At 42.9% G+C, this 288,358-nt stretch overlaps 2 protein-coding genes across 3 annotated transcripts; one reads left to right on the top strand and one right to left on the bottom strand.

The window, feature by feature from the left end:
- Nucleotides 1-18,737: 18,737 nt before the first annotated feature.
- FDX1 (ferredoxin 1) lies at nt 18,738-87,347 on the bottom strand. Its single transcript, XM_029602489.1, has 4 exons — nt 87,081-87,347; nt 43,023-43,147; nt 25,939-26,068; nt 18,738-21,517 (listed from the first exon to the last, which is right to left on the bottom strand). The coding sequence occupies exons 1-4, from the start codon at nt 87,221-87,223 to the stop codon at nt 21,403-21,405; spliced, it is 513 nt and encodes a 170-aa protein (XP_029458349.1). The 5' UTR covers nt 87,224-87,347; the 3' UTR covers nt 18,738-21,402.
- Nucleotides 87,348-167,581: 80,234 nt separating this feature from the next.
- Nucleotides 167,582-284,945, top strand: RDX (radixin). Of its 2 annotated transcripts, none has more exons than XM_029602488.1 (14): nt 167,582-167,635; nt 168,060-168,129; nt 218,129-218,212; nt 227,306-227,401; nt 234,605-234,879; nt 237,781-237,864; nt 238,178-238,324; nt 246,059-246,155; nt 252,760-252,923; nt 263,859-263,989; nt 272,327-272,487; nt 272,904-272,996; nt 278,648-278,902; nt 283,245-284,945. In XM_029602488.1, the coding sequence occupies exons 2-14, from the start codon at nt 168,118-168,120 to the stop codon at nt 283,407-283,409; spliced, it is 1,764 nt and encodes a 587-aa protein (XP_029458348.1). In that variant the 5' UTR covers nt 167,582-167,635; nt 168,060-168,117; the 3' UTR covers nt 283,410-284,945. The 2 variants fall into 2 exon arrangements, with proteins under 2 accessions (XP_029458348.1, XP_029458347.1); XM_029602487.1 differs by lacking the exon at nt 167,582-167,635 and adding an exon at nt 167,769-167,939 and having other exon boundaries at nt 283,245-283,409.
- Nucleotides 284,946-288,358: the final 3,413 nt, after the last annotated feature.

Below are 288,358 nucleotides of genomic sequence, written 5' to 3'. Positions count from 1 at the left end.
GAATGCATGTAGTTTGAGAGCCGACATTGTTGTGATTGAAATCATAAAAGATGGCTCACATGGCACCACTGGATGTTGAGTGGGAAAATACTTTGAGTTTCTCGGACTCACAGATAGCCGCTATAGCAAAGCAAACTTCGTTGTTTGATTCAGATGAATTAAATGATACTGGGAACACTTGGGCAGATTTAACAACAGCTGCCAAAAATTTAGCAAGGGCAGAATTACATCAGGCCACTATAGTTGAATATGTGAAACAACAGATGATACCAAGAGGGCTAAGGATGCAAAAAGGTCCTCTGATGTTCCAGGATGATAAGGAGTTTGTTACTCGTTGGATATCGATTTTGAACAAATGTTCCCTTGACCTGATGGTCTTAATAGTGGAACGCATTGCTATATCTGTGAATGAATGTCAAAAGGAGGTAGAAACAATTAGATCCTCATTGGTTACTACTAACAATGAGGAAACAGTAGAAGCTTCGACCAAGCAATTAGAAAAATCTGTAGCTCAATTTCGCAACCAGTTAAAACAATTCAAGGTCGAGAAATTTCGACGTGACGAGAATGATTACCGTACAGACAATATTTACTTTTGGAAAAATAAAAAGGAATCAATTAAACCACCACATGTAACTTTTCAAGATAGTTCTGAGGACTCTAATAGTAGTGATGGCGACAATAGAAAGAAGTCATACCAGAAGCCATATCAGAATTATCAACACATGCAGCCTTTTTTAGGTCAACAAAGAGGGTCATATCGGGCCCGTCCATACAGAGGAAAAGCGGGTCCCAAAAATTCCAACTGGGAGGGTCCGATTACAAGGTCTCAAGGGTCAAAAAACCAACACTCATCCAATGTTCCCCAGTCATAGCAGAAACATCTTCAGTGATTAATTTATCACAGTTGGAATTGTCAACCGAAGTGATTGGGGCTCTGGATAAAGGATTATCGTATGTTCCATTCTGCAAATATGACTCTTTTCAGACACGGATAGATCTGCACAGATTTTTTAGGCGGTTACAATTGGATTTATTCTTTTCTGACAAAGACACATATGACGGGTCTATTATTACACCACGATCTACGTGGCTTCCCCCAGGACCGGTTGATCCGGCTATAACAACGTTTATACAGTTAGTTCTTAAAGATCTTGCTGTATTAGAGGAACATGACAATTTCAAAAGAAATCAGTTTGCGACAGACTGGTCAATTTTGCAATATCGAGCTATTAAACAGCTAGCAGAAAATAAAGGGCTCACTGTAAAGCCTGCCGATAAAGGAGGGGCCGTTGTGATTCAAGACACTCAGGCATATGTAGCCGAAATACAGCGCCAATTGCAAGATATGACATATTATCTCCCGCTGGAAGAAAATCCTACTGAGGCCCTTCAAGAACAGATTGAAAATTTGGTAGATCAGGGAGTTCAATGTGGTTTTGTGACTACGAGAGAGGCTAGAGCACTCAAGGTTAAATACCCTATTGATCCCGTACTGTATACCTTGCCGAAAGTACATAAAAATTTGGAGAGACCTCCGGGACGTCCTATAGTGGCTGGTAGAGGATCTGTGTTAGAGCCATTATCTACATATTTGGATTTCTTTTTAAAACCATTTGTGAAGGAAGCTCGTTCCTTCATTCAGGACACCTCACATATGTTACGGATACTACAAAATGTTACAGATCTTCCTAATGAATATTGGTTAGTGACCTTGGATATTTCATCGTTATATACGAATATCCCGCAGCAGGAAGCATTTTCACTTATGGAACAGCTTTTTCATCAGCGTCAGCGACCACACAAAGTTCCTTCATCTTTTTTGTCCGAATGTTTGCGGCTGGTATTGTTTAAAAATTTTTTTCAGTTTGATGGGCAATTCTTCCTCCAAATACGAGGAGTGGCAATGGGGGCGACGGTTGCTCCAGATATTGCCAATCTGTACGTGACTCAATTTGAGGAGCAACATTTATATTCCTCACAGTGGTTTAAAAAAATGCGTCTATACAAACGTTATATTGACGACATCTTTTTTGTTTGGGTATCATCTTTGGAGGATCTTCAGTCCTTTTTGGGTTGGTTTAACTCACTCGATCCACATTTACAATTTACTGCCCAGTATGACCAGACGGCGATTTCTTTCCTGGACATTTGGATTAAACGTGAAGGTAATAAAATAAGTACCACTTTGTATCGAAAAACAACTGACCGTAATAATTATCTTCGGTACTCTAGTGTGCATCCATCTCGTTTGAAAAATGGATTACCCATTTCCCAGTTTCTCCGGCTACGCCGAATTTGTTCTACAGATGCAGAATTTCGTATGCAAGCTCTGGAGCTGTCCAATAGATTTGGCCAGAAGGGTTATCCTAAATCAGTAATTAAGAAAGCCTTTAAAAGGGCATTGTTTGCAAATAGAGATCTGCTTCTTGAGTATCAACAACGTCCTTTTTCTAAACATCTTACTTGCACTTTAAGATATTCCACCCAAGTACAGGAAGTGATTAATGTGATTCGTACACATTGGGAAGTGTTGGAGTTACACGAGATTTTTCAAACAGGCCCCAGATTTGCTTTTTTTTCGAGGACAGAATTTACGTGACATGATTGTGCACTCTACATTTCATTCATTGACGGGGCATTCAACAAGTGGGGGACATTACCCTTGCGGGCACTGCGAAATGTGTGCTCTTTCATGGTCTGGAGAAGAATGGCAGGTGCCAAATTCTAATGTCACTTTGAAACTCAGATCTGTGACATCTTGCGATTCTGAGGGTGTCATTTACATTATATTCTGTCCTTGTCAATTAAGCTATGTGGGACGTACGAAAAGAAAAATTCGTACCCGGTTAGTTGAACATAAGAGCTGTCTTAAGACAGAAAAACTGGCGGCTCCCCTCGTACAACATTGTCTCACACATCAACATGTGTTTACAGACTTGAGGTGGTTAATTATAGAAAAAGTGTGATCCAGCAGTAGGGGGGGGAGACATTCAATATTTACTTAATAGACGGGAACATCATTGGATTTACACTTTAAAGACCATGGATCCCCGTGGTCTGAATGAAAAGATCAACTGGTATTCATTAATTTGACATCTGGTTCGGCCGCAAATTCTGTGGGAATGAGTGAATGTGATAGAGAATATTAACTTTTCCCTCCACAGTATTTGATACGTTTGATTGGTCAATGAATGAAGGAAGGTTGCGTAAGCTACGTGGTTAAAATGAGAGTATGTTCGAAGAGGGATGACGGAGATTATGTCACTAAGTCGACGTGAAAGAGAACTGAGTTCTATACAAGTATAAGGGAAGAGCCGACCTGGTTGAAGACATCCGAGAAATAAGGAAGGGGAGGGACGGTCTGTTTTCTTCTTCAGCATTTGTGGCGTTTTGATTGGTTGATTGATGAAGGATGGTTGCGTGAGCTACGTGGTTAAAATTATAGTCTGTTCGAAGAGGGAGGACGTAGTTTACGTCACCAAGCCGACGTGAAAGAGAACTGAGTTCTATACAAGTTTAAGGGAAGAGCCGACCTGGTTGAAGACATCCGAGAAATAAGGAAGGGGAGGGACTTCCTGTTCCCCCCCTTTATAAGCCATTCGGTAGTTGCCATGTTTAAAGAAAGGCGATTCCAGCGGGGATCGTGGATATAAAATTGTGAAGATTCAACAACAGCTACTAAACTCTTTGTATGGACTGCGTGGTGTCACTGAATAATGCTAAGTGGTTTTCCCCTGAAGCAGGACCTAAAGAGGGCGGGTCCGAAACGCGATCGTGTTGGGATGTGCAGATAAGTACTGTTTATGAATGCACGAATTTTTGAAAAGTGACTGATCTTCAAAACATGGGACTGAGTTGGTAGGAAAGTTGTGTGAGATAAAAATGAAAAATGAAGAATGAAAAAAAGAGTTTTAAAAAAAATGTGTGCAAAAAATACTTGAAAAAATACAAAGTAAAACGGACCAATTACCATGAGAGGGAGTCTGGAAAATGCTCTGACTCTGTGAGGAAAGGTCCTACAAATACATGGTAGCGATGTTATAAATGTCTTAAAGAATACCAAGTGTACCAATTATTTGAAGTATTGTTTACAAACCGAGGTACTTGGAATGCATGTAGTTTGAGAGCCGACATTGTTGTGATTTAAATCTGTCTTCGCCACAGGAGATTCTGGGTACAGTTGCAGGACCTGGCTTCTCACCCCCATTGCCATTCCCAACACACCGGCAGAAACAAGGTACAACAAGGCCTTAAGTGCTACCCGCTGTGCCATCGAATGCACCTTCGGAGTTCTCAAATCTCGATTTCGCTGTTTGGACAAGCTGGATAGACCTTTAATATATGCCCCATCCAAAGTCAAGAGATATAGTGCTTCTCGGCTATGTCTTCCATAATCTCACTCTCGCCATGGATTACAAATAGATATACTTCTGGATCTCCCCCAGGATCCCCCATGTGCTCCCACAGGAGCTGAGGACACCACCCTGAGTGGTAGCCATCTTCATCAAAACCTTATACAATGCTACTTTGCCTGAGGGGCCTCACCTACCATATCCCCTTCCAGGAAAAGGAGGTCAGTAGACTGTTAGCTGCTGCTCTCCTCACTATCATCATTCTTTCTCTCACTGCTTCTCTGTCTGGGTCATAGTGTAACAGAAAAGACATATGCCTACTCAGGATTTGTCTTGCCAATGGAGCAGTACAGTCTACTGGAAAAATAGCTCTGAAAGTAAAGTTGACATAAAATACATGTGGCTGCCATAATGTGGTCTCCCTCATAGTGACACTAAGAGAGGCATATGTGGCATGTGAGTTTGTGAATGACTGCCAACACAGTGTTCATAGTTTGGCCTAGCTAGCGCAGCGTGGCTTGCCAGCCCTCCCCAGCGGACCCCATCCCAGTGCCAACATGTGGATGAGATAGTGCCACAAGTGTGATGCCACCCCACCTAGTCCTCGAGCATGGAGAGCTACGTCTCTAGAAATGCTGTAAATATCAAATAGCTCTGAAGCTTAAAGGCAGAGACCAAAGCTACAGATAGACAAAGGTTTCAGTGACAGAGTTTCCATTTTACTGCCTCATTCTGTAGCTGAGAAACGTGTGCATGTAAAGTTGTACATCTGTACACCATTGTGTCACCAGTTTCAGAGCCACTGCTGACCAGGTTTTCCAACTGAATTCAGATTTCCAGGATATGTTGATCCAGTCCTGATCTTACTCCCATGCATGCAGGTATTGATAGTCTTGGTTTTGCTCGGAAAAGCTATAGAAAAATCTGATGAAATTCCTGCATGCAACATGTTCCAAAACAGGATAGGATTTACCTGTCCTGAAAATTGGAGGCAGTTGGCAACCCTATTGCTGACATCAGCATGCTCTAGTAGCATGCCTTCCCTTACAGCCTTGGGTAAAGTGCCTGTCCTACCTGATGCCTTTCCCCCAATGAGCACAGGTCCTTCCAAGGAGCATACCTCTTGGTGGTTGGATGGACCCTGACACACATGCACCGTACTACATCTACCTATGCAATTTGTGAATGATAATGTGCAGAAGGCGAGGGCCTTGGCTGTTGTGATGTAATGTAGGTTTGGTTAGCTTCTCGGCGAGCCTACACTAGGATGCACATCTGGCTCTGTGAAGGCAGGATTGGAAATCAGATGGTGTCCTGTCTTCACTTGTATTTTTTCAATGACCTCGAAGATGTCACGATCAACGTATAGTTTCTAATGACTCTAAGAGCACACACATCTCTCCTGAGCAAAGGTTGATGTTAAAGAGGCCCATGGTTAGGTGTGTTTGAACCGCCTGTCTTCAACTCAGCCGTCACAGCTAGCCTTACAGAAATATTGAGATATCAGAGTGCTGCAAGGCCCTTGGCCATTATGGCTCACTGATAGTCATGTGGTGCAGCTGTATGTACATATGTACCCAAAAAATATGCAGAGTATTTTGCTTTGATCAATAGCTAGCATCTCTTACAGTCCTGGGAGCAATCAGTGACCACCCTTAAAGAACACAGGCTGAGCAGTACAGCAGGGCAGTAAAAACTGGAGGAGCAGCTGGGGCAAGAACAGCGTAAAACTTGGACTAGTAGAGGAAGGAGATAAAATTAGAGGATCACTACTGATGGGGGAGATTTTGGTGTGCCAAAAATGTTAATTTGGCCTGATCTTTTTTCCTTCTAATACCCTCTCATCCCCAGGGAGCCTAGGATCAAGTGGGAGAAAGAGGAGGGGGAAATAATCTGAATTGGATGGTGAGGACCTGGGAAGAGGCTATGGAGGTAGGAGGGGCAAGGAGAGGACCTAGGGTGGTTGGAGAGAGATAGCAGGAGGAGGTTGAAGCCAGAGATCAAATGGAGGCATGAGAGAAACTAAGATGGATCCAGGATATAGGAGAGCAGAGGTAGAGGACTTGGGACTAAGGATCCAGAATCATGTTGAAGGGGGGGCATTCCTTAAGCTCAGTCCTGATCCCATCATCTTTAACAACAGTCCTACTTTGGATTTTCATGGGGGACCAAGGAGACACTCGAGCCAAGAGGTTTGTGCAGCCCTGTTTACAATGGTAGTTTTATTCCCCTACCACTATCACATCTCCCCTCTTCCTCCTTTTACAATTTATTTCCTTTGACCTTAACTTTTCACAGTCACGGCCTGCTGTCATAACTCAAAGCATCTTATTGGTTGTGTGTCCTCTGTACGTCTGTCTTTACTAGAGTGTAAGTTTCAAAGAGTAGGTCCTGTCCAGTATTTGTCTCTGTACAGTGCTGCATCCATCGGGTATGTGCGATACAAATCATGACATCATAATAATACTTCAGGACTCTTTACAGCTGTGAAAACTAACATCTTCCACATCACAATCTGAGTGCAAAGTGGCTGCTCCCAATTGCCACATTTTAATCTTGCAAGGTGTTTTTCTTCAACATTAAAAAATACTTAACTTGTATGTATAGCAATTGTGCTTTGGGGCAAATATTTACACTCATTTTTGTGCTGATTTAGGTGTGCATTAAAATTTGTATGGAATTTAACCCTTAACAAGGAGTCGAACTTTGTACTATTTTGATACTTTTTTTTTTTTTTTTTTTTTACAATAGTGAAACCATATTAAGTAAAATATTTTTACTAAGTAAATGCAATGGCTAATTGCATTGTCATCTTGTAATAACACTAAGGACCAGATTCAGCAACAACAAAACACCCTGCACAGAAAAGCTACAATTCAGTAAAAGTGCAGTTTTATTCCCATGACGGTTTGCAACTGCAAGTGGGACTTTTGCCTAAAAGCACTGACATTAAACAGTTGGCAAATGTAGCTTTGTAGGTTATTAAACCAGAAATGCTTAACTTGTAGTGGATCAGGGGGCTTCACCATGGCCATTTTAAAAATCATACCAAATGCTGTTGTAACAAATACTTACATTTTAATATTAAAATTAAGCTAGTATTTAAATGTGACATTTGCAGACTTATGTGGTTCTTTCATTGGTGAAGGTTAAGGACCAACTACAATTCAAAAGAGAAAGTAGCATTTCAGTTTTATCTATTCATCATATCCACACAGCAGCATTGACCTTTATAGGATATTAAGGGAGAGGGATCTTTCACATCTAATGGTACTGATGGTGCACGCATGTTTGTCTCACGTGAAGGGAACAGTTTCAAAGAGCTGCCAAGAACAAAGCTCTGGAGGGGAGACAGGTTATTCCTTGCCTTTTCAACAATCCCTGCAGATATATTTTTATTTATTTATTTATTTAAAATATTTATTGTCCACTTATAACGGAAATCCATGCTACGCAGATTACAAAACAAATAAAACCATAAATACAATTACTGCTGTTTCCCTATTCTGCCTTATAAAACATAATAATCCACTTCCAAAAGCTTTCTGGAATAAAAAAAAAGTTTTAAAATTCTTACAAACCTAAGATCATTTATAGACTGTATAGGCTCAGGGAATGAGTTTCACGCTTTGGAACCTTTTACTGAAAAAGCACAAATTCTGGTTTCATTAAGATGAGCTATTTTCAAACAAGGGACTGATAATAGGCCTTTACTCTGAGAATGAAGATTTTGATTTGGGATGTAAAAAAGATCATTGCAATAAACAAACAGGACATTCTGACTTTAATAATTAAAAAAATCAAGCAGCCAATGCAATTGCAGAATTCTGTAGCACTGGTAAATATGCTTTAAAATGTGAAGCAGGGAGGCCTAACTACAAGGCGCTAGAATAATCTAGCGTGGATAAAACAAAAAATTGAATTATAGTCTGAAAATCGCTACAGTCTAAAATGTGCCTTAGATAATGAAACATTCGCAATTTATAAGAACCGGATCTTAAAACAGAACTTAATTGCGGTTGAAATATTAACAGAGTCAAAGAAAAAAACCTAAATTCCTGACCACTGGATTAGGATAGAAAAGGCCATATGCAAAAGCCATTTAAATTGATAATGTAATAGTTATCCATCTGCATGACGTACTCGGCTATATTCAGCCTGCACCCAGCTAAACTCTAGCCGGGTAAATAGCCAGTTAAAAAAGGGGATTTTCCATGTGCATGATGGGGAGGGGTTGTCTGGGTTAACCTAGCCGAATATTGGGAATTATCTGGCTGGTGAGAAAACGTTTTGAGCCTTGGGCCCCCTTCCATCCTACAATTTGTTGGGCCCCCCACCCACCAATGTCAGGTTATGTTGTGTATATATTTGTATGTGTATGTAAATATATATATATATATATATATATATATATATATATATATGTCAAAGTCTCTTATCAACCAATCAGCTGTTGAACCGTTTGCCAAATAGGCAATCAAATTGCCCACCAGATGCTCAAAATTCCAGTTTTGATTCTCTTTAGGCTGCTAATAAGAGCAATCATATACACTCAAGCACAAAGATTTGATATGACACTTGTCATGAAGGTCGGTATATAAAATAAATAAATAAATAAATAAATAAAGAGAGAGGCAGATACCACACCACATCCAGACAGGCACCTCACAGTAACAGCAGCAAAAACCCCTTCCACAAATCCCTACAAAAAAAAGATACACTCAAAACCTATACAGCAAACTTATTACATAACAATAGTAATACCAAGAACTCAAACAAGAACCCTACCTGTGAAAAAGCAGCACTGTAAATATTACACTGAGACCAAGAATACCAAGACACCCGATTGCTATAGATCCCTACACAGACACTACACTCTAGCAAAATCTCTCACCTTGTTCACACGCTCAAGAGTAGATACAGATCCCCAGGCAGGCACCTCTCTCACCCATACACACACACACAGACTCCCAGGCAGGCACCCATTCTCTCACACACACAAGCTCACATTCATACACACACACACACACACACACACTGAAGGCAGGTCCCCTCTCTTTGTTTTGCCGGCAACCTCGGAGCTTATCTCATTCCTGCTGCCGCACGGCTGTTAGGGAGGAGCCAATCCCTTGTCACTACTTCTGGCACTGCCTGTTCTGTGCAGGCCCCACAATATTAAAAATTGGCAGGACTAGCACGTCTTCCATGCTGATCTCGTGCATCGCAAGATTAGCATAGAGAAAGGGCTAAGCTCGCGAATTCTAATACCAGAGTATCCTTCTCTGCTCAGCCACCAGGGGGATGAGGTACACTGGCAGCTGCACGGTCTGTTTTTCGGCTGCCAGTGAGATCAGGTCCATCGGCGGATGCATGTACCTTCCTCCACGGTATGACATTTGTGGCCCCCTGGAATCTCCTTTGCGGCCCCCATTTGCATGCCCCTGCCTTAGAGGAAGCAAGACTATATGAGTGTAACTGATAACCTAATAACATTAGGGAAGGGAACTATTTCATTGAAGCCCCATTGCATCTCTCACCTTGCTGCTGAATATCTATTTTTACCACAATTATCTGAATTTTTCCACTATGTGTTAGGGAGGTGCTGTCATTTGAAATAAAACAGGCAATGCCAATGGCAATATGAATCACTGGAAGACTGACCAGATTTTGTTCTGCTCATGCTAACAACTTGACTGTCTCCTAACTCCGTTTTTTCCCATCTCTCTCCTAGAGGCACACCTATATGTGATTTCAGGATTGCTACAATGAATATGTATGAAATAAACTTGCACATCCTGAGTCTCCAATGTATGCAAATATATCTCATGCATATTCATTATGATTATCCTGAAAACCCAAGGAGGTAGGTTTGTCTCCAGGAGAGGGTTAGAAAACTCTGTTCTAGATCATTCTGACACTCCTCGTGCCACCTTTTTGATTCAAAAAGGTTGTCATACGGTCTGAGCTGATGCTAGGGGAATTTTAACAAACCTGATCTAGAAAAACTGTCAAGGCCAAAAGAACATTTCCAGGACACTCATGCGTAGGGATTTGATTTGGGAAGAACAAAGCCCTAGGAGGACTGATGATACAGGAGGGTTTTCTTTCTTATTTAAGGCTTATGCCTATAGTGATCTGTACTCCCTATGGCATATGCGGACACTTGAATTAAAAACAAAACAGAATACATCCCACAGTAAATATTTAAGATTTAAGAGAAGAATATTATTAACCAATACCAATATTTCAGTTTCACGTGAAACATCCAAGTGAAGAGGTATAGAGGAGGCATATCCAGGCTCGTGTTTGTCTAGATTCACTCTAGTCAGCCATAGAGAAAATAAATCTAATCTCCCTCTTGTCAGGTTTGCAGTCTAATTATACTGAAACCTTAGTCTCTTTTAGGTTCTAAAGTTTAACTTTTATTTAACATAATAACAGTAAATGAGGGCAAATAAAGACCAAACAATTAATTCATAGACACTTAATATTTCTCCTTTTACCACGAATGCTTGTTTATATACAGGTATTTATATACTGTTCTTCCAAAAAGATCAGAATGGTTTACAGGCTGAAAACATACATAGTATGTACAGATAAACAGCATTACCATATTCACATACATCAAATAGTGACTTTAAGGCAGATTACAATGTAAAATAATTGCAACTGAAATAAATTTACAGTGGTGAAGAAATTCACATCAGGGTAATCAATGGTCCATCCAGCCTGCCCAGTTGAGATTAACTTTTTTTTGTTTTTGGTAGATGTGCATATAAAATTCCCAAATGCAACCCAGCACTAACTTCCCCTTTGGGTCTTCCACCTGATCTCTGACAAAGGGATAACATTTCAAGTACGCAGGTTCACTTGACTTCACCGGAGTGTTTCAACAACTCAAATGCAAGCTCTCCTTGACCATGGGCTATAACATAAATAAGTTCAATATCCGGTCCAGGTATCTTCTGTTCTTTTTTTTCTTTTAAATTTAAATTATATTAGGCTTTTTAACCCATATAATACGAAAATTAAGAAATAATCATAAAGCAATTAACCGCTCTCATCTCACATTATTAAACCCCCATTACTTTAGAGCTGCTGATTCAAAGCAATACTAGAAAACATAAAACAACACAAACCCTGATCAGTTGCCCCTTGTTATACATATTGGGGTAGATTTTCAAAGGGTTACGCGCGTAAGATACACACATAACCCCCAAAAACCTACCCCTGCACGTGCCGAGCCTATTTTGCATAGGATTGGCGGCGCGCACAAGCACCAGGATGCGCGTATGTCCCAGGGCTTTCGAAAATGGACGGATTGTGGGCGGGTCCGGGGGGTGGGGGGGCGGGGGCGGGGCTGGGGGCGTTCCCAAGTCCTCCAGCACATCGGCCGTGCCAGTGGTTCACCGGCCGGCATAACTCCATCGAATAAGGTAGGGGGGGGGGATTTAGGTAGGGCCAGGGGGTGGGTTAGATAGGGGAAGGGAGGGAAAGGTGGGGGGATCCAAAAAAAAAATTCCCTCCAAGGCCACTCCGATTTCGGAGCGGCCTTGGAGGGAACAGGGAAAGCCATCTGGGCTCCCCTTGGGCTCGGCGCGTGCAAGGTGCACAAGTGTGCACCCCCTTGTGCACGCCGAGCCTGGATTTTATAACATGCGCGTGGCAGCGCGCGCATGTTATAAATTCGGGTGTACATTTGTACGCGCACAAATGTACCCCCGCATGTAAAATTTAAAATCGGCCCCTTTAATTCCAACAATCAATGTGAAGATGATTTATTGCTTATAAAGGTTTCCAAATGCATAGGATCGACAAAATTAAAATGATTGCCTTGGTAGGTCCAGGTATCTTCCATGCTAATCATAAGAAATTCACCTCAGCAACCAGGTCCAGTTGCAAATCATCAAATCCACGTATTTACAAAACAAGTTCAATTCCAGTACTCGCACATAAAGCCAAGCATTCAACTCTTCACAGCAAGCATCACAGAGGTCACTCTCCAGGTCCAGCAGGGCTATGCAATGCTTGAGTACCTGGGAATATCTCTGTCCCAGCAACCTCTTTTCTAGTCCAGCAGACTCAACACAAGGTTAGCTTATTTTGCTCACTTCTCAATGGCTGAAGCCTCCAGTTGAGACTCACCAGCAGCTAGTCCTGACCACCCATTCAGGCTCCACTGACAGTGTAATTGGATGCAGGTTAACTGTATATAACTGTATATATAAGGCAATCTCAACTGGGGGCTGACACTCTGTATTGTATATATATATATACATTGATATTGTGTGTGTGTATATATATATATATATATATATATATACACATTGATATTGTGTGTGTGTGTATATATATATATATATACACACACACACACACACATATACATATACACACACACATACAGAGTGTCATTTTATAACTGCCTACATTTGTGCAAATTCTGTGGGTACATTTTATCCAGACTTTACACCAATTTTCAAAGGGAAAGTACGTGCATACTTTTCCCTTCGAAAACTATCCCAGAAAAACTGCCCACATACATTTTACAACTGATTAGTTTATAGGGTTTTTTTTGTGGTGGCTGTGAGGGAATATGTGCATACTTTTCAAAATGCAAAAATATATGTATAACTCCAACTCCATGCACAAGAAAACCTCCTCCCACTGTAGGCATAAGTACACAAATGCAGGGCTTGTGCACATACTTTAGCTTGCATATAGCGAGGGCAATTTTTAAAAAGCCCATTTCCATGGGTAAAGCACCATTTTACCCCAGAAATGTTTTTCAAATTTACCCTCCCACTGAAGATACAGCAGATTACAATAAGACTAGTAGTCTCAACAGTCTTTTTGATGGCCAGCTCCATTTTCTTTTTGGTGCTATCCTTTAGAATTGTGGCACCCTTTTTAGGAATAAAGTTTTTACAAGATATTGCTGGAATAGCAAAGTCCACAGTCTAACCCTTGAACCTTATCCTCAGATAGCCCCTTCTTAATGAACCCCTCTGAAGCTGGATGCACCAAAAATATCTTCTTATTCTTAGGCTCTGTATTGAACAGAGGCTCCTTAGAAGCAACAATATTGGGTTTTGTACTTTTCAGGCAATGGTGATTTTCCCTGCGAGAGAGTTCAAGCAAGGTTCATGGAAGGGTTGAGCCCTTTCTGTGGATGGCTGCACTGATTCATCATTTCACTACTGAACTTAGATGATTTCCAGAAAATGAGGTACAAAGACAGTGAATCCTGATCCTATGATTCTCTCTTACTTAGAATACTTGCTGACTTTGCTTGCACAGATATTAGGATCGTTCAAATTCAGATTAAGCAACTAAGCAACCTTCTGGTTTAGGGGGTTAGTGCAACTATTCAAGAATATATTAGAATCTCAGACTTTACATCTGTTTCCAAGGTTCGGAAGCTCTCCTGTATATTCCTGGACCGAGACACTTTCTTCTGGTTGATTTTAAAAGCTTTATGCATGCCAAAGCCTGGAGATACGTATGGGGCTCGGCCCAGTGCGCGCTGCACGGCTTTTAAAACCCATGCGGGTATGCCTGTACCTTCCAGTAGGCACACAAAATATTTTCCACCAGAAGGGACGTGGTCTGGGCGGGCCAGAACCGCACCATGAAGTCTGCGTCTGTTTGTGCACTCTGGGGCCCCCTACCGCCTAACTTTACTTCTGCTATGGATGGTAAGTCATATAACAAAAAAAACTAGGCTAGTCAGCGGGGTTTTAAGGCTTGGGCTAATAAGGTAAAAGGGAGGCAAGTTAGGCATTTTAGGTAGCCCTCTCCTTTACTGGGCTGAATTGGGAACAAACTTAGGAAACAGGTAATTGCATTGGTGTGCATAACTACTAAAATTCTCCCACTTACGTGCTTGAGTTGCCACATGTGCGCATCAATATAAAATCGCACGGATAGCCAATTTTATAACACATGCGCGTACGTTATAAAAGCGCCGTGTCCATGTGCACCCGCGCTTGGCTCTTAAATTTTACTTTATAGAAAGCAAAATCTGATCTTGAAACCACTGCTGCATCCCCCCTCTCTAAGAGTTTTATCAGGCTGAGTAAAGCCTGTCCTAGTACCACGGAGCAGCTGTGGGTAGGAATTCTGAGGCTCCGACCCAGAAACCCCTGTGGCCTGGAAGAGCAGGAGACACTCAAGCTCACCTGGTCAAGTTCAGTTGTGAGCCTTCTTCCCCCACCCCCATATCAAGAAGCCAGGGAGACCAAACAAAATGTCTTGCCTTAATCATGGAGTTATACAGATAAATCAGATGGATGTGGCAGGCCCCACTAAGGACCTAGTCAACCTTAGAAGAATTATACCCCTATACTGTATCGCTCCCTTTATTTAAAATTATTCATTAATCACCCCTTCCAGATTTAAATTATCGCCCAGAGTGATTTACAGAAATAACAGAATACAATAAACATATAAACACTAAAACTGGAAAAACAGAATACATAAAAGAAAATTAACACATTTGATCCTCTTGCAAGGAAGTGGTACAATATAGAGGGTAAAATTCTTCTAAGCATGATAAATAATAAATAAAAAAAAAAAAAAAGCAGGATCTGGGGATGATCGTAACTAATGATCTTATGGTGGCCAAACAGATGGTTAAAGCAATGGCAAAAGCTAGAAAGATGCTAGGATGTGTAAGATAAATGCCAGTGGCCCTATACAAGGATGTGAATAAGTGAACTGAGGCCTGCTGCTATGCACATAGGGGGCGGATTTTAAAAGGGTTACGCGCGTATATCCGCTCCTGTGTGCACCAAGCCTATTTTGCATAGGCCTGGCGACGCGCGCATGTCCTGGGGCTTGAAAAAAGGGGCGTGGTTGGGGTGGGGCAGGGATGGGACAGAGACCTCTGGCACAGCGGCCATGTACCAAAAATATCTACCTCATTTTCTGGAAATCATCTAAGTTCAGTAATGAAATGATGAATCAGTGCAGCCATCCACAGAAAGGACTCAACCCTTCCATGAACCTTGCTTGAACTCTCTCGCAGGGAAAATCACCATTGCCTGAAAAGTACAAAACCAAATATTGTTGCTTCTAAGGAGCATCTGTTCAATACAGAGCTTGGAGGGAACGGAGAAAGCCATTGGGGTTCCCCTAGGGCTCGGTGCTTGCAAGGTGCACAAATATGCACCCCCTTGCACGCGCCAACCCCGAATTTTATAACATGCGCACGGCTGCGCACACATGTTATAAAATCGGGCGTAGATTTGTGCGCACCGGGTTGTGCGCAAATCTACGCCTGCGCGTACCTCTTAAAATCCGGCCCATAGACTGAACCAAAAGTACAGGCCTAAGCAATAGAAAGATGGAGTCTTCAGCCACATGATGATCTTGGCAACTTCATATATGCAGATGAGAAGAAGCTGTGATTGTTCTTCCATAATCCAACATTTCTCAGCAACTCACACTGTGAGAAAAGGACCTTGGACAAGAACTGTGCAGATGTCCTTGGTAAAAACCTTGTACTCAGCCATGAGACCAGCTCTGAAATGTGTATTGTTCTACTCATGGACTTCATTAACTCACAATGGGAATATTCTTATGCATCTGGGCTCATTTGCATCGTACCAATCCTGTGTCTACAGAATGTAATCTGCTTTGAAGCACTGAAAAGCAGAACTAAGATAAATAAATAGTACCTTGTGCTCTAAAACTGTAACAAAACTTAAAAACTAATGAAGAGAAATATTTGTACCATATTAAACCTTGTATACCTTGTGCTACTACAATAAACTGACTACCTCACAAGTGTCTGTAATTGTTCCCTAAAACTAATGAATTAATGTCATAAGGTTACTAAATTATTTTAATCAATTGTAAGATATTAACACCAGATATTCCTACAGCTACATAGGGAAAGGAATGGTTAGCAAAAAAAGAAGAGATACTCCCACTGTACCTGGTAAGACCTCATTTGGAATACTATCCACATTGAACAAATAAGAATTTGTGGTTTATAAGGTTTTAAATTATAAATAAATAAATAAATAAATAAATACTGTGTACAATTGTGGAGAGTGTCTCTTCAAAAGGATATAAACTGGTTGAGCTGGTCCAGAGTGTGGCTACTAAAATGGTCAATGGTCTTTATTCTAAAGCATATGGGGAAAGATGAGATATAAGATTTAAATAAACTCCAAGGTCCTCAAGTACAAAAAAATGGGCCACTCATCAGAAAGGAGGCTCTAGAACGAGATGTCATGGGATGAGCGTAAATGGAGGTAAGCACAAGGATAATCTAAAGAAATATTTCTTTATAGCAAGGGTAGTGGATGCATGGAACAAATGCCCAGTGGAAGTGGTGGAGAGAGAGACATCATCTGAATTCAAAACAGCATAGGATAAGCACAAAGGATTCTGTGCACTTTCCCGGTGCCCGAAGAAATTAGCGCCTACCTTTGGGTAGGCGCTAATTTCTGAAAGCAAAATGTGCGGCTTGGCTGCACATTTTGCTTTGTGAATCGCGCAGAAATACCTAATAGGGCCATCAACACGCATTTGGATGTTGAGGGCGCTATTAGGTTCGGCGGGTTGGACGCGCGTTTTTGGCCCCTTACTGAATAAGGGGTAAGGGAAAACGCGTGTTCAATGGCGGGTTAACAGTGTGCTCAGTCGGAGCGCACTGTACTGTATCGGCCCGTAAGTTAGGAGCAATTATGGTCTGACCAAGGATCAAGATGGTCCCCCAGCTGAGTCTCTGCTGCTGCTTCAGTAGTAGCTTTTTCTTCTTCTTTAGAATCAGGGCAAGAAGCAGCACTAGGGGTAGAGGATGCGCAATAAAACATTTTTTAAATAAATAAAATAGGAGGAAGAACAATAGTTAGTCTTGTAGTGCTTTAAACCCTGTCAAACTGTTCTATGTATAATGAATTATCTCTTTTTTCTGTAAAAACGTCTACCTCAATAAAGGATCATAGAAGGAGGAAAAGGATAACACACAGAAAAGGACTGTATTTACCAATAAATATGCATACTTTTGGATTATGTTTGTAACTCAAATAGTAGGCCAAAGAAGAAATACTGGTGTAGTTGCAAGATACATCCATATTTTCTGACTATTCAGTATGTAGATACAAGTCAGTTCCACACATAAAAGGAAGGAATAACCTCAAAAAGGGCAACCAAGTGCTGAACTAGATCAACATCGTTTCATGGTTACTAAAAGGCAATCACCAGGTTTCCCTTGAAGCATCAGGTCTCCCTTAAATTATATTAAGCTTTAGGTAGGCCACGGGATGGCCCTGTCACATGGACAAAACCTCTCCGTTTATGAACCAGGTATTTACTCCAGTGACCCAGAGAGCACATAAAAAGGATGGTTTCACCAAAGCATCAGCTTTGATTATGTGAATGTTCGCCTACTACCCTGATGATCAAAGCTCCCTTGCTGACTTACTAAAAGATCATCCACCCTTTATCAGACAGTTCTAAAGGACAACTCGAGGAATAAAAAAAAAATAATTTATCGATATCAAAAGCTTTGAGAACCAAACACAAGACATCAAGATCCAGCTTTAGCCCTATGAAGAATTACACGTGATAGAATAACGGATTGGAAGTTTTATTTCATGTTTTTCTTTGGCAATTGATAAGATATCTGAAGCACAAAATTACATTAAAATATGAATTTTATAAAAGGCTAGGAGAACATTTGAGAAAATACTTAACTGACTGAGATGAGGACAGACATTAACACACATTTACTGAGAGATAACTGTGTGTGTCATCTTAGACTAAGTGTAATGATCTGGGAAGGATCTGCTATATTTTGGAAAGATATTGAGCAACAGGATCTGAGACAAATTGCATAGCAATTTCAACCAATCCAGAATTTACTGTGCTCTCAGACCCCGTTAAATAGGTAAGGAATATTTTCAATGCCTTTGTAAAGAAGGAGCTTAAATAAAACCTAGAATGACAATCTGCTATGCAAGGCGAGTCTTAAAATATTCACTCGGAAAAAAGGTATTACCTTCACAATAGAAGGAAACCATGCTCATTTAAGTGCCTCCTGAATTTAGCCCATAATGGCCACATGTGCTTTTACAACACTGTGAGCTTGCCTTAGGCACTACAAAAAATGGAAAGGCAGTTTTACATAAAAATTGATGACAATGACATTTCCACATCACAATGGCAATATTTATCTGCTTTAACAAGTCTTTCTGTGAATAGACAAACAGTAATATACAGATATGTTTTGCTTGAAATTAGGAGTTATGAAAGAGTAAAAAAAAAAAAAAAAATCCTTCATCTGACATTGATCTAAATATTATTTCAATTTGCATAAAAAGTCAAGGCATTCATATAATAGAAAAAAAAAGACAAATAACCTTAAGAATCACTGAAAATAGAACAGTTTATTGAGATGTTGATAGAAAAGTAAAATATTTTGAGCTATTTCACTTGCACAAAGATTTTCGTTTGCTACACAGCTGTTCCATGCACGGTTACAAGAACACTTAGCGTAAACACAGATCACCTCTTTATAATCATAGGTCTCTATTAAAAAAAATAGCATGAAAAAACAATTGTTTATTTATGTATTTTCTATTTTTGAGAGACCATCTTATAAGGCGCTATGAAACATTTGCTACACAGCTGTTCCATGCATGGAGGGCCTGGTCCATTAAAGAGTGCACACATGCATGTATACTCATATCGATATAAAGGGAATTGCGGTGTGGAGCCTTTTGTATTTATTTATTTATTTATTTATTTTTAATTTCTCTTAAATAAGGTTTAAATATTCCAGTGAAGATCTGCCACCTTTGAGGAAGAGTCATTGGGCTTGCATCTGGAATATGCAATGGCGTTTTGTCAGCATTAAAACTTTGAATATTTCATTCCATGATATTAAGATAAGTGGACATCTTATGATGTTTAATTGCACTTGTATTTGTTTCATATGGACATTCTTTAAGAAAACAGCATAAAAAAAAGAAAAAAATTTCTATTTAATAAAGGCCTATGATTATAAAACAGTGAGCTCTGTTTATATTAAGCATTCCTGTCATCATGCATGAAACAGCTGTGTAGCGAACATTTCATAGCTCCTTATTATGATGATCTCTCAGGTTAGGTTCCTACTCTATTTTTGATCAACCTTTGTTTTCTTATTTTCATCTTCTTCATAACTTACAGCAGAAGCAGACAAAAGTGGCTCCTGAGTCTTCAACTGAAAGCTTTAGAGTATCATTTTCAAAAGTAATTTATTCAGGTAAAGGGTTTTTTTTTTTTGTTTTTTTTAAACTGTCCATTCTTTCCACTGGTAAAAGGATGTGCATTGTGGAACGATGCACATACCTTTACCTGCACAGAGTGGAGGCATCCCGGGAGGGGCAGAGAATGCAACATGCGTCGTTTTGCATTTTCAAAACTACATACATTATTTGGAAGGGGGAAAAGTACCATCAGACCTCTGCAGGTACTTCTTCCCTAGGCAATGTATATACTTTCCTTTAGAAAACTGGTGCAAAGTCCACAGGGAAAAGCACCTGTGGACTATGCAACTACCTACAGACATTTGAATATTGCCCTCAGGGATGCTAATTTTCAGCAGACTTTAGCCAGAACTTTCATAGTGCGCAGAAGTCCTCTTTGAAAATTCCTGGGTTGTGCTGGTACGTGCAGAACATTATACCTGCTCCCGAGACTTTCAAAAATTAAAATGTACGCATGTAAATGCTTTTCTCTCCGCAACGCCATCCTCCAGAAAGCGAGAAACAGTATACCCAAAATCATGTTCTGGGCAAGCTTTTCCCCACATGACTCTCCAGTTGATTTATGCATATAAGGCCTATTGAAAAGTTTCCCCCTTAATGTTTAGGATCATTATATGGAACAAATTATATTTGTTTTAAAAGCCAACTAAAACCATAAAACAAGGCCTTTATTTCAATGCAGAATGAAACATATTCATTGTTTTCTTTTAATAAATTAATCTGATAAAAAACATTACCATTTAGAACCTTGCTGAATCAACACGTTTTGTAGAAACAAACAGGAAAGGCCTTTGCCTGCCGGTGTTCACTTGATTCGGAATTAACGAGCTGCTTTTGCATGACACTGCCTTGCAGTAGCTCATTAACTGAGAATTTTTGTAAACTTGGAGACTGTGTGTAAAACTTTACTATTTGAGATTATTTTACGAACCTTTCTACAAAATAGGCCAATGAGCAAAAAAAGCACACAAAATGTCAAAATGTTGGCATTTTTGTGCATGTCAGACCAATTTGTGTATTTTTTTCATGCAGTGGCCCCTTTTGTACAAACATATCACAGTTTAGGGAAGCACTGGGATAAACACACCGAGCAAACACATCATTACATTCTTAAGAAATTGGGAACATTTTTTTCATTTCTATAACACAGAGGCATTTTTAGAACCATGCTGAAAGGAAGCATATACAAAGGTACATACAGGCAAAACAGGATTTAAGTTTAAGAACTGTTAAATATGTGCATTCAGCATGAATACTGGAATTTCAAAATGGGATGAACGTGCTTAGGTGAACATACCCCACTGCTGTCATTGAGTATTTGCTATTCAATAGTACGTAACTCAACCTTCCACATCACCACAATAGGAACAACATTTGAAAGAAACCGAAGGACATAGGATATCATTACATGAAAAGAGTTAAGAAGCTGAAATAACACTGTCATAGTCTATATTTTTAGTATTAGATTAGGAAAAGAAAAAACATTTTATAGTACAATGTGCAATATTTTTTCAGTATTCAACTGGCACTATTTGGGCCACTGGATGTTGAAGAGGACTAGAAGCCTATATTAAGAAGTCTCTCCCATTTTGTGTCTGACAAAAATGCTTTGCATATCAAAAGCAAAGACTTAAGTGCATTATTTTTAAGGCAAATTAAGTAATATACATTAGAATTCTGTAATTATATAGAAAAATTATTCAATTAGGTATGATTTTACATTTAATTATACATTTAGCCTTAACCGCTATAATAAAAATGAAAGTCTATGCAATTTTATTTTAGGTGTTTTTGCCCACATCAACGGCTTGTCTAACATCAGCAACAGCGTCAGGGACTCTAACAATCATATCCGCCATTGACTTTTTTAAACAGATCTGACAGCCCAACCGGGACCTACAAAGAAAAAACAAACATTCTGTTATTTTTTTTTTTTTAGGAGTGGTGAACTCATGCTTACAGCATCACAGTATCAGTTCTGCAGAGCAGAGCGCAAGCAAACAGATTGGGTCTGAAGAAAAAAAATTTTTTTTTTTTTTTGCAGGTTGCAATACCTTTGTGGAACAAATATAAGCATTATCTTCCCAAAATAAGTAGATGAAGAAACTTTTACAAATACATACATGCTGGCATCATAAATGCCTGCAAACTGACACTCAAGAGGGTTACAAGCCTCAAAACAAGTGAAAAGACAGGACTTGATGTAATCATCAGTTTAACTTTAGAAATTTAAGGATTTTAATTGTACAATAAAAAAGTCATACCCTTGATAATTAAACGTCATGCCCTTAATTTGAGAGGTGGTTCTATCAGGGTAGCCACACATTTCTTATACACACTGGTTGAATTTGTGTTAACAGAGAATTATTTTCTTTTCAACGACCAATTTTTTAAGCAAATTAAAGGGACAGCTCTGGGTGCCACGATAGTGTACAATGTGGCCAACCTTTATGTGGTATTAAATATGTGAGTCTCTTATCCACCCCTAAACCAATCAGTTATACACAATAATAAGGGTAGTATTTATGAATAATAAAGTTGAATATCATATATTACATCACACTATTTTATTCAATTACATAACTTATTAAAAGTACACTATAAAAAGTACTATAAAATTTTAATAGTACAAATAGTGAATGTGTTGGTATGAATGGGTGATGAGTGTGTTGGGGTTTTATTGGTATAATAATAGTGCAATAGGGAGGGTATTTGGAGACAAGAGGTGCCTTATGATATATGAGATGTATTAATATTTATGTACAACATATGTATGTTATCTGATTATAAGTTATTGAAAACTGTAGTGTACCTTTAATAAGTTATGAAATTGAATGAAATAGTGTGATGTGATATATGATATTCAACTTTATTATTCCTATATACTACCCTTATTATTGTGTACAACCTTTACGTGGGATGGGATGGTGAACATGAACTGAATGTTTCCTTCTGAGAGTCGATTCACAGCTGATCAATTTATGACGTCATTTGACGGCTCCTTCTGTTTTTTGATTGACTGCCATTGCTTGGTTTTGATTGGTCTAATCCTTCTATTTAAATGTTCACCGCACGTTAATGTGGTTGCTGTTTCCTGCAAATCCGGAAGTAAGCTGAGACGGTACATGTCCATAATGAAGGTTTGGCAGTGCTCATGGAATTAAGATAAGTAATTTTAAACGTTGAACATACTTTTAAACAGCATTAAATGTTTTATTATAGGATACTTCTGGGCAATTATGAGAGGAGACACTGCCGAAAATTTGGCGGATGCAGGAGAATTAAACCGCTTCTGAATTCTAGCGGACATCTCCCCGAGAAACAATCTTTGGCGGGAGACATTACAAGTCATTTCTAAAAACTATTTATCTGGGCAAGAAGGATGTTAGTATGCTCCCTGTAAAAGAAGCATTGACGGGAGACATATAAAGATAACACACGCTCCTGATGAAGCAGTAGCGAAACATCGGCCGGGTGTCGAGGGTTTTTATTTTCTTGTCCTTATACAGGAAATAACTTCTCTGGACTGAGTTTAAAAGAAATATATTTGCTCTGGATTTATATATTTTATTGGAAACATTTTTGAAAACACTGCAAATAACTCCAAAAATTTGAAAAATTTATTAAAAAATCTAAAAAATTATACAAAAAAACATAATAAAAAACACAGTAAAAACCAGTGTGTTTGAGGTTGACTGTAAATGACGAGAAGTCCGGACAACCCCTGCTAAATGATTCAAGGGGTTTGTCGACAGGCTTGCCGATACGGTCAATCTTATCTCAAAAAATTTTGAAAAATAAATTGTTTTGAGTGCTATTTTTTGAGCACAGTCTCATGATATTTTTCTTTTTTCCTTGTTTTTTTTGGCAACCTTTACGTGGGCCATTTTCAACAGAAGTGGCTACCTTCCTGCCCCTTTGAGTACATAAGCCTATGGAAACAGTTTATTGGCGACATTCTGCTGTTATGGACCGGGGATAAGGATCAATTGCTTGCCTTCATGATGTGGCTGAATGCCTGGAGCACTCATTTACAGATCACCTATGCTGCGGCTGAGACGACCCTCCCCTTAAGTGATTCTCAACTGGTGCAGGGACAAGCCTCACCTTGAGACCACACAACCTTACTGCTTCCAAAACCCCTGCAGTCATGGGGTCTTACATCGAGCTAGGTGGTGTCACCACTGTAGATCCGACCCAGGAATTGAAACCAGCTCTTCCGCATGTCTCAAGGCAACAGAACTTTTCCTAAATCCACCGGAGAAGGCGTTTTATACATGGCACCAATTATGCTTTTATTTTCTTTGGGCATGGCAGTTCCTCTTTTCTCCTTCTTCCAGCACAGTCAGAAACAGATGTCATACTCATTTGGATTGAACTGCTTAGGGAACCCTTCATTTTCAGTTTGTAATGTTATTTTGCCTTGGTTTAATAAACATTGATTAATTCTAACCAAAGGGCAGAAAATTAGTGGGGGGGGAAAAACCCAAACAACTCCTTTTCTCCCCTTCTCAGTGATTTTCTCCCATTTATGTTGGTTATTATAAACCTTGATAAATTCTTGGAGGAAATAAAATAAAGCTGAAACTAAAGGTCCTTAGTCATACTGACTTCAGAGGGCCAGGCCAATTTCACAAAAGTCACAGCTCACCCAGTTTCTCCGCCCGGTCTGAAGAAGTCCAAGCAGTGTGTGGTATTTGTGTGCCTGCACTCTTTCCACCAAACACAGAAAATAATTTACAGGTAGAGAGATTGCAATCCCTTCACCACTTTTCAGAGCTGTGATTCAGATTCAATAGCAAATGAAGTATTTGTGTACAAGCTTAAGAAATCAATGTGCTCTAAACAGTAGAACAGGGCAGATTTCTGCAATGCTCCTATGGGTGTAAATAATCAGGCTGCCCACACTGGGGCAAAACAACCATGGGTACTTTTTTTTTTTTTTAAACCAATAATCAATAGGGATCCACAGTAGGTAGAGATTCCCTTTCATTACTGTCCCTTTAAAAACTACCTCCAGGGATTTGTATCTGCTTTCTCTGTGGATTTTTCCACCTAAAACAGGCATACATTGGCATTGCTTGAGTCCTCCCCCTTCCCCTGTCACTGGGCAGGATATCCACACTTATTTTTCCCCGCATTGAGAGTGGGCAATTTTTTAAAAGCCCATTTCTGCGGGTCCATAGGCTCTCATTATTGCCCTCAGTATGTTTGCTTCTTCAGAGTAAAGAAACTCTAAAAGATCCTCAGTTTTCTACCCAGATTTAGCCTTTTTTATGCGGTCACCCTGTCTGTGTATGAACACATCCGTCTCCTGCTAATAAAAAACTTGCCCATTTGGCATTCTATCAACACCAACGTTTCAGGGCATGTCAGGGGGACAGGAGGATCTTCATCAGTTTTAAGCACCTCCGGGCACCACATTCTGGAAAGCAGGCACCATTAGTTCCTTGAGCAACTTTAGTTTTTCCTTCTCCATCAAAGAACCAAGGCCAGTCCTCCCATTATGTGAATTAGATGGTCACCTAGTGCACCACTACTTTTCTTGGAGTGGGGGGTGCCTTAGAAAATCCCAGAAACATCCAGATGCCGTCTACCCACCATTAAGGCCTGGCACTACACGAGAGAAGAGGGGCAGACATGGGGTTGGAGACAAGGAGGAAGCTGGATGGGTCGGGGAGTTATGGAGGAAGGTTGCTGGGTGGGTAAAGATAGAGGAGACAGATTTATGATTCTGGGCAGGGAGGAGGTGGAGAGAGAGAGAGAGAGGACACAATAAAAAAGGGGGGGGGGAGAACAGATTGGGGTGATCCTGGTGTGTTGAGCAGGTGGGTGAAGAGAAGAAAGGGAAGGAAGATGGTGAGGGGAGAAGAGTAGAGATGCTGGCCCAGAGGACAGAGAGAAGTGATGGTGGGCACTGAACAGGAGGCAAAAGGAGAAGGGATGCAAGACTTGGCAGAGGATGAATGATGAGTGGGGTGGTGCCAGAGCTGCCAGCGATTGGAAGGTGTGGATGGGGGTTGCATGACTGAAGCTTCACCTAGAGTGCTTTATATTCCTGCACTGGCCCTGCAAAGAACTCTTCCTCCCTGCAGCAAAAAAATCATCATGGTGAAACAAGCTGCTGGAATAATAGGAACAAAGAAATAAATCAAAAATAACAAACAATCAGCACATTTTAAATATATGTTCTGTAATCTGAACTGTGGAATTTTCAATGGGAAACCTGGAATGTGGAAGAATTACGTAAACCTACGTTAAAATCACCACCACCAACATTCTTCTGCCTTTCTAAAATTTCATACACAGCGTCTTACGTTTCTGTGAGTCCATAGGCTAGGTCCAGCATGTCCATCTCTTCATCGGTAATCGGATCTAACTGCTCAAACATGTGGTCTTCGAAGATTAAATGGCAGGTGGAACAGGCCAGAGTTCCTTCACAAGCACCTATGGAAAAATGTCAAGATGTGATATGCACACACAGCCCTTCAGGTACGTCCACTATATGTCTCAATAAGAAAGCAAAGGACTGCATGGGAAGATTAGTCTTACACCAGATAATAGATCTACTGATGACTTAGAAAATGTTTGAATTCACATGGTTGAAAACTCATTGCACTAAAGATCATAACAGAGATCTGGGAAAGTACTATAAACTTCTATCTATATTTTACTAATCTGCCCTCTCCTAAACAGATTCTTCATTCTCCAACAAAATTCAATTAAGCAAATTCAAAATGTGTACTATTTGAAAAAAAAAAAAAAGTTGAATTTGTTAAATGCTTGATTTTTTTTCTTAGCATAAGTCCACATGATAGTAAACGTATAATATAATAATGTAACCCAGTTAATTCCAACCTACTTCCTGCTGATAAAATCTTAAAGGTGAATTTTAAGAGAAGAATGTCAAAAACAAACAAAAAAAAACCGCAGATATGCCAGCATCTAGCACATACATGCGTCCGACATATTTTATAAACCATGCACATACACACACAGCTAATGATGTGTGAATATCTTGCACTGAGTTAAAAAAAAAAAAAAGAGTGGAATGTGGACAGGTCATGGGCATTCCGGGGCACGGTCAAGAGATGTGCGGGTATTTGGCGAAGTGAACGTGGCTGGTTCATTTCTGTGCAAATTTACTTCTGCTATTGATCAGGTGTAAGTCTGAATAAAACTAGTTGTAGCCACATCTGAACTGCTGGAGGGTCTGGCTAAACTGAGGGGAGTGCAGGCTAAAGAACCAGGCAGGTCTTGATGACCTAGTCAGCCTGGGCAAACTGATGGCCGAACTGGTTAAACTGGTCATTTCCTTCACGCACGCATGTTATAAAATTTCCTCACTTGCGTGTGTAAATGCCAACAATTCCCAGATGTTCATGTAAATGCTTAAGATTAGGAGCACACTTATACGTGCTAAGCCTATTTTATAACATGTGCGCGTACTCGCACACCGGATATAAGATTTCGGCATACGTGGTTGTGCCCATACACACATATAGGGGTGCACGTTCAGATTTAAAGTCAGTTTCTTAGTAAATGCAATTAACAGGGGTGGATTGGCCTATCGGGGGATCAGGCTTTCCCCTGTGGGCCGATCGCTCCCATCACGTGTTTTTTTTTCGGCTTCCTGGTTCTATAAGGCAGAGTGACGAGGCTGCCTCAGGATGTTAAATTTTGGGAGCAGCAAGTATCCCCCCCACAAACCCCCCCCCCCCCCGCGGTGGCAGTCTCACTATGCCTTTTGATTTTTAAAGCCAGCTGGGTTCCCACATCCTGTTTGCAGGAAAATCTACGGTGCTGCAAAATGTCATGCTGGCAGGGTTCCCATTCTCCAGTGGGGCCATAAACATTTTTCCTGCAGCTGGCGGCAGAAGAGGCCCAGTAGTGCTACCAGTGTTTCCTCTGCAGCCGGCGGCAGAAGAAAGGACACCACTCTGCCACCATGGCCGAGGAATGAGAGACTAGCGTTAGCTCGACCCTGCACGTGAGAGGCGGCTGCCGCTTCAGTCTGGGACGTGTTGCCTAAGGAAGTAGGCTACTGCATCAGGCTGGGCTGCGCAGCTGGAGAGAGGACTACTGCTGCCTGTACTATGCACATTCCAGGGACAGAGAGAGAGCCTGTGTGTGTGTGTGTGTATGTGTGTGTGTGAGAGCAAAAGTGTGGGTGTCTATGAGCAACAGCATGTATGAGAGCTTGTATATGTCTGTGAGCAATAGCATTTATGAGCTTGTGTGTGTCTGAGTGTGAGCATTAGAGCATATGAGAGCTAGTGGGTGTGTGTGAGAGTGAGAAATAGCATGTGTGAGAGCCTGAGTGCATATGTGACTGGTGATGTGTGGAACTTACTTACCCACTCCGAGGAGGAGTAAGTTGTACGCGCCAGCAGGCTGCTGGCGCGCGCTTCCCTTGGGCAAGGCCTAATGGCTGCTGCCCCGGCCGGCCCCCGCCAAGACCCCGCCTCCAGCCCGCTCGTTTGACAGAGCCCAGCAGTTCCACGCGTATTGGGAGATACGCGCATGGCTGGGCCATTTTAAAAATGCGCTCGGCGTGCGCACAACCCAGCCACGGGCACATCTCCAGGTTTTTGCATATGCCGGGCTTTTAAAATGTAGCCGTGTGGCGATAATTTTCGAAGGAGTTACACGCATAAATGTTACATGCTATTGTAGCAATTTTCAAAGCCATTTAAATCGAGAAGAGTGCTTTTACATGTGTAAAGCCCAATTTTAAGCATGCAAATGTTTTTTTAAAATCAGGCCATGTGAGCACATAAACAGCAGCATAACATTAGCTTGTCAGAGAGAGTGTGTGTGTGTCTGTGTCAGAGAGAGAGAGATACATACCCATAAACACTTTGTCTGTGACAATGTGTGTGTGGGGTTTCTCTCTCTGTCACAGTCACACACACTCTCCGTGTGTGGGTGTGTCTTTGTGCCTGAGAGAATGTGTATCTTAGCATAAGAACATAAGGCTTACCATGCTGAGTCAGACCAAGGGTCCATCAAGCCCAGTATCCTGTTTCCAACAGTGGTCAATCCAGGTCACAAGTACCTGACAGGTTCCCAGGTAATTTTGTATATGCCAATAAAGTTTCTGCAATCTAAAAATCTATTTGTGATTGAGCATGTGTGTGAGACACTGGCAGGCAGTAACATTACTTGCAACTGGTTCAAGAGCCAGATCAGGAATTCAGGATATATCTCTGTAAGAGATAAGCAAATGTGAAGGGGGCCCAACCAATTTGCATGGATGGAATGGGGGTTACAGCTCTGCTCACCCTGATCTAGAATGTGTTCAACTTCGTATTTATTTAGGAAAGATGACATTTATTTTGGAGATATTTTGGCTCAAATCTGCAGAGTTCCAGGGTTGATTTGGCATGCTTTTGGGAGTTGACACATGTGCTGCAGGGAAAGTGCATGAGGGGCGTAAGATACTCCATGGGCCAGTTTTGAAAAAAATCCCCCGGGCCGATATTTTCCTGCAATCTGCCCCTGGCAACTAACATCCATTTTTCAACAAGCATAGCTTCACAAGCTCTAAACCTCATGGAAATGTTCAGAATGCCAAGTTGGCACAACTACCAGTGCTGCTATTACCATTATTAATCATTTATATAGCACCACTAAATGTATCAACCACCCTGACATACAAAATTTATGCAGATGACATTCAGATATTTTTTCCTGTAAAGAATACCTTGTCATCTGTATTAACTCACATAACAAATTGCTTAACTACGGTTAATTCTTGGATGCGTGACAACAATTTGCTTTTGAATCTTTCAAAAACAGAGGTTCTTTATTTTTCCCCAGCAATCTAATCCTGTTCCTCTTTTTAGACAAATCAGTCCTTGTCTATAGATGGGAATTTAATTCAATTTAAAGGTATTGCATGAAATTTGGGGTTTGAACTTACATTTAAACTGCAAATCCAATCAATCTTAAGATCAGATTACTTTAACTTGCAGTTATAGCATCATTTGAAGTATATCTTGGATAAAATGGTTTTCATACAAACATGCAGGCCTTTGTGCTCATGACATTGGATTATTGTAATTCCCTCTATGCTGGGCTTCCTCTCTCCAGAATTCTGCCGCTCGACTTGTTTTAAGAGGCTGACCCTGGGAACACAACACCCTTACCGTAGCAGCTACATTGGCTTCCTGTCCGACAGCGCACTCGATTTAAAATTCTTGTACTTGTTTTCAAGGCCTTAAAGATGGATAGGCCTCTCTTACCTAAATTATGTATTCCTTATAATCCTAGCCGGTCCCCATTTTCTCGGGGAAAGGGGTTATTATCAATCCCATCAGTAAAATCTGGACATTTAAGTGAAACCAGGAAGCAGGTTTTTTTTCTATACTGGGGTCTCCAGGAATGAACGGACTGCTGAATCCTTTGGAGATTTAGATATCACCACCCTGTTCCGTTAACAACTGAAGACCTTGCTGCATCAGGAGGCGTATATGATGGTACAGGCTGGCAAGCGGTTGGTGTTTCCAAGGTGTGTATAAGGAACATGCCACAATTGTGGAGTTAATTGTTTTAATTGTAATGTTTTACTGTATTTTCAATATCATTGCACTCCACTTAGCACAGCAGGTTAGATATAGGCAGAAAATACTTTTTTTTTTTTTTTTAAACGATTATACTGCAATTCCTATCTTCCTTTGTAATCCGCCTTCTGCCATTCCTAGGAAAAGGCAGAATAACAAATGGAAATATATAAAAAATATTGTAAGAGATATACAGACACATATAAAAGCCATTACCTGCTCTATGGAGCTTACAATCTAGTTGAGACACAACAAAACAAATAAAAGGTTCTTAATGAAATAGTTATTAGGAAGCTAAGAGAAGAAAAAATGGTGTTGACTTAAGTTGATCATATGACCCTCAGCAGGGATCAATATATTTAAATTTCTACCCACTAAGAGGGTAATTTTCAAACAGTCTGCATAGCACTAAATTCTGTGTGGCCTCTGTACACGCAGACTTATTCAAGGATTTTCAAATCAAACTTACACACATAAATTTGCTTTGAAAATACGTAATTGCTGAGTATGTACACAAACTACTTCACCCACAGTTTCGCCTACTCCAAGCAAGGCATAACTTGTATGGGGTAACTCACATCAAGAGATTTTAAAATCGAAACCTATGTGCTTAAGTACTGGTTCTGAGCCCCAGAATAGCCCTCTGCAGTGCACATTAAAGCATGTGGATAACTGAATGATTGATTGAGCCACACTTTGCCTTTTAGTAGCCTTGAGAAATCACACAAAATGCCATACCACTTCTTCTCGGTTCCATGACTCCTTTTTATGAGGGAGAAGGTAAATGCTTCAGTAAACCTATTATGTGGTGACTGCAATATTGCAAACAATAAAAAAGGTATACATTAACAGAACCAAGGATCTGAAACCTTACAGTAATTCCTGATGACCCATCAAACTAGGGTTATAACTAGGCATGACGTGACATGACGCTCATAATTCATGGCTGTCAGTCTACATGTAGTACTTGATCCAGTTTCAGTAAACTTTTGACTGTTTATGCAATAGTGATTCTGGAAACAAAATTGTAGCAAGCCCAGAAAATTTGGTTAGTAGAGTTCTAAGCATGTAAGCAGTTCCTAAATAGGCAATAAAAAATTAAACAGATTTAATGTTGGAGTACTTGCCAGGTACTTGTGACTTGGATTGGCCACTGTTGGAAACAGGATACTGGGCTTGATGGACCCTTGGTCTGACCCAGTATGGCATATCTTATGTAAAGAAATCAAAAATAGTTTCTATATGCAGGCTTCTCAGTCCTCTCTGTATAATTATACAAGATTAAACACTCATGAGGAACCCAATTTTTACTCCATTTAAAAACATTTTTATATTCTTTAAATAATATATTTTCAGGGAAATCATATCAGAAATAAGGTGCACTTACAGTCATCTGGCTCTTGCCAAAGGGCAAGAGCCAGTTTCCTGTACATGGCACTTAAGATCACTTCATTTACTCTTTCCCCCTTGAATTTTTCATTTTTTTTAAAAATGCTTCAATCATGCATAATGTGTCACCAATTCTAAAAACCCTTAAAAAGTGCTCAAAATTTCCAAATCCCTTATAGCCACTTATCTTAAGTTTTTCCCGACACCATGGTGTTCCAATCTTTCAACTTTTCATCCACTCGATTTTTACTCAACTATTTTCATTTCATGATGAATGTTATCCGCCATGTATCACATGCTGCTCTACTCCTGAAAAACAGTGTTAAACTCTTTTCTTTCTTCTATCAGTACTGCCTTCCACTTTATACACGCTGCACAACTCCCAACATTGGCAATGTTTCGGCATCTGCTATCGCCTTCTTCAGGGGATTCACCTATTAAGAGGCACATTACCTAACTACTCACAACTTCTTAAAGGATTTTTATTGTTCATAATAAACTTCAAAAGCGCGACCATTCAAACAATTGGACTTACTTTAGTTTTCTGGCCGTGAACCGGCTCTGTCCCGCAGCACACTTTCAAACAATGGCGCTTCTCGCTCAGACACTCCCTAATGGAAGTGAGTCTTATATGAGAACCAACCTCCTTCACTTCGCACCAATCAGCTTCTTTATGTCAGATATACCAACCAATCGACCTCTTTGTTTAGACCTTCATGGTGTACGGACCGCAATTTGAAGATCCACTTCTGCTCTTTTTGCAGCAATCTTTGGTTGGCGTTGCCTCCTCACTGATCTTTTTTCAGCACTTCAAGCACCGTACACTTTAGATCTTCAAATAAATGCCCCTTCTCGGCACAATGCTGCACCAAAGGTGCTTCCATTTTTAAACATTTAAGAGTACTTTTGTGCTCAATGAGGCGAGTTTTTAATTTTCTCAAAGTTTTATCCACATACAGGAGTTTACATGTGCACCAGATAACATAAACTAAAGCACTAGTAGTACAGGTTGTTCTTGTAACAGGGACATAGCCCTTCAATTTTTCTATTGGAATCTGAATATTGGTATGTGCAACTATACACATGGCACACGTGTTACAAGGGTAACGACCCACTTCTTCCGAGTTTGTGCTCTCTACTGGCTTAAAGAAAGAGTGAGCCACTCTATCCTTGATGTTGCTTCCTCGTTTATAAGCCACCATTGGCTGATCTCTAAACACAGAATGTAATTGTAAAATGTGCCAGTTCTTCTTTATACTAGATGCCACCTCTTGTATGGCTTCTGAAAATGGTAAAACACATGTTAATCATTTGGTTTTTTTCTTTTTTTCCTATCTGTGGATTTAACAGAAGATCTCTGTTATTCCACCTGGCTCGTTTTAAATCCCGCCGCACTACATTTGCTGGGTAACCTCTTTCCAGGAAACTCTGACCCATCTCCTTGGACCATTCTTTATATTCCTCTGTGGTTGAGTAAAGCCTTCTCAACTTTAGGAATTGTCCAAAGGGTATGCTGTTAATTAATTTTTGAGGATGACAGCTTGAGTAACTTAATAAAGTATTCCTGTCAGTGGATTTTTTATAGATCGTAAAGAAAAACTTTCCTGCCTCAATAGAGATCTGAATGTCTAGAAATGGAACCTTTAAACCCCCAAAGGTGTAAGTAAATTGTAATGAGGAATCACATGTATTCAGCCAATTTACAAATAATTCAAACAATTCCTGCCTTCCTGACCAAAGGATGATAATGTCATCTATGAAACTATGCCAAAATAATATATGCATTCTATATGGAGAGGCATTCAACCATTTCTTCTCGAACCACCCTACATACCTGCTTGCTACACTGGGGGCCATCGTGGCCCCCATCGCCATTCCACCCACCAGTTGGTAAAATATCCCATCAAACAAGAAAGAATTCTGCTTCAAGGCTAAAGTAGCTAGAGTAACTACAAAATGCACTGGAGTTCGTTCTCTAATCCCTCTTTCTGTTAGTGCGTCATTTATTACTCGTAACGCAGCATCTTGAGAGATATTGGAGTATAATGACACCTCATTAATGGTGGCTAGAGCAACTCTTTCCAATGAAATATGAAGTTCTTCCAACATTTTAATCAGGTCACTTGAATCCCTGAGAAGGGGCATTTATTTGAAGATCTAAAGAGTACGGTGCTTGAAGTGTTGAAAAAAGATCAGCAAGGAGGCAACACCAACCAAAGATTGCTGCAAAAGGAGCAGAAGTGGATCTTCAAATTGCGGTCCGTACACCCTGAAGGACTAAACAAAGAGGTCGATTGGTCGGTATATCTGACATAAAGAAGCTGATTGGTGCAAAGTGAAGGAGGTTGGTTCTCATATAAGACTCACTTCCGTTAGGGAGTGTCTGAGCGAGAAGCGCCATTGTTTGAAAGTGTGCTGCGGGACGGAGCCGGTTCACGGCCGGAGAACTAAAGTAAGTCCAATTGTTTGAATGGTCGCGCTTTTGAAGTTTATTATAAACAATAAAAATCCTTTAAGAAGTTGTGAGTAGTTAGGTAATGTGCCTCTTTTAATAGGTGAATCCCCTGAAGAAGGCAATAGCAGATGCGAAACATTGCCAATGTTGGGAGTTGTGCAGCGTGTATAAAGTGGAAGGCAGTACTGATAGAAGAAAGAAAAGAGTTTAACACTGTTTTTTGGGAGTAGAGCAGCGTGTGATACGCGGCGGATAACATTTATCATGAAATGAAAATAGTTGAGTAAAAATCAAGTGGATGAAAAGTTGAAAGATTGGAACACCATGGTGTTGGGAAAAACTTAAGATAAGTGGCTATAAGTGATTTGGAAATTTGAGCACTTTTTAAGGGTTTTTAGAGTTGGTGACACATTGGGGTAGATTTTATAAATCTGTGCCCGCGTGTACTTTTGTTCGCGTACCAGGTGCAAACAAGAGTATGCGAGATTTTAATAGATATGCGCGTATCCATTAAAATCCGGGGTCGGCGTGCACAAGGCTGCCCAAAATAGTCAGCCTGCGCGCGCCGAGCAGCCTGCCTCCGTTCCCTTCCAGCCCCCCGCACCTTCCCCTCCCTAACCCACCCCCCCAGCCCTATCTAAACCCCCCCCACCTTTGTTGCACATGTTACGCCTGCTCGAGGCAGGCATAACTTGCGCACGCCGAGCCAGCTGCCAGCACGCCATGATCCGGTCCGGGGGCTGGTCCGGAGGCCACGGCCATGCCCCAGGAACGCCCCCGATGACACGCCTGCCATGACACGCCCCCGACATGCCTCCAATGATGCGATGTCACGACACGCCCCCGGGAAAGCCCTGGGACTTACGCGCACCACCGAGTCTAATTAACATAGGCTCGGCGCGCACAGGGGGAGTTTGGGCCAGGTTTTCGGGGGCTACGCGCGCACCCCTTTGAAAATCTGGCCCATTATGTATGACTGAAGCATTTAAAAAAAAAAAATGAAAAATTCATGGGGAAAGAGTAAATGAGATGATCTTAAGTGCCATATATACGAAATCGGTTGCAGCCCTTTGTGGGCAAGAGCACATTATTTCTGATACGATTTCCATGAAAATATATTATTTAAAGAATATAAAAAATATTTTAAATGGAGTAAAAATCGGGTTCCTCATGAGTGTTGTTTAATCTTGTATATCTTATCTAAATACATTTAATGGGAGTGTGACATCTATTTTGCCAGAAGATATTTTGGTTTCTCCTATAATTTTCTTAATCGACAGCTAAGACATGATTAGAAACTGCTTGATCTGAGCAATGCCACACAAGTACACTTAACATTTTGGCTAAATAATATGGAAAGTTTAATATGGAAAACTATAGCTAGGCAAAATGCATAATAATACTTTTCTTCTTTGTCATCAAGACTAACATCCTTCATCTTGTCCAATCTGGCTTCAGAAGGGACCATAGAACTGAGACGGCCCAGATTGCCTTAATAAATGACATCAAATTGAGAGCTGATGGTGGAAGGACAATCTCAATTTTTATTGACATGAGCAAGGCCTTCGGTACCAAATCACTAACGGTCTGATTTTTAATCCCCCAAGTGCGTAAAAAACAGAGGTTACGCACGTGGCTGAGCCTTGCATGCGCCATGCGGATGTTCAAAGGGGCCCGGCCACATGCGTAAACCCCATTGTGCGCCGGAGTGCCAGGCCCAGATAAAAGGGCAGTCCGGGGGGCGGGGCTGGAGGTGGCCGGTACAGCGGCCATTTGCTGCTGTACCGGGGAAGGGACTGCCAGCACGTGCAAGTTGCTACTGCTCCAACGGATCAGTAAGCAACGAAATAAAAAAAAAAAAAAAAGGTAGGGTAAAAGGGAGGAAGTATGGGCAGGGGTTTAAGGAAGTTCCCTCCCAGTCCGCTCCTTAATTGGAACGGATTGGGAGGAAACTGGGAAAGGCCTGTTCTAGTCACTATGTGAAATTTGCTAAAATCTATCCCCCCCCCCCGCGTGCGCTGCCCGCACGCGCCCTTCTTTAAGAATCTACCCTTAACTGCTTATCAACTGACAAAGATAGGTCTCGGTGGGACCATATTGACTTGGTTTAAATCTTATCTTGTGGTTTGGATCTAACTGGAGATTTGAGTGGACAAATCCCAAGTCCTTACTTTGTGGAGTGCTGCAGGGTTCAGTGCTTGTCCCTTTGCTCTTTATTTCTAGCCCCTTAGGCCATCCTAAGTCAAGACTGGATATTCAAGTCATAGCTTAAGTCCATCCAGGATGCTCTGAAAAAATCCTCAACCTTAACATATATGTTTAGACCATATTGCCCATTGGTTGTACTCCCACAAACTGAAAGTCTGAAGCCCTCTGGGTGAGCAGAAGGGAATATCTACATGTAGGATTAGCTATTCCAGTTTAAGAGGTGGTTTCTGGCCTCAGAGTTAAATTGGACTTGAAGCTGAACATGTCATAGCAAATTTCCTCACTAGATACACAACACTTGGGACTGTTCTTAGAATATCAGTCCATGCCCTTGTCCTTTCTAGAGATGACTGTCAAATCTTATACATAGGTTTAATATCATTCTAAATAAATGAATAAGATACCGCTGGCCCAGTTTCAACTTCTGCAAATCACAGCAGCAGTAGTTATTTATGGCCTAAGGAAATGTGATGATGTCTCTCCTGTTTGCAGAAGCTGCACTGGCTTCCTGTGATATTATGCAGAATGAAGTTTAAAATCTTATGCTTGGTTTTTCGATCCATTTGTCGGGATTACACAAAATACATGTAAGACTTTTTATTTCTTTATTCTACAGCAAGAATATGCCAGGCGTCCCAGCAGGAGCTGTTACAGATCCTACCTCCTGCGGTACTAAGACTAGAGGTGATGTGTCATACATCACTTAAAAGGTGAATTCTAAGAGCCCCGGGGCATGGCAAAACTGAGAGCTACGCAAATATGTCAAGCCAGTGCACGCTGAGCGGATTTTAAAAGCCACACTGATACGCACGTTAGCTCCCGCTGTGCACACAAACATTTTTTCTCAAAATGGGGCAGGGCGTGGACATGGGCGTTCCTGCATTTCTCAATGAACCCAGCGCATAAATACTTACGCACACAAGTGCACACCCGGGTCCCCTACCGCAGAACTCCACTTCTGCTATGGATGGCGGGTAAGCCATAAAACAAGAAAAAAAATATAGGCCTTCAGCAGGGTTTTAAGGGTTGAGACTGACAGGGGAAAAGGGAGGCTGTCAAACTAAGGGGAGGGGTTTGGAAGTCCTCTCTCTTGCCTCGGCGAACTGGGAACGAACTGGTGAAACTGGCAATGACGTGGACATGTGCCCATTTTAAAATCCCCATTTATGCGGTGGAAGTGGGATTTGCGCACGTTCCACCTATTTCATACCGTGTGCGCATATGCACGTGTGTTATAAAATAGCTGCGTCCATGAGCGCAAGCTGGCAAAGACGTGCATGTGAGTGCTCGCGCGCCTGTTTAAACGTTGCTGTATAGTACCCGATTCACTATGGGGTTTTCCCCATAGTCACAAAATGGGAGAAAAGCCTTAATAAATCTGGCCCTAAGTTTCCAAGCCCTTATACTGTGGAATGCCCTGCCGTTTGATAAATAGCTGTGAGCTGAAATTCAGAAAAAATGTGAAGGCATTTTAATTCTAAGCTTAATGCTGTAAACTATACTACTATGGTCACTTATTAAGGGACTATATGGCATGCCATTGTATGGACTAGACTTTTCTTGGTTTTTAAACTTATCAATTATTATTCCCACGTGACTTTGTTTTTCTGATGTCTTTTTGATTGACTTAAGGCTGCCGGATTGTTACTATATTGTGTTTCGATTATGTCTATTTGCATTGTTTCTTCTGTGTTTTTGTAATTGTTTTCTGTGTGTAGATTTTGGTTTGTTAACCACTTGAATTCCTTGGTGTACAAGCAGAGTATATTGAATATATTAAATAATAATTTATGTAATTTCAAGTTACATTTCACAAAAAAACCTGTTAAAGAAAACATGGGTTGCCAGACAACACAGCACTACAATTGTATATGAAGTAAAAAAAAGTTGACACCCATTCCTGTCTAAAGGAATTCGTTTACTTAATTGTATAAATCAAGATGTGTTACAACATTCACAATTTTATTAGTATTTTCCATGCCCTAATGGACAAAAACCCCTCCTCCTACACACCTCAGGAGAGATGTAGTTAACTTTTTTGGAGTACGGCAAATTAGATGGGTTAACAGAATTTATGGTAAGCCATTTTAATGTTAATGAGCTGCTATTCATGTGATGCAGCTCATTCATTTTTTTTGTGATAAGTTTTTTTTTTAATGCGTTAATGGTAATGTCAATGCATGCGTTATTTATGCATTTTCAATACACATTGGATGCCAAAATAAGTGTTTGAGTTTCATTATGTTCACACAGTGTAACGACTGGCGTGGAAGTGAGCACTTTGTGCTGCAGTGTAGATGATGCAGCCTTGTTGGCGGACCTACAAGGCCTACGCAGGCTGCTGGTGGATGTGCCCTATAGCAGGACAGCCTGGAGCTTCACCTATACCAACCGCCTTCCCTGAAGGTTTAGCCCTTGGGTTCTGGTATCCAGCAGGACCTTAGGAGGGCCATTAGAGTGCTGAAGAAAGCAAGAGTCCAAGGGCATGCCAGAGAGGCATCAAAGTGGAGACATGGAGACAAGCAGCAGGCAAACGTGATCAGGTCCAGGCAAATGTGGTCATATCCAAAGCAAGAGGTCTGGTCCAGGCGGCAGGCAAATGTGGGCAGGTCCAAAGGATGCTTCTCTGTAGGGTTGAAAACACTTGGATCCCCCTAGCATGACCTCTCATGCTAAAGGAGTGTGACATCTGCTTCGTATTCTCTGGCAACTGAGGAACCGGGGACTTGTCCCACTTAATGGCCATTTTATTCAACTTGCTCCCAAACAAGAGCGAGCCATTAAAGGGCAACTTTGTAGGGTTAACCTTGGAGGTCGCATTGGCCGACCAATTTCTCAGCCATAACCAATACATGGCTGCTATTATCGAAGCCATTCCTCTGGCTGAGGTGTGGACCAAATCGCAGCCTGCATCTGCCAAAAAGGCAGCTGCTGGCTCTATTACTGCCATGGAATTCACTCCAGAATCATCAACCTCCTTAGAGAGAAGTAAACAGGACCAGTGAACAACAAGAAGCTATCTGCAAAGTCATTGTCCCTGCTTCAAATGCTTGCTTAAGGATGGCCTCAATCATTCTATTGTGTGCATCCTTCAGGTCGCTTCTCCCTCCAAGGGGATAGTCGTCCTCTTGGAGATGGCACACACAAGTACCTACACATTCGGAGAATGCAGCCACTCTCCTACCACTGGATCCAGGGGGTACAGATTTTCCAAGACTCATCCTCCTTTGAAATTAGCCTCCGAGGCACCCCACTCAAGATCAATCAATCCTTGAATGATTGATAACCAGGAAAAAACAAGAGGCTTTATGCAAAGAAATCAAAATGAGATTTTTATTTGGCTCAGACATGGATTCAGCTTCAGGGACTCCCAGAATCTTTAATGTCTAGGAAATCAGAGCCAGAAACTCATATCTCTCTCTCTCTCTCAAGATACAAATCTCATCTTTGTGCATCTGTCATCACTCCAAATCACAAAGTCTTCAGTGCTGTCTACTGTGCTGTTTGTACCTCTGACTGTGCATGTAAAGCTTCCCCCCCAAATATAGCATACACCAAAACCTCACCCCATGTCCAGAATGCCGCCCTCTTACAGTGGTATAGAAAGTAGACTTATATGTGTGCCTCCCCAGAGGCTCTCGCTCTCTCAAAACGGGATTTGTGAGAAATCCTGTTGTGGCCGCAACACACAGTTATTGCAGGCAAAATGATGGGGGGAAAAAGGCGGAGTTATTTCTGGCATTAAATCCTGCGATAGTGTGCGTTACATTATCGCATCCAAAGTTAAGCACCCCTCATTTTCATTTACTCCGCCCAAACTCTTCCCCGATGAATGCATTTTTCAAATTTGCATGCGCATCTCATGATGAGTTATTTAATTGCATGTGTTCGGTCCCTAATGCGATTTGAAAAATGATCCCCTTAGCCTGATAACCACGATTTTCAGCGTTTGGCCGTCATACAGTTAGCAAGCTAAACTTATCCAGATAGATTTCAGAGAGCTAGGTATATTCAATGGTGCAGCCGTGTTGCTGAATACCATGGCTAAGTTTATCTAGTTAACTTTGCCAGTCACTTAGCAGCTGAATATGGACCTCAGTATTTTTTATTTTTTTTTTTATTTAGCATTCTTTTATATACCGAGGTATAGCAGACATTGCCTTCACTCCGGTTTACATTACAACAAACCAGTTACATTTAAATCCATAACAGTATAACAGCAATAAACTAGCAATACTAGATTTTTCTTGTTAAATTTCTGAGCACAAGTTTAAGACAGGCAAGGCTTTTAAACTCTATGCCAGCGAGTGTTGGGTAACACAGGTAATTAAGGAAAGTTATAAATTATGTTCTTTTATGACACATGGTTACTTTGTTGGGTAAGAGTGCTTTATGCTGAACATTGCTGTTAGCAGAATTCACAGTGGAACAGGGAAGAAAAGAACACGTTTTCTTTTTTTTTTTTCAAGATTCTTTCATACAAACCACTTTCTGGTAGGGAACAGAAAGTGGTTTGCTCTTCTCTCCAGAAGCATTCACTTGATGACGTATAATAGATTTGTGCGAGATCTAAATAAGTTTTCCATCCCGTCCTACTTGCCTTGAAATGCTGCCTAGCAGATGAATGCTCGATACTGTTAACCATAAAAATTTATATTTAGAATACACCAGTTAATAATTGTTTAAAATAAATGTGCAGGCACTCAGGTCTCCACTGCAGATGCACCAGCTTCAAGAAAGTAAAGACACTTTCACCAAAACTCTAGGTTGAAACCTACAAATGATAGAATCCTGCCTTCTTTTAAACTCTGAAATACCTACTTTATGCTTACATACAACACAGGTTTCGATTATTTAATAAGAGCAAGTAGGGTACCTTTACTTGGTACTTCATTAGGGACTGGATTCTTAGTGACTTGGCAGAGCTGGATGTCCAGCTCCTTTTGGACATCCAGCTCAGCTGGACTTAGGACTGGGATCTGGCACCATGGGCCTTCATGCACAACCATCCAGGGATTTTTTTTCCTCCATTCCGTGTCTACTTACTTTTCTCCAGTCACTGCAGCCATAGTCAACACCAATGGACAATGCTGACTCCTTCCTTTTCCTAGAGAATGTGAGTGCTGCCTCTGCCGCATCCCCAGCCCCAGCCAGCCTGAGACGGGAATCAAAGCCAGGTATCTCCGCAGGGCAATGTGCAATACTGCCACAGAATCACACTGCTGATCCAGTGACCCAATTTTTAGTACATTTTTCTTCTAAGTACATAGGCAGGAGTGGTTCTACAATGAGGCAGGGTGAGACGGCCGCATCAGGCAGCAGAATTTTGAAGGGGCAAAAAGCACCCCTTAAAATTCTGCAGCCCCTGCCTCCCCCTCTGTCACGCTACCCTCTGGATCCCCCCCCCCAAGACTCATCAAAACCCCTAGTGGTCGTGTGGGGGTGCCCAGGAGTGATCTGTCGGTCCCAAGCAGTCGGCTGCCACTAACCAAAATGGCACTGGTGGCCTTTAGCCCTTACCATGTGACAGGGGCTACCGGTGCCATCTTGAACGAGTAGATGTGACTCGGTTATTTACACTTTCGAATAATAGAAGGACTAGGGGGCATTCCATGAAGTTAACAAGTAACACATTTAAGACTAATCGGAGAAAATTCTTTTTCACTCAACGCACAATAAAGCTCTGGAATTCATTGCCAGAGGATGTGGTTAGTGCAGTTAGTGTAGCTGGGCTTAAAAAAGGTTTGGATAAGTTCTTGGAGGAGAAGTCCATTAATGGCTATTAATCAATTATACTTAGGGGCGGATTTTCAGAGCCCTGCTCGCGTAAATCCGCCCAAAACCGGGCGGATTTACGCGAGCAGGGCCCTGCGCGCCGGTAAGCCTATTTTACATAGGCCTACCGGCGGGCGCAGAGCCCCGGGACTCGCGTAAGTCCCGGGGTTTTCGGAGGGGGCGTGTCGGGGGCGGGCCCGAACCGCGCGTGGCGTTTTCGGGGCGTGTCGGGAGCGTTCCGGGGGCGGGCCCGGGGGCATGGCCACGCCCTCCGGACCCGCCCCCAGGTCGCGTCCCGGCGCGCAGGAGGCCCGCTGATGCGCGGGGATTTACGCCTCCCAGAGGGAGGCGTAAATCCCCCCGACAAAGGTAAAGGGGGGGTTTAGACAGGGCCAGGCGGGTGGGTTAGGTAGGGGAAGGTGAGGGGAGGGCAAAGGAAAGTTCCCTCCGAGGCCGCTCCGATTTCGGAGCGGCCTTGGAGGGAATAGGGGTAGGCTGCGCGGCTCGGCGCGCGTCGGCTATACAAAATCCATAGCCTTGCGCGCGCCGATCCAGGTTTTTAGCGGCTCCGCGCGTATCTACTAAAATCCAGCGTACTTTTGTTTGCGCCTGGAGCGCAAACAAAAGTAGGCTATTCGCGCTCCTTTTAAAATCCGCCCCTTAGGGAATAGCCACTGCTATTAATTGCATCAGTAGCATGGGTTCTTCTTAGTGTTTGGGTAATTGCCAGGTTCTTGTGGCCTGGTTTGGCCTCTGTTGGAAACAGGATGCTGGGCTTGATGGACCCTTGGTCTGACCCAGCATGGCAATTTCTTATTTTCTTCACAGTAAAGATTCTACTTGATAAAATTAAGTGTTTCAAATTATTCACTTTTTGATACAAAATGTTCTATGAAATCTTTAGCTGTACTTTCAAGTGCAGCAGTTCCACAAAGAAAGAAACGTTCCAAGGACTATAATAATTTGAAGAAATGTTTTCACTTTTAGAAGCATAACTTAGAATGCTTACCAAACCCATCGATGTCCAGATTTTTATTAATGACCACATCTAGCAGGCTCTCACCGACTTTTCCTTCAGCAGTGAGTCTATCCCCATCGCGATTTATAAAGTGCACAGTTACTTTATCATCTGAGCTAGATAAAAAATAAGAAAATAAAATGTCAGTGTCATCCACCTAGACATGAAATAGAATTAAGATAATAGCTTCAAACTGTAGAGGGCATGGAAGTGATAAAAATGACTGAATTAGAAGAAATTTACATCCAACAGCACATAAGTCTATATAATTATTAAAGCACAAGGTAGAAGTCAACCAAATCAAACTCAATCGGCTTATGGATATGCTCCATGCTGGTGCCTTTCACCCTGAGTAAAGAGAGTCTGCTGAAGCACATGAAAACAGTGCCAGACTACAAGCATGAAATCTGTCCAATAAACTGAAACAAAGCACCATTTCTTGTAAAGACTCACTGTTTCATATGCAGAAATAAAGCAGACCAAAAACTGCCGGTGAACAGGTGCCAGGTTGTATTATCCAGCAAGTAACACACAAAGTTAACATAATAAACAGAAACAGGAAGTAGAAAAACAGTGAAATAAGAATCAGCCATAAGGTGGCATCAACTTACAAGTTAACATCTGTAACATCTCTCTTTTATTCTGTACACACACACACACACACACAACTTTCGGTTGTAAAATGTCCTACAGATAAGGAGGTACACGAATAAATATAACATACTACTGTAGCAATTTTCAAAAGCCCATTTATGCACTTAAAGTGCATTTATGTACATAAAACCTATTGACAATGCAACGACATATTGTAGGAATTTTCAAAATCCCACTTACAAGTGGGAATGCACTTTATACCTGTAAAACTCAGTTTAAATCCTTTTGAAATTATTCCCCAAGTCTCTTAGAATGCTTCCAGCATAGATGAAGCTTTTCTGTGCATGCAACTATTGACCTTTGCCTGGTGTCAGAGGGCTGGTCTCTTTCTTGGCTGTCATGCTTGGTCCCAAACTTCTAACAGGTATGCCTGTTTGTTCAGGTTCTCATCAATACTGTTTCCCACAAATCCTCTACTCTCTATGCTTAGTTATGTATTTGTGCAGGAGGGATTGCTTGGTTGTTCAGTTAAGCTATGTGTGCTGTCCACAACAGCCTTGTGTAGCTGGGTGCTCAGTCACACGATTATGGCAATAGAGAGTTCCTATGTCTAAGAGATATTTATTTATTAAAAAACAACACAAAACAAAACCAAAAACAAGTAAATCAAAATAAAACAGATGACTGACACACTATTTGACCATCCTTATTACTTCTTCAACCAGATAATTGCTGTGCCACTTATCAGACAAAATCATACCAAGGGATTGAAATAAAGTTGCTACCTGATTTAATTCGAAAGTTTAGTTACCATCAGCCATGTTTTTACCTTTTGCTGAAATCACATCAAATTAGTTTACTCTCTGATAAACAGAGAGAGGCCAATCCATAATTTGGGTGCCGTCATTGAAAAAGATTGATTATTTAGTCTAAAATGTCGAAACCTTTTGATTAGAAGAAAATGAAGTCAAGAACCATATTGTGATCATGTATTTCTTAATGAATGTTGCCAAGAGATCTTATTAGATGTGTGAGGTGGACCCAACTCCACAAATTCTTAAAAATTAGCACCAAAATTTTGAATTTACATTGCAGTGATGCAGCTGTTTCTCACCTCGAATATCCCGAGACTAATTTCGCAGCCATATTTTGAACCACTTGTAGCTTCCAAATCAAGTTGCCTGGAAGACCCCAATAAATGAGATTACAGTAATCAATGACTGCAATGACAAGGGCATCGCCTACAGATTTTAACGTGGGGAGAGCAGGGTGCGATTTTTGCATGTAAGTACCCCTAGCCTCCAATGGCTCATTCGATCTCCCAGTAATGATTTCATGCAGATTGACTAATATTTAACTTGAGAAAATCCCTAGCAGATATGGCATAGTTTGACTTAAAAAAAACCCAAAAAAACCACTGTCTATTATGTCACAGCTTTTCCAATATATCTTGTATCTCACTGGGCTCAAATGGTTTACTGGCTACAGGCAAGGATACCCTCAGTCTCCTTGACATCAGCTGCTGTGCTGGACTGCTATTCATGCCTTGCATTGGTATGTTTCTCCAATGGAGAATATCTTTCCATGAATTTTGCCATCTCTTTTTTTACAGTCTTGCACAGTTTTCACTATCTTCACTGCTGATTAAGCATTGTCATTAGTACAGACGTATTAAGGGGGGGGGGAGGTGAAGGTGGCAGTCCGCCCTGGTGGCAACAGGGGGAGGGGTTTCCATTGCTGCTGACAGGAAGGTCCTGAGGCCGCGTGAAATACTCCGCCAGCAAAAGCAAGGACCTTCAGTGGCAGAGGCGCCACAGCAAAGAACCCTGCGGTATCACTAGCGGCCGAAGAAGGGAGAGCTTGGCCGAGAGAGAGAGAGAATGTGTGCATGTGTCACACACACTCACACTTGCTCCCTCTGTCTCTCACCAAGCATGTGTGTGTATGAGAGAGAAGGAGCGCGTGCGCGTGTGCGTGTGTGTCCCCAGTCTACAACAATCTTAGGATGACAGATATGGAAAGCAAGAAATTTTTAAAATCCTTATTAGTTTTAATTGTTGGGTGTTATTTGATCTGTCTGCTGTTTTGAAATATTTTATTGATGTTTAGGAAATTTTCAAAATTATCGGGTGGATTTTAAATGCCCTGCTCGCGTAAATCCGGGCGGATTTACGCGAGCAGGGCCCTCACGTGCCGGCGCGCCTATTTTGCATAGGCCGCCGGCGCGCGCGTAAGTCCCGGGGTTTTTTTAAGGGGGCATGTCGGGGCGGGGCCGGGGGCGTGGCGCCGGCCCGGGGGCGTGGTAGAGGCCTCCAGACCAGCCCCCGGGTCGGATGACGGCACACCAGCAGTCCGCTGGCGCGCGTAGATTTATATCTGCTTCTAGCAGGCATAAATAGAGGGACAAAGGTAAGGGGGGGTTTAGATAGGGCCGGGGGGGTGGGCGAAAGAAAGTTCCCTCCAAGGCCGCTCCGATTTCAGGGGGGCCCTCGGAGGGAACTAGGCAGGCTGCGCGGCTCGGCGCGTGCAGGCTGCCCAAAATCGGCAGCCTTGCGTGCGCGTATCTTATAAAATCCAGCGTACTTTTGTTCGCGCCTGGTGCGTGAACAAAAGTACACGATCGCGCAAGTATTTAAAATCTACCCCTATATATTTTTTGGGGGGGGGGGGCGGGGTGCCAATGAAGTATCCACCCCAGGTGCCAAATACCTCTGGTCATTAGCTCGTGATACAGTGACATGCTCAAACTTACAATCCGTAGCAAACCATTTAAATTGTATGCATGCAAATTGAGGCTATTATCCAAAATCACTTGACCTTATCGATTATAATGTGTAAACTATATCTTGCAATCCTTGAACCCTTGGCTTCCGCAGAGAGATCAGAGAGTAGTTCAATTAACCAGAATTCTGAATAGTAATCATCTAATCAACAAGAATTCTTTCCTAGCATAGCATAGTTGAAAAAATTAATGTTTACAATCTGCCAAGGCATGCGACAGTTTCGTTCTGCTGTCTGTGTGCATATTCGCTGCAGGTAGAACAGGGATCAGTACTTGGACCGGTGCTTTTAAATATATTTATAAATGATCTGGAAAGGGGTACGACAAATGAAGAGATCAAATTTGTGGATGACCAAAATTATGCAGAATAGTGAAATCTCAAGCAGATTGTGATGAATTGCAGGAGCACCTTGCGAGACTAGAAGATTGCGTTTCCAAATGGCAGATGAAATTTAACTTGGCAAAGTGCAAAGTGATGCATATAGGGAAAAATAACCCTTGCTGTAGTTACACAATGTTAGGTTCTATCTTAGGAGTTACCACTCAGGAAAGAGATCTAGGTGTCATAGTGGATAATACTTTGAAATAGTCGGCTCAGTGTGCTGTGGCGATCAAAAAAAGCAAACAGAATGTTAGGAATTATTAGTAAGGGAATGGTAAATAAAATGGAAAATGTCATAATGCCTCTGTATCGCTCCATGGTGAGACCGTACCTTGAATACTGTGTGCAATTCTGGTCACCACATCTCAAAAATGATATAGCTGTACTGGAGAAAGTACAGAGAAGGACGACCAAAATAAGGGGCATGGAACAGCTATGAGGAAAGGCTAAAGAGGTTAGAGCTGTTCAATTTGGAGAAGAGATGGGTGAGGGGGGGATATGACAGAAGTCTACTAAATCATGAAAGGACTTGAACCAGTTAATATAAATCTGTTATTTACTCTCTCAGATAATAGAAGGACCAGGGGGCACTCCATGGTGTTAGCAAGTAGCTCATTTAAAACAAATCGAAGAAAAATTATTTCACTCAGCTCATAGTTAAGCTCTGGAATTCATTGCCAGAGGATGTGATTACAGCAATTAGTGTAAATGGGTTTAAAAAAGGTTTGGATAAGTTCCTAGAGGAAAAACCCATAAGCTATTATGGTAATTAATAAGCAATAGTAGCTTGTGATTTAATGTTTGGGTACTTGCAATTTGGATTGGCCACTGTTGTAAACAGGATACTGGGCTTGATGGACTCTTGGTCTGACCCAGTAAGGCATATCTTATGTTCTTATGTAATGCTGGCAAAGTCTTTGATCTCACCTTGCATGTTAGGCCAATATAGGGTATTGCATGCCTGCCTGTTACATACTTCACCAGTGATGCAGCTGTAATGTAAATGATTTAGCATTTCTGTGCACAGCAATCTGAGTATAATGAATCTTGGTCTTTTGAAGAGAATGCCATTTTGTATGCGGATTTCATCCTTGAAAGACCAATATTCCCTTATGGTAGCTGAGCTGTTACTTCCTCCTCCTTTTCTGGCCAAGCTTTCAGGACCACAGACTTTGGTGCCTGCAAGGTCTCATTGCCTGCAATGTGCCCTATGAGCTGATGCAGTCTCTGGTCAGTGGCATTCAGATATCAGCTTGATCGACTTGTGCTATATCCATTTTGCACAGATTCACATTTTGAGAAAAGTGTACAAAATCTACTTGAAAAGTAAAAAATTAAGAAGCAATACAGTTTTATACTTCTGTACAACACAAATGCAGCTGTACACTGATAGGAGTGAAGTTAGGTGGAAAGTGATTGGGTCAAGATTCCCAGCTGGTCTTATTTTTCTTTATATACTTAAAAAAAATGTTTTTCTTTTTTATCCATTTGTTCCTATTGCACCAAGCAAACCCTGAGCTCTTCAGGCCCTGCACAGGACTGTTGATCCTGCTCCACTGTAACTCTGCTCAACATTTATATTCCCTAGGGATCTAAGATTTAAGCAAGGTTTCTGTTTTTATATTTGTTTAGACTAAATTGTTTGACAATATTGCTCACTGCTTTATTGAGAATACATTGATAGTAAATAAACTGCTCAAATAAAAACAAACAAACATAAAAATTATTCTCCACTTTATCAATCCTTTCTTCTTGCTAAAAAATAGTGTCAATTATTTCAAATTTATTGTATTTTAGTATTGAAATTCATAGCATGTTGTAACAGTAAATGAACTTAGAAATAAGAAAAAGAAAAAATGTTGTAGGCACCATTAATATGCATGCATGACAAAGACTGGGGCACATTGTCACATACTTGATTACGCAGTAGGGACAATTTTCAGGCTGTCCATGTTGGGACTAAGTCAAGAACTTTGCATCAATTTCCAAAGAGAAATGTATGTTCCTTCACTTTGAAGCTTGCTGTGGGTACAAAATACCTGTGAACATTGGCACCAGCTTTTTGTATGGGTACTTTTTCCATGAAAAATACAGGTAGGAGTTGCAAATGCAATTCACACACGCTATTAGCTTTCACCAACTTAAAACATGGCTCTGGGAATGCCTCCTCTAACCGTGGCTAAACATATGTATGTACTTTGAGCCATTTACTCACATAAATGGCTTTGAAAATTGTCCCCAGCATATTTTTTATTAATCTTATTTATTTTAAATAATTTATAGTCTGCACATTCCATGATCGTTCAAGGCGGCTCACAAAAAAAAAAAAAAAAAAAGTTCATTGTCATGCATCAAATATTCAACAAGTTCTTCCTTTTTGGAGACTGGAGTTACATGTTGCAGATTATCTTTTAGATTTAAATATTTTACAACCACCCAAAAGGCAGGACAATAAGCAAGTTAGTTCATTTGCATTTTTGGCCTGGCAATTACCAGTTCTTCCACTATCTTCCAGCTCAACTGGAATCAGTGATGGGATTCTGGCAGAGCCGGTGAGAGGGTATTAGGCGCCGTAGGCAAACCTTCTGCCTTGTGCCCTCCCCCACTCCGGCCCCGACCTCATTCACTCAGACAGGCCCCCCTCTCTTACACACACACTTAGGTTCCTTGTCTCATTCACACAGACACACACACACACACACACGCCGCTGTGACCCGCCAAGACTCTGCTTCTCTTGGCCGCGAGCAGGATGGGCGCTGCTGAATCTCTCCTCTCGGCCCTGAGCTCCACTCACAGCCCCACATGGCTGCTCTCTGCTGCCCCCTAATGGTTGGCGCCCCAGGCCACCACCTAGTTCGCCTATCGGAATGTGCCGGCCCTGGATTCTGGCACCGTGAGCCTTCATTTGTCTCCTGTTTTAACAGACCCACCCTCTCACTGTTCTTAAGTCTGGTCATTGCAGCCACTGTCCTGAGGGCGGCAGCCATGCATCAGATCTCCTACATCACTGGGCTGTCATCCTTCATGATCACAACACCTCCACCCCCTCCTCCAGGGCTTGGAATGCTCTGTCAACATGAGGGGGGAAGGCCTGATCTGGTAAATGAACCAGGGGCCTTCTGCACTGAGCCATGAATAGTTTACTTCTAATTCTGCTTTTACTTCAAGGCGGAAACTTTTTGGCACTATGTCTCAAGATCCGTTACAGTGCTATGCTCAGTTCTTACCAAAATACCCCTGGGTACATTTTTCAAAAAAAGATTGCCAGAACCGTAAGCTGCGGTAGTATCTGAGAATTAGTTCCAAAGATAAAAATCAACATGAAAGGCTAACACTGCTTGTTTTAGGAGTCTGAGTACCGTTTGCATTTAAATGCAGTCACGAAAAAAATCCCCCGTTAATATACGGAATATTTAATTGTGCTCATTCCTACTGTGATGGATTCTGAAACTGAAACTGGAAAAGTGCCACATGTAAGCCTTGCAACAGTCTACCACAGACAGGCAATCATTGTGAGAACTTTCCAGGACTCCAATATACACACTACAGGCTCCATTTTCAAATGGTTTCCCCCAAATCTGTGTCTATGGAAAACCCCTTTTCAACACAGGATTCTAACAGGGTTAGAAATTCATATTTTGCTTCGTGAATGCTTCTGTATGGCTGAATGTAAAGAAACAGTGCTGAAAATGATATGTCCTACTTGAAAACCAATTACTGTTAATCCAAAAGTGTTTTTATCTCATGCAGTACACTATTTTAATAAAACATGGCACAACATTTTCTTTAAATTATATTCAATAATATGGACAATGATTCAACTAATAGTTAGAAAAATACATTTATTATCACAAATCCTTTAACTGTGACATGTTGCCAATTCTGTGGCAATTGATAGCATTCCATAATTTTATAGTAGGCTTTTAACTAATAAGTGAGTGGAATGGCCTGGTCAGATAAGGTCTAGCAAGAGCCAAATATTTCTGTTATGGTCCAGCAGGGAAAGCCAAAGCTAACAATGAGCTACAATTCTAACTGCCTGTAACTTTTATGGATGTGAATCTCTCCTTTTCTTGTTTAGCTTGTCTCTTTTTACTCAATACAGGTCCTCCAACCAAATTCTATTACATGAATTTTGCAACAAACCATCCTGGGCTTTTTTTTTAATAATAATTTCTCATGAAGACATTTTTCATTCACTTTGTAACGGGAATTTTCCTTACCAACAACTCTCTTTCTGCAACATCAGTTATAAACTATGGGCATTAATACTCTGACAGCGTAAGGAAGCCTAGCAGCTTCAAACTGGAAGTTACATCCGAGCACTACTGGGCCCCTTTCCCACTCATTTCTCTAGCATCTCTTGACATCAAGATTTTGTAAGGAAAATAATGAGGTCAAAAGTCCTTTACATGGACAACTCGCAAGTTATCAGTCTAAATGGAAAATGTGGCATATAATTTTAGCTAGATAACTACTTATCTGGCCATAAATTTACCAGTTAAAGAGAGGGCATTTCAGGGGTGTTCCGGGGAGAAGCTGAGTTATCTGGTTAATGTAGCCGAATTTTGCACATATCCAGCTATGTCAGCAGGATAACTCTAGACCTGCTTCCGAGCAGGTCTAAACTTATCCAGCCTTGGGTGGTTGGATAATTTGCTACTTATCCAGATATCTTTAAAAGATGGGCAAGCAGCACCAGGAAAGTTAAAAAAAAAAAAAAAAAAAAAGTACATGGACTTGTGGCCCGATTTCCTCCCACCCCCCCATCATCAAATAGCAAAGAGGCTATAGCTGCTTTGCAATCCCTATCGCACATCCTGCTTTCGAAAATTGTCCTTTTAACATCCCCTTTTGAACTGCAAAGACTTCAACATTTTAGGGCTCTCAGAGAGGGAGGCAAAACAATTTCTTGGTGAAAGCAAATTGGAGAATTAACCTTGGGAACAAAGCTAGAACACTTCTTAATATCGCTGCCAAAAGGTAACAAAAACTATCTGAGAATGCCTGGTTTCCTTCTTTCACATAGAAATTTGCAAATGGTTATGATATTTACTAACTGGAAGCAAGAATGCATGAAGCATGCTCAAAAACCCTGGTTTTGAGTTTACGCGAGGTTCTCCCCAATGTATAGCAACTCGCATGAGCAAACAATTTTATAATTCACAGGATGCGTGAAGACTGAAAGATTTAAAGATGAAGGGCAGGCAGAACAGCTGCCACAAGGAGAATGGCCAGCCAGGAAATGATCAAATGGTATGGGAATATTCAGGAGAGAAGATACCAAATGAAATCACGCAAAGTTTTACCTCTTTTGAATGCAAATCTGAGACGGCTAGAAATAAAAAAAAAAAAAGAATTGAAACTTTGAAAAGATCAGAGCTCCACAAACCGCGAGGCAAGTACTTCAGTCTTTTTTTCTGCGAAGAGGGACCCCGCATGGATGCATGGAGAGTGGCCTGCTGGGCATGCTCAGGGTGCCAGTCAAAGTTTCTAGAGGGTAAAGTGAGGGTGAGGAAAGGAAGGGAGACAAAGTAACAAAAACTTTAGAAACTATAGGTAACAGAAGGAGAAAGAAAATGGTGAAACAAATACAATTATTCGCATGCACATAAAGTTTGAAAAGTATTATATTTTAAAAGAAGAATAGCTAACATTTTAAATAGAATTTGATGCACACTAAGTTAAGTACAAATAGGGACTTATCCAGCTAAGTAGCAACAGCTGAATATCCAGTTTCTTTCAGCGGGCTGCCACTTAGCCGGATAAGTGGTGGCTGGGATGTGGGCGTTCCGGGAAGGAGCTACTTATCCGGCTAGCATAGTTGGATAAGCAGCAGTGTTCAAACTTATCTGCTTATGTCAGCTGGATAAGATGGACCTGCTCAATAGCAGGCCATTGATGTTTGAATATCCACTTCAGAATGTGCAGGAATTTAAACAAACAAACAAAAAAAAAAGGCTTCCATCTGATCAAGTACATATGAACTTTAGAGAATTGAGATCTTTTAGCTGTGCAGCTGCTGACCTCTACTGGCTACCAAATTCTACTGAAACTAGATGGGATTTAGTGGAAGAAATCCTGAATATGTCAATTACCCTTAACAGGGGGAGTGGGTCCAACATTTTTCATTGGAGGTCATATTCACAATGAAGTACAAGCTCTGTAGTAATGAAATGAGCTATCCTTAAATCTGTTTGGACAAAGAACTAAGAAATTGATAATCAACAGCTTTAGCAAGGTAAAGGCTTTTTATTCTACTATCTAGTGCTCCCTTGCTTTCTTTTCACTCTTACAATTCTTGTCTTTTTTTTTTTTTTTTGTACTTTTATTCTTATTTGATTGCCTATCCCATAAACTCAAAGCAGTGTACATAAAAAAAACCAAACACCAATTAGCAGGCCATAATAAAACACAATTAATAAAAGCTTACATATTTCAAGCATATAACTGCAACCTAACACTGTATCTCTATGAACCTGTCAACAGCAAAAATCCCAGCAGCATTAGAACAGAAAACAAATTTTTCTTAATGTAGGGAGGCTAAAGCAATGTTTAAAATTTCACCAGCATTCACAATGCTCCTGTTTGCCACATTTTCCAAACAAAAGTAAGACCTTTCACACTAATCACCACTGCACTAGCTCCTAGCAGGCTTGCGCAACTCCTGATGGAACCAATCCGCGAGCCTGCTTCTGCGGCAGCAAGCACTTCCCGTTTCCTATTACAACTCTCTTTACAAAAGAAAGGATTGCGACAGTCCAGGAGTGGAAAGTCCCATGTGCCAGCTACCTAAAGTTTGGTACCTTCCACTGGTCCAAATGGCTTCGCTAGAGGCCCAGGCTCAAAAAGGGGCTGCTCCCTGCCAACACAGAAAAGGAGAGGCTGAAGAGGAAGAGAAGGAAGGGGAAAAGAGGCTGAAAGGAGGGGAAAAAAAAAAAAACCAACCCCACACTCCCCAACCCCTACCCCCTTCAAAAAGACAAAAACCTAAAAGAGCAAAAGGGTGAAAAACCCATAAAACAGAAAAAGAGAGAAAACAAACAGGTCCAGGAAACAAGAGACAGCAAGAAAGCAAAGGAAACAAATACATTTGCCCTGGTTCCTAAAGCTTTCGGCTGGCTTCCAAGTTTTCTAACTATTTTTCCATCCCTATGAGAGCAGGACACAACAGAAGGGGGACTCTGATCTTCTCTGTGCATTGAAGGAGGAAAAGTAAATACTGCCCCTGGAAAATGCAATTCAAATAGAAATAAACAGAATGAGGTGAAAGTAAAAAAAAAAAAAAAAAGTACAAGCTTGAAACAATAATAAAAATTAAATAAAACTGTGTGATCAATCAAGTTTCCCCTTGACCCACTGAGTCATAACAGTCATTGTGACTGGGTGAAATGCCCTAACTTCAGTCTTTCGAGCCACATTGTTTGCTTACGCTCAGCACTAAACTAAAGAGTAATTTTACTGCTTTACATCACAACTGCGCTGTGCTCAGAAAATAAAACTTCTCAAACTGCAACGGCTAAATGCCAAGCATAATAAAAATTTAAAAAGTCACGTGTTCATGAGACACCTGCCATCCCTGTACAAAATAGGTGTGACAATGGGGTCGTCCCTGTAAGCTCCCTAGGGTGGGGAGCTGGCCTTTTCCCTTTCTTTCTTGGAAACGATTTTCTTCTTTTTATTTCTTGGGGATGATGAACAGACCACTTTATTGTCGGGGCAGTAGGGATCCAACCTGTGGCCCTGTGTTTTCAAGGCCAGAGCATCCTGCAGTGGAGCCCTAGGGCTTGGAAAGAATTCTGTATGAATTAAGAAAACTAAACAGCGATAGGGAAACTCACCTCCGGAGACTCCCTATTGGACCAGCATCAGGTGGCCCAAACTGAGGGCTGGATATAACGTTCAGATATAACTGAGGGCTGGATATAACGCCGTATCACGTTCAGAAAAAAATTAAAAACTTGGCTATTCGCCCAAGCTTACCCTTAAAAAAGACTCAGGGTCACCCGCACAGTCTCCTGCCTCACGGATGCGTCCATTTCCGCAACCCAAAGGAACTGTTGTCCGACTAATTGCACTATCTTATAATTTGCTTACTTTCATATACACTAGATAAATATGTAAATTTGCTTAATTTCATATACACTAGGTAAATTTGTACATAATTCTTATCCTGTAAGCACCCTCTCCTTTTTACCCTCCTCTCCCGTTAGAATTTGTTTAACTTAACTTTTAGAATTTGTCAGAATTTGTTTAACTTATTTTTTCTCTAACAGCCTAGTTCTACATTCCCTGTTATAATGTAACTTTTGTTTTATTTGCTCTGTTAATTGGTTACCCCTAGTTTACTGTAAACCGGTACATTAAAAGAATTTAAATAAATAAATAAATAAATAAAATAAATATAAGGATCCCTTAGCCTGACACCTGTGCTGGTCCAACGGGTCCTGCACCTAAGGACCCAACCTATGGGGGGGGGGAACGGCAGCTGCTAAGGCACAAGACATTGGCTTCAGACTGCCCATCCTCCTCACCGTCCTCAGTGGAGAAAGCTGTGAGATATAAATAGCTAACAAACAACTTTAAAACTACTGCAAACTGAAATGGGGAGTGGGGAACGGATGATATGATTATACTTCATGTATTCATCCATCAGCTGTAGGGTAAAAATAAGCAACGTGCAGAAAGCCAGCTCCAGTCAGGAAGGAGGCCTGAGACAGGATGTAGTCTGAGCGCCACCTTCTTCAATATATACAGAGAGTGTCTTAGTTCCCCAGGACTAAAACTAAACCCGGAAATCAAATGCCTGAATGGCACACCCCTGGGTCACTAGATGGCCCTAGGTGCTTGCTTAGAAAAAAAATCAACGTCTCTGGGAGCTTTTCCATTGTTTGCAGCCCCTCCCAACCTGGAGGGCTGGGATTGGTTGTCTCAGCCTATTTAGTGAAGCTAGGTTAATATTCAGTGTGGTCAGTTTCAGTTAACCTCAGAGGAGTAAGGATGCTGTTTTTCATACCTCTGGTGAGGCCGCCCTGCCTCATCAGGAAATTTAGTTTGGAAGAGATTTCTCGCTGTGCGCTCCCTGCCAGAGATCACCCTCATTTTTTGCAATGAGATAGATTTTTGGGGACTCCCGTAAGGTGAGGCAAGCAATCAGTGACAGTGCCCAACATGCTGAGATTTTTGATGGCTAAAATGTTATTTTCTTTTAAAGAGGAGACTGCTGTTTAAACCTTGCACCCCTTTTGAGAAGGCTTCCCTGAACACAAAAGCCAAGGGCTGAAGACCTGTGCGCCTTAATCTACTCGCTAGATGGGGCAAGCACCAGTGACAGTACAGCAGCAGTAACTGAGAGACCTTTTGCACAAGCAAGTATTCTGGTATTGTTTCGTAGGGAGGTTTTGTATTCACTCTTCCCCAGAAGGGATCCAGGGCTGGGATAGCCTGGTTCCTGATTGTCAAGACTTTTCCTGCATGAGAATTCACAGACCACCAAGACCCCAGAGAAGGTCCAAGATTTTGAAGACCTCTCATCCCTGTAGGACCAGGCCACGGGCTGGGTGATTGGGAATGATCATCTGAACAGAGGTAGGATTTTTCCATGATAAAAGGGGATCCTACCCGCCAAAGAATTTCACTATACTGCTGGGACAGTTTATACACTCAGGGTAAAAGTCCAGGAGAGGAAGAGAACGGACACCTACCCAGAAAAGAGGCATCTGTAAACATCACATCTGGATCCCTCCCTTCTTGATCAACTGGACTTTACTTTAACGCCCAGCACATTGTCCTGCCTGTTTGTCCCAGGATCTCAGCCCTTGGGATCCACCTCTAACTACACACAGCAAGAGAAGAACACATCACCACCCGGGCCATAAGCTTTAGCTCACATTCCCCCATGAAAAAGGATCCACCCTTGGGACAGAGAGTAATGTTATGGGAGAAACACTAGCCACAGCAACCCTGAAGAAAAATAGGTTTGTGTGCCCTTGGGACTTAAACCTTCCCCAACAAAGGGTTACTTACACCTGCTATGTATATGCAGATGATCTGGTCATTTTATCCCCCACCACTGACTGTCTGCAAGAAAAGTCTACACTTGACAGAAATCTACTGCAAATCGTGGGCCAAACAAGTCAACCTGGAAAATAAATCATTATTTTTCAGAAAAGACCAAAAGAAAATCTCCAAAACAAGTTCAAATTCTTCGTCAACAAACAAAAAGTTAAAATTAATTACATCTAGGAGTTTTAAATTGACTATGACAACACTATAAGAAAGAACTCCAAGAGCTCTCTAGGCCAGAAAAAAAGGGCTCTGGACAAATATAACCCCCAGTAAAACTACTATTAAAATTATTTGATGGCATCACTCAACCAGTCTTCTTATATGGGAGTGACGTCTGGGATCCATCATTAATTCCAAACTATAATGAATGCGACAGAATCCCTACAGAAATCCTACACCTCCAGTTCCGCAAACTGACTCCCCGTGTCCACAGAAACCTCCCTAATATTGGATGCGGAGCAGAATTCGGATACATCCCCATACAAAAAAAGAATATTCAAATTCTGGTGTCATCTCAACAACAGCAACTCACATTCCCTGAAATAACAAAAAAAAAAACCTGCAAAAAAAAAAAAAAAAAAGTCACTCACATATATAACAAACCTGCCATACCAAACCAGCACTAAACACTCAGAACTCAAACAGTTGCAATGTTTGCATGGGCTGGGTTGTAACACGCCCTAGAACATCAAATGTCCTCAACTGGCAAGAATGACTACCCAGCCAGGCCCAGATACAAATTACTATCAGGAATTTTCCAGTTACTGAGAGGTAATAGACCCCATTAATTTAGAGACGAACAAAGATGATATGTACCAAAGTCAGAATGCCTACCTGTAACAGGTATTCTCTAAGGAGCACAGATGGAGCCCAGCATGAGCGCATGCCTTGAAGGGCCCCTCAGACTTTAATCAAGCTAAACATTTGGAGAACCAATTCCAAGGGAAGCGGAGGGGTATTGTGTGGAATGACATCCTGCTGTCCTCTGAGAACACCTATTACAGGTAATCAGCTCTGCTTTCTCTGAGGACAAGCAAGATGGCAGTTCTCACACATGGGGAATCCCCTAGCTACAAATTGCCCCAAACAAAAAAATAAACAAATAAAACAATAATGCAGTATAAATGCATGGAAAGAACTCGACATCACAGCCTTGCAGATCTCCTCCACAGAAGCCAATCTTAGGTGGGCTACCGACCCTGCCATAGCTCGGACACACTGCACATTAATATGTCACACCAGATTTAGGCCTGCCTGGATATAACAGAAAGAAATGCAATCTGCTAGCCAATTAGAAAACTGAAGTCAGGCTGTGGTAGAGGTAGGCGGCAAGCAAGGATGGTCAGGTGACAGGCTATAGTCAGTTCTGGGAATCAGTCAGAGAGTAGGCACGCTAAGAGAAGAGAGGAGAAAAGGAGGTAATACAAGGGAAGCCTGGACAAGGCTGAAGACAAAGGAAGCAGCAACTCACACTCTCGAGAGTTCACCCGTTGCTGAGGCACTGGCGCATTGAATGACCAGGATTTAAATACCCGGCCATGTGACCGCATCTGGAGGCACCAGCCAATGCCATTCCTACAGTGGAGCCCTTAAGTGTTGGCACACGCGCCTAGAGGAGGTCCTGGTGGTCAATGGCAGCAGCATCTCTGGCTGAATGGGCTAGTGGCGTTTTCGGGCTGCTCAGAGCAGGGAGGCTTCAGGACCTGCTTCGAGGGGTGAGTGAGCCGGCTCGCAAGCTGGCAAATGTAACAAGATTGTTTAATGTACATAACATAAGACTCGCCATACTGGGTCAGACCAAAGATCCATCAAGCCCAGTATCATTTTTCCAACAGTGGCCAATCTAGGACACAAGTATCTGGTAGGATCCCAAGGGATAGATATCCCAAGAATAAGCAGTGGATTTCTGCAACTCTACCTTAATAACTGTTAAAAGACTTTTCCTCCAGGAATGAATGCCAGATCTTAATTATGCATTGAGTAAAAAATAATTTTCTCTTATTAGTTTTAAATGTATTACCTAGTAACTTCATTGTGTGTCTCTTGGCCTTTGTACTTTTTGAAAAAGTAAACTGATTTAACATTACTTGTTCCATTCAACTCATTTTATAAACAAACATCTACAATATCTTTCTTCAGATGTCTCTTCTACAAGCTGAAGAGTCCTAACCACTTTAGCCTTTCATAGGGAATTGTTCCATCCCCTTTATCATTTTGGTCACCCTTCTCTGTACCTTTTCTAATTCTATCTTTTTTGAGACGTGGTGAACAGAACTGCACACAATACTGAAGATGAAGTTGCACCATGAAGCGATACAGAAGCATTATGATAGTCTCTATTTTATTCTCCATTCCTTTCCTAATAATCCCTAGCATCCTGTCTGCTTCCTTGGCTGCTGCTGCACACTGAGCAGAAGATTTCAATGTATTTTCAATGACGCCTAGATCTATTCCTGAGTGTGACTCCTAATGTGGAACCTTGCATCGTGTAGCCATAGTTTGGGTCACTCTTCCCTAAGGGCCGGATTTTAAAAGGGTTAGGCGCATAAGGTACGCGCGTAACCCTTTTAAAAGGCCCCTGCGCGCGCCGAGCCTATATTGCATAGGCTTCCGGCGCGCGCAAAGCCCCGAGACACGCCTAAGTCCCAGGGCTTTCTTGGGGTGGGCGCGTCATTGGGGGGCGATGCCATAGGCCTGGTTTTGGCCCGGGGCGTGGCCGCGGCCTCCAGACCAGCCCCCGGACCAGAACATGGCGCGCGGCAGCCGGCCCGCGCAAAGTTACGCCTGCCTCGAGCAGGTGTAACTTGTGCGACAGAGGTAGGTGGGGGGAGGCGGAGGGAACGGGCAGCATGCGCAGGGCTCGGCATGCGCAAGTTGCACAAATGTGCACTCCCTTGCGCGCGCCGACCCCTAAGTGCATCACTTTGCACTTGTCCACGTTAAATTATTTGCATGCCCAGTCTCCCAGTTTTGCAATGTCCTCTTTCAGTTTCTCACAATCCTCTTGTGATTTAACAACTTGGAATTATTTTGTGTCATCGGCAAATTTGATCACCTCAGACATTGTTCCCATTTCCAGGTCATTAATAAATATATTAAAAAGCAGTGGTCCCAGAACAAATCCCTGTGGCACTCCACTATTCATCTTTCTCTATTGGGAAAATTTACTCTGTATATCTCTCAGCTTGTCTCTGACTTGCTCTAATGATATACTACTTATATCTCAGATCATCATCCTTTTTCTTGAACCTTGGAATTATATAACATTGAAAGCTCTAAAGGATGATGGAGACAACCTATCAATATTAAGAAATGCAGATTTAGCTACACTGTTGGAGAAGACTATTACAGTCTCTGTCACCCTTCCCAGCATTATAATCCTACTCTTAGGTAGAAGATTACTGAAGTAGTGAAAGAAGCCAAATTATAGCCTACATCAGCCAAATGAAGATTAAAATTAGATTACACAAATAAACCACAGAACTTGAAATAAACCAAAAAAAAAAGATTGCTCAATGAAAAAAAACCTCTCAGATTCTCCAGATGGCCTCGATGAATGGTCAATTAGATTCACCAAACCAAAATATTACTAACGCAGTAATACAGGCTTTTTGTTAGCAAGTGATTTTATCAATTAAGCTAGATAATTAATATGTGGGACTCAGAATAAAAGAGATAACTTGAAATGTCTTCTCTTTACTCTGCCCCTGGGGAAGACTTGGAACAAAATCTACATTCTTATCTGGAGTAGCTTCATTTTAACTACAGCTTCAACTATATTAAATGATGGGCCGGTGCTAGCTTTTTTGCTGCCCTGTGCAAAATAATTAATTAGTGTGCTGCCCCCCGCCGATTCATTCAGGGTCTGTCTCGGGCCCATCAAATAAAGCCCAGCTCCATCCTGCAATCTATATATTTTTTAAAACTGACATGCGTCCCCACCCCAGAACCCATGGATAGAGAGAAGGGTATTAGGTACTCTAGGCAAACCTTACAGCCTTGCACACATGCCACCCTCCCCCCCCCCCCATCCTTTATAGATACACACAAATTATGCATTTATAATACATTTTACATGAAAAAATTCAAAAGTACAATCTTCTGAAGTAAAAATAACACTTACAACATGCTTATAATATTTACATGCACTGCTATGGTGCCAACCAGAAAACTCTGCAAAAATACACTTGGAATTCCTATGGAATTAGACTTTTTGTAATGTGTATTGGGTTTGAGCTTGGCCCTCAGAAAGCCGTGAACAAAACAGAATTACCATTACAATATAGTAAGCCTCCCATACCAAAACAACCCTAACAACCTTATCTAGGAAAAGGCAACACTGCATATATTTCACCAGGCCCTAGAACACCAATAAAACTTTATTAGAAAACAGGCTGCTATAGATCCCTACACAGAAATGACATGCCAGCAAAATACCTCTCATTGGTCACTTATGCAGAACACAGAGAGACCCTGACCAAATACAGAATAAAGAGATCAGAAAGTATAAACTGAAAACATGCTGAAAAGAAGTGAATTGGAACCCACAACAAAGGCAGACTCTTATGCAGAGCAAGAATAGAAAAGCAAATGTTAGCATTCTTCATAAAACATTAAATAATAAAATCAAGAAACAATCATAATAGTAAAATCATATTCATAAAAAGAATATTTCAAACCAGTTAAATAGAATATCCAAAATTTCCCAAACCCCAATAAAATATTTCAAAACATCTGATGAATAAAAAAAAAATCCAATAATTAAAATATGTTCTACTCCCCCCCCAAAAAAAAATTAAATATTTTGAAAGATCAAAATTATCAAATTACACCCAATAATTAAAACTAATAAGGATTCAAAAAAAAAAATCTCCTGCTCTCCATACCTATGATCTCCTGGTGGAGGTAGGGACACCCAAATTTTATGTCTCACACATTCACACACACTCACACTCAAACACATTCATTCTCACAAACTCCCTCTCTTTAACATATACAGGATCCCTCTCCGTCAGATACATTGTGTCTGTGTGTGAGAGAGAGAGAGAGAGAGAGCACGCCTGTGAAAGCCTATGAGACACACTCACAGGCACACAAACATACACACACAGGCTCTCAGTCACTCACACAAATACAAGCCTACACACAAACATGTGGCCTCCTGATGTCTTCGGGCCGTGGCAGGATGAGCTCCACCATGGCCCACTGGCTCTCCTGATTTGGGGGGGGGCGGAGAACAGAAGCTTTGCGCGGGTGCACACACATGCGGACATACAAACAGAAGACAGGCCTCTCTGATGGCCGCCGGCAGGTTCAGCATCAGCGGCCTGCAGCCTCTCCCCTTCGGCCACTGGCAGCCCCGCGGCCTCTCCTGCTGCTACTGGCTCGCCGCCTACCCCGATTGTGCTGCCTTGTGCAAATGCACAGTATACACACCCGGTCGCGCCAGGCCTGTACGTTAGCTTAGATGCTCCCACTGCAATCCCTGAAGCTCAAAAAGCTATTCAAATCACTTCTACTTGGGAAGAGCCAAGGCCCAGATAGGATACAATCTGGATGTTTATAAGAAATGTATCTCAGAATTTGTTCCTATTTTCTGTGAGGTCAATCTTTATACTGCCCAAATAGCTACAAAGGTCCATGGATACTTTTTATGTGCAGATTTTGCACCAAATTTTCACAGTCAAAGTATGCACATTTTTTCCTTAAGCAATTTTCAAAATGAAAGTAAGTACCTATAGACATTTGCACCTGCTTTTTCTGCAAGTAATTCTTCTGAATAAAACAATACAGGTACATTTGAAAAAACAAATGTATGTGCACTGTTGCAATCCCCGCATCCCCCCCCCCCCCCCCTCCAGGAATACCTCTGCTCAATGCAGGGAGGGTGGTCAACTATCAAACAGCCCATTTATGCAGCTAAATGGCTTTTGAAGATTGCCCTCCCTATGCAGCTTTTCTACTATCTTTCACTGCCTGGTTCTTCTTTGGGTACTTTTTGTAGACCCCATGGTGACTTTAATACATTAAAAAGCTAAAGTTGCCATCAACTGATGATCTTATAAACCTATTTATCTTACTAATGAAGATAGTAAGATTTAGTCTTGGCATACATTTTCAGTTAAAATTGGAACTCATACCTTTTTTAGTGCATCCAAACTAAACTGGTTTTGCTAAAGAAAGGTGGTCAGTAAATAAAACATTAGACTCTTCAACTTCATACATTTAGCAAGCAGGCATTGCCTCCCTGGCATTGTTACATCCCTCAGTGCCAACAAAGCAATTAATAGGGTTTCATGGACAAAAGTGTTATAACTGGTTAAATCTAACTTATAATATCTCATTCTCTCTAACTTACTTAGGGAGCCTTGAATTAGGCCACTTTCATTCCTAGCAAGCTTTATTTATGCAAATTCCACTCGTTCTATATCACTTTAAGCAGATGACATTTTATTATACATTATTTTTATCCATAAATCTGCATGCGCTCTTCTCAACTTACTAAATAATTATAGCCAGTTGTCAGGATATAAAATTAGAAGATAAAAAAAAAAAAAGCAACCAAAGATAAAGAAGATGGAATTACTTTTTTTATGAAGGCAGGTTAAACAGTTTAGGGCTCTTCAGTTTGGAGAAGAGACAAAGGGGATATGATAGAGTTCTATGAAATCAAGAGTAGGATGGAATGTGTAAAGAGAGATGGGGGCACATTTTAAAACATACACGCGGGCGCACAAGTTATAAAATCAGGGGTTGGCGCACGCAAGGGGGTGAACACTAGTGCATCTTGCACGCGCCAACGCCCGTGGCCTTCCCCCGTTCCCTTCCTCCCAGCCCTATTCTAACCTCCCACCCCGGCCTTTATCTTACCTTTCGCTCCTGCCTCTGGGCAGGCGCAAGTTGCATGTGCTGGCAGACTGCCGGCAGGCGATCCTCCGACACAGCGGCAAATGGCCGCTGTGCTGGAGGCCTCTTGCCCCACCCCCGCCCCTTTTGCAAAGCCCCGGGGCTTTACGCGCGTCGCCGAGCCTTTATAAAATAGGCCCGGCACGCGTTACCCAATTGACGTGCGTAGAGGTCTTAAAATCCAGCCCTAAATATCCATTCCCTATCAGATAGTATACTCTATGAAACTAACAAGTAGCAGATTAAAAAAATTCAAAGTCTTTTTTTCACTCAACGCAATCAAGCTGTGGAATTTCTCGTCAGAGGAGGTGATCAAGCCAGAATCTAGCAGAGTTTTAAAAAGGGGTTGGACAAATCCCTCGGAAAAAAAAAAAAAAGACAAAACTTTGAATGCAAAGTTTCACTAAATATAGAGATTTATTGACGATGAATAATTCCTTGTTATATATATTCCATGTTCTGCGCAGCTAAAAATGGCCACAGTTAGACTTGTGCCAAAGATTTCTCTATTCCTTCCACACAGTTAACGAATATTCGTCCTATTTCAAACCTACCCACTTTGGAAAACGTTTTGGAAAAATGTGTTTTAATACAATTGGATGATTATATTTCATCCCACCCTTTCCCCTTGCCCCCCTTTTGCCAGTATTTATCATATTATATAAATACATACCTTTTACCTTTGTATTATAATTCTAAGTTACATTCTATCACTTGTATTATCATTTGTATCTCAATTCTAATTTACATTCTTTCATTTGTTATACTATCATATCATTCTATATCTAATAATTCTCAAACGTTCCTGTAAAAGCGTTCAAATGTTACTCTTATGTGTTCAATGTAAAGGTTGTGCCTTTTTCCTATGGCCTTCCGCCTGTTTTGGTAAACCGGTACGATGTGCAAACGGCTATCGGTATATAAAAATGTTAAAATAAATAAATAAATTATAGAGAGGAGCATGCCATACTGGATCAACAGCATCAAGGCTTTCGAAAAACCCCATAGTACTTGGACCTTACTGCTTTTTCTTTTAGATTTACTCTATTATATTTTGGATGGTGGCAAATCCGGTGTCTTAGTACAATTGGATGATTCAGCAGCTTTTGATACCATTGACCACGAGCAATTAGCACACCTTCATCAAGCTGAGGGAATGTCTTATGTGGTTTCAATCATTTTTAAAACATGGAAAGCAACAAATTCAAATTGGTGATGCATCTTCTACTTAGAGATATGATATCAAGTGTACCACATGCTGTAGGTTCTTTTGGGTTGGGATATTTGCTCTGACAGAGTAAGGGTTCTGCTAGTATTTGTATTTGCCCTGTGGTCTGTAATCACACACTCAGACTATGAAAAATAATAACACTCCCTGTCTTGTGTGCAACAATGACAAGCTATATTTTCTGATAATATATGTACAAAACAGGTGCTTATGAGAACATCTAAGACATAAAACAAAATATATACAATATATCAGCACAATAAGCAAAAGTAATTACCCCAACTAATAGGCTTTTGTATATAATTATACCCTAACAAAAGCTGTCACCTTTTCCTGAAAGGGTATCTCCTTGCCTCCAGATGGGTGAATCAGTCAAGCGAGTTCTCGTTTGGAGACCCCCCAACATCGGTTCTCGACAGGGAATCTGCCTGGGGTATGATTGGCTGGGGTTTTATTCCTTTTGGGACAGGACTTGTACTGTCTGGACTTCTTTGTACAGTCTTTCTTGATATATTGTCAAATTACCAATAAGAATATCTTCTGCATGTGTCTAAAATGGTGGATTTCTTGTCTTTTGTCCACTGCTTATAATCGCCATATTGTCGTCATTAGTTTTAAACTTAACACATTCTGCCCTGCACAGTTACCAGGTGTTTCGGTGCTCAGCACTGGTCACGGCCTTGAAACTTTGCAGACTTCTTGTTAGAAGAAGGAAGAAACGGTGTGAAGGGGGCCATGGGTGAATATGTGAAGGGGAGAAGGGGGGGTAACTGCCTGTGTTCATGCTGACCTTGTAAGCATGAAGCAAAAAACCGTTTCCTAACTATATAACAGTATTTTTTCTCTCAAAAAAGACAAAAGATGATTACACACTAATGCCAAAGGATTAGCCCTATCCTCCATCTTATTTAATATCTATTTGCACCGATTAGGTGCTGTCTTAAAGGCAATGGGAGTATTATTTCATGTACATGGATGATATGTAGCTTCTTATTTCCTGTGCTGCTGATTCTTTCCTGTGGATGTGTCTTTCAAAAATGTTTTTATACTTAAGTGAGTGGGTGAACAATAAAAACTTGGTACTCAATATACAAAAGACCATACTACTATTGGGGGTGGGGGCAGGGTGTCAGTACTGATTATTTCAGAGGTTACAGATTTAAGGGTTATTTTACACTTACATTTGACTTTTCGTACATCTATGTGAAAGTGGCCCCTACCCCCTACACTACTCCCTAAACCTCACCTCACGTTACCAGATGGGCCTCCTATAGTAGCATATATAGCTAACTACTACAAGGGCCTTATAGATAATCTCTCTCTCAGTCGCTCTCTCCCCTCCCCAGTGGTTAAAGGTAGGAAATGCAATAATTGTGTTATTACCGCAAAGTGCAAAAAGTTAACACACTTTGCGGTAATACCTATGCGAAGCACTAAGATAGCCTATTTATCGCAATGTGCGTTATTACCATAAAACACGCCCCTCTTCCTATTGCATGCAATAGTTTGATGAATCTAGCCCTTTGTTTGTTACATGCACACTTTGGAGTTTGCTCAATAGTAGTTCACACTGAACCAAATTTTACTTTCAGAAATTAGCGCCTACCCAAAAGTAGGCGCTAATTTCTCCGGGCACCGGGAAAATGCACAGAAAAGCAGTAAAGACTGCTTTTCTGTGCACCCTCAGACTTAATATCATGGCGATATTAAGTCAGAGGTCCCGAAAGTTACAAAAAGTTACAACAATAAATAAATAAATAAATAAATTTGAAGTCGGCCCGCGGCTTGAAAACCGGACGCTCAATTTTGCCGGTGTCCGGTTTCCGAACCCGTGGCTGTCAGCGGGTTTGAGAACCGACGCCGGCACAATTAAGAGTCGGCTGTCAAACCCACTGACAGCTGCCGCTCCTGTCCAAAAAGAGGCGCTAGGGACGCGCTAGTGTCCCTAGCGCCTCTTTTTACCACCGGTCCTCATTTGAATACTGAATCGCGTGCACAAGAGAGTGGCCTGTCCGCTCTCCCGCGGACTTTACTGTATCGGCCAATAAGTAGATCTCATGCTACTGATGCCAGTAATAGCAGTGGCTATTCTCTAAGACAACCTGATTAAACCCAGCTACACTAACTGCACTAACCACATCCTCTGGCAACAAATTCCAGAGCTTAATTGTGCGTTGAGTGAGAGAATTTTCTCAGATTACTTTTAAAATGTGCTACTTGCTAACTTCATGGAGTGCCCCCTAGACCTTCTATTATCCAAGAAGAGTAAATAACCGATTACCCTTCTAGACCTCTCATGATTTTAAAGACCTCTATCATAGCCCACCTCAGCCGTCTCTTCTCCAAGCTGAACAGCCCTAACTGCTTTAGCCTTTCCTCATAAGGTAGCTGTTCTATCCCCTTTATCATTTTAGTCATCCTTCACTATTGCAACTATATCCTTTTTTGAGATGCGGCAACCAGAATTGTATACAGTATTCAAGATGCGGTCTCCCCTTGGAGCGATACGGAGGCATTATGACATTTTCCGTTTTATTCACCATTCCTTTCCTAATAACTCATAAATTGTTTGCTGCAGCACACTGAGCTGATGCCTAGATCTTTTTCCTGGGTGGTAGCTTCTAATATGGAACCTAACATGTAACTTCAGCATCGATTATTTTTCCCTATATGCATCACCTTGCACTTGTCCACATTAAATTTCATCTGCCATTTGGATGCCCAATCTTCCAGTCTCACAAGATCCTCCTGCAATTTATTACAATCAACTTGTGATTTAACTACTTTGAATAATGTTGTATCATTTGCAGATTTGATTACCTCACTCATTTTTTTTCCAGATCATTTATAAATATATTGAAGAGCACCGGTCCAAGTACAGATCCCTGAGGCACTCCGCTGTTTAACCTTTTCCACTGAGAAAATTGACCATTTAATCCTACTCTCTGTTTCCTGTCTTTTAACCAGTTTGTAATCCACGAAAGGACACCACCTCCTATCCCTTGACTTTTTAGTTTCCTTAGAAGCCTCTCGAGGGACTTTGTCAAACGCCTTCTGAAAATCCAAATACACTACATCTATTGGCTCACCTTTATCCACGTGTTTATTAACCCCTTCAAAAAAATGAAGCAGATTTGGGAAGCAAGACTTCCTTTGGGTAAATCCATGCTGGCTGAATCCCATTAAACTATGCCTATCTATATGTTCTGTGATTTTGTTCTTTAGAACAGTTTCCACTATTTTTCCCGGCACTAAAGTCAGGTTCACTGGTCTATAGTTTCCTGGATCTCCCCTGGAGCCCTTTTTAAATATTGGGGTTACATTGGTCACCCTCCAGTCTTCAGGTACAGTGGATGATTTTAATGATAGGTTACAGATTTTAACTAATAGATCTGAAATTTCATTTTTTAGTTCCTTCAGAATCCTGGGGTGCATACCATCCAGTCCAGGTGATTGGCTACTCTTTTGCTTGTCAATCTGGCCTACTACATCTTCCAGGCTCACAGTGATTTGGTTCAGTTCATCTGAATCATCATCCTTGAAAACCATCTCTGGAACCGGTATCTCCCCAACATCCTCATTAGTAAACACGGAAGCAAAGAATTCATTTAATCTTTCTGCAATGGCCTTATCTTCCCTAAGAGAGCCCCTTTAACCCCTCTGGCCTTATCTTCCCTAAGAGAGCCCCTTTAACCCCTCTGTCATCTAATGTCATCTTATGTTCTTATGGTCCAACAGACTCCCTCACAGGTTTCTTGCTTTGGATATATTTTTAAAAAGTTTTATCATGAGTTTTTGCTTCTGTGGCCACCTTCCTTTCAAATTCTCTAACTGTAAAACATTGATAAGGCAGGCTAACTTGATGATGCTTATGCTTTTTTCTATTTTCTTCAGATAGATTCTCCTTCCAATTTTTGAGAGGGTATTTTTTTTTTTTTTTTGGCTAAAATAGCCTCTTTTGCCTCACCTTTTAACCATGCCGGTAATAGTTTTGCCTTCCTCCCACCTTTCTTAATGCATGGAATACATCTGGACTGTGCTTCTAAGATTGTACTTTTAAACAATGTCCACGCCTGTTGTATACTTTTAATCTTTGCAGCAGCACCTTTCAGGTTTTGTTTAGCTTTTTTTTAAGCTTTTTCTAATTTTAATCAAAAGTTTCCCTTTTAAAACTTTAGTGCTGGAGCCATGGATTTGCTTACTGTCCCCTTTCCAGTCATTAATTCAAATTTGATCATATTGTGATCAATTTGCCAAGTGGTCCCACCACCGTTACCTCTCTCACCAAATCCTGTGCTCCACTGAGAATTATAATTAAAATTGCTCCCTCTCGTGTCGGTTCCTGAACTGTCATTTATTCTATCCAGGAACTGTATCTCTCTAATATTTCCTTATGTTACATTTACCCAGTAAATACTGGGGTAACTGAGATCTCCCATTACTGCACTACCAATTTGGTTAGCTTCCCTAGTTTTTCTTACCAGTTCACTGTCCATCTCTTCATTTTGGCCATGTGGATGATAGTATACACTATCACTATAGTCTTCCCCAACACACAAGGGATTTCTACCCTTAAAGATTCAATTGTACATTTAGGAGTAGATTTTAATACTTGCGCATGTGTCCATGTGCGCACGCTTCCTGGCGCGCACACACGGACGCGCTGATTTTATATCACGAGCGTGCCGGGGGGGCGGGGGGGACTCGCAATTTTCTTTTTTATTTTCTCTATATTCATTTTAATCAAAATTACAAAGGATACTCACTTTGTACAGAAACCAAAGAAATCAGACTTTTTAAATGCATCTCCACAGTATCTACTGTAACACAGGAAACAATTATCTAATATTAGACCACCAAATATAGATAAGGGGGAGGGTTCACTTATAAAGGAGCTTACAAAACAAAGAAACATTTAAAGAAGAATAAGTTTAAGGTATTACAGCTATTCCTCTATTACTTATTGCTCACTTGTAGGACTTTCTTGGACTGAGGGAATGGGCATTAATTTCTATTTTCTAACAGCATCTTTAACTGCTCGTGTTTGAAGAATACGTAAGTAACATTATCCAATTTTACTACACAGTGACAAGGATATCGGAGCGTAAAAATAGCGCCTATAGAGCGGGCTTCCTGCCGTAACGCTAGAAACCCCCTCCTCTTTGGCCAAATCTGGGAATACCTGCACCACTTTACCCATAAACTCAACTCTCATATTCTGAAAATAGTTTCTCATTATTAAACTAAGATCCAATTCATATATAAGAGACACTAAGAGAGTAGACTTCTCTTATCTCAGATGTTGAAGTCTCTAGGAAAGCTGTTACATTTTCCATAATCGATCGACTGAGGTACAGCTTCCTCTCTTGACCCTGTGTAGGGTAAAAAATACACTTTGTTAAGAGCCGGGATATTCGCTGGAGCAATCTGTAATACTTCCAACATGTACTTTCTAATGTGATCCTTGGCTGTTCTCCCAGAACCTTAGGAAGATTAAGAAACCTAAGGTGCAGGTGTCTCATCTTGTTTTCCATTTGTTCCATTTTCCTATTTACGGTTAATGGCTCCTGAACTAGGACAGACTGAGTATCTTGAAGATTCTTTCCTTGGTCCTCAAGTGTTTGGATTCTTTGCTGTTGTTCCAAATGTTTGGAGTTAAAGTCCCGGGTAATATCTTCTATTTTAGAGGCAGTATTAACTTGCTGTTGTGAATAAACGTTGTAGTGCCCTACCCAGTTTAGCTACCAGCTCCCATAGAGAGTCCAGCGTCACTACAGCTGGTTTGGGAAAAATAGCATTCACAGTTCCCAGCTCAAACGGATTCTCTCCAGTTATAACATTTGAAGAAATATTAACAGAAACAGTTCCTCCCGTAGTTCCGCTTGCTGTCTGCGATCCTGCCATTCCTTCCCCCTCCAGGCCTGGTTCACTACTCCCGATTCCCGCGGTGAGTCCCGCGCTTACTCGGCTAGACCACATCGGATCCGCTTCCACACTCACAGGGCTCGAGAAGTCCTGGGGCATTGGCGCTGGAAGTATTCGTGAGTCTGGAGGGCTCAGGCTGGTCTCCCCTGAAAAAAACGCTGCTCCTCCTGCGATCCTCTCTGCGGGGCATGGCTCCTCCGCTTTCAAATAGCCGGCAGTCAGCTCAGTTATCGTTCCGGAGGTAGGTGAGGCACCGCAGGATATACCTTGACCCTGCTTTTTTGTTGTTTCGGGGCCATAATCTCTTGAGAAACGCTGAAAAATGAAGAAACAAATGGACAGCGTCCTGAGCCGAACTGCTACAGCATCGCCATCTTGGCTCTTCCCCCCTACTTTCGCAATTTTCGCAGTGACTCATCCCTGACTTCCCGAGTTCCCTCCAATTAAGGAGCGGACTGGGAGGGAACTTCCTTACCCAACCTCCCTTCCCCTTTCCTCCCCATCCCCTAAACCCTCTCCTACCTTCCCCTGTAAAACGGTCGCTGTACCAGCCACCTCCAGCCCAGCACTTCTGTGGGTGTCAGCTGTATTGTGGGCGTCAATCGATGCTTTTTTTTTTAGTGCCAGGTGCGCCACTACGTCTGCAAAGCATTTCTTTTTCTTAATTTTTTGTTTGCTCAACCTCAAGGATCTGGCCTATTCAGTTGATGGGAGAGAGAAGCTCCTGCTCAACTTTATACCCAGGGCGCATGAAGAGGTTCCATATGTTGAAGAAGGATAGACTATGGTTCCTCAAAATCTTAGGCAGTGCCTCCATTTTCCAGGCCTTGGATTTGTATGACCATGGAGACATGTGGCCACAATGATATCAGTTTTCCTGACCATGGTCTGGTCTCGGACATCTTATCAGTCAGTAATGGTCATCTTTCACCCACATATACAGTCTTTGAAACTACTTATCATGGGATTTTTGGAACCTGACATTCTGTGAAGAATTTATTTTTATAGCACTGAAAAATGCTTTAAGAGGCTGCTAAGGCAGTGAGGCAACAGAATAATGAAAATAGAATTAGTAGGAAAAATATTCCTGTACAGAAAAGGTACACATCTGTGCTGAGGCTTGGATACAAAAAGACCAAGGAACTTCATAAAACCAATCCTATGTGGGATTTCACACACAAGCTCAGTAGAGCAAAAGCGCAATGAGCTTAGAGAGAAGGGTCTGTTTGGGACCACTGGATGACATCATCCAGGTGTCAGAAAAAGGTACATGCAGAATTTATCCTAAATTTTCAGAGCGAACTTGTGTGCATAATTTTGCTCTGAAAACGTGCATATAAGTGACCTGGAACATGCACAAAATAACTCATGCAAAATTACACCATGAAAAGAGCAGTATAACTTGTGCTGGTGGTCTTACACACATACTTTTGAAAATTAAAAAAAAAGAATAAAAAAAACACAAAAGGAAGTAAGTCCCAATTCCCACTCTTCCTTCCCATCCAGAATGCCTATTCCCAGTGCCTTTAAAAGCTTGTGTGAAACAGTGTGATGCACATATACTAGGCACTTACCTGTAAGAGGTGTTCTGAGGACAGCAACATGTCAGACCTCACACATGAGTGACATCATCCGATGGAATCCATTATGGAACTTTGATCTCAAAGATTCTAGAGCTTTCAGCTTGCTCTAGCATGTGCAGCTCTAGTCACCCTCTGCCCTCTAGGCAGAGCACCTCAGTCCATGATATACGCTAATTCATGGAGAAACCAACTCACAGAGGCGGCAGGAGGGAATTCGTGGACACAGACATCCTGCTGTCCTCCGAGAACAACTTTTACAGGTAAGCAAATCTGCTTTCTCCAAGGACAAGCAGGATGGCAGTCTTCACACATGGGTAAATTCCTAGCTACAGGCTACCCAAAACTGGACAAAGCAGGGAAAGCCCATTGTGCTGAAGGCACCCATTTCCCCCTTTTGTTCATGAGGCAAGACACCTAAAACAAGGTCCAGGAGGGAAAAGAATTGTGTTCTACATAAAAAGAGAGACATATAGGACAGACCAAGAAAAACCCTGATGCGCAGCAGATGCACCTAAGGCAGGGTGTGAAGTGAACACCAGCAAAAAGCAGACTCTGCCTCACAAAAAGTAAAAAACAGTTTCTGAACAGCAAAACCTGACAAGCACAGGAGGCCTAGATCCTCCTGGAAACAGGAAAAGGCACAAAGAACTAACCAAGAGATGAGCTCTTGGACGAAGAACACAGTGTCCTTTGGTGTCACAAGACAACCGAAAACCAATCTGGGGCTAGAGAGTCCTCCAGAAAGCTGTGAACTGCAGTTCACTGGCATCTAAAGAACAGAATGCATTTGCATAATTGCATTGGATGATTTGCAGACAGGCACAATGGGTATATAAATCAAGCAAACACTTGGAAGAATAAGCGACAAAGAGCATCAGGCTCTGCGGCAAACCCTACCTGCTGAACACTTCAAGAAAATATATAACTCCAAAAGTGATAAGATCCAAGAGCGATAAAGATTGAAAGAGCTATTCCTCTAACGGGATCGCCACTCTCAAACCCCAAGCACGAATGGTGAGCTGTGACTGAGGCTCACCCAGTATCAGCACTGACATTGACAGGGATATCCTTCCAACCAGGATAGCTCAAGCAAAAAGGAAAAAAAAAATCACCTTGACAAAGCAAAGCACGATAAGCCAAAAGCAGTATTAACCAGAATTTAGCCAAAAACAGGGAATGGATGGTATACCTTTCCCTGAAGGTACACAATAAGGTTCTTAATTCATGATACAGCTTTTCCCTTGACATTTTGACTGGAAGTCAGAAAAAGCCAAGAATACAAGGAAGCAGACCCCAGGGCTGCAGGAAAAAAAAAGCTGTTAGGCTATAGAAATCAAGCTTGGGCAACATCCCAACGATACTACTCCCTGCTGATACCAGCAGGGAGTTGCCACCAAGGCAGACCTCTCAGTAGATAGCAAAAACAGAAACTGAGAGCCAACCTCCAATGAAGAAGTCCAGGACCTCTCTATTGAGAGACAAATCAAATGTTGCAAGAGCCAGCCCCTGTAAAAACAAGACTGCTTCTCCACCCTGGAAATCCCAAGGGTACCAGATCAGGTTCACTCTGATCAGCAGAACAGACTAATCTGCCATAACTCATATTTCTAATTTGTGGGCCATGAGGTTATTAGGTGGATCATCATCTGTATGGTAAGGACCACTCTGTCTGCCTATGAATGCTGCCACCGACAGGGTTACATCCGAAAGAGGTAAGGAGAAATCTCAAGTGACTGCAACAAAGGCATGGGACCTCTGTAGCAAGATCCTCCATCCCCTTGCACACACAAGCCATGGATTTGGTGAGTTGGCTGAAGGCATACCTGACATTCAGGATGCAGATGGGCTAGAACCCTCCTCATGGAGGTAAAACCCAAAAACGCGAGACAGACCAGCAAGACTGGTCACACAGTGAAAATATGTGATTTACGCCCAGCAAGTATCAGAAGGGGTATTCCCATACGGGAGAAATCCGTATTTGTCGATGGTGAGCAGCCAGGAGAGGGAACCCCAAACACTACAGGGCATCTGAATCTGAACTGGCTAACCTACAAAGCTGAGCGTCACTACGTTAACTACTTTGACGTGATTCCCGATTCCAATGTCGTCAACAGAAAAATGTCAGTTTACTTGCATCAAATATTTGTTAAACACTTCCAGAAAAATGAAAGATTTTTTACTTGTTTGCCAGAAGAAGCTGATAAATACTATTTCATACATTGTAAGTAAGTAAGACATAGATTTGTCTTACTTACTTTGCCTCCAAACATTTATTTTAGGATTACAAGGGGAAATTATAAAAAATAGCTCCCATTCATTATTAAGACTGAGGCCAGTCGGCACCAAAGTTTGCCATGAATAAATATAGAATTGTTCCTTACACTGAAGTTGTAGCATTATATTTCCTCCTCTTAGATTGCACAACTGTTGTATGATAAAAACACACTTAACCTCTTCCAGTGTATGATTTAATTCCAACCAATTTTTAATTAACGGGGAATCAATTTTATTTGTCCTGATGCAATTTGTGCTGGATGATTTGCATTTTGATCTGAAGTTTTGTTTGTCCATTGTATATATTTATTTTTTTGACACAGACAAACAATAGTGTAGACCACCTGGGTTGATTCACAGTCATAATGCCCCCACAACGTATGGATGATGGATAAAAGGGTGTCGGAAAGATCTAATTTTCAGAGTATTAGCACAAACAACACAGGGAGTGCCCTCAAACTGAGTCACATACATTCTGTCCACAGGTAGGCACAAATATTGTTTTTTGCTGGAACATACATAGTCCAAAAATATGCCAGTGTTTCACGATAATACATTGGACTGTCACAGATCTATTGGAATAGGATATAATGCACATTGGTCTTTTGCTTATTGCTCAAGAAGTAGTCTGTAGCAATAGATCTCTATCAGCATATAATTCCTCTTGTATGCTCATTTAATAACTCTTGATGGATAACCTGTAGCTGTAAAACATGCTTGCATCATTTGTGCTTGTTTTTGTATTCTTCCGGAGTGCCACACAAATGTTTCAATCTTAAAAATTGACCCACAGGGATATTCATATGTAAGTTGCTAGGATGGAAACTCTCGAAATGCAGCAAAGTATTTCTATCGGTAGGCTTAGTAAAAATGGTGGTAATAAGCCTTCCCTCATTCTTGTACACCAATACAACCAAAAAAAGATAGCTGACTTAGGTGGTTTTGTACGGTAAATTGCAGGTGCCTATTTCTGGTGTTAAGCCATGAGATGAAAGAAAAGCTTCAATTTTCTCTGTAAAAAATAAAAATAAAAAAATGTGAGGGATTTATGTATTTTAGGTTTTAAGTAAAAGGACTGTGTTTTTGGCCATGGTTTAAACAAAAAAATCATATTGCATTGATGTAATGAACCACTTTTCAAGCCCTGCATCTAATGTGTGTTTCATGCTGTGCTGTAAATCAGTTGCCTATATATCTTTTATAGTTTAAATATGAGGATATATTGAAGTTATCTCCTCCTGAGGAAGCCATTACCGGTACAAAACAAAGGACTTTGTTGAGGAAGCAAGTAAGCTTGGTCTACAAACTGGTTGGAAATTGCTATAAAGGTTGGAATCAAGACAAAAGGGGATCACTTTGAGTAAGCAACTTTTTTAATGTGGATGTGTAATATATATATATATATATATATATATATATACACACACACACACACAATAAAAAGAGGAAAGCTATTAACACTAATGGTGTATTTTAAACAGTCTGAAAAAAAATATATAGTAACTTGTTATATACTAATGAAATTTTCTGTGTCGGCCTGGTTCATCTTCTTCCATAATCGGACCTCCCAACCTAGTTAAAGCTTACCCCAATCACACCCAGTAAGTTTGCCAACCCTCTAGGATTGTCTTGGAGTCTCCAAAATTAAAGGTTAACCAGAATACTGCTGCGAGCCATTCAAGAGAAAAAAATCTAAATTCTCAAAAAAAAGAAAAATAAAATAGTAAAGTGGATTTCTTTCTTTATTAGCTTTTCATTGTTTCATATATTCCTGGAGGACTATAGTCCAGTAAGTGTTTGCAGTGTAAAGATTCAAGGAGAACGATATCAATGGGCATAAAAGTCTATACACTTTGGCACCTCCTCTGCTCTCTGGATCCTGACCACAAGGGACTATACTATCACCTATTTTATTCAGCATCTATCTCAAACTAGCCCAGCTGATCTGATCAATGGACATTTATGCTGATGATGGACAGCTTTTCTTGCCCTCAGAACCTGATTTCCCCTCAGCCAAGAAAAACCTAGCAACCTGTTTCACAGCCATTCGAGACAAAGCTAAAAAAATCACAAAATGTTGTCCAACACAAATAAAAGAGAGCTGCAGTGAGTTCAAAGTGTAGAAGGTCAGATTTCTGATATTAAAATCATTTTCCAGAGGCTACAAACTCTCCTTGAAATCTCAAGTCAGGAACCTTGGGTGTACTGCTAGATTTGGTACTATCAGTACATCTAATAGTTAAAAGCTATTCATTTCATCTGCGTCAACTACATATACCCCGCCCTTTATAGAAAAGGCGAAAGCCATGATAACATAATGTACTATACAACAGTCTGAAAACACACAGACTGTTCAGTACACACTTTCAAACACCCAGATTACATTTTAAATGTCTAATGATGTACGCTAATGCTATACAAATGCATCAGGAGTTAAAAATGCATATTGAGTGTAAAATGTGCATTCAGCACAGGACAAAACGCACATTTTAACTCAGAAAATGGAGAAGGGGGGGGGGGGGGGGAGTAGGGTGACATCCCTGATAGTCCCATTAGCTGCCACTTAGCCAGATAAATACGGACTTATCTGGACAACTGGAACAGTAAGCTCAAATTCAGACTTTTGTTTTTTTGTCCATTTTAGAGGATTTTAAGTAGCACTAGAAACTTAACTTCATCTCTGACCTGGAGTTAAGGTTTCCAATGCTAAGAGACTGCATTTGGCTAGTGCATCTCTCTCTGCATCAAGTACTACTTAATGCCCTCATTTGCATGAGATTTCCATGTGAGGGAGCAAAGTAATACTCCCATTTTAGAATGCACATTTTGCGAGCATAAAACTCCTTGCTGCATTAAGTAAGGTTTATGCTCGCAAAATGAGCATTCAAATTGATTTATTTATAGAGTTTATAACATGTCGTTCGGTTTTCCCATCACAACGGTTTACAAGATTTTATACATTTGGTTAACGTTTAACGATTTTGCATAGGTGAAGAGGTTAACTTGTGGAGGTGAGTTATACAAGTAAAGCTGTGTGTTGGCTTGAATGCACCTTTCTACATGGGTCAGAAAGAGCCTACATCAACCATAACCAATGCCTCTAGCCTCCCACGATAATGCAGTTTCTCCCATGACTGCACAATCATCTTATTGCTGCATATTTACCAATCTTCCACAGAATCAACAATCCTGAAAGCTTTCATACCTATTAAAATAATATTTTGCATTAAATTGCAAGGTGCCTACCTATCTTCAGTCTCAGATGTCTCTCTCTGCTCCTACCCCTCCCCTCACAAACCACCTGCAGGGAATTTTTTGGTTATTCTCCCTAAGCCACTCATGCCCTGAAGTAACAGGAAGGGGCAGGGGGAGTTGTTAAAGATGGAATGGACAAGAAAAGCAATCCGAATGTTTGATCCCTCAAAGATCTCTTATAAATCCAAAGATGATTTTGATATAATTACTGAATGGAGTGATGTCCCTATAGAAGTGATGTCCCTATAGAAGAACTTCATCTTTATACAAAGGTTTTTGAATCTGCATATATGGCCAATCATACACCATTTATAAAGAACGGGATGTGTTTGGAAGTCTGCAGCTGCTGGTGTCTCACAGCTAGTAGAGAGGGCATTAATTTCAATTCATAGACACTTTGATGACTGACACTACTATTACAAAGTTTCAACCCCTTTTTGTATCTGTTACCATCTGTCCAATATATGTGCACAATTCTGTGTAATTAATAGCATAACAAACTGCTGATGTCGAGGGCATTTTTAGCATACAGAAGCTTATGTACTTAGAAACGACAAAATAAAAAGTGATAGCTCACAGTTGAAAGTTAATTTATCAGCTTGAGACATATATAAGTTAATTTTTGAAAGGTACAATTTCCATGTATAGTTTAATTATTGTTTAAAAACAAATATGAATGATCTTCAATAAAAAGATGTCACTTTTTGCACAGTCAGAAGTGTAAATTTTTATGCAAACGTTTGCCACATAATTGCCACAGAATTTTGAAAAACCTGCCAAAGAAAACCAACCAAGGGATCTGACCACAACTAATACAAAATGCCACTGCATGCCCATTAGTCAAAGCCAAAACGGCAGGTTCACATCACATCCATCCTATACAAAACTACTGTATACTGGCTACCAGGACCAAATTTAAAATCCTGACACTATATTCAAGCCTTATGAGGAAACTGTCCAGGATACCTGAAGAACAGGCTAATCCCTACACCTCCCCTAGGACACAAAAGATCCTCTCTTACCACTCCATTACTCAAGAGTCAAGCAGTCTGACACCTCTCAGCTGGCTTTCACAACAGCAGCTCTTACCCTCTGAAACCTTTCCCAAAGGAAACACCCGACTCAGAATTACCTCCATTTCAGAAAGTTGGAGGAAGCCTAGCTCTTCTTGCAAAGAGTGATGCATCTAAGACATGCCCAATTTCACTGTCCAGTTCACCTTACTCCACTATGCCAACTCTATGCACAAGGTAACCCCCTTAACTTATTGTATATCTATGTATTTACCTTCTGTATATCATAACATGCCTATGTTGCATGCTTTGTTTAGATTTATGTACTTTTTATCTAGCCTTGTTTCTAGTCCCAGTGCATTTTTTATGGGGGGGGGGGGGTCACAAATTTTGCCCCCTTCTTATACCCTCCTAAAATCATTCCCCAAGTCTGAAATCTAAAACGGTCTGATGTCCCCTCAATAAAGTAACGCCATACCAAGTGTGGTCAAGCTATTCAAAAGTTATAGAGAGTGGGGGGGGGGGGGGGGGGCAGACACACTCAAAGTAAAATCCCATCACCCTTTTAAAAACTAACTTTACAAATAATTCTTAAATACTATTTTTTTTAATATTTTTATTGAACTTTTTCAGCATATGTACACATCAAGAAAACCTTCAACAGCACATTGCCATTACACATCAGTTTGAAACTCCCAGTGAACATATCCCCTCCCACCTCCCTCCCTCCCACGCAGTTGGTACTTATGATGATCTTAAATAACGAAACAGAAGTGTAAACTGATTAGCAACTTAGAGATATTAGAAAAAGCAAAATAAATAAAACAAAAAAAACCAAACTTGCAGATGGTTTAGTAATGGTATCAAGTCTCTGGGCATTTCTGTTAAGAAGGGCCTCCAAAGGTCTCTGTGACACAGTCTGAAGCTTCCTTGAAGCTTCCAGTAGTGATCTATTTTCCAATAAAATATAACTCCAACATCAAGTTGCACCAACAATCCAGCGAAGGACACATAGGTGTCAACCTCTCTCGCAGTAACAACCTCAGTACAATTAAAACATCCTTTGATCAAAAGTAAGAGAGCATCTAATTTAGTCGTGCATTTTGAATTAATGATATCAAGAATACAAAAGGCTGGACCCCCAAATAGTAATTAGTACCTTAATTTTTTCAAACAGTTATGCAACAGATTTCCAAAAGGATTGCACTTTTTCACATTCCCACAAGTAGTGAGAGCATAGCCTGTGCCTGTGAACATATGAGGCAATGGTCAGAAGTTGAGATCCCTGTCAAGAAGGCTTAGCGTGGCCAAAAAAATTGATCTGAAACATGAATTTCCGCAATATAGAGCACTCCAAGCAGCACTACGTATAACGTGATCTGCTTTACATAGGTCTTCTCTCGATGTGCTGCACTGAATGTCCTTTGACCAAGTAGTTGCTAAAGTGGGATAAATACAATATTGAAAAGAAGAGTGAAAAAAACTTGTAGAACAAGGATATGGGAGCTTTTGCTTTTTCACAAGAGTGAATCAGATGCTGAAATTGGCCATTAGTTAACATTCGAAAGTCTGTCAAATTGTCAGCTATATTAAAGCTTTGCATGTGATTATATTTCAGGTATTAAGCAGTAATAAAATTCAAAGATTGACAACAACAAAAAAAAGAAAAACAACTGTACTGAGCCATCTTGTAAGTTAATAAATGAACTTAGATTGGCTTTGCCTTACTGATGAAGTTCAAAATAGTTATAGTTATTTATATCCCAGCCTGGTAAAAACTGTGGATTTCCATACAGAGGAAGTAATAAAGAATTCTGCCAAGGCACATCCACAAGTCGCATTACACGCCAACCTTGCCACATTAGCGTTAATCAGCAATGCTTTGCAAAAGTCAAGAGGCAAATATTTTGAGGGTGCATGGACCAGGTACAAGAAGTTATAGGGTTTTATAAACTCCTAATAGAACTAGTGGGTTGCTTTGCAAAGACGGATAACTCCACATTCCTTAAAAAGTTGTAGAAGACACGCCAAATTGTAAAAATTGGAGGTGCGCAATCCCAAACCACCATCCAAAGTAGGGGGTTGACAAAAGTGAAAAACGAAGGCACGCACTCTTATTACCCCCAAAAAATTGTGAACACATTTTTTGAATTGCTATAAATATCATTTTTTAGGAAGATGGGTATCATTTGTAAGCAGTATATCATCTTGGGTATCAAAATCATTTTAACCAGTGCCACGCGCCCCTGAGGCGATAGCGGAAAATGTTCCCAACTATCCAGTTTTTTATGAAATTCCCCTAGAACTGGGGAGGTATTACTCTGATACCAAAGGGCAGCTAACCTATGAATTTGAACTAAATATTTGACAGAATCTGCAGCCCAAGCTAAAGGGAATCCATCCCAAGTTGTATGAAGGCTGCCATGGATATCCAGAGCCTCTGATTTAGTAAGGTTTAATTTTAATCCTGAAAAGGACCCAAATGAGTGAAAGTGTTGCAATAACGATGAGAGAGTAGAGCGCGAGTTTGATAGAATCACCATCACATTATCTGCAAAATGCATTGTTTTAAGCCCAAAGGCTCCAATTTTTACCCCCGTTATAGATAAGTCCTGTAAGAGCTTGCAAACAAGGGGTTCTAAAGATAAAAAACAAATAAAAGAGGAGATAGGGGGCATCCTTGCTGGGTGCCCCTGCCCGGATTAAATACAGTAGAGGCAGAAACATTAATGCAGATAAAAGCTTTAGAATTATGATAGAGAAGTTGCAGAGCTGATAAGAAAAAATTCTCAAAACCAAATGCTTGTAGAGTTGTAAAAGAAAGTGCCACACCACTCTTATCAAATGCTTTTTCTGCATTAACATGACAAGATTCTAATGCTAGAAATAAGAGTCTAATGTTAGCTATGGGCTTCCTGCTGAAGACAAAACCTGATTGCTCGGGAGATATCAATGTGGGTAAAATGTATTTTAAACGATTGTTGCGCGCGGTCGCAGACAGCTGCGACCTCTGTTGCTCACCTCCTTTTTGCCTTCAGCTCAGTCTCTGGCTAAGATGGCCACCTCTGCCTCCAAACGCCGACCTCCCTGGAGTCCCCGGGACGGCATGGGCAATCCCAGTTGCCATCTTGATTCGGGGATAACCTAGGGCACGCGCACGCCAGCCCTCCTCTTATTCACATCATGGCGGGAACCTCGGGGGCATCCCTTCCACATGACGTCACCTGCCTACGTGTACTTAACCCTTCCGGACCTTCCTATCTATGAGTTAGCAAGGACTTCCTGCCTGCTGAATTCCACTCCATCAGAGACGCTTCGCTTCTCTCATTTCAGGATTCCTGTCCAAACGCCTTAGGTACCTGCTTCTCGGTTGCCTTGTTACATTCAGGGCTATCCACGCCTCGGAGAGCCTCTCTCTCAAGTCTCATCTACTTCAACCTAGTGAGTACTCCTCGCTTCTGCTCCTCTTGCTGACGGATTCCTCCGGTGTACCCTGTGCCTCGGGCCACTACCGCGACTACCGCAGCAGACCTTCATCAACGCTTCCGAGTACAAGATCTACCTGCTCTGCCCTCCTCTCTTCACCTTGGTGTGGATCCTCGGGTTACCCCATGCTGCGGGCCACTACCGGATCTACCCTATGCTGTGCCAGCTACTGTCATCAACCTTCGGTGTACCGCACGCTGAGGGCCACTACCAGATAAACCATCGCTGAGTCCTTGCTACTCTGGACTGTGTCATCTTGCCCGATCCACGGACCTATCTTCTCATTGCTGTATAATAAACCTATTGCTTCCTGTGTCCATCACTGCTGAGGCTCCGCCTATGGTGGTGAGTCCCCACAGGGCTCCTCCCTGTGGGTGGAGTCAGCTCTCACCACGATCCAAGGGTTCACAACCACGCTAAAGTATAACAACGATTGGCCAAAATTTTTGCATAAAGTTTTACATCTTGATTTAGTAAGGAGCTAGGCCTGTTAGAGCCGGGTCTAATAGGTCTCTCCCTGGTTTGGGTAAGATAGTTATCGCTGCGAGGGACATGGATTCAGGTAAACTTGAGGTTTGAATCATATAATTAAAAAGACTACACATATCTGGGGCTACTAATGATTGAAGGGATTTATAGAACAAGGAACTGTCCCCATCTCAACCCAGGGACTTGTGTAGTTTAAGTTCTAAATTACAAAGTTAACTTCTAGTAAGGAGATAGGGTTTATTCAACCCTGAACTTGTGCTTGAGAAAGATGGGGGAATCCGCAGATTTTCCATTCAATCACTATATGAATAAATCGCCCACCACGATGCCTGCTAAGCTGGCGAAGAAAGTCAGACAAAATGAAATGTGGTGAGGACAAAATGGCGGCCAATACAGAAAAAGGAACCACGGCCCTCACAGATCTGGGATAGTACACTCATTCCTTTACTGTTGTCAACATCTGGGTTTCACTGGAGTGGATTAAGAACATAAGAAAATGCCATACTGGGTCAGACCAAGGGTCCATCAAGCCCTGCATCCTGTTTCCAACAGTGGCCAATCCAGGCCATCAGAACCTGGCAAGTACCCAAAAACTAAGTCTATTCCATGTAACCATTACTAATGACAGTGGCTATTCTCTAAGTGAACTTAATAGCAGGTAATGGACTTCTCCTCCAAGAACTTATCCAATCCTTTTTTAAACACAGCTATACTAACTGCACGAACCACATTCTCTGGCAACAAATTCCAGAGTTTAATTGTGCGCTGGTTCAGCACATCATGTTTTTATTTAACAGGATTGCATTTTGCGCCCATACGAAAAATCTGACTGACATTTTCTACTGGGGCAAACTATATGTAAAAGATTTTTGAGGAAATTCAGCACCACCGAACAATGCCACCCCCCCCCGAATTTGTGCGGCATGCTTGGATCATCAGGATCAAAAACAACCTAGAAAGAAAGAGTTGTGGGGATCCTCACACACAACTCCCTCTGCAATTCCGCTTCCCCAGCCACTTCCAGTCTGTCTCTAACAGCCGTCAGTCTCCTCCCACCTTGCTCTACTGCTACCCGTGGAACAGGTGATGCTTTCTTTCACTGTATAGCGGTGTGCTGCCTGTATTCCCACGCTGATCTCACAAAACTAAGTCCACAAGACCAAGCATAGGAGTACAAGCGTCACACAGCTCAAACTCCCTGAGAGCTGGTTGATGCCAGAAGGCATAACCTGTTTAATGGGTGGTGCTAGGAGACTAATGAAAGGCAGAGCAAGGTGAGAGTGGACTGGTTGGTAGGGGGTGGGGAGGGGAAATGGCTGGTTAGCTGATTGTGGGGAGCAAGCTTGTTGTGGGATACTGGCTAGAAGGCAGGCAGGGGACAGAATAGTTACTGGGAGACTGGCTAGCAGGAGGACAAACTGGCTGAGGGGGGCTGGGACACTGGCTAGCTGGGTGAACAAGCTGTTGGTAGATGAGCCCACCTATTGCATCAGCCTAACTATGTGCATGTTCACATGCGGTTGTGTGCACAATTTCACATCCAATGTAATAAGGAATTTAGTGCACAAAAAATACTCGAGTAAAATTGGGCACACAAAATACATTACCTCCATATAAATCCCATGTTAAACACAGCATTAACTATTTGTGCACAAATTGTTTTCTGTACTATAGTTTAAATTCATTATTGCTCATAGCCAATAATTGTATTCTTATATTACTACTTATTTCTATAGTGCTACTCAACATATGCAGTTCTGAACAAAACCACATGAGAGATTTACAATCTAATCAAGACAAACATACAAGGCAAAAACAGACTTTGGGAGTTTCGTTTATTAAGAAAATAGTTAAAATCAATTAGGTTGTGAACAGGATATTTGAGGGTTAAGATTTAAAAGTAATCTTAAAAATTTGGGCTTGTAGCCTGGATTTGAATAAAACCAGAGTAGGAGCATGATGAACCAACTCAGGAAGTCTACTCCAAGCATACGGTACAGTAAAGTAGAAAGTAAAGTACAGAGTCAGGAGGTGGAGGTGGAGGAAATGGGCATAAATACAAGTGACTTGCTTGATGAGCAAAGTTCGTAAGGAGAGATGCAAGGATAAGGGACAAGAGTTAGTGAGGAGTTGCAGAGTGCAGGCTCTTGTACGTCAGCAAGAGAAGTTTGAACTGTATGCAGAAATGGACAGCCAGCCAATGAAGTGACTTGTGAAGAGGGGTTATATGGGTGTAGCGACAATGGCTAAAGATAAATCACACAGCTGAATTTTGGACAGATTATAGTGGAGAGAGATGGTTCCCTGGGAGACCAGTGAGAAACAGGTTGCAGTAATTAAGCAAGAGGTGACAAAAGTGGATAAGGGTTCTGGTAGTGCATTTAGAAAGGAAAGGGTGGATTTTGGTGATGATACAGAAAAACAAAGTATGCATTTTAGCAATGTTTTGGATATGTGTAGAGAAGGAGAGAGAAGTGTTGAAGATGACCTTAAGGTTACAGGTTGAGGGGACTGGAAGGATGATAGTGTTATCCACAGAAATAAAGGAGGAAGAGGGAGAAGTAGGTTTCTGGGAAAAGGTAAGGAGTTCTGTCTTGGCCATGTTGAGTTTAAGGTAACATAGTAATGACGGCAAAAAAAGGCCAAAATGGTCCATCTAGTCTGCCCAGCAAACTTCCTGCTCCGTGCAGGTTACCCCCATGTTTCTCTTAAGGGTAGTAACTGCCACTCCATGCCAGTTAAGCTTTTTTATTTATTCCCATTCATGGGATAGTAATGTCACAGACAAGCAGGCTGAAATTTGGGACTGGATTCCTGATGAAATTTCTGGTGAAAGAGGTAGATCTGAGAGACAGTATCAAGACAGTCCTGAAAGCCATGGGAGGATATCAGAAAATCAAATGAATTAGTATATAGAGAGAAGAGGGTCCAAAACAGAACCCTGAAGCACACCAACTGTCAGTTGGATGAGGTAGAGGAGAATCTATCAGAGGACACCCTAAAAGTACAATGGGGGAGGTAAGAAGAGAACTGATAGAATGGGGTCCCAAAATTTAATTTAGCATTTATATTTTGTATCTGATCAGTCACTTCAAAACAGATTACATTCAGGTACTGAAATCCAAATGAGGGCAGATTAACAAGAAGTGATGATCAACAGTATCAAAAGCAACAAACAAGTCAAGGAGGATATGGCTTGAGAACTTTGGTTTTAGCTATAAACAGGTCATTATACTTTAGTTCTGTAGAATGTAAAGTACGTGAGTTTAAATATATTGTGTGCAGAATTTTGCTTTTTTTTTTTTTTTTGCCACAGATTTCTCCAGGAGTAATAAGACACAAGTTTCAACGAGTTCAGTAATGTCCTGGTGAAGCAACTTTTAGAAACAAGGTCAAGTGAAGTTGATCATTGTAATGTTAATTTTAAAGAAGGAGAGCCGATCCCGGCAAAAATTCACATTTAAAATAGTTCAGTCGGATAAAATCTGTAGAATATGGGCAGAAGTATGATTTAAATTAGCAAATTTTGTTGCCTGTTTTCTTTTAATTAATTAATCATAGATTTGGCTACAACTCCGATTGCTTAATTTACAAATATAAGCGTTCGCAGATACAATCAAGGATTTGGTGGTCTATGTACAGCTAAACAGACTCCACGGGGCGTGCTCGGCACGAGCAGGCCTACATGTCCCAGCATGCACGTGGCACACATTTTAACAAAAAGCCTGGCACCTACAAGTGCCTTTTTGCACATTTTAAACACTGATGTTCACCCTCTCTGGGACAAACTTTATCAACAGTTCTCAGGCGGCAAAAACCGCCGACAAGGTTAGCAGAGTCGCGTAATAAAGCCGTGACGCCACGTAGCTGAGACAACGCAGATGCGCGTAGAGCTGAGAATCGTCCAACCAAACCTTCTTCAACGTTTGTCACCCGCCGCAAGGTTACGACCTCAAACCGCTTCAGAGCTCCCAGATCGGTTCTCACGCTGACGGCGCAAGGCATGACGGGAATGGCCGGCGTTAACCTCACGCGGACAGCGTAAGGCCTGGCGCTTGCTTACCTGCTGCTCCGGCTGGGAACACGAAAAGAAGCGCCTGCTACCGGCGCCCGGCCTCCCCTCCATCCACTGCCTAGTCTCAGTCCAGACGCTAACATGCGACAAGCGGAGAGGAGTCGCACGGTGCCGGGAGTGCTAGCAGCCATATCTGACAGTCCAGTTAATTTTCCACCTGAGTAAAGTTCCCTAGCGCTCCGCCCTTTTAGTAAAGAGGGATTATGTAATCGCTGGTTACTCTACCGACGTAATGGTGACGGCGGCTGCTTTTCCCACAAATACGCAAACGCTGTAGTGCTATCCTTGAGTCTACTCTATCTGATGCATTAATTGACAGTAGCCAGCGTCAGGTGCCCTGGTATGCGATATTGATACAGCTCCCTTCAAATATTTTAGAGCTACGATGCTTAGTAAACAGAAGTTGCGCTTTAAAAATATCTTTGAGCTTTGCTTGATTCTGGGTTTTTTTCCTTGTCTTATTCCTTGCACTTCTTTCATCCTGTCCTTATGTATTTATACTAATAAATGCATCAGAGGGAATAATACAACATGTAAACTGTTTGTTTACATTACATATTGTCACAACATCTTATTAATGTTTATTATTATGCGACACACACAATTGATTTGCTTAATCTTTTAATATATTTGGTAAACACATAATAGTTTTATATATATAAACTTGTGAATATAGTTGTGTTTATACACAATTATATTCATAAACACAATTATATTCTCAAGTATGCTTTCACAAATATATGTTATAAATAGTGCACCCAAGAGACAATGACTTAGGCGCAGGTCTACGGTGACAAAGATTCCCACAGCAGGCAAAAGAAGAGTTGAGACATTCCGAGGGTCAGGGCAGGCAGCTAGCAACGGAGCCAGAAGACGAGCCAAGAATTGAGGCGAGCAAGTCCAGGAAATGTACCAAAGGTCAAGACAGGTGGCGATCAGGTAAAGTCCAGAGGAGGTCTGAGGTCAAAGCCAAGAATCAATCCAGGGGAAGACGAGACAAAGAGCAGAAGCATGGAGTCAGGCAACCAGCTACTCGCACAGAGTTTAACCTGTTGCAGAGGCCAGGGCCTGGCCTTAAATAGCCCCAGAGTGCTGACATCATCAACGAGGGCCGCAGTAGTTTTCCCGCCACAGGCCCTTTAAAAGAAGAAGAGAGATGCGTGCGCCTAAGGGGGTGTTGGCGGGTGCAGGAAGTTGGTGGCGGCAGTGGCTCCAGCCCACGAAGAGGAAGTGCATCGGCGGGTGAGGGAGGCCGGCTGCAGGTGCCGAGAGTGGCTCTGGGCCACAGAGAGGGGATGAGGCGTTGGGTGGTGAGCAAGGCCAACCGCAGAGTTCCACTGCTGACATGTGCAACACTTATGATTGTAAGACCGGGTTTGAGCAGTCTGAGCCTTTTCTAAGCACAAGCAGGTGACCTGCCTGGCTTTCTTTAAGCGTTCTTGGATCTCTATAACATAGTCCACAAGATTCTGTCTGGGGCTTTCTTCATCCTCCCATGTCTCTTGAGCACATCTAATATGCCTCTTGGTCTTCTACCATATAACAACTCAAAAGGCAAGAATCCTGTCAAACTCTAGGGCACTTCGCGGACTGAGAATAGCACATTGGGTAGTAGAAAGGCCCAAATTTTGCCATCTTCATCTATGAACTTCTGCAACATTTGCTTAAATATTCTATTGAAGCATTCCACAAGGCTATCAATCTGTGGATGGTACTCTGACATACATAGAGGGGCAGATTTTAAGAGCCCCATGCACGTAAATCCTGGATTTACACGGGCAGGGGGGGTTATGCGTGACGAGCCTATTTTGCATAGGCACCGGGACACGCATATGTCCCGGGGCTTTGAAAAAGGGGCGGGAAGGGGGCAGGACGCCGGTCCGGGGACGGGACTGAGGCCTCTGGGGATCGCGCGCCGGCAACACTGTAATCTGACAATCCACAAGATGGCAGACTATTTCAGTCAGATGCAATCTCATGAGTTTCCTAACCAGTGTTCAGAAATCAACACAATAAAGGTAGGGGGAGATTTAGGTAGGGCTGGGGGGCGGGTTAGATAGGGGAGGGGAAGCGCAAGGAAAGTTCCCTCCGAGGCCGCGGGGAAAGCCATCGGGGCTCCCCTAGGGCTCGGCGCGCACAAGGGGGTGCACACTTTTGCACATTGAAGCAACTCTGCAGTCTGCTTAAGATAAAAACTCTGGACCGGATTTTAATAGCTACGCGCTTTTATAACATGCATGCGCAGCCGCATGCATGTTATAAAATCCGGGGTCAGCGCATAAATTCATAAATCCAGCACGGCTGTGCATGCATGTTATAAAATCAAGCGTAGATTTGCGCGCACAAATCTACGCCCGCGCGTAGCTATTAAAATCCGGTCCAGAGTTTATCTTAAGCAGACTGCAGAATTGCTTCAATACTTTAGAGACAACGGGGTCCCTTGGTCTGTCAGGATCTCTTTGGGTAGTCCTACCTGAGAAAAAACTTCCATTAAAGCAGTTGCCACTGTCAGGGTTTTCATATTTTTCAGTGGTAGAGCCTCAGGATATCTCATGGCATAGTCCAGGATCATGAGAATATACTTGTTACTTTGAGTGGTTTTCTCTAGCAGCCTCATGAGGTCCAAAGCCATCCTTTCAAAAGGGGTTTCATTTATGGGCATGGGAATGAGAAGTGCCACTTGAACAAAATCCTGCTGGCCTATTCGGCCCTGCCTCACTTCTTGAACCCTTCTATTCCAGGTGGCCTACCTCCTTAGCCTTTTTGTAGCACCATTAGGCAAGAAAGTAGAGATGCCCCAGAAGAAAAAAGTCTTGTTGTTTTTTTGTTTTTTTTTTTTGTAATATAGTTTGGTTCCCTCTTTAGCCCACCAAAATCCTATTGCTTCCACCATGTGTAGCGTTGGGCTGGCCATGGCATCTGGAACAGCCAAGGAACACAGCAAGACTTGGCTGTTCTGATCAGGAACAAAGGTTTATTTACAAGAGTTCAAAATAAACAGCAAACAAAACAGTAGGTCACCTCGCTTTAAACATCCAAGCAGCCTGTGTTTTAAGGTGGTTTGAAGGAACCTTTTGTATACTCCCTCACAGTTCTATTCATAAAAACAGGAAGTAGGAGAGCGCAGTCTATTGAGATTTTTTATTTGCAACACTGTAATCTGACAATCCACAAGATGGCAGACTATTTCAATCAGATGCAATCTCGTGAGTTTCCTAACCAGTGCTCAGAAATCAAGTGACACTATTCCTAAAGTCTGTAATTTTATCGAATAAAAAATTGTCAGCACAAATGAGAAAATGGACCATAAAGACTATAAATAGAAGTAATTTTATTTAAAAGATTTTAATCTAGTGTCCCTACTGCAATATTTAGTTTGAGGTTTTTGCTTGGAAAAAGAAACACAAAAGGAAATCCATAAATAGGGATGAATAAATTGCATACATATAATTTTATTCCTGGGGGAATTCTGTGCAAAAAAACCTTAAAATTCTGCAAAGTTCTGCATACTTTATATTGTTCAAAATAACACAATATATATGACAGTCTTTCATTTATTTTAAATTAACACAGAAAAAAGTTATTCTTAAAAATGCAGAATTTCCCTAGAAATTCACTGTAAGAGTGTCCCTTCCACCCTCTCTCCTTACTCCCCTGACCACTTTGCCCTCTCAGGCCCCACCTCCTCCAAATACCAGTATCTCTCCCCTCCACCTCTAGGCTCAATCCCTTCCACTCTATCTCCACTCCCAGAGTTTAACCCTGCTCTCAGTACTGCCCCTCACACAGGCTCCCTCTCTGTAGTGCACATACAGACCCCCTTCATATAGGCTCTCTCTCTCACACACACACAGCCTCATACAGGCTTCCTCACTCTCTCGCACACATACATCCCCTCACACAAGGTCCCTCTCTCTTTTGCGCACACACACATCCCTCATACAGGATCACTGTCTCTCTTGCATACACACCCACATAGGCTCCCTTTCTCTGTCACTATACACCCTCACAGAGGCTACCTATGTCTCTCACACACCCCTGCACACAGGCTCGCTCTCTCACAAACAAGCACCCTCACATACACACAATCCCTTTTTCATACACAGCAGCTCCCAATCTCTCTCACACATACACCTTCACAATCTCTTCACATAGGCTCTCTCTCTCTCTGGCACCCACACTCAAGCACCCCCCCCCCATGCCCTCTCTCACACACACCATCTCTCACATCCCTCGTTCTCTCTCACATACACACCTATCTACACACACTCACTCTCACCGTGGTTCATCTTTGCCGTGAGTGGGACGCGCTCTGCTCATGGTATGCCGGGACCTTCATCTTTGCCGCAAGTGGGATGTGCTATGCTCGTGGCACTCCGGGACCTTTATCTTTCCCGCAAGTGGGACGTGCTCCACTCGTGGCACGCCGGGGCCTTCATCTTTGCCACAAGCGGGACGCACTCCGCTCTTGGCATGCCGGGGCCTTCATCTTTGCCGCGAGCGGGATGCACTCTGCTAGCAGCACGCCAGAATCTACTCTTTGCCATTTTCAACACAGAATTTGGCAATTCTGTGCAAATTCTGCACTCTGCAATAGCGCAGAATTTCCCAAGGACTAATATAATGCATAAGCATGTAGAGAGGACCATATAGCTAAATGGATTGGCACAAAGATACCAAGTTTTTCATCACTAGTTAGATCTTTAGTTCCAATCCAGCTTGGGTTGATATTGGCAAAATTATTTACCAGCAGAAAGCTGTTTGATGTCCTATGTGTGAAGTGAGTTGGTGGTCTTAGTTTAGTGCCCAGTGTAGAGAGGTAAATATTTTTATATGTTTTTTATTGTAACTCACCTTAGGTAGTCTGTAGAAAGGTGAGGAATAAATGTGGTTCAATACATAAATAAAATGGAGTCTGCTAAATTGAAAGTAAAAGTGTTTGGAGAATCAAAAAAGGACTTCAGACCTTTCTTAGACAATGCCGAGTTATCAAAAAAAATGTAAAGAAAAAAGAGCTGAGGGAGCCTCGTGACTGAAGGAGAAGTGTTTCCAATGTGGAAAAATGTACATACCCGTATTTTTTGCTCCATAAGATGCACTTTTTCCCCCGCCCATAAAGTGGGGGGAAAATGTATGTGCGTCTTATGGAGCTAATATAAAAAATATAATAATAATTAACTACAACCCCCCACCCTCCTGACCCCCCAAGACTTGCCAAAAGTTCCTGGTGGTCCAGCGGGGGTCCCAGGAACGATCTCCTGCTCTTGGGCCGTCGGCTGCCAGTAATCAAAATGGTGCCGGTGGCCCTTTGCCCTTACTATGTGACAGGGGCTACCGGTGCCATTGGTCAGCCCCTGTCACATGGTAGGAGCAATGGACAGCCAGCACCATTTTGATTTTTTTTGTCCCCATTTCGTTTTCTGGTCTGGGGAGTGCCATTTTGGTCCACTCCCCGGATCAGAAAACATTTATCATTCTCTTTTGTGGAAAAAACAAAACCCCACCCCAAACCTTCAAATTTAATTAACTTCAACCCCCCACCCTCCTGACCCCCCCAAGACTTGCCAAACGTCCCTGGTGGTCCCGCGGGTGACCCGGGAACAATCTCCTGCGTGGGTCGTCCATTGCTCCTACCATGTGACAGGGGCCGACCAATGGCACCGGAAGCCCCTGTCACATAGTAAGGGCAAAGGGCCACCGGTGCTATTTTGTTTACTGGCAGCCGACGGCCCAAGAGAGGGAGATCGTTCTCGGGACCCCCACTGGACCACCAGGGACTTTTGGCAAGTCTTGGGGGGGTTAGGAGGGTGGGGGATTGAAGTTAATTAAATTTGAAGGGTTGGGGTGGGGTTTTGTTTTTTTCCATGAAATAGAACGATAAAAGTTTTCTGATCCGGGGAATGGACCGAAATGGCCATCCCCAGACCCGAAAACGAAACGGGGACAAAAGAAAAAGCATGCACACCCCTAATTTGCTCCATAAAACGAACACAGCCAGTTTAGCACACCATTTTTTTTTTAATTTCCCCCCTCTGATTCCTAGGTGCGACTTATGGAGCGAAAAATACGGTATTTGTTCTGCAGATAAAAGACTGACTGAGTGGTGCTGGCTGTGTTTGAGTAGGAGGTCCTAGGAGTTTTTAATTCTAGTTAATAAAATATTATATTCTCTGCATTTTCAGTTAACATCACTCACATATGTGGCTGATTCCTCCTGCTTGTCCATGGAGAATTTGTGTGTAATGAGAATTAGTATAACATTTAATGATTTGGGCTGGGTTGGAAATTTGGAAAGTAGCGCATTTTAAGAGAGGGCAGTGAACTTTTTCTAAGCATATATATTTTATATGTGTTGGTTATTGTGTTGTCAATTCCAGTTGTTGGAAACAGGATATGGGACTTGATGAACCTTCAGTCTGACTCAGCATGGCAAATCTTGTTTATGTTCTAATATTCGAACCATAGTATACTGCAGTGGGAATTAAATCTGACAGATCTTCCTTCCTTTCAATATAAATTCAAAGACAAGTAATTTGTTTTCCGGGTTCTGGCATTCAGAATATTTTCTCACTGTTTGCAAAAATTTAGCAGGGTTTTCTGTTGTTAGTTTAGCGTAATTAGATTTTGTTACAAAAAGATTTTAGAAAGACTACACCACCTCTTCTCACCTGATTCATCTTCTTTTCTGAAAATTTCAAATGACTTCTACAGATTAAGCTGCCACATTTAAAAGGGATTGTGACAGTTGAGCTAAACATGCATTGGTTATTTCTGATCAGAATTAATAAGAGTTGTGTAGTTTTAATCCTTTTATAAAAAATTTAAAAAGTATCTTTACTGTATAAAAGAGAAATAAACGAAAGTTGTCTAAAGAGAATTATTAGGAAGAGTTTTATAACCACTGTACTTTATCCTTCATTAAATTGTTCACTGTATTGAATAATTTATTTGATAAGTTGACTATTTACCTGACACTTCTGGAAACAGGGTTCCTGACCTGGAAGTCCATATTACTGACACAAGGGTGGTGACACCACCCAAAACAGGGTTCCTGACCCGAAATTCCAAGTTACTCCTGACTTCAGTGTTGGGAAAAATAGTAGAAACTATTCTAAAAAACAAAATCACAGAACATATAGAAAGACATGGTTTAATGGAATACAACCAGCATGGATTTACCCAAGGGAAGTCTTGCCTCACAAATCTCCTATATTTTTTTTTGAAGGGGTTAATAAACAGGTGAACTGATGGATGTGGTGTATTTGGATTTTCAGAAGGTGTCTGAAAAAGTCCCTCGTGAGAGGCTTCTAAGAAAACTAAAAAATAATGGGATAGGAGGCGATATCCTTTTGTGGCTTGCAAACTGAATAAAAGACAGGAAACAGAGTGTAGGATTAAATGATCAGTTTTCTCAGTGGAAAATATAAATGATCTGGAAAGGGGTGAGGTGATCAAATTTGCAGATGACACAAAATTATTCAGAGTAGTTAAATCACAAGCGAACTATGATAAATTGTAGGAGGACCTTATGAGACTAGAAGACTGGGCATCCAAATGGCAGATGAAATTTAATGTAGACAAGTGCAAGGTGATGCATATAGGGAAAAATAACCCATTCTGTAGTTACACAATGTTAGGTTCCATATTAGGAGCTACCACCCAGGAAAAAGATCTAGGCATCATAGTGGATAATACATTGAAATCGTTGGCTCAGTGTGCTGCGGCAGTCAAAAAAGCAAACAGAATGTTAGGAATTATTAGGAAGGGAATGGTGAGTAAAATGGAGAATGTCATAATGCCTCTGTTTCGCTCCAGAGGGAGACCACACCTTCATGCTGTGTACAATTCTGGTCGCTGCATCTCAAAAAAGATATAGTTGCACTGGAGAAGATACAGAGAAGGGCGACCAAAATGATAAAGGGGCTGGAACAGCTCCCCTATGAGGAAAGGCTGAAGAGGTTAGGGCTGTTCAGCTTGGAGAAGAGATGGCTATGGGAGGATATGATAGAGGTCTATAGAATCATGTGAAGACTAGAAAGAGTAAATGTGAATTGGTGGGACAAGATGGCAGCATAGAAGGAACACGGATCTCTCGCTGTGATTTCACTGAGGAATTTCCTTGTTTTTGCTATTCAGAATGCCACCAAAATGAAAGGGGAAAGTGAAGTTTTTCCCTCTGAACCCATACCTTTCCTGACACAGCTGGAGATCCTGCGGTTTCTATCCCAACCGGACTATTTAGAGGGAGTTGGGGAGCCTGATAGAGTTCTCAGCGTAGGAGAGTGGGAGCCTCTTGTGGAGGAGAAGTCCCTTAGCCTGGACCAACGACAGCCTCCGGCGCAGCGTGACCACGACAGAGAAGCATCACAGTCGCAGGCTGTTGACGCGGCATCTGCGAATGAGTTCGAGGGAGCTTTTGCCAGTAGTTTGCAGGAAGTGGATAGTCTTTCCAGTGCCGGAGCAGAGACAAACGCCGGTGGAGGAAGCAACCTGGCGGTTCGACCTAAGGATTATTTAGGGAGAGAAAATGCTGAAAGTTCGATGGAAGGGAACCAGGAGAAATCATCACCAGCCTGCATTCAGTATGAGTCTTGGCTGCAACCCCCTAGACCTGAGGCAGTCACCCTAGAAGCTCTTTGGGATTTGGTGACTGGCTTCAGTGTTTCTTTAAAACGCCTTGAAAGCAAGATGGATTCAATCGCATATAACAATCAGCAAAAGATATCAGAGATTCAGCAAACAACTTCAATGCTTGTAAATAAAGTTGGTGAGACAGAAAATGAAATTTCAGTGGTTCAAATTGTAAATTTGGCTATAATTAAAGATCAACTTGCATCTTCTAGGAGACTGGAGACTTTAGAAAATAACACTCGTCAGTTGAATTTGCGAATTTAAAATTTCCCTCAAATTGTTGGAGAAATTTCATATACTACTCTTTAGCATTTCCTAATAGAAGCCCTGGGTTTTCCTGAGGATAAAATGCCGATTATAAATTCATATCGTTTCTTAAATAAAAGGGCTTCACATTTGGGGGATACTGTGGGGTTACATATTTCTCAAAACTTAACAAATTTCCTGGAGAATTCAAATCTATTATTTATTTATTTATTTATTTATTATTTACCAGTTTTTTTTATACCGACATTAAAGTACACATCATATCGGTTCACATAAAACAAAAGGTGGAAAGTACAAATAACAAGGGTAAGGGGGAGGATAACTGATAGAGGTCCGAGACAGCGGAGCCTGAACAAAGTAAAAGAGAGAAGAGGATAGAAATAACAAAATTAACAAATTGTAATTAAATTTACAAGGGGCTGAAAAGGATTACACTGTCTACAAGAGGTTTATAATGAATTACAAAGAGATTGGGTGGGGAAGAGGTGATGAAAGATATCAGATTGGGTGGGGAAGAGGGGATGAAAGATATCTAATTTAGAAGTATTAGACAGAAAAACTTTGTTAGTTTCTTTTATTTCTACTAGAGACATAAATGATGTAATGAGAAATGTTTTTAGGAAGTTTCCAGTCACTTTTTATGACCAAGTTATAAGAATGTATCCTGATCTATCTCAAATGACCCAAAATAAGAGAAGGGATTTCTTGGAATTTAGACAAAAAGTTATTTCCTTAGGATTTACTTTCACGCTAAGATATTCATGCAGATGTATTTTAAAAAGAGGCGATGAATCTTTTATTTTCTTTCAACCAGATCAAGTACAGCAATTTGTATTGGTCCAAAGGCCTTCCACCTCTTCTCCAGTAGCTAGTTAGGATGTGGGCATATGTGAAAATCCTATGTATTGCCATATTATTTTGATGATTTTCCTAGTATTGTCTCCTAAAAATTCTCTTGTCCCACTTTATGATTTAACTTTTCTTTTATTGAAACATTACACAACTTGGATAAGAAAGGTAGTGCAACATTTGGATTTATGTTATTCTAATTTGATTGTGTCTGATTGTGATAAGTGTACAAAATCTTTTCAGTTTGTTAAAACGATAGATAGATAAATAAACAAATAAATAGTGTGAATTGGTTATTTACTCTTTCAGATAATAGAAGGACTAGGGGACACTCCATGAAGTTAGGAAGTGGCACGTTAAAAACATATTGGAGAAAATTCAACGCCCAATTAAGCTCTGGAATTTGTTGCCAGAGGATGTAGTTAAGGTAGTAAATGTAGCTGGGAGAAGTCCATGAACTGCTATTAATTAAGAAGACTTAGGGCTAGATTTTAAAAGCCCTGCGTGCGTAAATCCTGCCGGATATACGCGCGCAGGGCACTCGCGCACCGGTGCACCTATTTTGCATAGGCCGCCGGCGCGCACAAAGCCCCGGGACGCGCATAAGTCCCGGGGCTTCGTAAAAGGGTGGGAGGGGGCGTGTCCAGGGTCAGGAGGCGGTCCGGGGTGGGTCCGGGGGCGTGAGTCCCCCAGCACTGCAGCCTGTGCCGGGGGATGCCGAGGCGACATGCACAAGTTACGCCTGTTTTAAGCAGGCGTAACTTGCACAACAAAGGTAGGGGGGGGGGATTCAGGTAGGGCTGGGGGGTGGGGTAGATAGGGGAAGGTGGGGGGACGCGGAAGGAAAGTTCCCTCCGAGGCCGCTCGGAGCGGCCTCGGAGGGAACGGAGGCAGGCTGTTATCATTGTTGCCCCTGTAAAACAGTAAAAGATAAGTGAAAAATAAGCTCTCATTATTAAGACTGTGCTGTGATTGAGACTGCTCTACTAGTGACCTTCATGAATGCAGAAATCTGTGAAATGAATATGCTGGGGAGGAGGCCAGAGTGTCTGAGAGGCAGGAGGTCGAGAAGAGGAAACTTAATGCATACCTGCATGCTTGGCCGGTCCTTTTATTTTATTTATTCTTATTTTTTACGTTGTCTTGTGTTTCATCCAAGTTCTGAGCAAAGAAAAAACATGCTGCTGTGATTGCTTCCTCCCTGCTCAATCTTCCCTGGGGAGAGGGAGTCACAGGGAGCCTGTGAGGGGTACATGTGTATATATGTGTAGTGTGGTCTGATCTGTTTATTTCTCCTTTTATAGTAGTGTGGTGTGTGTCTCTTTAAGTCTGTCTAGGTGTGCGATGTCTGTCTCTGTCTTTTTGCTGTGTGGTGTGATTTGTCTTTTTTCTCTCTCTGTATAAATGTAATGTTTACAGTATGCCTTTGTGTTTCTCTGTTTGATTGTAGTGTGGTGTGCTTGTCTTTGTGTGTGTCTGGGTGTGTCTTTGTGTGTGTCTGGGTGTGGTGTTTTGTATCTTACTGCTGCGGCAGTCAAAAAAGCAAACAGAATGTTGGGAATTATTAGAAAAGGAATGATGAATAAAACGGAAAATGTCATAATGCCTCTGTATCGCTCCATGGTGAGACCGCACCTTGAATACTGTGTACAATTCTGGTCGCCGCATCTCAAAAAAGATATAATTGCGATGGAGAAGGTACAGAGAAGGGCTACCAAAATGATAAGGGGAATGGAACAACTCCTCTATGAGGAAAGACTAAAGAGGTTAGGACTTTTCAGCTTGGAGAAGAGACGACTGAGGGGGGATATGATAGAGGTGTTTAAAATCATGAGAGGTCTAGAACGGGTAGATGTGAATCGGTTATTTACTCTTTCAGATAGTAGAAAGACTAGGGGACACTCCATGAAGTTAGCATGGGGCACATTTAAAACTAATCGGAGAAAGTTCTTTTTTACTCAACGCACAATTAAACTCTGGAATTTGTTGCCAGAGAATGTGGTTCGTGCAGTAAGTATAGCTGTGTTTAAAAAAGGATTGGATAAGTTCTTGGAGGAGAAGTCCATTACCTGCTATTAAGTTCACTTAGAGAATAGCCACTGCCATTAGCAATGGTTACATGGAATAGACTTAGTTTTTGGGTATTTGCCAGGTTCTTATGGCCTGGATTGGCCACTGTTGGAGACAGGATGCTGGGCTTGATGGACCCTTGGTCTGACCCAGTATGGCATTTTCTTATGTTCTTATGTTCTCTTTTTCTGTTTCTCTAGGTATGGTGTAACCTGTGGTTGTTCTGTCTATTGTGGTGTATCTGTCTCTCTGTGTAAGATGGTATGGTGTTTCTAGCTATGTCCCTTTGGGTGTGGTGTGTGGCTCTTTGGGCTTGTCTACCTGTGTTTCTTTATTGTGGTCTGTCTGGGTGTGATGTGTGTGTGTCTCTCTATATCTGGTTGTGGGGCTTCTTTGTGGATGAGTATGGTATATCTGTCTCTTTCTGTACCTGGAGATGGGTTTTGCCTTTCTGTGTCCTGATGTGGTGTTTCTCTGTCTGCCTCTCTACCTCTGGGTGTGTGGTGTGTGTGTGTGTCTGTCTATGTCTGTATTTTTGCCTCTGTCTGGATGAGATACATATTGTATGTGTGCCTCTTTGTTTGACTTAATCTTAGTGTGCCTAGCGTATCTATGCCTGTCTCCGAGTGTAGTGTCTGCCTCTTTGTGTCTAGGGGCATGTGTATGTATCGCTTTGCTGCTTTCAGCAACTTGAAGAGAATCAAATCTGTGTCTGAGTTGCTGGCCAGCAGTGTGATTGCTTATTTGGCAAATGATTTAACAGCTGATTGGTTTGTGAGAGATTTTGACGCCAGGCCAGGAATCCAGGATACCTTTTGTGTGTATATGTGTGCAAAATGTATATTATACATACACACACACACACACACACACACACACACATATATACACTTGGGGGGGGTGGGGTCCAACCAATTTGCATTACAGAAGTCAGCCATGTCAAAGAAACCCCTTGTACCTCCTTGCTCTGTTGCTCAGTACAGGGACATTGGATATAGTCTGGCACATAGACAAGGATGGTCTCCAGAAAAGAAGTGGCACATCTGGAGAGAGGACTGACTGACTGGCAGGCATGTTGCCTGATGCCCTCTGGAAGGAGCAATTATCACTTTCAAGCTGTAAGGATGGCCTGTTTTATAATGTAATTGTCATATTTTATGGTTTAAGTTCCCTTTGATAAAGTTCTCATGTTATCTGGGAGTTTTCATGGTGGCCTGGAAAGCCAGCATATTCTGATCTGCAATCTTGACATAAATAAACACACAATGTGATTAAGTGAAGGTCTGCCGTTGTGGCCTCTTTAAATATCAATTAAATTCAACTGCAATTCATTTTGTTGGAGTAAACAAACCAGAACTCAGGAAACAGTGGAATAATTTATGAACACTAGCGATTACATTTACTATCTTGTGCACTGAATATATTGTTTGAGACCTTTAACGCAGGTTATCAAATGTGGCAAATTTTTTTTGCCATGAGTCACTATACTTTTTTCTTTGCTCCAGATTTTTCTTTAACAAGCAGGGTGACAAAGCAATTTATTTTATGTCAAACTTTTATTATTAGAAAAAATGTATAGTAATTATACAACCCAGTGTGCACTTGTTTCTTGAGTCCACAAGACCAACAAATAGTAAACAGTATAATATTCTATTTTCCACCCAATATCCCAGTTATAGCAATCAGAACAAAGCAATTTATTTTAAATAATTCAGGTGTTAATCACATGTAAAGCATGAATGCTAAAATGGCACTTAACGAACAATGCACTATATTGTTTAATGTGCTCACTAAAATGTAGAGTCCATAGTGCTCATGTGCAAATAGCATGCATGCCAACAGAAAAAATGTGTAAGGTGTACATTTTATGTCTTCCTGAGTGGTGAGTGTGTGTGGCCACTACAAAAAATAGCATATATGCACTAAACTGAGCATGCTCAGTTCTTTTTTCCTGAGCTGGTTGTCAATGCTGAGCGGAGAAGTGGAAAATCAATTAAATTCCAGGAGAGGAAGGTAAAGGAGAGCAGAGAGTTCAAGGAGAGAAAAAGTCAAACATCTACATGACTTATATTGTGTTTTGTACTTTTTTTTTTTTTTTTTTTAGTATGACCTTACCTTTGTCTATTTTTTGGGTGAGAGAGGGCACATTCCTGTTCATCGGTGTCAGTAAGATGGTTGAAAGAGTGCAGTGAAAGAAATATATTTGAAAGAGAATGAAATGTGGAAGGGGGCAAGCAACTGTGCATGATGTGAGGATCTGTTAAAGGAGCACGAGAGGTTACAGTGAGGGTAAGTCTAATGGGGAGGCGTGGGGAAGAGGCACGCTAAAGAGTAGAGGCTACAGGATGAGGGAGGCCTGCTATGGTGTAAGTAGAGGTGGAGTGGAAGGAGGAAGAGATGGCACAAGGTGAGAGGCCGATGAATTAGGTTAGGAGGTAAAGGAGGCAGCCTGCATAGTCCAGCTCATGCCCATTAAATAACAGGTGGAGGAATGCAGGACAACACAGCAGAAGGAAGGAAGGAATGGGAGAAAGTGGAAAGAAGGAGACATCAAGGAGGCAAAGACTCCCAAAAGAACATGCCTCCTATGACAGTTGAGGAGACAGATAATGTAGAGGAAGTGGCATAGGAGAAAGCCTAAAGGAACTGGCAGAAGCTCAGAGGAGCTGGAGGCTAGATCAAGCATTGTGGAGGAAGGCTGATGACCATGCCAATGGATGTTTTGCTTCAGTCAAGAAAAAAACAATCACATTCTGATGCTGATACTGGAAAACTAGTACTGACTCTTTGGGAATCACTCCAAAAGAAAATCTCTGACAGCAACGAAGCACATTTGTGGAAAAAATAGCATCAGATATCAGATACCTCAAGTTCCCTCTGGGGACACTAAGACACAATACATATCAATATCATGATAAGGGTGGCCAACTTCCACATACCATAAGGGAGAAATTACTACTTACCTGATAAATTCCTTTCCTTTAGTGAAGGGTAGGTCAATCCCTCCTCTGTGTCCTCCCAATGTAGTTGATGCCGGCACCTTGTGATCCCTTGGTGACCCACGGGGCACCAAAATGCAAGGCGTCTGAGTTAGTCCTCATGGGGGATTCCTCAGGAGATGATGGCCCTTTAGTGCCCTCTGCACCTCAAGATCACTCGGCACCATGGCTGGCGCTCCCAGGGCCAGGGCCCAGCCCTTTAGGGCCCATGGTCCCCCCAGAGCCTGTGCCCAGAGATATGCTCGAGGCTCCACGACCCTCCTCTCCAGATGGTCTCGAAGAGCCTGAGGGCCCTTACAACCCCTGGGGTCAGGATACCTCTGATGCTTCGTCAGTGGACTCCGATGACCTTCTGTCGGATCCTTCACCTTCGGAGGAACGCCGGCATTCTCCACCAGAGGACTTGACCTTTGCTAGGTTTATACACGTGATGGCGAAGGTTATTTCCTTCCAGCTCATGACAGAAGAGGATGCCCGACATAAAATGCTTGAGATCCTCCAGTTCGTCGACACCCCAAAGAGGTTGTGGTGATGCCAGTACACAAGATTTTCTGGGAACAGCTCCTCCAGATCTGGGAACACCCCCTCTCCATCACCCTGGTTCACCAGAAGGCCGATGAGGTATACCTCATGCAACAGGCTGTGGGCTTCAAAAAGCGCCAGCTTCCCCACCAGTCGGTGGTGGATGAGTCGGCACTCAAGAATGCAAAATGATCAAAAACCCATGCATTAGCCCCTCCAGTTAAGGACAACTGAGCATGGGATGCCATGGGTAGGAGGGTGTATCAGGGCTCCATGTTGGTGGCCCGTATTGCTTCCTACCTCCTATACATGACCCTCTGGAAGCAAGTCCAGGAGGTAGCAGACAGCCTGGTGCATCTGCCTCAGGAGGCCCTTATGGTGTTCATCCAGCAGGGCCTTGAATGTGGTATGCACAAGGTGTGTGCTACCTACGATGTCTTTGAGACAGCGGGGCGTGTAGCAGCGGCAGGTATTTCTGCCTGCAATCTGGCCTGGCTTCAGACCTTCACCCTGAGGTACAGGATGGCTAGCTGACTTGCCTTGCACTGGTGATAATCTTTTCAGTGACAAGGTCAAGGAAGTAATCACGCAGCTGAAGGACCACCATGAGACCCTTCAGCACTTGTCCATGTTAGGATTTGTGCGTAAGTGGGCCCCTGGGCCAAGGTGAGAGATGGCACCGCCCATGGGGAGGAGCCCCGCGAACCTCACCGTCGGGAGGCGAGGTCTCAGCTGTGAGATGCCTAGCCCAACAGAGGTTGGAGAGAGAGAGTGTAGACAGAGAGAACAGAGAAAGCTGGAGTGGATGGCCCCAGGGGTTGGAGCCAGGATACGTTAGCGTAGGGAGCTGACGTAGAAGCAGCTCGGGAGTCCTCAAGTCTCTGTCAAGAAATGATACAGCACTTCCCGGGGTACGGGGAGTGTAGTAAAAGGTCGCACAGACCTAGAAGTGCCCCGAGGTCTGTGAAGCAGGAGCACCTCAGTAAATGGTATGGCAATGGTCCACGGAGCGGGGTTTACCGAAGAGGGGTCCTCCGTAGATGGTACAGCAATGGGCCACGGAGCGGGGTTTACCGAAGAGGGGTCCTCCGTAGACGGTACGGCAATGGTCCGCAGAGCGGGGTACACCAATGAGGGGGGTCCTCAGTAGATGGTAAAGCATAGGTCCACAGAGCAGAGTACTCACAGAGAGTAATGTTGGTTCCAGAGGAAGCCCCGGGGAATGGGGCAGGGAACAGTCCCAGGCACAGGGCCCTCTGAGGAGCGGATAGCCAGAGACAAGGTAAGGGCCCCCAAGGAGCGGATACCCAAGGCGTCTCATGCCGAGGAAGCAGGAACTGGAACTGTAACAGACGTCCTAGCGAAGTGGATTCAGCAAGAGGGAACTCGTTTCCAAGTCATAGGCAGAAAGGACCAGCTGGCTTAAATGTCCCAGTAGATTTGACGTCATCCGAGGGGGACGCCCCCGAGGTTCCCGCCATGACATGGATAAAACTGGCCTGTGCGCGCCTAAGGAGTTCTGAAGGCAAGATGGTGGTCTGCAGCGTCTGGGCCGTCCTAGAGGCCTGGTAACAGGGGAAGAGAGGCTGGTGCTGGCTGCCAGAGGCCACGAATCTTCCCAAGGCCATTGGTGCCGTGAGGTATGAGGTGAGCAAGAGCGGTCGCAGCCGTCTGTGACCTACGGGTGTAACAGTCCGCTGGCGCTTTGACCTCAACAGCCTCTTCCAAATGGTCATCCTGGACAGGGCCAAGGAGGCCTTTCTATAGGCCAAGGAAGTATGTCACTCCGCCCCCCCCCCCCTCCAGACCACAGCAAGTGAGTGTCAGGGATAGATCCCAACAACAGTAGGGTCCCCGCCCACAACCAGCCCCTCCCGGCCAGCCCCGCTACAGGGTTTTGACTGGCAGGAGGGGGCATATGCCAATTGCCTCTCCCGGTGCCCAGGAACCCGCCGGTTGGAGGCTGGCTCTGCTTTTTCATGGAGCAGTGGCCGGCTGTGACGCTGGATCGGTGGATTATGTCTGTCATCCAGCATGGAGACTCCACCAGATTTTCCCCCAAGCCCACAGTGGAGTCCTGTCTCCGATACAGAACTGCTTCAAGAGGAGGTTTTGGCCCTTCTAATGGCCAGAGCGGTGGAACCTGTTCCTCAGGAGCAGCAGGGTCGGGGGTTTTACTCCTGTTACTTCCTGATTCCAAAGAAAATAGGAGGCCTCCATCCCATTTTGGATTTGGGGGCCTTGAACAGATTCCTAAAAAAAGGAAAAGTTCAAGATGATATCCTTGGGCACCATAATTCCCCTGTTGAACCAGAAGGACTGGCTTTGCTCCCTCAACCTAAAGGACGTGTACGCCCACATCGCGATCCTCCCAAGTCACAGGAGGTACCTTCACTTTGTGATTGGGCTCTGGCATTTTCAGTACTGAGTGTTTCTGTTCAGCTTTGCCTCTGCATCGCGGGTTTTCACAAAATGCCAGGTGTTTCCATATCTGGACGACTGGCTGGTCAGAGCAGCACACAGGTCGGGGCACTGCAAGCACTTCACAGTACCATTCAGGTCCTGGAGCTCCTGGGGTTTTAAATCAACCACCGACGTGGCTGGCTTTCATCGGGGCCGTGCTGGATGCAACACAGGCAAAGGCATTCCTGCCACACAACAGGGCGTGTGCCCTGGCTTTCCCTGGCGGGGGAGATTCAACAGAGCCGGCTAGTTTTGGTGCAGTGTATGTTGCAGCTTCTGGGACACATGGCTGCGACCGTACATGTCACTTCTTTTGCCCATCTACATATACGCTGAGCCCAGTATACTCTGCGCTCCCAGTGGTGACAAGCCACCCAGGGCCTTTAGGTCCACATGCAGGTGTTCCCCTCACTCAGGACTTCCATGACTTGGTGGACATCTCCCCTCAACCTGGAGCAGGGTATTCCCTTCCTAGCACCCTCACCTCAGGTTATGCTTACCACGGATGCGTCCTACTTGGGGTAGGGAGCCTACGTCGATGGCCTCTGCACCCAGGGCTTCTGGACCGCTCAGGAGGCGCAATTTCAGATAAGCCTCTTGGAACTGAGGACAATCCAGTATGCCCTGTGGGCCTTCCGGGATTGTTTGGCCAACAAGGTCGTCCTCATTTGAATGGACAACCAGGTGGCTATGTGGTATATCAACAAGCAGGGTGGTACCAGATCCTTCCTCCTTTGTCAGGAAGCAGTATAAATCTGGAGCTGGGCGCTGGCACAGAGGATGTTTCTCCAGGCCATGTACTTGGCGGATGCAGAGAACACCTTAGTGGACTGGCTGAATTGCACCTTCCAGCCCCACGAGTGTTCCCTGAAACAGGAGGTAGCGGACCAGATCTTCCGTCTCTGGAGGACTCTGGACGTGGACCTGTTCACCTCCCCCAGCAACACAAAGGTTCCCCGGTACTGCTCTCTGTCCCGGTCGGACGACATGCCACCCACGGACGCCTTTGCAGTCCATTGGGGGATGGGCCTCCTGTACGCCTATCCGCCTCTTTCGTTAGTGATGAAGCCTCTCCTGAAACTTCGCCAGGACCAGGGGTCCATGATCCTTGTTGCCCCGCATTGGCTGAGGCAGGTTTGGTTCCCGCTTCTGCGGGAACTGTCCAGGCAGAACCCGATCCATTTGGGGTCGGTCCCAGACCTTCTCTCCCAGGATCAGGGCAGGCTGCGCCATCCCAACCTCCGTGCCCTGTCTCTTATGGCATGGATGTTGAAAGGTTGATCCTGCAGCCCCTGGACCTTTCGGAGGACGTAGCCCGGGTTCTGGTGGCTTCATGAAAGCCTTTCACTAGGAAGTCTTATGCCTTAAAATGGAAGAGGTTCACCATCTGGTGTGAGCAGAAGGGCCTCAATCCCTTCTCTTGCCCTGTCCAACAACTCCTGGGACCATCTGCTGCACCTCTCGGAGGTGGGACTTAAAACCAACTCCGTTCGGGTGCACCTCAGTGCCATAGGAGCTTACCACCATGAGAAGAACAGTTTGCCCATCTCGGTGCAGCTTACCATAGGGCAGTTCATGTGGGGGCTACTTCAGCTGCGGGCCACTGCGGGCACCAACGGTTTCTTGGGACCTGAATGTGGTGCTGGCCCAGCTGATGAAGCCGCCGTTTGAGCCACTGTGCTCATGCACTCTCAAGCATTTGACGTGGAAGGTCATATTCTTGATAGCAGTCATGTCAGCACGCAGGGTGAGTGAGTTGCACGCCTTGGTAACTTATCCACCCTACACGAGGTTCTTCCATGACAGGGTGGTTCTGCGCACACACCCTAAGTTCCTACTGAAGGTGGTTACAGATTTCCATCTTAACCAATCTGTAGTCCTACCTACCTTCTTCCCCTGGCCTCATGCCAGCTCGGGAGAGAGGGCGCTGCACACGCTGGATTGTAAGAAGGCCTTGGTCTTCTACCCGGATCGTACAGCGGGCCACAAGCTGTCCATCCAGTTGTTTGTCTCGTTTGACCCCAACAGGCTGGGTAGGGCTGTTAAGATGCAGACTCTTTCCACCTGGCTAGCGGACTGTATCTCCTTCTGCTGTGACAAGGCGGGACTGCAGCTGGAGGGTCACGCCACGGCGCACTCTGTAAGGGCCGTGGTGGTGTCTGTGGCCCACCTGCGTGCAATTCCGATGGGTGAGATCTGCAGGGCTGCGACATGGAGTTCTCTCTACACTTTCGCTGCGCACTATTGTTTGGACAGGGATGGCCTGTGAGATAGCAGATTTGGCCACTCTGTCTTGAGAAACCTCTTTCAGCTGTGAACCCAACTCTTCCAACCATAGGTCCCTGTTTTTAGTTCAGGCTGTCCCTGCTGTTACAAACAGCACCTCTTCTGTTGTGCCCACTGGCACCTGGTTTAGTGTCTGTTGCTCCCTCTGGGTCAGGTCCAGCCTGTAACTAGGGATTCACCCATGTGTGAGGACTACTATCCTGCTTGTCCTAGGAGAAAGTGAAAGTTGCTTACCTGTAACAAGTGTTCTCCAAGGACAGCAGGATGTTAGTTCTCACGAAACCCTCACCCCACCCAGTGGAGTTGGGTTTTTCCTGGTTGGTTTATTCTTTTATTTTCTCATATCTATGTACACGACTGGAGAGAGACCCTGAGTGGATGCAGGGATAGTGGCATGCTGGGCATACTCAGTGTGCCAGCCAAAGTTTCTAGAAACTTTGACAGAAGTTTTCCCTGCTGGGCTCCATCTTATGATGTCACCCATGTGTGAAGACTAACATCCTGCTGTCCTAGGAGAACTCCTATTAAAGGTAAGCATCTTCGCTTTACTCATGGTTTTATGAGGGTCAAGCACACACACAATGCATATTACAATAGGCCTAATACCATATAGATTCCAAGTGTCTTTTTTAAAGGGTTTTCTGATTGGCACCACAGCAATGCATGTAAATACAATATAATATGTGAGGTTTTTACCTCAGAAGACTGTACCTTGATTGTACTTTTTCATGTAAAAATCTATTATAAATACATAATTCTTAACTGTGCGTGTGTGTGTGTGCATGCAAGGCTATAAGGTTCGCCTAGGGCAACCAATACCCTTGCACCAGCCATGAGATCCGGTGGGGGGGGGGGGGGGTGCTCAGTTTTTAAAGTTTAGATCACTGGAGAGAACTGTTGGGTTTTTTTTTTGTGGTTTCCGGGAGAGACTGAATAAATGGCATGGGGGTGGGGGGGGTATGGCAGCACAGTAATTGTTCACACAGGGCAGCAGAAAAGTTAGCACCGGCCCTGCTCTGTCCTGAGAGCTGCTGGCCCTGTCTCCCTCTCTCTAATCAGGAAGCGCTAAGGGGGCAGAAGAGGACCCGCCTGCAGTAACCAAACTTGAGTATCTGGAGGTGGGAAAGGTGGCCAGATCATGTATTTATGAGGTGGTCAAGATAGGTATAATGCCGGCATGGCTTTGGTGTTTTGGAGGAGGTGTGTGTGTGTTTGGGGGGAGGTGAGTTGGAGGAGTCGAGTTTGGATGGAAGAGGAGGGGGATTCTGATGCTGAATTTTACATAAGTACAACGCTACTTAACTGCATTCAATTGAAACAGCTCTTGCCAAAGTTTCCAAAGACCTGTTTATGGCTGAAGCCAAAGGTCTTTACTCTGTCCTTATCCTCCTTGACCTGTCTGCTGCTTTTGATATTGTTGATCACCACCTACTTCTTGATTCTCTGTTCTCACTTGGATTTCAGGACTCTTGTCCTGTCTTGGTTCTCTTCTTACCTCTCCCATTGCACTTTTAGCATTTCCTCTCGTTGTTTCTCCTCTACTGCCATTCCACCATCAATTGGTTTGCCTCAGAGTTCTGTCCTGGGCCCTCTTCTCTTTTCACTATATACTAATTCCTTGATGCTCTGATTTCCTCTCATGGTTTTCAATACCATTTTTATATTGATGATTCCCAGATCTATCTTTGTACACCAGACATTTCACCAGAAATCAACCTGCTTGTCTGACATTGCTGCCTGGATGTCCCGCTGACACCTTAAACTCAACATGGTCAAGACGGAGCTCCTTATCTTTCACCCCAGGCCCACCTCCCCTCTTCCTCTTTTCTCTTTGGATAACACAGTCGTCATCCCAGTCTCATCAGCCCGTAACCCTGGAGTCCTCTTTCTACCCCTCTCTCTCCTTCTCTATGCATATCCAAAACACTGCTAAAACGTGTCATTTCTTTCTTTACAGTCAATACAAAGTGTTGCGCTGGAGGTGGACCCTTGGCCTGGTGCAGGGTAGACGCGGCTCCCTGGGCGAACCCAGAGAGCGCCTGTCGCCAGGAGGCGGAGCACACAAGGAGACAGATGTTAGCCGGAGCTTCACCAATAACGGTTCGGGGGCTCCACGGGTTGAGCCCTTGGATTCCCGAGCCATTTGGACTTAGGTGGGCCTCGGAGGGTCTCCTGGAGAGGTGGTGGAGAGGTGTGCCCACGATCAGCAGTGGTGTTTGGGTTGCGGTGAACAGGTGACCTAGACCGGAACAGAGAATACCGGAGACCATGGGTATGAAGCAGGAACTGAAGTTCCTTCGGGCAGGATAGGCAGCACCTAGTGGTCTAGGTCGAGATGGGCCACAGACAGCATCAAGGCAGGTGGGCCTGGTGGTCACAGGAGAAGTGAAGAGAGTGTCCGAATGGAGCACAAGGGTCAAGGCCAGGGTATCCGTCCGAGAATGGTCAGCCAAAGCAAGGGTCAGTTCCAGGTATCAGTCCAAGCGTAGTCAAAGGCAAGCAGAGGTCAGTTCCAGGTATCAGTCCGAGCGTGGTCAGTGGCAAGCAGAGGTCAGTTCCAGGTATCAGTCCAAGCAGAGTAAAAGGCAAGCAGAGGTCAGTTCCAGGTATCAGTCCAAGCGTAGTCAAAGGCAAGCAGAGGTCAGTACTGAGAATCAGTCCAAGAGGGTACAACCTGAGTTGCTGAACGTAGAGACACTTTGGAAAGAAGCAACAGAGGAACAGACGCTGGAACACAGGAAGGCCCACGGAAAAGTAGGGACAACTCAGGAACACTGGAACAAGCTCAGGAATGCAGGAACGAGGATGGCAACTAGCTCACACAACGTGTGACGACCAGATTGCCAAGGGGAGGTTCTGGGGACGGAACCTCGCCTTAAATACTGTGCTCAGGTTACGTCATCGGGAGGTGCCCGAACCGAGGTTCCCGCCCTGGACCCTTTAAAAGACGGAGCGCCGGCCACGCACATGCCTAGGGGCAGGGCCGAGAATGCCGAGGGTGCGGAGCCCCTGCGGGAGCTCCGCTGAGAGGCCTGAGCAAAGGAGGGAGCCGGAGACGCCTGGGATAGGCGCCGAGGACGCCGGGGACTGGCAGCTGCAGCAAGGGAGGGACAGCCTGGGACCTGGGAGGGGAGCCCGAGATGAGCAGGCCCGGCCGTGGCACCAGCGCGGCCGGGGCGCGCAACACAAAGGTCACCAGAAACACTGCACTAACACAAAATATAATGCAGAAACCTAATTAAATGGATTGAACAGAAGGACTATCATACTAAGCACTACTGGTCTTCAGACCTTCATTGCTTTTTAAATAATCATCGGTCCAGTAATTCAGGAAAAATGTTTGATTATTTTTTATGCAATTAAAATTGAATATGAAAGTCCACTTATCTTTGTGTTATTTATATCATGTGGTAATCCCATCAGTCCCGACACGTGCCGTGTTTCAAGGTATATCTCTGTTTCAGGGAATTGTCTTATAGAAAACATAGGCTGAAATATAAAGGAAAAGCATAAGACTAGAATACTAGCTTACAGCACAGCAAGTAAAGAGCCATACATACCATCTATGTTATGCTCAGCTGTTCTCTGGGTTCAAGACCAACCCCTGAAGTATATTGGCCCATTACCTGACCCAAGCTACCAATTGGCAATTTGATAAAACATATGACATCACTAGTACCTATGGGTGAGAGGATTTTTTTTTTTTAATTCAGAGGAAAAGGAAAGAAAAAAACAAAAAGTCATTCAAATATCAAATCAAAGAATACCAGACAATTTCAGCGTTAGGCTATTAGGAACAATAGAATTAAATGTAAAAATCCAAAATTGTTCTCTAAAATTGAGTTTGTAATCCAAATTTAATTCATGTCCTGAAGATGTTATTTGTTCAACAACCCACCACTGTAAGACAACAAAATTGTGTGAATTTTCAATACAATGTGATATCATTGGGGCTTGTAATTTTATAGTGAAGATGCAGCTTTTATGTTCAGAAAGCCAAGACTTTATCATTTGCTTTGTGCATCCTATGTATAGCAAATCACAGGGACATCAATTGGCATATGTGACATTATTTGACCTGCAGTCAGTGTGTCCCTTTATAATCAAAGGCTCGGCCAGAGGCTGGGTCTTGCCAAAAAGATAAGGAGGTAGTAGTGTAACACATGGAACAATTGTCCTTTTTTTTTTTTTTTACACAATAATTAAAATACATAAAAATGTATTCAATCCACCAGGACGCCCAATCGACTCGCCATTACAATCTTTATTGGAGCTCTATTGATTTCCTTGGACTGTTTTGTATGTTAGGCTGTGAAATCTGCTAAATCTTATATGCTGGATACTACACACATGCTTAATAAATTGAAGTTGCTTGAAAATATGTCTTCCTGTTACCTTGTTTCCTTACATAACCTGTCTCTGTACATTAACGTGCCACAAAAAGATTCTTTAACTCTAATAGAGACTATTTTAGAGAACAAACCAAGACCCCATCATATATCAACTACATTCATTGTACAGTTGGCCAGGATTGCCTTGTCAAAAAATTATTTTCTCTTTAAGGGGAGCAACCATGGCCCCTAGCATAGCTAATCTATATGTTTCTAACTTTAGGAATGTTATTTGAATCCATCCGATTTCTTCTACAATATTTGGGGCTGGTCAAGATATATTGACAATGTATTTTTCTTATGGCAAGCTACAGTACAGGAGTTAAATTCCTTTATAAACTGGCTTAATTCATTGGATCCACATTTACAATTTACTATAACTTTCCACACGGAGTGCCTGGCGTTCCTAGTGATTCTGATTTAAAAAAAAGATAATAGGTTGACTACCACTATTTTTAGAAAGCCCACCGACTATAACAACCTTCTTCGGTTTGACAGCTTCTATCCTTACTCGTTACGCCTTAGTTTGCTGATTGGACATCTTACGACTCCGTAGAATATGCTTAAGCAAGGAAAATTACATCACACAGGCACAAGAACTCTGTCAAAGAATTTTACAACATGGGTGGTGACCAAGCCAGCACTTAAAAGAGCATTAAATGCTGAAAGACTGTGACTTTTGCTCAAAAAACAAAAGCCTTCAGGTGACCGATTGGTTTGTACAATAGGTAACTCTTGTAAGTCCCAAGGTTTGATAGCGATACTATGTAAGCATTGGCATGTATTGCAGTTACACTCTATATTCCAGGAACAACCGATGGTAGCCTATACAAGAGGCAGAAACCCAAAAAGATATGTTAGTAAAGTCAATGTTCAGCGAGGCAAGTAATGCAACATCTTTGAATCTAAGAGGACATAAATCCTGTGTCAACTGTTCCATGTGTCACACTACCACCTCCTTATCTTCTCGGCAAGATCCAGCCTCTGATATAAAGGGATACACTGACTGCAGGTCAAATAATGTCATATATGCTGACCCATTTGCTGTCTTTGTGATTTGCTATACAGAGGATGCACAAAGTGGATGATAAAGACTCAGCTTTTTGAACATAAAAGTTGCATTCTTCGCTAAAAAATTACAGGCCCCAATGGTATTGCATTGTATTGAAAACTCACACAACTTTGCCAACTCTAATAGAGACTATTCTAGAAAACAAATAACATCTACAGGGCATGAATTAAATTTGGATTACAAACTCAATTTTAGAGAACAATTTTGGATTTTTACAGTTAAATCTATTGTTCCTCATGGTCTAAATGCTGAAATTGACTAGCATTCTTTGAGTTGATATTTTCCTGAATTACTGAACCGATGATTATTTAAAAAGCAATGAAGGTCTGAAGACTGGTAGTGCTTAGTATGATGGTCCTTCTGTTCAATCCATTTAATTAGGTTTCTGCGTTTCTTTCTTTATATCATTGCCAAAATCCATCCTTTCCTTTCTGAACACACTAGAAGAACCCTTATCCACTCTCTCATCTCCTGCTTAGACTATTGCAACCTGCTCCTCACAGGTCTCTCGGCAAGCCATCTCTCACCACTGCAATTTGTCCTAAATTCAGCTGCATGACTTATCTTTCACCAAAGTCGCTATGCTCACATAACCCCTCTTCTGACGTCACTGCATTCGCTCCTTATCCGCTCCTGCAAACTGTTCAAGCTCCTCTTTCTCACCTACAAATGCCTTCACTCTGCAGCACCTCACAACCTCTCCTCTCTTATCTCTATCCCTCCTCGTGCACTCCACTCGTCAGATAAGTCACTCCTATCTGTGCCCTTCTACTGCCAATTCCTGACTCTGTGCTTTCCACCTGGCTGCACCGTGTGCTTGGAATAGTCTTCCTGAACTGGTGCGTCATGCTCCCTCTCTTGCCATGTTTAAATCCCATCTAAAGACCCACCTTTTTGAAACCATGTTTAAATCTTATGCCTGACTGTCTGGAGTCTTATTAACTTAACTTTCTTTTCTTTTTAACTATTGTCTTGCTTTATGAAATACCCCAAGTCTCTTGTCCTGTATGTTTGTCTTATTAGATTGTAAACTCTATTGCGCAGGGACTATCTTTTTGTATGTTTGTAAAGCACTATAGAAATGTAGTAGTGGTCAATACTTCTCACTGGACATTGTATAGCACACTTAAAAAGTGGACTGCCCAGTCAAAAAGCAGGCAACCTTAAGAACATAAGAACATGCCATACTGGGTCAGACCAAGGGTCCATCAAGCCCAGCATCCTGTTTCCAACAGTGGCCAATTCAGGCCATAAGAACATGGCAAGTATCCAAAAACTAAGTCTATTCCATGTTACCGTTGCTAATAATAGCTGTGGCTATTTTCTAAGTCAACTTAATTAAATGCAGGTAATGGACTTCTCCTCCAAGAACTTATCCAATCCTTTTTTAAACACAGCTATACTAACTGCACTAACCACATCCTCTGGCAACAAATTCCAGAGTTTAATTGTGCGTTGAGTAAAAAAGAACTTCTTCATTAGTTTTAAATGTGCCACATGCTAACTTCATGGAGTGCCCCCTAGTCTTTCTATTATCTGAAAGAGTAAATAACCGATTCACATCTACCCGTTCTAGACCTCTCATGATTTTAAACACCTCTATCGTATCCCCCCTCAGCCGTCTCTTCTCCAAGCTGAAAAGTCCAAACCTCTTTAGTCTTTCCTCATAGGGGAGCTGTTCCATTCCCCTTATCATTTTGGTAGCCCTTCTCTGCACCTTCTCCATCGCAATTATATCTTTTTTGAGATGCAGCGACCAGAATTGTACACAGTATTCAAGGTGCGGTCTAACCATGGAGCGATACAAAGACATTATGACATTTTCCGTTTTATTCACCATTCCCTTTCTAATAATTCCCAACATTCTGTTTGCTTTTTTGACTGCCGCAGCACACTGAACCGACGATTTCAATGCGTTATCCACTATGATGCCTAGATCTCTTTCTTGGGTTGTAGCACCTAATATAGAACCTAACATTGTGTAACTATAACATGGGTTATTTTTCCCTATATGCATCACCTTGCACTTATCCACATTAAATTTCATCTGCCATTTTGATGCCCAATTTTCCAGTCTCACAAGGTCTTCCTGCAATTTATCACAATCTGCTTGTGATTTAACTACTCTGAACAATTTTGTATCATCTGCAAATTTGATTATCTCACTCGTCGTATTTCTTTCCAGATCATTTATAAATATATTGAAAAGTAAGGGTCCCAGTACAGATCCCTGAGGCACTCCACTGCCCACTCCCTTCCACTGAGAAAATTGCCCATTTAATCCTACTCTCTGTTTCCTGTCTTTTAGCCAGTTTGCAATCCACGAAAGGACATCGCCACCTATCCCATGACTTTTTACTTTTCCTAGAAGCCTCTCATGAGGAACCTTGTCAAACGCCTTCTGAAAATCCAAGTATACTACATCTACTGGTTCACCTTTATCAACATGTTTATTAACTCCTTCAAAAAAGTGAAGCAGATTTGTGAGGCAAGACTTGCCTTGGGTAAAGCCATGCTGACTTTGTTCCATTAAACCATGTCTTTCTATATGTTCTGTGATTTTGATGTTTAGAGCACTTTCCACTATTTTTCCTGGCACTGAAGTCAGGCTAACCGGTCTGTAGTTTCCCGAATCGCCCCTGGAGCCCTTTTTAAATATTGGGGTTACATTAGCTATCCTCCAGTCTTCAGGTACAATGAATGATTGTAATGATAGGTTACACATTTTTACTAATAGGTCTGAAATTTCATTTTTTAGTTCCTTCAGAACTCTGAGGTGTATTCCAACCGGTCCAGGTGATTTACTACTCTTCAGTTTGTCAATCAGGTCTACCACATCTTCTAGATTCATCGTGATTTGATTCAGTCCATCGGAATCATTGCCCATGAAAACCTTCTCCGGTACGGGTACCTCCCCAACATCCTCTTCAGTAAACACCGAAGCAAAGAAATCATTTAATCTTTCCGCGATGGCCTTATCCTCTCTAAGTGGTCCTTTAAGCCCTCGATCATCTAATGGTCCAACTGACTCCCTCACAGGCTTTCTGCTTCAGATATATTTTAAAAAGTTTTTACTGTGAGCTTTTGCCTCTACAGCCAACTTCTTTTCAAATTCTCTCTTAGCCTGTCTTATCAATGTCTTACATTTAACTTGCCAACGTTTATGCATTATCCTATTTTCTTCTGTTGGATCCTTCTTCCAATTTTTGAATGAAGATCTTTTGACTAAAATAGCTTCTTTCACCTCCCCTTTTAACCATGCCGGTAATCGTTTTGCCTTCTTTCCACATTAATGTGTGGAATACATCTGGACTGTGCTTCTAGAATGATATTTTTTAACAATGACCACGCCTCTTGCACATTTTTTTACTTTCAGTTGTTTTTTTTTACTTTCAGTTTTTTTCTAACAATTTTTCTCATTTTATCAAAGTTTCCCTTGGATTTGCATACTGTTTCTCTTCCAGCCATTAATTCAAATTTGATCATATTATGATCACTATTGCCAAGCGGCCCCACCACCGTTACCTCTCTCACCAAGTCCTGTGCTCCACTGAGAATTAGATCTAAAATTGCTTCCTCTCTCGTTGGTTCCTGAACCAATTGCCCCATAAAGCTATCATTTATTCCATCCAGGAACGTTATCTCTCTAGCGTGTCCCAATGATACATTTACCCAGTCAATATTGGGGTAATTGAAGTCTCCCATTATTACTGCACTACCAATTTGGTTAGCTTCCCTAATTTCTCTTAGCATTTCACTGTCCGCCTCACCATCTTGACCAGGTGGACGGTAGTATACTCCTATCACTATAATCTTCCCCGACACACAAGGGATTTCTACCCATAAAGATTCAATTTTGCATTTAGTCTCATGCAGGATGGTTATTTTGTTGGACTCTATGCCATCCCGGACATAAAGCACCACACCACCTCCCGGGTGCTCCTCTCTGTCATTGCGATATAATTTGCACCCTGTTATAGCACTGTCCCATTGGTTATCCTCCTTCCACCATGTCTCTGAGATGCCAATTAAGTCTATGTCATCATTCACTGCTATACACTCTAATTCTTCCATCTTACTTCTTAGACTTCTGGCATTAGCATACAAACAGTTCAAAGTTTGTTTTTTGTTTGTACTTTCATTCTGCTTTTTAATTGATAGGGATAAGTTAGAATTTTTTAGCTCAGGTGAGTTTTTAGTTACAGGCACTTGGACTACTTTTCTTATTATTGGATCCTCACTGTCGGGATGCCCTAATTCTAATGCATCATTAGTATCCTTTGAAGATACCTCTCTCCGAACCATGCACTGCTGAGCGACTGTCGGCTTTCCCCTTTGTTCTAGTTTAATAGCTGCTCTATCTCCTTTTTAAAGGTTAGCTGAGAAAAGAGTGAAGAGATCAATGACCATGGTTGGCTCCTTGCTCTCCCTGTCCTCCTGCTCCAGGGCTTCTCTGGCTTCCTTCTCTCCGTCTCTGTTCCTCTCTCCTCTCCTCCACCTTTTTCTCTCTATCTCCTCTACTCCTCCTCAGTTTCCTCTGCCTCTCTCATCTCCCCTTTTCTCTATGCCACTAATTCACCAACTGCTCCTGGTCCAGCAGCCATATCTCCTGCCTCTTGAAACACACAATGCATCCTGTTAGCGGAGTCTTTTAAACAGTGTGTGAACTGGGACAGATGTTTTTTAAATATATTTATAAATGATCTGGAAAAGAGTGAAGTAATAAAATTTACAGATGACACAAAATTATTTGAGTTGTAAAATCACAAGCAAATTGTGAGAAATTGCAGGAGGACTTTATAAGACTGGAATCTGAATGGCAGATGAAATTTAATGTGGACAGTGAAAAGTGATGCATATAGGGAAAAGTAATTCAAACTGTAGTTACACGATGTTGGGTTCCATATTGGGAGTTACCAATCATTTGGGTATCATCATGGAAATTACTTTGAAATCCTTGGCTCAGGGTGCCATGGTAGTCAAAAAAACAAACAGAATGTTAGGAATTATTAACAAAGGAATGGAGTATACAACAGAGAATGTCATAATACCTCTGTATTACTTCATGGTTAGAATGTACCTAGAGTACTATGTGCAATTCTGGTTGTCTCATCTCAAAACAAATATATCTGAACTGGAAAAGGTACAGAGAAGGGCAATTAAAAATGATAACGGGGATGGAACGGCTTCCCTATGAGGAAAGGCTAAGGAGGTTAGGGCTGTTCAGCTTGGGGAAGAGATGGCTGAGGGGGGATATAATAGAGGTCTATAAAATCATAAGTGGAATATAAAGAGTAAATGCGAATTGGTTGTTTATTCTTTCAAAAGTACAAAGACTTGGGGAAACTCCATGATGTTAATAAGAAGCACATTTAAAATGAGAAAATATGTTTTCGCTCAATGCGCAGTTAAGCTCTGGAATTCATTGCCGGAGGATGTGGTAAAGGCAGTAAGAGTAATTGAATTTAAGAAGGGTTTGGACAAGTTCTTAGAGGAAAAGTCCATAAACTGTTATTAACCAGGTAGGCTTGGGCAAATCTACTACTTATCTCTAGGTGTTAGCAGATTGGGATCTGTTTACTATTTGGGATCCTGCCAGATACTTGTGACCTGGATTGGCTACTGTGGAAAACAGGATACTGGGCTTAATGGACTGTCAGTCTGACCCAGTATGGCAATTCTTATGTTCTTATGTTCTTAACTAAAAAGGCAAGTGTTAAATTTTGGCCTTTGTGAGCATATGCTAGACAGCAGGTAAAGGAATGCATACTATTCTATTTAGTGCATGCCTGTTGAAAATAATTTGCATTTAAAGTTCCGTCATTTGCATACATGTATGTGCTAACTTTAATATTTACGTGCCAATGTCTTTTGGGATCATTTTAATGTGCTAGAATATTAGTTTGTAACACGTTGTTCTGATTACAAGGTAAGTTTAGTGTATAGGTTCCTTGATCTCATAACTATTATTCTTAAATTGATTTAGAATGTATTAATATTCAATAGACATACTTCACATATATTTAATTTATGACTTTATACAATGCTCAATATGCCTATGCTAGTGTTGGTTTGTAACAGGAATGTTTATTTAAGCAAGTTCTTAGGATAATTTGTTTTTCTTATCTGGGGTATTTTATCTACTCTAATGCCTTGTTAACTAGAACTTATCTCAAAACCACTGTTATATAGCAATAAAATAAAACTTGTCTCAGAGTAAATCATTTATAAAACACTGGAAAAGAAGCATGATTGCCTAAAGTGTTTTTATAGACAAAGACTGGCAGGCATTCAGCCAGTGACACAGCCACCTGCGATATCAGGCCTTCAAACAACAGTAGAAGAATTTCCAAATGTAGCTTTTTACATGAAATGACTTACTGCTTGAAATGCTTTGTGAATGTGTAATTTTTTTTTTACAATACTGTGATAAGTAAATTATTTGATAAGGACTCTATTCTACCTCCATGTTTTTCTGCATCATGTTTTAGTCTCTGCCTCTCAGCTAATCATAAACCCCTTCTGGCAATGCTTTTTCCTTTGGTCCGCAAACCTCTGATTTTGGACTTCTGAGCCAATCATCTCCTGATCCTACTTTGCTTACTGCTGTACTGATGGGTGCAGGTCAATAAAGTTTGGCAATAGGAAAAAAAGATAACTCTAAAAGGAAAGGGAGTTCCTAGAAAGAGGTCAGGGAGAGGGTGGGACCAAGCTCCTCCTCAAAGACCCATAATACGCACAGACCTAGAAATAGTGGGCCAAAAAGCAGCTAAGGGAGCTCAGCCAGACCAAGGGAAGGAGAGGCACAGGCTGCCTGCACTTGGATAGGAACAGATGCTGATGGAGGAAAGAAAAAGATTATCTGGGAGACCAGGGCATCAGAGGAAACCCAGAAAGACCATGGCAACAGAAGGGAGAGGGAGCATGCTGACCCTCTTCCCAGGACCCAGCGTGGTCAGAGAAAGAAAGACACGCTGCCTAGGGAAGCAGGATGCCATTGGGAGCTGGTCTGAAAGGACCTGAGCATAAGGAGAGACTAGAGGTCCACTCTATCACAGTGGCGAAGCCTGGAGCTCAGATGAAATGGATCTTCCAGAAATTTAATGGTACTTGGCCCCTCCTCCCAGCTTATCAACAGCCAAGGCAACATAACAGCAACCTTTGGGCAGAAGGATACCAACTGAAGTTGACTCTGAATCTAGTTCAAGGGTGCCTTTTGGTCAGGGCTGGTGCAATCGTATTAGCTACCCAGGTTAGAGATCTAGGCATTGTGGTGGATAATACATTGAAATCCTTGGCTCAGTGAGCTGTGGGGGTCAAAAAAGCAAACAATCGGGCCGATACAGTAAGGTGCAGTAGAAAGAGGTGCATTAGTGCCGGGCGCACCCGCGTTTGCCGCACGCACAGTTCGGATCACATACCGCTCGATACTGTATTTAAATGGCATGCAAATGCAAGCCGCATCCAACGCGCGTCCATGAAGCGCAATCCATTTTACTGTATAGGCGCTAAACAGCGCCTGTACAGTATCCTGGGTGCGCTGGTACCTGTCATTTCAAATGTCATTTCAAATAACATTTGAAATGACAGGTACCAGGAAGTGGATCCCAACTTTAAGCAAAAGAAAACCTAAAAACCTAAAATCCAACGCACCGGGAAAGCCACTCTTCGGATCACGACTAATCCCATCCCCCATCCCCCGCTCACCTGCCCTGGCCGCGTCCATGGGTGCCGGTCTCCAGGGCAGCCCCAGTCCTCTCTCCCCTCCTCCCGGGGGCAGCCGGAGGCGAGAGCGAGAGCTGCCCGGGGCAGATCGTGAAGTGGCTTCCAGCAGCCCTCGCCAGCGAAGGTGGATGAACGCACGCCCGTAGCGAAGGCGCATGAACGGATGTGCGTGACATCACGGCGTACGTTCATACGCTTTCGCTGGCTTGAGCGCCCGTCAATTTGGGCACACGAAGGGGCGTGCGTGAATTCACAAGCTGCAAGATGGCGCTGGGGAGGCAGTGAGCGGCGGAACGGAGGAAGGCAGGCAGGCGAGCCGGAGCTGTCCCACATGCAGGAAAGGTAGGGGAGCCGCCCCGCCCCCTCCCGCGCACCCCCCCCCCCCCCCCCCCCGGCCTGGGCAGTTGCCTGCTGGTGCAATTTTTTTGGCATGATGAGCTTGCACCGCCTGTACGTCCCATTTGGGCGCTGAAGGCAGTGAAGGTGCCTTGAGCGCCCAAATTGGAAGTACAGGCGTGCGTTCATGCATCTTCACCGGCGGGGGCTGCTGGAAGCCGCCTCACGGAGAGCGCCTCGCGGTGAGTGCCCGATCCGCCCCAAGCTGCAGAAGCGGGAGAAGGAATGCTGAAAGAGAAGGTGAGACCGGCACCCATGGACGTGGCCAGGGCAGGTGAGCGGGGGCTGGGGGAAAGTTTGCCGCCTTCTCTTACCCCTGCCTCTAATGCAGGGGTAAGGGTAGGCAGTAATTTAGCAGGTTAAAGACGCGGCTAAACTGCAGGTTAAAAAGGCGATAGTCGGGGCACACGTTACTGAATGGGAGGGAATAGCTAATCGGAGCGTTTACATATCATTTACATGCCGCGGGTGAAAAGGGTTACCTGTTGATTTAAAGAAGCTGTAAGGATGGGTTAAAAGGGATAGTGAATCGCGGGTTGGACTTACGCGGCCAAATTGCAGGTACAAAGCGGGTTAGAAATGGGGTAATCGCGGCCGCGCTTTACTGTATCGGCCTATATGTTAGGAATTATTAGGAAGGATAAAACGGTGGATGTTATAATGCCTCTGTATTGCTCCATGGTGAGATCACACCTTGATTAGGGTGTGCAATTCTGGTCACTGCATCTAAAAAAAGATAAAGTTGCACTGGCGAAAGTACAGAGAAGGCGACCAAAATGATAAAGGGGATGGAATGGCTCCCCTATGAGGAAAGGCTGAAGAGGTTAGGGTTGTTCAACAGCTGAGGGGGGATATGATAGAGGTCTACAAAATCATGAAAGGACTTAACAGGTAAATGTAAATCGGTTATTTACTCTCTCAGATAATAAAAGGACTAGGGGGCACTTCATGAAGTTAGCAAGTAGCTCATTTAAAATAAATCAAAGAAAATTATTTTTCACGCAGCATAAGCTCTGGAATTCATTGCCAGAGGATGTGGTTATAGCAGTTAGTGTAGCTGGGTTTAAAAAAGGTTTTGATAAGTTCCTAGGGGAAAAATCCATAAACTGCTATTAATCAATAAGGAATAGTAGCTTGGGATCTATTTAATGTTTGGGTACTTGCCAGGTACTTGTGACTTGAACTGGTCACTGTTGGAAACAGGATGCTAGGCTTGATGGACGCTTGGTCTGACCCAGTATAGCATGTCTTATTTTCTAGTCAAACCTTCAGCCTTGTAGCCTGTCTGCCCCACAATAACTTTCTGGACCTTAGACCTCCCTGAGATTTTGATCATTAAACTCAACAATCATGATCACCTTACTACCTTCCCTCCCAGAATGATTCTGTAAAAGCACATAATTGGACATCTGACTTTTAAATATTAAACTTTGTTTTATGTTTATATATATGTTTCAAAAATCATGCCACAGCATCTGATGAATGTATCGCCTATGATTTTGGAGGGTAGAGTGCAAATAAAATCAAGAAATACATACATTTATACATTAAAAGAAATCTCTGAAGTAGCATAAGCATATTAAGCATTGTATTAAGTCATAAATTAAATATATGTAAAGTATAACTAATGAATATGAATACATTCTAAATCAATTTAGGAATAATAGTTATGAGACCAAGAGATATATACACTAAAGCTTACTTTATAATCAGAATAGCGTGTTACAAACTAATGTCCTAGCAAGCTAAAGTGATCCCAAAAGACTGACACGAAATATTAAAGTTAGCACTTACATGTAAGCAAATAAAGGAACATCAAATGCAAACTAGGTTTCAGCAGGCATGCACTAAATAGAATAGTATGCATTCCTTGTTCAAGTTTTTCTGATAACTATTAATGCTGATCTAATAAAATCTATCTCGATCTTCAAATAATCCAGATTTCATAGGTTAACTAAACATTGCTTCTAAATAATACTAAAAAAATAACAAATGTTATTAATGTATTTTTTTAATTCCTATATTTCTAATTTATTAATGCATCCTAAATAAGGGAGCAAGCACAGCTATGTCAACTGATCTCTCCAACATGATAACCCTAGGATACTTCCCTTTGGGCAATGCTGCATTTATGTCTTAGGTATTCAATTTTAATTATGTGACAGCACATTTATCAGATGTAGCTTGACATTTGTTGGATTTTTCATAAACGGCATAAATATGTTAATGAAAATGTAGTATTAGGGGTGGGTACAGAAACATTTTTCATTTCTTATCATTTTGTTTCCCATTATTTGTCATTTCATTCATTGCATTTATTACTTATTTACCGCTAATGCCTAGGCCCAAAGCAGCTTACAACAAAACATACACAATATTTCCATGCACTTAAAAAGATCAAACTACTCACAAACAGAAAATTTCCACTTTCTAGTCCCTTGGCCAGTGCTTCAAGAAAAAGCTTGCCTGAATAGTACAGTTTTTAACAGGCTCTTAAATGTCTTTGTATACTTTCCATTAGCCTTAGTTCATGTGGCAGAGAATTCAACAGCATCGGTGCAGCTATTAAGAAAGCTTTCTCTCTCATGTCTACAAGTGTCGCCTGTTGGACAGAGGGCGCATTCAGCAGAGCTTTCTGTGATGATCCTGAGGCCCTCATTAAGTTATAAATCCTCAACATAAACATTTTTATCCAGGAAAGAGAATTAATGGCCAGTGGAAGTCAAACAGAGCTGGGGAAATGTTCTCTTTGTGCAACTGGTGATGCGCCACGCCAAGGCATTTTGCAGCAGTTGTAAAGGTTTTATGGTTAATGCTGGTAAATCCAGACCGATCGCATTGTAGTAGTTCATAATTGTCATCAAAAAGGCTTGAACAACACAGTAGAAGTCTGCTGGTTGTGGTAGGGGGTTTAAGGCTCTGCAGCAGCCTAAGTTTATAAAACCTGTTCCTTACTGTTGGCAGAATCAGAATGTAACTGTTAAGCTGAACCACCAGGATCTCCATTTTTGCTAAGTTTAAGGCAAGCTTATTGTGGGTGAGCCATCATCGAATGGTAGTTAAGCACAGGGAAATCATCGAAGTGGTATCAGCTCATGATGGGGCCAAAGGGATATATAACTAAATATCATCTGCAAAAATATGAAAGCCCTCAGCAAGATTAGATAACATTTGGCAAATCAGTGTTAAATAAATGTTAAATACAAGAGTGGATAGAGCCAAACCTTGTGATACACCTATGATCATTTCAAACCGTTCAGGGTTGGCCTCCCCAATTTTTGTTTGCTGCTGTATGCCTTTTAAATATGAGCACTGTACCAGATTTTCCCCACTTCTCTCAAGCAGTATAGCAGAATTTTCTGATCAACTGTATCGAAGGCTGCGATGTCCAGCATCATTATAACGTGTCTCAGACATTCCTCCAGCCCTCTCCTTATCGCATCAAATAAGGACAGCAACAGGATTTCGGTGCTCAATGAGCAGAAATATCCAAATTGTAATTGATGGAGGATCTCATTTTCCTCCACAAACTCGGCCAACTGCTTCAGTACAGCAGATTCAATAATTGTAGTCACAAACGAGAATGATGATACTGGCCGGTAATTTGCTAACTCGGCTGAGTCTAGATTGGGCTTATTTAACAGAGGTAGCAAAGAGGCTCATTTCAGCCTATCTGGCATATGCCCCTCTGACAAAGCGAGATTAACCAGGGATGTTAGAAATGGCACAATACTGTCTTTCCCTTACTATCAATATGATGACACTGCATGAATTAAGAGGAGTGTATAAGGGGTTGATAGCTGAAATGATTTTCTCTACCTCAAGCTCAGAAACTTCACTAAATATGGGTCATTTGCTATTGCAATTGGCCGGCAGAGATTCAAACCAATTGGGCACACTAGAAAATACGACAGTAATCTTTGCTGATTTAGTATATAGAAATTTCATAAAATCATTTCCCTTAATAGTCTTAGATCTATCCATTACTGACAGTGAGGGCACATTGTCTGCTGAAGTCAGTTTTTGCACAATCCTGAACAGAATTTTGGAATTTTTACCACTGGCCTGACTTTGTGCCATGAAAAATGATTGTTTTGCTTTATCAATTAGTGTTTTATACTTGCTCAATTGTGACCTATACAGATTAAGCAGCATCATATATTTGACTCATGCCCTTCCAGAGGAGGTGGTGGAGACAAAAACAGTAAAAGATTTCAAAGGGACATGGAATAAACACTGATCCCTTAAGGTTAGAGGACTTGCTGGTGTGGCGGTTACTATCCTTTAACCAATAAGCCTTTATGCTATTGATGCAACTCCATCATTGCTCTCAGCCTCAACGGCAGGGGGAAAAGGGGAATTAGATTCAGACAGCAACCAATAAGGACATTGAATTGCACAGTCTGGGAAACTGATAATTATAAAGATGGCTTGTATAGCCAGCAGTTACTACCATAAGCTTGCTGGGTAGACTGGATGGACCATTTGGTCCTTTTCTGCCATCATTTCTACGTTTCTATGACTTTAACATTGGAGTTTTCCATCCAAATTTTGTGAAACTTGCAAGCAGACATCAGCAGCAGAGGCAACAATACCCCAAGATACTAAGAATGTGGCAAAATGGCACCAAGTGTCATGAATAACTCTTAGCACTGTGAGAGGGATGAAGTGGCATAGTGACATGAATGCTCCAAGGCAATGTGAGAGGGGCAAAGTGGCACAAAAATAGGCATTAACATTCAAAGGCACCAAGAGAGGGACAAAGAAGTACAAACAGTGGCATGAACACTGAGAGAGGGGAATCTCTGTTCCATGCTTTGAAGTGTGTTGGGATTTCGGTAAGTCTCATGTTTAATAGTTTGTAGACCTTTGATATTAGACCCCTTTGGTGGTGGGAAGGTAAACAATACCCCTATCAATGTTTTTCCCTGTTTTAAGTTTTCTTTCAGTAACTTTACATTACAATAATGTCGTATCTGCTGGTATGCTAAAAATTCCGAGGTTAAGAGACCATGTTTGACATATGGATTTAACGGATTTGAAAGTCTTCCCCTCCCAGATATTTTCTAAGCTTACAATTCCTCGACTCTTCCATTCAGAAAATGAATCCATGGAGAGGGAAGGCCGGAAAGCGTTTCTATGGAATAGCTGAATTGAGTAATAGAATGAACGCTGTCCCGTTAATTTTAACCTCCACCTCTCCCATACATTCATTGTATGGCGGGTAGTAGGTAGAATATTAGGGCATGGCCTCCAGGTTTTCCTAGTCTGTCATGGCATTGCGGGTAAAGGCATCTGGCCAATCTGGGATCGCTCTATGATCACCCAATGTTTAGGATCATCACTCAGGTGCCATACGATCATAGGTCATATTTGTGTGGCTACGTAATACCATAGAAAATTTGGCACTCCTAGACTCCCTTCCTGTTTATTTTGAAACAAGGTGTTTCTGCTAACCCTGGTTGGTCGCCTCTTCCATATGAAACTAAATATTTTTTTCTGCCATTGTTCAGTTATAGAGAACATGATATTGTCAGCAAATAAGGTTAATTTGAATTTGTGGCGGGAGAACGTAAATCCTGACACTTCCCTATTATTCCTAATAATGATGGCTAGGGGTTCCACAAATATAGTGAATAATAAGGATGATAAGGGACAGCCTTGTCTAGTGCCTTGTCCCACTAGGAAACTATCTGAATACCCCCGTTTATTTTAAGGCATACTTTTGGGTTGTTGTATAATTTAGTTATCCAAGTGCAGAAATTTGGTCCAAATCCTATTCTCCTTAATACTCCAAAAAGAAAGGGCCAGTGGACCACATCGAAGGCCTTTTCAGCATCTATAGAAAGTAGGACTGCTTCCGTGTTGTTCCTATGAACCCACCACATTATATCTATCAACTTGCATATGTTGTCGCCCGCTAGCTGTCCAGCCATGAAGCCTGCTTGATCTTGATGTATTAAGGTGGTGATAAATTTATTCATGCGAAGGGCTAAAATTTTTGCGAAGATTTTGCCATCTAGGTTGAGGAGAGATATGGGTCTGTATGACCCACACATTGTCGGGTCTCGTCCCAGTTTTAGAAGTATGGTTATTCCTGCCAGATTGGAGTGGATGGCTAAATCTCCTCCAGTTCTTAAATGGTTAAAATCTTGTGGAGGTGTGTAACAAGATAGGGGCAAACTGTTTATAAAATTTTGCCGAAAGGCCATCCGGTCCTGGCAACTTTCCTATTTTTAGCTCTTTACTTGTGTATAATATCTCCGGGGTTGTGATTTCCTCATCTAGTGTGGCCTGGGCTTCAATGGGAAGCGAAGGCAGTGTAATTGCATCTAAAAACCTGTCAACCGCCTCTTGCCTTGTGTTGTTCTGAGGAGTACAAAGTAGAATAGAAACTTAAGAATCTTCCTCATATATCAGTATTATTGATGAGCATGCAGCCTTTGCCATCTTTAATTTTTATTATTAAATTTTGGCATAGTTTTATAGAAACATATAGAAACATAGAAATGATGGCAGAAGAAGACCAATAGGCCCATCCAGTCTGCCCAGCAAGCTTTCACACTTATTTTCTCATACGTATCTGTTACTCCGTCCGCTGAGTCCAGGGCCCTTATTGGTATCTTTTTTGATTCTAATTTCCTTCCACCCCCACCATTGATGCAGAGAGCAGTGTTGGAGCTGCATCAAAGTGAAGTATAAGGCTTAATGTCTGAGGGTAGTAACCGCTGTATTGAGCCAGTTACCCCGATGTTTGTATACTCATATTGCTCAGATCAATGCCTTGATTGATGTTGTCTAGATGTAAATCCTCTTTTCATCATTCCCCTCATGCCGCTGAAGCAGAGAGCCACGCTGGATATGCTTTCAAGGTGAAGTATCAGGCTTGATTGGTTTAGGGTAGTAACCACCCCAACAAGCAAGCTACTCCCATGCTTATTTGTTTAACCAGACTGTTCAATTCAGTCCGTGTTGGTTGTTGTCTGAATGTAGATCCTATTTCTTCATTCCCCCCTGCCACTGAAGCAGTAAGCTGCGCTGGATATGCATTCAAAGTGAAGTATCCGGCTTAATTGGTTTTATTTAGTTTCCTAGCCAAGTTTCGACCGGCCTTATTTCCCCCTTCAAAATATTCTTGTTTAGCTATGTTCATGTGATGAACCATCTGTTTGGATTCCAGCCTCATAAATTCTTCCCTAGCATGTGATAATTGTATTAATATATGGGTATCCCTTGATGTTTGATGTGACTGGGCTAGTCTCTCAATCTTAGTTCTCAAATCTTGGGCTTCCCTAGTTTTTTGTTTTTTTATAAAAGACGCTCGGGAGATTAAATGTCCCCTCAAGTAAGCTTTAAAGGAGTCCCAAACTGTCGGTGGCGATATCGACTCAGTGTCATTCATTTGAAAATATTCTTGAATAAGCTTATTGAGAGTCTGCGTATACATGTCATCGTCCAGTAACGTATCATTAAGTCTCCAAATCCTGATATCTTTATCATAGGTAATAAACTTCAAATCCATAGAGATAGCTGCATGATCTGTCCATGCTACCAGGATGATATCTGGTTTGGAGATAGATTGAAATAGTAATTTATCAATCAGAAAATAGTCAATTCTGGAATGGGAATTGGGGGGTGTAGAATAGAAAGTATAAGAGCGGGATTTTGGGTAGTGTATTCTCCAAATATCTAGTAATTGCCATTGGTCAATTAAGGCTTGCAGATGTCTCCTGTGCGACATAGTTACCGCCACACTCCCTCTAGAGGCATCCAATTCAGGATTTCTTACTAAATTGAAGTCCCCTCCAATTATCATATTCCCTTTCCCATTAGTCTGTAAACTTTGGTTCAATCTCTTGAGAAATTTCTCTTGTTCTTGATTAGGGGCGTATATATTCACCAAGATGTAGGCCAACCCCTGTATTATCAACTGTAGAATTATATATCTGCCCAATGGATATCGAATACAGGATTGACAGGCAAATACCAAATGTTGGGAGATCAAAATACCAACCCCGGTATACTTAGCCCCCTTTGCGCATGAGGTCATAAACTGATATGGGTATTGATTGGATCTTAAGAGAGCATCATGCCGCCTTTTTAAGTGGGTCTCCTGTATGAAAAGGATATCTGCCTGTAAGGCCTGTGCGTCTTTAAATAGGAGGTGCCTCTTAAAGGGTGAGTTCAATCCTTTTACATTCAGGGATATTAGCCTAAAGGACGCCATATTTTAACTTAGTATTGTTAATTTTCACATATGTAAATCCATAAGACTTCCACTTCCCACACTTTAAGATAAACCATACATACCGTGAGGCATACTCATTCCAAACAATGCACAAGAACCCCCATTTATGCAACCATAAAGTAACTACCTGCAGAGGATAACTATAAAGCAGGTCTTTAACACACCCTCCTCTCTTTGTCTCGGTTAAAGCCCTATACAAGACCCTTCGAGACATTATAGTGCCATACATTCGTAATAATCCGTTAACATGTGTGTGTTTTCCTCTTTTCCCAACTTTCCCCTCCCCCCATGATAACCATGACCTACTCAAACCTCCTTAAAGGTCTATGCTCCCGGAGGAAATGAAAGTCACCATCATCCCGAGTCTCCTGAAGCCTTTTCATTATCGTTAGGGCTATTCAAGATTTAGATTTAACTACAGAGAGAAAAAAAAACATAAAAAGATGAGTGTCGCCTATTGGTCTGAATCCACATTACCCTTCACATGGGCTTGCCTTGACACGGTCAACTGTTTATGGCAGAAAGAAGAAATTAAAATAAAGAAAAATATGAATAATGAGTAAAAGTTTGCCATTGTTGCAGATCTTTTAAAGTCACAGGTATGCCGATTCAAAATACTGATGAATTCGTTTGGAAATTTTCCACTCAGAACGTAACTTCAAGTATCCTCTCTTGATTTCCTCTGGGTATCGGAGTTACGCTTTAGCCGGCTGTTCCTAGTGCTCACCCTCTGCCAACATGGCTGTTGATATTTGGGAGTAAATTTCCTGAAGTATGTGTAGTTTCTGGTGTGAATCTGTGTTCTCTTAAGAGAGGTATGGCTTCAGTCCCGTTTTGAATACAGGGAGATATCCCGTCCCAAGTATAAGTTAACCTGAATGGGTGTAACCATCTATATTTGATATTTTCCTTTCGGAGGATCGCGATCACTTCAAGTCCTAGTGATTTTGTAAGGTGGCTTTGGATAAATCGACATATACTGATATTTCCTGGTTGTCCCACGCCCATCATTGTTGCTTTATGGCTGCTCCCGCTATTTTTTCTTTGACTAAGAAGTCATGGAAACATACAATGATGTCGCGAGGTATGTTAGAGCCAGCCGCTTTCAAGGATCTGTGGGCTCAGTCAAATTTAATATCTTGGACAAAGTTGTGGAGCCATCAGAGTTTGAGTCTAATAGAAATAAACAGAACTTTTTGATAGTTTTGGCGCAGTCTATATTGTCAGGGGGTTCCTTACATCCCCGAAATCTTAAGTTTCCCTGCCAGGATCGGTTCTCTAGGTCTGCTAGCTTGGTTCGAATAGCATGGTTCTTGTCTTGAAGTTCATTACAGGTTTCATGTAATTGTCGGGAGGTTTCAGACTGTGCTTCTACTTTATTATCAATTTCGTCAACCCTGTGACAAAGGCCTGAGATTTCTTATTGAAATTCCCCCAGCATATCTTGTATTTATTTTTTGTAATTTTTGAGGTCTTGTCGTAGGCCGCAGAACCAGTCCCTAAATTCTGCTTGAGTTGGGGCCTCTCCCAACTGAATATTTGGGGCCGGATTTTAAAAGCCCTGTGCACGTAAATCCGGCCGGATTTATGCGTGCAGGGCACTCATGCGCTAGCGCGCCTATTTTGCATAGGCCGCCGGCACGCGCACAGCCCTGGGATGCGCGTAAGTCCCGGGGCTTTGTAAAAGGGGTGGGGAGGGGCGTGTCCAGGGTCAGGGGGCGGTTCGGGGCGGTACCAGGGGCGTGGCGCGGTCCCGGGGGTGTGGTCGAGACCTCTGGACCAGCCCCTGGGTTGGGTGATGGCGCGCCAGCAGCCCACTGGCGCGCGCAGATTTACGCCTGCTTTTAGCAGGCGTAAATCTGCCAACAAAGGTGGGGGGGGTTTAGATAGGACCGGGGGGGGGGGGGGGTTAGGTAGGGGAAGGGAGGAGAAGGTGCGGGGGGTGGAAAGAAAGTTCCCTCCGAGGCCACTCCGATTTCGGAGCGGCCTCGGAGGGAACAGGCAGCGCGCGCCGGGCTCGGCGCGTGCAAGTTGCACAAATGTGCACCCCCTTGCGCGCGCCGACCCTGGATTTTATAAGATACACGCGGCTATGCGCGTATCTTATAAAATCCAGCGTACTTTTGTTCACGCCTGGTGTGCGAACAAAAGTATGCGCTCGCGTAAATTTATAAAATCTACCCGTAAATGCGTCTTCCATGTCTGGTATAGTATCTCCTTCCACATGGGGGTTGTCTTCGGCCTGTAGCCCGGCTTTGACCTCTCGCCGATTTTGCGGTATGAAAAGCACTGGAAATCGATGGATTTCCGCTTCATTGTCATCCTTAGGTTATTCTCTACTGTACCTGGCATCTTTTGAATGCAAAGCAGAAAATTGCAAGCCCCAAAGATTAGATTTAAGACAGCTTCTCAGAGAGCTTGTGGCTTATGCAGCCATGCAGTCCCATGACATCACTTCCTCCCTCTCTGATGACGTCACTTCCTCCCTCGAGAGGGGAATCTCTGATTGAGGTCTGTAGCAGTCTTGATCTGCAAACTTGTCATTGTTCCTGGGTATAGGGGGCAAAGGATTATAGAACCATCTAATAGCTGAAAGACAGATAGGGCAAAGCCAGAGGAAATCTCTGGAGGAAGTCAGTGACACTGCTTCATACTGTGCATACTAACCCACCACACCATGATGCTCACCTAGTTAAATCTAACCAGCTCTACCATTGTAATTTATTGTGCTGTAACCATTGTAAACCTACATTTGTAACATGCTTTGATTTCTCTGGCTTGGAAGGGAGTGATATAAATAGTGATGATGAATGTACCAATGTGGACTTTCTCTGCCCCTTTTCCAACATGGGTAAAAGTATTCGTGCTATGAACAGCATGGGCAATTTTAAGTGTCGGGAGAGGAGAGTAGTTTTCAGTGGGGCTTTTCCTGTGGGTGAACACCTGTTTACCCACAGGAGGAGTTTTTGAAAATTGCCCTCTGTTTTCTCTTCTTTCTTTGTAGAACAATGGGTTCCTTGAACCGGTAACAGCTTAACTTATAAAGCACGTCTAACATTCTCGATGGGGAGCATCAAGAGGCCTCTAAACAAGTTTTTTTTCTAGTTTTTCCAGTACTCAACTTTCACATGCATGTTGAATATTTCAACTTCCTCTGACTTGAAGAGTAAACTGCTGCTCCCCGTAGAGCTGCAATACATTGGTTAGATCAGTGGTTCTCAACCTTTCTAATGCCGTGACCCCGTAATACAGTTCCTCATGTTGCGGTGACCCCTCGCCCCGCCCTCGCCCTGCGAGGGTGGGGCGAGGGCGGGGCTTTGGTCATATGGGGGCGGGGTTATGGATGGGGTTGGATTTTAGTGCATACTTATTTATTATTACATTTATAAACAGAACCACCATTCCTCATAAAACAATAAAATTAAGAAACATAAAGCATCAGTTATAATAGTAAAACCATACTAATAAAAGAATATTTTAAAATTACTGATAAATAGAATTTCTGTTAATTAAAATCATATACATTTTTATAATTTCCCAAACACCAATAAAATATTTCAAAACAGCACATATATCAAATAACACACAATAATTAAAACTAATAAGGATTTTAAAAAGCCCCTGCTGTCCATACATGGGAGCTCTTGATTTCCAGTCACCCTGATATTGTCGAGGATTAGGAGGTTATCCTCTCTCTCTCACACATACTCTCACATGTCCATTCTCTCTCACACATACACTGTCACATACATACACATTCATGCTCTTATACCCACCATAACCTCTCGCTCTCACAGACACTGATACACTCTCAGGGTGTAAGACACTCTCTCCCCCCCCCCCCCCCCCCCCACTCACACACACTCTTACTCCCCTGGATTTTCTCATACACACTCATGCTCTCACTCTTACTGGCTCCCTCACAACCTCAGAGCCTCTCAGATAAAACTCTATGCAGCAGAAATAATGCTGAATGTTGAGAATTGTGTTATGCAGACTAATCTGGAAAATGCACTAATTTCTACATGAGTCATAATGAATCAGTCCTCAGCTGCAGGCTTCAATTGATTATCCTGGCTCCCTTTAATTTAATGTTTGCCAAATACAGTTCATGTGTAACAGCAATCCTAATTCTCCACCAGATCAAGCTGATTTCACATCCCACTTCATACTTAGTCACCTCCAACTGAGTCAAACAATTAATCTAATTACTGCCACTGCTGCCAGGTGGCTATTGGGGAGGCGCTGATTGCTGCTATTGGCACTGAAGCCCATTCTGCTGCCTCCTCTGTGCAGGCCCCGTGGGTTTCCACTTCCTCCATGTTGATCTCGTACATTGTGAGATCCGCCATAGAGAAAGTGCTACTCTTGCACATTCCCAAAGATTACATGTACCAATCAGTAAAAAGTAATTTATTTTTTTTTTACATCTGCTTCCCTTTATTTTTTTGCCATTTCCTTTTATATTGCCTTTTTTTCTGTTTCTTTTCTCTCCACCTGTCTTCTTCCCTCAAACACACAGTCAGGTTCTCATTCTCACATGCATTTCTCTCTCAAACACACATACACACACAGGATCTCACTGTCACATGCTCTTTCTGTCATGCAATCATTCATACACACACACAGTCTCTCACTGGCACAGGCTGTCTGAGTCTCACACACAGGCTCTCTCACACCACCACATGCTGCCTTGCTTAAGCACAGGCTCTCACTGTCACATGCTGTCTCTTTCACACACACAGAGGCTCTCACATGCTGTCTCTGCAAACACACATAGTCTCTCAATTCACTCTCACACACAATCTCTCAACTCATCTCATACTCGCACACACCTCTCTCTCACCTCTGGGCCTCTTCTTTACGGGTTGCCACAGGATTTGTGGATCCAGTGTGTGCATGATTGGAACTTGCAGTGGAATCGGGAAGAAAGCTTGACAAGAATAAGTGCTGTACACTCTGCAGAAGTCTGGAGCCTCCAAATGGAAATCCATCTTCTCTACAGTGACAGTTCACATTTTGTGTACATTCGCAATCTGAGCCTCCTGTCTGTAGTGTGAATTGATTTCACTCCTTAGGTTATTTGCCAACTTTTCAAGAAAAAGGCAAAGAAGAAAACTTTACATCTTACCTGAGTAGAGAGATGTGAAGGATATAGAAACTCAGATAATACTAAACTTCTCTATCAAGTAGGGAAAAAAATACATTTATCTTTATGGCTGGTTGCGAGGATTTTGTGAATTCTGATAAAACATCATTTCCTCTTAAGTCCTGGGTTGGTAATATCCTGGAACAGTCTTCGTCTTCCTTCTCCAACCACCACCACCACCACCATTGTGTCTGCACTTCTGTTGTCTTTATCTAGAATGAAAGTATTGAAAATGTCCTGCAAGCTTTTGGAGGCTTTGTTTAGGCCATTTGCCTGCAGCTAGACGAGTCCCTGATCTCTCCTGTTTGAGGCATTATTGCTTCTCATGCAGCCCATTGGATTAAGCAGTAAAGCACTGCCTTCTGCCCTCTTGTACCAGCTTCTTTGGCTAATAGATCAAGGAGTAAAGACGCAAGCCCTACCTTCTACATTGCTTACCCTTGAGGTCACAATCTCCACCAGCTCTAACTTAACTGACCTCTTTACATATCCACTAGTCCTTAGTTTAAAGCAAATAACATGCTTTGACACTCTGTGCGTGCAGCTTCCTGCCATTTTTCAAATTATTTTGCTGGTTTGTAATCAAGTTTTTCAAGCTGCCTTTTTTTTCCCCCCTGCTTGTTACAGCAAGGGCTAGTGCCCATTGCTTCATATTTGGCAGAGTGCTATGCACTGATAAAAAAAAATAAATCTGATTTTCATTTTAAAAAAATGTCTAGTTTTGAAGTAAGCTTGGACTAGAAATTTAGCTAATGCCTGGCAACAGTGCACTTTGACAGATCCAAGGGGATTATTTTATCCCAACATAATTAATATTCTCCTGTTAATTTTCTGCTGCTGCCTCCCTAGCTTCTCTCCCTGATTAGTTTAATATATTCCCAGGCCATGCTGTATTATTTTTGCCCAGGCACTTCTCATATACTCATTTCTCCTGGGGCTGGACTGGCTTGACCTTTCTGAAACTCTTCTGGGGGGGTTTTAGGTGTTATCGGATCATGTAATTGCCTCATTTTATGGTGATCATTCTTTTCTCAAAGCTGTTATCTGGAAGCCTGTCTGCCACTACTGCTTCTCTGCCATCAGGATGGGCAGTATGTGACATATAGCAGGTGCTTCCTGCCATTGTGACTCTTTGGCTAGTGGATCGAGGAGTAAGATCCCAGCTCTGCCTTTTTTTTCTTTTTGTTTTGTGGCCAGTGGATCAGGGATCAAGGCCTCGCTCCCTGAGACTGCTGCATCCCCATATTGAGCAGCAGTGCAGGAATGAGAACAGGGCCAAGTATAGAGATACCAGATTGCAGGAAGAGGAGAAGGAGAGTGTGGTGCCTCGCTGCTGACTTGCAGCCCTCGCAGTAACAGACCCTCTACTAGCCATAGCTGAGATTGCATAGATAGATAGATATATAGAGAGAATTTTTTTGTGCCAGATAAGGTTGGAGCTCCCATGTATTGTTCCCATTTCCCGGGCTGTCCAACCACAGCATGTACATGGAGAGTAGGGGGGAGGGCGCTGGCTGCAGGCGCGTTTTGCAGGCAAGCTTGGGTGCCGCTTTCTATTTTCCTACTTTGGCTGGACACAGCAACCTGAGCCCGTCCCAGTCTCCTGAACCAGAGAGAGGTGAAGCTGTCCCTCTTACCGGCGTGTGCAGTTGGTGTATCTACTTATGAGGGAGGGCGGGCCATCTGCCTGTTGCTTCTTCTCTGTGCCAAGAAATTTGTTCTGGTAGTTCCCCAACATGGATATGTGGGCTGCGGGTCCTTTCCAGTGAATTTCAGACTACATTTAATGGTTTCATTAGTCAAGCAGGGTGGGGCAGGGTGGGGTGGGGAGAAAAAGGTCCCCAGTGCATTATTTTATGTAAGGTTTGTGAAAAATTCTTGTTTCTTCTCTCTGTCTTGCTAAGGAAAGAGTTAAACCTGCTGCTGGCGCAATAAGTGAAATGCTCAGGAGGAAGTGGATGATTTTACTGCAAAAATATAGAAACATAGAAATGACGGCAGAAGAAGACCAAACGGCCCATCCAGTCTGCCCAGCAAGCTTCACACATTTTTTTCTCATACTTATCTGTTTCTCTTAGCTCTTTGGTTCTATTTCCCTTCCACCCCCAACATTAATGTAGAGAGCAGTGATGGAGCTGCATCCAAGTGAAATATCAAGCTTGATTAGTTAGGGGTAGTAGGGGTAGTAACCGCCGCAATAAGCAAGCTACACCCATGCTTGTTTTTGTTTTATAAGAAAATGTTCATGGCTCAGATTGTCAGATGACCCAATGACACGTAATCCTTTTGGCTGAAAGAGCTGCTGTTCTGGCCAACAAATACTTTTCTCCATCCAGTGTTTCTTGCCTGATCTTTGCCACTTTCTGATGCTAAACTTTGAGGGGTGCATCCAGGAATGGGCAGGGACTGACTGAATCTGAGTGGGCCCTCCAGGAGAAATGTGGGATTGACAGGTCTTTCAGTAAGGAATTTTTCCAGCTGTACATGAGCTCTATAACAAATATATTTGAGAGAGAAGACTTTGTAGCCTGAGGCTGGAAATTAAGAGCACTGTTAGAACGACTATGTATGTGAAATGGTAAATGCACCTTGTACAGAATTTTTTTTTAAAGAAAAATTAAAGACCAACAGAAAACTTCCAACAAAATACTAATATTCCTATTTGTCTTGGCTAGACTGTAAGCTATACAGAGCAGGGACAGTCTCTTATGTTCATCTGTGCAGTGCTGCATACAGATATTAGTACTAAAGAAATAGTATTGGTGTAATGGTAGCAGTGGAAACTTTGATTCAACTTTTTTGATTGAGTCAATGAAAGGTATCTCCAAACTACAAGGCTTCTAAGTTTGACTGATTCTTTGGCATGGGAATCTCCCTGGAATGAAGTTTCATACATCAATTGCCCTTCACATATAAGTACCAGGTTAGGGAAAGCTCCATTTTCGTGACAGCCTTCTCTGCCAGTTGGAGTCTGCTCTTTCAGGAGCATAAGATAATTCCACCAAAGCCTGTGCCATACTCAGGGCTGAGATTTTTCTGTATTTCAGAGTCTGTATCAATGCCACAATCTTCCTAGCCAGCTTAAGAAATCTTTGATTCCCATGCTGAAAAGGGATGCTTGAGGGATGTTTCAAAGTTTTAGCATGAATTTTTTTCTTTTCTACCATGAAACAAAAAATTGCATCACACTCACCCTTCTAACAGGCCTGACATGAAGGGGGTACACTGAAAACTAAAAGACACCCAAAAGACAATGTCCAGGAAGAGTATCAAAGAAACATAGAAATGATGGCAGAAAAGGACCAAAATGGTCCATCCAGTCTGCTCAGCGAGTCTCCCATGGTAGTATCCGCCACACCGTGCAAGTTACCCCATGTTTCTCTTAAGGGTAGCAACTGCTGCTCTGTGCAGTTATCTCTGAGGCTTATGATATCCCATAAAAATTTACTGCTAGCAACATTCTTTCTGGGTGATGAGCCTTCCTCAAAATTCAGACAGTACTGATTCACGTGCTTGCTTATGGACTTGGCCACAGAAGCAGTCCTGTGTCATCCCCCCCCCCCCCCCAAGTCTGCACATCAGTTTCCCAGATCGCAAAAATTGGGACCCTTGTTGGTTACTGTCTGAATCCAATTTCCCTCCCCTTTTTCCCCTGCTGTAGAAGCAGAGAGCAATTGTGGAGTTGCCTCAACAGAATCAAGGCTTATTGGTTAAGGGTAGTAACCACCACACCAGCAAGTTACCCCAATGCACTTTTCTTCATTTCCATCTTCTGGCTTTAGGAATCCACTGTATTTATCCCATGCCAATTTGAATTCTTTCACTGTTTTGGTCTTCACCACCTCTACTGGAAGGGCATTCCAGGCATCCACCTTCCTCTCCATGAAGAAGTATTTTCTGATGTTGGTTCTGAGACATCCTCCCTGGAGTTTTTTTGTGACTCCTAGATCTACTGACTTTCTTTCCAATGGAAAAGGTTTGATGTTTGTACACCATTAAAACCTTTCAGGTATATGAAGGTCCATATTATATCTCTCCTGAGCCTCCTATCTTCTAGGGTATACATATTCAGATCCTTCAATTTCACCTCATAGGTTTTCTGACATTGACCCCACACCATTTTGGTGACCCTTCTCTGGACTGCCTCATCCTGTCTCTATCCCTTTTGAGATAAGGGCTACAGAGTTGAACACAGTATTTGAGGTGAGATCTCACCAAGGATCTGTACAAGGGCATCACCACCTCGTTTTGCTTACTGGTTATTCCTCTCTCTATGCAGCCCAACATTTTTCTGGCTTTAGCTATTGCCTTGTCACATTGCTTGACTATCCTCAGATCACCAGACACTATTACCCAAGATCCTATTCTTGGTCTATGCACATCTGTCTTTCACCCCCCATCACATACAGCTCTTTTGGATTACCGCATCCCAGATGCATGACCCTGCACTTCTTGGCATTGAGTCCCAGCTGCCAAATCTTTGACCACTCTTCAAGCTTTCATAAATCACTTTTCATTCTCTCTACTCCTTCAGGCATGTCCACTCTGTTGCAGATCTTGGTATTATCTGCAAATAGACAAACTTTACCTTCTATCCTTTCCGCAATGTCCTCACAAAGATATTGAGCAGAACCAGATCCAATACTGATCCTGTGGCATTCCCCTTAACATGCTCTCTTCAGAGTAGGTTCCATTTACCATTATACGCTGTCTCCTGTCAATCAACCAATTTGCAATCCACGCCACCACCTTGGCGCTCACTCCCAAATTTCTCAATTTGTTCACAAGCCTCCTCTGGGAGACTGTATCAAAAGCTTTGCTGAAATCCAAGTAGATGACATTGAGCATTGTTCCTCAATCCAATATTCTAGTCACCCAATCAAAAAAATCAGATTTGTCAGACAGGACCTTTCCCTGGTGAATCCATGCTGCCTCAGGTCCAGCAACTTACCGGACTATAGATAGTTCAATATCCTTTCTTTCAGCAGCATCTCCGTTAATTTTCCTACCATAGAGGTGAGGTTATCAGGCCTGTAGTTTTCAACCTCCTCTCTGCTACCATTCTTATGAACTGGGATCACAACCGCTCTTTCAGGGATCTATTGAACAGGTCATTTAGTGGGCCCGCCAGCACATCTGAGTTCTTGTAATATCCTGGGATATACCTCATCTGGCCCCATAGACTTGCCACTTTCAGTTTTCCTAGTTCTTCCTATATATACTCTTCTGTAAAAAAAAAAAAAGTTGTTTTGCCCATTCCCTTCTAGTCTTGTCAACCAGCACCAGTCCTTCTCCTGAGTCTTATTTAGTGAACACTGAAGTATTTGTTTAATATTTCTGCCATTTCCTTGTCTGTTTTGACACATTGCTCCTTGTCTCCTTTCAATTTCACTATGCCACTTTGGGCTTTACGTCTTTCTCGTATATATCTGAAAAATGTTTTGTCACCTCTATTTGGCAATCCTTTCATCTGCTTGACTTTTTGCTTTTCCGAGTTCTTTCTTCGTTTCCTTCAGTTTTGCCAGGTATTGTTCCTGTGTTCCTCTTTTTGGGATCTTTTATACTTCCTGAATGCTGATCTTTTTGCCTTTATTTTTGCAGCCATCTCTTTTGAGAACCAAATCTGTTTCTTTTTCCTTGTATTTTTGTTTACTTTTCTGTTTTGACAGACTTCCTAGTTGTAAAAGCGGTATATAGACCCTTTAAAATAAATAACATATAGATCTGTTACCTTTGTAATAGCTCCTTTTAATTTAGCCCACTGTTATTTCACCTCGCCCATTTTCTCCCTGTCTTCTAGTTCTTCCTGGTATAGCCACATTTTGTCAAAGTCTGTATTTTTGAAATTCAACAATCGGGTCTTCGTGTGACTTTTGTATCTTATTTGCAATATCAAACCATACTGTCTGATCACTTGAGATTAGAGATCTTATCCCCATTTGTGAGCACTAGGTCAAGAATCGCACCTTCCTTTGTGGGTTCTATTACCATTTGTTAGTGGATGCCCTGCAAGAGGCTATGCTCAATCTTTCTTTTTATTTATTTATTTATTTAGGACTTTTATATACCGACATTCATGTGGAAGATTACATATCTTATCGGTTTACAGTGAAACACAAAAAAATTGCAAAGAGCATTACAAAGAACAGGGTTACATGGAACTGGGAGCAGGGGATAACTGGTTATAATATTGGACTCTAGATTCTGCAGAAGGGATACTCCAGTCTACATCCAGCAGATTAAAATCTCCAATGAGCAACACTTCTTCCCCCATCTTTTCGATGTTTTTGATCAGATTTCTGTCCAGCTCTTCTGTGTGAATTGGAAGCCTGTAGACCACACCGATGTAAATGGAACCATCAGAGTTAAATATAACTTTACTAGCTTTCACCTGGTGAACATTCACTGGAAAACTTTCTTCCCTATTACTCTCCCACTCCCTGCTCGGTACTTTTATCCCTGCATCCCATCCTGACCTCTGTTCCCCATTTTCCCCTCCTACCTCTCAAGCTCTGGCATGTCCTGTCTTCCAGCTCGACCTCTGTCCCCCTCCTCCTGGTCCTGAGGCTTTGGAAAGGGTGTGCTAGTGCATATTCTTTACAAAGTTCATGTGTTTCACTGCAAATGGTGTCCCCTGTGGCTAAAGCTGCAACAACTGGTCCTTGACAAATGTGACCGAAAGCTGTGTCCCTCTCCCTCTTCGTCCGCGTAATCCATACTCACCTGCTAGACCAAGGTTTCTCAGTGAAGCGCAAGTGTATCTCTAGGGCACCTTGAAAAGGTTACGGCTGAAACACACAGGACTTCGTCTCCCATTCTTCTCTCCCATGTGCTGGCTTTAAAAGGTAGTGATATTGGCCCACCTGGGCACAAAAGATGGAGAAAGTGTTGGCCCAGGCAGGCATTAGTAGTAGCTTTAGAGGTAGGAAGGTTTGAGGCTGGGCAGGAGAGAGGAAGCAGCATGGTCCATCTTGGAGAGCAGGAACAGTGGGATCTTATTTGGGTGGGGGAAACAGGAGAGTACTGGGGTCTGGATTGGAGAGAGGACAGAAATTATTGGAGTGCCAGAGTGGTAGCGTTCACTTTGAGAAAAAAAGAATAGGTTTAGATGAGCTGAAATTTTGAAACAGAAGGAATACACTTTTTTAAAAAGTTGACGTCCCCTGTGCTAGAGATTGTAGTCCTAGTTAAATCTAGGATCAACCCTAGCATTTCTCTTTTTGAAGAGTATTTGTCTGTTAAGACAAAAATATCATTAAAATTATTTTTAGTAGTGGTATGTGTTTATTAAGTCAGTATTGTTGATGCATGAAGGACAATAGTATTCTCCATGGATTTCTAGTTTCAGGGAACCTGGTCCTGTCATACTGGCTCAGGGCAGTTATTTTTTGTCTTCCTTTCTGTCACTTATTGTGTAGCAATAACCCTCTACTACTCATGGTCCAAGGAAGTGGATACTTTACTTTGTTTTCTTACCAAAAAGAAAAGACAGAACATAACTAATTAAAGTCGGATTATTTACTGAACATTTTGTTTACACTCGAACCAAAACTGGAAAAGCGTGTCAGCCATTCAAGAAAAGAGCTAGATTTATTTGGAACATAACAGATCTTTAAGTCCATCATAGTTAAAGCCAAACATTAAAACATGCTGTGTGTTTGGAGGAAAGCAGCATAATTAATCAGTAAGGCACAACAGGATTTGCATACCTAACTGCATTGTTTGGTTCAAAGCCAAGTTTGGAGAACTCTAAATAAATGCACTTGTATTCATTTTGCAAGTAATAAATAAACAGCATGTTATTTTCAGTGTAATAGCCACATATTTGTGGATAAATCCTGTATCATGATGCATAATTGAATATATTATAATCTTGGTTTGCCTTTAGTGTGCACTGCATTATTTGTTCATAAATGTAGATATTTTGTCATAGTTTTGCCCATCAAAAGAATGTTTGTTTATTTTTTAGCTTCAACAAGACATAGGAGGCCAGGGGAGGGGAGGACAGAACAGATGGAAGGTACTGGTTGTTGGATTAAGTATGGGAGTTTGTATGCTCATCTACCCAGAATGGTAGAGAACTAGTGAGGAAGACCAAATTCAGCAGGAAGGGACTCTGAAGAAACTCTTGAGTTCTCCTGTGCTTGTTCACTTGACTTTGCCAGAGGTGCAAGAAGGATTAGGCCATTCTTATTCTGCTCCTTCTTCCGAGGCCTGTGCAGTGGGAACAACTGCCATTTTAAATTCTTCATATGGGCCGTTCCCACCTGCAATACCTGCCTCGGTTATTGAATGAGTTTGAAGAGGTTTTTATCTTGAAGGTTTTTTTTTCGCATATATTTTAAAAAAGGTCTTAATAATTGTCTTTTTGGGGTGGTTTTCTGCTTCCATTGCTTTGCATCAGGCTTTGTAAACATTCAGAGGCCTGGTGGAGGAAGGGGCCTAAAAGGCTGAGGATCAGGGTGTGATTCATGGTCCTTTGTCCAAGATAAGCTAAGAAATTGTTGGATTTAATGGGAGGCTCCTTGCCCAGGTCTCCTCAGCTCCAAAATCCAGGATGATCTGAATGTGGACAGCCTTCTAGTATCCTTGGAGGAGAGGGAATTGTCCTTTGAAGGAGTCTCCTGTCATCATTCTTTTCCATAAGGAGGAAAATGGCTTCTGTTATATCCCAATTTCATCCCTTTGGATGACTAATTCCAAGGTTGAGGAGAAGCCTATGGGCGACCACAAGCCGTCAAGAGCTTTTCCTTTCCAGAAAGTGGTGAAGGAAATGGGAGCCGCTTGATGTGGGGCGCAAAGTTGGGAGGACTTTTCAATAAGCTTTAGCTGATGCTGGAAGATAGGGAATGTCTGTTTCAAGTCCCACGGGTCGATGCCCTTGTTGTGGCCGTGACAGTTTTTCTGGTGGCCTTTGTTCTGCAAGGAGTATTTTGAGCTGCAGGCATGGTCTTGCAGATCCTCACCTAGTATTCTTAGAGGATTTGCTCTTCTTTCTTGGTATAGCCTTTCTTGCCTTTTCATTTGAATCTGACTGGGATTTTTGAGGCAGAGTACCATGGTAAAGAGTCTCTCCATTTTTTGGATGTTCAGTATATTCTTCTTAGGTATCTGAATGGCATGAAATCCTTTTTTTGGGAGGGGGGGGGTGGCTTGCAAAGGGGAGAAAACCTTAGGTGGGTAAAGGAGGCGATTTCTTCAACTTTTGCGTTTAGCAGGATCTATAAGTGCTTCGTGGTCATTCCCACTAAGGCTCAAGCTTCCTCTTGAGCTGAGGCTATGGCTCTCGCTCCAGAGGAAATTTGTAAGCAGCCACTTGGTCCTCAAATTCTTTCACTAAACATTCCAGGCTGGATGCACAGGGTCAGGGAAAAGTGGCCTTTTAGGACTGCCTTGTCTTCCCACCCACATTAGAATAGTCTTGGGTACTTCCCACGCATCTGGAATAGTTTAGCAGGATAAGGAGGGAGAAAGTGTAATCTTACCTGTTAATTTCCTGTCCTCGAATCCTGCTAGACCAGACTAGGACCCACTAGGAAGTAGTTGGCTGCACTGTTGTCCTTAGTTGAAGGTCTTGAGTTTTTACGGAGTTTCACTCACACCCTATGGGAAAAGCCCAATTACTGCTTTAATTTCTTCCATCAGTCTGTTGTTCCTTTTTCCTTTCTGTACTAGAGTTTGAAGAGGTTTTTATCTTGAAGGGGTTTTTTTCGCATATATTTTTAAAAATGTCTTAATTGTCTTTTTGGGGTGGTTTTCTGCTTCCATTGCTTTGTCATAAGGAATACTGGCTTTTGCCTGCCCTGCACCATCCTAGAAGTGGTGATAGTATGGAAAAAGTGTGTCCCTTGTCTTCATCTGCTGGATTTATCTAACAGGATTCAAGGAAATTAACAGGTAAGACTAAATTTCTCATTGTCCAAATTATTAATATGATTTAATAGACAGTCTTTTTATTAGTAAAAAAAACAAACAAAAAACATTGAAAGTTTGTATAGATGGTGGTTACATATGAAGTATCAACAACTGGATGAGTATGCCAAAAGAAAAAGAACCAAAGGAAAAGGAGATATGAAATTGTGAAAGATTAGATATCATGGTGAAGGATCTGGGTTAGAGGTTGGTATTGTTAACTTAAAAAAAAAAAAAAAGTGGAGCAGTTATTGAAAGGAGACAGGTCTGGAAATTTGAGCTGTGTAAAAAGTTCCAGTAGGCTATTTTAGTATGGGGAACAATCAGCTGAACAGAAAAATCAGAATGAAGATTGCAGGAATCTCATGCAAGGAGGTATAGAGGGGAGACATGATAGGACAGGGATTTTATATTCATGACTGTGCGGAATGGGAACCATTCGAAGAATTGTAAAATATGGTATAATTTGTTGAGGGTGTTGCAGATTAGACATGCATCTATATTTTGCCCGAGAAATAGATGATAGAGTGGGGAAGCTGATAGATGTGAAAGCAAGAGAGGACAGTAATTTGGGTCAGTGTTCCTTTAGGATAAAAGAAAAGTTGATGGATTTTTGAAATGTTAAGAATTTTAAAATTAGCAGATCTGGGCAGCAGAGGTATTGGGACCCCCAGCTGGGGGCCTTGTTCTTGCTTCTCATGACTAAGCCACAGACAGCTGGCACAGATGGACCCAGATCGAGGAGTTGTCTGCAGATACTGTTTAATGCAAATAGACTTTCACAGTACATTTAGCAACCCAGCAAGAAGATTCCAAACAAACGCACATTGTACCTTCAGTATGTGAGGCTAGTCTGAGGCAAAGAAAAAGGTGCAAACGGGGTAGTCTAGGCTGCCAGGTTAGACAAAGATAAGACAAATGGCTTGTTCAGAGTCCAAAACTGTTGCACAAAACCAAGGCAGGGAACAAGACATGGTTTAGCATCAGGGTTGGTCTCTGAGTCTATCAGGAACCCATCTCAAGGAAGAGATGTGATTTTGGCCACTTTCATGCTGGTGAGTTATGTATATGTTATGCAGGTTTGTGTTGTATCCTGCTGCAAACTTTGGAGTGAACTAGTTATAAATCTTTTAAATAAATACACAGAGTACTAGGAGTTAAGCTTCTTTTGGACTCATCCAGATACAGGAATAAATGCAGAGCCACCTCGGGAGCAAAACAGATACATTATAGAAACCTAGGCAGTGATGAGCTTGGCTGACAAGCAATAGCCACCATTGGGGGGAAGGGTGCAGAAACCTCAGGGCACCAGTTCCAGCTGTGTCCTGATAGTAGGAGAGAATGTTGTATTGATGTTTTAACGTTGTACAATTTGCCTTGAGCCTTTGAGAAAAGGTAGATTAAAAATTGAACAAATTGATTTGAAATTGAACTGAAAATGTTTGAAGATATCAAACAGAAACAGAATATGATAGATTCCAACTGCAAGACACATCCAACCTGCACATTTTCTCCCTCATCTTTCAGTCTGACCTAAAAAAACCCAACTCTTGTTAGGGTTCAGCTAAATACAGTTGACGCTTATCACCAGCGTGTAGACGAAAACTCCATTTTTGTACTGTTTCAAATTAGATTCTTATAGAGCTTGCTTCTGTTGAAATCTCTGATTGAGCCTCTTGCAGTGTTGTGCACATCATTGGGGCTCTTACTTACCTAGCTGATGAGCTCAAAAGTCTAGAGGCTTGACAGAAGAGTTCAAGTACCTGACCTGGAATATTGCTTTTTTGGTGGTGACCACTTCAGCTCATAGATTCTTTGAGTTTCAGGGTCTAATGACGTATCTATCTTTATGCCAAATTTCATTAAAATAGGGTGCTTCTCTGCACACATCCTAAGATAGTATCTGATTTCCACCTTAGTCATCCTTCCAATATCTTTCTGTAGGCCACATCTCCAAAAAATTGAAAAGGTTTTTGATTTCCTGGATTGCAAGAAAATTGTTGCCTTCTATCTGTAATAGTCTCATGCCCATAGAAAATCCACATAGCTTTTGTTTTTATGATGCTATCAGGTTTGGTAGTATGGTGACAGAGCATCACTTCTAATTGGATAGCCAGAAATTCAAGCACTCCTCCAGGACTTAATCACCAAGGATGGAATGCACTGGCTATATATTCCAATATCCCCACCACTGCACAGCCCTCTCCCTGATCCAAATGGAGTCCTCTTTCTGTTCCCCTCCCCCAAAGCCCTTCTGCTGTCCTATCTCCTCCATGCTCTCATTCTCAGCCCTCTCTGATTCTATTCCTATTCCACCACCCCCTCTGTAGCCCTCTCACTTTCCTCACTGTGACCATGCTGATGCTGCCTTCCAGATTTTGAGTGGACCTGAAGACATCTTCTCACTCCCCCCTCCCCTTTCTTCCCACTTCTGCTGGAGCTCCAATGAGTAACTAAGATGCTTCCTTTTGCCCAACTAAAGTCTTCCTGTATGGAGATTTGCAAGGCTGTAGCATGGAATTCAGTCCATGCATTCACATTCCATTGTTTGAATATAGCCTCCCAGCGGGATAGTAGATTTGGAATGGCAATTCCCTACTGTCTCCTTGAGGGGGAAGAGCCCAATGATGACCCTGCTAGGACCCATGTTTAAAAATATATAAAATAGGGCTTTCCAACAAATATAATCGGAGAAAATTCTTTTTCACTCAACGCACAATAAATCTCTGGAATTTGTTGCCAGAGGATGTGGTTAGTGCAGTTAGTGTAGCTGGGTTCAAAAAAGGTTTGGATAAGTTCTTGGAAGAGAAGTCCATTAACTGCTATTAATCAAGTTTACTTAGGGAATAGTCACTGCTATTAATTGCATCAGTAGCATGGGATCTTCTAGGTGTTTGGGTAATTGCCAGGTTCTTGTGGCCTGGTTTGGCCTCTGTTGGAAACAGGATGCTGGGCTTGATGGACCCTTGGTCTGACCCAGCATGGCAATTTCTTATGTTCTTATGTTCTTATGTTTGCTGCCTCTTCCTTTTTTTTTGTTGAAGGTGACTCTTAGCTAGGGAGTCCCATATGCAGGTGTGGGCCGGCAAGAGGGAAATTTTTATTGTCTTCTAGATATCAGCAGAGCTCATAACCAGTAAACAGCAGGAGCTGGTGAGAACTACAGAATTTGAGAAAAGCACTTCCTGACAGTAGTCCTTTTTGGCTAGTTTACACTATAATGTCACTAAGGTGTTGCATTATTTGTCCTGCTGTAGAGGAAATGTGATGCAGAGCAAAAAACAGTAAGGAGTGGGAGAAAGCAAGATTGCACAAAATGAACCAAAAAGCAAATGGCAGAAAGAGAGAGTGAGAAAATAGAAGCCACAGGAAATAAGACTGTCAAGATCTTTTGCCCTGCTTTTTAACTTTTGTTTGCTGACATTTCATATTAAGTTCCTGTTGGTTTTTGCTTTATTTTAATGTAAGTATTCATTTGATTCTGTAAACATTTATTATGTATTTACTGAATTATGCTTGTATTGATTTTGACTGAATTTTGAGCCAATTTGTATTTTAGTTCTGTCTCTGAGCTCCATGAGCCTTATGTTTGGAAATGGCATCTCATAAATGTAAGACAAGAAAAAACATAAGATTTGCTATACTGGGTCCTTTAAGCCTACTGTTACTAACAGTGGCCAATCCATGTCATAAGAACCTGGCAGGATCCCAAAAGGCTGATAGATTCCATGCTGCTTATCTCAGGGACAAGCTATGGATATCCACAAGGCCACCTTAATAATAATTTATGGACTTTGTCCAAACCCTTTTTTTAAATCTAGCTCTACTAACAGCTTTTATCACATCATCCGCCAGCAATAAATTAGAGTTTAATTATGCATTGAGTAAAAAAGTATTTTCTCCTATTTGTCTTATGAAATTACTAGGTAATATATTTTACATGTCCCCTAGTCTTTGTACTTTTTGAAAGAGTAAACTACTGATTTGCGTTTACCCGTTCCAGTCCACTCACAATTTAAAGATTTTTATCACAGGGTTGGCCAGCCTGCACAGTTACTGTCTCTTCAGGACATGCTGTCCAAACAGTAGTAAGGCTGTAAAGGTGTATAAAGATGACAAAGTAGCGTTGCATATGTCTTCCATAAAAATGGCCCTGAAATTAGCCACTGAAGTCACCAAGGCTCTTACTTGATGAAGCTTGACAGTAATTTGTAAGCCAGCTAGCATATAACAGTGTGCAATACTGTCTGCTAGTCAATTGGACAGTTTGCTTTGTCAGCTACCTTCTTAGCCTTTTAGGGTCAAAGGATATAAACAGTTGAGAAATTTGATGGTGACATTGAGTCCTCTTTAGGTAATATGCTAAGTCTCTCTTACAGTCTAAGGAAGGAAGAGTTTGTGTGCATGAGGTCTTGAAAAGAATACAGGACGCTACATAGACAAACAAGCCTCTAAAACAATCCCAAAGCCACCCAAAAAAGGATTAGGGGAATTGTGAATGTATAGGTTTGGTCAAAATGTGTCAGGTGCAGAACCACAAACGGAGGTAGTCAAAACACACCTCCGTTGAAAGTGAACTGCTCCATTTTTAATAGTGCTTTAGTGAAATACATGTTTAATTTACATCTTACATTTTTTTTTAAATTGTAGTTTTTATTAAGAATGTAAAAAACCATAAGCAATTACATAAGAACATTCCGTACTTATATCACATTCAGAGATATTGTGAACAAATAGTGTAATCTAACCTTTAAACTCTGCTACAAGTAACATTATCAGTATACATTCTTATCAGATACAAAACCAATAAACCACATTGGCTGTGAATCATAATAAATGATTGTGCTTTACACCTTTCTGTTTTTATCTTTTCCCCACCCCCAACCCCCCTTGCTTTTGAAAACCGAAGTGCTAGAAATTAATAAAATACAACTCAGCCCTGCCCCTTATATAGGATCCAAAGAGGAGGTTTAGTTCCCTTCCGCTTTCCCTCGATGAAACTCCACATTACTCCTTCCCTTCTCCCTATCAAGCTTAACATGGTGGAGCGTGATTTTAAAAGGCCAGCACATGTCTCTTAATTCATCCCTAGGCGTGCCAAGAAACATAAGGGTCCCATATTTTCTGAAAAGTCGGAACCGTCTTATGTTTGCATGCTGTGATTTTACTAAGTCAAAATATATTTGATACTTTATTTTGTACCTCAAATAATTGAGGAATGGTAGGTGTCCCCCAGTATTTGGCTGTAACACATCATGCTGCAACAAATATATAATAATCCACTTTCTTTGTTTGCTGGGCTTGCCAAGTCGTAGAAACATTCAGCAGAACTTGGCTAGCAGTATAACCCTCGTCTGAAGAGTTCATCAGTGATAGCCATTGAAATATTATCTGTTGAATATATGGGCAGGACCACCACATATGTAGATAAGAACCAGCTTGTTGGCAGCCCTTCCAACACCTCCCTGATTTAGCGGGATATAATTTTTGTAAATAGACAGGGCTATAGTGCCAGTGATATAACAGCTTGTAGCAATTTTCCATGAGAGATGTACATCTTACATTATTAATGCAAAAATAGAAACAAAAATGGTATTTGATCTCACTAAAGCGCTATTAAAAACGGAGCAGTACACTTTCAACGGAAGAATATAGGACATACAATAGCTTGATTAATATGAAACACAGATACCACTTTCAGAAGGAACTTGGGTTGAGTCTACAGAATGACCCTACTGTGAAAATAAATTACAGGTGCTGGTTTCATATTTATCATACCTGCAGTTAACTTACTCTTCATGCCGGAGTGACGACCACATGAAACAATGCTTTTCAAGTAAGAAATCAGCTCTGTTGACTTAAAAAGCTTTGAAAAGCAGTTTCATGAGTTGAGCTATGATACTTTTAACTGGAGGCTTATTGACCAGAGATCTAGAATGCCTCAGTCCTTTCATGAATTGGAATAACAAAGGATAGAGAGAGATGAGAACTCCTTCCACGTGTTGATAACAGCTGCAGTGGTGCTGAGATGAATTTTGATTGAAGAGATATGAAGGCCTCAGGACAAGTGAAGGAACAGATACTGAAGCAAGTCCCTTGGGCCACAGGTGAAGATCTCCAGATGGCTGGCCCCACACCAAATCTCAAACCTCTTCCATTTGAAATTATATGATCTTCTGATAAAAGACTTTCTAACCAAAATCAGTGTCATCCACCTCCTTCGGAAGGAATGAGGAGGAGACTACTGCGTATGCAACATCCACACCATGAGGACCAGCAGTGAAAGATATGGATTGCAGAGTCTGCCATCTTCCTATGTGATGAATGTCAGATATCCCCAGTGGAAGCAGAGACTGAATTATCAGATGAGATATGGATGCCACACTTGTCAAGGCCAAGTTGGTGCTATAAAGATTATCCCTGCCTTATCCCGAAGGACCTTCTGACCAGCCTTGGTGTTAGAGGAATTGGTGGGTATGCATAAAGTAGACAGATGTTCAGCTTAGGAGAAATAATATCCGTGCACTACCTCTGTTGGTAATACTCAATATACATACACTCCAGAGGGACTCAGCAAATTATAATGCTGCAAAATGATTTTTATTATATATGTACAATTACACCCTTTAATTAAACTCAATTTATCTAATACAAGAGACCCACTATGTGTATGATGATCTCCTTTACATTAAAATTATAATATCCATGCATTACCCTCATTCATTCTCTACTCATCCATACACACCCCTTATCACTCACAACACCTAAAAATTGCCAACATGATCGTATACTTAACACAATTATACATAAATTGACATCTTATAATGTGTAGTCACCCTATATCTATACATTTTTCAATGGGTAACAACGAATTAACAAATCAATTCCAGAAAAGCATCTGGAACTGATCTGTTACTGCTCAGATATATGGGACATATCTTCTCAACCTTCTGTTGACTTCTGAGGCAAACAGGTTGATCACAGGCTTTCCCCAGTGACTGAAGAAGTTATCTATTTTTAAACTCTAGAGTCACTTACGTGGTAGCAACACTTTGCTGAGGTGGTCCATCAATGTACTCTGGATTCCCAGAAGATAGTTTGTCTTAATATGGACGTTGAAATTCCCTGCTCATGACCAGATTCAGATAGCTTTCTGACAAGGGAAATAAGCCATATCTCCCTGTTTTCTTATATAGAATAAGGCCACTTGATTGGGGAAAGAGACTCTTTAAGACATCAGAGCTGTGTGAGAACCGTCAAAGTATAACTAATGCTAATGTGGACAAGTGCAAAATGATGCATGTAGGGAAGAGCAACCCAAAACTATAGCTACACAATGCAAGGTTCCACACTGCGAGTTACCACTTGGGAAAAGGATCTAGGCATCATTTTGGGTAGTTGAAATCCTCTACATAGTGTGCAGTAGCAGCCAAGAAAGTAAATAGAATGCTAGGAATTATTAGGAAAGGCATCGAGAATATCATAATGTCTCTGAATTGCTCCATGGTGCGACCACACCTTGAGTATTGTGTGCAATTCTGATCGCCACAGCCCAGAAAAGATATAGCGGTATTAGAGGTACAAATAAAGACGACTAAAATGTTTAATTGGTAGAAACGATTCCCCTCTGAGGAAAGGCTAAAGATTTTGGGTCTCTTTAGCTTGGAGATGAGACAGCTAAGGTAAGATATGATAGAGGTCTAGAAAATTAGTGGAATGGAATTAGTAAATGCAAATCTGTTATTTGTTCTTTCAAAATTTACAAAGACTAGGGGATGTGTAATGAAGTTACTAGGCAATATATTTAAGACAAATGGAATTTTTTTTTTCCAATGCATATTTGAACTCTGGAATTCGTTGCTGGAGGATGTAGGTGGATTTAAAAAAAGGTTTGGACAAGTTCTGGAAGAAAAGTCCATAAACCATTATTAAGGTTGCCTTAGGGGATATCTACTGCTTATCACTGGGCTAAGCAGCATGGAAGCTACCTACCTTTTGGGATCCTGCCAGGTACTTGTGACCTGTATTGGCCATTTTTGGAAAATAGGGTAGTACTAGGCTTGATGGTCCTTTGGTCTGACCTAGTATGTTAAATCTTATATTCTTATGGCTCGTAGCTCCGTGTGATTGATTTGCAGATGACGCTCTACTGTGGACCACAATCCTTGGGTCCATGTCGCACTGGTGTGTACCCCCCACCGCTTAATGGAGGCATCAATTCAGAAAGAGTCATAATGTGGTGGGATGTGTAGAGAGACCCACCTAAAGAATTTCCAGCTTCCTCCACCTTTGAACAGATATCTATTGAGCATAATGGTTGATAGTGCTGATACCATTGGCGATCCTGCACATGCCAATGAGTCAAGGGTAGCTGCCATGTGGCCAGGAAGGACTAGGACTAATCTTGCTGACACTGTCCTGCTAAAGTAAGGCCTTTACTGAGCCCAGCAGCAATATCCCTTTTGACAGGGAGAAATATCTTTTCTGAAGTGAGTCTATCCCGGCTCCAGTGAACTGAATTCTTTATGCTGAAACCAGATTTGACTTGGCAAAATTAACGAGACGACCCAGGGACTACAGAAATCAATTGATCTTGAAAATTTACAGAACTCTTGACTGAAACGGATCTGTCACTTAGCAATCATCCAGTATGGGAATGCATAGACTCCCTGCTTTCAAATTTGTGCCTGCCACTACTGCAAGGCATTTTGGGAGCCCTGAGGGTGTTCACAAGAGGCCAAAAGGAAATACGTTGTATTGGCAGTGCACATCCACCACGAACCTGAAGAATTTCCGATGGGCAGGATTAATGGGAATGTGTGCATGAGCGACTTTCAGATTCGGGGCACACATTCAATCCCTCAGTAGCATGAAAGGAAGGATCATCTGTAGGGAGTTCATCTTGAACCTCTCCTGAACCAGCACTTTGTTTAGGAGTCAGAAATTGAGGAAGCTACATTATGCATTGCAGCCTTCAAAACAGCAGACCATAAGGAATGAAGGAAGGATTTCTCTAGGTAGCAGAGAATCTCCAGAGCAGCAAACTGGGATAAAAGGGATAGTTAGCAAACCCAGAGAAAAATTTGCATTTAGATTCCCATTTAAACTTCCTTAATGAAGAATGATTATTTTATTTTTAGCAGGACTGTGAAAGCTGGAGCTTCTGGTGGTGAGAACAGAGCTGGAATGATACCAATAGAGGACAACCATGTATACTAAACACAGAATGATACAATTAAAAAAAACCAAAACAAAAACCCACACCTTGGTTCCAAAGCTCCTCTTGCAAGCTTTATTGATGTACAGGATCATCTATAGAGGTCTGCGGCTCTCCAAGCAGATGTACCTCATACAAATAAACCACACAAATGACCCAATCACCAATACTATTCAACATTTACTTATTACCGTTATGTCAAATATTATCCACCTTAAACATCCAATTTAAAATGTATGCGGATGACATACAGATCTTTGTCCCGTATAAATCTTCATGGGCTGATACCATCTCCCTAAGTAAAATTTACATTTTTTTATTTACTTTTTATATACCGGTGTTCGATTTTACATATCACATCGGTTTACATTTAAACAAAATTTGCAGGAACTTATGCGTTACCTTTGTCAAATACATTAAACATTTAAATATGGGGATTGTTAACAAGGGATATAAAAGAACATGGGGAATGGCTAACACTACGGGATACACGAAGGGAAGCACAAAGGGGAGTGCCCCTTCAGCGCGTGACGCCTGGTGTTATGGCGCCGTTTAACGTCCTTCACAGTCCTCAGTGACATCAGACGGGGGGGCGGATCTCTCAATCGAGGATCACACACCGCGGCTCCCCTCTCAGTTCCAGATGGATTCTTTCACCTTTTTTTCTTTCTTTCTGTCTTTCTCATCACAGTTAGTTCAGGGAGCCCGGTGGTGATGGTGTGTGGCATCCCTGTGCGCAGGCACCCGGTGTTCTGGCGCCGTTTAATGTCCGTCACAGTCCTCAGTGACATCAGAGGGGGGGCGGGTCTCTCAATCGAGGATCACACACCGCCCCTCTCCTCTCAGTTCCAGATGGATTCTTTCACCTTTTTTTCTTTCTTTCTGTCTTTCTCATCACTGTTAGTTCAGGGAGCCCGGTGGTGATGGTGTGTGGCATCCCTGTGCGCAGGCACCTGGTGTTCTGGCGCCGTTTAATGTCCGTCACAGTCCTCAGTGACATCAGAGGGGGGGCGGGTCTCTCAATCGAGGCTCACACACCACCCCTCCCCTCTCAGTTCCAGATGGATTCTTTCACCTTTTTTTCTTTCTTTCTGTCTTTCTCATCAAGACAATTGAACAATGGCTGATTCACAGTAGACAAACTTAATACAAAAATAACAAAAATCCTATTAAGTGTGATCGAAAACCCAGTAAACTGTCCACCACCATCGATTACATTAGGAAAGGACTTAATAGTAATCAAAAGAGTAGCTCGTAATTTAGGAATTCAATTAGATACCAATTTGTTGCTAACACAGCACATTTCAAATTCTTTTAAAAAATTCATTTTTCAAATTACACACTTTAAAAAGATTAAAACCACTTTTACTCAAATCCGACTTTCAAACAGTGCTTCAATACCTCACTTTTTCTGGACTGGATTATTGTAATAGTCTTTATTTAGGCCTACCTGATTCCATCCTAAAACCTCTGCAGCAGATTCAAATTCAGAGTTAAGTATAAAGTCTTATCTATAATACATTCGTTGATAAATCAGGATTCTACCTGGTTATGTACCGCATTGAGGCTTTATAAACCAGGTAGAAACCTCAGATCTGCCAGTAAGAACCTATTTGACGTTCCTATAGTTAGGCTTGCAAGATTAAATATAACACGAGAAAGAGCCTTTTCCATAGCCGGTCCCATACTTTGGAACTTGCTTCCAAATGTCTTGAGACAAATTACCAATCACAAAGAATTTAAAAAATCATTAAAAACGCACCTGTTTAAAGAAGCATTTGCAGGACAAGAACAAATGATCAAATAAATAAAAAATGACCTTACATATTCAATTGATTCACTGCTGATATACTGTTTAATGGAACTTCTTTAATCTTAATTTTAAGTTATTTTTCTGACTGTTTCTTCTGTTTTTTGGTAGTTTTAAGTATAGTAAATCTAAATAATTTATGGAGATATATTTAGAATAGGGTTTAAATTACAAATTGTATTTTTCTCGAACCTTTTTTTTTTTTATTGTTTTTGCTTGTTTTATATTATTTTATCTTATTTTATTTTTATTTTAGTTACTATCTCCTAATTGTTTCTTTGGTAATTTGTGAACCGTTTTGGTCAATTTCTATTGTGCAAAGATGGTATAGAAATGTTTTTAAATAAATAAAAGCATTGTGAGCAGAAGGGACAAAAGGGCAAAAAACAAAAGACTGATAGAGAGCTCTCTCGGTCTATAGCTTTCCCCATAATATATGCATGGTGTATACTTTTAAGAAGATGTTGGGTTTAGGTAGTATTGCTGTTAAAGCCAGGGATTAATATTCAGCTGCTTTGGTTAAGGTGGTGGTCAGCTGGGGGCCCGGGGTGAATTGTGGGAACTTAACCAGAAACTTTTTATCTGTAGGCTCAGAGAAACAAGAAAAATTGTTTCATCTGTTGGTTGCTCACTTAGAAATCTTTTGGTTAATGAAGTCTCCAGATACTAATACTTTACGTATGCTTTGCACTTCAGAATTTATAGTTTTTGTTTAATTTTTTAACTGCTGAAATAAAAGTGCAAGTGTTAAGGAAAAAGCCAGCTCTTTCCTACTGTTCTACTGCAAAAAGAAGCTGAAACTTATTTGTAAATTTATATTCTGCTTATCTGCCATTCTAAGTGGGTTACAATTTACGTACATAACCATCAATGACTAAAAAACATGATATAAATTAAAACATAAAGCACAAAGATATTAAATAAAACTTAAACACTACCTGCATTTTTAGGCTGAACCAAAGCAGTGAAAAAAGGCCATAGCTGTAACTGTGGTGGAACTTAGTGCTTATTCAAATGCCAGAGTAAATAGATGAGCCTTAAGACGTCTTTCTAAACTACAACAAATTTTGTTTCTGCTTTGAGTTGCTCTAACTCGTTTCACAAAAGTGGACCTGCTATATAAAACAGATTCTCCCTGGACTTCGCCAGTCGTACCAAGCGAACTGAAGGAACTTCTAAAAGATTACAAGAGGCAGATCTTAGGGTTCGAGACAGTTGGTAAATCTTCAAAGTAGAATTAAAATAGGAGCTAGACTATGAAGAACTTAAAAAAAATCAATTTTAAAATGAATTCTCCAAAACATAGGTAACCAGTGAAGTTTCATTAAAACAGGGGTAATATGATCAAAAACATGAGTGCCTGAAATCAATCTGGCAGCAGAATTCTGAATCATTTGCAAGCCCTTTACCATAATAATCTTTAAGCATACATATAAATAGTTACACTAGACTATTAAGAACCTACTAAGGCTTTTATTATGGTTTTCAAATCATCTTCACTGAGAAAAGGTTTGATATGCCTAATAAGGCAAAAGTTTATAAAAGCATTTGTGAACTTTTTATTTTAAGGTTTCATGATTAAAGAAGAATCCACCATAATCCCTGTTATAGGCTTTACTGGAGATTTGATTATTCACACCATCAAATGCTAAAAATAATGAGGATTATAAAACTGGATACCTGGAGCGAAATAAAATTTACATTTAAAACACCAGCTTGTCAAATAGCCACCTGCTGATATTAATATTAGTAGGTCACTGAGTTACTTTCTGAAACTGCTTTGGGCATTGAGGAATATATAGGCACAAAAAATTGTCAGTGTACAGTCAATAAGCCACGTCCAAATTTGCAAGTACTTGGTAGAGTGCAAAAAGATAGAGATTAAACAGGATGTCTGAAAGAGCCAAACCCTGAGGGACCCCAGAACTAACTGGGGAAAAAGCCAGATTTTGCTCTTGGCAGCAGCACTTGTTGACAATGACCAGTCAGGAAGGAAAGAAACCAAGCCAATGCTATCAAAGATAAACCAACCTGTTGTAAATGCTGTAATAAAATATGATGGTCAAGCAAATCAAACACAGCTGAAATATAAAAAAAAAAACAAAACAATTAAAAATGGGTCCAATTGTCGAAACTGTGCCTGATAAATTGTGGTAAGGTGAGCAAGCAATCTGAACACTTTCTGGCCTTCGAATTCAGAACAGGAGTTCTGGGGGTTTTAAGAGGGATGGGGAAGGGTGGTTGTGGGTTTTCATTGGAAGTGGATTGTTCAAGGTGAAGGGGAATGTTAATAGGGGGATGAATGCCTAGTGGAGCATGGGATGTATATCTCGTCGATCATGGTAGTCTGAGGATGAAATCCTGGAAACAATCAGGTTGCTAATGTAAAATTTTACACATTTTAGTTAGTATTAGTAACATAGTTAATGATGACAGATAAAGACCCTGTGAAGGAGTGTACAGGAAACTCCCTCAAGCATCTTAACAGACTGGCTACAGCTATCTGGCCCAGTCCTCCTTAAGGATCGACCCCTCAAGGGATTCTGGAAGAAGGGAGACTTCCCTCGCCTTACTATAAGGAGTTGGGACCCAAAAGGGTTAGAGAGGCCCTGGGGAATAGGCAGGAAGCCAGAGTACTGCCAGATGACTTACGTTGACGTTTTTGGAACTGCAAGGAAGGACTGCTGAGGTAAGCAGCCTTTGGAAACTGTTTATTTTCTGTTTTTTGTAAATAAAACTGGTGTGTGTGTGTGTGTGTGTACCAGTCTGTCTGTCTTTTCTTCTAGCTGGTTCCTAAGCTGTGTCCAGTCCTAGTTACCACAGACCCAAATGGTTCATCCAGACTGCCCAGCCAAATATTTAGGGTTGTAACTGCTGCACCATGTAGAAATGTTGCACCTGTTTCCACCCTCTTATAGACCCCTTCCTCTTTCCCAGTGGGACTTGTCTTATCAGGAGGTCCTCCTCCTTCTCCACACCATGTCAGATGCCAGAATGAAGTCTTGTCTGAGTACCATCCAGCAGAAGAGGAGACCTGATGGATCTAGCACGTGCTGCCCCCTCCCCGGGGGGTGCCAGTATGAGTGTCCATACCACCATACCTGGACAGATGGTAGTGATTACTGCAGATCTTTTCTCCCTTGGCAGTTAGTAAATGCACCAGCAGCTTGCAGGCAGGCCAGCATGTAAAGGACGCCGTTGTCTTGTGCCTGTCTGTCTGATTCCTCCCACCTTCTTGTGCAGGCTGTCCACTGACAAGCCTGTATTCCCAGGCAGGAGTATGAAGCAGGCTGTCATTTGGTTCAGGCTGTCATGTCTGAGGAAGTGGTTCAGGCTAATTAGTCTTAGATGGGACAATAGTCTGATTCTACAAGCTGGAACATGCTGGACCCCTGGGAAGTGGTGTCAGCGGACACTCTGTGTCTTGTACTGTGGGACCAGTACCATGACCTGGAAGTGAAGACAGGCAAAAGGTGCCATTATAGAAGGGAATTATGTGACTATGTGGGTGGCCATTAATTATGTGTAAAATTTGGCATTCACATAATTGCATAATTCCCTGGAGTAAAAATTTAAACAGAATATCTTTTAATGCAACAAAGAAAAAAGAGAAGGAGAAATTATGCTTTACTTTGCTTGACTCTTTTGGGAACTTCGAGATAGGGTATAAAGACTGCCACGAAAGCTTTGAAAAAGCTTGAGGCAGGTTTAAATTAAAAGAACTGGGTGGTAAAATAGCTTATGTATTTGTTCAGTTCTGCAAATAGCTTTATGCTAGGAAAACAAGCATAGATGTAAAGGATATTGACACGTATTTCTATGCAAAATCAGCTTAAATTGATAATTCATTTTCAGAGGTGAAAATAAAGGGAGCAGTTAAATTTCTTAAGGTCAATAAATCTTCTGGCTTGGATGGGTTTACGCTTAGATCTTATAAAAAGTTGGGGAACAGTTAACTAACAATCTCAAAATCATAGATTATAAGCCTAAATACTCAGTAATCTGAGGAAATCACATCAATCCCAAAAAATAAACAACTATTCCCCAGTTATCCCTTAATTTTTCTCAATGTTTTTTTATCTTTTTTATGAATTATATGAGTTATATCTCTTTGTGGGACCTTCATGAGTACAATTTGTAATTAGCGCAAACTGTGTTCTCTGGACTTATAGAGAACACAGTTGGCTTTAGTAATGAAGCCCCTTGCCCTCAAGATAAGGGGCAGTAAGAATATTAAAGGAATTTGTGCCAAAGTTGGGGGTAGAGGATGGGGTGGAGATAGAATGTTTCTTTGCTGATGTGATTATTTACTATATCTAATCCATTATTATTGCTCCCTATTCTAGTACAGGAACTGTTTTGAGCATCCAACAATTAAGGAACCAGTGGTAGCCAGGCTTGCTTGCTTTCTTTTTTGATTATTATATTCTGACTTTCAATCACTTAAAAGCGGATTATGCTCAGGTCCTGTAATTATTTCCATGTCCCCAGACGGCTTACAATCTACGAGTGAGGTAATCAAATTTGCAGATGATACAAAATTGTTCAGAGTAGTTAAATCATAAGCAGATTGTGATAAATTGCAGGAAGACCTTGTGAGGCTGGAAAATTGGGCATCTAAATGGCAGATGAAATTTAATGTGGACAAGTGCAAGGTGATGCATATAGGGAAAAATAACCCTTGCTATAGTTACACAATGTTAGGTTCCATATTAGGTGCTACTACCCAAGAAAGAGATCTAGGCGTCATAGTGGATAACACATTGAAATCATCGGTTCAGTGTGCTGCGGCAGTCAAAAAAGCAAACAGAATGTTGGGAATTATTAGAAAGGGAATGGTGAATAAAACGGAAAATGTCATATCACCTCTATAATCGCTCCATGGTGAGAGTGCACCTGGAATACTGTGTACAATTCTGGTCACCGCATCTCAAAAAAGATATAGTTGCGATGGAGAAGGTACAGAGAAGGGCAACCAAAATGATAAAGGGGATGGAACAGCTCCCCTATGAGGAAAGGCTGAAGAGGTTAGGGCTGTTCAGCTTGGAGAAGAGATGGCTGAGGGGAGATATGATAGAGGTCTTTAAGATCATGAGAGGTCTTGAATGAGTAGATGTGAATCGGTTATTTACACTTTCAAATAATACAAGGACTAGGGGGCATTCCATGAAGTTAGCAAGTAGCACATTTAAGACTAATCTGAGAAAATTCTTTTTCACTCAATGCACAATAAAGCTCTGGAATTTGTTGCTAGAGGATGTGGTTAGTGCAGTTAGTGTTGCTGGGTTCAAAAAAGGTTTGGATAAGTTCTTGGAGGAGAAGTCCATTAACGGCTATTAATCAAGTTTACTTAGGGAATAGCCACTGCTATTAATTGCATCAGTAGCATGGGATCTTCTTGGTGTTTGGGTAATTGCCAGGTTCTTGTAGCCTGGTTTGGCTTCTGTTGGAAACAGGATGCTGGGCTTCATGGACCCTTGGTCTGACCCAGCATGGCAATTTCTTATGTTCTTATGTTGTACCTGAGACAACAGAGGGTAAAAGTCAATTGCCCAAAGTCATAAGGAGCAGCAGAGGATTTTAATCTGGGCTTCCCTGGTTCATAGCCCACTACTTTATGTACTAGGCCACTCTTCCATGTCTTTTAAATGGTCCATCCAGCTATTTAAAAGCTTCCTTTTATAAATGGTTGGTTGGGCCGTTGCCATTCTCAGTATTACTCTAGAATAACAGCATCATCAGAATGAGGTATTGCTGAAAGGGGAACCAAAGCACTGCTTGAATAGGTTTTATTTGGCTGAGCATTATTTATTCCCAGCCCTAGGCCTGCTATTTCAATAAGACTAGAATGCTTTGAGATTAAAAACAAAACAAAAAAAAAACCGGTAATAGTTCACCCTTGTGCAGCTAGGAAGAAAAGGGACTATCGTGTAATTCTCATCAGACAGAAGAATGGCACTGTTAGCACTGTTTGAGAATTTTACACCCTATTTTATGTGCACAAACAGATGCATAACAGGGCTAGAAATGTAGGCTCTCTTTGCTGAAATGAGAACAAATCTGATAAAAATTTCTTTAAGCCCTGTGTTAGTGACTTTGTCATTTTAGTATCAGCAGCTGTCAAAAACCTAATTAAGTTGCTAAATGTGGAGGAGTTCCGAAAACTTACTTTAACTGGTCATGAGTAAACAACAAAACTTGAATTAGAAACATGATACTGATTAACCATGCACTACAAATCCAATTATATTGAAACTGGTGACCATGTCGTGTGTGCGTTGTAGCACTGCAAGAATTATAATCTGTAAAGACCATCTGAAACTGAATAATAAATGATTTAGTAGAATTTATAGTCCACTTTTTGGTACTTCAAAGTGGATCACATATAGCTACTGTGGGTATTGTGCCTTTTAAGTGAAAATGTGCTTTAAATGGCATGTAATATTAGTATTAAATAACTAGAGATGCAGGAAAAGTTAGTTTTATTTTTCAGTCTTGGTATGTGTAAAGCACTGCTACAAATTCTTTTTCAAAAATTCATCAAAAATGAAATCTGAATACCAGTGTCACTCATTTTACAGTTTGCAGCTGCTGCTGTTGGCAGGACTGGTGAGTCACAGTGGCTGCCAGCAGTGGGAGGAGGAGTGACTTGAGGAAAATTATGAGCATGTAACACCAGTTTTCAAGGCTCTGCACTGGTTCCCAGCGTCTGAAAGAATATGATTTAACGTTGTAACCCTCATTCTTAGATCATTGAGGATAGAGGACTACCCATTAGCTGAGTTGGTTAGTCCGTACATATCTCCTCGTTCACTTCGTTCCAATAGTCCACGTTTGATTGTACCAAGATTATAAAGTTGTCATAGCCAGCAAACCAGGTCAAGTGTTTTTGCAGATTGGTCTAGTGTTATGGAATGCTTTAGATTTTATAATGTTCTGGCTTAGCTTTGGGAAGTCCTATGACTGGCTGCACCTACCCCAAACACCTCCAAGACTCTTTGTGACTCTCACGCCGCCATTGGAACATGGTTAGCCTTCTTAGGCACGCATCTACACCAGCGGTTCTCAACTAGCAGGGGTGTTGCATATTTCCTGGTCTCCCGCTGCTCTTCCCCCTCTCTCTCCTCATCCCAGCAAGACGCACACAATTCTTCAACAAATACTGCTGCCATTCCTGCCCGGGCTATCAGCACATTCAAGCCCAGAAAGTAACGGCAGCAGTGTTCATGGAAGCCAGCCACAGCAACATGGCCTTTTCTTCTTCCTGGCCCAGAAGATGAAGTGATGTTTATCAGGTGTATGGGAAGAAGAAAGGGCCATGCTGCCATTGCTGCAGAAATCGCGTCCCAAGACTCCCTCTACCTCCCGCGATCATGGGAACACTTCCATCTCCTTTCTGAGGCAGTCCTTCACCGGTGCCTACATGGGGCAGCTAATCGACAGATTTCCCAAACAGCCGCATGGCAGGAAATCCCTGCAGTTTCATTCTTAGCTGACTGTCCCTCTGCTGTGCACCGAGATGATCACAGCACAGAAAAAGTTGAGTGCTGTCTTCTTACCTCTGTGGGGCCAGGGGGAGTCACTCCTGCTGCAGTTCCCAGCCTGTCATGACTGCTTTAATAACAGCATACTGGCTGCCTTGTGCTGTAGCTGCCATGTGTGCTGGGGGTAGGGATGAGTGAGTGTGTGAGAGACTGTGTGTGTGTAAGTAAGAGAGAGCATGTGTGAGAGCAAGAGACTGGTCAGGGAGGTGACGTGTGTGTGTGAGAGTGAGTGGTCAGGGAGATGACGTGTGTGTGTGTGGTCAGGGAGGTGACGCGTGTGTGTGAGAGAGAGAGAGAGAATGGTCATGGGCCCTAAGGAAGAGGAGCGTGATGACAGATCTTCAGCAGCCATTGCTGCTTCTGGTATGTGCTACTGGCCTACAATTGAAAGGAGTAGGAGAGTTGCTGGAGAAGGGTAAGTAAAGGTAGCTTTTTAAGTTTATCTTTCTTGTATGATTGCCATTCCAATTATTAGGTATTATGTGATGTCTGCTGTTTTAAATATTTTATTGGTGTTTAGAAAATTTTTGTAAGTTTTTAATGATTGGATATTGTTCCATTTATCGGTTGTTTTGAAACATTTATTCTGTTTATTCTAGTTTTAGAATTATTTTATATTTCTTGAGAAATATATAAATGTGGAGCAGGGGCAGATTGGCCTATCGGGGGATTGGGCATCCCCCGGTGGGCCGGTCGCTTTAGTCACGAGGTCTGCCGAGCACGGCCGTGACAGAGCTGCGCTCGGCAGACCACGTGGTATCTCCTGGGCTGGCCTGGGCAGCGAATCCCCGGGCCGGTCTTCATCCGGAATCCGCTCCTGATATGGAGACACAAACTGAACTGAAAACAGCAAGAAGCCAGACAGTATATGCAGTGCAACAATGGAAAAACAAAAACATTAGCTTTATGGTTACTTTATTCTGTATTTGGTGAGGGTCTGTGTGTTCTGATTGTGTGACCCAGGAAAGGGTATTTTGCAAGCTTGTAGTTTCTGTGTAGGGATCTATAGCAGCTTGGCTTGTTCTGTTTTACTAATAGGAATTGTATTGGTGTTTAGGGCCTGGTTAAATATTTGTAGTGTTGCCTTTTCACAGTTAGGATTGTTACTGTTTGAGTGCATGTCATAATGCAGGTGTAACATTAGTTTGTGTACATTATTGCAGACCCTGGGAGTCTGTTAGGTGCAATATTTCTCCAATTTTGCATGCAGAGTGGTTTTTTTTTTTGTTTTGATCGCTATTACCCCTTACTGAATAAGGGGTAAAGCTAGCGCGTCGAAAACACGCATCCAACCCCCCCGAACCTAATAGCGCCCGTCCAATCGCGGGTTAACAGTGCTCTCCGCCGGAGCGCACTGTACTGTATCAGCCTGTAAAAGATTATATCTCTAAGCTACTAAAACCATCTATGAACCATCCAGGTAAACCTTTTTTGAGCTAGTACAGAAGCTCTCCAAATCTGAATCTCAAACCACTACAGGTGACACACAGCAGAAGACTTTGTAAAATTCTTCATGGATAAGATCCAAATGACATGCTCCCCCCTCCTTTAATTACCCTCTCTTTTTTACCAACAGGATCACCTTTCCTCCCTCCAGATAGCTCCGCTCTCTGACTCACTCCTCAAGAGGTAGAGAAGATCCTCCAACAAATTATTTGATCCTTTAGCCCACTAGACCCAATTTTCCCCAAATTCATTTGCATCCTAAAGCAAGACCTAGCTCCATGCTGTCCAGTATAATCAGTTATCTTATCTCAAGGTTCCCTTGAGGAAGTAATGAAATCTATCCTGAAAAAACCAGTCTCTGATCCCAAAATAATTGATCATTATTGCCTAGTGTCCAGCCTCCTCTTCCTATTCAAACTAGTAGAAAGTGGTCTATTTCCAACTCCACGGCTTCCTTAAAGAGGACAATATCTTGCATCCTCATCAATCTGGCTTCAGGAAAAGCCATGGAGCTGAATCTGTCCTATTGGCCATCATCACTAGTATTCATCTAAATGCAGACGGAGGTGGTGAGTCCATCCTAGTCTTATTAGATCTTTCTGCAACCTTTGACGCGGTCAATCACAGACCCCTGATTCATTTCTTAGGAAACATTGGCATCAAAGGTACTCCCTTTAAATTAGTTTGTATCTTTGTCTATCCATTACAACACAATCTGTCTTGTGGGCTAAATATCACTAAAAGCCTCACTGTGGAGTGCCACAGGGCTCTGCTCTCTACCTGATTCTATTCAGTGTGTGCATTTGTCCAGTCTATAACTTGATTCAATCCTTAAACATTGAATGTCACCAGCTTTGCATCAAAATAGGATCTGACCAAGCCTCTTCCATTGTCATTCTAAGTAACTGTCTTACAGCTGGGACATCTAGTTGAGATTTTATACATAGAAAACATGCTTTGTGTACAAAAAGCTTGTTTTCTATGCATAAAATGATTTATGTGCACAAAAAATTGCTTTCTGCATGGAGCATTTTTTGTGCACATAAATCTTATGCATGGAAAATGATTGTGCACATAAACCATGTTTTTTGCAGAAAATTTTTTTTTTCTAAGTGCTAAGCTTTTTCTGTGTGTATTTTTTTTGTTTGTGTGCATTTTTTAACACCCAGTTCTTTAGCATATTATTAGCATACTGCATCGGGAGTTAAAAGAAAATTAGCTTGTGTGTTAGCAAACTGCATGCTGAATTTCAGCACATAGTTTTAACACTCAGCTTTTTGCATCAGCCTCTTTGTTACTTTTTTTTCTTGTGGGGGAGATCCTAATTAGATTAAAAGGGAGGGGAAAATGAGAAATGTAGTCCTTGGAGGGTAAAAGGAAATTACTAGAAAGAGGACTGTAGACCAATACCACTATAACGTTAGTGGATGACAAGACAGCAAATTCTTTCCCTTTTTCTCTATAGTTGTTTTGCAGTTGTTCTGATAGTATTTGCATGTTTCCACCGGTATTCGTTCTGCACATGCTCTGGAGACCAATAGTGCGCACGAAGTCCGCTCAGCATATGATATTCCCAATTTGTGCATGGGAACTGCAAACAGTTGCACTGAGCATGTGCTGTGTCTTTTTAGCACATGAGCAGAATGGATGCCAGCATTCTGGGGTCTTGTGGCTCAGCATGTGCCTTCTCGTATGGCAGGTCAAGAACAATTGTCCACTACTTCTGCCCCTGAAGAGTGCAGTATGCCATGGGGTAAGAGGGATTGTGGGGGGGAGGTCACCTGGAAATATCCTGCCATTTCAGAAGGCGGTGGGGGCTGGGGGTCACAGAGGTCTACATAGACCCCTGGGGGGAGGGATTCCTACATTTTAGGGAGTTTCTTTTATAGTCTCTGGCCTCGTAAGGTGATGGGGACCCTGGCTGAAGCGGGTCACCATTGCACGTTTAACTCCTTTATGCAGTGTAATCTTTTTTTTTTTTTTTTTAGCATATTTCTCCTGTGATAAAATCATGCTGCACAAACAGCATGATATTTTGTTAGGGAAGGGCAAGCTATCGCAGGTCGATCCCCCCCCAATGATAATTTGTACCGCCTGCGATAAAATATCGCAGCTTGATAAATGAGCTTATTAGCTTATGGAGACAGGGAAATTCCTATGGTACTTGAATGTAATCCGCTTTGAAGTGGCTGAAAGGTGGAATATAAATCAGTAAATAAGAATGGAGCAGAGTGCCACGATGGTGCCCCTTTAAAGCTGTGCTGACACATTGTTCTAAAGCAAGTAGGAGCAAGCTCCTTTTTAGCCTGGATGTTTGGCTCCTTCAAAATTTGGCACGCTAGGCAGTTTGCTAGGCCTAAATCCAGGCCTGGTTCTGGTCATAGGTGGGCTGGAATGGAGATTGGTTTAGGGAAGGGGTTTGGAGAGCCATGCCTATGCATTCATAGGCGCACAAGAGCAGCCAACTTATTGTATATTATTTTTTAATGGGTTTTCCCACTTTAAATCAGTTATTAATTCTTATTGAATTTTAATATGCAAATAAGTCCTTGGCAAGCTGCAAGTGCAGCAATAACTACAAGTCTCAGCAGAAACAAGGATGCTGACACAACTGTATTTGTTTGGCAGGCTCCTCAGGGGAGCTAAGTGGCCTCATGTTAGGGCACCAGCCCACTATTTAGATCAGGCTGTGATGATAGAATTAAACTAGCAACTGGTCCTGACTGAGTGGCTGTGTGCAGTGTGCATAATAAAAACTACAAGCCCTACTGGGAAATGCAGGTACTTGTGCAGGTGTGCTTGGCAGACTGTACAGGATTTAGAAAAATCAGATGTTTGGCAGCAACCATGCTGGTATTGGTAGCTATCTAGATTATTACAAAGGAAGGGAGTAGTGCTGGATGTGAACTGTACATTTCGCTCCATAAAGCGCACCTAGGATTCAGAGGGGGGAAATAAAAAAAAATGGTGTGCTACACCGGCTCTGTTCCCGGGCGCCTGTGCGTCTTATGGAGCAAATTAGGGGGGTGTGCCTACACTTTTTTTGTCCCCGTTTTGTTTTCGGATGTGGGGAGGGCCATTTCGGTCCACTCCCCGGATCAGAAAACTTGTATCGTTCTCTTTCATGGAAAAAAAAACAAACCCCACCTCAACCCTTCACATTTAATTAACTTCAACCCCCCACCCTGTTGCCCCCCCAAGACTTGCCCAAAGTCCGCGGGGGGTCCCGGGAAAGATCTCCTGCTCTTGAGCTGAGGGGTGCCAGTAACCAAAATGGCGCCGGTGGCCCTTTGCCCTTACTATGTGACAAGGCTACCGGTGCCATTGGTCGGCCCCTGTCACATGGTAGGAGCAATGGACGGCCGGCGCCATCTTGTGGGCCGTCCATTGCTCCTACCATGTGACAGGGGCCGACCAATGGCACCGGAAGCCTCTGTCACATAGTAAGGGCAAAGGGCCACCGGCGCCATTTTGATTACTGGCAGCCGGCGGCCCAAGAGCAGGAGATCGTTCCCGGGACCCCCGCTGGACCACCAGGGACTTTGGGCAAGTCTTGGGGGGGGTCAGGAGGGTGGGGGGTTGTAGTTAATTATTATCATTATTATTTTATATTCGCTCCATAAGACGCACAGACATTCCCCCCCCCCCCACACACTTTTGGGGAAAAAAAAGTGCGTCTTATGGAGCGAAAATTGGTAAATGGGAGATTTTGTATGTTCATACACCGAAGAAGGTAGAGTACAAATGAGACAGATAAATACTGTACTGGATCAGACGAGGTATCTTGCAAGTAGTCATGCTCCGTGGCTGGCAACTGAAATGCATCCTTGCGGTATACAGAAGAATAACGGTATTACTGTGTTAAATATCATTTTGGGAAATAGAATGAGTTTTTGCTTTGTTGGGGTGCTTCCGGGTGTATACAACTCTTCTATAACAAACTGACGAACTGCACTACATTTGATTTCAGCACAAGGGGAAAACGACTTTGCAGCAGATTTGGAAGTATTAAGTTAAAAAAAGGAAAAATGCCAAAACCGGTGAGTGGATGATGTCAATTTGCTGCTCAGAATAAGATATTTGCAATATGTGCACTTGATAAATGAATCCAGTATCAGTTTGTTTTGTAATTCAATTTATTGTGTGTTCAAATATTTACTGCCCTCTCCCAAGTAAATTCCTTTCTTATTAATAGCTACACTTCAGATGTACAAGGTAAATGGAAGAGGCCCTTCTAAAATCTGTGACCATTATAGTGCACATGATTGATTGCAGAGTTTAACATATTTAACTTGGCGTATTGCAAAATTACTCGGCTTGGGTAGAATAACATTTTCAGGCTAAAAGGCAGGCTGTGCTTCCACTGAGAATTGCAAGCAGTTTACCTGCAAAATGTTTTATTCCTCCTATATGTTCCTAAAATTACAACTTATCTGAAATTGACGCGTCTAATAAATCTTGAAGGCTTCCTTTCTTTAGGTAATGAAGTGCAAAACTGCCACATTAAACACAGTAAATATTTTCTTGCAGTTATTGGCTCCTGTGTTTCTAATGGTGTTCTGGTGCAGATGAGGGATGTCATGACTGAATTGAGTACTGTAGAAGCTGCTATATATCAGGGTCAAAATCCTCTTTTTTTTTTTAATTTAAAAAAGACAGTTAGCCTCATTCCCTCTGACAAATCCCTTCGAAGTTAAACACCCACTCCAAAGCTGATTAGAGATGGAAGAGAGTATGGGGCCAATGCAAAACAGTGCGCTCTGCCGAATGCGCTGTTTAACCCACTGTTGGACGCACGTCCACAGTCACAACGTGCATTCAGCGCGCTGCGAAACTAATAGCACCCATCACATGCAAATGCGTGTCGATGAGGCTATTAGTTATTCACCTCGCGTGCAAAAAAAAAAGTGCGCCGGACTTGCAACATTTTTACACTCAGAAATTAATGCCAGCCCAGAGCAAGCATTAATTTCTGAGCACCCCAAAAAGTTGTACAGAAGAACAGAAAATATTGCCTTTCTGTACATCCTCCAGGTTATCATGGAGATATTAAGTCAGAGGAACCAAAAGTAAAAAAAAAAAAAGTGCCATGGTCAAGTTAGGGAAACATAGGCTCAGTTAACGAGCGTCCATTTTCCAAACCCATGGCTGTGCGTCGGTTAGGGAAACGGATGCTCGTAAAATTGAGCATCCACTTTCCTAACCCGCGGACAGCCGACCTCTCCTGGGCAACTGTTGCTAAGGAGGTGCTAGGGGCATGCAATCGACCCTAGTGCCTCCTTGGCAGCATGACCCCTAATTTAAGTATTGCATGGCGCCCACAGGAGAGGTGCCTGGGCGTGCATTAGGAAGGCGGGAACTTAACACTGAGAGCCCACTTTCGGCGCACTTTTATTGCATCAGTTAGGATGACTGTGGGGCCCTTTATTGCATATTTGAATCTGAGTAGCCCCCAGGTGGGCACTCAGGCCCTGGGATTAAAAATGGTTTTATGGGGAAAAGGAGCAGCCTTTCTGTTGAATCTGTACCTGCCTGGATAGATTGGAGATATTTATATAGACCAGGGACAGTTGTAGGATGAGGTGACTGCCTACTGTGGCAACATTTTGAGGCAGCAAAAAATGGCTCCAAAATACTTCTGCTGCGGCCACCTTGCCCTACATTCAGGCCAACACCAGTGGTACAGCTTCAGTAATCTGCCCACAGGGATCCCACCCCCTGCAGGCAGAAGAAATAATGCTCAGGCTGGCGGCACAGCTTCTCTAAGGCACCTGTGGGGTTCCCAACCCTGCAGGCAGAAGACAGTATCCTTAGTGGTGCAGGTTGAATGACCCTGTACCCATGGTGTATTTTCAGTGACGTGGCCCACCCTTCCCGCGGTGCATCTTAGACTGACACGCATAAGAACATAAGAAATTGCCATGCTGGGTCAGACCATCAAGCCCAGCATCCTATTTCCAACAGAGGCCAAACCAGGTCACAAGAACCTGGCAATTACCCAAACACTAAGAAGATCCCATGCTACTGATGCAATTAATAGCAGTGGCTATTCCCTAAGTAAACTTGATTAATAGCCGTTAATGGACTTCTCCTCCAAGAACTTATCCAAACCTTTTTTGAACCCAGCTACACTAACTGCACAAACCACGTCCTCTGGCAACAAATTCCAGAGCTTTATTGTGTGTTGAGTGAAAAAGAATTTTCTCCGATTAGTTTTAAATGTGCTACCTGCTAACTTCATGGAATGTGCCCTAGTCCTATTATTTGAAAGTGTAAATAACCAATTCACATCTACTCGTTCAAGATCTCTCATGATCTTAAAGACCTCTATCATATCCCCCCTCGGCCGTCTCTTTTCCAAGCTGAACAGCCCTAACCTCTTCAGCCTTTCCTCATAGGGGAGCAGTTCCATCCCCTTTATCATTTTGGTTGCCCTTCTCTGTACCTGCTCCATCGCAACTATATCTTTTTTGAGATGCGGCGACCAGAATTGTACACAGTATTCAAGGTGCCGTCTCACCATGGAGCGATATAGAGGCGGCATGACATTTTCCGTTTTATTAACCATTCCCTTCCTAATAATCTGTTTGCTTTTTTTCACTGCTGGAGCACACTGAGCCGACGATTTTAAAGTATTATCCACTATGATGCCTAGATCTTTTTCCTGGGTGGTAGCTCCTAATATGGAACCTAACATTGTGTAACTACAGCAAGGATAATTTTTCCATATGTGCAATACCTTGCACTTGTCCACATTAAATTTCATCTGCCATTTGGATGTCCAATCTTCCAGTCTTGCAAGGTCCTCCTGTAATGTATTACAATTCTCTTGTGATTTAACTACTCTGAATAATTTTGTATCATCCGCAAATTTGATAACCTCACTCGTATTCCTTTCCAGATCTTATATATATATATATATTTTGAAAAGCACCGATCCAAGTACAGATCCCTGAGGCACTTCACTGTTTACCCTTTTCCACTGAGAAAATTGACCATTTCATCCTACTCTCTGTTTCCTGTCTTTTAACCAGTTTGTAATCCACAAAAGGACATCGCCCTCCTATCCCATGACTTTTTAGTTTTCTTAGAAGTCTCTCATGAGGGACTTTGTCAAACACCTTCTGAAAATCCAAATACACTACATCTACCAGATCACCTTTATCCACATGTTTAACCCCTTCAAAAAATGCAGCAGGTTTGTTAGGCAAGACTTCCCTTGGTAACCTTGACTGGGTTCCATTAAACCATGTCTTTCTATATGCTCTACGATTTTGATTTTGAGAATAGTTTCCACTATTTTTCCCAGCACTGAAGTCAGGCTCACTGGTCTATAGTTACCCGGATCGCCCCTGGAGCCTTTTAAAAATATTGGGGTTACATTGGCCACCCTCCAGTCTTCAGGTACAATGGATGATATGAATGATAGGTTACAAATTTTAACTAAAAGATCAGAAATTTCATTTTTGAGTTCCTTCACTACCCTAGGATGCATACCATCCGGTCCAGGTGATTTGCTATTCTTTAGTTTGTCAATCTGGCCTACTACATCTTCCAGGTTCACAGTGATTTCGTTCAGTTCCTCTGACTCATCGCCCCTGAAAACCATCTCTGGAACTGGTATCTCCCCAACATCCTCATTAGTAAACATGGAAGCAAAGAATTAATTAGTCTTTCTGCAATGGCCTTATCTTCCCTAAGAGCCCCTTTAACCCCTCGGTCATCTAATGGTTCAACTGACTCCCTCACAAGTTTCTTGCTTTGGATATATTTAAAAAAGGTTTTATTATGAGTTTTTGCCTCTGTGGCCAACTTCATTTCAAATTCTCTCTTTGCCTGTCTTATCAATGTTTTACACTTAACTTGACAATGCTTATGTTTTATCCTATTTTCTTCAGATGGATCCTTCTTCCAATTTTTGAAGGATTTTTTTTTGGCTAAAATAGCATCTTTCACCTCACCTTTTAACCATGACGGTAATCGTTTTGCCTTCCTTCCACCTTTCTTAATGTGTGGAATACATATGGACTGCACCTCTAGGATTGTATTTTTAAACCATGTCCATGCCTGTTGAACACTTTTAACCTTTGCAGCTGCACCTTTCAGTTTTTTTCTAATTATTTTCTTCATTTTATCAAAGTTTCCCTTTTGAAAGTTTAGTGTTTGAGCTGCAGATTTACTTATTGTCCCCCTTCCATCTTTAATGAGATGACCCCCTTGGCAAAAGACGATACTTGTCGGCACAGCTTGAATGATGCCACCTCCAAGGTGTACCTTCAGTGACACGACGGCTTCAGCACAGCTTCAGTGAAGCTGACCACCCCTCCTGCAGCCTTCAGTGTGTGTATGTGAGGGGGTGGAGTGAGGTGGAGGGTTTGGCATATGGTTGTAGGGTTCTCCTAGGGTGCCTAATTCCCTTGCACCTGTCCTGAAAGAGTGGCAATTGGTAGGCTTCCTGTGAGGTTTACCAGTTCCCTAGAAGTATTATCACTGACATTTTATCTGCCACTCCTCTGGGAACTTTGACCTCTACTTTACTCTTTCCCCAGCATTTGAAATCACTGACATGGCGGACTCCTGGGGCGTACCCCTCTCTCGCCCTGCTCAGTGATTTCACCTATGCTGCACCTTGGGTGGGAGGGGTGCCATCTCATCCCATCCCTCATCTCAGGCAGCAGATTGTCTTGAGCTTCCCCTGGTATAGACCATAAACACTCGCTGCTAGGGTCTGCCAGATCTGACAAGTCGCATGTCATTCTTTCATTTTATCTCCTTTGTTTTCTTGCTGTTTGCTCTCCTTTCATCCTCTTCTTTCAGCAATCTGTGCATGGTCAGGTTCTCAGCAGAATCCCTGATCTGAACCAAAATGCCATTATTATGATATGGGGCCAGGGACACACTGATGTTTATAAGAAACTGGTGCCAAGCAATATTTTAAAATTGATTTTGTACCTGAAATAACTTATCAAAATTTGGAAGAAACTACTTTAATATTTTGGGGCTTGGGGAGCATTTAAAAGGAGTTTATATTTGATGGTCCAAAACTGATGCTTTTGTATACCATGTGCACTATCTCCAGTCTAACTAGACCTTCATCTTCCCTTATCTCTTTATTTCTAGGTGAGTATAAGTCTACATGCTAGAGCAGGCTTAGAACTTTCTGCTGAAATATGGCATTTCTACAGTATGTTTTCATTAATAGTAAATGTTATTTCTTTTGAGGGAGGACGTTTTAAATGATTATAAAACAGAATTTATTATGTAGACTTGCATTTTGAAACCTAAATAGTGCCAATGTTACAGAAAAACTTTTACCAAATAAGCTTAAAAAGCAAGTACTAACAAAAGGAATGCTAGAATATATTTTTGTATTAAAAATCAGATACTCAAAATGCTAGGATTTTTTACTTCATAGTGCAGCTTTATAAACTTATCTAAAGATAGGAGGTACTAATTTATTTATTTAAAGCTTATAGGCTTGTACTATCCTATGTCCTAGGTGACTTACAATTTAAGTCATTAATAAAATTACAGATAAAAGTTGATATACACATACAAATTGTGACCCAAACCTATCCTTGTTCATTTCATATTTAGGAAGTTAAATTAAACCAGTCATTGAATTTTTCTTTGACCTAATAGAAAGCCTGTCTAAATAAATGGGCCTTCAGGTGTTTCCTGAAAGTGAAGGCTTTTTCCTGTTTCCTTAAAGAGAGTGGAAGCTGATTCCACATTTGTGGCCTAGCCACAGACAGTAGTTTGCCCAAATGTCTGCAAGTTGAATTGTTTTATGGTTTGGGATATCTAATAAGCATTGGTTTGCAGATCTTAAACTCTGTGTTGGCTGGGAGACACTTAGGAGGATGCTGATACATAGTGGAGCTTCTTTCATGGCGTTATGTAGCATACATAGTTTTTATAGTGAATGCATTGATTAATGGGTAGCCAGTGCAAGGTGCATAGAACTGGTGTTCTGATCTTTAGTTCTGGTAAGTATTATAGCTGCTGAGCTATAATATGAATCAGAACCAGAATCATCTGCAAAGGATGTTATAACACAGTGCGGGGGGTCCTAAATAAATTGAATTACAGTAATCAATGTATGTGATTTTACAAGAGCTTGAACAATATAAAAATCTGTTAATTCTAACTAGGGTTTGAGCCTACGAAGCATTTGTAGCCTGCAGTATGATTTCTGAACAAAGTTTTTTTTTGACCTGTGGTTGAAATGATAAACTACTGTCAATCATGCCCAGATTTTTTTTACTTGATTTAGAGTAGGAATCTTGAGATTGAAAGGAAAAGTAGATGGGATTGCTTTGTTTGTTTTCTGCTTAAATAGACTGTTCTTGTGATGTTGACTATGAGCCGATTTGTGAGATCCAGGTATTAATTGCTGATAGGTAGATGGTGATGATATTGGTAGCCAGGGCTAACTCTTCTCCCAGCACCCACCTTCTCACAAATAGAGGCAGGTAATTGGGATCAAATAGGTCGCAGCTTTATTGTATAACACAGGTGCCCGAGCCCAACCAGCAAGATGCACAGTTACAGGCTAGCCGACCTTGAGTCATTGACATTCACAATAGGCGCAGCCACAAAACCACCCCCCCCCCCCCCCCCCCCCCCCCCCCGCCACCACCCAGCAAAGAGTGGAGCAAAGAAGCCCCTGCCACAATCCAGCAAGGAGCCTTGCACAGGACAACTGTACCCAGTGTCCCACCCGTAGTACAGAACTGATACCTGTCAGGTAATCGAACCATTCAACATCACACTGAATCTCAACCGGCTCAGGCAACCCGTCCCCAGCTGCAGCACCAAACCAACCAACAAACCAATATACATAAGAATATGATGGTGGGTGGGAGGGAAGCGGCTCAGCCAGGTGACGGCAGGCAAGTGCTTAACTGCCCGTCGCACCTAGCATAACCCCCACAATAACTCCTCCCACTGCCGCTAGCCCAACACCCCAGGGAACCACAGGTTTGAAATTTCAAACCTACACTAAAACTCCTCTAACCAACCAGGGTGGCTGCCATGCCAAGCTCACCCTCCAAGCCCAGCAACCCACCCACCCGCCCCCCCCTTCCCCAAGTGCCTGCTCGAATCGAGCCTGGCACCCACATTAATCCGGGCACCCTGGTACTGGACCGACGTGCCCTTCTCGTAAACTGAATGTGGTTGAGAGATCTTATGCTAAGAACTGGGTATCATTCAAAAGACATCATATTTAAAGAGACTGTATATAGGTATCAAGCATGTAGTCTATACCTATATACAGTCTCTCTAAATATGATGTCTTTTGAATAATCTCCGTTGAATCATCATATCATATACTTACAGTTCGATTGAGTTGTGTGTTTAAGAACTGGGTATCGGTGTATATATATATATATATATATATATATGATAAAGAAGTTCCAAACCTGCTAAGAGATTACAGAGTGGCAAGAGGTACTGGTATATATTGAACCAAACTGCTGAGAGTGAGGAGCCTTTAGGGACTCCTGTTTCAGAGGTAACCAGGCAGAAAGTTGTGAGTTATACCTTACTTGCTGTGATCTGTTTGAGGTATGAATCAAACCATTTAAGGATCAGTGCTGGCATTCCAGTCTGTGCTGCTCGAGTTTTTAGAATTCTGTGATCAAGCGAATCAATTGCTGTGGTTAAATGAAGGAAGACCAAGATGTAACTTTTAGCATTATCTAATCTCTGGAGAATTGAATCCAACCTTGATCTACTAAGGAACTCGGCACTATGTTTTTCTTTAAAGCATTATTGCTGTTCTGTTTATATTGATAATATATCAAATAAACTTTTTTTTTTAAAAATATAGATCTAAAAATTGGTAGTGGAAGAGAAAAGAGCAGGACTGAGAGAAAAGTCTAAATTCCTTTTTCATGTTAAGGAAAGGTTAAGAGGGGAGAGGGAATGATTAGTGGAATTAATGGAGATGGTGTTGATTCCACTTATAGGCCAGTTGCAAATTAATTACAGAAACTGCTAGATCAAACTTCATGGTTAGACTTGGACGTGGGACTGAAACCCTAGTAGCCCTAACTGATGATCTAAGATGTATGATGGAGGAAGGTCAAATGTCATGCTCTTGTTCTTATAAGATTTCTCTGTTGCTTTTAATATAATTAACCACAGTATTCTTGTAAGCTTATTAATATATTTTGTATCTGATTGCACTATTCGTAGATCTTTTTATTTATTTATTTATTTATTTATTTTTTAAATTGAAGCAGCCAATATGTTAATATTTTCTCTGCAAATGTCTTTCATCTAATTCATGTTATGGCTGCGGTGGTCTGCGGCCGGGACCAGGTACTCACCCGCGACGTTGGGTGGGCCCGGAGGCTCCTGCAGGAGCAGGGAGCCTCCTCCAGCGTTCTTCCCGCGGCCTTGGCTGCTGCCTATGCCGGCCGCGGAGCCCAGCGGGGCTGAGCTGACTCCGCCCCCTTCCTGGCTGCATTAGAGCCGCGCGTGTGGCTGAAGAGAAGATTTAGAGAGGCCATGATAGGAAATAGTTGTGGCTCCCTCCTGAGACTCCTCCCTCATTCCAGGTATTTAAGGCAAGGTCTGCTCCTCAGACCTTGCCTTGGTATTGAGGCTTCTGGTTCGGTTTCCGTGCTGGTGTTCCTGGTCTCTGTTCCTGATCTCCGTCCCACTTCTGGTCGTCTTCCTCGTTGGACTGATTTTTGGCTCCTGACCCTTGGACCGGCTTTCGTTCTTCTCTCGGCTCGACCTTGGACTGGCTGCGGACCCTTCTCCTGGTTACTTCTGGATTGGCTGCGGACCCTTCTTCAGGCTTCGACCCTCGGAACGGCCTTCGACTACTCTTCAGCTTCTACTCCTGGACTGACTCGACCTGCTGGAGGCGCCAGCCGTCTGGAACCTACGACCTGCAGGAGGCGCCTGCATCCAGACCAATCTTCAATCTTGAGGGAGTCTGCTAAGTCCCAGCGGCTGGGTTCCTACAGGCTCCTCCTGGGGGAACCACGAGCTTCCAGGGCAAAGTCTTTACTCTACGGGTGAACCTTCAAGCCTTGCCCTCCGACGGTAGGGACCAGAGAGGGTTAACTCCCTCTTTGGCAACGCTAACCTTACCTCTGAACAGGGGTCCACTTCCGGAACCGCAACAATTCACATCAATTTTTTTTTATTTATCTGATTTTCAGATAAGTAAAAGTTGAATTTGGGACTTTTGCAGTATGAACACGGAAATAAAAAAAAAACCCAAAACAAATCTGATATAAATTAAATGGAATAGATTAAAACAGGTGGATCATTGTACTTTAAAGAATCCCCATTTATAATTGGCCCTGTACATAAAAAAAATTGGTGTGAATTAAATGAGACATTTGCTGGTGAATGTGGTTTTTTTTTTAATTGATTATTTTTTCACTTAGCGATTTGATTTACTTGTGTATGTAGTTGATGATAATTCTTTTTCAGATCTATGGCCCCTTTTTCTCCGTAGTTCCACAGTGCTTGCTTTATCTCCTTTGCTTTTCAATATTTACCTAAAATCCCTTGGTGAGATTTTTAAAAAATTGGTGCTAGGTATTTTATTTATGTGGGTGATATTCAGTTTTATTTTCCATTAAGATTAAGCCCTGAGAATGCAATGTTGTCCAACTCTGAGGAAGTGATTAGCTAATTGAAACCAAATAGGTTAAGTTGAATCTAAATAAAACAGAGGTGTTATGGATGCGGAAAAACAAGCCTACAAAATAACTTCTCAAATTAAAGTGAATGGGATTACTTTTCTGTTTAAAAATGAAATATGTTTCCTGGGAATTATTTTAGACACAAAGCTATCTATGGCCTTGACATAAGAGGTGAGTGTAAAAATGTGTGCTGAACTTCAATGCTCATTTTCTTTCTCAGTCAATAAGCAGGACTGAATTAACCATGACACATGGGTGACATCTTCTGATGGCACCAGATGGACTCTTCTTTCCTAGCTCATAGAGCTTTTGTTCTACTATTTATGCGTGAGAGTTCCCACATGGACACTGCCTCATGAGCAACTTTTTTTTTTTTTGTTTGTCTGAGCTTCTGTACAGATACATACCCTCTCTCTCTTTCTCTCAGGTACTTCTGTAATTTATTTTCTTTAAAATTACTTCTAGTTGTCGCACTGCCTCAGCAGCCCCTTGAGCACTTTTCAGTACAACCCAAATAAAAGCTAAAATAAACTTAATACAAAAAGTATATGGAATGTCCAGCACCAAGAAGGCTGCTTCTAGTGGCTTGAAGGATTGCGGGTGTAGCTGAAAAGTCCATCACCGATAGACAATATTTGTTACAAATGTTTGAGACCATACCAGAATGCACCAGGCACTGTCGGTTGCACTGGCCCTCAGGCTCTTCATCCCCATCAACACGCTGTACCCCGGTGCAGTTGGAGTACCAGTCCCCAACCTTGTTAGTGCACTTAACAGTGCATTCAGAAAGTTTTCAGGCCCCTTCACTTTTTCCACATTTTCTTACGTTACTGCCTTATTTTAAAATGGATATTTCCTAGTAGTAGACAGGTTTATGCTCCCTTGCCAGCAGATGGAGATGGAGCAAGCTGATGTCACAGTATACATAATCCTGCAGTGACCTCAGCCTGCCAATATTCTCCATCTCCAGCAGATGGTGGACGTGCATCTCCCTATGGGGATTGCTTTGAGCTTTTTGAAAGGAGAAATTTTGAAATTCTAAATTCAGGAAAAGAAAGCCTCACACTCCTGCAGTATTACCTAAAGGTCCCTCTCCCAGCTGAGAATTCCTGAGGCAATTTCCGTGGTCCCTCAGAGGTGTGCCTTGGTCCGGTAGCTGGGTTTCCTGGCATGGACTTAACTGCTAGTTCAGCTGGGTGCAGGAGGCCGAGCTCGGCGTTTGGCAGATGCCTTCTGCCCCCGCAACCGGAGACTGTCTCTGTACTCAGCCAGTAAGCGCTGAGCTCAGGTAAGGTTTAAAAAAAAAAAAGAGAGGAGTTTTTACCTGAATCAGAAACAGAGGCGTTTCAGGACTTCCTCTGGTCTCCATTCTTGGCACGCCATGCCAACATTCATTCCCGCTCCCAATGGGGTTGGAGAACTGGGCAGCCTGGTTGGTTGAGCAGCCCCCGGTGAGCTAGGCCCCACGCTTAGGCTTTTTTCTTGCATGCTGCATGGTAGACTGTGGCAGCCGTTTTTTGCGCGCTCTTGTGTGTTCTGCTGCCCTCTATAGGCTGTCAGTGTGCGCAGTATGTTGGCTCTGTGCACGCATTATTCGCTCTGTTTTCGGGCGTGCTGTTTACACGCACAAACTTTTTTTATGCGCTTAACTTGACACACAGGTTGTGCATGTGCCTTGCCACACTTTTGTCTTCTAGGTGCTTATTTTTTTGGGTGTACTTCATTTTTGAGCGCAAGCCATTCCGACGCACGTTTATCGCAGTGATGGTGCCAGTAAGCAAGAATCCTTTGCCTCTTCCCATTTGTGTTGCCTGTCATATTAAGGCTTCTCAGCCTAACCTGGCTTCTAACCTGTATCAGCATTGCTCAGATGCTCAGGGAGAGTTGTCATCCTCGGAATTTGCTAAGCCTGGCTCTTCCCATTCTGATGATGGGTTGGTCACCGGCCTTGAATAGGGGGATGCCAAATCTTGGTTCTCTCTTGACTGGCCTCTCCACTGGCGAGGGAAATTCTGTGGGTCCAGTTCCTTCTGAGCTTGGTCTGGACCTGGCTGCTTTTTCTTGGGTGGAATTTTTTTCAAGGCTTACAAGCCTTTCTTCAGGCTCAGTCTTCTGCTTCCCCCATGTCAGTCCGGTTGGATCCTCAGCCGATGGCTCCTCCCTCTTCCAGTTCTATGCTTAAGTGCTGGGGCTCGCCCTGGCTCCCCACGGGTGTTCCCGACAGGAATTCGGATGGCACTGATGAGGCTGATCCGTATTCCCTGGAGGATGGGGAAATGCATCCAGGGCTGGAACCGTATCGAACTATATTGCAGTTCTTTCATAGAGATGAACTGCTGGCCCTGATTTCCCAGACCTTGAAACGGCTGGGTGTCCTGGTTTGGATGCTATGTCAGAGCCGAGGAAGAATCCCATTTTAGTTTCCTTATATAAAGCCTCTTTCTTTTCCCAGTGATGGATGCCATCCAGGAATTGATTGATCTGGAATGAGATGCCCCAGAGGCAAATTTTAAAGGGGTCGACCATTGGAAGGCCTGTACCCCCTGGATCCGGCTGTTAGTGAGGGTTTGCGTTTTCCCTAAAGTGGATGGTATGTGCCATGTCTAAGCGGACGGTTATCCCTGTAGAGGGAGGAGAGGTCTTGAAGGATGTACATGATTGAAGGATTGAGGCTATTCTTAAGCAAGCCTTTGAGGCACTCGCGTTGAATTTATAGCTTGCCTCCTGTTGCACCCTAGTGGTGAGATCTTGTTTGCTTCTTTCTCAGAAGGTTGATGAGTCTGGAGGGAATTCCAGAGTGGTTATAGAGCCTTTTTAGCAGATGCAGGCTGTGGTTTGGTCTGGACCTCGGCCAGAGGAGTGGCTTCAGTGATAGCAGCCAGGCGTCACTCTGGTTGCAAAAATTTATCAGCTGACATAGCTTCCAAAGTCAATCTTATCAAAATGTCCTTTAAAGGCGCGATCTTGTTTGGGAGTGAGTTGGAGAAATTGGCCAGTAAGTGGGGCGAGCCTCCTGTGCATCAGTTGCTGGAGAAGAAACAGTAGCGCCCTTTGGGGCAGATTTTAAAACCTGCGTGCGCAGTCTACATTTGTGCACGCTACCTGGCACGCACAAATGTAGGCCCGATTTTATAACATGCGCGCACAGTCATGAGCATGTTAAAAAATCCGGGGTCGGCGCACGCAAGGGGGTGCACACTAGAGCACTTTTGCGTGCGCCAAGCCCTAGGGGAGCCCCGATGGCTTTCCCCATTCCGTCCGAGGCTGGTCCGAAATCGGAGCGGCCTCAGAGGGAACTTTTCTTCTGCCCCCTTCCCACTTTCCCCTATCTAATCCGCCTCCCAGCCCTACCTAAATCCCCTCCCCCTACCTTTATTTTGTTATTAGGCAGGCGTAACTTGTGCCGGCCGGCCAGCTGCCTGCACGCGATCCCCCAGCACGGCCGCTGTGCCGGAGGCCTCTGTCCCGCCCCCATCCCACCCCTTTCACAAAGCCCCGGGAAATATGCGCGTCCCGGGGCTTGCACACATCGCCGGGCCTATGCAAAATAGGCTCGGCGTGTGCAGGAGCGCTTATGCGCGTAAATCCTTTTAAAATCCACCCCCTTTGGTATATGGCAGGGGTCAGGAACCTTTTTGGCTGAGAGAGCCATAAACGCCACATATTTTAAAATGTAATTCCATGAGAGCCATACAATATGTTTAAAACTAAATACAAGTAAATGTGTGCATTTTATGTAAGATCACACTTTTAAAGTACAATAAGTCTCTGAAAATATTACACCAGGCCTTAAGACACCAATACATCTCCTATTAGGAAAACGGACAAAGTCAGGCTGCTATAGAGTCCTACACAGAAACTACACGCCAGCAGAAAACCTCACCTGAATCACGTGCTGTCCCTCACCTAACATAGAATAAAGAGACCAAAACGCATAACAAGAAGCATGCAGACAAAAACTGAATTGGAAACTGCAACAAGCCAGAGTCTCTGTATGCAGTGTAACAAAGGAAAAAAGAAACATCACACATCCTTATAAAACAAATCAAGAAATATAAAATCATCAGCAGTAAAACTGTACTAACAAAAGAACATATTTTGAAACAGCTGATGAGTGGAATATCCAATAATTAAAAACTCATATAAAACATTTCCAGATACCAACAAAATATTTCAAAATAGCAGACACAAAGATCCAGTAATGAAAAATAATAAGGATACAAAAATTTTTTTGCTCTGCATACCTGGGAACGTTTGATATCCAGGTGTCCTGAGATTGTTCTGAATTAGCAGGAGGTGGGGTGGTTTGCTTGGAACTTTCTCCTCTCTCAGTCACATACCAGCGCTCTCTCTCACACTGGCTCTCAATGACACACCTATACACACATGCTCTCAGTCACTCACATATACAAATGTTTTTTCTCTCTCACTTATATAGGCTCTTAATTACACATTTACACACATGCTGTCTATCTTTTCACGCTTACACACACACACAGGCTTTCAATCACATAAATACATGCTGTCTTTTTCTCTCACACACAGACTCTCATTCACATGCTTACAAACATGTCCTCTCTTTCTCTCATTTACACACAGGCTCTCAATCACATACTCACATGCTCCCTCACCTAAATCAGCTCTCAATCACACACAGACACACATGGTCTCTCTCTCTCATTTAAACACAGGCTCTCAATCACATACTCACATGCTCCCTCACCTAAATCAGCTCTCAATCACACAGACACACATGGTCTCTCTCTCTCTCATTTAAACACAGGCTCTCAATCACATACTCACATGCTCCATCACCTAAACCAGCTGTCAATCAGACACAGACACACATGATCTCTCTTACTTATACACACAGGCTCTTAATCATACATACACATGATCTCTCTCACACACAAAGGATCTCAATCATACACACATACTCTTTCAAACAAACAGGTTTTCAATTACAAACTTACACATACAGGGTCCCAATGGTAAACTTACATTCATGCTCTCTCTCTCACAGGCAGGATCTCAATCACAGACATACTCTCTTTCACATATACAGGCTCTCAATCATTCACATACATGCAATCTCTCACTCACACACACAGGATCTCAAACACACATCTCGCTCATTCACTCTCTCTCTCCCCCCCCCCCCCCCCCCCCCCCCCCCCCCCGGGAACTCGCGGCAGCAGCAGCCACCTCCCAACGCTAACCTCCTTCATTTTCAGCCCTCGCGGAGGCGAAGGCGGAGTCCCATCGGCCGCGGTTGAAGATTTTCATTTTCCTCCGAGCCGCGCTACAGTCTTCTTCCCGCGCAGGCACCCGATGCTCTCCACTTCCTCTTCCGGGCCGCGGGAAGAAGAGAGCACCGGTGTGCTCTCTTCTTCCCGCGGCCCGGAAGAGGAAGTGGAGAGCATCGGGTGCCTGCGCGGGAAGACCCGCGCAGGCACCCGATGACTCCAGCGCTGGCACCCGGCTGACACCCGATGACTCCCGCGCAGGCACCCGGATGACTCCAGTCGGCGTGCTCTCTTCTCCTCCCCCCCGCGGCCCGGAAGAGGAAGTGGTGAGCATCGGGTAGCTGCGCGGAAGAAGAGACCACGCTAGTGTGGTCTCTTCTTCCCGCGCAGGCACCCGATGCTCTCCACTTCCTCTTCCGGGCCGCGGGGGGGGGAGGAGAAGAGAGCACGCCGGTGCCGCTGACTCCAGCTGTCCTGCCGCGTTCCGCCCGGGCTGACAGCATTTTAAGCCCGGGCGGCGGAGGACCGGGGAGCAGCTGGGTCAGCGGGGAACCGCGAAGTATGGCGACACGTGTCTGCGAGCCAGATGCAGCCCTCAAAAGAGCCATATCTGGCTCGCGAGCCATGGGTTCCCGACCCCTGGTATATGGGGTCGTTTCTGGAGTTCCAGGCATTTTTATCCCTACAGAAGGACAACCTTTCAGCAGACTCGGCCTTTTTGGTAGGTCTCAGTTTTTTTCAACCCTGACAGCTCAAGAGAGGAGTGGGCTCGGCTGGCGGTCCTTCCTGAACTTCGCAATGAATGTTTGCGGACCCACCTTCCGGTGTTTTATCTGGGTCCTTAGCCCTTTGCATATAGGGCCTATATAGCTCTATATTGCTTGAATTTGCCCGATCTCCAAATGCTCCTCTGTTCCAGTCTTCCAGCAGCCTCTGGGTCTTAGATTTTCGTAAATTTTTCATTAGCTTCTCCAACTCCTCACCAAACAGCAAGCGCCCTTTAAAAGGGTAACTTGCCTAGCGGGCCAGTGTCTCAACCATAAGTACATTCTGGCCATAACTTCCGTCACTACCTGTTTGGCCAAGGACCTGATCAGATCATACAGGGTATCTGCCAAGAAGGCAGCTGCTTCCTCCATCTGGGCTGTTTTGGAAGAGCTATCCTCCACTACACCTGCTATTTCACAGCACCTCTGAAACCATTTTATCAATGCCCTGGCTATGTAACTGCTGCTAATCACTGCTTGTAAGGAGAGACTTGCCACCTCAAATGACCTTTTCAGGAAGGACTCAGATCTTACGGACCTTCCACCAGAATGGTGGCTCTCTTGGTCACTGATGCTATCAAGGCGTCACCCTTTAGAATTTTGAAAATTCTAGTACAGTATCTGCTGTAGTAGATACAATCTGCATATAGCACATTTGGATCTCAGCCCTAAATTAGGGGTATCCATTCTAACATCATATTCTTCACATCCTGATGCAAGGGAAAAGCTCTAGCTGGCTTTTTTATGCCTATTAATATGGGAATCCCCCTTTTCCTAGAGGTTTTCTCTTCACCCAAGACCAGGGACTGCATCATTTGCTGAATAAGAGGTCCAACTCATCCTTTTTAAACAGCCGTACAGCTGTATCCTTTCCTTCCCTTGCTTCTCCTTCCTTCGTGTTCCTCTGACTCTAGCAGGCCTCTTTCTTCTGCTCGGGAGAAGCCAAGGAGATCTTGCGTCCTCTGTAGAGATTTTGCTTGACTGAGTTCCCCTATTCTTTACCCCTGTTCCCCTTTTCGGCTTATTTGGAGGGTGGCCCTGTTTGAATTCGTTGCCCTTCATCTTCTGTGCGTCATCAGGAGAAATTGAGGAGAACTTTGACTCTCTGCTTTCCTCCTCTTCATCTAATTGTTTGGGAGACTTCACTATCGTAGTCGGGCCTGCCTCCCTGTCAGAATCCAATGCCAGCCTTTCTTTCGTATTTTTGCTGCGCCCAACTGATCGTCTGTCTTTTTGTATGGAGCATTTCTTTCGCAGCTAGAATGTTACCTGTCCCCCCCCCACCACCACCTCTGGACCCCCTCGCTCTACCTGGGTGCTCTCTTTCAGCAAGTCCGGAACCTTGCACTTGCAGCAGAAAAAAGCCCGATCTGACGCTCTGTTTGAAATGACCGCACTGGGAGCATTTCCTGCCCCTTTTAGCCATATGCGCCAATGTGCTCGCTTAGGGTCGCAGGTCCTGCTTCTCCTTGCCATCTCCCTTACTCTGCTGCTCGCCCCAGCATTCTGTAGCAATAAAGGGATTCTTGTGCCAAGCCTGAATTAGACCTGGATTTAAACGAGCCCCACTGCCAGCCGGTAATAACTGCCTCCTTTCGAATTTCTTTCTTTCTTTATTTTTTTTGTAGCTCCTGCTATCCCAGCTAACCTTCTACCAGCCGGAGGCCGATAACTACTGGTGGCGGTTCTGGCTATCCCAGAATATATAGTAATATGCTTTTATGCTAGACCTTGCATCTTTTACCCTACCTTTTATCTACTATATTTTATGACTAAGTGCTTCTTATATTTTATGTATGTTTTTTACTTTATGTATGTTTTTAAAAAAATGTAAACCGTTATGGCATGTCTGAACGGTGGTATAGAAAATTTGGTAAATATAGCAGCAAAAAAAAAAAAAAATTCTCTGCCTCCACCTGCAGGTGAAAGCGTGGAATCCCAGGAGTTCAGACTTGTCTGCAGGACAGAAAGGAAACTATTTTTCCTTTTTTAGAGAAAAAATACCTGTCGGTGGTTCATGCACTGATTAAGAGAATTACAGTAATGTAATCGTGTTATCCGACTTTCTGGCTAAAAAGTTAAAGCATCTGCAATTAAGTGTAGAATACTGCTGCTTGTCTTATAGAAAATAAGCAAGAATCCAATTTAAGGTTCTTTGTGTAATTTTTAAATGTCTTTATTGGGGTATTCCACAGTATTTAACATATCCTCTGCATCAGTATGGATCACAGCAGTCTCGTAAACCTTGTCAGTAGGCTTTCTTGGTGTTGCCGTCTTTAGGTTGAGAGTGGTCGGTACAGAGGGTTGTTGAACATGAATTTTGTTTTATGTTAATATGTGGGAGATTGTTGTACATTCATGTTTGATGGGCTAAGTCAGGGGTCAGGAACCCATGGCTCGCGAGCCAGATGTGGCTCTTTTGATGGCTGCATCTGGCTCGCAGACAAATCTTTAATAAAAAAGTAAAAATCTAACAAAAACCCCCACCATCCTGACGCCCCCCAAGACCTCCAAAATTAATTTACTACAAGTCTCCACCCTCCTGACCCTCCCAAGATCTGCCAAAAGTCCCTGGTGGTCCATCGGGGGTCCAGGAGCATTCCGGGAGCGATCTCCTGGACTTGGGCTGTCGGCTGCCAGTAGTCAAAACGGCGCTGATGGCCCTTTGCCCTCACTATGTCACTAGGGTCGACCAATGGCAGCGGTAGCCCCTGTGACATAGTAAGGGCAAAGGGCTTGTCGGCTGCCAGTAATCAAAAATGGGGACTTTTGGCAGGTCTTGGGGGGTCAGGAGGGTGGGGGGTTGTAGTAAATTAATTTGGAGGTCTTGGGGGGCGTCAGGAGGGTGGGGGTTGTAGTAAATTAATTTTGGAGGTCTTGGGGGGCGTCAGGAGGGTTGGGGGTTTTTGTTAGATTTTTACTTTTTTATTAAATATTTGTCTGCGAGCCCTGCGAGCCCAGGGACATTTGGCAGGTCTTTGGTGGGGGGGGGGTCAGGAGGGTGGGGGGGTTGTAGTAAATTAATTTGGCAGGGTCTTGGGGGGGGGGGTCAGGAGGGTGGGGGGTTGTAAATTAATTTGGTAGGTCTTGGGGGGGTCAGGATGTTGGGGGGTTGTAGTAAATTAATTTGGCAGGTCTTGGGGGGACATCAGGAGAGTAGGGGGTTGTAGTAAATTAATTTGGTAGATCTTGGGGGGGGTCAGGATGTTGGGGGGTTGTAGTAAATTAATTTGGTAGGTCTTGTATGGCTCTCACGGAATTACATTTTAAAATATGTGGCGTTTATGGCTCTCTCAGCCAAAAAGGTTCCCGATCCCTGGGCTAAGTATTAGGATTTGGGAGCGGGAATTGTCGAGTAGTATTGAAAACATATGCTGTAACCTGCTTCAGAGTTTTGAGGTAAGCAGTAGGTAATCAAATGTGAATAAAATTCACTAATAGTTTTCTAAAATGTTTTGGAAAAAGATGTTTTGTAGACATGTACAATAGTAGTAATAAGTCTCATCTAGTATATATTTTCTAAATGGAACTCTATAGCTAAGAGGTACAAGGTAAAGCAGTTTGGAAAACTGAAATGTAGAGCCGAGTACTTGGTGTGGATGGGCAGGCTAGATTGGCTATATAATTTTTTTTCCCCCCCTGCTGTCACATAGAAACGCATACATGTGATGGCAGAAGAACATATGGTCTATTAAGTCTGCCCATCCACCCAACTAATTCAGGTTTATAATCCCTACCACTCTGAGATCCTCTGTTTACCTCATGCTTTCTTGAAGTCATATACTGTTCTTGTCTCCACTGCCTTCACGGGGAGGATATTCCATGTATCCATTACCTTCTCTATAAAGAAATATTTCCTAAGATTATTGGAGTCTATCCCCTTTCACCCTCATCCCATGACTCCTCGTTCTAGAGCCTCCTTTCTGTTGGAGGCCTGCCTCCTGGTGCATGGAAACGTCGGAGGTATTTAAATGTCTCTGTCATATCTCGTATCTCACTTTTCCTCTAGGGCAGAGGTGGGTGGGCAAACTGTGGTCCGCGGGCCAAATCCTGCCCTTAAAGGTTTTTAATCCAGTCCGCCTATCACTTATTTATTTATTTATTTTTAATTTTTATATACCGAAGTTCTTGTAGGGACTACAAATCACTCCGGTTTACATACAACGAAGAACTGCTCAACAAAGAGCGGAGCTTTACATGGAACCATATAACATCTGGAACAGTATAACTGGTTGACAATTTAACATAGTGCTAAATAAAGTAATAATATTTTAACTGGTAATAAATAAAGAAATATAATATTTTATATAAGAAGTATAACTATTTAACATAGCAATAAATATAAATATAAGCAGTGCCTAATATATATATGAAATTTCCATTAAGTGTGGCTTGCCAGTGCTCTCACCTGTTCTGCCAGACGTCATCAAAGGCCAAGTTATCGCCCTTGATGCTTGAGCAGGGAGGTCAAACATCAGCGCATTGTAATGCTGCGCTGGCAGTGTTCCCACCCCTCCAGTTATCGAGGAGAGACCCCATTTACTGGCATTGGCGGGGCTCTTCAATCCCCGCCAGCAAGGAGAGACTTAGAGGGGCGGCAGTGACGCCTGCTGGGCCAAAAGAGAAGAGACATGGCATCAGTGAGGCCAAAGGAGGAGGAGAAAGACGCGCCAGTGGCACCCACCAGAGGAGGAGAGAGACCGGATGGTGGGCTGCCGCGTCACCCCAGGCCAGCAGGTCTGAAGAATGAGTAGAGGTACAATTGTGTGTTGCATGAATGTGTGCCTGTGAAAGAGGGCCTGTGTGTATGTGTGCGCCGTGAAAAGGGCTGTGTGTGTGCCTGTGAAAAAGGGCCTGTGTGTGTGCCTGTGAAAGAGGAGCCTGTGTGTGTGTGTGTGTACACCTGTGAAAGAGGGCCTGTGTGTGTGTACCTGTGAAAGAGGGCCTGTGTGTGTTTGTGTGTGTGTGTACCTGTGAAAGAGGGCCTGTGTGTGCGCCTGTGAAAGAGGAGCCTGTGTGTGTGTGTGTGTGTACACACCTGTGAAAGAGGGGCCTGTGTGTGTTGTGTGTGTGTGTGTACCTGTGAAAGAGGGAGATTGAGAGCCTGCTCCTAGACCCGGCCACTAGCCACCTGAACCCAGCGCTGGGACTGGTCTGCTATCACATGCAGCTGCACAGCTGTCTGCCCTGGCTGCCACTGCTTGCTGTCTGCAGCATTGCCTGTGTTGCCTTCCCTTTCCTGACACTGTCGTGAGTCCAGCAGATCCATTTTTCTTCCATCAGGTAAGAGTTGCCCTGTGGGCTCCTGGGGTGAGTAACTGAGAGGGGAAGGGTAATGAAGCAAGGGAAAAGGGTGAGTGACAGAGGGAAGGTAAAGGAATTGAGTGGGAGGATGAGTGGCAGGGAAGAAGAGGGTGAGGGAGTTGAGTGAGCGAGTGAGAGGGAAGGAGGGTGAATGTCTGAAGGTGAGTGCGAGGGAAGAGAAACGGGAGGAGAGGAAGTAGAAGATAAGGGAAGTGAAAAGAGAGGCTGAAAGGGTGCATGAGCATGTGTGTGTAAATGAACCTTTGTGTATATGAGAGAGAAAGGAGGAAGTTTGTGTGTACCCTCCTCTCCTTTCCCCTACTAATCCAAGTCTACAATCCCAGGGTGACGGAAATGAAAAGTTTCCAGGTATGTGGGGAGGGGGCGGATTCTTTTTTTTTAATCCTTATTAGTTTTAATTTTTAGTTGTTTGATATGTCTGCTGTTTGGAAATATGTGATTGGGAAATTCATCCTTATTGTTAATTATTAGGTGGTCTATTTGTCATCTCTTTTGAAATAGGATTTTTATTAGTATGGTTTCCTCACTGTTATGATTGATCTATATTTCTTTACTTGGTTTTGAGACATGGTGATTTTTCTGATTTTGATTTATTGCATAGCATAAGAGTGACTTTTAGTGGTTTCCAGTCCAGATTTTTGTCTGCACCTTACTATTTATACTTTATGGCCTGCATTTGTGACTTAAAGTGAGGATGACTGCTAGTTGGGGAAAATGTCTTGTACTTGTTGGGTTGAAGGTTTTTCTGATTTTGGTAGAGGCTTGGGATCCATGATTGAAGAGGCTCTTTGGGTGCTAAAAATGATGGCACTTTAGCCTGCCGGATACTGACGTGCATGTAGTGTGTAGTGGTGGAGATTTGATTAGTGTGTTGAGGCCTCACCCCACCCTGCCCTACTGTTACCTGCCCTGTCCTACTCTTCAAGAAAACAACACGGAAGATGGTTAATTGAAGCTAGGAGGCAAACACATGACGAAAATGACCAATCACTTTAAAATACTTTATTACACTGTCTGCTAGATCAAAAATACAATTATGGCCAAGATTGTGCTAACAAAAGTGCCCAACTCTGGCCGATTTTCGCCCTCCAAAGGGGCTGTGTCAGGGGCTTACTATTGCGGCCAAATCATCACAACATTATTATTCCCCTTGGAAAATGGAATGCTTCTATTAACAATGTATGTTCATCCTCCTTTTGCGGTGAGAGCAAAACTGCTACTCGCGGTTTTATTCATCAGAGTCAAAAAGTACTCTTAAGACCACGAGTATTTTAAGATATTTATACAAGGAGAAACGTTCATACTCTGTATTCCCTTGAAAAAAGTATTGCGGGCGCTGGATGATAGAGTGAAAGCTGACAAGTATAAACACAAGGCATATTCATCGTAGCAGTTTTGTTTGCGACACCGCAAAAAGAGGATGAACATACATTCACAATAGAAGCATTCCATTTTCCAAGGGGTATAATAATGTTGTGGTGATTTGGCTGCATTAGTAAGCCCCTGTCGCAGCCCCTTTGGAGGGCGAGAATCGGGCACTTTTGTTGGCACAGTCTTGGCCACAATTGTATTTTTTTTTTAATTTAGTGGACATTGTAATAAAGTATTTTAAAGTGATTGGTTATTTTCATCGTCTGTTTGCCTCCTGCCCTACACTCCGACACTCATTACTTGTAATGTGGCCCCAGCATAAAAAGGTTTGCCCACCCCTGCTGTAGGGTATACATGTTTATATCTTTAAGTATTTCTTTGGACTGACTCCATCTGGTTTATATCCTTTTGAAGATGCAGTCTCCAGAATTATACATAGTATTCTGACCATTCCTGTCCCTAGGCAACCATACATCTTTCTGACTTTTGCCATTGCCTTATCCACCTGTTTGGCCATTTTAAGAACATCAGATGTGATCATCCCCAAATTCCACTCTTCTTTCATGCTTAGAAGAATTTCACCCCTCTACTGCACCTCTTCCTTAAGTTTTTGCATCCTAAATGCAATAACTTTTTGTTTTTTAGCATTAAATCATAGCCAGACCCTAGACCATTCATCAAGGTTTGCTAGATCCCTCCTCATGTTTTTCCACACCATCTTGGCTGTCTACCTTGTTACAGATTTTGATATCCTTGGCAAAAATACAAAACTTTCCTGATAATCCTTAAGAAAATTTTGAAAAGAACCAGTCCAAGGACCGATCCCTGAGGCATACTGATAGTAACGCCTCCCTTGTCTTGAGTGAATTCCATTTACCACTACCCTTCGTCTCCTACCACTCTACCAATTTCTAATCCAAAAGAACATAAGTGTATACTGGATCAGACCAAGGTCCATTGAGCCCAGCATTATGTCTCAGATAGTGGTCAGTCTGGGTCACAAGAACCAATCAGATCTCCAGTAGGTTATCTGTTTTCGTTGTATCTCACACCTAGGTATAAGCACTGGCTTTCCCAAGCCTACCTGGCTAATAACCATTTTCCTAGCTTGTAGACAGATGGACTCAGGACCACTGGGTTCATGCTTCCCTACCGGGAGATGGAGCAAGCTGATGTCACAGTCTATATAACTCTGCAGTGACCCCAGCCTGCCAGTATTATGTCTCCAAAAATATCAAAAGTCTAGCTGGAATTATAAATGGATTGTATATCTGGATCATTTATTTTATTATTCTGTCTCCAGCAGATGGTGGATGTGCATCTCCCTATGGGGATTGCTTTGAGCTTTTTGAAAGGAGAAATTTGAAATTCTAAATTCAGCAAATGAAAGCCCCGCTCTCCTGCGGTGATAACTAAAGGTCCCTCCCCCAGTTGAGAATTCCTGAGGCGATTTCTTTGGTCCCTCAGGGGTGTACCTTGATCCGGTAGCTGGGTTTCCCAGTGTGGACTTAGCTGTTAATTAAGCTGAAAGGCAGCGGGTGCAGGAGGCCGAATACAGCGGTGACAGCAGATGTCCTCTCCCCCACAGCTGGAGACTGGTAAGCGCTGAGCTCAGGTAAGGTTTAAAAAAAAAAAAAAAAAAAGGTCCTGAGTCCATCTGTCTACATACTAGGAAATGGAGAATTTACTTTCCGTAGTGTAGATGGATGAACTCAGCTTCCCGCCTTCGGCTGCCGAATGCTTGTGTCAACAGGCCTCCTGTGAGGCTACGGGTCCCAAGGGATTACTGGTAAGTGTTCATCCTGTCCCTAACTTGGGGTACCTAGATTCTTATGTGAGTTCAGTGTTTATGGTTGGTTGAGTACAGTTCTGGTTATGTTTTTAATCATGTTTCTATTCAAGTTTTTTGCTAGTCTGTTCACAGTTGCTTTTGCAGAGAATACTAGCAGGCTGGGGTCACTGCAGAACTATATATACTGTGACGTCAGTTTGCTCTGTTTCCATCTGCTGGCAGGGGCGCATAAACCCACTGGTCCTGAGTCCAGTGGGTTTATGTCCGAAAACAAAATTATCAGGTAAGTACCGTAATTTCTCCATTATGGACTTTTTCTTCAGGAACTTGTCCAATCCTGTTTTGAACCCCACTGTTAGTTCCCTCAACCATGTCTTCCAGAAACAGATTCCATAGCTTGATTGTACGCTGAGTGAAAAAATACTTCCTACGATTGTTTTAAATCTGTTAGCTGCTAGTTTCATGGAGTGTCCTCTAGGCCTAGTGTTGTTTGAAAGAGTAATAACCATTCCCTATTTACTTGTACCACTCCACTCGTGATTTTATAAATTTCTATCATATTCCCTCTGTTGTATATTTTCCAAGGTAAGGAGCCCTAATCTGTTTAGCCTTTCTTTCTATCCCTTTTAGCATTTGTGTTGCCCTTCTCTGTGCCTATGTCTTTTTTGAGAACTGCACACACTATTCAAGATGAGGTTACACCATGAATCTATATAAGGGCATTATGCTATTCTTAGTTTTATTCTTTATTCATTTTCAAATAATTCCCAACATTCTATTTGCCTTTTTGACTGCCACAGCACATTGAGCCATAGACTTCAAGGTATTGTCCACAAGGACTTCACATCATGTAGCTGTAGTTGGGTTTTTTTCCCCTACATGCATTTCTTTGTTCTTGTCCACATTAAATTGCATCTGCTATTTAGATGTCCAGTCTTCTAGTCTCAAAGGTCCTTCTGCAGTTCTTCACAGTCTGCTGCTGTTTTAACAACTCAAAACAATTTGCAGAGATGACACAGAATTGTCACTTTCTTCAGATCATTCATGAATATTGTAAATATCACAGGTGCCAATACAGGCCCCTAGGGTATGCCACTAATGACCTTTCTCCATTTGGAAAATTGACCATTTAGTCCTACCCTTTGTTTCCTGTTTTTTATCCAATTACTGATCCTTAATAGGACCACTGCTTCTGATCTTATGACATCCAGTTTCGTGATGAGTCTCTCATAAGAGACTTTGTCAAATGCTTCTGAAAGTCCAAAGATGCTATATCAGCTGGCTTACCTTTGTCCACATGCTTTGTTTATACCCTCAAAAAAATTTAGTAAATTGGTAAGGCAAGTCTTTGCAAAAACCATGTTGACCCTTCTCTATTAAATTATTTCTATTTATGTGGTTAGTAATTTTGTTTTTAATAAGCGTCAACCATTTTGTCTGACACTTATTAGAAACAGGCTCATTGGTCCATAGTTTCCTGGACTACCCCAGAACCCTTTTTAAAAATTGGCATGAAATTGGCCCACCCTTTAGTCTTCGGTACCTGTTACGGGTTCAGACCGCGCACACTGGTATTCTGCCCAGGGGCTCTGACCTGGGGGGCTAATCTCATATAAACGCACACACAGTTACAGGGATTATACCTGGGGGCTTATCCCCTACACAGAGAGCCACACAAACTTTGATTCCAGTACATCACTATTTCAGTAAGAAAGTAAGTTTATTTGAGCGATAGGAGGATAAGAACATAAGAATCGGATAGAACAAATAAAATCAGATCATATAGAAGAAGGTAATGGTAAATAATAACAATTGCTACATAGATATAAAAGCTTACATTTCCAAAGGATCAGCTGTACCATCACGTCCAGGGCTGTCTCTCTCTCTCTCCTCTCCCCTTATACACTACAAACCCTTTTGAAAGCAACAGCGTTCCCTTCCTCTGAGTTCTTATCAGTTTTCAGAAACTGCTGTGCAGCCTTCATTCTCTCTCTCAGGCTTTAGTATAAGTTAATTGCTAGTTTTCTCATCATAGACTTAGTGGAATAACTAAATAAACACTCTTGCCTGTTTGTAAACATTTCACAGTGCAAGACAGTGAACAGGAGTTCACAGTAACAGGAGGTTGGCCTGTGGCTTTCAAACTAGTCTGTGGTCTGGTTGAAAAACTCTGAATCTATGCGGCCCTATCCTCTTCCACATACATCCTCAGCAAAAAAGTAACAAAAAAATGTACCATGGCTGTTTTAAAATGATAAGTAGCAAATCATCAGAAACAGATCTGTTTTATTTTGAGTTCCTTCAGACCTCTGGGGTGAATAATCATCCAGTCCCAGTGATTTTGTTATTCTTTAGTGTGTCAATCTGAGTTTTACACACCTCCAGTTTCACAGTGATTCATTTAGTCACTCAGTTATGACCATCAAAAAAATGTTTCCGGTGAGAGTATGACTCGTACATCCTCCTCTGTAAAGACAGAGGCAAAGAATTCAACTAGTTTTTCTGTTATTTCCTTGTCCTCCACGACCACCCCCTTTTACTCATGTCATCTAGCAGCCCAAATGACTCCCTCACAAGTTTTTATTTGTGTCAAATGTATTTGAAAAAGTTTTATTATTTGTTTTTACTTCTCTGGCAAGACTTCTTGTCAAATGCTTTCTTGGATGGCTTAATTACTTGCCAGTGCTTGTACTCTTTCCCTGTTTTCCTCATTAGGTCAGCTTTCCATTTTTTGAATGAAGCCTTTTTGACTTGAATTGCCTTTCACACTCACTATTAATCCATGCTGGCAATCATTTGGTTTTCTTTGACCTTTTTTAATGCGTGGGAATACAGTTTTTTTGTTTTTTTTTTCTTGGGCCTCATGGACGGTCATTTTAAATAGTGTTCACACCTTCTGCACAACCATTTTTTTTTTGTTTTTTTTTAAACAGATGTCCTCATTTTACAATAGTCTGTCACTTTAGAGCCCATTCATTACTCTTTGTAAATCAGCTATGCAGAACTATGTCAAAAGCTTTACTAAAATCTAAGTATATCTAATACTCTCGCCTGAGTTCAGCTCTCTGGTCACCCATCAGAGATTGATCAGATTCATCTGGCAAGACGTAACTCCTATAAAACCATCTACCCTCGGATCTTGCAAACCATTGGATTCCAGAAAATGCTCTAATCCTTCGTTAGCAGCAATTCCATTAATTTGCTCACTACAGAGGTCAGACTAAGCCGCGCGCCTCCCACTTTTATTTATTTAGAGTATATTTATTTATTGGCATTGCTTTATATTATGAAGCGGTGAATTCATTTGACAAAACTTTTCCAACATTGCAAGATATCTACATGGTTATAGAATCAACTCTGCTAAATCCAGGACATTTCCTGTTAGGGTGGACTTGGTATCACAATTAAAGATACTTTTTCTTCTGGTCTGTTTTTGTATTAATATTCCCATCGGTCTCCCAGCTTTTGTTTTTAGTTTCAAAGCTTTACTATCAGAAGTTTGATAATTTAAACAGATGACGTATGTGCCGATTTCCTGCTTGGTCTGGATAAACAGTGTGAAAATGATTGTTCTATCTAGAATTAGGGTTGTTTTTCTCTTCCCAAAATGCTTTTGTTCTTTTCCAGCTCTTTCTTTTGGCAGAGCTTCCCTCTGCTTTGTAGAGGTTATAAAAAGGCCTATGCTCGCTTGTATCCCTCCTCCAGTAAGATAAACTTTCTGGTGGTTTGGCATTATCCAGCTTTGTGAATTATTACCTTGCAGCTCAGATTAGTAGCTTATACTGGAGGGATGTGGATTCACATAAACGATGGTTGTTTTTTTTTCAAAAGGGAGATTGCTTAGCACAGGTCATTGCCACAGTTATCAGGGTTTCAAAAAACTCTTGCTTGCTTACCTGATACAGGTGCATTTTCTGGTCTAGTAAGAGGGCCTGAGGAGCAGGAGATGGCAAAAGTGCCTTTGTCCCTGGAGAAGGGGGGAGGTGGCAGAAGTATCTTCACCAGTCAGGGCAAGAGATGGCAGAAGTGTTCTTGGGGGCCTAAGAGTTGGAGAAAAAAAGGGAGATGCATCTTCAGCCCCAGTTAAGGCCTGGGAGTGTTGGGGAAAAAGCATCAGAGCCTGGGACGGGAGTGAGAAGGTTGAAGCAGAGGGAGAAGAGGCTAGCGTGAGAGAGTGGAGGAGGGGAGAAACCGGAGAGGTGGGGAAAAAAAGAGGCCTGCAGGGGAACTGGAGGAGGAGGGAGGAAGACAATGTAGGGGTGGAGGCAAAGAGAATGAGGACTGTACCAGGATAGCAGGTAAAGACCAAATGGTCCAACCAGTCTGCCTAGCAGGTGTATTCCTTCAATGCTTTTCCCAGCCCTGAAAATAAACTGAAGGTGAAAGGCATACATGATAGGTAAGTCGTGGAGGAATTGTATTATCTCTGATAATTTACTCTTTTAACTCTTTCTGAAAACTGTTAAGGCTAATCCTTTTTTCTCTTATATTTAGTTTTTGACTTAGATCTGCTAAAAGACTGGAAATGTGTGCACCTCCTTTTTCTCATATGGGACAACCTGGCCTTTCTCCCTTCTTAGGAGAGTTCTGGAAACTTTCATTTCTGGATTAACAAGTAGATTCTGTATTTGACATGAGAGAGGGCATGCTGCTGTTTAAGGAGATCACATATAGCTTTGAAGCCCTCAGACTGTCGTGTGTACTAAGCATTTTTTCCATCCATACAAAGTGGGACTTAACTGCTTGGTGCATCAGGTCCAATTTTTCCTACTTTATTTAGTGGTGACAGATGCAGTTCAGATTCTAAGGCTTCTTGACTTTAGAGGGCTTGGAGACTCAGGATTGACTCGAAGACTTTACCTGGGCTTGGCTCCAATTAATAAATTGCACTTTAGGCACAAGGAAGCATCTTTTGATCCTCATTCTGGCACATAGCCTAAGGTGTGAATGTATAAGGAGCTTCTCTGTATCTAAAGACCAAACAAAATTTCAGATTAAGATTTTATAATGGTCATAATTGACATTAGCTAGATTATGCCTGAGCCTTTGTACTCCGACTTAGAGATATTGGGGCCGATGCAATACAGCCGAGCGCTTTGTTTAACTCGTGGTTGAATGCAGGTTTTGGAGGCGCATCCACAACCCCTTATTCTATAAGGTGATTAGTGCATCCAAAATGCATGTCCAACCCCCCCACGAAACTAATAGCGCTCATCACATGCAAATGCATGTTGATGAGGCTATTAGCTATTCTTCCCAGATCAAAAAAAAAATCTGCGCCCGACCATCACATTTTTACGCTCAGAAATATAATGCCTGCCCGTCCAAAGTGCGTCAATGAAGCGGTAGGCGTTCGCAGTCCATTTTACTCTGCACAATACACAAACTTATCCATGACGAAAAAGCAGAATGGCTGAACACAGCACTTCGAGTCCATGTTCCACAGAAATCTAAGATCAGCAAACAGAGCACTTTTAACTATTCCATCCGTGAAAACAGCAAGACTTACCCAAGTCAGGGAACGTGCAATGTCTCTGGCCGGTCCCATTTTATGGAACTCCATGCCCCTTGAACTTAGACTTCAGAGCAACCATAAATTTTTCAAAACACAACTCAAAACCTGGCTCTTCAAACTAGCCTTCAACAAAGAGAGTGATGCAAGCAGGTAAACAAGAATAAGCGGACATGTAGCAACAAGCTCACAAATTCCAGTTACTACTGGAAATTAGCTCACCACTAATTTTAACTGTAGTCAAAACATAGGATACATCGCTATAAAACAGACAATCCCCCAATTGATTTTCTTCATATGCATAATCCTTATAGTAAATAATATTAGTCCATATTGTTTGTTACCGAATAGTACTGGCACCACCTATGTAAATTATGATCCATATTCACTTGGATATTGGTGCACTATTGTAAACCGTTATGATGGTAAATAACTTAATGACGGTATATAAAAACTCTTAAATAAATAAATAAAAAAACTGTATAGAGCGGTATACAGCGCCTATACAGTATCCAGGGTGTGCTGGTACCTGTCATTTGAAATGTCATTCCACCAGGTAGGGGGATGGTTCTTTTCTACATGATTGGAGACCCCGCTGCCTTGAGCGCCGTTCATGGACGTCCAAGGTCGGGGCTTCTGTTCATGGACCTTCCTGCCTGTATCCGGGCGTCCATAATCGGAGGCCGGATGTCCAAAGTCGTGGCTTCTGTTCATGGACGTCCAAGGTCATAGGCCTCCAATTATGGATGCCCGGATACAGGTGGGAAGGTCCATGAACGAAAGCCCCGACCTTGGACGTCCATGAACGGAAGCCGGACGTCCAAAATCGGAGCTTCCGTTCATGGACCTTCCCCCTGTATCTGGGCATCCATAATCGGAGGCCAGACGTCCAAAGTCGTGGCTTCCGTTCATGGATATCCCAAGGTCATAGGCCTCCTATTATGGACGCCCAGATACAGGCGGGAAGGTCCATGAACGGGGAAGCCCTGACTTTGGCCTATGATCATGGATGCCCGGATACAGGCGTCTCTTTGTATTCCATGTGCTCCTCTTCTGTTTGGTTGATTTTGCAGATTTTCTCTTTGTATTCCATGTGCTCCTCTTCTTCTTTGTTGATTTTCTCTTTGTATTCCATGTGCTCCTCTTCTGTCGGGTTGATTTTGTAGATTTTCTCTTTGTATTTCATGTGCTCCTCTTCTTCTTTGTTGATTTTCCCTGTGTATTTCATGTGCTCCTCTTCTTCTTTGTAGATTTTCTCTTTGTATTCCATGTGCTCCTCTTCTTCTTCTTCGTAGATTTTCTCTTTCTATTCCATGTGCTCCTCTTCTGTTTTGTTAGATTTTTCCATTTGTATTCCGTCCGTATGCTCAGCATGTGCTCCTCATCCTTGGCAGTCATTCTGTTCTTGATTATCACCAAAGTTAAACACAGAAGTGACATGCAATAAATTTTTGAAAGGAAACGTGAACCAGTTTTTTTTAAACAAAATAACTTATATTTTGAAAAATTAACTATTTACAAAAATATTTTTCAGATGATAATTTACAGTTTGGTAAGGGAGGCATTGGGAAAAAATGGGGAGGGACCATGCCATGGGGGAGGAGGAGGAGCATAGACATTGATGTCCCCCAGGCGGTGCCCGTCCTGCAGGAGTCCGTGCCATAATGAGCAGGGACTGAGTTCCTGCCATTGTTCGCAGGAGCTCAATTATCTTCTGCTGGCCACGGCGCAGATCGTGCAGGATGGTCACCACCTGCACTGCCATTCCCTCCTGGGTCGCTAGGCCGCAGGTCATCTGCGCCAAGAGGAGCTCATAGCGTCCAGGCGCCCCTCAAGATTTGAGGGCCCTTCCCCGGCCGCTGCGCCGCCCTCCAGCTGTTGACCCGCCCTGGCCAAGCCCAGGAGAGACATGGCCGACAACGTCACGACCGATGCCCTCCTCATCTCCCATGGCAGGTGGGGCAGGAGAGAGTTGGGGCAGTAAAAAAAAAGGGGGGGGGGTGCTCAATCACCGGGGGGGGGGGACGACTGGATGAGGGGGGCTCCATCACGGGGGGGTGGGGGGCGACGGACAGGATCACGGGCTGTATTTCTTCCTCTGCCGATGTGTCTGAAAAGAGAAAAAGTGACTGCGTTACTGATGTCGCACATGCAAACATCCAACAACAGTAGGAGGGAGAGCTGTGCAACATTTAAACAGGAACATAACCTCTACCATTACTGATAGTATGATATTTATTAATGCACATTTCATAGGCGTGCCAAATGGCATTAAACATCCACATACTTTTACCATGCTGATGCTAGTAAAGGCTCTCCGTGGTGTTCTTCAGCAGGAGTGATTTCTTCACTGCTGGAACTTTCTGAAAACAGAAATCGAAAAGTTGTCACAGCTTCGCATGCAACCATCAAGAATGGCACAAATGTTCAATTTCTTCATGGAATTAGTAAAGAAGACCTTGCCACTTGCATGTCAACCTTGACAATTTTAATAGCACATACCTTCAGCTCTGCGGCGGGCCCGCAGGGCCCTCGGGTAATCCAGCTCCTACCGCCGCATCCGTCTCACCTGCTTCTTCAACACCTCAAGCTGGCGGGAATAAAATTGAAATAGGAAACACATGTTGAAATAGAACGTTTTTGTTGCTTTTGAGGCAAAAATTTAATCTAAACAAACAAGTCAAACATGTGAAGTGTCTGTTTTCTTTTTGTCACCCACAGCAACACAAAACAACTACCCAAAAACTTCAAACAAGTCAAGTAACAGTTGTCCTATTGTACCAGTCAAGGACCAGTTGTCCTATTGAGGGCTAAAATTAAATGAAACAAACTAGTCAAACAAGTGAAGTGTTTGTTTTCTTTTTGGCACCCCACAGCAATACAAAACAACCCCCAAGTAAATTTTATTTGGTTAGTTCCAGTGTACTAGAATATTACAAGAAACAGAGGCCAACGAACGTATCTCCCTTGGTAGGAAGCCTGGGTGTTGTATTGGGCCCTGAGCGTCCGCCAGGCCTCGTTGGCCCAGGTCCTGGTCCCGCGGGCGCCCAGGGCTAAAGTACAGGTGCCTCTCATCTGCGATGACAAGGGTGGCGAGTACCCTCACATCGCCATGTTCAAATGTTAGGGAGCCTATCTCACGGCATGGTTGTTCGACAGCAATAACAAAATGGCCGTCCGGGCGTGGCGTTACACGTGCAAATGCCCTACCACCTTGCCTCCCGGAGTTCCCTTCGGTTCCGCCATGTCAATACGCTACAAATTTTTCAGGCGCTCAAGGCGGAAGCCTAGAATTAGGCATCCCTTTGGTTCTGCCATGTCACTATGCTACAACTTTTCAAGTGCTCAGGCGGAAAGCCTAGAATTTAGGCATCCCTTTGGTTCGCCATGTCACTACGCTACAAACTTTTCAGGTGCTCAAGGCGGAAGCCTAGAATTAGGTGTCCCTTCCGTTCCGCCATGTCCCTACTGGGGCTCAAGGCTAAACATGGACATTCCCGCCCTTTTTTCCCGCCTTTTCGGAAACTGCTGTTTCCCATTGGTGACGTCATTCACAGCATCATAATCCCTACCATGAACGTGTATATAAGTCGCTTCTCTGAATGAAAAAGTCCCTTTCTAATTCGTTTTGGACTAGGACACACCGTGTACAACTGTTCTATCGGATATCTATCGGGAGATCGGCAAGGCTTTCAGCAGGTAGGCATAGCAATGCATGCTTCTTTCTTTCCGGCGTACGCTCAAGCCTAGAATTAGGCGTCCCTTGTGTTGCTCCATGTGCCTATGCTACTCTCTTTTCTATGCGTTTAGGCTTGTGCGCTCATTGAATGAAGCCTAGATTAGGCGTCCCTTGTGTTGCTCCATGTGCCTATGCTACTCTCTTTTTCTATGCGCTTAGGCTTGGACGCTCATGGATTAAGCCTAAATTAGGCGTCCCTTTGGTTCCGCCGCTGGCCCATGGATGTTGGAATGTAACATGGCCGGCGAACATGGATGCTTCAGCGGCCAGTTCCACAGGCGGAATCTGGTGGCAAGTTTTTGGCTACCTCTGCATCCACACCAAATTCTCTGACAAAATGTTGTTGTAGCATGCAGCAGGCAACAATTATGCTCACCCACCTTTTCTGCCACTGTACTGCAGGGTTCCCCCTGAGCGATCCAGACATGGAAGTGCCCCTTCAGAACTCCAAAAAGTGCGCTCAATCACGTTTTCTGGTTGCTGCCATGAGCCTCATTTGTAGCGTTTTTTCGGCGGCTCTGTGCGCGGGGACTGGAGTGGAGTTAGCAACCAGGGCTTACAGCCATAGCCGCCATCACCTATAGGATCAATAATCGGAATGCATCAATAACAACTTCACAGCGCCAAACATCATAAACAGAACATCATAAACAGAACTATATACCGATCATCCCGAACATCCCCAGACCTGAACACATGACAGATAGAATCCCAGGCAGTAGCCATTGTCACTTACCAAGTAGCCAACCTTCACCGTACTTTCCCTCTGGGAATTTGGGTCCCCCAGAGATGAATGTGCGAGAATGTAGGCGTCATGGCAGCTCCCAGGATACTTCGCTACAAACATTTAGAATCCGAAGATGTGCATCACAATGCTTTGCCACTTCATGGAATGAAAGTGCTTGTGATTCCGGAACGCACTCTCTTCCTCCGACTTGGGGGTATAAATGCAATATGAGTGCAGTCGATAGCACCCAACACGTTCGGCATCCCCGCAATACTCATGAACCCACTGCGGATCTGTTGCAGCTCCGCTGGATCCGTAGGATAGACGATGTTACTTCCTCATCTGCTTCATCATGGCCCTTCAACACCTGCGACAGATGCCGTGAAATGGAGGCCTTGTGTCATACCAGCAACGACGCTCACGGGGTTTTGAAAACTTCCGGTACCAAACAAATTTAAGGCACCGCGAAGTTTTGTTCAACCCTGGCACAGCATGGTGGCGATTGGCCAGGGGGTCTAGGTCAAAGCTGCAGATCTTCATAGAGGAACAAGATTGCCCGTGAGCTCAGCTGGTAGATTCGGACAACATCTCGCTCACGCATGCCAAACAGACTTGTCCGTGTGCGAATGAAACGTCCTGGCCTGCTGATGGCCTGGCCTGCCGATGGCACGGTGCTCTGCCTGCATGGAATACAACAGAGGCAAACACAAGAAATTCAAATTAATTGATGAACAATTGTTTAACAGCACATGGATGTGCAACACTGTGGATTCTCGGGGTGCACATAGATTTACTAGTAGGGCAAATAGAAAAAGTTTCCCAGTACATACATGTATATGCCACACTGTGGATTCTCTGGTGTACATAGTTTGACTAGCAGCACATATAAATTATTTAACAGTACATACATGGATCTGCAACACTGTGTATTATCAAGTTTGTATTCTTAAATGAACTATGCGTTCTTATTTCAGCAATCTACTACAATCAGCAGCCTCGGGGATGCCTAATTCTAGATGCAGGAGAGGAAGCGTCCGTATAGGCGTCCGTATAGGTGTCCATAGAGGCGTCCATTGCCTCCGCTGGACCCCAGAACCTCAGCCGCCTAGCAGATGCCGGATGAAGGCGTCTGTAGAGGCGTCCGTATAAGCGTCCATGCCTCCTCTGGACCCCGGAACCTCAGGACGCCTAGCAGACGCCGGATGAAGGCGTCCATAGAGGCGTCCATGCCTCCGCTGGACCCCGGAACCTCAGGACGCCTAGCAGAAGATGCCGGTATGAAGGTGTCCGTATTAGGCGTCCATAGAGGCGTCCATGCCTCCGCTGGACCCCGGAACCTCAGGACGCCTACAGACGGATGAAGGCCTGGCGCGCCTCCCATCTCTCTGGCGTCCATAGAGGCATCCATGTCCGGAGCCTCAGAGACACCCAGAGATGGATGGTACCCTTGAACCCAAACAGAATACATACCTCCTCCGGTCTTGCTGCTGGGTTCTCCGGTTGGCTGGGTTCTACAATCTGCCGAGCTTTTCGAGCATTTCTCATTCTGCTTCTCAACCGAATGAAAAATAGTGCCAGAGCCAATATATGCATATTTTCCATGGCACTTTCTGGTACGAAGCTAACTGAACACCACACTAACGCCAGGGTCAGGGTAGGCGGTAAATATGCAGGTTAAAGACGCGGTAAATATGCGGGTTAAAAAGGCGATAATTTGGGCACATGTTACTGTATCGGAGGGAATAGCTAATCCGATCATTAACATATACATGTGGCGGGTGGAAAGGGATATGCGTCTTTTTCTGCAAGCGATAAGAACGTGTAAAAGCAGATACTGAATCATGGGTCCGCTTTATGCGCTCAAAACACGCGTCCAAAATGGGTTAAAAAACGGCAACCGCGGCCACACTTTACTGTATCGGCCCATTAATATTCCTAAAGAACCCACATTGTTCAATTGAAAATGAAAAATAATTTTTTTAAGTACATGTTTCCAAAAACTGTCAAAACAAGAAAACATCTTAAATGTTTTAAAAATTTTTGAGTGAAGACAGTTGTAGTTTCATATAATGTAATAGTATACAGGTACCATCCAGGTTACCCACCTTTTAGTTATAATCATAAACAAGCCGTTAAGCCCGTTAAAACGGGCTACGTCCCTCTGTCTCTCACCTCCCCCTCATTCTCTCTCCCCTCACTCTTCACCACCCCCTACCTCCCTCCCTCTCACCCACTCCTCCCTCTCCTCTCACTCAGTCCCTCCCTCCCACTCAGTCTCACTCACTCCCCCTCTCTCCCTCCCTCTCAGTCCCACTCCCTCCCCCTCAGTCCCACTCCCTCCCCCTCTCCCTCCCTCTCACTCACACTCACACTCAGTCCCACTCCCTCCCCCTCAGTCCCACTCCCACTCCCACCCCCTCCCCCTCAGTCCCACTCCCTCCCCCTCTCCCTCAGTCCCACTCCCTCCCCCTCAGTCCCACTCCCTCCCCCTCTCTCCCTCCCTCACACTCACACTCAGTCCCACTCCCTCCCCCTCAGTCCCCCTCCCTCCCCCTCCCCCTCTCTCCCTCCCTCTCACTCACACTCACACTCAGTCCCACTCCCTCCCCCTCAGTCCCACTCCCTCTCCCCCCTCACTCAGTCCCCCCCTCTCACTCAGTCCCACTCCCTCCCTCCCTCACTCAGTCCCACTCCCTCTCTGTCAGTCCCTCCCTCTCTCTCTCCTCCCTCGCTGCCGCTGCCACCCGCCGCCGCTGCCACCCGCCGCCGCTGCCACCCGCTGCCACTTTTTTTTCTGGCTCAGACTGACGTGCTCGCCCGCACATGCGCGGTAGAGCTGGTCTCTACTGCGCATTTGCGGCACGTCTGTCATCCTTCGTTTATTAGGTAGGATGTACCACCATCCCCCCTTTTTTTATAAATCCAATGAAAATCAAAAGTGTTGAAACACAAAATTGGAACCGTGAAAAATATACTAAAACTGTCCCAAAATCATATTATTTCTCATCCAAAATATTTTAAAATGTTACTTAGCTGCACATGAATAATATTTCTTGAATCTCTTCAATGTCCATGACTGTTGTATTTCATGAACGCTTATCAGATTACTTAGTAGCGCTGTTTCCTCTTCCCAACATGGCCAAGTTTCAGATTCAATCCTTCGTCAGGGGTAAAAACTCACCAAATAACACCAACATCTCAAATTTCTCACACAGAGCTGCGTTCATAATCTCCGAAACATGGCAGACAACGTTTCCTCATCATGGCATCCATTTAAAAAAACCCCCAAAAAAACCCCATGTGACCAAAAACTGACATCTGTGTTCAAAGTACACACCCAACAGATGGTAGGCAAAGGACATCAGTTTTTTTTTTGTTTTTAAATACCCAGCTTTATTGAGAGCACAACCCTCCCCCCCCCCCCCCCCCCCCAATTGATTTACCAGGCATGGAGCACAGAAGGGTGCGGGACATGCTGTGTTGCTACTATGGCCAACTCCTTTTGCAGGAGCTGCGATGCCATTGAGACAAATGTGGCACCAGGAAGGGAGGGGCCTTTGGGTAGAGCAGCCACCACTGAACTCCAAGGCCCCTCTGAAGCAGTATTCTGGCTCTGCTGGAACAGGCAAATCATTACAGGCACTTCTCAGTGGCCTTGGAGTTGTTCATGGCAGGACCCACAGGGCTTAGAGGAAAGTGAGGAGCAGATATTTACCTCAGAGTTTGTTAATGCACAAAGCCTTTTGTAAATTAAAGGAAAAGGCAGGCAGTGCCTCACAGGAAGCAGAACCCCTAACTGCATAAGAAGTCAAAGTTGCAGCCAGATCAGTTATTACCCCTGGAGGAGAGGGCTCTTTTAGGTAAGGTTGATTATAAATCTCTGGGAGAATTCCAGGAGAGAAGAGAGGAAGGGGAAGTAATAGAAGAGACAGCGGATGCAGCAGTCAGGCTGTTTAGAAGTGAGGAATTGGGCTAGCTGGTTGCTAAATTATCTCATGCTAAAGTTGGAGGAAGATCAATCCAGACAAGAAGGGCCAAAAGAGAACCTAATACTGATGAGCATACAGAGGCTTTCTAAAGCATTCAGTGTATTCAGTTATAATGGAAATGCTGGGAATACTTGGACATAACATTTAAATGCAGAAGGGCTATGAAAAAATCGTATCTGCTGCAACAAAGAGATTAGTTATTTGGGTTGTCTAAGGTTAGACATGGTGGCAGCCGTGGCCAAGAGAACCGCAATGTCAATTAAAGGTGGAGCAACACTTAAGGACCCACAGGATAGGAAGGTAAAGTCCAATTTGAAGAAGTCATTCAAAGTGACTAGCCTTTCTCTTCAGGCAGTGATCTGCAGGGGAGATATGTTGCAAGAGCACAACTCAGATGAATGCAGCACTCCCCATGGGGTGAGGACCCAGAGGCGTCACAATCCAGCAGCATGCACATGGCACTGCTGAAGTCTGCAGCAGCCTTTGTAGCAAACACCCTGTATGATTTGGTCAGGGCTTCGGCCAAACAAGTGCAATGACGGTGTTGGCCAGGAATCGAATATTTATGCAAGCCACATTGTTCAGTTTTAAATTTTATTTTACTAAAAATGTAGAGAAATAATAAATTGTGACTTTGAAAATGTACTCGTTTGTAATAAACATAGGGGCAGACTTTCAAAGGCTACGCGCGTAACCAGAGAAAATCTGCCCCTGCGTGCGCCGAGCCCTGGGAAGCGCGAATGTCCCGGGACTTGCAAAAAGGGGCGGCCCGGGGGCGGGGTCGAGTGCTCTGGCACAGCGGCCTGTGCCGGGGCATGGCGCGCTGGCAGCTGCCGGTGCGCGCAAGTTACGCCTGCCTCGGGCAGGTGTAACTTTTTCATCAAAGATGGGGGGGGGGATTTAGTTAGGGCTGGGGGATGGGTTAGATAGGGGGGGGGGGGCGGAGAAAAAGTTCCCTCCAAGGCCGCTCCGAAGGCCTTAGAAGGAACGGGGAAAGCCATCTGGGCTCCCCTCGCACTCGGCACCCGCAAGGTGCACATGTATGCACCCCCTTGTGTGCACCGACCCTGGATTTTATAAGGTGCGTGCGGCAGCGCGTGCATTTTATAAAATCGGGCGTAGATTTGTTCGCGCCGGGTTGCGCAAACAAATCTACGCCCACGCATAAGTTTTAAAATCTGGCCCATACTGTCTGGAACAATCTGTGTAAGTATCATTTGTAATCCACACACATCTGCTGCTTTTTTTTTTTTTTTTTTTTTTTTTAAGGGGGTCGAAATATTTTTGCAAGGCACTGTAACTGTCGAGCTGTTTCAAGTTTTTGATGGTCCTGTAGACATAAAAGTCTATCTATATTGATATAGGGCTCTCTTGCTTTAAAAAATAAGGTAACATTTGCTCTAAGAAACCCTTAATGAGCCCAATAAATATTTATATTAATCATTTATTTTATGCAGCTTCACATCTTCCCCAAACAACTGATTTATTTACAGCTTTAGGAATATGATATATCTGGTAGAATCAACCTCATTTTCTTAAGGGGTGATTTTTCTATATAACTACTGTTTGCTATTAAATGCTAAATTAATTTCTGGCCACTTCCTTGACATAGTTCTTTCTTACAAATGTACTCTCTCAGGCTTCTTCACTTCTGTTTTTCACCTCTCTGACCATCATCTGATAGCTTTTATACGTCACCACCCTCTCCCACAGTCTCATGCAGTCACTCACTACCAGCACCTTTAGGAATATCCAGGAATATCCATTTGTTGATGAGGCAGTTTCTTCTTATAATACTATACTCTCCTCTACTTTGAACAGTCTTGTTCTATCCCTCCCTCATCTATAAGGTGTGCCAAACCCCAACCTTGGCTCACCTTCCAAGTTCACTTCCTACATTCTTGTGTCCGCTCTGCAGAGTGCCTTTGGCTGAACTCCCATTCTCATGCTGACTTAATTTCAAATTCATGTTCGTTTTATTCCAGTCTATTACGCTTGCCAAACAACATTATTATCTCTTTCTTGCAAGCAACCATGCCATGTTTCTACACATCTCTCTCCTCAAATTGCCTCCCATCCCCCTTTCACTCTCTGCCCAGACCATGCCTGACATCTTCCACGAAAAGATTGACATGGTTAATCATAAACTTCCTCCAGACTGCCTTATCTGCCCTTACTTCATTTACCCCTCTCCTTTCTTTGGTGCCTGCTGCATGTTCATCCTTTTCTGAAATCATAGAGGAGGAACTGCTCATATTCTCCCCTCCTCCAAACTCACTACTTGTTCTAACCCCATTCCTGCCTGGTTCCTCAGTTCTCTCTCTCCTGCAGTTGTCCCATCTGTTGCATCCTCATTCAGTCCCTTGTCATTGTGACTGTCCCATCTTCCTTTAAACATGGTTGTACCATACCTTAAAAAATCCTTCACTGTACCCTATTTGTCCTACTAATGATTGTCCTATCTTTGCCTCCCTTTTGCATCCAAGTTGCTTGACGATGCCTTTCACCTTCACTGTCTTGACTTTCATCTCAAGTCATTCTAAATCTCCTCCGGTCTGACTTTCACCCTCTGTTCCACAGAAACTGCTCTCGTCAGTCTCCAGTGATCTCTTTGTAGCCAAGGGCCTTTATTTGAACCTTATCCTCCTTAACCAATATGCAGCTGTTGATCACGATCTACTCCTTGATACAATGTACTTTATTGGATTTTGGGACTGCACTCTTATCTTGGTTTTCATCTTTTCTTAATTTTCTGTATCCTTTGGTTTTTCCACCATTATTCTGTTGTCGGTATGTGTGCCTCAATGCTCTGCCATGGGTTGCCTTCTCTTTTATTTCTTCACTTCTTCCCTCCTTCACTCAGTGCCCTGATATCCTCCCATGACTTTCAGTACCACTTTTATGCTGAAGACTCTGATCTACTGCACTACACCAGAAATGTCACCACAAATCCAGTCCCAAATTTCAGCCTACTTGACATCGCTGCCTAGATGTCCCGTACTTTCTTAAACTTACCACAGACAAGATTTTATTTATTTATAAAATCTTTTATATTCCGCAATTTCCAAAATATCTTGTTCAGTGTGGATAGCAACATTATACATATTTGACAAAATAAAACTTTACATACATAAAACAAAAATATGAAGCAATGATTAGAATCAACAAAAGCTTCCTTAAATAATATAGTCTTAATCTGCCATCTGAATTCCTTCCTATCCCTTTCCTTTCTTAGCTGCTCTGATAACTAATTCCACAAAGTGGGTGCAACAGAGGAAAAGGCCCTGGACCTAGTTTGTTCATATAAAAAAACACTGTGAGCTGGGAACTTGAAATAAACCAACACCCAGCGAACGAAGACTCCTTTGTGGCTTATACCAATGCAGACTTTTATTAATGAACGCAGTGTCTGAATACAACAGCTTATGAATGATCAGTAGCAGCCAAAACTTTAAGTCATTTTTGTGGTAGACCAATCCATAAAATGCTAAAATAATCTAAGGGTCCCAAAACTAGGAACTGCAGCAGTATTCAAAACATATCAAGTGGAAGATAATGTTTTAATGGTCGCAAAATGTTTAATTTGTACAACGCTTTCTTTGCTGGTTGTCCAGTTTATGATTTAAAAGTTAATTGTGAGTCCAAAATAATTCCCAAATTACAATTTGTCACAATTGAAAGCTAGTAACCTTCAAAACAAATTTAATATACATTTTCTGGAATATTTTTCCCTACTCTTATAACCTTGGTTTTCTTGATACTTAAAACCAAATCATTCATACACAACCATTCCTGAATCTGCTTCATATAATCACAAACATTTTTTTGTTGGTACAATATTACATTCAAAACTGGGGATAAAGCAATTGCACATTATCTGCATATAAAAAAAATGTGAGCCCCAATGACTGTAACAGCTGACCTAAAGGAAGAAGGTAAAGAGTAAATAATATTGCAGATAGCGCAGAACTTTGTGGTACACCCGATTCAAGGCTCCGCCAAGAAGAATAATTGGCTCTAATCCATATGTTTCCTGTCCTTAAAATGTGAATTAAACCAACTGAACATGCATCCTGAAAAAGCCAAACTAGCCAATCTTGAAAGAGCTAACCTAAGACAAACTGTGTAAAAAGCAGACAGTGAGGTTCCAATAATAAGAAAAGTAGTCCAAGGGCCTGTAACTAAAAACTCACCTGAGCTAAAAAATTCTATCAATTATCCCTATCAATTAAAAAGCAGAATGAAAATACAAAACAAAAACAAACTTTAAAATGTTTATATGCTAATGCCAGAAGTCTAAGAAGTAAGATGGGAGAGTTAGAATGTATAGCAGTGAAGGATGACATAGACTTAATTGGCATCTCAGAGACATGGTGGAAGGAGGATAAACCAATAGGACAGTACTATACCAGGGTACAAATTATATCACAATGACAGAGAGGAGCACACCCGGGAGGCAGAGTGGCCCGGGATGGCATAGAGTCCAACAGGATAAACATCCTATATGACACTAAATGCACAATTGAATCTTTATGGGTAGAAATCCCTTGTGTGTTGGGAAGAGTATAGTGATAGGAGTATACTACCATCCACCTGGCCAAGATGGTGAGATGGACAGTGAAATGCTAAGAGAAATTAGGGAAGCTAACCAAATTGTTAGTGTGGTAATAATGGGAGATTTCAATTACCAATTTTGTAAACAAGGAGAGTCAATACAGTAACCCAATTGGTAAACTGTAAAAAGCAAGGGCAACTGAATTAAATTTAAATTATAGCCTAAGTATATTTTTATATTTATTTTATATTTCGGTATAGAAAAGAACATAAATAAATAAGTGACGGTGTCATCAAGCCAGACGTTGTGATTTTAACCCAAAACCCAACCGGTCTTCTAATCATTCACCATCACTGTAAAAATTATATTTATTAATTGAAAAAGTATATTTTTTGTTTTTTTATATTTTTTGCTATGAAATTAAGTCTGCATTAACTTTCAAAATCGGTCTTTAGTAGACATTCAACTCCAATGACCATATGAAGAAGAGTTAAGTAGCAGTCTCTCAGTGCAAAATATAAACACAGCACAACACGGCCGGTGTTTCGCAGAAAAGCTTCCTCAGGGGCATATAAGTAATGTTAACACAGGAGTATTTGCCAGTTCAGAATGGACACGAAGTCTCAGAAGTTCTTCTTCATCGCACAGGATGCGATGAACACTTTTTCAATTAATAAATATAATTTTTATAGTGAATGATGAGAAGACCGGTTGGGTTTTGGGTTAAAATCACAACGTCTGGCTTGATGACACAGTCACTTAGGCTATAATTTAAATTTAATTCAGTTGCCCTTGCTTTTTACAGATTTCAGTTACCCCAATATTGACTGGGTAAATGTATCATCGGGCATGCTAGAGAGAGACAGTTCCTGGATGGACTAAATGACAGTTTTATGGAGCAATTGGTTCAGGAACTGATGAGAGAGGGAGCAATTTTAGATCTAATTCTCAGTGGAGCACAGGATTTGGTGAGAGAGGGTAATGGTGATAGGGCTGCTTGGTAATAGTGATCATAATATGATAAAATTTGAATTAATGACTGGAAGGGGGACAGTAAGCAAATCTGTGGCTTTGTGCTAAATTTTCAAAAGAGAAACTTTGATAAAATGAGAAAAATAGAAAAAAAACTGAAAGGAGCAGCTACAAAGGTAAAAAGTGTGCAAGAGGTGTGGTCATTGTTAAAAAAAAAAAAAAAAAAAAAATACCATCCTAGAAGCACAGTCCAGATGTATTCCACATATTAAGAAAGGCAGAAGGGAAGGCAAAACGATTACCGGCATGGTTAAAAGGTGAGGGCAAAGAAGCTATTTTAGCCAAAAGATCTTCATTCAAAAACTGGAAGAAGGATCCAACAGAAGAAAATTGGATAATGCATATGTGTTGGCAAGTTAAATGTAAGACATTTATAAGACAGGCTAAGAGAGAATTTGAAAAGAAATTGACCGTAGAAGCAAAAGCTCACAGTAAAAACTTTTAAAATATATCCGAAGCAGAAAGCCTGTTAGGGGAGTCAGTTGGACCATTAGATGATCGAGGGGTTAAAGGGGCACTTAGAGACGATAAGGCATCACGGAAAGATTAAATGATTTCTTTGCTTTCGTGATTACTGAAGAGGGTGTTGGGGAGGTACCCGTACCGGAGAAGGTTTTCATGGGTAATGATTCAGATGGACTGAACCAAATCACGGTGAACCTAGAAGATATCGTAGGCCTGATTGACAAACTAAAGAGTAGTAAATCACCTGGACTGGATGATATACACCCTAGGGTTCTGAAGGAACTAAAAAATTAAATTTCAGACTTATTAGTAAAAATTTGTAACAAATCATTAAAATCTTCCATTGTACCTGAAGACTGGAGGGTGGCTAATGTAATCCCAATATTTAAAAAGGGCTCCAGGGATGATCCGGGAAACTAAAGACCAGTTAGCCTGACTTCAGTGCCAGGAAAAATAGTGGAAAGTGTTCTAAAGATCAGAATCACAGAACATATAGAAAGACATGGTTTAATGGAGCAAAGTCAGCATGGCTTTACCCAAGGCAAGTCTTGCCTCACAAATCTGCTTCACTTTTTTGAAGGCGTTAATAACCATGTAGATAAAAGTGAACAAGTAGATGTGTAGTGTATTTGGATTTTCAGAAGTTATTTGACAAAGTTGCTCATGAGAAGCTTCTAGGAAAAGTAAAAAGTCATGGGATAGGTGGAGATGTCCTTTTGTGTATTACAAACTGGCTAAAAGACAGGAAACATGGTAGAATTAAATGGACAATTTTCTCAGTGGAAGGGAGTGGGCAGTGGAGTGCCTCAGGGATCTGTATTGGGACACTTTTCAATATATTTATAAATGATCTGGAAAGGAATATGACGAGTGAGGTAATCAAATTTGCAGATGATACGAAATTATTCGGAGTAGTTAAATCACAAGCAGATTGTGATAAATTGCAGGAAGACCTTGAGACTGGAAAATTGGGCATCCAAATGGCAGATGAAATTTAATGTGGATAAGTGCAAGGTGATGCATATAGGGAAAAATAATCCATAGTTGCACAATATTAGGTTCCATGTTAGGAGCTACCACCCAAGAAAGAGATCTAGGCGTCATAATGGATAGCTCATTGAAATCTTCGGTTCAGTGTGCTGCGGCAGTCAAAAAACAAACAGAATGTTGGGAATTATTAGAAAGGGAATGGTAAATAAAACGGAAAATGTCATAATGCCTCTGTATTGCTCCATGGTCAGACCGGTCCTTGAATAGTGTGTACAATTCTGGTCGCCACATCTCAAAAAACATATAGTTGCGATTGAGAAGGTGTAGAGAAGGGTGACCAAAATGATAAAGAGGATGGAACAGCTCTCCTATGAAGAAAGACTAAAGAGGTTAGTCCTGTTCAGCTTGGAGAAGACACAGCTGAGGGGGGATATGATAGAGGTGTTTAAAATCATGAGAGGTCTAGAAACGGGTAAATATGAATCGGTTATTTACTGTTTCGGATAATAGAAGGACTAGGGGGCACTGCATGAAGTTAGCCTGTGGCACATTTAAAATTAATCGTAGAAAGTTCTTTTTCACTCAATGCACAATTAAACTCTGGAATTTGTTGCCAGGGGATGTGGTTAATGCAGTTAGTGTAGCTGGGTTTAAAAAAAAGATTGAATACGTTCTTGGAGGAGAAGTCCATTACCTGCTATTAATTAAGTTGTCTTAGAAAATAGCCACTGCTATTACTAGCAACAGTAACATGGAATAGACTTAGTTTTTGGGTACTTGCCAGGTTCTTATGGCCTGGATTGGCCACTGTTGGAGACAGAATGCTGGGCTTGATAGACCCTTGGTCTTACCCAGTATGGCATGTTCTTATGTTATGTTCTTAAAATAAGTTGTACCAAAATACCACTCCCACAGTGTTGGATGCTACACAAATGTCTAGCAAGAATATCAATAACTCTGTATTATGGCCTTTATGGAAACTCTATTGATGCTCATCAAGCATATTATCATCAGATAAGTAATCAATTTGTGTAAGAACACATTTTTCCAATACCTTTGCAAAGGTGGGAAGGATGGATATAGGGCGCATTATTTGATAACCCCATAGCAGATTTTGCTTTGTCCTTAAGTATTGGCTTTACAGTTGCCCTTTTCAGAGAATCTGGTACCACACCTTCTTTTAAGACCATAGGAAATTAAGAAATTGCCATGCTGGATCAGACCAAGGGTCCATCAAGCCCAGCATCCTGTTCCCAACAGAGGCCAAACCAGGCCACAAGAACCTGGCAAGTACCCAAACACCAAAAAGATCCCATGCTACTGATGCAATTAATAGCAGTGGCTATTCCCTAAGTCAGCTTGATTAATAGCAGTTAATGGACTTCTCCAAGAACTTCTAAAAGCCTTTTTTGAACCCAACTAGACTAACTGCACTAACCACATCCTCTGACAACAAATTACAGAGCTTAATTGTGCATTGAGTGAAAGAATTTTCTCTGATTAGTCTTAAATGTGCTACTTGCTAACTTCATGGAGTGCCCCCTAGTCCTTCTATTATCCGAAAGTGTAAATAACCGAATCTCATCTACTCATTCAAGACCTCTCATGAGCTTAAAGACCTCTATCATATCCCCCCTGAGAGAATAAATTATCGATTTACATTAACTTGTTTCAGACAGTATGTTTATTGCAAACCAGTATGCTCTTAAAGTAAATTTACAAAGTTACAATTCATTATTTTTCTGCATTTTTTGTAAAATAAAATTAAAAACTGAAAAATATTGCTTGCTAGTACTTGGTAGCACCACCTTTTGCTGCAATAACAGCTTTGTCTATCGGGTATGTTTCTACCAGCTTTGCACACTGTTTGGGAATAATTTTTGCCCATTCTTTCTGGCAGATTTGCTCCAGGTTGTTCAGGTTAGTTGGATGATGATTATGGATTGCAATTTTCAAATAGTGCCACAGATTCTCGATTGGATTGAGATCTGGACTTTGACTTGGCCATTGTAGAACATTCACCTTTTTGTTGTTCAACCTCCTGTGTTGCTTTGGCCTTGTGGTTGGGATCATCGTCCTGCTGAAAGGTGGACTTTCTCCCAAGTTTTCTTTTCTTAGTTTTTTAGCAGACTGACACAGGTTGTCTTACAGGATCTCTCCCTGTATGTTGCTCCATCCATCCATCCTTTAATTTTAACCAGATGCCCTGTCCCCGCTGAGGAAAAACATCCCCATAAGATGATGCTGTTACACCCATACTTTACTTTGGGATGATGATTATCGAGTAATGGGCAGTGTTAGGTTTGCACCACAGTGTTTTGAATTTTGGACAGAAAGCTCCATTTTTGTCTAATCTGACTACAAAACCTTATTCCACATTTTAGCTGGGCCACTCTGATGCTTTCTAGTAAACTCCAAATGTGCTTTGTGCTTTGATGTGTGTTTTTTCTTCAGTATTGGCTTCTTTCTAGCCACCCTCCTATGCAGGCCAGTTGTATGCAGAGCTCTTGATATGGTTGACTGATGCAGCTCCACTCTATTCTCAGCTGCTGAGCTCTGTAGCTCCTTCAAAGTGATTGTTGGCCTCTCTGTGGCTTCCCTCACAAGTCGTCTCCTTGCTCTGATGCTGAGTTTTGAGGAAAGGCCTTGTCTAAGCAGTTTCTGGGTGGTATGTTACAGCTTCCATTTCTTCACAATTGATCCAACAGTGCTCACTGGGACATCCAAGCACTTAGAAATTATTTTGTACCTTTTTCCTATCTTGTGCATGTCTAAAACTTTGTCTTTAATTTTCTTAGAATACTCTTTGGTCTTCATTTTCACAGCTTTTCTTCAGATTCACAGTCTGACCAATGGTACTGGTGTTAGGGAATCTTTATTCCTGAAAAGCTGAATTATTATTTTTTGATTCACAGGTAGAGGCCAATTGTAAGCCAGTTGTTAAGGCAATATCTTTCATTTGTGTAAACTTTGGAATTTCCACAGCAGTGTTTTTCGGTTTTTAATTTTATTTTACAAAAAATGCAGAGAAATAAATTATGACTTTGAAAATTGACTTTATTGCAAACTAGTATGTTCTTAGACAAATTGTCCGGAACAATCTGCGTGTCATTTATAATCCACACATCCAGTGACTTTTTAGGGGGTTTAATACTTTTGCAAGCCTCTGTATCTAAAATACTGCTAAATAGTGTCATTTCTTCCTCTCTAATAGCGCTAAAATCTGTTAATTTCTTTCTGTGCATGCTACCAAAATGGTCATCTACTCTTATCATATCCTGCTTAGATTACGGCAATTTGCTGTTTGCAGGCTTCCTATTGCACTATCTTTCTCCACCACAATCTATTCAAAATTTGGCTGCACAATTATCTTCCTTCAGTGTTGTTATGACCATTTAACCCCTCTTCTCATTTCAAGCTTCTCTTTCTCGCCTATAAATGTATGCAGTGTGCAGCTCCTCATTACCTATCTTCTATTCTCTCTCTTTACGCCTTCCTTACGAACTACATTTATCGAGTAAGTTGCTCTTATTTGTGCCCAGGGGCGGATTGGCCTATCGGGGGATCGGGCATCCCCGGTGGGCTGATCGCTCCAGTCAAGTGGTCTGCCGTGCTCAGCCGTGACAGAGCCGCGCTCGGCAGACCATGTGATGTGTCCTGGGCCGCCCTGGGTGGCGAATACCTGGGCCGGTCTGACATCGTGAATCTGCCGCTGTTTGTGCCCTTCTCCTGTATCCCAGCCCTAGAATCTCTGCTTTCCATCATGCTCCCTTTCTGACCATTTTCAAATCAAATTGAAAAACTTACTCTTTTGAACCTGCTTTTGAATCTTCACTGCTTCTGTACAATGAATACTCTTCCCATAGATTAGTTTGTCATGTATGTTTCTTGCCTAGAATGTAAACGCCGCATGGACTGTCTCTTATGCGTATCTGTACAGCACTGTGCAATGGTCAGGTATTGCATTAGAAGTGATAAATACTAGTAATTTATGCACAGTTATAAGGTATGTATATTGGTCAGAATCAGCCATTTTCTGAAAGGGCGATTTTCCACATAAATACTGTATACTATTAAGGGTTAAATTAATTTCCTGTGTTTGTGTTAGCTGAAGAGAGTGATGCCATGATATATGGCAGAGAGGTTACTATGAAATGCCTGTGTTACCACTAGGGCCTCAAACATCAATGTGGCTGGGTTGTCTAAATAGGCTGTGATCGTAGAATCGATTAGCAACTGGGTCTGCCTGACAAGCTATATATATTCTGTAATAGATAGACTTGGTAGGATTGGAGGTGCTCAGGTAGCTGGGTCTGAATTTATGGCAGAGAGGTAGTGTGCTGATTCAGTGGAATATTTTAGTTGGCGTCTAGGGCTGAAATGGACCTAAGAGGGATCACATTTCTCCATTTTTCGCTTTTAATGATTGAGAGGTGGCCTGTTTCAGAGGTGTATTGGAAAGACAGAATTAAGGTCGGGAGAGAGGAAAAGATGGAAGCATTAGGGATATGTTTTTGGGACGAGGGGAAGTAATTTTGCCTTTAAAAGAAAATGGGGAAGACCAAAAGGTAACGGGGTGTTAGCAAGATCGGTTAACAGAAGAATAGAGGTGGTGTTAAGTTTGAAACACAATAATGAGAAAAGTTAAAGCAGGTTGCTTTTTTTTTTCTCATTATGAGGACTGGAATAGGAGTTTTCAGTAGAATAGGGATTGAGGATAACATTACCATATACAGATTCACATGCACTTAATTCTGTTTGCGCTGTATACTTTGGTTCAGCATAACAAGTTTCATACAGATCTTAGTTCATGCGTTTTTGAATGCAGCAATTGTTTGTTTTTGCTTCCATAGATTAATGTTCGAGTTACCACAATGGATGCGGAGCTGGAGTTTGCTATCCAGCCTAACACAACTGGCAAACAGCTCTTTGATCAGGTAAACCTTTACTATATGAAAGTTCATAATAAAATATCAATTATGTGCATGCTAAAAGTAGTTAGATCTCCGTGTTTTTAAACTCAAAGTTGAGACATTAAGTACTGTTAAAATTATTTCATCTCACTGCATTGCAGTAAAACCTATTAATTGAATGCCCCTGTTCAACTGAAAAGGCAGTTTCTAAGGCAAGGTCTGACGTGGGATCTTGTCATGTCTTAGCTATGTAACTGAGGCGAGCTCAAGTGACTAAGAGAAGTGGGGTTTGGGTATTGACTGAGGAGAGAATATAATTTGTGTTGTGGAGTGGGAGTAATGCTCTCCTGATTGGCAAAATTAGGTTCGTTTATGCCATAAAGTCTTTATGGTTGTAACCTAGTTGTAGCCAATCAGGGCACCATATTGCTTCCTATCCATTTTTATAAGTATAATAAAATAGGGATAATCATGGTACTGTGACTACACAACTTCTGACCTATATCCGTATTCCAGCAGAGTGGCACAAGTCTTTTGTAAATAATGCAGCCATTTTACATTTGCCGTAAGCCTTTTCAGAATATATTGATGGGGAGTATTCATATTTTGAGTACCTGAAGGTATGGCATCTTTAGTCTGTGCTTCTGAGCACCAGATTCTTGTCAAAATCCTGTCTTGACTATTTGGTTAAAGCTATTCGTTCTGAGTTCTATTACATGAAAACTAGTTCTGTAAAAGGAAAACATACAACTTGGCAGAATTAGGTAAATTTTATGAATGCATGCTTCTGAAAACATGCATGTGTAGGAGACACAATGCAGGTCATGCTTGAAATTGCATTAGAGTTGTTTGCAAAAACAAGTAAAGCTTGCCTGCATTATACAGACTCTAGATAGTGCAATTGTATTAGTTGCCACCTTTCTCTGAAGACAAGCAAAATGGCAGTCCTCGCATGTAGGTGGTATCAGATGGAGCCTGGCACAGATCTTTTCCATCAAAGCTTCTAGCTTTCATAATACCCCACTGGACATGTGCTGCCCTGGCCACTCCTAAACATGACACACAGGGTTCCTCAGTCTCATCTTTTCTGCAGAGCTGTTAAGTTGCAGACTCTCTCTCTCTCTCTCCCTGCTTAAACTGGAAATTCCTTCTAAGACTGCTTTTTTGTATGATGCCTCAGAAAGAGAAGGAAGTTAGCTGCTTCAATTGATGCCCCCAGTGCAGGCACAACATGTCCAACACAGATCCCCATAATAGATGTATGATCGGCCTGGGGAAGGACCATGATGTTGATGCGTGTTCCCTGTATGGAACCATGGCTCCTAGATGGCATTGATCTCTGCAAGAATTCAGTGGCGTGCCTTTTTCGGCTAAGCCCAATCCATCTGCATTGGAAGCAATGATATTTTCCACGATTAAAGATATTTGGCATTATCTCCAACATTTTTTAAAGACCTCATAATAGGCTCTACCAGCTTGATAATGGTTCATAGCCTTATAAATGATCATTAGTCAGTGATACTTTTTTTTTAATCTTTCAAATATTTTGCAAATAAAATCCAACGTGTATTAAAGATGCTGAGTGCTGAAGAACCCACTATATCATTTGTTGGAACCCCCAACACTGGTCCATGTATCTATATACAATCTGCTTCAGGGGGATTTTCAATACACTGTCCTAATGGCCTGATTCAGTGCAGTTCTGGCCAAGGGAATACCCTTTCAAATTTCTCCATTGCAAATTAGATGCATGCAACTTGGGCTGGGGAGCTCATGTACAAGGCCTCCGCACCCAAGATCTGCTCAGGAGAGATATCATCAGATAAACTTCCTCTACCTAAGGCCAGTATGGTATGCTTTAAAGGCTTTCAGAAATCAGTTGGCCAGCTAGTGTCTCATCCAAACAGACAATCAAGTAGTGATGTTCTACATCAGTATGCAACGAGGAACGGATTTATATCTCCCATGTCAGGAAACTGTCCAGATGTGGGACTGGGCCATCTCTCGCGGGCATGGTCCTCTGAGCCACTTATCTGGCGGGCAATGTGAATGTCCTGGCTGGCAGACACACTTAGGTCCTGGAACTCCAGATTGGTCCTTAGGCAGAGGGGTAGCAAACCAGATACAGTGGCCTGCAAAAGTATTTGACCCCCTAAAAAGACAATTTGTCTGAATTACAGTTGATACTTACACAGATTGTTCCAGACAGTATGTCTCTTAAAGTTAATTTTAAAAGTCACAGTTCATTATTTCTCTGCATTTTTTGTTAAAGTAGGGTCAGTGATGGGTAAGGAGAGAGGAAAAGAGGCAATCTGTCTTATGTACACTCAGCCCTCTCCTTCCTTCATGGCTGAATCTAAACCTGACAGTGATCTGCAAGCGGCAACAGCATTAGTAATGAGTCAGCATGCGGCTTCTGAGCTAGTGGAAGCTCACCTTGTAGCAACCATGATCCCTCCTCATGCAAGGCTTTCTATTACCACAGAAACTCATGCAAGGACAGTGCTTGTAAGTGCGTGCTGTCTCATAGACCCCACAATAACTTCCGCTACTAATGCTGCTGCTGATGCCTGAAGAGCACAGCCATTTCAAGCATGCGTGACTCCCTTTGGGGGCCCTACCCACAGTTTGGGAAGCTCTGACTTAGGGAATTCCCTATGTTTGAGGACTGTTACCCTGCTTGTCCTCCGAGAAAGCAAAGATGCTTACCTGTAATAGGTTTTCTTAAAACCTTCTCATTTCCCCTTAGAGTTGGTTCTTTAAAGTCCTTTTGCTATTTCATAGACTGAGGATCTCCTCATGGAGTGCAGGGGACCGGTTAGGGCTGCTCATATCCAGTGGAGCATTCTGAAAATTTCTAGAAGTTTTGATTTCAAAGTTCCTTGCCAGGCTCCATCAACTAACGTGACCCATATGTGAGGATTGGCATCCTGCTTTTCTCTAAGAACCCCTGTTCTCCGTTAAAAAGAAGGGATAAATTGGCCATCACTGTCATCCCAACAGTGCTGAATGGACCCATATAGTTAAGTAAAAACTTTACTGGGCATGTGCAGCAGTTGCCATGTGCACACTGCCTCATGAGCCCCTCAGTCTTTTTGTTTGAGCTACAATACAGGCGTGTACTCTCTCTTTTTTTTTTTTTTTAGATTTGGCTCTTGTTTTTTTCTGGCTGCCTCTGCAGCCCTTCCAGTTTTAAGTGTTATTAAAAAAACCAAAAAAAAAAAAAAGGAAAATTTCTCACCCCACAAGACTAGGATGCTAAAGGACAAGCAAGCAAAAAGACGAAGAAGCATGTTAGCTTCAAAGCCTGCATTTGTCCATGCTGGATGTCTCAACATTGCTCATGAGGGGTGCTTATAAGTACCTGGGTCCAAATAATATGAAGAACTGCTATAACTCTGGCCACATGTCTTCCAGGGCATTGCAATCTCAGAGCAGAACATTTTCAGACTTATGGTGTGTGAGGCCTGGTGGGGGTCCTTTGCACCCTATTTTTCCATTCTGTTGGAAGAACTCCTCCTCCCCTCCTGTGTTGTCGGTTTTGGGTCCATCTCAGGTCAGGAGTCAAGTGAAACAAAAATGCTTGTGGTGCCAGAGAAGATGTGGCATAAGGCACCGAAGTGAGGTCCATCTCTGACAAACAAAGAAGCCTAGGTTGTCAAGGCAAGATCCCACATTGGACTCTTCTTTGGTGCCGAGTAAAGACATGGTCACATTAGCACAGGTGTACCATCCTCTTTCATGGTGCGGCAAGTTCCTATGCACTGACACATCTTATACCAGTTGCCCCATCCCATGAGAGCACTATCTGTGGCATCAGTGCAGAGCACCCACTCTAAGGCACACTGAGTAGACACACACACAAATAGAGTAGTGATGTCTCTGGTGCCATAGACTTGAGAAGCTGTGGCATCATCAGGAAAGATGACAATCTACCACAGAAGAATTCGGAAGAGGTGCAGGCATGGAAGTTGGTCCAGATTTCAGTTCTAGCAGTGTGGAGCATCTTGCAGCCAACAGTTGCACCATCTTTGGAACCTAGTACTTCAATAGTGTTGCAGCAGAGGAAGGAAGAACCGATATGAGTCTTAGAAAAAGATGTAGCTCCTCTAGTCCTGGCTCAAAGGGCACCTCAGCTTGTGGAGTGGTTAACAGAGTTGGTGAAGAATTTCTTTGCCTTAACACCTGAGGACAAAAGGCAGGAGTTTGAAGCCTCTCCTGTCCAAGATAGAGGAAGTGATCCTACATAATGGAGTTCCACCCAGTATGAACCTCACCACATGAGCTGCCCTTCATAAGCCTAAGCCCATTGCAAGTGAGACAAGATTCACCTCTTCCCATCAGGAGTCAGAGGATGAAGAGGGGGCTTCTGTCCAGTCAGGCTTTGATTCCAAAAGGGTCCCCTCTGAGGCAATAAAGGTCTCTGCCCACATCATCATCTTCATCATTGGTGTTGTGGCTTAGTTTTTCCACTTGATCAGGGGTGGAGGAAGACTCTTCAGGAGTTCCATCTGATCCCTTATCTGACTTGCTTCAGCTTACTTTTCCTCCTGAAGATTTCTGCAACTCCAGGTTCTTGGCAGGCTAGCAAAAGCACTTAACATCAGTGTTTAAAAAGAGGATGATCTGAGCGTGGATGTAGGTAATTACCAGCAGATTTGGCAGTAATTCCGGTTCACAAGGTACGTGGAGATGTTCAGACAAGGATGTGGCAATCTCCCACTTCAGGTCAAGCTTATGGGCCACTGGCAGACATGAAGTACAGGGTGCAAGCCAGCCCTGGTTTTGGAGTGCTCCAGCTCCCTTAACACTCAGTAGTAGTAGTCATTCTCAAGTAGACAAATAGGTCAAGGCAGTACAGTGTGCTTAGCTGAGCGCACTGGATAATCTGGGTTGGATGTGCGTTTTGGATGCACGTCCACAACCCCTTATGCTACAAAGGGATTAGTGCTTCCAAAATGCACGTCCAACACCCCCTGCAAAGCTAATAGTCTCATCAACATGAATTTACATATGATGAGTGCTATTTGCTATTCTCCCTGATGCAAAAAAAAAAGTGCGCCTGACGCGCACATTTTTACCCTCTGAAATTAATGCCTGCCTGGAGCAGGCACAAGTTAGGGAAAGGGACACTCGTAAAATTGAGTGTCTATTTTCCTAACCCACTGACAGCCACCTCTCCTGGGCATCTGCTGCTGAGGAGCTGCTAAGGGCACACAATTTCCCCCAGCACCTCCTTTTTACCATGGCAGCAGATTTAAATATTAAATTGGGCGCCCTGGAGAGGTCGATCACATTAGGAGTATGGGTGCTCAATATCGGTGTGAAAGAGCACTTGTGGAGTACTCTTAATACACCCATGTGGAGGGATCCGAAGCTTTCTAGATACTATGCCAAGAAGGTGTTTCAGAGTTCTGTCATGTGCCCAGTTGCAGCCCACAAGTTTTGTATGGTGTAGTTACCTACATGAGTGTGTTAAGAAGTTAAGCCCTTGTCAGACTCTGAGCAGGCTGATGATGTTTGTGATGCGGTAGAAGATGTGGAAGAGTGAGAGAAACATCTGCTCTGTTCCACCTATGAAGAATTTGACACTGCAGCCAAAACGTCAGCAGCAGCCATTGGGCATAAAGACTGGCGTGGTTATAAGCTACATGAAAATGTCCAAGACCACCTTGCGGTTATCCCCTGTATTGGAGATAACCTGAAAGTCAAGGAGAAAGTGGCTCAAATTAAAGAGTATCAGGCCACAATATAGTTGTTTTTCATTGGAGGAGGAGATCAGTCACCTTTGATCAAATGTCAGTTCTTTGCTTTTAAGGCTTTTTTTTTTTTTTCCAGGGACTCCTCTTCCACTCTTACCAATATCGAGCCTTCCTACTCTGCAGAAACGGCTCCCTACTAGGGTGTCAGAGAAAGATGTCAAGTGAAGACTTTCCAGCAGACACAGCCCAAAGCCAAGCTTTTGACAGATCTAAAATCTGACTTCCTGCCTCCATTGATGGGTGAGGAGAGTCTAATCCTTCCTTCCAGAGGGGCGGAAGGTAATCAAGGATCTGTGGGTCCTAAAGATTGTGGAATATGGCTACTGCTTCGATTTTTTTTCTAGTCTCCCTCCAATCCAGCATTTTTCAGCCTTCAGTTCAGACACATCTCAAACTGCCCATCTACAGCTGGAAGTGGAGTTGCTTCTTTGGCAGAAGGCGATTGAGCTAGTGTCTTTCCAGGAGCTTGGTTAGGGATTCTACTCCTGGTATTTCCTCATTCCCAAGAAAGCTCATTCTGGATTTGTGAAAACTGGAAGGGTTTCTGGTTTGGGAGAAATTAAAGATGAACTCTTTCTACACTATTCTTTTCATCCAACCGAGGGAATGGGTCTGTACCCTGGATCCCAAAGATGCATGTGCACACATTCTCTAGTCATCCATCTCAAAGGAATCTTCTCAGATTTCTGGTAAAGGATGTTCATTAATAGTGCAAAATACTCCCTGTCAGGGACAAGACTGGAAGTAGACTGGGTCACCTTTAAAAACAAAACAAACTGGCTGATTCACTGGATGAGTCCTCTATCCAACAGATTATCACAGGCTGGGAAGAAACAGGCAGATGGACTGCAAGGGAAGATGAGAAGCCCATGACTCCTGAAACAGGCACCAGGAAGCCATCAGGGACTATACAACACCCAAGCCACAAGGAAGAAAGCCGGACAAAGATCCAGGACTTCTACCCAAGGAACTGGACCAGAACAGTCTCCAGAAGAGTAGGAAAAACTGCAGACTGAAGTAAGTCAGCAGCTGGGAACCCCCCCCCCCCCCCACCCCACCCCACTTATTTTTGTCTAAACTAGAGCAGGGCACCTTTCTACTAAGCTGGGACATTTGTCTGCTGTCTACATATCACCAATTCCATTAATCATAAGGACAGTTCAAGGGTCTTCCAGGACCATGCAAGGATAATGCTTATTGCTCCAGCTTTGCCATGGCAAGTGTGGTTTCCATTTTTCGAATGATTGTCGATTCAGTATTCAATTCCACTGGGAGCTTCTCAGACTCTCATCAGGCAAGAGCAGGGCAGGCTCTGCCACCCAGATCTATCTCCCCTGGCTCTCTCAGTATGGATGCTAAACATGAGGTACTTTTTTCTCTGCTCCTTCTAAAGGAAGCTGGAAGTGTCAGGAAGGAAACCTTCAACTAGAAAGTCCTACAGTTTCAACTGGTATCAGTCCAGCTTTCTAGACCCCCTCTTCCTATAGCCTGAAAGATTTGCTTCGGTACTTACTCTTTTTCTTCTTCAGGTCTTGATACCTCGTCGTCGGAAGTTCACCTCCGCACTATGCAGCGGGTGTATAAACCGATGGAAGGTGCTCCAGTCTTTGGTCTCCAAGTTAATGAAAGGACTCTGGCATTACAAGCCACTGATTAGTGAACCTCCAGGGCCCTTGGGACCTTAAAATAATCCTGGCACAACTCATGAAACCTCCCTTTGAATCTCTGGAGTTGGGAAGTTTGAAGTTTCTTACTTGGAAAGTCGTGTTTATCAGAGTGGCTACTTCATCTAGAAGAATCTGTGAATGGCAAATGCTGGTTTTTTGTTCATCATGTTCTGTCTTCCACGAGGCAGTTCTACATGCTTATCACTGTTCCTTGTAAGCTGCGTGCATATTTGCTTGCGCACAAGTTGTGAACCCTGCGCATATAAAAAGGCATAGCATATATAATCATGCTTATCTATACAAAAATTGAATTTGAATTTTTTAAAACAAATGATTAGGCTAAAATATCAATGTAGAATTTTCCTTTACAATTTACTTATATAACACTTTTAAAATCCCATTATTTTTGTATTGCTCATGCATAATTGGTTTGTAGTACACCATCTTGAAATAAGCTTAAAAAAATGTTGCACAAAAGAAAATCTTTGCGCACGTAGCCTGTCAGAAATTAAAGGGAACATTGGTACTCCAAGTTTCTACCAAAAGTGAGGTTAGCTTTTCATATTAACCAAGATATGCTACCAGTGTTTCTTTCCAAGACTTCTTACATATATGGGCATAAAGGCTCTTTATTCTTTGGATTGTAAAAGAACTTTAGCATCAGGCTTTTCAACTGTTTCTGCCCTCTGACTCCAGTAGACTGGGAGTGGCAGTAGCCAAGTTAACTCTGTCCAGTTGGCTAGCGGCCTGTATTGCGCATTGCTATGCACTGACTGGCTTACAGATTCTGTCAAGGCTCATCAAGTGAGCCATAGTGACTTCAGCGGCTCACCTCAGGGCCACTTCCATTGAGGACATTTACAAAGCTGGAGACTGATTATCTGTGCATACCTTTATGCCCCACTGCTTTATGTCAAGACGTGACAGTAGCTTTGAGCAAGCAGTTTTGTGCAACCTGTTCGCCCTCTAGTCTACTCTTCACTGGTGGAGTTCAGGTAGCTTCTCCAGTGATAGCTCTGCAGTGCAACAACTCTCAGTTTGAGACTCCCCATGAATCATGGCTAATTCAGCTCTGCTTGTCAATGGAGAAAGCAAGTTTGCTTACTATAAGCAGTGCTCTCCATAAACAACAGGATGCATTATCTGTGCTTGTTACCTGCTCACCTCTGTGGAGAATAGACTACCATGCTAAAGTTTAAGCACTGCAGAAGATTAAGGGACTTATGAGGCATTGCATGCATGGGACTCACCGCATGTGCACAGTAAAGGTTGGTGGGGTTTTTTTTAGTTATGAAAGATGGGTCAATTTGGTGCCATTTGATGCTCCTCACGATTTATGGCTAATTGATCATGGGGACTAAGGAGAACCCTGTTTACAGGTAAGCAGCTTGCATTATTAGCACTAAAACTCATGAAACTTTAAGGGAGAAGTTGGTTTTAGGTTAGTGGTATGTTTACTCCAAGATCATACTGAGAATTATTTCTTGACACTACAAGATGGTGCTGTTTTGCATGTTTCACAGGCAAGGCATAACCAAATTGATTGATTGATTAGAGGAGTTGGGATCATAGTATGTTGAAAAAATTGGTGATGCATTAATATTCTTTTGTTACCCACATTCCTAATAAATAACACGTTTGCAAAATGTTTTTGTAAAAATATTTCCCTTTTTTCTTTTTAAATTGAGGTGGTAAAAACAGTGGGACTACGTGAAGTCTGGTTTTTTGGGCTCCAGTATGTGGACAGTAAAGGCTATTCAACGTGGCTGAAGCTAAATAAAAAGGTAAAACATTTATTTCCCCTTGTACTCAACTTCTCACCTCTGTTCTAAGGAAATTACTATACAACTCTGATCTATAGCCTGTCAGAGCATCTTCTCGGCTGTACCATAGTGATCATAATTATTTCTATTATCTTGTGCGGCCCCCCCCCCCTCCCCCTTAGAAATATGCACTCCAACCCCTGAAGAGAGTTACATACCACACAAGATAGCAATGTGGTGAATACAAGAGATCCCCACACAGACCCATTAGCCTCCCGACATGGTCAGACCACAAATTGTAATCAATGGACTCTTTCCAACCAAGCCCAAACCACACCATAATGTCTTGCTTCCATACGCACCAAAGCCTGGGAAAACGAGTGGTAACTGACCCCATCACACTATGCCCGCCACCTCATACCCAGACTGATACCAGTCAAATCAGGTTGTTGCCTGATTGCCATCGTAACCTGTCTGGCCTGACATAAGTCCCAAAACTACTCTACCAGCCCCTTTGCAGGCTTTGTGCGGGTGATTTGCGGAAGCCATCCCGTTTTAATTAATGATGGAGGAGGTCGCCCGGCACAAATGCTGGAGATCCTGCAGTTTGTGAAGGCTACTAAAGAGATTGTGATGGTCTCAGTGCACAAGATCTTGAAGGAGTTGCTGTTAAGTATTTGGGAGCACCCCTCTTAGGAATTCAGCACTCCACTGCACCCAGCACCACTTAAAGGTGTGTGACCTGAATTCGCTGAAAGTGAGAGACAACTGAATCCTCACCGACCAAAGGATTGCTACCCAACAGTACAATGGAAGTATCAAGTATGGTATTGATCTGAGCCTGCCCTGGCCTCCTTTACCCCTCCTGCTATATTGAGAAGTAAGCATCTGTTGACCATCACCCCACATAACCCCTAAATTAGCAGAGTCTGTTTGAAACAGTTTCCAAGCAGCTTGAATTACTGACCCCATTCCCCTTGGCCATGGCAGACTTGTAACCCTACCCTCCCACCCACCCCCACACTCCAAATGACAAATCCTAAACCCCTATATGATTTTATTCTCTCGAATTTTCTTGGTTTATTTTTAGCTATTTGTATGGTTTTTGATTATCTTGGTTTTCTCCTAGGACATGCATGATGGTAGTCCTCACACATAGGTGACCTCATCGGATGGAGCCCAGCACGGAAAACTTATGTCAAAGTTTCTGGAACTTTGATTAGGCACACTGAGCATGCCCAGCATGCCCTAATCAACACATCCATGCAGGGTCCCTCTTCAGTCTCTCTTTTTCTGTGGCGCTATCGCATCGCAGTTTCTGAGCTCATGTTTTTCCAAAAAATGTTTTGGAAAACTCTCACCGACTTTTTTCAATGTGTATCACATTTTTCCTGTTAATGGTCCCTCTTCGGTTTCCTCTTACTTCCAGTCAAGGTTTTCGTCAGTTCGGTAAGTTTACTTTCAATCCGATCCCTTGTGGCAGCGGTGCTTTGATCGCCCGCCGCCTTCACTGTTGTTTTTGCCCCTTTAGTTTGCCTTGCCATGGCCTTGTCGGGTTTTTGTCGATGCCCTCCGTGCCCGAGGACCATATTCATCACTGCCCTGCACAGGGTGTGCATCCTGTGCCAGGGGGCATCGCACGACATTTGGGGGTGCCACATGTGCATCCAAATTTATTTATTTATTTTGTTGTTTATTTATTATTTTTATATACCGACATTTGATCTCAATCGAGATATCACACCTGATCCCTAAAGGATGTCGCGCTCGCCTCGGTAAGATGGAGAAGCTTTATGGGACGAGGAAGTCTGAGCCATCGTCTTTGTCATTTGTAGCATAGACACCAGAGGACTATGGAGACATACCAATGGACACTGAGCCATCAACATCGGAGGGGCCATCCGCTCCACCGATGTCTGCGGATAGGGGTGCCGGGACCGGCCCCTGTCGGTATCTTCCAGATCAAGGACATCGGGTTTGTCATCTTTGACCTCGGTACTAGGGAAAGCCAAGGAAGTAGCGGCCCTGGTCGCCCTCAATGCATGGTGCCAGACTCAGGTTGGCACTGATTCTTGCCATGATACTCCCAAAGCGACCCCCCTTGGCAAGGAGTGCCTATCCTCCATTGATACCGGGGATCCCAGGTGGTCTCCAGCGGTCCAGGTGTCCGTCGCCGATCAACCTTGAGGTTCTGAGGATGATCTGGCCACCCCTCCTACCTCCCAGTCCATTTTGGCATCTGCAACTTTCGTGGAGGAGTTGGAGTGCAGAGTCCAGCTGCCAGTTGGGTGCTGTGGGGCACTGAGCTGGTAGCACTGCCAGTATCGATACCTGGGCTCTCCCTTCTGGAACTGCTGCTGGAGTGTCTGTGTGCTCATCGGTGTATTACCTGGCATGGCACAACTGCTTCCCCCAACTGATGCGTTGGTTGTTGCCAGTTCCTCCGAGGAGGAAGCCCCATTGATGCCAGTGCCGGCCCCACAGCCTGTAGTCCCTTGTCCAGCTTTGCCAGGTTCAGCACTGGTGCTTAGACCCCTTGACAAAGGCCGAGCACCTAGGGCCCCATCCCCTGTGGATTACAGTAATGATGAGACACCTTACGACTCCTGAGGGGACGATACTGCGGAACCCTCCTCAGAGGAGTCAGAAGGTCTCTCTCAGAACCTTCTCCTCCAGAGGAGCGAAGGAGATCTCCCCATGAGGACCTGAACTTTGTGTGGGCAATGGTGGAAGCCATCCCACTTCAGTAATGCTGGAGATCCTCCAGTTTGTGGAGGCTCCAAAAGAGAACATGGTGGTCCAGGGGCACGAGGTCTTTAAGGAGTTGTTAAGGATTTGGGAGCACCCCCATACGGTTCCTTCTGTTAGCAGGAAGGCAGATGGGGTTTACCTAACCCAACAGGCTACCAGATTTGACAAGCACCAGCTGGCACACCAATTGATAGTGGTCAAATCCGCTCTTAAGAATGCCAAGCGCTCTCGGACCTATGTCTCAGTGCCCCTGAGGAGAGAGCACAAGACACTGGATGCCCTTGGGAGAAAAGGTTTTCAGGGGGCTATGCTCATTGCCTTCATTGCCTCCTACCCAGGTTCACATGAGCCAATACTCTTGCAACCTCTGGAAACAGATGCAGGAGACGGCCGAGCGGCTATCTCAACAGCATGACACTTTCCTATCGCTGGTGTGTCAGGGCCTGGAGTGTGGAAAAAACGAAGTGCGATCCACCTACGATGTTTTCAAGACAGCAGCAAGAGTCTCTGCAGCGGTAATCGGCACCCACAGAATGGCATGGCTGCGGGCCTCAGATCTCCAACCAGAGGTACAGGAAAGGCTCGCTGATCTGTTGTGCACAGAGGAGAATCTCTTCAGAGATAAGGTGAGGGATGCGGTGTCCCAGATGCAGGATCATCATGAGATACTCCAACAACTCTCTGCCAGCACTTCAGACCCGCTCTCCTCAGCCAGGAGTTCAGCCTGGCACAGCCCGAGAAAGTCTTTCTACCACCAGAGGAAGTACTATCCTCCGGTCCCTTGCTCCCATTCCCAGAGGGTGAGCTCTTGCAGCCATCCCAGGCAGCAGTGGGCTCCCATGCCCCAACCGGCACTTCAGCCAAATCGTGGGGCGGGGTTTTGACTGGATCAAAGGGAGCATCAGCCAGCTGCCCATACCCGAGACACTGGAGGTCGGGGGCAGTCTATAGTTCTTTGCGAATTGGTGGCCCAGTATAACCTCAGACCAGTGAGTTCTGTCCATCGTCCGCTAAGGGTACCGATTTAACCTATTGTGTGTCCTGCCGTGTTTTGGTGGCCTATAGTACATCAGGAGATACTTCTTCAGGGGCTCTCTACCCTCTTAATGGCCAGAGCAGTTTGCCCTGTCCCACTAGGGCAGAAAGGGCAGGGATTCTACTCCTGGAACTTCTGATTCCAAAGAGAACAGGGGGACTCTAGACCTAAGGGCTTTGAACAAGTTTCTAAGAAAAGAAAAGTTCAAGATGGTTTCCCTGGGCACCCTGATTCTCCTCCTGCAAAAAGGGGACTGGCTATGCTCCCTCGATTTAAAGGACGTGTACACCCACATCAAGATCTTCCAAGGCCACAGGAAGTATCTCAGATTTGTGGTGGGAAAACACTTCCAGAATAGAGTGTTGCTGTTCTGGCTACTGTCGGCCCCACAGAACTTTACCAAATATCTGACCATGGTGGGGGTGCACCTCTGCAGACTAGAAGTGCATGTTTTCCCTTATCTGGATGATTGGCTGGTAAAGAGCGCCTCTCAGGCAGGGGCAGATCGGTCTTTGCACTTGACCATCCGTGTGCTGGAGTCACTAGGGTTCATCATCAATTACCCGAAGTCTCACCTCAGCCCATCACCTCAATTGGAGTTTATAGGAGCCCTGCTAGACACGGCTCAGGCGAAGGCCTTCCTGCCGCGCGCCAGGGCGGACACTTGGCGTCCATAGCAGAGGTGATTGCAGAGCCAGTCACAGTCCGGCACATGTTGAAGCTGCTGAGCCATATGGCTGCAACCATCCATGTCACTCCCTTGGCAAGTTTGCACATGCACAGAGCCGAATGGACTTTAAGGTAGCAGTAGTACCAGGCCACCCAGAATGTTCAGGACTGCATCCGCATCATGCCAACCGTCCTTGTCCTGGTGGCGCGTCCTTTCAAATTTGGAGCAGGGAATATCTTTCCAAAATCCTCCTCCCCAAATTGTCTTTACCATGGATGCAGCCACCCTGGGATGGGGTGCTCATGTAGAGGGGCTCCGTACCCAAGGTCTGTGGTCTGCTCAGGAAGCATAGTATCAAATTAATTTCCTGGAGCTCTGGGCAATCAGGTACGCTGTATGGGCTTTCAGGGATCGGCTGTCCTACAAAATTGTACTGATCCAAACAGACAGCTAAGCTGCCATGTGGTATGTTGAAAAAGCAGGGAGGCATGCAGTCGAACCTCCTGTTTCATGAAGCGGAACAGATCTTGTCCTGGGCTCTGTCCCACAGTATGATACTCTGGGCCATGTACCTGGCCGGAATGGAGAAATGCACAGCAGACAGACTGAGTTGGACTATGAGAAGTTACTCAACCAGGGGGTAGCGAACCAGATGTTCCGCCTCTGGGGGAGCCCAGACATGGACTTGTTCATGTCCCCTTGCAACAAGAAGGTGACTCAGTTCTGTTCCCTGTACAGATCGGACGGCAAACCAGCCTCTGTACACCCCTTCTGTCACAAAGATTCCTGAAGCTCCGACAGGACCGGGGGACCATGATCCTCATAGTCCCTTATTGGCCAAGACAGGTATGGTTCCCACTTCTATGGGAGCTGTCCTTCCAGGAACCGATCAGTCTGGGGACTTCCCCCAGATCTCATCACTCAAGATCAGGGCAGGCTGCCACATCCCTAGATGTTGAGAGGCTGATCCGGCAGCCACTTGATCTTTCTAAAGATATCTCAAGACCTGGTAGTTTCTAGAAAGCATTCCACCAGGAAGTCCTATTTACTGAAGTGAAGGAGGTTTTCCATGTGGTGTGAACAAAAGGTCCTCTATCCTTTCTCCTGCTTAACACAAAAACTACTTGACTAGCTTCTGCACTTATCGGAAGTTGCTTAAAAACCATCTCGATTAGGGTTCATCTGAGTGCTATTGGCGCATACCACCAAGGTGAAGATGGTGCGCCCATCTCTATACAGCCCATAGTTGTACGCTTCATGCGGGGCTTGCTTCAGTTGAAGCGTCCCCTGAGGCTGGGTGTTGAACTCAACGTGGTGCTTGCTCAGCTGATGAAAGCTCCTTTTGAGCCACTGCATTCCTGTGACCTGGAAGGTCATATTTTTAGTGGCAGTCACTTGAATGTGCAAGGTCAGTGAGCTCCAGGCCTTAGTGACTTATCCACCTTATACTAAGTTTTATCATGACAGGGTGATCTTGTGTGTGCACCTTAAGTTCCTGCCTAAGGTGGTGACAGATTTCCATCTTAAAATTCAATCGTCCAGTCAACATTCTTTTCCAGGCCCCATTCGCACCAAGGCAAATGAGCACTGCACAGTTTGGATTACAAGAGTGCCTTAGTCTTCTACCTGGAGTGGACAGAAGCCCATAGACAGTCCACCCAACTTTTCATTTCTTTTGAAAGGACTAGGTTGGGAGTTGCCTGTGCCAAACAGATACTATCCAATTAGCTAGCAGATTGCATCTCCTCTTGTTATGCCCAGGCGGGACTGCATCTTGGGGTCATGTCAAGGATCATTCTGTCAGAACCATGGTAACATCGGTGGCCTACTCATGAGTAGTTCCCATGGAGAAGATCTGCAAGGCTGCATAGTGGAGCTCTCTGCACACATTTGCATCCCACTTCCGTCTGGATAGGGACGGCCAGTCTGTCCTCCGGAATCTGTTTGTTGTGTAGAACCCAACTCTCCCTATCCAGGGCCCATTGTTTAGGTTCAGGCTGACTCCCCCTTTGTTACCAAGAGCACTTTGGTTGTTGTGCCCTTTGGCACCTGGTTAGTGCTTGTTGGTCCCCTTTTTGTTTAAGGGGAGCAGCCTGTAGCTAGGGATCCTTAGGGATCTCAGCCAGTCAACTGCTTCCACCTGGTCATGGCTAAGACCCAATCCAAGGGGGGAAGGGGGGGGGGCCTAACCTAGTGGTTAGAGCAGCAGCCTACGAATCTGGAAACCAGGATTCAAATCCCACTGCTGCTTCTCCTTGTGACCTTGGGCAAACCACTTTACCCTCCAAAACATAGATTGAAAGCCCTCTGGGGGTAGGGAAAATACCTACAATACCTGATTGTAATCCACTTTGACATGCCGAAAAGTGGAATATAAATCACAAAACAAAACAAACCTTTCTCCCTCTTTTCATCCCACCTCTACCAGTCCCAGCCCCCCCCCCCCCCCCCCCCCCCCCCATACACAAGCACCCCCCAAATAAGTCTCAAGTTGAAGGAAGTGGAGATGGGCCAGACTCCCTGGGCTTGCCTCTATGACTTCTTATAAAATTGTTTTCCATGTTGTGCATGAAAAACATTTGTAAAAGTAAAATTTATAGATGTTTCATAATCTGAATATCGGGTCTTCCTTTCTAATCATTTGGCTGCATCTGTTTTTGCATTGTTATAGCCAGGAAAGTAGTCTAACAGCTAATAGATTAATAGGTTTTGATAAATTTAGGTAATGATTGTTCAAATTAAGTTTTTTTTTTTTGTTTCTTTTAAGGTAACGCAGCAAGATGTCAGAAAAGAAAATCCTCTACAGTTCAAATTCAGAGCTAAATTTTTTCCTGAAGATGTGTCTGAGGAATTAATTCAGGAAATAACTCAAAGACTGTTCTTCCTGCAAGTCAAAGAAGCAATTTTAAATGATGAAATTTATTGTCCACCAGAAACTGCAGTGCTGCTGGCTTCTTATGCTGTTCAAGCCAAATATGGAGATTACAGCAAGGAGGTTCACAAAACAGGCTATTTAGCTAATGATAGACTTCTACCCCAACGGTAAATGAGAGAGACAAGGAGCGTAATTTAATAAGGCTTTTTTGTTTTATCTTGTTTTCATGTTTTTGAATTGGTGGACTAGAAATTTCCATAAATCAAGGGAAAAAAGCTTAGCAAGTCAGGCCCAAATTGTATATTTCATAAGTAAAGGTACGAAAGGTGTGCAGGAGAATTGAGACTTCACTACTGATAAATATTTTAAACAAAATTATTAAAGATTCTTATATAAATGGTCAGGGCCAGATTATAGATTGCGGTGTGCTAGATTTAAAAGAGCTCACTGTTCCCCCAGAAACATAACATATATAGATTGATAGATATCTTTAATTATTCAGAATTTCCTTCTCTTATTATAAATTTAAGGCACAACATTAGCCCCTCTTTCTTCCTTTCCCATCCCTACACCTCCCGCTTCCATTTCCTTTTCATTCTCAGTCAGGGCCGGTGCAAGGGTATTAGGCACCCTAGGCGAAACGTCAGCTATGCCGCCCCCCCCCCCCCCCCCCCACACACACACACACAATTAACTTACATTGTGCATTAATGAAAATAACGAAGTCTGTATTTATAACAGAACACTTATTTGACATTTTTATGCCATGTAAACCATTGAGATGATTTGTCTTATCGATGGTATAGAAACTCTTTTATAAATAAATAAATAAAAATAAATAAAATAAACATAAACCAAAGCTATACTTGTTGCTCAAACAAAAAAAGCAGACACATCACATAATATTAAATAATTAAAATGGCAGTCAATCAAGAAAAATAAACTTAAAAAGCCATCTTTACTTACCCCCTCCAGCAGCTCTCTTACTCCTCTTCCATGCAGGCTGTAGCACACACCAGAAGCAGCAGTAGTGGCTAAGCTCTATACTCATGGTCCTCTTCCTTAATGCCCATGTCTCTCACACACACACACACCATATCAGTCATGCCCCCATGACCAGTTTCTGTCTCTCACACACCAATCATCTCCCAAACAGTCTTTGGCACACACACACCAGTCACCTTCCTGAACAGTTTCTCTCATGCCATACACACACAGGCTTCCCACTCCCGTGTTCCACTTACATATATGGGCTTCTCACTCTCATAATCACTTTCTTTCTCACACACATACCCAGAGTTCTCACTTCCATGCTTTTTCTCTCTTTCACACACACACACACACTCACCAGTCTCTCACTCCCATGCTTTCTTTCACATACACCCCCACACCAGGCTTCTTACTCCCATGCTTTCTCACATACCCAGAGTTCTCACTTCCATGCTTTTTCTCTTTCACACACACACACATCCCTGACTGTCTCACACATCAGTCATCTCCTTGAGCAGTCACTTTCATTGTCTCTCACATATACACATACATCAGCTCTCTGACCAGTTTCTCTCAATCACACACACATGCTCTCCATCAAATACATTCTCTCACTTACACACAGACTCTCAATCACACGCAGGCAGGCTGCTTCTCTCTCTTTCTCTCACTCACTTCCTCCCCCCCCCCAGCACAAACGGTAGCTGCTCCTCCTCCTCCAGCCCCTGCAGGCCAAGAAGGAAGAATCCCATCGGCCGCAGGAGGCTCGTGCTGCTCTCTCCTTTCCCGATTACCGGCTGCTTCAGTTGCTCGGGGGCCGATGCTGCTGTCGCCGCTATTTTTTCACGCAGCACTTCTCTTTCTTCTCGCGCATCACTTCCTGTTCCGGTTCAAAGGGGGGGGGGGGGGGGCGGGAAGAAGACCAGCCGCGGATGCAACAGCTTTTTTTTTTTTTTTGCACCGCTGCCGTTCCCGCTGGGCTTGAACGTGCTGATAGCCCGGCGGCAACGGCAGCAGGGAAGAAAGAGCAGTGGGAGGGACCGGGAGCCACGCGAACCGCTGGGGGAGGTCAGATGGGTCTTTTGGGGCGGGCTGCCGGCAGCGGCTGTTTTATTTTTATCGGGGGGGGGGGGGGGGCGCGGCTCTCTTAATTTTACCGGGGCAGTGCCGCCCCCGGGAAGCTGGCGCCCTAGGCGACCGCCTAGTTCGCCTAGTGCTTCTGCCGGCCCTGTTCTCAGTTCATTTGGCTAATCCTGGTGAAGATTTTTAGGTGGTGCATCATGGGAAGAAAAATTTGCATGGGGCCTATCAGAGGGCATGCGCTCACATGTTCTCTAGCAGCTTCTTGCTTTGCAGTTTAAGAACATAAGAACATACCACACTGGGTCAGACCAAGGGTCCATCAAGCCCAGCATCCTGTTTCCAACAGTGGCCAATCCAGGCAATAAGAACCTGGCAATTACCCAAACACTAAGTCTATTCCATGTTACTGTTGCTAGTAATAGCAGTGGCTATTCTCTAAGTCAACTTAATAGCAGGTAATGGACTTCTCCTCCAAGAACTTATCCAATCCTTTTATAAACACAGCTACACTAACTGCACTAACCACATCCTCTGGCAACAAATTCCAGAGTTTAATTGTGCGTTGAGTTTCCATGGTAATAGGCGGTCTGTGTGTGGGAGGAGGGAACAGAGCCTTTGAGTGCATGCCAACAGGCCCCATGCTGATTTTTTTTTTTTTACCTATGTTGTCATGCTGCCTGAAGATTTTGGACGCCAGTAGGGCAGGGCCGAGTTAAGTTTTTTGGCTTTGGGCCAGTACATGACAAGCACGTAACTTATTTAGCACCTTAGGCAGCTAATATGTGTAAATGCAGGTCTGTCAATGTTGGGTGACTTGCAGAATACAAGTCATCTGACAACCCCCAGCCAGCACATGAAAGAAACTGATCTAGATGAGAATTTGGATTCTTTTTCTGCCTCAACTAATGTAAGCAAGTCACCTTCTAGTTTGTATTAAGCACCTCCGAACATGACTTGGAGCTTTCTATGTTTCATTTTGTGACTTTCTTTCATAGTGTATTGGAACAACACAAGCTGACAAAAGAGCAGTGGGAAGAACGAATACAGACATGGCATGAAGAACATAGAGGGATGTTAAGGTACCTAATAGGGATTTTCCCCTGAGCATCTACTACAGAGCGATCCTTGGTCGTTTAGTTTTCCACCACCTTCACTTACTCCCCACGCGAATTTACTGAAAAGTCGGCAAATTATGTTGAAATCAACAGAATAAAACTAAAGTTTGTACAGTAACATTAAAAGCATGAAGGTATATGCTATATAAAAATACTTCAAATACCACCAGTGTGAAATAAAGCAAAATCTGTCAGCTGAGTAGCCTCATTTTGTGATAATGAGCCATTGGTTTTTCAAATAGTCTGTTTATGTCTATAAAACCTCCATTCTCAACAGGGAAGATTCTATGATGGAATATCTGAAAATTGCCCAAGATCTGGAAATGTATGGTGTCAACTACTTTGAAATAAAGAATAAAAAGGGAACTGAACTATGGCTTGGTGTTGATGCATTGGGTCTGAATATATATGAACATGACGACAAGTAAGTAAATACATTCTGTCTTTGTTTTCATGTTGGCATCTAGATAAATCTGTTTCAATAAAAGAAAGACATAAGGTGGTAGGTGGGCAGAGCAGAAAGTATTCATTTGGTATTGCTCAGCCAAAAGAATTTTCATTGTCTTCATTGTGGATGGATTAAACACCCAACTATTTGGAGCTTCATAGTCTGGCTGAGAATACAAATATTACTTTGAAGGAAGATTACTCGTTCTGAAAAGATAAGCCTAAATAGTTTTATACCTGTTATGTAGATTTCTTTGAGTTGAAGGAAAATAGAAAATGAAATTTTATGCATGCTGTAAAAAAAAAAAAAAATTGAAACTGTATACCAAACAAAAAATTGTTTTTAATGAAAAAGCCTTAAAATTGGCAGAGAGATGCCTTATCATAAGGGTACTTTGTAGAGCACTTGATATTTTTTTGCAGGGTTTTGAACTGTTTACTTTGACATTTATGCATTGATTTGATTTTATCTTTTAGATATTGTATCACTTCTAGCACACTTACAGGGTCATTCGTTAAAACGCGATGGACCGTGTCCAACATTGTCGTCACAAAAGTCAGTCAATGCAATACGCACGCGCTAATTACCACAATGCGACATTAACATTTAAATGAGGGAAAGGGGAGGGGTTAGGATGGGCTTAACAAAATTTTGAAGCCGGTACTGCAGTAGGGCCGGAATTAGCTACACCTTTTCTGTTGGTGCTATGGGGGCCGATAGTGGGCAGCAGCAGGCAAAAACACTTCTGCGATGAGGCTGCTGGCTCAGTATCTCCCCTGGCTCCTTTTTTTTTTTTCGCAACTCATAATTATAGCGGAATGATGAATCCCAGGGTTAATTTCTGACATGATACAGAGTGTTTAGGATTTTATTCTTGCTTACAGATTAGGGAATAAACATTTCAGTTGTCTGAAGATTGTACATCTACCTTGTTGACAGTGCCCCTTGTATTAAAATGATCACATTTTAGCTTTGATCCCTGCTTTGAGGGATGTTTAGTATCAAAATGTGAAAATATACAAGAGGGCTAGAAAAATCCATGTCACCCAGGTGGCTAAAATTTGGCACTTAGGCCTAGTTCTTCTCCAGAGCACAGGAGCCATGCCGGAGCCACAGTCAGCAGGTAGGAGACTAGCTACACTCATGGGGGAGGGGGATAGAAGAGCAGATATTGCAGTCTAGCCCTTGGCAACAGTGAAGGAGGAGAACATAGAAGGAAAGGGGAGAAAGATTAGGGATAGAACAAAGAAAGTTAAATTTAAAAGCAAAATAAGCAGAGAGAAGACAAATTTCAAAATCCCAGACAAAGCCACATGATTAAAATACCTTTGCCTTTTTAAACTGTTGTACCCTGGCTTGAATGAATTTATTTCAAAAATGTGGATAATAAATACTAATTAACAAATTAAAAATAAAAAGCTATAAAGAACTTTTCTGCCCCGATTCTTAACAATTTGAGCTGATGCAGGTTTTCCAGAAATCCCCCTCGCTCCCAATATACAATTTTGTTTAATTGTAATAAAAAAAAAAAAAAAAAGATGCAATCTCCACCAAAATAATGCGGATAAGAAGGCAAATAGCAGAAAACTGATTGTTGCCATTCCAAAGTTTATGTATTCTTGAAGTAAATTATTGCTGGAAATGTTTCATGCATCTATATAGAATTATGTTCCCTTTAAGGGTCTGGTTTAGTGTTGTACCTAAAAAGCCTTGAAAGGTACATTTTTTTTATTCCTGCCATTTTTTTGGGGGTGGGGGGTGGGGGGTTTGTTTTAATCCCAAAATGAAGTTCCCTGTACGTACCAGGATCAGTCCAGGACACCTGGGTTGTGACTCCGCACCAGAAGATGGAGACAGACTAAAACTTGTGGGCGGAGCATATATGCCCCTGTGCCAGTCACAGCCCCTCAGTCTTACTCTGTCTCCAGTAGGTGGTGCAGGTCTAGTCACAGCCTCTGCGTGCCTGACGACTGATAGTCAGTTAGTCGGGGTCATTGTGGTTTTACTGGTTTCGGTTTCTTGGTTTTTGGTTTATTAAAAAAAAAAAAAAAAAAAAAGAAGAAATTCAAGGTGAGAAGTGACAAGAGGAAGCTGTCTGTCCTGCCTCCCAGGGGGGTGGGAAGGTTCTGAGGGGACCATCCCCCCCTGGTTGAGGCCGCTGCTGAGGGTTGAGGACCCGGCCTACCACAGGCAGCAGCGTAGGGGGTGACACCGGGGAGCCCGGTTCACTCACCCCCCACAGAAGCAGGAGACCCAGGACTCTGGACAGCGGCAGGACTCTGAACAGCGGCAGGTTTGCGTACAAACAAAAAAAAACAAAAAAAAGAATATATTGTACTTTTATTTTCTTGTGCGGCTCCTCGTCTCTTCACCGGGGGGGAAGTTTTCTCGGCTCGGCGAGGGGGGGGGAGTGTTTGCGGCGGTAGGATTTAATTCTTTTACTTTCTGGTTTGTTAGTCCGCCGTCCGTTCCGCCGCGACCGCTTGGTTGCCGAGGGGCACGGTTTGGCGCGCGTGGCTCGCACAAGAGGGGATTTTCTATGCCTGCGTCGCGGTCGGAAGGGACCGTCCGGGACAGACGGGGGGGGGGGCCGATCCCGATCGGCACGATCGCCGTCGCTCATTTTTGGCCGCTTCAGTCTTGCCGGCTGACCCCTTCCCGCTCGGCGCGGGAGCGGCGGCCATTTTGAGGTCAGCCCGCGCTTTTGAGCGCGAACCGGCAGGGAATCCCGGCTTGCCTCCCGCGTGGTCTCTTCAACAAAGGTCCTCGGGGGTCCTCCGGGGGGGCTGAGTCCCCGGCTGAGGCTGGCGAGGATGGGACCTCCTCGCCTTCGGGGTCCTCGTTTGTTTTTTTCGGACGCTTTCGCGCTCCTACTGCGCAGGGTACTCAATTAAGGGCCGCAGGCGCATAGCGTACCATGGCCACCCTAAGGGGGATGGCCCACGGATACAGAAACCCGGGTCCTTGTTTTCGGCCGTTTTCGTGCTCCTACGGCGCACGGTACTCTAGTACAAGGGCCGCAGCCGCACGAAGAGGCATGGCTACCCAAAGGGGGATGGTCCACGGAAGAAGATATCCCGGGAGGGCCCAGACTTCTCCCCGGCTCCAGCAACGGAATGGCGACCACCGGGTACGGTCCCGCAAGATACGGAGTCTGAGTTCCCCTCACAGGGTGAGGTTGATCCGCCCGGAGAGCCCCTGGGGGGGGCCGATGGAGCGTTCGGGGACAGTTTTGTCCTGGCTGGCCGGACAAACCATCACAAACCCGGCTATCCTCAACGACCTAGGGGTAGAAGCCCCACCGACAGTTTCGCGACCTGGTGCGAACGTGAACCCAGTCCTGCTGGTGCTCACTGGTCCTGCAGTGGCCTTCACATTCCATTTCTCGGCGTCAGACATTTCTTTCCGGAATGGGATACTATGGAGCTGGGTCTGAAGGGGACCAAGGCAATGGACAAGCTTTATCCACTGACAGAGGACGCTCTGGAGCTTCTACGGTTTTCGGCTTCCGAAGGTAGTTTCGGCGGTGTCGGTAGTAACACAGAGGTCCATCTTCGAAGTTGCAGCGTTGAGGGGTCCGGGCTGCCATCTGTGGTAACTACGCCAGGCGGGCTAGTTTGCACTGGGCCCAAGTTGTACAGGCGAATGCAGGTCTTTCGGTTCACGAGGCCACGCAGGCGGTTCGGCTGCAGGGTGCCATCGCTTATTGTGCGGATGCTCTCTATGCTCTACGGCGTACTTTGGCTAGTTCATGGTCGCGGCTGTTTTCGGCTCGCCGATTGCTTGTACTTCGCGTTTGGGCAGCGGATGGATCCTCCAAGGCTCTCCTTGGGGCACGGCTTTTCAGGGGAAAAGCTGTTATTCAGTTAGGAGTTGAAAGGTTGAGGCTTTCCCTTGGTGGGAACCGGGTTTGCAAGCTCCCAGACGACAGGTCCAGAACTCGGTCCTTCTATTCTGCTAGGTTCCGTTTTCCAAGGTAGCAAGATATCTCGTCCCCAGGGGTCCTCTGGGCCTTCTGATCGTTCGACGTCTTCACTGGTCTCTTCGTGGCCACAGTCCTTCCAGGGGGAAGCGTTCCGACAGACAGAGAGGAACTCCGTCTGACACGGGGCCCGGGGCCTCACACTGAGATTCTGCTGGTCCATTCCTTAAGGCAGCCACAGCCCTTCGTTCCAAACGTAGAGGCGAGGTTGTTTTTTGTTTCGCAGAATGGGCCAAAATAACGTCCGACCAGTGGGTCCTCACCGTATTAAAGAACAGTTCCGAGTTGGATTTTGCACGAACTCTACCGGACAAATTCCTGATGTCGCCCAGCGAATGTCCAAGGACATGGAGATGGTGCACCGCACCCTCCAGCGCCTAGAGGCCTTAGGAGTAGTTCTCCACGTGCCTCCCAATCAGCGAGGCGCAGGCCGTTATTCCATTAACTACCTCGTCCCGGAGAAGGACGGCACTGCCCATCTAGGTTCTCAAAGGGGTAAATCAATGGCATCGACCCTCGGACTTGGCCCGAATCAGCCACTCGTCCAAGTCGGGGTGTACCTGGAACCCTTCCAGTCGAAGTTGTGCCGCCACGCCTACCATTACATTCGTACACGTGCAAGGAGCCGTGGCGAGTCCGGAGGGGAGAACCCGGACTTGGTAAGGCCTGCCTAAGATGCACAATCTGAGGGACCGCTGGACGTGCGGTGGGATGTCGACAGGGAGGTATGCCTCTGTGAGATCCAAGGAGGCCAGGAATTGGTCTGGCCACACCGAGACAATCTCTGGCCGAATCGTTTTCCATCTTGAAGGGTGGACCGCGCAGGCAGCATGCATGCAAGCTTCAGTCTAATGTGCGTCGATTATTGAGTCTTCAGCCGCCGCTGGTTTGCGATTATCTGACAGTCCTGGGGTCTATGGAGTCCACCCTGGCGTTTGTTCCTTGGGCCTTTGCTCATCTACGACCAGAAGGCTTTTCGCCTATCGCTTCCGCTTCTGCTCACGGCCCAGGCGAGGGCCAGTCTTCACTGGTGGCTCGATTTGGAACATCTCCCTTGCGGTATGTCCCTGCTGGTTTCCAACTAGACAGTGTTGGTGACGGATGCCAGCCTCTCTGGTTGGGCAGCGGTCTGCCTAAGCAAGTCGGTGCAGGGCCGGTGGTCCCCCCGTCCAGTCGCAGTGGTCCATCAACTGGCTGGACACCAGAGCGGTACGCCTGGCTCTGCAGGCTTTCTCCCTGAGTGCCGGGGGAAACCGGTTCTGCGTGTTGTCGGACAATGCAACAGCGGTTTCATTCATCCATCGCCAAGGGAGGACAAGGAGTCCATTGGGGGCGGAGGAGGTGCGACTGCTGATGAGCTGGGCAGAGCGCCTTCTCGGCTCCATCGCAGCGGCCCACCTTGCCGGGGTCGACAATGTTCAAGTGGATTTCCTCAGCCGACCCCATCTGGACCACGGGGTATGGGAGGTGGCGGACGATGCGTTCCCGCCTCGTTTGCGAACGGTGGGGGGTCTGCCCCACATGGCCACGTGGAACAACGCGAAGGCTCCACGTTTTTTACAGTCGGCGTCAAGAACGGGAAGCAGAAGGCGTCGACGCGCTGGTACTTCCTTGGCTGACGGCCGTGCTCCTCTACGGGCTTTTCTCGTGGCCGAGGATAGGCAAGATTCTGCGCATAGAATTGCAATCATTCCATGTGATCCTGGTGGCACCGGAGTGGCCACGTCGACCGTGGTTCGCAGGTCTCGTCCAGTTGTCGGTGACGTCTCTCATTCGTTTCCAGGGGTTCGCGGGGCTCCTACTTCAGGGCCCCGTCTGTCTAGAGGATGCGGAGCGCTTCTGTCTCGCGCCATGGTTTGAGATGCATCGCCTGGGGGAAACAACAGCTTCCTCAGTTGCAGTGATAGCCACGTTGCTGAGGTCCAGGAAGCGGTTTCCGTCTCTGGCGTCTGTCCGGGTCTGGCAGGTTGTTGCAGATTGGTGCGTGCAGCGTGGGGTGGATCCCTTTTCCGCTTCGGTCGCGGATATTCTCACGATGCTTCAAGCCGCTCTGGCCGAAGGCTTGGCGTGCAGTTCGCTGCGGGTCCCGGGGGCGACGCCTGGATGTTTGCGGGGTAAGGTCCGGGGTACCTTTCTGGGTCTTCATCCGGATATCTCCCGTTTTCTTCGGGGGGCTCGACGTCTCAGTCTTCCATTGCGTCGTCCTTGTCTGTCTTGGAACCTAGGCTCGGCTCCGTTTGGGCCATTGAAGCGTGCAACTACTACGGACCTTCTTTGAGGAGGGGGTTTGTTGGTGGCGATTGCCTCGGCTCGGCGTGTCTCGGAGTTGCAGGCGCTGCCCTGTAGGGAACCGTTCTCGCGGATTGCCGGTTCCGGAGTGTTCTGGCGGACGATCCCTTCCTTCCTTCCCAAAGAGTGGTGTCTTTCCAGTGAATCAGTCGGTGCAGTTACCGGCGTTTCGGGTCGGGGAGTCCACTGCTCCACTGCTCCCCAGTTCCGGGAACTGCGGAAGCTGCACATGCGGTGGTCTCTTCTTCTTTCTTTGGAGGTTACTAATCCGTTCCGGGTAACCGACCATCTGTTCTTTTTGTTCTCGGGGCCAAAGCCAGGGGCCGCTGCGTCCCGCCCAACGGTCGCGCGTTGGTCTACGGAGACCATTGGCTCCGCGTGCTTCGTACAGAGTTAGCCGCTTCCGGTGGGTCTGCGGGCTCATTCGACTAGTTCCCAGGCCGCGTCCTGGGCGGCAGCTTATCGGTGGGGCCTCCCGAGATTGGCAGGGCGGCTACCTGGAAGTTGATGCATGCCTTCATTAATCATTACCGGTTGGATGTTCTGGCTACTGAGGCTGGGGGCTTTGGAGAGAGGGTACTCCGAGCGGGACTCTCTGCTTCCCACCCTCGGTAAGTAGCTCTGGTACATCCCAGGTGTCCTGGACTGATCCTGGTACGTACAGGGAAAGGAAAATTAGTTTCTTACCTGATAATTTTCGTTCCTGTAGTACCAAGGATCAGTCCAGGATCCCGCCCGCAGTGCTGCGCTATAGTAACGGAGAGTCCGCTCATTATTGTTTTCAGTATGCTGCCCCTTGTTTATTCGCTCTCCCGGTTGGGGAGTCTGGTTCCTATAGGGGTGTTGGATTTATTTTCGTTTACCTACCAAGTTTGTATGGTGAGTTTTGGTTGCCTTATAGTTTTTTTCTACTTTGACATTACGTATGACTGAGGGGCTGTGACTGGCACAGGGGCATATATGCTCCGCCCACAAGTTTTAGTCTGTCTCCATCTACTGGTGCGGAGTCACAACCCAGGTGTCCTGGACTGATCCTTGGTGCTACAGGAACAAAAATTATCAGGTAAGAAACTAATTTTCCTTTATAAACTTGAGCATCCTTTACACAAGTAGCTTAACTAATGGATAATAGTTCTAATAGTACATTACAGAAATAAAATAGATGATTCCAATTATTTGATAGACCACATAATCATGCTTTTGAGAAATTAGGTCATAAGCAGTCAGAACTGAAAATGTCATTTGTTGTATCTGTGAAAAGATTTCTCTTGATCTTTCTTTTGAATAGGATTATGTATTCTTTGCTAAAGTAGTGCAGTATCATTGATTGACTTTTTTGTGGTTTTAGCGATGTATGAACTTTGTGTAAAATAATAAGATTTGGGGGCTTATTTTTCCTATTTTACACAGCAAAAATTTCTTTGTGGTTTTTTTTTAAGGTTGACACCCAAAATTGGTTTTCCTTGGAGTGAAATCAGAAATATTTCATTTAATGACAAAAAGTTTGTCATAAAGCCTATTGACAAAAAGGCTCCTGTAAGTGATTAAATCTTTCTCCTCTGCTGCAAGATTTCTGTGTTCTGTTTTTTTTCTTAGTGCTCTTAGATTTTTCTTTCTACCACCTTTCTGACCACTTAACAGAGTTTGAAATTGGACGTTATTTCTGCATGTATGTTGCTCAGTAGTTTATTTCGTTTGGTATTTGCTCTGAATTAGCTTTTATACGTGGGTGATGTCATCCAGCAGCGTTTACATAGACCCAGACTCTGCGCTGTAAACGCTAGTGAGCAAGCACAGGAATCCCTGCATGCATACTGCCATATGAGCCCCTCAGTCTTGCTTCATCCAAGCTACCACATGGGCGTGTTTCCAGTCTCTCTACAGTTTGTCTTGCCTCTTTTATTGGCATAGCCCGCTTTGAAGTGCCGCAAAGCGGAATATAAAAATGTAAATTAAAAAAAATTGGTTTTCTGCCTCATTACTTCAGTTTTGCTTTTTCAAGCCACTGCCTTGGCAGCTTTCAGCAGAACTTTTCAAGACCTGTATCTGTGGATTTATTTATTTAACATTTTTATATACCGAGGTTCTAGAGACAAAATCACTAAGCACTTCGGTTTACATATAACTATTGAAATGACTGATTTGAGTCTTACAGGGAACAGGAAATACAGAACTTGGATATACATTTAAACTCAAAATGACATAGAACCTTTAAATAACAGAAATAGTAAATGAATGGTAATAAAACATGTAACAGGCGATTGTATGAGAAAAGAGAAAAATGAGATATTATCTGTGGTTGTTTGGCAATGAAAGACATGAAAATTTGCATCCAGTGGTTAGGAAGGATTAAGATCGAATTAGGCGTAGGCTAAGGAGAAGATCAAAGTCTTGAGTCTTTTTTTGAAAATAATTGGACATTGTTCAAGTCTAAGTTCTGAAGGGAGAGAGTTCCAATGATTCGGGCCATGCTGGATGTCCATCACAGATTATTTGGTTTGCTGTTGCTGCCCAGGGCCAGATCATGATTCTGCCAGGAAGTGGAAATGTGGAGCTTGGGGTAAGGGAGTCCAGGCCAGTTGTGATATGTACAATGGAGTGGACCAGGACTGGTTGTGAACCCCCCCCCCCCCCCCCGAAATCAGGCAGTTTTTTCTTTTTTCTTTTTTTTAAAAAGTAAAGCAATATGGTTCTCTAAGGAGGTAATAATGAAAATGGTAAGAGCAAAGAGTTTAGCATTAAAAAATTTCAAAACCAATGTAGAAGATAGGAAGAATGAGGATAAACAAAGGGAAGGAGATAGGGAAGTGTAGTCAGAAGAGCAAAGGTTCAATCAATAAAAGGAGATAAAACTGCCCTTAAATATGCAGTATAAGGAAGAGGTGAAAAACCTGCATAGGCTCGGTGACGCGCGTATGTTGCGGGGCTTGAAAAAAATGGGCGGGGAGTGGGCGGGCTGGGGCGGGGCCGGAGCCTCCAGGCACAGCGGCCATTTGCCGCTGTGCCCAGAATCGCGGGCTGGCCATCGCCGGCGTGCGCAACCTACGCCTGCCCGGAGGCAGGCGCAACTTAAAAATTAAAGGTGGGGGGGTTTAGGTAGGGCTGGAGGGCGGGTTAGGTAGGGGAAGGTTGGGGGGGGGCGGAGGGAACGGAGGAAGGCTGCTCAGCGCGTACAAGTTGCACAATTGTGCACCCCCTTGCATGCGCCAACCCTGGATTTTATAACATGCGCGCGGATGTTATAAAATCGGGCGAAGATTTGTGTGCGCCGGGTTGCACGCACAATTCTACGCCCGCGCGTAGTTTTTAAAATCTGGCCTAATGTGAATATAGGTCAGATAATGGGAGAAAGTGGGATTTGCAGAAGACTGGCAAAAGTCTGAAATCTTAAGTTCTTTAACTCTGTATTTACAAAAGAAAGGGAAGGTGATGAATCTAAGGTAGAAAACGGTTTGGATAAGTATATAAACCATCTTGACAATAAGGTCTCTTAAGAAGAAGATACGACAGAGACATACAGATAGCTATAAAAACCATGGTATCAATTTGAACAGTACAATAGGGATGATCATGTCATTAACATTGCCATAAAAGTTGATGCTGTATTATATACAATGTTATTGTTATATTGATGCAATAAATTATAAATAATTTTTTTTTAATAAATATATATATATATACACACACACACACACAAAATTAGAGGAGTAGTAATGAGGCATGTTTCTAAGCTTTTTAACCATAATCAAAAATATTCTGAGAAAGCTAAAGTTGCACCAGTAGTGAAATGTACGCGCCCCATAGACTGAGGAAAGGGCAAATCAATAGGCACAGTGGCAAGAATATAAAAAAGCGCAATGAAATGGATAAAGCAGTAGCAAAATAACAAGTTAATAAGCTTTAAAACCATAGTCGGAAAACCACTACGCGAGACCCCTCCTCTTTTCTTAGTTCATGTGAAAGAATGCATTTTTATCTTTCTTCTAAGCTGCTCGTTGGCAATTTTGGTATTTTTCTTCTTTCTTAATTAGATTTTTTTTTTTGTTTTCACAATTGTCTACTAAAACAAAAGGGAATTTTTCTCATAAAAAATAACTGTTTTCACCTGCAATAGCGGACAAAAAAACCCAACCCTATGCTTCAAAAGATGCTTCTGATATTCCTACAAGAGTAAAAATACCCCTGTGTAAAGCAGAAACTTTGAAATAATCAATAAACAGGAAATTCTGCTGCTAATGACTCATATAATATCATATATAGGTGTGGCGGATGACCATCATAGGTGTCTTGTCACTGGCTATATTGGTAAAGCCTATAATGACACTAAGACCTGGTATTTATGGTGCAACAGGCAAAAATGGTATAGCCTTAAAGAACTAAATCCAGATTAATCATCGGTCATTCCTCACCTCTGTCTTTGTACAGGCACTGAAATTGCCATTTTGATTACTGGCAGCAGACGGCCCTTTGCCCTAACTATGTCACAGGGGCTACCGCCGCCATTGGTCGACCCCAGTGACATAGTGAGGGCAAAGGGCCATCAGCGCCATTTTGACTACTGGCAGCTGACAGCCCAAGTCCAGGAGATCACTCCCGGAACGCTCCTGGACCCCCTCTGGACCACCAGGGACTTTTGGCAGGTCTTGGGGGGGTCCGGAGGGTGGGGGTTGTAGTAAATTAATTTTGGAGGTCTTGGGGGGCGTCAGGAGGGTGGGGGATTTTGTTAGATTTTTACTTTTTTATTAAAGATTTGTCTGCGAGCCAGATGCAGCCATTAAAAGAGCCATATCTGGCTTCCGAGCCATAGGTTCCTGACCCCTGGTTTAGGGTAAGCACCCTTCATCAACATTCACTCATGTCTGACTCTCAAGTATGTCTCTTGACAAAAAAAAATCACATTGGCCTTCAGGTGCTCAGATTCTCTCACCAATAATTTCCTCTTTAAGGATGTATTCAAACCTTTAACATTCAAGGACATGATCTTTAACCACTCCATTATTGTAGTACATTCTCCCCTCCTCTCTCTAAGCTAATCCAAACACCCAAAAAAACATACATCACATCCATCTGCAGACCTACAATCACTCCATAGGAACCAAACTCTTCCCCATATCCATAGATTGATTTTCCAAAATCCCACACCTCTCAGCCCCTCCAACTCATCTTCCATGTACCTACATCCCATCCCCTCCCATCTCTGCTCAACCATATATTATGGTGTAATCCCCCCATCTTGAGGAATGAAACTCAATTGAATAGTGACCTAAATCCATACCATTTCCAACCACTATTAATATTCTCACAATCCCAAACCATGTTATTGATTATATGGCTCACTAGAAGCCATGGCTTCCCCATAGTCCAGAAAACTATAGGTACCCATCAGGATCAAATCACCCCTTCAGTCGAAACTCTTTAACCCCATATTAGCAAACAATTATGCTCATAGCTCAAATCATATAGGCAAATCCAAAGTCCCTTGACTGTAGACAACCGAGGAGTTAGACAACTCCTCGGTTGTCTACAGTCTTCTTCCAGTACCTGGTACTCTTTGCCATTTTGGCTGTTCTTCCCTTCTCTGCCAGCTTAGAGGGAACAGTGGTGCCAAGACAGGTTTTGTCCGTACTGATGATGACTTGTGCAAGTTGATGTATCAACCACAAGTCGGACCCATATCTTTGTCAAGGCTGTCATTTTCTTGCACCAGTAAGAAAAATCAAACTTAGCAGTAAAGTTTAAAATTTAAATCTTGCCTCCAATCTCCTAAAGAATAATTTCATGAATATGAACAGTTGTAACTTTCAGCAAGAACTGTAAACTCTCCTTGCAGCAGATGCAGTGGAGCCAGTCTCAATAGCACAAAAACACAGGCTTCTACTCCCAAATACTTCCTCATTCCGAAGTAAACCAGGGTCTCAGTTCCATTTTGGACCTCAGGGATCTCAACAGATACCTAAAGAAAGAAAAGTTCAGGATGAACTCTTTAGGAACCATTCTCCTTCATCTGGAAATTAACAACTGGCTAACCACTCTGGACTACAGCGATGTCTTCATATTGCAAGACTCATAGAAAATTACTGCATTTCACTATAGCCAACAAGCATTATTGGTTTCAAGTTCTCCCTTTTAGCTTCTCAGCAGCATCCAGGATGTACCCAAAATGCCTTGCTGTAGTTGCTCAGTTAGAGACCACTTTTATAAATGAAGTCTGTATTTACAAAGTACATGTGGACTTCAGCCTGAATTTTCAAAGCAGACTTTCACATATAAATCTGCTTTGAAAATTAGAGGACCTTGTATACCTTACTTCGGTTATACACATACACATTAACACCTGCTGGGGAGCAGGTGTTAATGTGTATACATAGATTTATGTGCATACGTTAAAAAATCGAAAATACGCCCCGTGGACAACTCTTCCACATGTACTTTTTGTGTACAAACCTCGGGATAATTTTTGAGAGATGATTTACATGCGATGAAGAGAAAATGGTTAGATAAAGTAAAAGCTAGCAGCACTGCAAGCCAAGGTGGGAACCAGCAGGCTACAACTCTCCAGAAGGCAAGGCCAGGAGGAACATATGCAGTAAGTGGCGGAATGTTCAGATAATAGCCTCATTCATTTTGATTGCCGTGTTTAGATTCCAAAGTTTGGTGGTAAGGCATGGGACTGGGAGGGGCTGGGTTAGATTAAGCATGGGGACTTGTTTTCTAATATATCCAGGATCTTAGGGCTGCAAACCAGGAAGCCAGGATTCCAATCCTGCTGACGCTTCTTGTGAGGTTGGACAAGTTACTTCATCCTCCATTGCCTCAGATACAAGTTGAGATAGTAAGCCCTCTAGGGATATGTAAATACCTACAGTACCTTAATCTGCTTTGATATGTTACAGAAAAAAAGGGTCAAATGTAAATAATTAAAAAAAAATTAAAATAACCCTCTGTCTTAGAAAAGTAGTGATATCCTACTAAATGTCTCCAAGTTCTTCTATGACATAAGTGAAACTTCATTACTATCACTTTTGTCTTCTATTTCACGGTTCAAATCTAATCACACATTTGCTGCCTCTTCATGAATTTGAGGTTCTTAATCACAGGCAATCTTTTTCAACTTCTGTTTCAGGTGTGTGCAGAACTACATGCTGCTGTCTCTGCAGCATTATTTGTGGCTGCCATCTGCAGCCAACCTGAATGTCTTTCTAAGTCCCAACTGTAGACTATAGCCACTATCCAACTCCTTATGCACATCGAAATTATTTTTTTTTTCACCCTTATGTTTGACATGTCTCTGGACTTCTCAAGCAAGCTTCCATTATCTTTCTCCTATGATCTGATTTTTAATCTTTAATGTCATTGGGTTTATTTTCTTTTTCACTGTCTTCCAGATAAATTTATTGGTCCGTAAATTTATGATAACTTTAAATTTTAGAGATGCGTTACTGAGAGACGATATATGAAGTAAAGCTGTAGCTTCAAATTATGGTGGTACATGCTAGTAATCTCTACCAACACTTGTCATTGTCCTAGTTTAGTCCTGGTCTTTTTCTCCTAGCACTCAGGAGAGCTGCCTACTTAAAATTATTGAAACTCTTCTCCTGTGCTGTGTAGCTCAATTTAATAAGTTGTCTTGTTGGCACCAGTAAAGGCAGATGCTGGAGCTGTGCAGCACTAAGTTATATTTTACCAGCTCTTTAAGTTGGAGGCTGGTAACTTCAATTTTTGATATCTGCAGGCAAGTCTAGTTTTTAGAATAGCTGTACTGCATAGTCTTCTGATATAATTACATGTTTTTTATAGTAGCTTGACTAATTTACATACTTTATGTCCTGAAAACCAGACCTTATCCGCTTTCAAGAACCAGGGTTGTGTATCCCTGTACTAGGGAACTTATTATTTACATCATAGAATAACACCTCTTTCTTGATTATCTCAAGTTTGCCTTGTGAACCTGTGTAACAAGTTGGATTCTCTATTATATAAATGTTCTGCCACTCAATAGTTCTCTGTCCCCTTATGAACTAAATGTAGTAACTTATTATGATCTAGCTTGCCAAATTATTAAACATTGTGAGACTTCTATTATAAACACTACTTCCACAATTAGATCTCATTACAGTATTTGTTAATATTCTTCATTTAGGATTTTGTGTTTTATGCACCTCGTCTGCGAATTAATAAACGTATTCTGGCTCTCTGTATGGGAAACCATGAACTCTACATGAGGAGAAGAAAACCTGATACAATTGAAGTACAACAGATGAAGGCACAGGCTCGAGAGGAGAAACATCAGAAACAGCTGGAGAGGTATAAAGTTCGTATGATCTCCTTTACCTGAAAGCTAGCAAGATTGTACAGGATTTAAATTCAAAGGAAGCCCAGAATTAGCATTCTGATCACATTCTGAATTGTCTTAATTCAAATTCATGGGCATTGACAGACAAAATATTGTTCACCATTCAAAAATATGTATTCTGGAACTTTTGCCTGTTTAAATTGAACATTAAATGCTTGTGTATGCAGATCCACCAGTATTTCATGAAAATGTAGTCAAGTGTTTTTAGAACTGTTCACAGCAGAATAGTCATGGTAGTTGTCTCTCTTCATAAAAGTGTTAACAGAGAGGAGTTTGGAAACTTTAGGCCAGTTAGTCTTGCCTCTTTGGTGAGAAAATTAATGGAAAAACTACTGAAAGAAAGTTTAGTAAAATATCTAGAATCCAGTGAGTTGCAGGATCTAAGGCAGCATGGTTTTACCAGAGGGAGATTGTTTCAAACTTGATCAGTTTCTTTGATTGGATGACTAGAAAATTAGATCAAGAAAATGCACTGAATGTAGTTTATTTGGATTTCTGCAAAACCTTTGATACTGTCCCACATAGGAGGTTCATAAATATACTGAGCAGCCTGGGCGTGGGCTCCAAGGTAGCAGAATAACTAGAAAGTGGTTGAGTGATAAAGACAAGGGTGGTGGTATTCACAATAAGGAAAAAGAAGAGCTTATTGGAGTGCCTCAGTGACCTGTCATGCGATTGATTCTGTTCATTATCTTTTTGAACATGGCTGTGGAGGGGGTTAGAAGGAAAAGAGGTGCTTTTTTGCAAGTGAGACAATATTCAACAGAGTGGGACACCCTGTGGAATCAGATTCAGAAACGATCTAAAAAAGCTTGAGCATGGCAAAGTGCTTGGCAGTTCAGATTCACTGCAATATTCTGCAGTGTTTTTCATTTGAGATGCAGAAATCCATGGGGTCAGTCCACGATGGAAAATGAGGAATTGATGTGCACTAACCAGGTGAGAGACATTGGGATAATAAACATCTGATTATCGCAGGGAGAAATGTGATAAGGCGTCAGAAGGATGCTAAGATGCATAGAGAGAGGCATAACTAGCAGAAAACAGGAAGTGATAATGCCTCTGTACAGGTCATTAGTGAGACCTCACCAATGACCAGTTCTGGAAGTCAGACCTCTGACAGTATATAGATGAGCTGGAGGCAAACCAAAGAGAGACTATCAAAATGAAGCAAGGTGTGCACCAAGAGAGACATGAAACAAGACTTAATTAAATATGCAAACCCTAGAAGAGACACGAGACTAAAGACACATTCAAAAATCTCAAAGATGTAAAACAAGCGCAAGAATTAAACCTTTTTCAGTAGAGAGAATGCATTAGAACAAGAGGTCACATGATGAGTCTTCAGGAGAGAGAGAGAATGGGGGGAGTTAGACTCGGGAACATGATCAGAAAATATTTCTTAACTGAAAGTTTGAATACATGGCATGAACTAATAAAGTGGTGGAGATACAAACAGCAGCAGAAGTAGAAAAGAATGGGATAAGCACAGAGGATCCCTATCAGCGAAGAAGTTAAGGGAAAACCAGAGAGCTTGGGTTTGTGGCATTGCAGCAGGAATGAAGTTGGGCAGACTAAATGGGCTTAATGGGCCTTGTATGCTGTCATATTCTGACAGTAGTAGGAACAAGGATGGGAGGATGACTTATTGTAAACAACTTACCCTTCACTCCATCGAGCATAAGCAAGGGGCTGAAGGACAAAACAAAAGATAGAGGAAGGATCTAATCTCACATTAGTGCAGAGCATGGGGTAGCCAGGTGGTACCAGCAGATTACAGCTCTTCAGAAACTAACCAGGTTGGTAGTGGCCAGGTACTGTTCAGCAAAATAATGAGGACCTACTAGTTTTGGTAGCTGTCTACATTGTTACAAAGCTTAGTAGTAAGATGATGTGAAGGTGAGGTATGGTGGGGTGAAGGGAGCTGCTTGGTGTTGGATTAAGTATGGGATTTTTGTTTGATCTATCCAGGATGATAGGGAACAAAGAGTCAATGAGGAGGCAAACAAAAAATGACTTGGTTAAGGATTGATATACTAGAAGTGGTCAAGCTTTTCTACAGCTTATAGCTGGGATATATCCTTGCAGAATGGACTGGAATAACTTGGCAGACTGGGTAGACCAGTTGGTCTTTCTGTTATATACTAGATAGCAAACAATTAGATAAACCATATTATAGCAATCCCTTTTTAATCCAATTGTTTGAAGAAGTTTGTGCTAAATATGAATCACATTTTTCATTGTAGTTTGGATATTTCAGAAATATCAAAATGAGAATGAAGATGAGATTTTCATCCTTTATAGGGGGTTTAATATAAATATATATTCTACAGAAACAGAGCATAACTGCAGATAAAGACCATATGACTCATCCAGTCTGCCCATCCACATCTCCTGCTCAAATGTATAATTCCTTCCTCCCCCTCAGAAATCCTTTCTGCTTGTCCCATTCTCTTGAATTCCGATACTGTCTCCATCATCTCCACTAGAAAGCTGGTGAAGAGCTGATGTGCACAGACCAGGAGAGGGACCTTGGTGTAATAATGTCAGATGATCTCATGGTAGAAAACCAATGTGATGAGGCAGTGGCCAGAGCTGAGGGAATGCTTGGATGCATAGGGAGAGTCATAACCATTAGAAAAAGAGAGGTAATAATGCCTCTTTACGGGTCCTTGAGGCCTCAACTGGAGACCTGTGTTCAATTTTGGAGGCTGTATCTCAGAAAGGATTTAGAGACTAGTGATCCTGCAGTATTTCTACCAAAAGCCCTTTGAGATGAGGCTGAAGGAAGTTAATATGTATATTCTAGAAGAGAGGCAAGACAGGGTGGATATGATAGACATTTTAAATATCTGGAAGGTATTAATGCACAGGAAGCCATGCTTTTTCAAAGGAAAGGAAGCAGTAGAATTAGGGGTCCAATGTGAAGCTCCAAGGGGATTGACTTAGGAACAATGTCAAGAGGTATTTTTTTCATGGAGAGAGTAATGGATGCCTGGAATGTTATCCTGGAGGCATTAGTGGTGATGGCAAGGATGGTGACAGACTTCAAAAAAGCGTGGGATAAACACAGGAGCCCTAGTGGCAAGAGAATGGTAATGAAGCACTGAGCAGCCAGACCAGTAATGATATGGCTGCATTGTGGTTAAGAACATAAATTGCCATACTGGATCAGACCAAGGGTCCATCAAGCCCAGCATCCTGTTTTCAACAGCCAATACAGGCTACAAGTACCTGGCAAGTACCAAAACAGTAAGTAGACCCCATGCTACTGATACCAGTAATAGCAGTGGCTATTCTCTAAGTCAACTTGATTGATAGAAGTTAATGGACTTCTCCTCCAAGAACTTATCCAACCCTTTTTTAAAACCAGCTACATTAACTCCACTAACCACATCCTCTGGCAACAAATTCCAGAACTTAATTGTGCATTGAGTGAGAGAATTTTCTCCAGTTAGTTTTAAATGTGCTTTTGCTAACTTCATGGAGTGCCCCCTAGTCCTTCTATTATCCGAAAGAGTAAATAACCAATTCACATATACCCATTCTAGATCTCTCATGATTTTAAAGACCTTTATCGTATGCCCCTCAGTTGAAGCTCAACTAGTACAGGACTTGCAGTTCCTGTCAGCCAGGGGAGGTTTCTATCCTCTGCCATCCAGGATCTGTGTGTACACAAATCAAAGGGCTCGTCTGGGAGTTCCCTGTACGTACCTGGATCAGTCCAGACAGTGGGTTGAGCCTCCTGTCCAGCAGAGGGAGACAGAGAAAAACTGAAAAGGTATCCGATATCAGGACAGTGCTCACCCTGCGTCCCGTCAATATTTCTCTGTCTCCCAGCAGAGGCAGGCAGTTGAACCTGCGGTTCCTTAGCTTTCTCTGTTTTCCACACTGTGGTGATTTTTTTCTTTCTCCTTCTGATTGTTTCCAGGATCAGGCAAGTATTGATTAATTTCTATATGTTAAAAAAAAAAAAAAAAAATTATGAAGGAAATCAAACTTCTTGTCTATGTGAGACAGCTCTGTCTCATAGCTCTTACAGGGTCCCAGGGGGGATTTTCCCCTTGAGTACTCTGCCTGGGACCCCTCTTCCAGGTGACCACTTGCCTGGCTTAAAGGGATAATACTGGTGGTCCAGTCACTCCCCCTTTTTGCGCCTGCCTCAGGTCTTTTAGTAGAGGCTCCCATTCCTCTGCTCGTTTCTTTGAAGAAAAAAAAAAAGACCATCGGAGGCACAGCTTACCCATGCTTTTCATTACAGGCTCCAGTAAGGTAAGCAGCTGGGGAAGTGAATACTGGTGGTCCAGCCCCTCTCTTCACCCGTGTGTGTCTAAGCACTGTGTAAAAAAAAAAAAAAATAATACATTTTGAAAATGTTTCTTTTTTTGGACCCCTGCCCACCTGAATCGCCACGTTTTTGGCCGATTTCTTCGTGTTTTTTGAGGCGTTTTTCCCCTCCACCATGCCACGGCTATCCTGGTGTATAGTATGTGGGGAATCGGCCGTGTGACTTTCTAGGACTGGGATTTGCTCGAGGTACCTTCCAGCGGGGGTGGGCAGCTCTTTTTCAGGGTCTGCAGCAACAGCCAAGCCTTGTGGGGCTCAAAATCGTCAGGCTCTGCAGGAGCTCAGAGCTGATCCTTTCTCCCTCAGTGCAGGGACGGCAGCCATCTTAAGCACATGTGCTGCAGCTCATGCAAGGGCTGTGGGGAGGGGGAGCTTCCTCCAACATTGTATCCAGTCCCTGCAACTCCTGATGAGAATGCAGATCAGGATCAGGTTTTTTTTTTTTAACAGGAGGACCCTGCTTTTCCAGGAGATCAGGATGTTGATTCTGATTCCTTTTCTTTAGATTTTGTCCTCCTTATGCATAAAGCCTTTTTGGCTTCCAGGTCTCTGCAAGGTGGTGCCTTGCCAATCAGACCTATGCAGGGACTGCCCCCCCAAGCTAGCCAAGCGTGCCGATGTTCCCGCGTCTCTAAGGGTCGCGAAGTTAAAAGGCACGGTGATTTCAGGAGGGCCTGCCACTCTGGACGTGCCAGGCAGTGCGGCTGCAGGTGCAGGAGCCTCTCTTCCCCCTCCCGCGGGGGGGGGGGGGGGGGGCATGGATGAGGAACAAGTGAAACAGGCTTCTTTGGAGGGTGATGACCCTCAAGTGGTACGTATATTCCAGAGGGAGGAGTTGGAACCCCTCATTCCTGCAGTCCTGGCGGAGCTCGGGGTTCTTTCTCCATAGTCTGAAGCAGTCTCATGCAGCAGGCAAGCCTCAGGTAGGTTCAACAATTACTCAGCACCCGGGACCTCCCGTCTGCAGAGGTGGAACAGGCAGGAAAGGTTGGAAGGAGCGATTGCGTATGGGGCTGATGATCTCCTCAGGGTGCAAGCCAGAGCTATGGTCTCAGTGGTGTCAGCCAGGCGATTGGGCTGGCAGACTCCTCTTCTAAATCGCAGTTGGGCACTCTACCCTTCAAGGGTAAGTTACTTTTTGGCGAGGACTTGGACCAGCTTATCAAATCCTTGGGTGACAACAAGATTCATAAGCTACTGGAGGACCGCCCCAAGCAGTCCAGATCCTTTTTTTCAGTCGCACTCTCGTTTCCGGGGGCAGCACTGGTACAAGCCACGTGGAGCTTTTCAACGAAACATCTCCACTAGATCTCCAGCATGGTCTCGCTCCTTTCAGGGCAGACGGCCCTTCTGAGTCAGTACTCATTAAGGCACCGCCGCAAAGTCCTTACAATGCGATACGGCCGGCCCAGTCCTCCGTTTCAGACTTACGTGGTCGGCTGGCCCTATTTCTTGAGGAATGAGCCAAAATTACTTCGGATCAGAGGGTCCTCGCAGTAATCGAAAGAGGCTACGTGTTAGAGTTTGCTCGGGATCTCCCGGACCTCTACTTGATCTCTCCCTGTGGAACTCGGAAGCGCTCAGCGTTGTGCCAGACTCTCGACAGGCTTCAAGTGCTCTGTGCCATAGTCCCGGTCCCCCTCCAGGAACAGGGATCTGGCCAGTATTCCATGTACTTTGTCGTCCCCAAAAAGTTCGGCTCCTTTTGACCGATCCTGGACCTCAAGAAAGTCAATAAGGCCCTCAAGGTTCCCCATTTTCGGATGGAGCCCCTCAGGGCGGTCATAGCGACGGTTCATACAGGGGAGTTCCTTGCCTCTCTTGACCTGAAGGAGGCCTACATTTACATCCTGATCCGCCAGGAACACTAGAGATTTCTTCGTCTCAACATCCTGGGATGACATTTTCAGTTTTGAGCACTCCCATTCGGTCTCGCCACTGCGCCATGCACATTTGCCAAGATCATGGTGGTAGTGGCGGCCTTCCTCCAGTGGGAGGGAATCCTAGTCCACCAGTACCTGGATGACTGGCTCATTCGGGCAAAGTCGGAGGACCTGTGCGTGATAGCGGTCAACTGGGTCTTGTCGGTTCTCACCTCCCTAGGGTGGATAGTCAATTTCTCAAAGAGCACCCTCAAGCCCTCTCAGGTCCTCGAATTCTTAGGAGCATGCTTCGACACTCATGTGGGCAAAATTCTGTTACCCGAGGCCCGTGTACTCAAGCTCATGGGTCAAGTCTAACATCTATTATCTCTCATGGTCCCCCTGGCCTGGGATTATCTCCAGGTTCTGGGCACTATGGCTTCAACTATAGATTTGGTTCCCTGGGCCTTTGCGCATATGCGTCCTTTGCAGAAAGTTTTGCTATCCCGCTGGAAGCCGGTCTCTGAGAAGTTTGACACCCTTACCACTTTCCGATGTTACCATCGACAGCATGCAGTGGTGGCTCTCTCTCGCCCACCTGTTGAAGGGGATGCCCTTGCAGACACCTCAGTGGATTGTAGTGACAACGGATGCCAGCCTCTCTGGCTGGAGAGCGGTGTGTCAGAATCAGTCTACCCAGGGACGATGGACCCCAATCCAGTCTCAGTGGCACATCAATTGTCTGGAGACTCGAGCGGTCCGTCTGGCTCTCAAGACTTCTTTTCCCTTGATCCATAGCAAAGCTGTGCGAGTCCTCTCCAACAATTCCACCACAGTAGCTTACATCAATCGCCAGGGGGGCACCAGGAGTCGTCCGATTGCCCTGGAAACCAGCAAGCTGCTAGCCTGGGCAGAGCGCCATCTGGAACGGCTAGCGGCCTCCCACATTGCAGGGAAGGAGAACACTCAAGCTGACTTCCTGAGTCAGCATCTAGACCCTGGAGAGTGGGAGTGGTCCGGAGAGGCGATGGATTTGATCATGCACAAGTGGGGGGGTCCCTCACTTAGACCTGATGACTACTCTGAGCAATGCAAAGGCCCCCAGATTCTTCAGCCGCAGAATGGAGCCCTGCTCAGAAGGAGTGGATGCACTGGTCCTACCCTGGCCTCATGATGTCCTCATTTACGTGTTCCCACCTTGGCCTCTGGTGGGAAAGGTACTCAGAAGAATAGAACTCCACAGGGGGGCAGTCATCCTCATGGCGCTGGAGTGGCTTCAGAGACCGTGGTTTGCGGATCTGGTGAACTTCGCTATGGAAAGTCCTCTCTGCCTCGGCCATCTGCCAAACCTGCTCCGACAGGGTCCAGTATTTTTCGATCAGGCGGATCGCTTTTGTCTAGCGGCCTGGCTTTTGAGCGGTGGCGACTAAGGAAGAAGGGTTATAAGGAGGAGGTTATCTCCACTCTGTTGCGAGCCCGTAAGACTTCTACCTCTCTGGCTTATATTCGTGTATGGAGAGTGTTTGAGACTATGTTCGCTGAGTACGGAGTCCCAGCGCGTAAGGCTTTGGTGTCCCAGGTTCTCTCCTTCCTGCAGAATGGTCTCTCCAAAGGTTTGTCTTTCAATTCCTTGCTGGTACAGGTTTCGGCACTCTGGTCCCTCCTTGGGCGGGTCGATGGTTACGCGTTGGCGACCCATCCGGATGTCATTCGGTTCATCAGGGAGGCCAAACACTTGAACCCGCCTCTCTGGGCTACTTGCCTGTCGTGGAGCCTTAACTTGGTTCTCTGCGTTTTTTGTGAGGTGCCCTTTGAACCCCTTCAACGAGCCACACTTAAGGATCTGACCCTTAAGACTATCTTTCTGGTCTCTATTTCCTCAGCCAGGAGAGTGTCCGAGCTCTAAGCCCTGTCTTGTAGGGGGTCTTTCCTTTGCTTTTCTGATTAAGGTGTTTCCCTCCAAACAGTCCCATCCTTCCTGCCAAAGTTTGTGTCCTCCTTTCATGTAAATCAGTCAGTGGAGCTCCCTGCTTTTTCTCCAGAGGACATTGCGAACATGCCTGGTGCGGATCTACGGCGCCTTGATGTGAAGAGGGTCCTACTGCAATATTTGCAGGTGACGAATGATTTTCGAGTCTCTGATCATCTTTGTCTTGTGGAGCGGGCCGAGTAAGGGGAATAAGGCATCTAAACTACTATCGCTCGCTGGCTAAAAGAGGCGATTGCATCTGTGTATATTTGTCAGGGCCGGTCGGTTCCAGAGGGCTTAAAAGCTCACTCTTTATGTTCTCAGGCTACCTCTTGGGCAGAGAGTCGGTCAGTCTCGCCGCAAGAAATTTGCAGAGCAGCTACTTGTAAATCCCTACATACCTTTGCGCGTCATTATCGCCTCGATGTTCAGGCGCCAGTCTTTGGCTCTTTCGGCAGACAGGTACTTCGAGCAGGACTGTCTCTGTCCCACCCTGTTTAGGGAAGCTTTGGTATATCCCACTGTCTGGACTGATCCAGATACGTACAGGGAAAGGAAAATTGGTTCTTACCTGCTAATTTTCATTCCTGTAGTAGCACCGATCAGTCCAGACTCCCGCCCTAACTACATCTACATTGCTACATCCGCTTGAACTTTTTCTTTCACAGGTTCTTTTTGGGATTCTCTACTTCCTATTTGAGCTTTAAGACACTGGAAGTTCATCCGAATTGTAAGGCACCAGAGGTATCTGCAATATATATATTGCTAGCTGTATAAGAGCATTTTTCATACATGTTTGAATTTCTTGTTTCATTTTGATAGTTACAGTGGTTTACTTGCTTGATCTTATCCTGGTTCTCTATGCTGTTTTGGCTGCTTTGATATCGATTATACTGAAGGGACGCAGGGTGAGCACTGTCCTGATATAGGATACCTTTTCAGTTTTTCTCTGTCTCCCTCTGCTGGACAGGAGGCTCAACCCACTGTCTGGACTGATCCGTGGTACTACAGGAACGAAAATTAGCAGGTAAGAACCAATTTTCCTTTGAACCCAGGACCTCTCACGCCTGAAGCAAGAATAATTTATTTATTTATTTATTTAAATACTTTTGATATACCGATACTCAAGACTGGCGTCTTATCGTACCGGTTTACATTGAAACTCGGGGTAACCAATTAACTAGGAAGATAAAGTTACAATGAACAGGTGGTTTACAGTGTGGGAGAGAAGAGAGCATAGGCATATGATTAACATAATTGATTAAAAACGTAACTAAGAGTAGTATAACAAAGATTAACATAGGATCTTAGACAATGGCTATAAGGAATTCACATATTCTTGGTTCAAGTTCCTCCTAAACTTTCAAACAAATAACTTCTTTCTTATAATTATCAATTCAATGTTTATCTCCTTTAAATACTTACTGATAGATTTTAAAACCCCTATGCGTGCCGAAGCTGGGAGATGTGCACGTGACCTGGCCTGGTGTACCTCTAGACCAACGTGCTTTTCAATATATTTATAAATGATCTGAAAAGGAACACTACAAGTGAGGTAATAATACAAAATTAGTCAGAGTAGTTAAATGACAAGCGGATTGTGATAAATTGTAGGAGCATCTTGCGAGATTGGAAGATTGGGCATCCAAATGGCAAATGTGGACAAGTGCAAGGTGATGCATTGTAATTACACAATGTTAGGTTCCATATTAGGAGCTATCACCCAGGAGAAAGATCTAGGCATCATAGTGGGTAATAAATTGAAATCATCAGTTCAGTGTGCTGCAGCAGTCAAAAAAGTAAACAGAATGTTAGGAATTATTAGGATGGGAATGGTGAATAAAACGGAAAATGTCATAATGCCTTTGTATCGCTCCATGGTGAGACCATGCCTTGAGTACTGTGTACAATTCTGGTTGCCGCATCTCAAAAAAGATATAGCGGGCGACCAAAATGATAAAGGGGATGGAACAGCTCCCCTATGAGGAAAAGCTAAAGTGGTTAAGGCTGTTCAGTTTGGAGAAGAGACGGCTGAGGGGGGGATATGATAGAGGTCTTTAAAATCATGAGAGGTCTAGATCGGGTAAATGTGAATCGGTTATTTACTGTTTTGGATAATAGAAGGACTAGGGGGCACACCATGAAGTGAACTAATCGGAGAAAATTCTTTTTCACTCAACACACAAGCTCTGGAATTTATTGCCAGAGGATGTGGTTAGTGCAGTTAGTGTAGCTGGGTTTTAAAAAGGTTTGAATAAGTTAATGGAGGAGAAGTCCATTAGCTACTATTAATCAAGTTGACTTAGGGAATGGTCACTGCTATTACTGGCATCAGTAGCATGGGATCTACTAAGTGTTTTGGTAATTGCCAGTTACAACTTGGATTGGTCTCTGTTGGAAACAGGATGCGGGCTTGATGTACTCTTGGTCTGACCCAGTATGGCAATTTCTTATGTTCTTAGGCATGGGGTAACATGCATGGAGCAGCACTTGCAACTTTCAAGGGAATACAGCATGCTTGGGGATTGGACTCCATGTGAGAATTCAGTCTACTTTGGGTAGATGTGCATAAAATCACTGCTAGGCAGACTAGATGGGCCTTTTTGGTCTTTATCTGCCATCATTTACTATATAATATGTATTATATTCTTATATTATAATGTTGATCTATTCTTTCTTAGTATGTGACAAATGTGTCTGTTTCCTAGGGCGCAATTAGAAAATGAGAAAAAGAAAAGGGAAATAGCAGAAAAGGAAAAAGAGAGAATAGAGCGGGAAAAAGATGAATTGATTGAACGTCTCAGGCAAATTGAAGAACAAACGATAAAGGCTCAGAAAGGTAAACTTTCATTAGACAGTGTTTCAGTGAAGACTATGTTGATGCCAGCTCATTCATTATGATGATGCCAGTCTGTAAACTTCTGTGTGCACCTTGCAAATGATTAATAAGATAGCATGGCTTCAAGTAATTATATACTCACTATTTTCATGATTTATAGAAATGCATTTTGATTGAAATGTGTTCTGGAATATACATCAGTAAAATACTTGCTTAAAGAATTCTATTTATTTTTAAAAGAGAAGGCAGGGGTTGACTCAGTGACAATGCTATATGCTGCTGTTTGGAAGACTCGGGTGCAATTCTTGGGCCTAGTTTCTGTTTCCCAGGCTTGCCAGATTTGGGGATTCTGTGGAGGCAGAATTCATAGCTCTCTAGCTCTGGGATGGAATTGTAATCTTTTGCACAATGGTGACATCTACTGACTGGATTTAAGCAGCATGCATACATATTTCTGTTGGAACTTCACTACAATGGCTGGGCTGAGTGGGGGAGCTATGAATTAGGGAGGAAACTCTGAAAGTTCTTGGTACCATAGCCCAGAACAGCTGGTTCCAATTGCACTAGAAGTCTAAAGAAGCAGGAGGAAACTGCTGAACTGGAAAAAAAAAAGCGAGAAGGGAAAACGAATACTTTGATTTCTTTTAAGGAAAACTGAGAGAAAATGGAAATATTTTAGAAGGATTTTTTTCCTTTGAAGTGATTGCATTGGGCACTTTTAGGGGCAAGTTCATCTTAATATACTCAGCCCAGTGGTATTCTATTATGCAGGCAATATTTTAAGATTCTGTTGCATGGCAGTTTGAACAACTCTTTTATTTTGAGTTTATTGAGCCACAGGTAAAAAATTCTAAACTATACCTTTACATATAAAATACTCTTTTGCTTCATTAAACTTAAGTAATGATCTAAACTGCTACATAATATCTGCTTTAAAATGTTTCTTATTGCTTGTTAATTTTCCCTATTATCTATCCAAACTGACATATCGGAGTTAATTTTCAAAGTCATTTATGCACATGAAACATAATTTGATGTGCACAAATGCTGTTCTAAAATTTACTTGAGTTCAATATGTGTAAAGGTACACATTTTATGTATTTAATAGCATTTATACATCGCTTAATTAGATTTAATAGATCGCCCAAGGCGATATACAAAAACTTACATACAATTACAAATTTCATTAATTTCACAGCACAATTTAATAACATTTATAAACTGTTTGCCAGATTAAAAAAAGCACCCAAAGTGATGTACAGAGTATTACATAAAATTACATAATATCCAGTTCAAATTTACACTGTTAATACATTTAAAATACCTCTCACTAGCTGTACTATACATCTGTCCAATACAATCTTACAAACTCCTTCTGAGTTTATCATATTGATCAAGTTACTATGTTACTCTTGTTCTACCTCTTCTCTGCCTATCCTTCCTCCACTATCCTCCTAACCTTCTATTATTACTACCTTCCATTCTTCAACCAGTTATTTTGTTTAATGTAACTTCTCTTCCATTTCCTCCTCTCTATCCATTCCTTGTAAACCGAAGTGATGTACATACAAACTTCAGTATATAAAAGTGTTAAATAAATAATAAATAAAATAAACCCTCATCCCTGGGACATTAGCCATGTTTTTAATCCCTTTCAGAATTTCAACAACTCATTTAATGGTAACTCATTCTAAAGCTTCGGGATTACTGCTCAAAAAGCCCAGTTTTGTATTGTGTCTGAAGGTCTTTACCAATGGGAGATGAAGCTGAGACCTGTTTGTTCTTAAATTCTGCACTGAATAAGATTTTTAACATGCAGCGTACACAACCCTTTCAAAATCAGCAACGCCAATGTCAATGCTTTAAACTTGCAACACTACACAATAGGCAGCCAATACAGCTGTTTAATCAAAGGGCCTGCTGGAACCCAATGTGGACTGTTTGTAATCAAGTGTGCTGCCGTATCTTGTATTATTTGAAACTTTCTGATCACTTTACCAGGCAACCCTAAATGTAACACACTGCAGTAGTCTGTCTGAAATACAACTTAGGTATAAGTTACCTTTTTTTAATGCATTAAATCCCAAAAACAATTTCAACTGCCTGATCAGTTTTAGCCTCAAAAATGTATTTCTTACCACCAGTAATATCTGCTTCTCCAATGTTAGTAAAGGATCTAATATAAAACAAAAGATTAAAAATACAATACTGAGGAGAGGTATTCCTGAGGTCATAGTTAAGGCTTAGTACTTGCATGCATACTTCTTGATTTAAAAAGTGTAGATGCAAGTGTACATGCATAAGTTACTACCTCCAAAGCGGAGGTGTATGTTTACGTTAGTGAATGTGTGTGTACTCTGCCAATACTCAAGTATTTTACAGAGTACACATAGACTTTGATACTATGCAGGTTGTTTGAAACCTACCATCCCTAACTTACATTAATGGCGGGGGTGGAAGGGAAATAGAACCAAAAGGTTACTAAGGGCCAAGAGTAACAGATAAGTATGAGATAAAAAAAAAGTGCGAAAGCTTGCTGGGCAGACTGGATGGGCCGTTTGGTCTTCTTCTGCTGTCATTTCTATGTTTCTATATATTTAACATTTTTCCAAATGTTCCAACCAATCTTTTTGGTACCAGACAGGAACCATCTACTAAATGTGATTCTGTATGTTGACTTGAAGTCAGTTTCTTTACCTTAATCCTCATCCTTTCATTTAAAACTGTTATTGAAATAAACAGGTTACATTTAGTGAGAATGGAGGCCACATGAAAACTTGATATTTACACACAATTGTGTTTCATTAGGTGCAATGGTAGAGGCAGTGGCCACTACAGTGTTTATCCACAGCGGTATAGACGGCCTTTAGCAAGAATGAACTAATCTGGGTTTCCAAAGAGGATATGACTTTTTCAACTCCAGCACAGAGGGTTTCCCAACCCATAGTGGTCAAGCTGTCTGAGCTAGTGAAGAATTTCTTTGTTGCCTTAAGCCCTGAAGACCAGAGAGGGAAATTAGAACCCCTCTTATCCAAGAGAGAGGAAATCTTCCCACATGGTGGAGCTGTCCAAAGTACCACACCTTTGCATGCCTCTGCTCAAGAGCTTCTGGAGTTGGGAAAAAGTTCTCAACATGAGGTGGTGGATTCTCCTTTTCCAGGGGAGTCCCCTCCCAAGCAGAAAGGAATGGTGGACTCTGTTTATTCTGAGTTCTTACCAGAGATTTCTCTCTCAGACTATTGGGAGTCTCCTCCTTAGTTGAAAGGGAATGATGAATAAAACAGAAAATGTCATAATGCTTCTGTATCGCTCCATGGTGAGACCGCACCTTGAATACTGTGTACAATTCTGATCGCTGCATCTCAAAAAAGATATAGCTACGATGGAGAAGGTACAGAGAAGGGCGACCAAAATGATAAAGGGGATGGAACAGCTCCCCTATGAGGAAAGACTAAAGAGGTTAGGACTGTTCAGCTTGGAGAAGAGACGGCTGAGGGGGAATATGATAGAGGTCTTAAATCATGAGAGGTCTAGAATGGGTAAATGTGAGTCGGTTATTTACTCTTTTGAATAATAGAAGGACTAGGGGACATTCCGTGAAGATAGCAAGTAGCACATTTAAAACTAATCTGAGAAAGTTCTTTTTCATTCAATGCACAATTAAACTCTGGAATTTGTTGCCAGAGGATGTGGTTAGTGCAGTTAGTGTAGCTGGGTTTAAAAAAGGATTGGGTAAGTTCTTGGAGGAGAAGTCCATTACCTGCTATTAATTAAGTTGACTTAGAAAATAGCCACTGCTATTACTAGCAACAGTAACATGGAATAGACTTAGGTTTTGAGTACTTGCCAGGTTCTTATGGCTTGGATTGGCCACTGTTGGAGACAGGATGCTGGGCTTAATGGACCTCTGACCCAGTACGGCATGTTCTTTGTTCTTATGTTCTTATCCTCTTTCGTGGCATACTGTTTCCTCGTGGTCAGGAGAGAAGGAAGATTTTACAGGGATTCATTCACATCCCTTGCCAGACCTGCCTCTGTATACATATTTATTGTATTTAAAAACAAATATTTTCTGTCTCTTCACTGTTTGACATTCAGAAAATAAGTATAATTAACACTAAAAATAATAGGACAATAAATCTTAACTAGGCATTGCAATAACAAAAAAAAAATGCAAAAAATCTGCTTTCATGTAACAGTACCATTAAAGGACAGGTTTAGAAAAGAAGAGCAAATTGGGACAGGGAAAAAAGAGGAGTCTAATTCCAGATGCAAACTCTTGTGCAAATAAAAAAGATTTTAGCAATTTCTTAAATATCTGCATACATATGAGACATAAGTCCTCAGGCAAAGGGCTCTGAAGAAGAGTTCCAAAGATCCTCCCCTCCAGAGGATCTCTGCTACTCCAAGGTCATGGATAAACTGGCGAAGATGCTGCCCATCAGTGTCGGGAATGAAAAGAACCCGAGGACAGATATCTTCAGATTTCTTCATCCTTCAATGAATTGTGTGATTCTCCCGGTTCACAAGCTCCTTAAGGACTTCAGATGAGGATATGGCAGATGGCATAATGCCTACCAGAGGCCTGGTAACTGGATTTGAAATGGATTTCAGGCTCCCTCAAGTTTTGGGGTCATCCAGTTACCACACTAGTCGATAGTGGTGGAATCACCAGTGAAACATGCTAAGCACACTTGTGATCACTCCATCATGCCTCCTGGGAAGGACCAAAGGGTTTAAGGATGGGAGGGAGAACATTTTATTCAGGTTTCCAGGCTGAGTGCTGGGATTGTGACTGACTAGCTTTACATAGTGCAATGTCTCCTCAAATGCATACAGAAGTTAAAGCCTCTGGATTCAACAGACCTTTGCAAGCAATGGAGGAATGTGAGAAGCGCCTCATCTGTTCTGTGTACAAAGATTTTGGTACCATGGCCAGGACTTCGGCAACTTTTGTTGGAGCTCAGAATCTTGCATGATTGCAAGCAAGTGGCATCCGAGAAGATGTCCATGATCATCTTGCTGATGTGCCCTGTACAGAGGAAAGTTTTTTCGTTGACAGGAGACAGTGCCATTGATTTAAAGAGCATCAAACCACCTTGCAATCATTGTAAGCTGTGATAGAGGACCAATCAACTCCTGTGCAATGCCAATGTTTCTGTAACAAATGTCCATTGTTCCAAAACTGTCCATTCTGCTTGTTTATATCATGTTCCTTTTACTCTTCAGCAGCAACTGCTTGCCTTGAGGTCAACAGATGAAAAGGTGTCTTCCCAAGGTTCAGCAGCAGATACAGCCTAAGCTGGACACCAGTTTTTGATTAATTTGAGATCTTCCTTTCCTACTACTTAATGTTATTATAGCACTACTCGACATATGCAGTGCTCCTCTGCTAATGGGAAGAGTTCAATTCTTCCTCTCAGAATTTCTCTATTTCCCAAGGACCAGTGGGTCCTGAGGATTGTGGAGTATGGCTACTGCTTATGCTTCTCTCACCCTTCTCTGACCCAGTGGGCTTTAGTCTTCAGCTCCAACCCTTCTCAGTCCGCACAGCTGGAAGTGGAGTCGTTCCTTCAGCAGAAGGCAATAGATTTGTCCCTCAGGACTGTGGCCAGGGATTATATTCCAGGTATTTCCTGATCACCCAAGAAGTTAGGAGGGATTAAAATCTATTCTGGACTTGTGGAGACTGAACAAGTTATTGGTGCAGGAGAGGTTCAAGGTGAACTTCCACCAGACAATTCTTGCTTTTTTTTCAACTGAATGCATCTGAAAGCCGCATACACCAGCCATCAGAAGTATCTCATATTTGTAATGGACACCCACCTCCAATACAAGATGCTCCCCTTTGGCACTTCTGCAGCCCCATGTGTGTTTACAAAATGCCTTGCAGTAGTGATGGCACAGCTTTGTAAACAGGAAGTCTGCATGTTTCCATATTTGGACAACTGGCTTGTGATGAAGCTATCCCCATCAGGATTTCTAGAGTCTCTCGAAGACAGTATGGCTTCTTGAATCCCTGGGATTCCTGGTCAACCCTTCCAAATCAAGCCTGGTCTCTGTTCAAATAATTCACTTCATAGGAGACTGAATAGACTTTCTTCAGAAGAAAACTTCTCCTGTCAAAAAGGCCACATTGCTGATGGGCTTCGTAAGGGGTCTCCTTCACCAGTATTGAGCATCAGAAAGGTCAGTCCTGTCATTCTAGGTCAAATGATTGCTGCGCTGCCTGTAGTTCCCCTGACTCATCTGCACATGCAAGGCCTTCATCGGGCCTTCTGAAGACAATGGGATCGGTTCTTATCAAACATTATCCTGCCAAATCTGACACTCCTGGAATGAGAATAGCGCTTCAGTGGTGGATGAATCCATTAGTTCTAAATGTGGATCTTGCATTGCATATTCCATTGCATCAAGTGACTGCCGATATTCCACCAAGGGTTGGAGGATGCACATCTGTGTGGAATGGACACACAGATTGAGGTCTCCAGTGGAGAGTCAACTGCAAATCAACCACCTGGTGTTGCGAGCCATCTACTATGCTCTAAGGGGTGGATTTTAAAAGGGTTACGCGTGTAACCCCGAAAACCCACTCCTGTGCGTGCCGAGCCTATCTTGCATAGGCCCAGCGATGCGTGTAAGTCACGGGGCTTGAAAAAATGGGCGGGGCGTGGGCATGGCCAGAGGCCTCTCCACTGCCGCTGGGCCCGGAGATCGCGCGCCGGCGCGCACAACCTATGCCTGCCCAAAGACAGGCGTAAATAAGACAACAAAGGTGGGGGGGGGATTTAGGTAGGGCTGGGGGCGGGTTAGATAGGGGAAGGGAGAGGAAGGTGCGGGGGGCGGAAGGAAAGTTCCCGCAGAGGCTGCTCCGATTTCGGAGCGACCTCGGAGGGAACGGGGAAAGCCATCAGGGCTCCCCTAGGGCTCGGTATGCACAAGTGTGCACCCCCTTGCGCTTGCCGACCCCGGATTTTATAACATGCACGTGGCTGCACGCGCATGTTATAAAATCGGGCGTAGATAATAAAATCCGGCCCTAAGGGCTTTTTCTCACCTTCTGTCAGCAGAGAGAATCTTGATCCAGATGGACAACCAAATGACCATATTCTACATAAACAAGCAGGGAGATATGGGTTTTTATGCCCTCTGCCAGGAGGCCCTCCAAATCTGGGTATGAGAAGGACATTATAATGATATCTCCAGGCAATCTGTCTTCTAGGAATCCAGAAAATGTTGGCAGATTGCCTCAGAAGATTTTTAAATCTATACAAGTGTTCCCTAGACCAAGGAATCACAGATGACTTAGTCACTGGAGAAGGCCAAAGATCCACCTGTTTGTCTTGGAAGACAACAGAAAAGTTGACTTTCTGCTCTATGCATCCAGGCAATTGTAGATCAGATTCCGCCACTTTTGTGGTAGATTGGAGCATCTGTCTTTTCTATGCATATCCACAGATTCCACTGATCACTAGGACTGTCCAAAAGTGTTTTTAGGACAAGACTATGGTTAATCCTTGTAGCTCCAGTCTGGCCACGGCAAGTGAATTATTCATCTCTTGTCAATCTGTCAGTTCAGTTGATGCTTCCATTTGTTAACAGACGGTCTGCACTCTTATTTACTGGCTGGCTTACAGATTAGACTGTCATGGCTCATCAAGTGAGAGCCATGGTGACTTCAGTGGCTTATCCTGGGGCCATTTCAGTTGAAAACATTTGAAAGCTGCAACTTGGGCATCTATTCAAATCTTCATGTCCAACTACTGTCTGGACAGCATGTTCAGATGGTAACTTTGAACAAGTAGCTCTGAACAGCCTGTAAAACCAGTATGCCACTCTTTGCCTAGTGGGACTGGATTATCTTTTAAATTGTTTTACAATGCAACCCTCAGCTTTAGACTCCACACATTATGGCTAATTCATGCCTGTTTGTCAATGGAGAAAGCAAGTTTGCTTAATGTAAAAGCAGGGCTCTGTGTAGAAAGCGAAATGAATTAGGCATTCTTAATATCTTCCTGCCTCCCTGGATAGTCAACCACCTTGCTAAAACTTAAGCTCTAGAAGAGATTGAGGGGCTCACAAGGTAATTTTTACTTGTATTTTTTTCTAGATCATTTTCTCTAATGATTTTGAATTACAATCCAAAACTGTGACTTTTTTTTTGTTTCCTACCCATTTTCAACTTAAGCTCTTCAACACTACTAGCTAGGGTAGTATTGGTATTAAGATAGTAAATGATTGAACTGCTTATGTATATAAAGTTATCCTTTCTACTTTTCTTCTCTATACAAAATGTAAAATGTTTGGGTAATGGTGTCTACAATTTGTATTGGACAGAGCTAGAAGACCAGACTCGGAAAGCTCTAGAATTGGATCAAGAACGAAAGCGAGCAAAGGAGGAAGCAGAGCGCTTAGAAAAGGAACGTCGATCTGCAGAGGAAGCAAAATCTGCCCTGGCGAAACAAGCTGCAGACCAAATGAAGAATCAGGAACAGCTGGTAGGGAAACTGTATTAAAGAGAGACTGAGACCAGAATTCTAGCAAGAATTTCACACTTAAATTTTGAAACTACGATTGTTTTGCAGTTGTATTTGGGCAGATGCTAAATTTTACTACTTGGGTAATATTGCAGGTCACTTGACCTTTAGGTTCATAGCAGTCTTGCTGATGTACCAAAAGAAGAATTTGTATCACTTCATTGTTTGTACATCAGGAAAGCATTTTAATCTTAAATACAGTATGTGCACTGAGTTTTCCCTCAAGAGACAAGTCTACAGAAGCAATTTAGTCTGTTTTCTGGGTCAAGAATGATCTTTATTTCCCTGTAATGATCTCAGCTGCATATTTCACACTGCCCAAGGCCTTGCATAGCTTTATAAAAATGAATTCGGATTCTTATTTTTTTCTGTTTTAGGCAGCAGAGCTTGCTGAATTCACTGCCAAGATTGCATTGCTGGAGGAGGCCAAGAAAAAGAAGGAAGAGGAAGCATCAGAGTGGCAGCACAAAGTAATAAACTTTAAGTAGATCCATTTGTATTGCAGAGGAGTGGGGATTTCAGTCATTTGCTTAAGGTTCTGATTTCACCATAATTCAGGGTTATGGCCTGTAGAACTTCCTTTACCCAATAAAATAGTATTTCAAAAACAGGAAGAACACTTTAGCTGAGAGCCATTACTGTGATGTCTTCAGAGTTTTCGTAAGACACAAGTGATTCCACTGAGTAAAGATCGTGAAGTGACCATATGTTAACATACTCTACACCCCTGTACACTTTACTAGAAATGTTTTTTTGAAAGTTATTAATATTTTGCTTGCATGTTAAATTCATCCCCAACCTTTAAACTATTTTAATGTGCAGTAGTGATAGTGGTTTTTTCCATGATGACTACCAAGAGTTACGGCATCCACCTCAAGATTTCTTTTTAAACACAGGTGCCTGGAAATGTTTATGAATTGAACGAAGAGACCAAAGCATCTCACATGTGAAAATGGCAAAGGTTTTTTGTTTTTAAAGATCTAAATCGTATTAGAGAATTTAAAAGTTGGGATTTGGATACCTACAACAGTCCCTTGTGTAAATATATATAAATTGTTAACCAAATGATAGTTCAGTATTGATTTTCAGCAATTATATTTAAAGTAGCAGTCTGCAAATAGTGTTTATATGATTAAGTTGGTAGTTAAAATACAATTGAGTCTCTTTTTAATTCTGATTTCCTAGCGTGTAGCAGATGGACTCAGGACCAATGGGTATAGTGTACTCCTGATAGCAGTTGGGAGACGGAGTCATATTTCAATCTGACGTCAGCCTACATATACCCGTGCAGGAAGCTTAGCTCTTCAGTATTTCTCCGTCTCCTAAGCAGTTAGGGACACTACACACGTTTGCACACTGTTAGAAAATCCAAACCAAAGAAGAGAGAAAATTTTACCTCTACAAGACGAGCCCCGCTTCTCCTGCGGTGATACCTAAGGGTCCCTCCCCCAGTCGAGAATTCCTGAGGTGATTTCCGAGATCCCTCAGAGGTAAGCCTCGATCCGGTAGCCGGTTCCCGGCGTGGACTTAGCCCCCAGAGTGGCTGAGAGGCAGCTGGTGCAATACCAAGCGCGGCTGTGAAGGTATTTTCCCTCTCCCCCCACAGCCAGAGACCACCGGGGGGGGGTCGCCATCTTGCCCGCGTGGTCATCTGTACCATTTCCCCCCTTGATCGCCGTATTGAGCTGGGCGCACAGCGGGGCGCGCACAACGGTGCCGGGCGCACAGATAAGTCTGTGCACACAGCAGCGCGCGCATCCCCGCTAAGCGCACAAATAGCGGCCTGCACGCACATTGTCGGCGCACCTAGAGCGCACAACTAAGTTTCTCGGCGCGCGCACCTACGCGCACAGACGAGTTTTGAGCCACTCCATGCGCACAAATCATGGCACCACCGGCCAAGAAAGCCAAGGGACAAGCCCTCTGCCCAGCCTGCCACCTAAGAACTGCACAACCCGAAGTGGCCTCTGCCCCATTCCTGCAGTGTGAAGAGACTCTGGGAACCGAAGCAAGGCCCCCCTCAGCTAGTAGAGGAATCCGGCTCCACCAATGATAGTACCCCAGACCTCTGTATCTCCGGCTCAGACCCTCCTCAGATGGTCTCCTCGGGGAACTCCACTGGACTCAATATGGACCCAGGAACCTTTTCCTGGGTAGAATTCTTCAAAGGGCTGCAAGCCTTGCCAGGTGAAATCGGTACTGCCTGCGACACAACCACAGTCTCCACCAGAAGTGCAAGACCTTCCAAGCCCCTCTCTGCCCCCCCCCCCCCCGAGAAGTGCCTTAGCCGGGCAATAAGCCTCCCTCTAGGGGACACACACACCTCTGGGCAACAGCCTGACTCCCTGGAGGAAGGGGAAATCCCTCCAGGGATGGAACCATACTGAACCATGATGCGATTCTTCTACAAAGACGAGTTACCAGATCTCGTGTCTCTGAGCCTAAAGACGCTGGCCATTCCTGGCACAAGTACCACGGCGGAGCCAAAGACGAACCCAGTTTTTGTCAGTCTCCATCAGGCCTCATGCTATTTTCCAATGCTGCAGGCCGTACAACAACTGATTAACCTGGAATGGATTGCCCCAGAGGCCAGCTTCAAAGGAGGATGGGCCCTAGAAGCCCTATACCCCCTGGAACCCACGGCCAAAGAACTCCTAGGGTTCCCAAAAGTGGACGCCATGGTCTGCGCTATCTCAAAGTGCACTACCATCCCAGTCGAAGGAGGAGCTGCACTCAAGGATGCCCAGGACAGACGTCAGGAATCCATCCTTAAACAGTCATTTGATGTCGCAGCAAAGACCCTGCAGATCGCTTCCTGCTGTGCTGTTGTGACACGTGCCTGCTTGCTCCTCTCCTGGACGCAACCACTCCCGCCGAAACATTAGAACCGGCAATATCTTTCCTCACGGATGCGACCTCTGACCTGGTGCGCACCTCAGCCAGGGGCGTCTCATCCATAGTGGCAGCCAGAAGGCAACTATGGCTCTGAAATTGGTCAGCCAACGCGACCTCCAAGATGAAACTCACGAGAATGCCTTTTAAAGGTTCCCTCCTGTTCGGAAGAGAACTGGAGAAGTTAGCCAACAAATGGGGCGAATCCCCAGTACCTCGGTTACCGGAGGACAAGAACAAAAGAAACCAGCACTCCTCTCCTCGAAGAACCAAGGGCAGAGGAGCCGAGCGTTTTAGACTGTACAAAAACACATACCAAGCACCTTGCCCCACTGGCAGGGCCCAGTCCTTTCGGAACAGACACAGCAAGAGGGGAGCCGGCTCAGGTACAGGCCCCGGCTGCACCCCACAATGAGAATCAACAGACCAAGGGAAGAAGCCATAGGGGGCAGACTTACCCTCTTCTACCAAAGATAGGTCGAGATAACGTCGGACAAGTGGGTCCTAACCATCATTCGAGAGGGATACTATCTGGACTTCCACAGCATCCCTCCAGACAAATTTGTGAGATCACCGTGCCACTCCCTCTCCAAGAGGACGGCAGTGGAAACCACACTGACAAAACTACTCAGCCTAAAGGCAATAACCTCAGTGCCCACGCACCAACAAAATACTGGTCACTATTCCATCTATTTTATCGTCCCCAAAAGGAGGGAACGTTCTGGCCCATCCTGGACCTCAAGACCGTCAATCGCTACCTGAGGGTACTGCACTTCCGCATGGAAACCCTACCCTCAGTCATAAGGGCAGTACAACCGGGAGAATTCCTGACTTCACTGGATCTATCTGAAGCCTATCTACACATCCCAGCCCACCACGACCATCAGCGCTTCCTACGCTTTGCGATACTGGACCATCATTACCAGTTCCGGGTGCTACCCTTCGGACTAGCTACTGCTCCTCGGACTTCCACCAAAATCATGGTGGTAGTGGTGGCGACGCTTAGGAAAGAAGGAAGGACTTGAAAGAACCTGTTGTTTAGGTAGTAGGATCTGAACCAGTTTATTGTTTTGTCACATAATCCAATTGCTTTTGTCACATAATCCAGTGCTTCATTACCATTCTCTTACCAGTAAAGATCCTTTGAGTTTATCCCTTGCTTTTTGAATCTGGTTAATGTTTTTGTTTACCCCCACCTCCTCTAGGAGGGCATTCAAAGAATCCACCACTCTCTCTGTTGTAGTTGTGTCTCAGCTATCTTAATTCTTTATTTGCCCTGATCCATTGGAGTCTTTAGCTGTGATACGGTAGTAGTCTATTCCACTTTTCCTCACTTAAATGGGCTTCCCTGCTTAATGCTGGTCAGTTTGTAGCATCTAACCTCATAAATAGTGGTTGTGCCACAAACTTATTTTTAACTGTGACTCTTGGGATTTGAACCTCCCAACTAGAGAGACTAATAATGAGTTGAATGAGTAGTTCTTCTTCTAGCTGGGATAGTAGCAGAATTCCATCTGCTTCAGACTGGTTGCTCATATCCATATCCTTATTACTCAGTCCTATCACATTTACCTATATCAGATAAACCAAAGTATCCTGAAAGTACAGTGGCAAAGGATTAGACCTGGATTCTTTAAGTTCCTGCTGCTGAGATTGAGAACACTTGTAGAATTGAATCCCCTGGTACAATTCTGTGGATAGTTAAGGGTATTTCTGGACTTCCACACCATAGTCCATATCTTTTCTATAGATGAATGCTGCAGGTACTGGAATGTCAGGAGAGCAAAAGGATAAAACATAACTGTAGTAAGTGACAGGCCCTAAGTGCTCAATTCACAATTTACCTGTCAGCATAGTGGTGTGCAGTATTTAGAGCAGATTGGACTATAAGTCCAGGAGGAAAAAAGATTGTAGTTGGACCAAAAATGAAAAGCCTGAGTTCCCAATGAAAACGTTAGAGTAGGTCTGGTGCTGGCTGCTGAGTACGGTTCACCTGTGTATGTGGTAAAGGGGAAGGAGGAAATAGTGTATTATTTTGCCTGTAATTGGGTAGATAATTTACTAATATTCAGGCCAATGCAACAAAGTATGTCCAGCAGAGCGCACAGTTTTACCCTCCGTTGGTATGCACACTTTTTATGCAGAAATGTTACTCCCGATGCAGTAATTTTTTGCTCACAAAAAATGTGCGTGTAAAACTGAGCATCCTTCTTAGCACCCTCAAGAGGGAAATTTCATACACATGAAGGCATTGCCTATTACCCCCCAATACAGAGAGGTTCGCTGGCTTATCTCAGGTTTTCTTAGTGCTGGAAATCTTTACTCTTGGTCAGTGATGGAGTAAGTTTTCCCGTGCTAGTGTCAGTCTGTTTTACAATTGGGGCAACCTCATTACAGGTATTGAGTTGCTTTGTTCACGCTTTTGGTCGTTAATATGTTGTGTTGTCCTTCCCAGCTTGGCGAATGTAATTTAATTCAATGCAACTGTCCAATGCTTTACGTAGGAAGAATAACACAACCTATTAATATCCAGATTCTTGAACATCGAAGCAGTCTCAACACCTGTAAAGAGGATGCCTTGATTATATAACATAGTTTGTGTTTCCAATATACATTTGAGTATTTACTTTAGAGTGTCAGTCTATGGGCAAAAGCTGAAGCTCTGACCCCGGGACCTGTAATCAGGATTTATGCGCAGAAAGCATTCTTGAGCACACACAAAGCATGTTTTATAAGGTAGGCACACAACAAAAGATATGCCAAGGTCCCCTGTTTTGTTCTTTGTTTTTGTCATTGATTGATTTTATAGTCTTATTTTTTTGTTTTTATCTATTTTGTATGTACTGTTACCCGCTGCAAACTTTGGAGCATGCAGGCTATACATTTTGTAAAATAACTAATGCTCTTAATTACCGCAGATCACATCTGTGTGCTAAGCCTTTTCTGTGCACGTTTTCTGATTTATATGCTTTAACTCCTGATGCATATTAGCTGACTGCATCAGGAGTTTTAAAAAAAATTAGCTAGTGCATTAGGAAACTGTGCTGAAATTCAGCGCATAGTTTTCGCACTCAGCTTTTTGCATCGGCCCCATTGTTGTGAAATCTGGTAACAAATAGATTTGCAACCCTGGGTATTGGACAGTATAGAAAGCTAATTCACAGATAGTGTAGCATATATAGAAGATGGTTAAAGTGCATCTTGAGCATTAAATCTGCTCTCTGTTTAGGCCTTTGTAGCCCAGGAAGACCTGGAAAAGACCAAAGAAGAGCTGAAAACTGTGATGTCTGCACCTCCCCCGCCCCCCCTTCCACCTCCTCCACTGCCTGTTGTCTCTCCAACTGACAATGAGCATGATGAGCAAGATGAGAACAGTGCAGAAGCCAGTGCTGAGCTGTCTTCTGAAGGTGTAATGAACCACCGCAGTGAGGAAGAGCGTCTGACCGAGACGCAGAAGAATGAGCGAGTGAAGAAGCAGCTTCAGGTAACAAGATTTTATTAGCAAAATAAAATTGTTGGCTAAAAAGCTTTTAGGTTATCCCTATCATTCACCATTTAATGGCCCTGGGGGGAGAGATTGAGCAAAATAAACTGGGTAGACGTTAACGGTGAAATCCAAAATTCTTCCCCATGAAAACCGTGGCAGTGTGTCAAGAGAGAATTTGTATCCTGTCAGTTCCATTTAAAAATGTTTCCCAAAATCATCAATACTAAGATTATTGCCTCTGTCTTTTTTTTTTTTTTTTTAATGAAATTCTACATCCTTGAGTGACAGAAGAGGATTGCCAATAGATATTTTCTTCTTAATGTCTTCAAACAGAGAATGATTGAACTAATGCTGCCTGAATGATGACTACTTGTCTACATAATCTCCCAAAAGCAGCAGTAATACCAACTATTGTGCATGCCATGTCTTCAGATTCTTTTAAGTTATGACTAAATAAATCTGCCATTTAGTAAGTCAAAGCCTACTACTTTACAAATATACTGCAAACTCCAGGAAGGCAAAAGAAATCATATTGATGCAAACTGGCTAACAGAAGGTGTTTTGTTTTTATGATTTTTGATCAGGGTTATCTTTGAAATAAACATCTAGCAAGCAGCAGTTACAGCAACACCTTTCTTTTTTTTCCATCAGTACTCATTGAAGATTGCCAAAATATTTAACGTTAGCAGCTGCCACACCTTCTTGCTCCCGTCATACTGTCATACATAACAGATCCGTTCTCTAATACATTCTTTGCATTTAACCTTTGAACTATTGATCACGCTGAGACTGTCTCTGGGTAAAAATGGCCGCAGCTTTATTTTAAACATAACATGTTAACATTTCTGGCTACCCGAGCCGAGGGCTTTTGTGTTCCGCTGCCCGCCGCCTGTTCCTAGCAAGGCAGCCTCTCTCTGTAGGCCCCCCGCCGTGTTCCAAGCAAGGGGGCCGTCGCCTTTACGCCTTCTGGCGCCATCGGCTACCATACTGTTGTGCGATGACACCAGCACCGCTTGTAATTCTGCCCAACCGGCCCGGGTACCGGCCTTCCATCAGCTGCGACAAAAACATAACAAATAAATACGTATTCTGACTCTAACTAACATGAGTCACTTTCTTGCATGAAATTGCCAAAACTTGGGGGAGGGTGGGTGGGTCTAGCCAGGTCGTGCGTTTTCAGGCAAAAGGGGTTGCCTGCCGTGTGTTCAGCCCCTTTAAAGGGGCATGGCACGTCATCAGACGGCGCCGCCGGCGTGCCCGATGACGTCAGGACCCAGCTCTCCGGCCGGGGCTGTGCCCTTCCCCTCCCTCTGATGCCCCTCGTCTGCTGGAACGTGGCGCCTGGTGAGTGATGCCTGCGGGAAAAATTGGGGGAGGGGTTGTGGTCGTCCATCGCCAGGCTCCCTCCTTCCCTCAACCCCCGCGTCCTCCGCTCGCTCTGCATTTGGGCTCGCTGCCGTTAAAGGTGGGCTCCGTTAATTGTGCTGCGGGCCCACCCATTTACCTTAACAGCTGCTGTTTATCTGATGGACATTGTACCAAGACAGTATAACGAAGAAAAAGAATATTACTACTTTCAGCAGAGACCTTATTGAGTTAAATTTACTGCATAAGGATAAGGAGTAGTGATGTTTTGGTAAAATAGTAGATGACAGCAGGTAAAGACCAGCCAACCAAGTCTACCCAGTTATTTCTGTCCACAGTGCCCAATTAGTACTATCCAATTGCCAACCATAGAAACCTAGAAATGACTGCAGAAGAAGACCAAATGGCCCATCCAGTTTGCCCAGCAAGCTTTCACTCTTATTTTTCTCATACTTATCTGTTACTCTTAGCTCTTATTGGTAACTTTTTGGTTCTGATTTCCTTCCCCCCCCTGCCATTGATGTAGAGAGCAGTTTTGGAGCTGCATCTAAGTGAAGTATTTAGCTTAATTGGTTAGGGGTAGTAACCGCTGCAATAAGCAAGCTACTCCCACTCCTATTTGTTTACCCAGCCTGTGCAATTCAGTCCTTGTTGGTTGTTGTCTGAATATAAATCCTCTCTTCTTCACCCCCCCCTTCATTCACACCATAAAGTGTGATGGTGTGTAAGGTATTTCTTATTTTGAATTTGTACTGTATTATTTTGGGCAGACAGACACACAGAATTCCCTACTTAATTCAAACCTTGCACCCATCCTTTCCCATGTCTAGCCATAAAGCTTTATAATAACATCTAGGCTCCAGTGTCCCCTGAGTAACCTGCTAGACAAACCAGATTACGTGAGCACCTGATTTCAATTAGGACTTCTAGTTATTACTGTACTTGTAATTAAAAGTCCTTGTACTTGTAGCTGCCAGGCAGACCCAGCTGCATGATTGCCTGCATTTCTGCTAGGACTTCTAACGTTTCATGTTACCCACTTTGCCATTCATTCTGGCAACCCAAACACTCATTGTTGAAATGTTCAAATAGGGTATTCTAACACGTTAACTCATAACTCTAAGTTATGCTTCCACTGTGTCCACTTTTTTGCATCTAAGAATCCTCTGTGCCTGTCCCATTCTGCTTTAAAATCTATGTTGGTGGCCAGGCATTGTCAAAATGGTTTTCAGCTGCTTCTTAGTAAAAGAATGTGCCTTAGAATATGGACAAATCCTTTCCCTCCACCCCCACCCCTCCTGCTAGTCACTCTCTCAAATCTTATAGCACTCATCTTCTGAGTCAAAGTAAGAGCACCAGATCTTGGATGGTTTGTCAGCATTTTCATAAGAAAGCTATGCTTGCCTCCTGCATAGAGAGCAACCAGTTTTACGTGACCAGTTATTTGAATGAAGTACAAACTTCCACTCAGTTTGTCCCATAGAAGAAGCTAGATGACTCTTACTCTTATCACCAAAGAGGGAGGCGTGTGAAATGCATCTGGTCTTTTTAGCCTATGAAACATTTGAGACTGCAGCAACAACCTCTGACTCCTGCAAAACAGCATAGAAACTGAGTATGTTCTCTGGACCTCACAGAGACACCCCAGTCACAGGATTTGTAGTAAGGACTCGGTAATTCCAATCCCATATCTTGCCTTTTGGCCTAATGTCAGCTTCATGTACACTCACCATATGCTTGCTGCCATGCTAACCTATTTTGCCCAGGCTGGGAGTGTATGTGTTCCCTACAATTGGGGTATTAGGAGCATGTCTCAAGCAGAAGTAGAAGGATTATTTCAGATCTCTGCACAGATGTTGGAGTTACTAGGGTTTGTGATAAATATTTCCAAATCCTATCTCTAGTAAAAGTAGAAATGATAAAAGGGATAGATCAGCTCCTCTATGAAGTTAAGCTAAACAGGTTAGGACTCTTCAGCCAGAGAAGAAACAGCTAAGAGCAGATATGATAGAGAATTACAGAATCATGAGTAGGGTGGAACAGGTAAACAAGGAATGGTTATATACCCTTTCAAATGGTACTAGGACTAGGAGTCACTCCATAAGGTAGTAAATAGCACATTTAAAACAATTTGGAGAAGATATTTTTTCAATCTGTGCAAAATTAAACTATGGAATTTTTTTTCCTGCAGGATGTGGTGAAAACAGTGTAGCTAGGGTTTGGACGAGCTCCTGCAGGAAAAGTCCATAAACCAATATTAGCCATGTAGAGTTTGGAAATCCACTGCTTATCCTTGGTTATAAGCAAGAAGAATTGGATCTATTGTTTAGGATCCTACTAGTACTTGTGATTGGATTGGCCACAGTCAGAAATAGGATGCTGGGCTTAATTGACCTTTTGATGTGACCCAGTATGGCATTTCTTATGTTCTCTGCCCATTATCCCATTTGAAGTTCATCAGAGCTCTGTTAGACTTGATTCAGGCCAAGGTCTATATCACTGACGAGAGAGCCAAAGACCTGACCTCTGTGAAAGAGAGAGCACAGAGCCATCAAGCAGTCCTGAAACGGCATGTTTTAGCAGTGTTTGGATATGCACAGAGAAGGGGTGAGAGGAAAAGATAACGAAGGTTGTGGACAGAGAGCTCTGGGAGACTGGTAGTAATTTCCATGGAGAGAGAGAGAAAGAGAAAGTGTGTTTGGGAGAAAAGATTTGAAGTTTTAGCTTTACCACATTAAGTTTAAAGTGTGGGTGGGACATCCAGGTGACACTGAGATTTGGAACTGGATTTTGTATGACAGTTCTGGTTCAGAGTTAGAGCTTGGCGTCACCAGCATAAATATTTTCTGGTTTTTCAACTACCATCTGGGAAACTATTTAGCACTAAGGTGTAAAATGAACTGCTGTGTGTTAACACCTAACGTCAGAGACTGGATAACTAATTGTAATTAACCAGAATCATTTTTTGTAACAGGCCCTGAGTTCAGAGTTAGCTCAAGCCAGAGATGAATCTAAGAAAACACAAAACGATGTCCTTCACGCTGAGAATGTCAAAGCAGGCCGCGATAAGTACAAGACCCTGCGGCAGATCCGACAAGGCAACACAAAGCAGCGTATTGATGAATTTGAAGCAATGTGAGCTGTTCATTTTCATGTGTCCTTCATAAAGCTGAACCACCAACAGAGAAAAAAGTAGGCCTTTGCAGAACTGAAAGCTTGCACCCCCCCCACCTTGCCAAAGCACTTGTACCAGTTTGACTGTGGTGATTGAAAAGACAAACTGTGAAATGAAAAAAAAGAGGAGTTCAGCAGTAGGGCAATGGGTTATCATCTCTCGTATCTGTTTATGCACATTATTTTGGTTCCTCTCTGGCACTAACTGATGGCTCACACTCACACACAATCTGCAGGTTTAATATGTTGAACCTTCCCCCCTATAGATACAGACTGAAGCATTTGTGGTGTTTGATGTACTGTAAAGTGACATTTTACTTTATGCAGAGAAATAGAGGTGACATTGCTGATATTTTTCCCCCTGTAATTTTTTTTTTTTTTTTTAAGCAGAAATGTTTGGTGTTTCATGTCCCGTCATCCTTGATGGTTTTCTCTGCCTGCCTGTTCACAAAGGTTTGGTCAGCAGCTAACTGTTTCACCGTTGTGTTTGGTGGAACACTATCTGCAAAGATTATACATAATCATGTATGTCGGTGAAAGTTTATCATGGGGTCAGGGGTAGACAACTCTGCTCGTGGAGGGCCAGGACCAGGTCAGGTTTTCAGGATATCCACAATGAATATGCATGAAGTATATCTGCATGCCCTGCCTCCATTGTATCTCATGCATATTCATTGTGAATGTCCTGAAAGCCTCGCCTCTTTGTGGCACTTTAGAACCAGATTTGCCTAACCCCCTGTGATGCAGTAATAATGGATATGAAAGTTTCAAATCTATTTCATTTCTTTGAAATTGCTTTCTGGGAATGCTTAGACCTTTCTGGCAAGGGAGCATATGAAAACATCAGTCCCATGGAGGGGACAGTATACTACCTCACTACTATACACTTGATGACAGGTCCTTCAAACACCTGACAAACTGCTTAGTTGTTAGGTTTCATCATACATCAGTACAAAAACCTTAGAAAGTGGAGTCTCTAATATTTTCTTTAACACATTTTCTAATATTAAATACTGCTTAACTGCCTTTGTTGAGCTAAATTGTAATAGAATAGGATATATAATTTGTGTCTATTTCTAAGTAGTCATCTATATATAGGTATACCTAGGTGTATAGATATCTATATTTATAGATAAATACCAATTCACGCACAATTACAAATGATCACTGCTGTACCATCTTCGTGAAGGGTATTAATTCTATATTTGATAATGTGTATACAGATACCCCCATACCAGGCACTTCCGTAACTTCACGCAAAGAAGCTTGCAGCCTCATTTTTCATTGATGTCTGTTTCTAATGCGATGTGATTCTATCAATGGTATTAAATTAAGTATGTTTAAAAGAAAGCTTCACTTAATCATGGCAGTATTTTAGAAGCTCATGAGTCATGATTATGCAACACTTATTTGTGTAAAAAAAAAAAAAAATCACTTGTTTCAGAATTTAGATTCTTTAAGCTGCTTCCTTGGAGCAGCCATACACTCTGTAGACCTTTCAGATAACAGTGGATATAATCAGGTTAATTAGATTCTCACCATCATAGCTGTTACCTAAAGAACAGGTCTTCTGGTATTGACATTTCTAAAATCAACAGTCTTTTATTTAAAGTAACAGTAAGCTCTATTGCTTGTTTGTGACACAAACCTTTTAAAGTGCTCTGAGGAATGTAGAGTTTTTCTTTGAACCTCTGAGAGAAGGAGATATCTAGGGATCGAGTAGCTGATAAAAAAAAAAATTAGCTTGTCTTGCACATACCTTGGCCTTGAATGTTTTCTAGTTCTTATTGTTCAGAAGGGAAAAGCCTTACTTTCTCCGAGGATGGTTCAGCTACCTTCTGTTTGGTATTATGCACCCATACAAGTTGCATTTATATTATTAAAATTGCCATTTAATTAATTTTCATGCACAATAGCTTTAAGTTGCTACTGGACAGCTCTGTTCATGCTATTTGAATTTTGCGGAGTTAAAAGATAAATATGGTCATGCATCATGAAAAGAGCAAGATTTAAGTTGCAGTTAAAATGCTGGTCTCATGAGAGTGCAAATGGCTGGTTAGCCTTGAAAGTACTGGTGTGCAGATGGTGTGCACATGCTTCAGAACACTTTGTGGAGGTTTGTTTAGGTTTGTAGTACATCATAACAGCAAACTTGTTTCCCACAAGCTTTCTGCCTTGAAGCATGAGCATTGGTTTTCCCCAAAGTGTTAGAGCAATTTGCCATAGCAGGTGAGATACTGTGCTTCCAGTGGGGATTATAAGATAGTCCTGAAATGTGTGCACTAGTTATTGGTGCTGGAAAACGCCGTCAGTTACCATTTTTGCTGTCTATAATCTATAAGCATATAGATTAGAATTCAAATGGATCTAATCCATTTATTATGAAGTGTGCAATGTATTTTTTTTTAAGCCAGAATCACCATTTATAACAAATTTTCACAACCACTATGTCTGTAACTGCCCTCACAAGCAGTAGGGAGCACTTAAGTGCAGAGACATTAAGGTAATATTTAATTTGGAGTTTGGTTAAGTAAATTTTCAAAATGCTTTTTTCCCTTAACATGTTTTTTTGTTGTACAATGAGTATACAATTACAACAACTATTTTTGACATTTGTTTAACAATAAAATAAACAGTTATTGCCTCTGAAATCATTTGTTTTTTCATTTGCCCTTGTATGCAGATTTTTAATTATAAGGTTTTTTGCTTCAGTACACTGGCAGCTATGAATTACTTTTGGATCACTTTAACGGTCAGGGTTGTTAATACCTTTGGATAAATTAGTTTTGGTATAACATAGTAACCTTCAACACAAAAGGCCTTTCTGGTAACTTACTCAAAATTGTCATTAGCTGTGTTGAGTATTGTCCCTGAGAGGCCTGATTAGGATTCCTTAGACGGTAGATGTCTAATATTTCTTGTATTCTTCTCTTACATTACCTTTCTCTGCTTGCATTAAGTTTATAGTTAGTGTAGGTATTCCAGATTGCCAGGATGCTTTCCAGTAGCTTCTCAAGTAGGTGGACTTGCATGATGGATGTGTCAATGTGGTCAAAACTTTCAGGTGTCCCTAGCTAGATATTTCAAGATGGATAAGATAGTCCAGTAAGAAACTGTGTATAAGATGAAGCGTCACGTGATGTACTAAAAACCAGACATATAGAGAGCTCTGTTTACCACTGGCAAAAACTAGTATATTAATTTTGATGATTAATACATTTTGGTAACATATAATTTTGACACCTTCAGCCATTTAATAATTAAGAAAATCAGTTTTGTAATTGGGAAAACTGCTTATTTGACTGGGACATCACTTACTGAACAAAATGAACACAATGTGAGTAGATCCTTCCTCTCATATAGTTCCCAATGACTACATGTCAGAGTGTTAGGGTGGGAGCCACTGCAGTACAAACCATGCTGGTTTATTAGTAGATAAGACAATAACAAACATCCTCTAATTTATGATGCACTGCAAGTACAAATCAAAAGGTAACTTAAGTCAAGGTTGCTATCCAGTTCAGGTCTGTTTCCACAATAGATCCTCTTCATGGACACACAATATTTGAGACAACTTTTCCTTACAGACTTAACACAGAGCTTCAGTACATTACATAACATAGGAAAACCCAGGGTTAAGAGCTCAAGGGGCTTCCACTGTCACTTATTTTTATTTATTTATTTAGTAGTTTTTATATACCGATGAACGTTGGGAACATCTCATCGGTTCACAATAAACGAAATGCAGTGAAACAGGTTTTACAGTGAAACAGAGAACTATGAGCATAAAATTAAGCAACAGCAAGATAACAGGTTATAAAATAAAAAAGGACCTTGACCTGGACACGAGTCTCCTGACCACCTAAATGCTGGGATCATTTTCCAAGTGTCACAGCATACCTTTTGAATCTCTTGAGAATTAATCAGGATCCTCAGGGGTGAGGGGGCCATACACCAACTTATCAGTAGACTAAGCCTGGGATTTCTCAGAAGTATTCTGTGGTTCTACACACAACATAACCCCAGATTGAGCAGACCCTAGTTCAAGGCTGGCTGCAACTCCTTTTGCCTTATCACCCTCTCCTCTTCCCCACCACCAGGGTCAAGCTGGGGGCATCCTAAAGGGTCAACTGGTTTTTTCTCCCTAGTTCATTGTAAACCGGTACGATAAGACCTGGTCTTGAGCATCGGTATATTAAAAGAATTTAAATAAATAAATAACTGGGTCTGTATTTAGGGTCACAGTAGCATGATCTGGCACATCAGGATCAAAGTCCAGCTCAAGAATTCCTGACATAGAAACGGGTTCATTAGTGGCGAGTTTATTCAATAGAATGTTCCCAAAGGTACAAACTTGATCATGCCTTTAGGAGCAGAGTCTAAATCAGGAATTCCTAAAATATAAATGTTAATTGATCACACATTTATCTAACAAAGCACCTCCTATAGGCCCACATTCAGGTCCATAAGAACATAAGAAAATGCCATACTGGGTCAGACCAAGGGTCCATCAAGCCCAGCATCTTGTTTCCAACAGTGGCCAATCCAGGCCATAAGAACCTGGCAAGTACCCAAAAACTAAAGTCTATTCCATGTTACCATTGCTAATTGCAGTGGCTATTCTCTAAAGGGCGGATTTTAAGAGCCCTGCTTGCGTAAATCCGCCCGGATTTACGCGAGCAGGGCCTTGCGCGCCGGTGCGCCTATGTTCCATAGGCCTACCGGCGCGCGCAGAGCCCCGGGACTCGCATAAGTCCCGGGGTTTTTCGAGGGGGGCGGGTCGGGGGGCGTGTCAAATCGGCGCAGCGTTTTGGGGGCGGGATGCGGTGTTTTGGGGCGGGCCCAGGGGCGTGGTTTCGGCCCGGGGCGGTCCGGGGGCGTGGCCGAGCCCTCGAACCGCCCCCAGGTCGCGTC

Source organism: Rhinatrema bivittatum, chromosome 5 (genome assembly GCF_901001135.1).
Source record: "Rhinatrema bivittatum chromosome 5, aRhiBiv1.1, whole genome shotgun sequence".
In the NCBI taxonomy this organism is placed as follows: domain Eukaryota; kingdom Metazoa; phylum Chordata; class Amphibia; order Gymnophiona; family Rhinatrematidae; genus Rhinatrema; species Rhinatrema bivittatum.
This window is presented reverse-complemented; position numbering and strand designations above follow the sequence as displayed.

Excerpts from the sequence above, each read along its gene's own strand:
- FDX1 (XM_029602489.1), bottom strand. The coding sequence starts at position 87,223 with ATGGCTGCTAGCACTCCCGGCACCGTGCGACTCCTCTCCGCTTGTCGC. Across the intron at positions 26,069-43,022 it reads TCTGGACATCGATGGGTTTG|GTGCTTGTGAAGGAACTCTG; the intron begins GTAAGCATTCTA and ends ATTTTTCCATAG. Across the intron at positions 21,518-25,938 it reads GCCTATGGACTCACAGAAAC|GTCCCGGTTGGGCTGTCAGA; the intron begins GTAAGACGCTGT and ends TTTTCTTTGTAG.
- RDX (XM_029602488.1), top strand. Across the intron at positions 237,865-238,177 it reads GAACATAGAGGGATGTTAAG|GGAAGATTCTATGATGGAAT; the intron begins GTACCTAATAGG and ends CATTCTCAACAG. Across the intron at positions 246,156-252,759 it reads CTATTGACAAAAAGGCTCCT|GATTTTGTGTTTTATGCACC; the intron begins GTAAGTGATTAA and ends TTCTTCATTTAG.